Raw genomic sequence first — 219090 nt, 5'->3', positions numbered from 1 at the left:
ATAATGTTTTAATCCTGTTCCTAAAATTTATTAGAGAGGCAGCAGTGCAGTAATGGATAGAGAACAAGACACAGAGTAAAATTAAATTCAATTAACTAAGTTAAAAAAAACAAACCCAACAACCTGGCATTCAAGTCCCCCTACTGAAACATATAGACTCTATGCATGATTAAGTTAACCTCTGAGAACCCTAGGCAACTCTCTAAAAGGTTGCAGATCTACCTTGGTCGAAGAGATGTCTAAATCAGAATTTTTTTTCTGATAAAAATCACATAGTACTGGAGAAAAAGAAAAAAAAAAAGAGATTCCAGCTCACCTCTTCTTCCATGACTTCCCAAACTCCTACAGTTTGATGATGCCCCAAGATCCTGAATGCTAGAGGAACACGTAGATTAGAAAAAAGTGAGGACATATTGTTCCAGTTCTGCTTTGCTTCTTGTCTCTTGTGGAGAGGGAGTAAATCCCAAGTGAGTTTTGTACTCTCTTATCAGGCTACTATGATGCTGAACTGAGACACTTGGACTAGACTATCTGCAAGGTTACTTTTCCAGCTCTAGAATTCTATATACTGTGATTGGATACAAAAGTATGGCATCAGGTCAATATGGTTCACATGCAGCTTTTCATTCGTCCTTACCAAATGATCTGGCATCTTTTGTGTATCCTCTAAGGAATTTTTAGGAGGAAAGGAGGAGTGGTCTCCAATGGAAGTGGGACTATGCTTTTATTTGCATATATATGTTATTATACATATGCAGGTCAGACCCTGCAAGATTCATCTGCCTAGGAACCTAATGACCATGACTCTTTATTGATGACCCTAATTAAAATGCTTGTTAGTCTATGAATATGCTACCATAAACTCTGCATTTTGCTAGTGACCTCTTTGACCTTACTCAACCTATCAGGCAATTACCCAACAAGTATTTATTCAGCATTTACTATATCCTAGGCACTGTGCTAAACAATGAAGATAGAAAGGCAGAAACAGTCCCAGATCTCAAGAACCTATGTTTTAATGGTGGAGATAATATACAAATAATTATGTTAATACAAGACACACACAGTGGGGTGGGGAGATGAGGCATGGAGATCAGCTAGAAAGCTATTGTAATAGTACAGGTATGACATGATAAGGGGCCACGTGAGAAGAGAGAGGAGAACATATACAAGAAATGTTGTGAAGGCAAAATGACAAGATTTGACAACAGATTAGATATGTAGGGTAAGAATAAGTGAGGAGTTAAAAAAAACACAAGGGTTGTGAGCCTAGGTAGCTGGAAGGATAATGGGTCCTCAATCATAATAGCAAATTAAGGAAGAGGTGAAGGCTTGGAAGAAAGATAATAAGTTCTATTTTGGACATGTTGAGTGTGAGATGACTATGGGACATCCAAAAGGCAGTTGGTCAAGTGCAATTGAAGAGAGAGATTAGGAATGGAACTCATGGAAGCCAATGAGATCACCAAGTAAGATAATATAATCTAGTTTGCTGTTTTTTACCTGGGGATCTGTGAAGTTTTATTTTTAATTTTGGTAACTATATTTCAATATAATTTATTTTCTTTGCAATCTTATATATTTAATTTTATGCATTTAAAAACATTATTCTAAGAAGGGGTTCATAGACTCCATAAGATTGCTGAAGAAGTTCATGACAAAAAAACAAAGTTAACAAAGTGAAGGTTCCCCCTAGGTCTGGGAACCAAGACACCATGGAGAGATCTCTCAGGTATATCAAAACTTTGGAGCAAATAGCCCTTCTCCAGAATGGGAACTAACTTAGCAAGCAGAAGTTGCAATGCTATATCTGACCTCTGAGGCACATTCCCATGTCAGAATGAATGGCCCTTCCCTGGATTGGTAACCAACATATTCCAACAGAGGTTATGGTGTTACATCTGACCTCTGAGACACAGCAACACAGAGTAGCAAAGGACCATTTTCCTAGTTTGGTTCATCACCTGAGCAGAGCAAGCAAGGAGGAATGGTTCATCTTGACAGGCATAACAATACAGGGGAGGTGAATATGGGTAGGGCTGAAGGAAGAAAGAGGTTCTTTTTCTCCTCTAGATGGTTGAAGCTCAGGGAGGGGGCCAGACTGCTGAGTGCCAGAGGCAGGGAGCTACTTCTCCCATTCCCCAACCCCTTCTAACAGAGATTTGATGACCTGGACAATATCTTCCAAGAAATCATCAAGGAAAACTGCCCAGAAGTCCTAGATCCATTGGACAAAATAGTCATCAAAAGAATCCACTATAAACCTCCTGAAAGGGATCCCAAACTAAAAACACCAAGGGACATCATTGCCAAATCCCAGAACTATCAAGGGAAGGAAAATACTGCAGGCAGCCAGAAAGCAAGCATTCAAATACTGAGGAGCTACAGTCAGGATCATGCAGGATCTTGCAGCTTCTACATTAAAAGACTGAAGGAATTGGAATATGATATTCCTTAAGGCAAAGGAGCTGGGACTACTACCAAGGATCAATTACCCAGAAAAATTGAGCATCAGTTGCTCTTGGGTAGGCCAAGCCAATATAATAAAAATGACAATTCTACCTAAATTAATTTACTTATTCAGTACTGTACCAACCAAACTACCAGATAATTATTTTCTAGAGCTAGAAAAAATAATATCAAAATTCATCTGGAAGAACAAAAGGTCCAGAATATCAAGGGAACCAATGAAAAGAAATGCTAGGGAAGGTGGCCTAGCCCTACCAAATCTCAAATTGTATTATAAAGTAGCAATTATCAAAACCACTTGGTACTGGCTAAGAAACAGAGGGGTATGCCGATGGAATAGGTTAGGTACTCAAGATACAGTAGTCAATGAATATAGCAATCTACTGTTTGATAAACCCAAGGACCCCAGCTTCTGGGATAAGAACTCATTTTTTGACAAAAATTGCTGAGAAAACTGGATAACAGTGTGGTGGAAAGTGGGCATAGACCAATGCCTGATGCCATACACAAGAATAAAGTCCAAATGGGTACATGATCTGGGTATAAGGATTGATACTATAAACAAATTAGTGGAGCAAGGAATAGTGTATTTGTCAAATTTATGGAGAATGGAGAAATTTTTGACTAAACAAGAGATAAAAAAAAATTATGAAGTGCAAAATGGATAATTTTGATTACATTAAACTGAAAAGTTTTTGCACAAAGAAGTCCAATGCAACAAAGAATAGGAGGGAAGCAGAAAACCGAGAAAGAATTTTGGCAACTAGCGTCTGTTATAAAGGCCTCATTTCTAAAATATATAGAGAACTGAATCAAATGTACAAGAATACAACTCATTCTCCAGTTGATAAATGCTCAAAGGATATGAACAGGGAATTTTCAGAGGAAGAAATTAAAGCTATCTATAGTCACATAAAAAAAATGCCCTAAATCACTATTGATTAGAGAGATACAAATCAAAACAACTCTGAGGTACCACATCACACCAATCAGATTGGCAAACATGACAGAACAGGAAGATGATAAATGTTGGAGAAGATGTGGGAGAATTGGAACGCTAATTCATTGTTGGTGGAGCTGTGAGCTGATCCAACTATTCTGGAGAGCAATTTGGAACTTTGCCCAAAAGGCTACAAAAATGTGCATACCCTTTGACCCAGCAATATAACTTCTGAGACTCTATCCCAAAGAGATCACAGAAATGCGAAAGGGTGCTACATGAACAAAAATATTTATAGCATCTCTCTTTGTGGTGGCCAAAAACTGGAAATCAAGGGGATATCCATCAATTGGGGAATGGCTGAACATGTTGTGATATATGAGTGTAATGGAATACTATAATGCTATGAGAAATGACTTCAGAGGAAGACTTCAGAGAAGCCTGGAAAGACTTATATGAACTGATGCTGAGTGAAAGGAGCAGAGTCAGCAACAACCATAGTGTGTGAGGAATTTTTCTGGTAGACTTAGTACTTCATTGAAATGCATGGACTTAAATAATTTCCAATGGACTCGAATCAAAACGCCTTCCACATCTAGAGAAAGAACTATGGAATTGGATCACAGATAGAAACAGACCATTTTCTCTTTCATCTTGTTTTGTTTTGTTGTATTTTACAGTTTCTCCCATTCATTTTAATTCTTCTATGCAACATATATTTAATAGAAAAGTACATGTAGAACCTATATAAGATTGTACACAGTCTGGGGGTGGGGAAGAGAGAGGAATGAGCGGGAGGGAGGGGGAAAAATCTAAGATATATGGAAATGATTGTCAAACACTGAAAACAAATAAAATAATTTAAAAAAAAAGAATTGCCAACCATAAACAACCATATGAAAAAATGCTCCAAATTACTAATAGCAAGAGGAAAAAAATAACATGGGAATAGTCATTATTGGAGGGGTTGTGGGAACAAAGGCACATTAATGCATTGTTGGTAGAATTGAAGAGGTTGAGGGGTGATAGGGACCCTAAAATACCGGTCCAGGTAGTGCTCGAATGAATTCGACTCAAGCCTTCTTAAAGCCAAAGAAAACAAAGTTTATTAAGGATTAGCCTAATTGGGTTGCCTCTTAAGGAGCCTAAGTATTTGTAACGCTTGTATTCACAAGCGGGCCAGATAGAATCCCAGCTAGACAGAGTCTGAGCTGGACTGGATCTGAGCACCTTCATGGAGGCAAGGTGGGACTTAAATACAGAAAAGAGTATAGGAGAAATCTGGGGGTGTGGTCTGGTAGTCCAGGGTGATGGGAGGTGGGGTTTAGGAAGGGTCTTGAGGAGAAGCCCAAGGAGGGTCAAAGGCTGGAAACAGCTGGAGGCTATCAGGAGATATCAGACAATGGAGGGTTTGGGTGGAAAGCAGGTGGGGCAATCCAGAGATCTTGATAGGGGCAGTATGGGAATGGGGTTTTGATGGGATCAAGGGTGGGGAGTGCAACAGAGACCTGAAATGATAATGAAAAGCCCATGGGCCTCCTGAGACTGCCAGAACAAATGGGAAGATTAGATTTGAGTAAGAAAAGCCAGATTCTGTGAGGAGATTCCAGGGGAGCTCAAGGAAGTTCCCAGAGTCTGAACCTCATCAGAATCTGCGAATCTGTAAAATCATTGGAAAGCAATTTTTTTTAAAGCCAAAGAAAACAAAGTTTATTAAAGATTTTCCACCTTGTGTTGGCTCCTAAGGAGCCTAAGCATTTGTAATGCTTGTATTCACAAGTAGAACACATAGAATCCCAGCTAGACAGAGTCTGAACTGGATTGCATCTGAGCGCCTTCATGGAGGCAAGATGAAACAAATACAGAAAAGACTATAGGAGGGATCTGGGGGTGGTCTGCTAGTCTGGGGTGATGGGAGGAGAGGTTTAGGGAGGGTCTTGAGGAAAAGTCCAAGGAGGTAATGACTGGTCAAAGGTTGGAAACAGCTGGAGGCAATCAAGAGATATCAGACAATGGAGGGTTTGGGTGGGAAGCAGATGGGGCAATCCAGAGATCTAGATAGAGGCAGGATGGGAATGAATACAGATCTTGATAGGGGTGGTCAGCAGCCTGGGGAATGGGATTTTGATGGGATCAAGGGTGGGGAGTACAACAGAGATCTGAGCAGAATAATAATGAAAAGCCCATGGCCTTCCAGATACTGCCAGAACAAACGGGAAGATTAGATTTGAGTAAGAAAGGCCAGATTAAGTGGGAAGATTCAAGGGGAGTTCAAGGAGGCTCCCAGAGTCTGAACCCCACCATTCCTCAAACAGAGTAGACCCAAATTCTTTTGGGGTAAAGGGCAAAGGTCTCAGCTTCTGAAACTGCTTCCTGTGGGAAAGGGGTGTAGAGGTGCCCCTGCCTTGATGGGGATCCTGTTTAAGGGATCAGACTTCAGAACCTGGGTGGTGCCAGGTCCAGTGGACTGGAGACCTTGGATTCAGTCAGAGGTTGGTATATAGCCTGGGCTGTCATCTGGAAGTTGATGGCTTGCACTCTGGAAAAGACAAACCTGGAAAGGAGGTTAGGCAAACACACACCAAACAGGCACAAAAGGACTATAAAGAAAAGACAATTTCCCTGGCATAAAAGGCAATTTCTCTGGAGAGAATTAAAGAAGACTATAGCAAGGTCAAAACATAGAAGGGCATGTTTGATAGAGTAGGGTTTTTTTTGCTGTCAGATATCCCCTTTCTTTCCAGATTACTCCATGGGCATGTAGAACAAGAAAAGCATATTTTGAGTAAATAAAAACATCAATTGGCCTGGGGTCGGGTCCTAAGGAATCAGTACACTCCCAAAAGCCTGTCCTCTCCTTTCATCAACATACATAGTCAAAGGTTTTCCCAGATTGTCTAAGTCTAGTGATGGGGTGGTGGTCAAGTAGTTTTCAAAGTCTCAATAGCTTTAGTCTGATCTGAGTCAGTGCCCCGAGTAGGGTCATAAAGGGGTTTAGCAATAAAACCAAAATTAGGAATCCAGAGTCTACAAAATCCAGTCATGCCTAAAAACATTCGAACTTGTTTCTTAGTGGCTGGAACAGAGATAGACAGGATTGTCCTTTTTCTCTCAGAGGTTAAGGAGAAAGAGGTGGGCGTGAATTCATGACTCAGATACTTTATGGACTAGCATGCTATCTGGACTTTGTTCAAAGAGACCCTATAGACTCGAATGCCTAAGAAATTAAGGGCTTCTCTGGCAGCAGCCAAATAACTCGCTTCGGTGGGGCTACAAATAAGAATGTCATGCACATTCTGAATTAAGCTACTACCTGCTAGTTTCAGGTGCCTTAAATCCCTTCCCAAAGCCTGACCAAATAAATGAGGGTTATCTCGAAAGCTTTGGGGCAAGACTGTCCATATTAGCTAATATGGACTTGATTCCCCAGGAAAAGTACATTCAAAAGCAAAAATAAATTGTATTCTCATTACACTTTTTTGCAGGAAGGATTGCAGTGTTGCATGGAGATGAACAAGGGACAAAGATTTTATACTTAAGGAATTTTTCAATTAAAGACTGTAGTTCTTCCCAGGTCTCAGGCTTAATCAGATACTGGCTGCGATGGGGGAGCACTTGAGGGTCTGGGAGGCTAACAATGGCTAGGGTGGCAGAAGTAGCTCACCTCAGAATTCCTAGATCCCAAACAACTGGCTCAACTGGCTCCCACACTCTCAAGCAAACATAGGGAGATTTAGTGAACAGAGGGAAAAAGGAGATGGGAGGATTAACTAGAGAAAATTGCCTCCCCAGTTTCACCATCAGCTCCCTTTCCAGCAAGGGGGCAGGGCTAGAGGAGGGCATAAGGAAGGAGTGTTTAAACAACAGATCCTCAAGTAGGCTGGGGAGGGGGTATGTCTGGAGACATACCTTAGTTTCCCTTTCAATGCCTATGATCCGAGGGGTCAAGGGATAGCTAGGGCTAGAGTAACTGGTTAAAGCAGAGAACTTAGCCACGTTAAAGTGGGTAACCTTACCTTCAGCCTTCATTTTTGCCCAGGGCTTGGCGAGAGAGGTGGAGAAAGTGGGAGCACTGCCAGCACCCAAGCTTTCCTGTTGTTCCAAGTCTTGAGAAGACTGGAGGATAGGGTACTGAGGGGCGGCTCCACCACTTTTCCAACCTGAGGGACAATCTTTCCTCCAATGTTCCTCCTGGTCACATGGGCACAGTTCCATAGGCGTCAGTTCCTGGGGCTCCCTCTGGGGGGGGGGGGGGCGCCCTGTGAACCAGTGACCCCCCTAGTGGCAATGAAAGCAGGTTTCTCCACTGCCCAAGTAGCTGAGCTTCCTCCAAGGGGGTGCCCTGCAGGGGTGCTCCCTGGGTCTTTTCCTGGCCAAGGCAGCAGCCAAGAATTGAGCATGCTCCCTGGCCCTGGCCCTTCTCCTTCATTCTCTTTCCTCTGCTGCAGTGAGGCCTCTGTTGTTAAAGACTCCAAAAGCTGTCTCCAGTAATTGGGCCTGAGGTGTTTGGGGTCCCATTGCCAATTTCTGCATTTTCTTCCTAATATCTGGGGCAGACTGATTAATGAAATACATACTAAGGATTGTTGCTCCTTCCATAGAGTCAGGATCTAAATTCTTGTATTTTTTAACAGCCTCTATCAGCCTGTCTTGGAAAAAGGCTGGGTTCTCCTTTTCTCCCTGAGTAATCTCTTTAATCTTTTGAAAATTCACCTGCTTTTTAAATGCAGTTTTTAGGCCTTATAGCAAACAAAATACCAAATGATCTTTTCCCCCTGTCCTCACTTTTCTGATAATCCCATCCTGGATCAGTAAGGGGAAGAGTCACTGTTCCAGGGGGATATTTTGTGGGGTCATTACTCGCCAAACAATCTCCATACTTCTGAGCTTGCTCCCAGATTCTCCTCTTTTCTTCAACTGTACAGCAGGTAGAAAAAAGAATATGCAGATCATTCCAAGAAAGTTCAAATTGTAGGGATATGTCCCTAAAACCCTCAGTAAACTTAGTGGGGTCTTCCAAATATCTCCCCAGTTTCTCTTTAATCTGGATGAGATCTGAAAGAGACAATGGAACATGCACCCTGGTTGTCCCACTGGGTGAGGTAGGCACTTCTCTTAAGAGAAACAGCCCTGATGGCCCAATAGGGACAGGGGCTTGTGGAGGAAGATAGGAAGTCCCACTTCTAGTGAGGGAGGGGCTGGGGAATACCTGCTGAAGTAGATTAGGATGCAGGGCTAGGGGATCTGGCTGGCAAGGGGAAAGATCCGCTGGTATCTGAGAAAAAGTAGGGGTAAAAGGGGGACATGCCCCAGAGAGTGCCACGGGAGTGAGGCCTATGGCTGGAGTGGATGTTGCCTCAGGAAGAGGCCCATAGTTGGGGCCTAAGGTAGAGTCTCCAAGGTGGGGTGGGTTATGGGCAGTGATACTGTAGAGACTGCCCAGGGGCTGGGGCCTGAGGCCTGAGTGAATATTGCCCCAGCTAGACGGGCTTCAGAGGGAGGCACCTCAGCAAGACCCAGGGCTGGGAACTGAGCGGGGGTTGGGAATGGAGATAGGGGAAGAGGTGAGACTGAGACCCTAACATCCAATTCACCCTCATTGTCCTTTTGTGGGGCAGCTCTGGCTATGGGCATCTTACACTCTTTTCTGAGAATAGGGTCCTAAGAGAGTTTGACGAAGGCCCTTATGTAAGGTATTTCTATCCATTTTTCCTTTTGGAGACAATATAATTCTAACTGTAAAAGTTTTACAATATAAGGTTCCAAACATGGGCCACACTTTATTGTCCTTCAGGTGATATTGAGGCCAAACTGTGTTGCAAAAGAACACCAACTTTTTCTTTTTAAGTTCTTTAGAGAAGCTAAATTTTTTTCCAGTTTTGTAAGAGACATCCCAAAGGCGAATTTTTTGGAATTGAAGAGAATTGATCCATTACTTGGCACAGGGTTGGAAGTCCCTCTCTCCATAAAGCAGGACATGGGAGTGAGCCTTGAGAAAAACAGACTATTACTGGGATCCAAGAAAATCCAGATATGATGTTTACATAGCAGCATGGAACTGATGCAGACTGAGGAGATCAGAGGGAAGAGGACAAAAAACAACGTACACAATGACTGCCACAACATGAACAAAAAAAACCCAAAGTAAACAGAATGCACACCTTCCTGCCTCATCAAAAAAGAACGCTGAAAAATCAAACACGCACACAAGTATGATAATGTTGCTCAGAAGAAGACATGTAAGGAAACACTCTCCTCACCAACACCTCTTTACTGGAAATCAGAGGTCCACAAGTATTATACAGTGCACATTTTCAGACCTTTTCAATGTATTGATCATTTATGATGATTTTTCCCTGTCTTCAAAAAAAACATTATTAGGGGTGAAGCCAAGATGGTGGAGTAGAAAGACACACATAGTCAAGCTCTTCCTCCACAGTCCATAAAATACCTGTGAAGAATGACTGTCAACAAATTCTAGAGCAGCAGAAGCCACACAATGATGGAGCGAAGGAGATTTCCAGCCCAGAGTGACCTGGAAGGCCAATGAGAAATGTCTGTCACATCAGACGTGGAGCAGAGTGCAGCCCAACCTTGGCCATGTGGCACTGGGAGGAGCAGGCCTCAGGGGTGGAATCCCCAACAGCAGCAGAGGTTTGCAGATCCCTCAACCCACAAACACCAAAAGCAGTTTCAGAGGTCATTGAGAAAGCTTTCTTACCTTGGGGACAAGGGAGCAGGGTCCTCCCCAAGCCCTGGTCACAGGCAGCAGAAGCAGTGGTGGCAGCAGCGGGCAATGGTGGCCATGGCCATGGAAGGCAGCAGCCAGTGTCCATTGTTGGAGCCCTCAGCTTAAAGCCCCTGGGGGAATTGAGCAGCTGATCTGTATCTCAGCCCTGAGCACCATCCTGGGGTAAGGAGGAGTGCTGGCCTGGCAGAGCTGGAGGCTGTTGAGGAGTAAACTCCTCTCCCTTCATTGTGCCCCCTTGGAGGAAGTGAGAACTTACAGGTCCCCAAAGTATACCCTACTCTTGACAAAGGACCCAAAAGTCAAGTAACTGGTTAGGAAAATGCCCAAAAAAGGGGGAAAAAAAATAAGACTACAGAAGGTTACTTTCTTGGTGAACAGGTATTTTCTCCCATCCTTTCAGATGAGGAAGAACAATACTTACCATCAGGGAAAGATATAAAAGTCAAGGCTTCTGCATCCCAAACATCCAAACTAAATATGCAATGGTCTCAGGCCATGGAAGAGCTCAGAAAGGATTTTGAAAATCAAGTAAGAGAGGTGGAGGAAAAATTGGAAAGAGAAATGAGAGTGATGCAAGAAAATTATGAAAAGTGAGTCAACAGCTTGCTTAAGGAGACCCAAAAAAATGCTGAAGAAAATAACACCTTGAAAAATAGGAAAACTCAACTGGCAAAAGAGATCCAAAAAGCCAATGAGGAGAAGAACGCTTTAAAAAGCATAATTAGCCAAATGGAAAAGGAGGTTAAAAGCTCACTGAAGAAAATAATTCTTTAAAAATTAGAATGGAACAGATGGAAGCTAAAAACTTTATGAGAAACCAAGAAATTACAAAACAAAACCAAAAGAATGAAAAAATGGAGGATAATGTGAAATATCTCCTTGGAAAAACAACTGACCTGGAAAATAGATCCAGGAGAGACAATTTAAAAATTATGGGACTACCTGAAAGCCATGATCAAAAAAAGAGCCTAGACATCATCTTTCATGAAATTATCAAGGAAAACTGCCCTGATATTCTAGAACCAGAAGGCAATATAAATATTGAAAGAATCCACTGATCACCTCCTCAAAGAGATCCAAAAAGAGAAACTCCTAGGAATATTGTAACCAAATTCCAGAGTTCCCAGGTCAAGAGAAAATATTGCAAGCAGCTAGAAAGAAATAATTCAAGTATTATGGAAATACAATCAGAATAAAAGAAGATCTATCATCTTCTACATTAAGGGATCAAAGGGCATGGAATGTAGTATTTCAGAAGTCAAAAGAAGGAGGATTAAAACCAATAATCACCTACCCAGCAAAACTGAGTATGATATTTCAGGGGGGAAAATGGTCATTCAACAAAATAGAGTACTTTCAAGCATTCCTGATGAAAAGACCAGAGCTGGAAAGAAAATTTGACTTTCAAACACAAGAATCAAGAAAAGCGTGAAAAGGTAAACAGGAAAGAGAAATTACAAGGGACTTACAAAAGTTGAATTGTTTACATTCCTAAATGGAAAGATAATATTTGTAACTCTTGAAACTTTTCTCAGTATATGGGTAGCTGGAGGGATTATACACACACACAGACACACACACATAGAGAGAGAGAGAGATGGAGCAAGACAGAGAACACAGGGTGAGTTGAATAGGAAGGAATCATATCTAAAAAACATAAAATTAAGGTGTGAGAGAGGAATATATTGGGAGGAGAAAGGGAGAAATGGGATGGGGCAAATTATCTCTCATAACAGAGGTAAGAAAAAAACTTTTTAAATGGAAAGGAAAAGGGGGGAGGTGAGGGGGAAAAAGAGAAGCTTACTCTTATCACATTTGGCTCAAGGAAGGAATAACATGCACTCTCAATTTGGTATGAAAACCTATTTTACACTACAGGAAAGTAGGGGACAAGGGGGTAGGCGGTGGGGAAGATGGAAGGGAGGGCAAATGGGAGGAGGGAGCAATTAGAAGCAAACCCTCTTGGGGAGGGACAAGGCCAAAAGAGAGAATAGAAGAAATGTGGGGCAGGATAGGATGGAGGGAAATATAGTTAGTCTTATACAACGTGACTATTATGGAAGTCTTTAGCAAAACTATACACATATAGCCTATATTGAATTGCTTGCTTTGTCAGTGGGGATGGGTGAGGAGGGAGGAAGGAAGAGAAGTTGGAACTCAAAGTTTTAGGAACAAATGTTGAGAATTGTTTTTGCATACAACTGGGAAATAAGAAATACAGGTAATGGGTACAGAAATTTATCTTGCCCTACAGGACAAGAGAGAATATGGGGATAAGGGAAGGGAGTGGTGTTAGAAGGGAGGGCACATTGGTGGAAGGGGTAATCAGAATGCTTGGTGTTTTGGGGTGGGGGGAAGGGAGAGATGGGGAGAAAATTTGGAACTCAAAATTTTATGGAAATGAATGTTGAAAACTTAAAATAAATAAATAAAAAATTAAACACCAAAAAAAAAAATGTTATTTGTTAAATGGAATGGCTTTCTGGGAGAATGATACTGTGGAAAACTATTATGCACCCAAAACTGATTTTTAAAAAAAGGTTAAGAATCCCTGAATTAGAGGGAAAAGACAGACTTGGGGCTTATCCACAGTTATGATTTAGATGAAGGGGGCAGCTAGATGACTCAACGAATAGAGTGCTGGGCCTGGAATCAAGAAGACTTGTCTTCCTAAATTCAAATCTGGTCTCAGATTAATAATTAGTTGTGTGACCTTGGACAAGTGACTTAATCCCATTTGACTCAGTTTCCTCATCTATAAAATGAGCAAATCACTCCAGTATTTTTGCCAAGAAAACCCCAAATGTGGTTTCTGCTGAACAACAACAAAATGACCAGCAAAGGAGACTGAGGAAATAGGTAGGAAGAGAATCAGGAGAGACAAAAGAATATCCAGGAGGAGAGGGTAATCAAAAGTGTCCCAGCTACAGAGGGTTAAGAAGGATGAAGACTAAGAAATGTAGCGACAAAAACAAAGATTTTTGTATCTTCTTTAGATCTTCTCTTCTACAGTAATTCTCCCTTTTTATTTTTCCCTTTTATTTTTTTATTACATTAATACATATTTATGGAATAAGACTAGCATTTCCATAACATAGAACAATAAAAAGATGATTGTACATGAAACTGCAAATCTATTGTGCACAACTTACTATTCCTTTCAAATGTACAATAAAATTATCAATAAAAATTCTCTTTTTTTCCTCTCTATCTCTTACTCTCTTTGGGATTCTCAAATCAGCACCAATTAAAGTCTCTTATAAATCTTCCTGGACTACTTTCGTTCTTTTCTAATTTATTTATTTATTTTTAACTTTCAACGTTCATTTCCACAAGATTTTGAGTTCCAAATTTTCTCCCCATCTCTCCCCTCTGCCCATCCCAAGACAGCATGCATTATGATTACTCCTTGCCCCAAATCTGCCCTCCCTTCTCTTATCCCCATCCCTTCTGTTTTCTTGGAGGACACGATAGATTTCTATACCCTATTGCCTGTACATCTTATTTCCCAGTTGCATGTAAAAACAATTTTTAACATTCGTTTTTAAAACTTTGAGTTCCAACTTCTCTCCCTTCCTCCCTCTCCACCCATCTCCACTGGGAAGGCAAGCAATTTGATATATGTTATACATGTGCAGTTATGTAAAAGACTTCCATAAAAGTCATGTTGTAAAAACTAACTATATTTCCCTCCATCCTATCCTGCCCCCCCATTTATTCTATTCTCTCTTTTGACCCTATCCGTCCTCAAAAGTATTTACTTCTAATTATGCCCTCCTCCCATCTGCCCTCCCTTCTATCATCCTTGCACCCCCCCCCCACTTATCCCCTTCTCCCCTACTTTCCTGTAGTGTAAGACAGATTTTCATAGCAAACTGAGTATGCATGTTATTTCCTCCTTAAACCAAATATGATGAGAGTAAGCTTCACTTATTCCCTCTTATCTCCCCTTTCTTCCTTTCCATTGAAAAAGCTTTTTCTTGCCTCATTTATGTGAGAGATACTTTGCCCCATTCTATTTTTCCCTTTCTCCTCCCAATATATTTCTCTCTCACCCCTTAATTTTATTTTTTTAGATATCATCCCTTCCTATTCAACTCACTCTCTGCCCATATGTATATAATCCCTCCAACTACCCTAGTACTGAGAAAAGTCTCAAGATTTATAAATATTGTCTTTCCATATAGGAATATAAACAGTTCAACTTTAGTAAGTCCTTTATGATTTCGCTTTCCTGTTTACCTTTTCATGCTTCTCTTGATTCTTGTGTTTGAAAATCAAATTTTCTACTCAGCTCTGGTCTTTTCATCAAGAATGCTCAAAAGTCCTCTATATCACTGAATGACCATTTTTTCCCCAAAGCATTCTACTCAGTTCTGCTGGGTAGGTGATTCTTGGTTTTTATCCTAGTTCCTTTGACCTCTGGAATATCATATTCCATGCCCTTCAATCCCTTAATGTAGAAGCTGCCAGATTCTGTGTTATCCTGATTGTATTTCCACAGCACTCAAACTGTTTCTTTCTGACTGCTTGCAATATTTTCTCCTTGACCTGGGAACTCTGGAATTTGGCTACAATATTCCTAGGAGTTTTCCTTTTGGGATCTCTTTCAGGAGGTGATCTGTGGATTCTTTCAATATTTATTTTACCTTCTCGTTCTAGAATATCAGGGCAGTTTTCCTTGATAATTTCTTGAAAGATGATGTGTAGGCTCTTTTTTGATCATGGCTTTCAGGTAGTCCCATAATTTTTAAATTGTCTCTCTTGGATCTATTTTCCAGGACAGTTGTTTTTCCAATGAGATATTTCACATTGTCTTCTATTTTTTCATTCTCTTGTTTTTGTTTTATAATGTCTTGATTTTTTCATAAAGTCATTAGCTTCCATCTGCTCCATTCTAATCTTTAAGAAATTATTTTCTTCAGTGAGCTTTTGGACCTCCTTCTCCATCTGGCATTTCTGCTTTTTAGGGCATTCTTCTCTTCATTGGCTTGTTGAATCTCTCTTGTCATTTGGGTTAGTCTGTTTTTTACAGTGCTATTTTCTTCAGCATTTTTTTTGAGTCTCCTCTAGCAAGCAGTTGACTAGTTTTTCATAATTTTCTTGCATCACTCTCATTTCTCTTCCCAATTATTGCTCTACTTCTCTTACTTGATTTTCAAAATCATTTTTGAGCTCTTCCATTACCTGAGACCAATTCATATTTTTCTTGGAAGCTTTGGATGAGGAGTTTTGACTTTGTTGTCTTCTGTTTGCATGTTTTTGTTTTCCTTGTCACAACAGTAAGATTCTATAGTCTGATTCTTTTTTCGGTTTTTGCTCATTTCCCCAGCCATTTACTCGACTTTTGAGCTCTTTGTCAAGGTAGATCTCTGCTTCCAGTGGGGGTGGGGGGTGGTATACTGTCAGCCATATGATTCCCCCACAATCTGTGGGCCTAGAGCTCCAGAAACAGTCTCTGTCTCTGCCCCTGCTGCTGCTATGGCTGCTGAGGGTTCCTCTGCCCCCTTCCCTCTCTGCTGCTCTGGGGCTAGACCACTCCACTCTCCCACACTGGTCTCACAGGCTTTTTCTACTGACATTCAAATTTGTCCTTGGCATTTTGGGGACCTGAAGTCTAGAAACTGCCACAGGTGTGAGAGATTCAGTCTCCCCAAGTCCTGCTCAGGTCCTGTCTGCACCAGCATAACCCTCTGTGCCCCCACCGTGGCAGGGTACACACTTCCTGGTGACCTTCCAGGCTGTCGTGGGCTGAAGATTTGCTTCATTTCATCATTCTGTGAGTTCTGTAGCTCCAGAATTTGTTTAGAGCCATTTTTTTACCAAGTAACTGGCTGGGCTTGGGGCCAGTGCTCTAGAAAGTACGTGCTGTCACTCCACCATCTTGGCTCTGCTCCCCCCCCCCACTTTCTTATCACTTTTCCCTTCATCATTATTGGTCCTCCAGTCACCCATGAGAGTTCCTACCACTAATACTCCCTCTTCCCACACTAATCCACAGCATATGTCGAACACTAATAGGCTAATACCCCAATATTCAATGTGGGTGGGTCTTTGCTCCAGTGCTGCTTATCATAACCCACCTATGCTACCTCCCTCTCTCTGTACAGCTTTCATTCATATTCTCCCACAAATTTTCCAGAGGGTGAACAGGAATTTGGGGCTAATAGGACATTAAGAGTATCCTAGGGCTGTCTCTCACTCTTACTACATGACTGGTCCACCTTGCTTTCTGGTCATACATTCCCCTGTTTATTTTGACCTCTTCATCGGAGGCTGTCTTAACTGTGCATTTGGGTTTTACTTTTTATTGTCAAATCACCTTATATTTGCATGTGTTACTCTGTGTCCAACACTATGGACTTTAAGACATTCATGCCTGACATACTGTCTAGCCTTCAGGATCTTGTAGGGAGACAAGACAAGAACTCATGAGTCATCTGTCTCATCTGAATCTCATAATATGAGGTAGCCATTACCATCTCCATTTTACAGATGAGGAAATTGAGAAGCAAATGCCTACATTTCCACATTTGGGATTTTGCCTGATAAAACCATCTTAAAGCTTTGGATAGGACAAAAATATTGTGACAAATGGCAAAATTTTGAGATTTCAAGCACCAAATTAGAGAGAGCAGAAGTTAATCAAAAGGTTTCCTCAGAAGACATCACAATTTGGAACTATGCCCCCAAAGTCTCTAAACTGTGCAAATATCATTTGCTCCTTTGATACCACTACTAAATGCATATTCCCAAAAGATTACCCCACATGTACAAAAACATTTATAGCAGCTTTTGTTAAAGAGCTGGAAACTAAGGGGGTGTCCACATATTGGAGAATGTCTGAAAAAAAAATCACGTAATAGCACTTTACTGATATATCAATACTCATAGTTACCCAAAAATGATGTTCATAGAAACCCAAGGTTGAAAGACCTTTGAAATCTCTTAAACAACTCCCCTTTCTTCAACAGTACCTCTGATCTACTGCTCTCATCAAGAGAGAACTTCTCTATTTGTGAGGATTTCCACTAAGATCTTTTCCTCTAGAGAAGCACTGTTCCTAGCAGACAGGACTCTCAGCCCTTTTCCATCTCCCTTACAACAAATGCTTTGCTCAAGATATTCCTTCTATATATAATATCCATACTTTCTCCTTTCATTTATCTAAATCCCACTCAGCCTACAAGCCTTAATTCAGGACTCACCTCCCTAAGGACACCTGCAACTACTGCAGCCTACAGGTATCTTCCGTTGATGAACTCTTTTTGCCTTTAAAGTAAATATCACATAGTTTAGATTTGATGAGGCACAGGGTGGGATAGAGTAAATAAAATATAGTAGTCAATAGAGGCAGATGCTAATGCAATCTTGAAAAGTTATTTTCCTTTCCTCTCTTCCTTTTTATCTCCCTCTCAGCTCTCCCCTTTCCTCCTCCCTCCTCCCAATTCCTTTCCTTCCTCTCTCCTCTCCTTTCCTTCTGTCTCAGCCCTCCCCAACTCTCCTCTCAGCTGTCCCTACCTCCTTTCCTCCCTTACCACCTTCCCTCCTCTTTTCTCTACCCTCCCTTTTCCTTCATTCAGTCTGCTTCCATTCTCCTCTCCCTTCCTTCTTTCTTCTCCCCTTTCCCTTTTCTCATCTCCCTCTCAGTTCTCTCCCTCCTTCTTCCTTCCCTCTCCTTTCCTTCCTTTCTGTGATTTCCATCCTCTCCCATCTCCTTTCTTCTGTATCTGTCCTTCCCACTTTTCTACCTCCCTCCCCACTCTCCCTCTTTTTCATTCCCTCCATCCTCTCAGTCTTCTTCCTGTCTTCCTCCTCCTTCCCCTATCTCTCCTCCTTTTCTGACTTTCCTTCCTCCCTCTCTCAATCCTCCTCACTTTCCTTCTAACTCACCTTAGCCTTCTCCCCATTCTTCTTCCTCTCTCCCTTTTCTCTTTTCTCCACTGTGATCCTTTCCTTTCCCTCATCTATCCCACTTCTCCTCCCCTTTCCCTTCCTTCCCTTCCCTCTACCTTCTCTATTCTCTTCTTCCTTCCTTCTCCCTCCCCTCCTTCACCTCTCCCCTCCTCCCTTTCACTCCTCTCCCACCTCCTCCTCTTCCTCCTTCTTTCCTCTCCTCCCTTTCTTTCCTTTCTCTCTCCCTCCTCCCATCTGCTTTTCTTTTCTCCTCTCCCTCCTCTACTCCCTTCTCCCCATCCCTTCTCTTATCTCCCCTTTTCCTCCTCTCTCTCCCCCTCTGTCCTTTCTTCCTTACCCCTCTTTCTCTCTCCCTCTGCCAAGGAGTGGAGTGGTCAGGGCTTCCTAGAGCATCCTAGAGGAAGCACTGCGGGGGTTGGAGAGCAGCGTACACTTCCTGTCCAGGGCCACCAGGGTCTGGCAGGTCTCAACTGTGCTACACTCTCAAGAAGGCTTCTTTAGGAAGATGGCAGACCTGGGGGGAGAACAGGAGTCACGTTCTATCCCCCATCAGTTTTTCCTCACTTGGGATAACTCCTGGACTTCATCACCAAAAGCACACTTTACCTCAATGATCATCAACATGAATTTACAGTTTCTAAACCTGATGTAATTTCCTTGCTTTAGGAAGAGGAAGATCTGTCTGGCTCAGATTTGCCAGGAATTCAAGAAACAGAGATCTCAAGAGATACCTACACAGATTCTGAGTCTGAGACTGAATTGTTAACTCCTACACAAAAGGTTTCAGAAGAAGAACATGAAGGGATGTTGAAAAGTCTCTTCAGAAATGTTCCCTAAAGACCCAAATTTTCAGAACCCTGTGAATGGGAGGACAATTTAGAAAGGCTGATGGGAAACTTTGCCTGGGACGGAGAGAGGATATCCCTCTCCCAGAAGCGAGGGTCCTGGCATATGACAGTCTTTCACCATGAGGCTCCCGCAGTAGAGGGGATTCAAGGATGCCATGAATTTGGGGGAAGCTTTAGTGTGAACTCAAGCTTCATGACACATCAGGGAGGCTCCATAGGAGGGAAACCCCATAAATGTCACATCTGTGGTAAATGCTTCAAATACAATTCATTACTTATCAAACACCAGAGAATTCACACTGGAGAGAAACCCTATGAATGCAGTGATTGTGGGAAGTGCTTCAGAAGGTGGTCAGGCTTTATTCAACATCACAGAATTCATACTAGAGAGAAGCATTATGAATATAATGAATGTGGGAAAGTCTTCAGTCACAGTTCACATTTTACTCAACACCTGAGAATTCATAATGGAGAGAAGCGCTATAAATGTAACGAATGTGGTCAAGCTTTCAGCCAGAGCTCAAATCTTATTCAATACCAGAGACTTCACACTGGAGAGAAACCCTATGAGTGTATGAAAGTGGGAAAGCTTTCATTTGGAACTCAGTGCTGATTGAGCACCAAATAATTCACCCTGGGGAGAAACCTTATGAATGCAATGAGTGTGGAAAAGCCTTCAGAGGGGAGTCACACTTTATTCAACACCTGAGAACTCACACTGGAGAAAAGCCTTTTGAATACCATGAATGTGGGAAAGTCTTCAGTAAGAGCTCACAATTTTTTCAGCATCAGAGAATCCACTACAGATAATAACCCCAGTAATGTAATGTCAATGAGTGTAGGGGATGGAGGCCTTGATGGAGCAGAGAATCTACTTTGGGGCATGAGCCCATTAAAAAAAATTAAGGTCCTAATGGAAAAGGTTCTTGTCTATCTAATTCTCTTTGTGCCACAACCTAGCCCAGTACTGCATGCAGTGAGGTGATTAATAAATACTTGGTGATTGGTGTTAATAATAATAATAAAAAGTTATTTTAACTTTTCTGTGCTTCAGTTTCCTTATTTGTGAAATGAAGGGCTTGTTCTAGAGCTCTATAAGTTCCTTTCTGGTTTTTAAAATTGAATTAACTGGCTCATGAGTCATCTTATCTTCCCAGTTAGATTACAAGATCCCTAAGGGTAGGGAGTATGTCAGACTCCCTGTTGAACACAGATTAGGAACTCAATAAAAAATTATAGCTGATATCACTGTAACTAACCCTCTAAGTTTTATGAAGCATTTTATATACATTAGCTAACCTTGTCCTCCCAAGAACTCTGTAAGGTAGATGGTATTAATATTATGATCCTGATTTTCACACAATAACTGAAGTTCAATATGATTTAGCCAGTCACACTGTTAATAATTGGCAAAGCCAAGATAGGAACTTAGTTTCTCATTTCAAAGCCAAGTGTTCTTTCCACGAATCACAGCCGCCTGGTTAATTAATTAATCAGGTCATTCTTATGAGCCAAACAACTGTCCATTTTCAGAAAGCTACTCAGTCCATAATAGGCAAGAATGGTAGTATTTCTTCACACAGGCAGCAATCCCATTTGAGCTTGTTGGGCATGGCAAACAATAATCTTGCAATTGGATTTCCCCATTGGAGACACTGTGTTCAACCTTAGTCTAGGCTATGAGGAGTCTATGGGGACAACAGTGAGGGAGAGTGCCAGACTGCAGCAGAGAATATGTTGGGAAGTCAAGAAGTCAAGGAGTCTTACAGAGTTGCCTGAGCCTCTTATATGACTTGGTCATGGTCACATAGCAAATTACAAAGCAGGATTTGAAACCAGGTCCTCCTGATCCTACAAATGAAGTTTTCACCCCATTGGGCTGCACTGCTTCACTGTGCTGGGATGCAGTATTAATTAAGTACTAGCCAGGCAAGGGTAAGTTAAAAGCCAGGAAGATAAATATTTGATGCAACATGAGCAGGGAAGTAATATGACAAAAGTGATATTTTAGGATGACAAATCTGATTATAATATACATGTAGAGTGGACCAGAGAAAGGAGACACTGAAGGAAGTCTCCCTTGGAGACCTAGTAGAAGCTGTTTTAGTAACCTAAGCATAAAGTGATGAAAAAATGGCTTTTGGAGCATATGAATGGAGAGGAAAAGTGAATTGGAGAGCATTTCAAAAGAACAAATGATGGAATTTGAAATCACCCTGAATGAAGGAATGTGAATGAAAGGAAGAGTCAAGTATAATAAGTTTTTAAAGCCAAGAACCTTTAAGAAATATATAAAAAACCATTTAGATTTACAAGAGCTACATTTCTAGGCAACAGCTGAGCCTCACCTGCACGCTCTGTCAGGAAAAATATATCTGGATTCAAAATCAGAAGATCTGGGATCAACAAACTGGTGTGATGATTACAACCTGGGTGACCTTAAGTAAGTCATGTCAATTTTCTGGGCCTCAGTTTCTTCATCTGTAAAAATGAAAAGGATGAATTGGGCCAATTTTAGCTCTAAATTCCATGATTTGCTAATGTGTCAGGAAGTCTTCTAAGTAGTTCCTGGTTCCCGGGCATTTTCCCTTGGACAGCATCAGGTCAGGTGGTGCTGCTGGGACTTTGACAAGATGGGGACAGAAACCATCACCAGCCACTAAAAAAGTTTCCTAGGCTTAGAATATGCTAGTTGGCAAGGCAGGATCAGCCTAAATCACCATCATGTAGGACAGAGCTCCACAGAGAGATGTAATTAGATGATGCAAGTTTGGGCTTTGGGTCAGACCAAGTTAATTAAAGGGGTCAGGCCCTTTGCTTTGGAAATGCCCTTGATCATCTATCTCCATTATACATACTCCTTCCCAAGAAGAATGGAGATAGTGCATTCTCATCACCTCAAAATTGCATAAGTTGGATTTCCCCACAGAGGCTGGCAACATTACTATCAGTAAACTGGACTGCTGAAGTTGACTGTTCAGCCTTCTCTGTCATCATCAACATCATCTTCTTTTTATTTTTTTTGGCCTTATCAGAGCCTCCCAAAATAAACAGATCATTTTTCAACTTAGAGTGCCTTTGTCCTATACCACAACCTTGGCATTCCTTCCTGACAATCAAGAGCAGCAAGTGAGGTCTTGAAGCTGTTCCTTTGGAAAAGGGGTGAGTGAATAGGATTCTTCTGGAGGTGGGAAAGCAACAGGTTGAATCAATTCAATTCAGTCAATATTTATTATGAACCTCTTATCTCCAAGGAACTGGGATAACCTAGTACAACGAGGAAAAACAATGTAATCCTTTTCCATCAAGGAACTTTTCATTCAGCATGGGGAGTGAAAGGACTGCTTCTATAAGTATATAAGTTAAAAAGTCCCAGAAGAGTAGCCTGAGAGATGCGCAAAGGGAGAAATCACCTTTACCGGGAAGCTGTGGGAAAGAGATAGGATGGCTCAAGGGGTAGATGGGGTTTGGGCTGGAGGGAGCAGAAAGGGATTGGCAGGTGGAAAGGAGAAAGATCCTCCTCCCCAGGGTGGCATAGTAGATAGATTGCTGGACTTGGATAAAGGAAAGCCTGAGTATAAATCTTGTTGCAGGCACTTACTAGTTAAGTGATTTAAATTCTCAGCCTTAGTTTCCTATTGTAAAGTGAGAACGACTGTAGCATCTACCTCACAGGGTAGGTTGTTGTGAAGATAAAATATATGCAAAAAATTGTGTAATCCCTAAAATACCAAGTAAATGCAAGCTATCATTAGTATTATTGTTATAACAATTATTCCAAGCATGGAGGGAGAGGATAAGCATTTATAAAAGGTCTGTTATGTGCCAGGCATTGCACTAAGCTCTTTACAAATGAGAAATATTGTCATTTGATCCTCACAACCCTGTAAGGCAGGTGATGATATTAATCCTTATTTTACAGTTGAGGAAACAGAGGCAGATAGAAATCAAGTGACTTGTCCAGGGTCACACAGTGAGGCTATGTCTGGGGCCAAATTTGAACTCAGGTCCTCCTGACTCCAGGCACACCACTCTATCTACTGTACCACCTAGACACCTAGAAGATGATACATGTTAGATGCTGTACACAAAAGCTTGGGAATGAGAGATGACAAGAGATTGGAAAACTGTGAATAGTACACTAAAGAGAAGGCCAAAGGAACAACTGAGACTACCTAGAAATAAGACTGGTAAGTCAACTGGAGCCAGATTGTGGAAGAATGCTGATTCAACAGATACTCAGCAGATAGTGGTGAGCAGATAGGAAAATGATCATGGACTCCCAGAAGCTCAGCATTGAAAGGAATGTCAGGGGTCCTATAATCCTACTTACACCTAAACAAACATAAATTATACTTCAACAGATCACTTCAGTAAATCCATCAAAGTCTTTGACCAGTGCTTTCCAATCCCATAGTACTCTGAACTAAAGTTTGGGGGGAAAAGCTAACCCAAACATGTACTTCCATTTGTTAATTTGAAGAATGTCTATTGAGCATTTGCTACATGCAAGACACCGTGGAGGAGAGAACACTTTAAAACACAGTCTTTGTAGTACAGTGTCTGGCACAAAATAGGAGCTTAAGAAATGCTTCCTTCCCTTCTACCCTTTGTTCCTTCTTTCCTTCCTCACTCCTTCCCACTCTTCTTCCTTCCTTCCTTTCTTCCTTCTTTCTTTCCTTCTTTCCTTCCTTTCTTCTTCAACATCAAAGTGCTTAAAATTCACATGGAGGAAGAAGTCAAATTTGCAAAAGGAATATAATGCAAGATAAAGGCTAAAATGTTATAATTAGAAGATCCTAGAGAATCAACTAAAAAACTACTTGAAACTATTAACAACTTTAGCAAAGTTGAAGAATACAAAATAAACCCACATAAATCATCAGCATTTATATATATGACCAACAAAGTCCAGCAGTAATAAACAGAAAGAGAAATTCCATTTAAAACAACTGACGACAATATAAAATACTTAGGAATCTACCTGCCAAGACAAACCCAGAAATTATATGAACACAACTATAAAGTACTTTTCACACAAATAAAGTCAGATTTAAACAATCAGAAAACTATTCATTAATAGGGGGTTTGTTTTGCTCATGGGTAGAGCAAGCCAATATAATAAAAGTGACAATTCTACCTAAATTAATCTATTTATTCAGTGCCATACTGATCAAACTATCAAATATTATTTCATAGAACTAGAAAAAAATAATAACAAAATTCATCTGGAAGAACAAAAGTTCAAGGATATCAAGGGGGTCAATGAAAAAAATGCAAAAAAGGTGGTCTAGCCATACCAGATCTCAAACTGTATTATAAAGAGGTAATTATCAAAATAATCTGGTACTGACTAAGAAACACAGTGGTGGATCAGTGGAATAGATTAGTGGAATTACATTTTAGTAAGTGACTATAGTAATCTAGTATACGATGAACCCAAAGATTCAAGCTTTTGGAACAAAAACTCATTATTTGACAAAATCTGCTGAGAAAACTGGAAAACATGGCAAAACCTAGGTATAGACTGTCAGATTTATGGATAAGGGAAGTATTTAGGACCAAAGAAGATATAGAAAGTAATATAAAATTTAAAAAATTTTGATTATAAAAAATTAAAAAGTTTTTACACAAACTAAACAATGCAATCAAACTTATAAGGAAAGCAGAAAACTGGGGAAATTATTTTTTGCAACAAGTATCTCTGATAAAGGCCTCCTTTCTCAAATATATAGAGAACTAGGCAAATTTATAAAAATACAAGTCATTCCCAATCGATAAATGGTCAAAGGATATGAACAGGCAAATTCAGATGAAGAAATCAAAGCTATCTATAGTCATATGAAAAAATGCTCCAAATCACTATTGATCAGAGAAATGCAAATTAAAACAACTCTGAGGTACCATCTCACACTTATAAGAGTGGCTAATATGACAAAAAAAAGAAAATGTTAGATGTTGGAGGGGATGTGAGAAAACTTGGACACTAATGCATTGTTGGTGGAGTTGTGAACTGATCCAATTACTCTGTAGAGCAATCTGGAACTATGCCCAAAAGACTGCATACCCTTTGATCCAGCAATACTGCTGCTAGGTCTATATCCCAAAGATATCCAAAAAAAGGGGGGAAAGGTCCTATTTGTACAAAAATATTTATAGCAGCTCTTTTTGTGGTGGCTAAGAATTAGAAATCAAAGGGATGCCCATCAACCTGTGAATGGCTAAACAAACTATGGTATATGATTGTAATGGAATATTATTGTGCTATAAGAAATGACAATTAAGATGATTTCAGAAAAACCTAGAAAGACTCACATGAATTGATGCAGTTAAGTGAACAGAACCAGGAAACCATTGTACACAGTAACAGCAATATTGTTGGATGAAGAATTGTGAATGACTTAGCTATTCTTAGCAATACAAAGACACAAGACAATCCCAAAGGACTAATGATGATGCATACTATCTGCTTCCAGAGAAAGAACTGGTACTGACTGAATACAGACTGAAGCATGCTATTTTTCACTTTTTTTAAGTCTTCTTGTACAAAATGACTAATATGGAAATATTTTACATAATTGCACATGGATAAACTTTATCTGATTGCTTACCATCTCAGGGAGAGAGGGATGAGGGAGGGATGGAATTTGGAACTCATAATTTTACATAAAAATATTTTAAAATTGGGGAAAAATAGAGGTGAGAGATAGGAAGCAGATCTTTGAATTCACTGGTACAGAGGACTGCCCTATGAGGAAACTCCTTTCTAAAAATGCAAGACTGCTCTTTGTAATTTTAAAAAATTGTCTGGAGAACTGAGAGGATAAATGTTTGACTCAGTGTCATGCAGCCATTTTGTGTCAAAAGCAGGACTTGAATCTAGGACTTCATGACTCCAAAAGCCAGCAATCTCCTATGCTGGCTTCCTACTAATATAAGATAGCGTATAACAATGCCATGAGAGGACTTATTTCACAGGTTTCCGAACTGGAAGGGAGCTTAAAAGCAATCTAGTCCAAATACCTCACTTTACAAATGAGGAAAATGAGGCCCAAAGAGGTGAGATAATTTGCCCAAGGTCACTCAGGTAGTAACAAAATTTTAGCTCAGGCCCTTTAACTCCAAATTCAGCTGGATTTATCCTTCCTTCCTTTCTCTGACCTGTCTCTAAAGTTCCAGATTCTAATTTCTTCCCTGAGGCTCCCGCTATCAATTTGTGGCAATTTGGTAAAGTCTGGAGGTAGGGATGGGAGAGGACAACAGAGAATCTGGCTCTACAACTGTACAGTGATTTCTCTAGTTGGCACGAAGAGGCCCTACAGAAAGAAAGCAATAGAAAGTGGCAATCTCACCATATACAAGGAAATTAGAGGAGAATGAAGCCTATAGCATAGACAATTTTTTAAAAAAGAATTAGAGAATGTTTTAATATGTAATTGGGGGGAATGTAATATTTTTAAAAGGATTAGAGAAGAGGGAAAAAAGAAAAGGTGGGGGATAATTTTTAAAACTGTTTGAAGCTTAGGCTAGAAATATAATCTAAGAATGTCAAAGATGGAGGGAACAATCCCATATGTACAAAAATATGTACGACCACAGTTTACATCAGCAGATGATTAGTATCAAAATGGGCATCCGTTGATTAGAGAATGGCTAAATAAATTGTGGTACATGAATTGATAGAATATTTTTATACCATAAAAAAATGACAAATATGAAGATTTTACAGACATTTGAGAAAACTTAGATGAATGAATGTGTGTAGATAAAAAACAAGTAGACTCAGGAGAACAATTTACACAATGACCATAACAACGTAAAAGGAAAACAACACAGAAACACTTCAGAATTCTAGCCAATTTACTGTGTGAGAGGAACTTCAGAGGAACAGTGATAATGCATGACTTCCAACTCTTGGTAGAGATGGTGGACTATCCATTTTCACACCTGGCCAATGTTGTGATTCGTTTTGCTTGACTGTACTTCTTACAGAGAAGGGACCTACTGAGGAGAAGGCACTGTTTGGGAAGTAACAATGGTGTAAAAAAAAGAAGAAAAAGAAAAAAATCAATAAAGCATTTAAAAGGAAAAAAAAAAAGGAAAGGAAAGCAGCAACCGACTGGCTTGTTCAGCACGCATGGATCAGTAATGGTGTGCCAGCAGGAATCAATGACCTGACTACATGTGAAAGGACTATGTTCTTGCACTGGTCTTTTTGACCACACCTGAATATACAGATAATGATTGCTGCCGGCAGTATCATTTTTCAAGCCAAAGAACAGTAATCTGCACTTCTAGGTCCTATAAAAATTAGTCAAAAGCCAGATAAAGAGGCAGCTGTCTGCTGCCTCCTGAGCAAGCCACCACTGGACCTCTTCCTTGAATGGCCTGTCAACCTGAGAGACTTTAGCCTCTGATACTTCCGGAATGATAACATTCAAGCAAGAACAAAGCTTTCTAGACCTGTTCTGGCAAGAGGAAGCCAGGAGAGTGACTCTGATTGGCAGACAGGAGAGGGAAAGAAAGAAATGTCAGTCAATGCTGATGTACGTAGTAAGAGTGTAGTAAACACATACTACATTGAACTGGGTAGATGCTGCCCTCCACCTGTACTAATGATAAGTAACAGCATGTAAAATCCAGTCACTAGCTCACCTTGCTAATTGTTTTTCAAGGGATGATTTGGAGAAGTGGAAGCTAAAATTTAGTTATTAACATGTATTCATTCAATAGCAAACGTACTAAATGCTTACCATACAGGCTTACTTTGGAAATACTGCAGGGTCAGTTTCAGACCACTGTAATAAACCCAGTATCATAATAAAGTGAGTCACATGAATTTTTTGGTTTCCCAGTGCATACAAAAGTTATGTTTATACTATATTATAGTCTATTAAGGATGCAGTAGTATTATGTCTAAAAAATGTACATACCTAAATCTAAAAATACTTTATTGCTAAAAAATGCTAATCATCATCTGAGCCTTCAGTGAGTCACAATCTGGAAGATGGTCTTGCCTCAATGTTGATGGCTGCTGACTCATCAGGTTGCTGGAGGCTGGGGAGGCTGGGGCAATTTCTTAAAATAAGACAATAAAGTTTGCTGCATCAACTAACTCTTCCTTTCTCTTACACTCTTAGAGGCCATCGTAGGGTTATTAACTTGCCTAATTTCAATATTGTTGTATCTCACGGAATAGGGAAGACCAAGAATAAAGAGAGACATGGAGTAGAGCAGCCAAAACAGGTAACATTTATCTATTAAGTTCACTGTCTTACATGGGACTGTTTTGTGGCACTCCCAAAACCATTACAATAGTAAAATCAAAGATCACTGATCATAGATCACCATAACAGATATAATTAATAATGAAAAAGTTTAAAATATTGTCATAATTACCAAAATGTGACATAGAAGCATAATGTAAGCACATGCTTTTGGAAGAATGGCATTGATATACCTGCTTGACACTGGGTTGCCACAAACTTTCCATTTGTAAAAAAAAATATATCAGCAAAACACAATATAGTGAAAGATAAAAAGACAAGGTATGCCTATATATTCCCCAATTGATAAATGGTCAAAGGATATGAACAGGGAATTTTCAGAGGAAGAAATTAAAGCTATCTATAGTCACATAAAAAAAATGCCCTAAATCACTATTGATTAGAGAGATACAAATCAAAACAACTCTGAGGTACCACATCACACCTATCAGACTGGCAAACATGACAGAACAGGAAGATGATAAATGTTGGAGAGGATGTGGGAGAGTTGGAACACTAATACACTGTTGGTGGAGCTGTGAGCTGATCCAACCATTATGAAGAGCAATTTGGAACTATGCCCAAAGGGCTACAAAAATATGCATACCCTTTGACCCAGCAATAGCGCTTCTAGGACTGCATCCCCAAGAGATGAAAAAGATGGGAAAGAGTCCCACATGTACAAAAATATTTATAGCACCACTCTTAGTGGTGGCCAAAAACTGGAAATCAAGGGGATGCCCATCCATTGGGGAATGGCTGAACAAATTATAGTATATGAATGTAATGGAATACTATTGTGCTGTAAGAAATGATGAACAGGTAAACTTCAGAGAGGCCTGGAAAGACTTATATGAACTGATGCTGAGGGAAAGGAGCAGAACTTTGTGCACAGCAACGACCACAGTGTGCGAGAGTTTTTTCTGCCAGACTTGGAACGTCATAGCAATGCAAGGACTCAAAAAAAAATTCCCAATGGTCTTCTAAGGCAAAATGCCTTCCACATCCAGAGAAAGAACTATGGAATTCAATCGCAGAATGTAGCAGATCATTTATGTGTGTGTGTGTGTGTGTCTGTGTGTGTGTTGCGTTTTGGTTTGTTAGATGATTTCTCCCACTCATTTTAGTTCTTCAACACAGCATGACTCTAGTGAAAATGTATTTAACAGGAATGTATGTGTAGAACCTACACAAAATTGTATGCCGTCTTGGGGAGGGGGAATAATAATCTAAGTTATATGCTAGTTATTGTAGAACACTGAAAATGAGTAAAATTAATTAATAAAAAAAGGTATGCCTATATACACACATGTGTAAATGTATGCATATAGATACACCCACATGCACACAATGTACTATGTTAAGTGTTGGAAATACAACAACAAAAGACAAAACAATCCTCACCCTCAAGAATTTAACATTTTTCTGGATGAACAGAACATGAGTAGTGGCCCTTGGTTTTGTCAAAGATCAGGCCACTGGAAATGGATGCCTATTGGTGAGAGCAGAAGTCATGTAGCATTTCTAGCCTCAACCCAGCTAGGAACTACCCTGACCCAAAAGGATCCAACTCTGACAAGATAGCCTCCCCATTCCAATGAACTGTATGAGAATAGAAGTTGTGTAGGAATAATTGGAACTAATAATATAAATAATAAATAACAAAATACAATAAATAATAAAATAAAATAATTTAAAAATCTGAAAGTAAATAAAATAAAATATAATTTTAAAAAATAATAAAAACTAAATTAAATTATTATTTAGTGCCATACCAACCAAACTGCCAAAGAATCAGACCTTGAAAAAAATAATAAAATTCATCCAAAAGCATAAAAGGTCAAGAATATCAAGAGGATCGATGAAAAAATGGGAAGGAAGGGGGGCCTAGCAGTACTCCAAACTATAATAGAAAGTTGTCATCATCAAAACAATTTGGTACTGGGTAAGAAATGCAGAGGTTTATCAGTGGAACAGAGCAGGCACACAATACTCAGTAGTAAATGAGGACAGTAACTTAATAATTGATAAACCCAAAGATCCTACCTATTGGGCCAAGCCCTCACTATTCTACAAAAACTGTTGGGTAAATTTGAAAAATCTGGCAGAAATTATGCAGAGACCAACATCTCACATTATATTCCAAGATAAACTCCAAATGCATATATGATTTAGACATACAAGATACCACAAGCAATTAGTGAAACATGGAAGAACCCATCAGACTTATGGATAGGGGAAGAGTTTATAACCAAACAAGAAATAGGTTCAAAGAAGGGTAAATGGACAATTTTGATTATATAAAATTTTAAAATTTTTGCACAAACAAAATCTATGCAGCTGAAAATAGAAGAAAAGAGAGAAACTGGGACAAAATTCTTAGCAGTGTTTCTCTGATAAAGATCTCATTTCTAAAATATATATGAAACTGTGTCCAGTTTACAAGAAAGAAAGAGTCATTCTCCAATTGACCAAAGGTTAAAACATGAGAACAAGTTTTCAGAGAGAAAAAAAAAAAAGCAAAGCTATCAATAGCCATGAGAAAAAAAATGCTCTTAGTTACTAATCATTTGAGAAGTAAAAATAAAATGACTCTGAAGTACCACTTCACATGCATCAGATTAATTGCAACAAAAAGGATAATGACAAATCCTGGAAGGGTCATGGGAAAACAAGTACATTAATGCACTGTTGCTAAAGCTTCAAACTAGTCCACTATTCTGGAAAGCAATTTGGAACTACGCCCAAAAAACTATTAAACTTTGAATACCGTTTGACAAACTGAGCAACACTGCTACTAAGTGTATATACCTCAAAGAGATCAAGAAAGACCTATATGTAACAAAAAATATTCTCTTTGTGGTGACAAATTGGAAATTAAGGAGATAGCAATTGGGGAATATGTTGCAGTATATGCATTTGATGGAATATTATTGTGCTGTAAGAAATAAGAAAAAGGTTTCAGAAAAGTCTGGGAAGATTTGTATGAACTGATACAAAGTTAAGTGAATAGCACCCAATAGAACAATTTACACAATAATGGCAACAACGTGAACTTTGAAAGACTTAGTAACTCCTATCAACAGAATACAAACCACATTTCCAAAGGTCCCAGGATGAAACATGCTGTCGAGAGAGAGAGAGAGAGAGAGAGAGAGAGAGAGAGAGAGAGAGAGAGAGAGAGAGACAGAGAGAGAGACAGAGACAGAGACAGAGAGAGAGAGAGAGAGGAGGGAGGGAGGGAGGGAGAGAGATGAACTCTACAATTTAAAGCATTCTTCTTTTTATTTTTGGGATCATGGCTAATGTGGAAATTTGTTTCGCATGACTATGCAGATTTGTAACAGGTTTTGTTTTTTTTCCCTTCTCAATGGGTAAAGGAGAGTAGGGAAGATAGAATTTGGAACTGAAAATAAAATAAAACAATATATTAAAACAAAATGGGTGACTTGAGAGAACCTGAACCAAAAGCCAGAGATGTAGAGCTTGGGAATTTCCATGATTATAAACCACTGGAGATTGAAAGCACAGGAGCCGTGAAGGGTTTGAGTTCCTGTGCACTGGACTCTAGAACTGGAGCTATGGTTTGCAAAAAAATGGATGAGGAGGGTCAGGATGATATGTGCCTCTGAAAACTGCCCCCTCTCTGACCATGGACCATAAGTGGTGATTCCCCTTGAATTTATCTTCTTCCCTTTTCATCTCCTTTCTCTTCTAGCAAAGAGAAAGTATACTTTGTTTCCTGAAAATTATCTCTTTCATAAGAGCTTATTTGCCCTTCTGCTTGCCTTTTGTAGTCATTATGATGATGAATATGGTTTAACTATTGCACTGCTAGACTATGTGTGTCACTGTGCAACTGCAGCAGAGAGACAAAAGGAGAGTGACTAGAAGAGAAATAGATTTTACAACTCTGGTATATTTTACTATGCAGTTTCCTGGGGGCTCATAGCTATAGAAAGAGAACTATTGATTCATAGTTTTATGACTTCCCAGAAGTACAGAAAGAGGACTGTTCTAGGACCTTTCTCTCTAATAACTGAGTCAGTAGTTTTGGCTGTGACTGTTGCCATGTTTTTCTTTCTGTTTCCCACTTGGTTGTTCTCTGAGACTTCATGTTCTCCAGAAAATTAACATTCTGCAAAATGAAATCAACTTTGAAACTCATGCCTCCTCAGCAACCCCTCTGTCCTTCTGGTGGGAGAGGTTGGGAGGTGGACATTGATTGGAGAACTCCTCCCAAATTCTCTATTTAAGGTGGACAAAGAGGGCACTGACTTCACCATTTCCTAACAGCTGCTCTTCTAGACTTCATAATCTCCAGAAACTCATCCTGCAACATGAAATCAATTCTCTAACTCATACATCTTCAGATCTTTTCCCACCCCCGTTGAAAGATGTCATCATGTTCCTCACCACCACCACTACCAACCCCCCCACATACATACCCTTCCCCCTGCCTTCTTCAATGTTATCTTTCCCCATCCATTAGATTGTGAGCTCCTTCAAGGCAAGAGAAGCTGCCTTTCTTTGTATCCTCAACATTAAACACAATGCCTGGCACACAATAGTTAATAAACGTTTATTGGTTGACTAGGAAGAGAATTTCAATAGGAGGAGGGAATATGTTTTAGGTATGAGGAGATGGCTGGTTTACCTGCCTGAATATGAGGCAGGAGTGAAGGATAAGAACAGAGAAGAATGAATAACTAATTCCAGCTTGACTGGAAGACATCATACATGATTTTTTTTTTACCTTTTAATAGCTAAGCATTTATTAATCATAGATTTTTGAGACTGTCCATTCCCAAAATTCACTGGTAAAACTAATTATAGGCGACAGGATATGTATGATTTGGCATTCTCTGTCCCATTTTCAGTACTCAGCCACATTGTTACAAAACTAGAATGGAATGCCCTTAAGTGCAGGACCTAAGTAGTATCCTGCACAGACCCCACAGATGGATAGTAAACTTAGCTCAGAATTGAAAAGGAAGAGAGCAGGATGGATATAACAAGAAACAGAATGTTAAGAGATGAAAATTCAAAAGTCATCTCATCTGATGTTTAACCCAAAACAATAATCCCCTTTTTTCCCTTAAAAACAGGCAGTAAGTCTATACTGGAACAGTTCTGGCTACTTTCACAGAATTTAAAAGTTGGAAGGGAGATCAAAGACAGAAAGAAAAGTCCTATGTTAGTCAATACATATTTTTTTCCCTTTTTTAAAAAAAATTTATTTATTTAACTTTTAACATTCATTTTCACAAAATTTTGGGTTCCAAATTCTCTCCCCATTTGTCCCCTCCCCCACCCCAAAACACCAGCATTCTAATTGCCCCTATCACCTATCTGCCCTCTCTTCTATCATCCCTCCCTTTCCTTGCCCCCATCTTCTCTTTTGTCCTGTAGGGCCAGATAACTTTCTATACCCCATTACCTGTATTTCTTATTTCCTAGTAGCAAGAACAGTACTTGACAGTTGTTCCTAAAACTTTGAGTTCCAACTTCTCTTCATCCCTCCCTCCCCACCCATTCCCTTTGGGAAGGCAAGCAATTCAATATAGAACATATCTGTGTAGTTTTGCAAATGACTTCCATAATAGTCGTGTTGTGTAAGACTAACTATATTTCCCTCCATCCTATCCTGCCCCCCATTGCTTCTATTCTCTCTTTTGATCCTCTCTCATACATGATTTTTTAAAAAATCATTTATTAATCACTTATTGTGAAAAGCACTAGGTTAAGTGCTAGAGACACAAGGAGAAAGCAAGATGGTTACAGCTCTGAAGCTCATGTTCTGATGGGAGAGACAACAGAAGGTTTCTGCCACAAGCCAGATGGAAAGGTCACTCAGTCCTTAAAGTACTACAGCAGCAAGCTGAAGCAGCAACGCACCCTGAGCAAGAGATGGCAGATGGCAGGTGCCAGGTTTGTCAAGCCACCCTTGCCTACTCCGTCATCTCTCCTCAGCACCCAATGGAAACAGCACTGGAGGGGAAGTTACCGAGAAACACAAGAGGAAATGTCAATATGGAGTGTTTCAGAGAGTGCTGACCTTGGAGACAGGGAGAGGACTTGAGTTCAAATCCAGCCTCCAGAAGTGATTGTGTGTAAAGCCATTAACTTCCGCTTCCTCAGTTTCAAAACCAAATGAGAGTGGGGTACCAGTGAGAGATGTATATAAAGTACTGTGCAAACCTTAAAACTTCATAGAAAAATCATCTATAATTTTTTCCAAGGGCTTTTTTGAATAAAAAAGAGTGAGTCCGGTTTTGTAAGCAAAAGCTAGAAAAACTAAAGGCAGAGGTGTGGTTCTCTTACCGTAGCCACTCTACAAACAAATGAAAAGTAGGAGAGGGAAAAAAATGTTCATTTGAAAGCAGCCAGGTAGGTGTAACTTACTTACACTGATACCAATAATCATCTATTTGAAAAATGAATCCCATCAATAAACGAGTGCCATGAATCCTATAGGACACGTCCAATTAGCCTTCCTTCAGCTGGGCACATTGGCCACCATGGAGTGCGGGGGCAGAGGGAGGGCAATTGTAGGGCACTAGAATTCTTCAGTCATTCATTTATCCATCTCTGGGCATCTTCAAATGAAACTTTAGACTCTTTCATTTAGATTTCCTGCTTTCCAGGTAAGATGAAAAAATCAAGTCAACTTGGGAAGAATGTATGGGTATGCCTGTACCTACCAGTGGATGACTCTGCAACGCACCTGAAGTCAGCTGAACAGTAATTACACTGCTGTATTATTACAAGGTTATCTTTCTTATGCCTGCAAGCTTTTATGGAGTTCACACAGTTGCAGGCCTCAGGGGATAAACCTGGCAGGTAGTTCAAGTCCAAAAAGCAAAAGTCTAAAACAATGGTGCCAAACTCAAATTCAAACCATGGGCCACTAAACCATGGCCTGCAGGCAACATACTGATTTAGTTTTATGACTGAATATCTGTATTTGTTGTATTTTTAAGTATATATTAATTATATTTTAATCTAGTTTGCACTGCATCTGGTAAGACTCCCTTCTGGCTCTGGAACACTGCTTTTGAAAATGTCTTCTGGACAGAACTGTAGACTAGTATAAAGGTTTCATTTGAGAAGTCCCGTTGGGGAGCTTTGTGAAGGGAGCAGAACTCAGGTTAAATATCAAGGTTTGTGAAGTAAGGGGGGCAGATTATTGTTCATTCATTTTCAGTTATGTTCAACTCTATGATCCCATTTAGGGTTTTCTTGGCAAAGATACTGGAATGGTTTACCATTTCCTTCTCCAATAAGGATAGTAACCGTACCTAGAAACCTATAAGGTTTGATTCAACACACACTAGTGACTAACTTTTCCATCAGGCTGTCTTTAGTGCCTTTTCTTCTCTCCTCTTAGCAGGGGCAATTACTGCACTTTGTGGGAGGCTGGACTAACTGACCTCTAAATCTAAGTATTTGCTATATGCACGATGCAGGGGATTCAAAGACAGAAAGGAAATAGTTGTCTTTAAGGAACTTAATACTGGTTTACGTTCTCTGAGATTCCTTCCACTTCTGAGGTTACATGCATTATTCCACAGAATCACAGCTCACACACAAGTAGGTTAACAATGTTTCCGTTTTACAGATGGGCAAACTGAAGGAGTGAGAGACTTGGTTAAAAATCTTGAGATATGTTAGTGACAGGCAGAGTAAGGCCCCCTAGCTCTTCGAGAGGCAGTTAGGGCCTCACAGCTATCCCCCGAAGAGAGGCTTGGAGGCCAGTGATCATAAGAGGTAGATGAAAAGAGGGGGTGCATTCAAGGCATGGGGGAATGTCTATGAACAGTGAAAAAGATACAATGCCCGAATCAGGGAAGAGAAAGGAAGCCAGCCTGGCTGGAACGTCAACCATTTGAAGGGGTGGAATGTGCAGTGATGACGGAAAAGCTGCCTGTGGCCATACTGTGGAGGCTCTATACCACCAGGCTAAGGGGCTCACATTTTGTCCCGGAGCTAATAGGGAGCTACTGAGGATTATGGAGCAAGGGAATAGCCTGGTCAGATCCATGATTTAGGAGGTCATTTTGGCAGCTCTGTGGAGAACAAAAGCAAAGCAAAAACAAGGCTGATGAGATTGTGGCAATAGTTCAGATGAGAGATGATGAAGGCATGAACTAAGATCAATCAACAAGCCCTTATTTGGTACTGAGCTCAATGCCATAAGATAGTCACTATAGTAGACACTGACAACAGATACAAAAACAAAAGTGAAGTGGTTTCTGCTTACGTTCTATCAGAGAAGGCAACACATACATGGCTGTGGGAGTTGAGAGAATTGTGGAAACCGACTGAGCATTCGATTTATTCTGAGGGTCTGGACACTTACTACCTGGGAAGCATTGGGCAATTCCCACTTATCCTCTTAGCGCCTCAGTTTTCTCATCTATAACATGAAGACTGTGGACCAGATGACCTCAAAGGTTTCTTCTAGGTCAAAATCTATGCTCTATGACTCTTTGTGTTGCTGTCTATTGCCTCAGCAAGATTAAATTCAAATGAGTATTAACTATGCTCCACTGGATTATGGTATCAAATGTGGAACTCAGAGATTGATGATGCAACAGAATTCAATGACCTAGAAGAAATAAAGCCTAGTGGGAAAAGTGTTGGAATGAAATTTAAAAAGCTGGATTCTAGGTTTAATATTTACCTCTCTAGACTTCACTTTCTATAAAACTGAGTTATAATACTTCATCCCTGTGACCCCACTCTCTCTCAGCATGTTGTAACAATAAGTGAGATAATCATTACCTCATAGCTCAGTGCTTTGAGCTACTTTGATGAGGCTTAATTTCTTAGTACCTTGTGTTATATCCCCTATCATCAAATTAATTGGCTAATCATATATTTCTGGTCAAAATCACATTGTACAACCACATCCAGAACTTGGTAATTTATTATTTATAGTACCTTTCACCAACGTAAACTGCAAATGTTTGCTTGACCCATCACTTTTATTTTGAACCAAGAATGCATGCTTTCTGTCTTCCCTGAAAGTGGTGCTGGAACAAGCTCATTAAATGTTAAATGACCTTGACAAAGCTGGCAAAGGGGGTAGATATAAACATAACATCACTCCATACTGGTAACTGCAAAAATACTTGTCTTGTTCCCCCTTGGTAGATAATTTCGTTATGAAAAAAAAAAACCTTATCTATTCAAAATGCCTTAAATAGGACTAAGTTACCTGTGGGAATGGGGTTAAAAATAATAGTGTCCCCAGAGCTTCAATGATCAATACATATTCCACATAAGCAACTGGGATATAGATTCAAGATCTGAAATTAAACTAAAATCTAATTTCCACTCCAATTTGACCTATATATAAATATGACTCTGTCCATGTTTACATGTTTGCTTTACTGTTTTTATTTTGCTATGATGGCATTACTGTGCATGCATCACTATTCAAAGCAGGCTGTTTCATATTTTATACATACATATATATACATATATATGCACATATATATATATATCACAATTTCTTGGAGCCAGAAATACAGAACCTTCTTTGAATAATGCCCAATATGGTATTTTGTATGATTAAAGGTTTAATGCATTTTCTGTGTGATCACATAGAAATTCTTTCTTGCTTTTACAAAGTTTCAGTGACTGCTAAAAGTAGCACTTTCTCTGATCTGACAGATGTAATAATTCTGATCAATGCAAAAACCTACCATGATTCCAGAGTACCAAAAATAAAGAAAACATGTCACCTACCTCCTGACAGAGGTGATGAATTCAGCAAGCAACATGAGATATATTTTTAGACATGGCTAATATACAGATATGTTTTGACTGACTATGCATATTTATTACACAAGGCTTTTGTCTTTTCTTTTTCTTCAAGGAAATGATAGGAGGGGAGAAAACAGATGCTTGTTAATTTTTTTTAAGTGGTGCTTCTTCCTCTACTAAATTGTTCCAAGGGACCTTCTAATCTCATGTAACTCTAGGATGCTGAGAAGGAAACACTACCTGACAACAAAGAATGTTCTGAAGATTGCTAGAGGAGCTCTGGAGCCCGTCAGCTATATTACCATACCCGTGCTACAAGGTGGAGTCCTAGTTCTATCCCTAGAGATGGATAGTTGGTATGGATTCTCGCTTAACAGAGGGCTTTTGTACACCTTTCAGCTTGACAGTCAGCATTCTAACAAGATTCAAGTTAGGCTGTTTTATTCAAGGTACCGTTTGTGATTTGGCTACTTATTTTCTTCATAAATGAGGCCCTCTAACTTAAAGAGGACTAACTCTTTGCACCACAACCTAAAATTCCAATGCAAAGTACAGAGAAGTTCAATCCTTAATTACTCATTGCATGCAATTTGTCTGCTATCCCTCTACCTAGAAGGAAGCAATTCCTTAGCACACCAGAGCTGCTTCACTGATTGTTTTTATGTTTATTAGGCAGCTCAATGACACCTGCACTTTATTAATTTGCCATTGTTATTTAGCATGTATTTGAACTCCAGGCAGAGTGAGGGTTATACCATCAACTGCTATAGTAATGTCATTTGACTTCCTTGCAATCCTTCATTCACCTACATCACAATATATCACCTATTATTTTCTCCCATAATAGGGTAGACTTGTTAAAACTACATCAACTAAAATACAATGACAGCAAGAGATAAAACTTTCCTCTAATTTGTGGCCCTTTCATCTCAGGAGACAGTCAACTTCCTATCTAACTGGGCTTTGCATAAGTGTGGCAGCTTTCCAACACCTTGGAGCAGCAGTGCCTAAGGCAAAATATCTATTAAGTAGCATGGTGTATTAGCAAATATCTGCTACCATGTAAGCTTCCTGTGGGTAAGGATCATGCTTTAATTACCTATCTACCTCTTCTAGCAAAATTCATCACCCAAAGTAGGCAATAAATGGTTAATGAATAAATGGCAAATACAATCTCTCACCACCCTTTGTAAAATTAGCATCTTGAAATTTATCCAGGGTAATAATAACTGATCTTAGCTTATGTGTCAAAAGTATGAAGTAGTATTTTCTTTACATTTCAAAATATAAGACTGACAGGAAAGAAAGAGACTAATGATACCATCCTGTCCAACTTCCTTCATTTTACAGATGAAACAAGACCCAGAGAAATAAGTGACCCATTCAGTTACAGAGAAACCTAATTGTTCAAGTTCTTGTATGTTACGTGGGTAAACTAGGTTTTAAATGCCTAAGGTCTTTGTTCACTTTTTTCTAATACATTTAAGTTTTTAACTTTTAAGCTTTTTTGTATCATACACCCCTTTGGCAGTCTGGTGAAGACCATGGGTTCCTCAGAACTATGTTTTTAAATGTATAAGTCAAAGTGCATAGGATTACAAAGGAAATCAAGTATAATGAAAGTTATCAAAATTTGTTTTAAATGTTTTATTTGTTCTAAAACAAATAAAAACTTGTTTTAAATTAAAATTTGTTTTAACATGAGTTCTAGGTTTAAAAAAAAATCATTTCTGGCAAGATCCTTGAGAACAGACCTGAAACATGGTCTTGGAATCTTAAAAGAGTGTTTTATGTATTTATTTGTAGCACACTGCCCACAGATCCCATTGTTTTGCATCCCCCTTGGAATATATCACCTAGGACAGTGCCCTGCATAAAGTGGGTATGAAGTACATAGCTGCTGAGTCAACAAAAATCAATTTAAGGTATCAATATACCAAAAGAAGTTCAGAATCAGTAGTCTAGTAGTATATAGCTAAGAGGCCAACTCATCAAAATAGACTTCTGACACTTTTATCTTGAGAAAGTCTATGTGCTTCATTGTCCCTATCTGAACAATATAAATCATAAGAATACTTTAGGATACATTAGAACTCTATAAAAGTACTCTGACCTCTTTGAAAGTTTCCATACAAACAGCACACTTTCCTATCTTAACACTTTCCCACACTTCTCCCATTGGCGCAGTAAACAAAAGCTTCATTTGTAGTAATGGCATGGGACAGATTTATCACCCATACAGCGGTAACCATAATAGTACGCTTCATGTTTTAGAGTGTTGTAAGTTCAGTCTCACTGCACACACCAGAGTAAAAGCGTCACTTACTAGCCTTAATGGCTTATCTGCCTTGCCCATATACACCCAACTGTTCCATTCATCTACAACTCAGCCAGAACATAATTGTCACTGGGCTGAAACATGGCCTTGAGGGATTAATTTCCAAAAGCCAGAGTTCATAAAGGGAGTCAGGATACAATTAAGAACACCACTGTGTAAACAGATTTATAGGACTGAGAGTATTTTGCATGTGTAATTAAAAACACACCAGTCAGGGACATGTTCATGAAAAAATCAATTTTCAGTAAATCTAGGAGTATAGTTTCTGTACTTACACTTGAACACTGATCAACCTTTTTAGCTTTATTTGATTTCCAGCAACAGCTTTCACTTAGAAACCAGAAGGGTAACAAGTGAATGGTTATTCACACTGATTCGGTGAATAAAACATTAATTACCTTGTATTAAAATTCATACTCTGGAATTCTCTCTTTAACTCTTAAAGAAAAAGGGTATTAGAATTTCTGAATTATACATTGCTCCAAAAAATTAAACTACTACCCATTTTGCTAATATATATTGTACTCTTTTATTATAAAACGTAATGTCCTTGACTTAATGTGATCTCAAGTACTATCTCCCCGTGATCAATTCCAGTGAGAACTAAAACTGATAAGCTGGTTAAATGTGCTTTTACTAAATGAGTCTATAGATAGTTGTCATAAAGATAGCAAAGACTGGAAGGAATCTAGTTTGTTCTGCTGAAATCATGCAACCTGCAGCTCTAGGTACAAGATCCCAATAGAAATAAATCTTCAGCACATCTGTTGGCTGGGACTTCTATTAACAATGTGAAAATATTAATTGACCTTTCATCCTTACATAGCAGATACAGGTATATAAACATCCTGACTCTATAGCCTCATAAACACAATGTTCTATTGTAATTCTTTTTTCAATCAGTAGTTTTCTTCACCATTGTTAAATGTTAAATGTTCTGAAGAAAGAGGATAATTAAAGTTTTTTGGAGGATCTAAAATAAGCACTTTTAAAGAAAACAAAATGCTCAGATCCAGGATTTTAAGGACTGTTAGTCACCCCCTATCAAAGTCCAATTCTGATTGCTTTTTAAGAGACAGAGGGGACTTAAGGTATCCAAAGGTTATGACAATGTAGCTTAAGCTGCTACCTACTTATAAAGATGTTGGGTACAGGTATCATTAATGACTGGCACCGGAGAGCCAATCTAGTTAAATTCAGAGATTCATACAATTAGGTCAGTCATCAGGTAACAAACTACATAAATGTAGCCACAGCAACTTGTGGAATGATATACACAAACACACACATATAAGTGTATGTGTATATACTTACATGTGTGTGTATGTTATATGTATATATACATATGTGTGCATGTATATATTATATGTATATATACATATGTGTGCATGTATATATTATATGTATATATACATATGTGTGCGTGTATATATATTATACACATATATACATATGTGTGCATGTGTGTATATATATATATAATACGTATAATATATAAAACTGACACTGATCTAAAGTTCCAAAGCACTTTATATACATTATCTCATTTGAACTTTAACAATCTTATTAAGACAGATTAAGGAAATTAAATTAAGGAAAAATATGCTCACTGAGATTAACTAACTTGCCCAACTAGATGGTACAGTGGATAAGAGTGTTGGGTCTGGAGTCTGAGCCGGATTCAAATCTGGTCTCAGACACTTACTAGGTAAGTGACTCTGGGTAAGGCACTTAACCTCTGGTTGTTTCAGTTTCCTCAGCTGTAAAATGGAAATAATAATAGCACCTGCCTCTCAGTGTTATTGTGGGGATCAAGTGAGATAAATTTGTAAAGTGCTTAGCACAGTACCTGGCACGTAGTAGGCACTCTAGAAGCACTTACTCTTTTCCCCTTCTACAGTTACAGATCCAATAAGTGTTGGAACCATCATGTTTGGCAGTAAGGTGAGGCTGTGATCTGTGTCAAGACTACACAATGTGATTTCATAATCATAAATATTTCAAAATACTACCATTAAGATGTCATAGTCTGACAAGAAAACCATTCAAATAAAAGTAACGTAATTCTATCTCTTTAAATTTAACTTAAAAAACTGATATAAACGACTGCAGATTACACTATGAAATTTAGTTACATTACTGAACAAAGATAAATATTTTATAAAATGGGAATTACAGTTGGTAAAATGATATATACTACCTTTTAAAGACACTATATGCTTCCTTGAACTTGTAGCAAGAATGCTACAAGTTTTTAAATGCTATTTTTCCCATTACAAATAAACACAAAAGATGTTTTATGCACAGAAAAACAGTAAAACAAAGTCCTGACTTAATTAACATTTAGTAACAATAGAATTTGACTAAAATTCCTATCTCCTAGAGACCTCTGTATCCCAAAATCAAATTTAGCATAAACTAATGAATACATGCTTATAAACTTCTATAATAGCCAAAAGGCTTTGGAATACTAAAGTTTTTGTCAAAGGATAATTATAGAAGATGTATAAAAACACTAAAAAAAAAGGGAAACAATTTAGTATTCACGTTTTGCAAAACAAGATTTAGATCATAATCTATAGCCCCCTCTATTTTCAACATAATCTATAAATTCAAATTTTTCATGAGAACAACCTTATTTTAAACTAGATATGACTCATACTTTAACCATCTTCAAGGAGAAATTTGTATACAAAATGCTCTAGTTTTACGCAATGTACAATTGAGTGGTGGGACTGTCAGAGTCTGGCAGTATAAGAAAACAAAGGGAAAGAACAAATCTCCAAGTTGAAAATGATCACAGCCATATTTTAACCGCATTCGCTTGACCCATCTTCAGTATTTAAGTAATTACTGTCACATCATTTCATTCTTGTTTTACAGGTTCACCTTAAAGCAAGGAATTTAGGTGGCTTAATCTCAATCTTTTTTTTCAGCTCAGAACATTTTCAAATAGATTACATGAATCAAAACTGTACCCACCAGTTCAGTTACCAAATGAACAGAGAATTACAGATCCTTAAGATCTCAAAATTCAATCTAATTTGTTCTCAATAATTTTTTTCCCTTAATTTTGTGCCCTAATACAACTTAACTATCAAAAAATGCTCAACACATAAAATCTGGGATGTGCAGGTAAATGTTTAATAATCTGCTCTCTAAAAACAAACATGAACCCATGAGTCACTTTTAAGTTTAATTTGCATTATTAACATTTTCTCCACCACTTTCTTAAATCTAGATAATCAAAAAACAATAAATCAAGCCCTGATTTGTAGCACTGGCTCATTCCCAAGGTATACAAGCTCATATTGAAATTGGAACCATCAGCTCTCCCAAGCTGGAATGAGCTAGCTCTATCACATCCTTGTATACAGCCCACACTTCTTCCCAATATCTCATCCTATCTTATAACTAAAATACTCATTCACTATGAATTAATCAAAAAATATGCGAATGCCCTCCGTGTGAGGAAGGCATGCTATTCTGTGCAGATGGTCGGGCACAGTGCAGAACAACTGAGTTCGGCAGTTTCAGGTCCATCACAAGAACAATTAATTCCTTTCAGTTTCACTCACTCCTCCAAAAGTAGAGACCGACAGATACATTCTGACCAATTTATTGGTTGTGTATAAGGAAAGAAATAATATATCACACAACACCATAGTACACAACAAGATAACAGTCTTAACATGTGACCTTTATCTGGCTGCACTTTCCCGTCCAAGGAAATCCTAAGTCTTTATAAACTGATCAACATGCTGCAGAGAGGGCTCAGGTAAAAGGTGGAGGCTATTTGACAGTTGCACAGGAATTAACACCCATTAATTTGGGAGAGAACATTAAGAAATCAACAGTGCACAGGAGTTCATTAACACTAATGCTAAATGATATTTAGTTGAACCTATTACTCCTGATGTTCCCAAGGAGTAAAATTATGCAGATGTCCGCTACACGTCCTTAATACTCAACAGCTCTAGCTGTGAATGTTGTTGATTCAAAGAATCGAAAACTCAAGTACAATAACAGAATGAGGAAAGTTAATAACTTAGGGACAAGCAGCATTTTTGCTATTTAACTGATAAGGACACAATATCAATCTTTTCACAGTTTGCAAGCTTAGCACTGCAGGCATTCACAGTTTTAAACTGATAATGGAAATATAAAAATAACAAATACAAAGCATTCAGGGATCTTACAAAGAAGAAATGGAATAGAAAGAGTAGTACGTTTTGCTGATTAAAAATTTTTTTAATACTAAAGAAACTGAAAAGCCTCCTTCAATAACAAATGACAAATGCTTAAATGTAAACTCTGTGCTAACAGGATTAAGTCCTGACACTTACTTTTTGAGAAGCAGAAAAGACTGAATTCTCTTCCTCAAATTCAATTTATGTTTGCTTTAAAAACTACAGTTCTTCAGGCAGTTTTAAAAAGAAACATCAGCAAAAAGAAACGTCCTTCCAATGGCTATATTTCTGGAAGATGAAGCAGATTTAAAGAAAATATGCATTGCTCATGAGATAATTCACTGTTTATTTCTTTGGTACAAAGAAAAGTTGGTGTTCTAAAAAAATCTTAATCCACCTCTTTACTAACATGAGAACATACAAAATAACTGCAGCCCAGATTATGAATCTAGGTGAGATTCATGTTCTTCCACTGCATCCACCAGACCAGCAGATCCACTGACAACACTTTCTTGGTTATCTGCTAACTGAATCAATTCTTCCTGCTCACCAGGAGCAAGATGGGATGAAGATTCCTCCTCCTCCTCTTCATCTTCCTCTTCTGCCTCCCCATCATCTTCTACATCCATTTCAAATACTCTAACATGACGGAGATTTGAGCTTAACTAAAGAAATATGAAAGTATTTGGTTTTAAAGATTTTTAAAATATTAAGAAATTTTAAATTAATACCTTTGAGCATCCCAATAAATATACTTTTTCAGCAATTGTAAAATGGAAGCAGAAACTGAAAAGTGTTCTTTTTAAAAAGGAAAATAACTCATTATCTCAATTTATACCACAATCACGAACTTTAGCCCTCTAATAAAATGAGCATGTGGATTATAAAAATGTAGAGTATAGGGTTTTAACTTAGTACTCAATGAACACAAAACTAAATAGCAAAGAATTCATGTAACATGCCATAATCAATTTAAAAAATCCTATTCAAATTTAAATACTTACTACACAAGAGACCTTCCGAAAACCATTCACAGCAACATACTGTGCTTTCATGTTCTCCAGTATTCTCCACTGATTCTCCAGGAAGACAGTATGTGAAGGTATAACATCACTCTGTTCATCTAGCCTACATAGAGTAAAAGCATAATAAGCGGAATTACTGTTTTTTTCCTCATTTGCTGGAGAAAGAGGAGGACAGTTAAACCTGTCCCTTCAACTTCTGTCCAAATTCATCTGGCATGCTTCTCTTGAGAAACTAAGAAAAAACCCTGAAATTTTAGGACAAGATCACAGATTTAGAGATGGAAGAAACCTCAAAATTCATCAAATGAAGGGTTCAACCCCTTCATTTTACAGATGTGGAAACTGAGGCCCAGAAAGACTAAGGGCTTGCTCAAGGTCTAACAATGTGAGCATCAGAGTATTCGAATTCAGATCTCTGACCTGGCTAACCAAAAGTTAGCCTAGGAAATCATCTTTGATTAAACAATCACCAAGACCTTTGTAATCTCTCCTAATATTTTCTTGTTTTTCCACTATTCTCTATTTCCAATATCAATTTATCCTAGTTTTAGCCTTTGTAATGTGGCAGTTTCAAAGAGGTAAAATACCTGTAATATTAACTTAGTTAACAAAATTACATTTTAATTCCCTTTGAGAATAAGTTAATAAATTTTAAAAGAAGGAAAAATCCAATTCCTCAGGACTCCAAGTCCAAGTCGTCCAAGCTTTCTTTTGAAGGTAGCAACCTATGGTTTTTATGGCCCTCTAGGATTGGTCGGTATAGCTTGTGAGAATCACAGTAAGGAATAGAGTAGGAAGTGGGAGTTCCCTCTATTCCACTGTGTACTTGGCATCCTGTTTTGAAAGAAGACCTCTTTGTTCCAAAAGGTAAATTCTAGAGGAAGGAATATAGTCAAATGCAGAATAACTAACCTTCCATTAAATCTGTGGTAATGCTACTCCAAGGTTTTCTTGGGATAAGAATTTGAGGAAATCACTTCATCCTACCCAAGTACATCTCATCTTGTTCTAATAATTTCTCCTCTTTTTCAGAAGGTAGAAGAATAGATGGAGATTCCCTGCTTTTTAGTTATCAATATTACACTCCACTTATCAAGTATACTCTGAGTCTACATTCTACATTGTAAAAAACACATTTAGTTCTCAGCTGAGAGCTACAACATTATCCGTGTCCCTGTACCTTGTACAGATTGTCCCACTGAGCTCCTTCTCTGGATGGTCTCCCTTAGTATACACCAAAGATAATGGTAACTGAGCCAAGACTCTTTCTTTGCCTTCTTGGTCTTCATTTTCCTTAAGAACCACTGTTACCGTTTCATCATCATAAAAATGTGCATCAAGACAGCTGTAGGAGCTGGAGTAAAAGAGGAATGTATTCTATTTAGAGATCATCCATTAACTGAATGATCACCAGAAGCACAGGCATTAAATCTGACAGTGAGGGGGAAAAAAAAGGAAAAGATCAAGTCACATCTTATTTAAGGATATATTTCAAGATTCATTCTATTTGGATTCATTCTATTTTCTTCTAAATTCCCACTGACCTGCTGTTCTCTGATTAACGATGGATAGGTCTAACAAGATTTTTGATCACATGTTCATGAAACCAAGAGTACAGAGACAAATTTGTTCCTGGTCACAGAAGCCGCTTGAGATCTCTGTTCAGACTTAAGTCCCTACTCTATTCAGTCGCTTTCTCTGTGGAGAGCCCTAGAGCACTCAGTGTAAGTATGCCTTATGGGAAATTGAGCTGCCTGGCACCAAAGTGATGCCTATGTTTAAAGGCAATTCAGCTTCACTCAAACTGGTAGACAGGGAAGTAAAAGTGAGATTTCATGTAGAAAGACATACAATTCAAAAGTCTTTACCAAAAAGTAATGCTTCCCTTTTTAAGGATGGACAACAAGAGAATTTTTTTGAAGAGAGAATCCCATATTTAGCTTTTCTACATTAATCAGTTGACTCTCATAACAACTCTGGAAGAGTTGTTTTCCATCCAAATTAAGTACATAAGGAAAAGCAGGCACAGTAATGAAAGAGATCTACAGTATAACTTGAATTGCATACAAAATAAATCTGGTATAGCCAGAATCAGAACTTTCAATATCCATACTGTCTCTTTAATTCCCAAGGCAAAACTGCCTCCTTGGCCCACAAAGCTTAAAATGTCTCACTTACGACATATCTTATCCAGTATGCTGAAAGGTATGGACAAGAGATGGAGAGCTGGCCTCAGAATTAGGAAGCCCTCGTCTCCTGAGCCCTGGGCAACTCCCTAAGAATAAGTTGCAAAGAAGGTGCCAGCTAGCATTGGTAGAGTTTTATCAATGAAATCACAGGTCTAGTCCCTACCTCTATCCTTATGAAACATTCTGCCATAGCATAATTAGTTCACCTACAGATTAAACTATTCTTCCATGGACAAAACAAAATGTAAAGAATTTTTTTCACTATAGCATTTACTAGAAGCATTGTAATATGACTGATGTTCCTTAAATTCAATTTTACTTAATTGAAATATATGTGAAATATTAGTATTCAAGAGTAAAATATGCCCCAACTAAATTAATTGTGTGTCTCTAGACAAAGGTCAAGATATACCCATTTTCGAAGTTTTCATTTGTTGTATTCAAGAAACTTCCAAACTCAACAGCAAGTAGTCCATTATTGACAGACCTTGGAGAAAGGAAGAAAAAAGACAGAATATCACTTGGCCAATCTGAGTAATTCAATAATTCAAAAGCTTATTCAAGGACCTGATTGGAAGATTCAGTACATTACTTACATACTATATTCTACCCTAAAGAAATATAAATTTAACTCTCCCTGAAGAAAACATATTAGCTGGATTAAAGCATCAGGATAAATAGAACCCACCATCAATATTTTATTACTCCTAAAAACATTATGTCACAAATGAATTAAGAAGGATATTGAACAACCTTTTTTGTTCATTTTCTTATCAGGCTCATCTTAACCTCACTCAGGCATAAACCGTGCCTCCCCTCCCCCACTTTTTTAAAGGAGCTGACAGGAATCACTGTTTTTTTTGGCTCTATCACTGGCCCCAACACACAAAAGGAGCTGTTACCAGTGTGGGAGTGAAATAGGCTGCTCCTTTGTAAAAGGCAAGTTTCAAAGATGAAGTTAAACTCGGTATTGTAGTAAAAAGAGAACCAGACATACTCAGGAAACCTAGGCTCTCTTCCTAGATCTGCTACTAATTGGTTTGTGATGATGGTCAAGTCATTTATCCCTCAGCTCTCTCATTCATGAAATGAAGGCCTTAGATTCAATGCTATAGATCACAGAATCTAAGATCTCTACCAGAGGCAACAAGCAATCAAATTCTGTTGCTTCTCAGGGAGATCAGAAGAAACACGTAGCACGCCAGCTGATTGGGGTTGTTTTGTTTCCCCTTCTTGCAGGGCAGGCTACACTTAAAGGATGGATTCCAATGCATTTTCTAATATACTAAAGAATAACAGAATGGGAGATTATCTAGTCCAAATCTTTCATTTTACAGATGATGAAACTGAGACCCAAAGACATGAAGTAATTTGTTCAAGGTACAGTTAATTAGAAGTAAAAACCTATATTCAATTATGAATATAAAGGGGCAAGGAGGAAAAACTCCATTTGTTTGAGGAACACATTATTATTTTTTCATTTTAACTTAATACTAACCTGGATATGTCAGTATGTCTCCTCAAAATATAAATTTTAGAAGATGAACTATCTGACATAGTAAAGAGTACATAATGTAGATTTGAAGATTTGTCATTCCAGCTGAAAAAAACGAAGAAAAGTAAAATCCATTTTAAAATGGAATTTATTAACTTCTACTAAGAAAAACTGTCAAAGATGAAACTGACAAAGGCTTACAGGAAGGGCAATTTGAACAATCTAGGTGTAGAGTCCTCACTGAAACAAAAGAAAAAACAAGTCAGCAAACTCCACATTTGCTGAATTATATGGTGAAAATGTGGAGAAAAATACCTTTTAGCAGCTTTGTATAAGGGAATACAGACAGCTTGATTCACTGATTTTCCAATAACATCCTATAAAAATGAATGTATTTTAAAATTGAACAGAACATGTTTTTTTGAGATATACACAGATGTTCTAAGAAAAACATCAAAAAATAAAAAGTGACTAATTGTTACAGTCCAGTTGCTGTATAAAATTATCTAATAATAAGAGTCTATGTTTATACAACACTTTCAAAGTACTTTCCTCATAATACTCTCATGAAGTATAAAAATAAATTATCTTTACTGTCCTTCTTCAAAACTTCTTTCACTCTTTCCCCTCTCTCCCAGTTTTCAGCCCCGCCTTCTCCAAAGTGCACACTAAGTACTGCTCCTAAGGCACAAGTCTTACTCACTTGGCCTAGTTTCCCACTGGTGACTCAATAGAATATAGACGTGTTGGCCTGGATTTAAGAACTATCACAATGTGGCCAAACCTACCTTACTAAATGTACGTTAGATCATTTCAGTCAAAGGAGGCTACTCATTATTTCTTGTTCTGTAGCATCCAGCCCACATGTATTTGCATGTGATCCCCTTCATCTCCCGCCTGTAGAATTAAAGTACTACTCCTTCCATGAAGCTTTCTCAATTCTTCTCATCTAAAAGTTGACTCCAATTATATTCTAACTTGTTCAAGTGAGTCCACTGTATACATATCTCTTCCACTCTACTAGATGTCAAGCTTCCAGAGACTAGGCAGTCTTTCTTCTCCAGTCCCTAAGGGCCTAATGTGTTGTTTGCAGAAAGTACTTTAAAGATGTTTACTGAGTTGGGAGTAAGGCTCAAAGGTGAAGAGACTTCTCCGTTCATTGCCACAGAACTAAGGGCCAGGGACTCAAACCCAAATCTTTTGATTCCAAATTCGGTACTCTTTCCGATAAACATCATCAGACCACTTTTTAAGACCACACTTCTTTTCTCAAGCAACTTTAATGAGTACAGCAGAGGAACAAAAGACAAGAGAAGAAAACTGCCTTCTCTAAGCTCACATCATTCATTAGCCATCTCTTTAAACAAAAACAAAGACTTGAGTGGTACTAACCAAATTTCTTTTTGCTACCACTGTTCATAATGAGTTTGTTCAGTGACTAAAATACTCCAATGTTTTTAAAACTATTCCTAATTTTTCTATCCAATTTTTAAAATGATCACCACAATAATTAATCATTTATATAAGTAAGATATATAGATATTCATGGTCCTGAACTATCTTTCCTGAAAATGTCAAAAGAATATTCCTAATACATAAGTCCATTTCCTCACTTAAAAATCATCAGTGTCTCCCAATCATCTATCAAATAAAATTAAAACTCCTCCTGGAATTCAAAGACTTTCATAATCTAGCTCCAACCTACTTTGAATTTTATTTGAAACTTACTGCTGGTTTTTGTAAACAACGATCGATAATGCTCTCCATCTGTCTTTTCACGAAATGCAATGACTTTTCGGGATAATAGGGAAACAGCAAAGGACTTTCTATAAACAAAAAGTTATGGTTTAATATAGAAAAAGATTAGAAGAAAGTATTAACTACTAAGTAGGCACAACCAAGAGTCCTACTATCATTACAGAATTCAATTTGGGTATTTCAATACATCTCCCACAGACTAATTATATTCAATCAGTCAACAAATATTTAATTGCCTCCTCAGTATATTTTATTGAATACATTTTAAAAATAATTCCGTAAGTACTGGCTGAATTTGTTTTTAAGTTTAGTCAAGAGGGTAACCATAAGATAGAAAATTCCATTATGTAGAACATTTCACATTAACATACCAAAAACTCATAAGTGCTATGATACATAGGGATAGGGACTGGATCTCTGATTTCAATGGTATGGAGAACTCCCAGGTGAGGAAATACTCTCTACCAAAGTAGATAGGCACCTTCTCTGCCTAGAGTTGCCTAAAGCACTGAGAGGCTAAGTCACTGCCCAGGCTCACTCAACTCGTTCTGTCAGAGGCAGAACATGAACCCACGTCTTCCTGACTTTGAAACTAGCTCTCTGTGTAGTATGTCATACTATTTCTCACAACACTTACAGAAAAGAGTGAATTACTGCTCTCAAAAGTCTTACATAGGGAAAAAAAAATCATGATAATCTCCTAATTCAAAAAATTATACTAATCTGGATACATACTGTTGATTTCTCCCGCCCCACTAGACTATAAATTCCTTGAGAACAGAGATTTTGTCATTTTAAAAAAATTTTGTATCCCTAGTAGTATCTTACTTGTTTGTTGAATGAAAAAAAAACTGAATTTAGTTCTAGATTTATTCCATAGTCACGCAACATTCTCCTAGCATAACACTAAGAGCCTAGGGAATAAATAATCAACTATGTCCAAGTCACCTTCACTCTGAAAATATACCTTCAATAGACCACAGCATCCCCTCAAGCTATCATCCTATATCTCTCCTCACATTCTAAGCCAAACTCCTTGAAAAAGCTGTCTATTCTCCTTCCTCTACTTCCTTTACTCTCAATTACACCTCAAACCTTTGTAATCTGGCTTCAGATCTCATCAACAAACTAAGCCTGCTCTGTGCAGATTTACCAGTGATTTCCTAACTGCTAAACTGATGGTGTTTTCTCAATCTACCACACTTCCTACTCTCTCCCCCACAAAAATCTTTCCTCTCTAGATTTTTGTGACACTGCTTTCGAGGAATCTCCTGCTACCTGTCCCACAGTTTCTCCTTGTTTTTTATTAGCATTCATATCACATGCCAGCAGGAGATATACCTGAAAACTCTGTCCTGGCCTCTTCCCCCTCTATTCTCATTCCCTTGGGAACCTCATCAGCTACTTGGATTCAACTATTCAATGCAGATGACTCACAACTGTACATAACCAACCCAAGTCTCTCCCCTGAGCTTTAGTCTTAAGTCAACAACTGACCTTTGGCCATTTTTCAAATTACATGCCCTCTCAACATCTTAAATTTAAACTAAACTAAACATCTAAACTCTTCTCTCTTCCAAACATGCTTATTTTTATTTAATTCAACACCATTCTCCCAGTCTTCCAAACTAATACATTATCTGTTCAACATTATCCTTGTCTCAGAACTCTCCTCACTTCACATATTCAATCAGTTGCCAAATTTTGCCATTTCTACCTTCACCAAATCTCTATCCCTTCTTGCTTTCCAAGACCTAGTCCTCCACCCCATCTCAGCCAAACAAAACATGTGTTTGATCTTGCCAACACTCACAAATATACCACCTCCACATTCAAGAATTTGGAAATCTCCTTATCCATCCATAATCCATTGACTTTTCACCTCTCCCTCTACTTTTCTTTACCAAATTCTACTCCCCATCCTTACCATGATCCTCAATCTCTTGACCCCTCAATCCTCTTCCACACCATCTCCCCTGCATGAGCCACTCTTTCTTTTTCCTTCCATGTTGACTTCTTGGTGAACCAATTCAACTTTACACTGCTTCAAGCCCCCAAAGCTCACCTTTGGACTACTCTCATCATTTGCTGCTTTCGCTGCTGAATAAAAGTGAAGAAAATCATGAAACCATTCTGACTGGATCCACTACCAGTTTATGTCATGCAACCTTGGCTGAGCCCTCACCATTGCTAGACAAATTCACTATACCTCCCTTGTCAACTCACTATCCCATTCACCAGTGACTCTAAATTTTTTCATCCCTACTCAAACATCCCAACTCCCCTCCCCCAACTCTCTTGGCTGAAAACCTTGTCTCATATTTTACAGAAAAAAAACTGAAGCCATTTGTTATGAACTGCATCTTCCTCATCTCCTATCAGCTTGGTGCCTTCTGCCACTATCTCCTCCTTCATCCCTGCCTCACACGATGAAGTGGCCTTAGTCCTTACCAAGGCTAACCTCTCTACTTTTTCAAGCAATCCCATCCCTTCCAATCTCCTCCAACAGGCTGTCCCCTCTGTCATCTGCATTCTCACTTATTTTCAATTTCTCCCTCACGACTGGTTCATTCTCTGCTACTGGCAAACTGTCTTTTGAATCCTTAAAAAAACTCCCACTTGATCGTCCAAACCCTGCAATTGTCCTACTACCTCTTCTGCCTCTTGTAGTAAATTACCTGAAAGGCTGTCAGCAATAGTGGCCTCCACCTTCTCTCTTCTCACTCTCTTCTTAATCCCTTACTACCTGGTTTCAGATATTATCATTATAGATGACTGCAACAGAAATTGCTCTCTCCAAACTACCAATGATCTCTCTTAGTAGCCAAATTCAATGACCTTTCCTCAATCCTTATTCTCCTTGACCTCTCTGCAGTCTTTGACACTTTCTTTGACACTCTCTTCTTTCTAGGTTTCAGGGATACCACTCTCACCTGGTTCTGCTCCTACCTATCTGACTTTTCCTTTTCAATATCCTGTGCTGCATCCCCATCCACATCATGTCCTGTAAATGTAGGTGGACCTCAGGGTTCTATCATGGGTCCTCTTCTCTTCTCCCTCTATATTTCACTTGTTGATCTCATCTGCTCCCATGGATTTAATTACCATCTCTATGCTCCCAAATCTACCTATCCTGCTCCAACCTCTCACTAACCTCTAATTTTGCCTCTTCCACTCTCTTCCAGACATCTCAAACTGGATGTCCAATAGAGTTTTCAAACTTAACATGTCCAAAAGAGAACTTATTAACTTTCCCCCAAACCATTACCTTTCTCTTACTTTCCCTCTTACGGTAGAAGGCAACATAATTCTCCAGGTCTCTCAGGCTCACAACTTAGGAGTTATTCTCAACCCCTTACTATCACACACATAATCTCATATCCAATCTGCCGCCAAAGCCTGCTGATTTCACCTTCGCAACATCTCCCAAATATGTCCCCTTCTCTCAGCCTCTTCCACTGTCACTTATCTGTACTGTCTAGTACAGACCCTTATCATCTCATGCTTGGATTATTGCAACAGCGTCTGCCTGCCTCAAGCCTCTCCCCATTCCAATCCATTCTTCATTAAACCACCAAATTGATTTTCCTAATGAGCAGTTTCAACCATATCATATACCTCCTCCTCCAAAAAATTCCAGGATCAAATCACAAAATCCCCTGATGTTCAAAGCCCTTCATAAACCAGTTCCTTCCTACCTTTCCAGTCATTCTACACTTTACCAGTCTTCAGTGTAGTGACAATGGTCTCCTTGCTGTTCCATGAACTAGACATTCTAGCTTTGGACATTTTTCTGGCTGTCCCCCATGCCTATAATGTTCTCCCTCCTCACCACTACCTCCTGGATTCCCTAACTTCATTCAAGTGCCAACGCAAATCTCATCTTCTATAGGAAGCCTTTCCCAAACCCTCTTAACTAGCACCTTTTCTCTCCCCTATTTCCTAATTTTCCTGTACACAGTTTGTTTGTACATATTTGTTTGCCTGCCTCTCCCATTAGAGTATGAGCTCCTTGAGGACAAGGGCTCTCTTTCGTCTCTTTATGTATCCCCAATGCTCAGCATAGCACATGGCTCATTTTAGGTACTTAATAAACGTTTACTGACTGATCCCCTTTTCTTCTCACACAGTTACCACCTTAGTTAGGGAAATTATTATTCCTCAGCTAGATAACTGAAATAGCCTCTTAACTGAGCTCCCTGCCACAAGTCCCTTATCACTCCAGGCCATCCAATAACACTTCTGCCAAAGAAACTTTCCTTAAGCACAAATATGACAATGCAACTCCCCTACTCAATCAATGTCAATGGCTTTCCATTGTCTGTAGGATCAAATATACACTTCTCAGTTTAGCTTTTAAAGCTCTTCACAAATTGGCCCCAATGTTTCTCTCTCAAGTCTCATTGGATCTTATTCCCCCCCACCCCTGCCATGATCCAGCCACACTAGCCTCCTCTATGTTCCTCGCATGGGCCATCACAACTCCTGCCTCTGTGTGCCTTTGAACCAGCTAGCTCCTATGCCTCAACTCTACCTCAGAGAGTCTCTCTCTTTCTTTAAAATGTAGCTCAAGCAATATCTCCTTCATTAAGTCTCTCCTCATCTCCCTAATTGCTAGTGTCTTCTCTCTTAAAATACCTTGAATCAAACTATTTTGTATACATTTGTATTTATTCACCTTCACATATATGGATGTACATATATATGTGTGTGTGTGTGAGAGTGTGTATGTGTGGGTGGGGGGTGTATATAAAAAAAATTTGCTGTTTTCCCTACCAGAATATAATAAAGCACATACATTTTCTATTATAGAACATGAGTTACAAAATGCAGCTGAAATCTGCTTATTTAAAGGTCAGATGAGTGGTAAGCCAGCATTACTGTTCACTGATTTACTCACTAGTCAAATGGATCTGTGATCATGTCAGTTTTCAAGTAAGCTCCTTGCTTCATTTTTTGTACTCATAACCTTTGTGCCTAGCATGGTGTCTAGCATATAACAGGGCTTTAATAAATGGCTACTGACTGCCTGGATCTATAGACAATTTAATAATGTTATCTAGACATAGATCTCTTATTTGATTCCTACTTGCTCTGTTTCTTCATATAACTCAAATGAACACAAAAATTATTATTGACTTCAAAGGAGCTCGACAAGGCTACAACAGGTGCTCATTAAACATATGTTGATTATTTAACTAGGCTTATATGGATTTAAATGTGGCCAAAGACTACTTATTGTACTAACAGTATCATTAAATACCTTTAAGGTGAGTGCTATTCTGAAGAAAATCATACCATTGGTTTCCCTCGATATTGGGTGGTGACACAAGATCATCATCTTCATCTTTCAAATACTAGAAATTAATTATTTAGAACTTAAAAACAAGAAATCAAGACATTTTGTCAAAAAATAGGAAGTGCTTCTATTTAATGTTATTCATGTATAGAGGATCATCCATCTCACTTTCAGATCTCCTGAAGTGATTCATTACCACTAAGCATACAAAATCAGGTGACCAAAGCATACCATGTATAAAATTACTAAGTAAATAGAGATTATTACACATTATAGTCTGTAAAAAAGAGACTAAGAGTTTAAATTTGAAATACTCTATGTCTAAGAAATAAATTTTAATCATGTTATTAGTTATATAGTTGTTCCACAATTGTTTATAAATGATCATTATCTATTGTGGAATCTAGCACACTGCCACACCTCAACAAGTGTTAATTAAGACTAATAGTACTATAAATTTTTACAGGTTAGAAAAACAGCATGATAACTAAGTTGAATAAAAATTTTACCTGACCAACTCTTTCTACATTGAAGTACTTTCCTTTTCGATTATAAAGCTCTGGAGCCTAGAGAAAACAAATATATTATATGACTCAATACAAAGTCAATCTTATTCATTTAAAAGCAAATTATCAATCAAGTTTTATAATATAGCATGTGCATTTTCCATTATAGAACATGAGGTCAAATACAGCTCAAATCAGCTTATTTAAAGATCAGATTGTTATAAACAAGCATTACTGTTCACTGACTTACTTGATAATCAAACGGATCTGTGACGACGTCAATTTTGAGTTATTTTAAACTTGATTCAGGCTTTTTTATTAAATTACAATAAACACTATTACATATTTCTAATTAAACAGGTTTGGTTTGGTTCACCACTTTGGTTCTCAGAAGAAAGACAATACTGTAAAAAAATTCTAGTCCTACCTCATTGAAATGCTCCGTAAGAAAATCAGCAACAAATGTGATATCTTTTTGAGTCATCTGCCAAAAAAAAGAAAAAGAACAAAATGTTCTTAAGAATCAAACATCTATATAAAAGGAAACTTCTCAAATAAATGCTAAAACAACTAAAAAAGCATAATTTTGTCACTTAGTGAATGATACAGAAGCTCATGTAAAGTGTTTTTTCCAGAATAAGCTTCAACATTTAAAGTTCATGATCATAAGATCATGAATTCATAGGCTATAAGAGTGCTTGGAGAGGGATGTACTAAGAAATGAAAAGCCTACTTACTCCTTGACCCAACCAAGCAAACAGCTCTTCAATTCCTTACCTCCTTAAGAGGTCTTTGAAGGAAGCTCTCAAGATCAAGAGTGAGCCAGCCCCACTCCAAAGCCAGCTCAGAACTCTTCTCTACAGCATTACTGGTTACCCTGATATTCTCTCTCCCATCCAATTTTGGATTAAGTATGGCAGCTTCAAACAGCTTTGACTCTGGTTTCACCTTTCATCTTTTAGAAATCATGACACAACTGGGGATGAGTCACTTTCTTTAACCCAACTGGAATTCTCTAAAGCTATTCCATCTCAGTACAAGGAACAGAACTGAAAACTTGTAACCCATCTGGTGTATAGTATTTAATAAATACTCATTGACTGACTGATTACTCAGACTGAAAGCAATCCTGCACAAGACATACAGAGCACAGAGCATTAGTGAGATTGATTCTGTTCAATTAAGGCTGATTGAGTCCATCTGGCCCCAGGCTAGACAATACCTAACCCATCTTAATCACTATTTTTTAAAATACCAAGGGGAAGGAGATTCCACTGTCACATCTGCTAAGCCATTTAAATGGTTCACAGTCCTCAGAATTATAAGCAAAAACTTTCATCACCAAGAACCAAATCTGTATTGCATCAATTAAAATATTTAATCCTTCTATCATCAAAGGAAAACAGACTTCAAAAAAGATAAAATGAACACCATAAAGATACTTGTTTTGTGTAGAGTGAAATCATTGATTCATTAGAGCAAAGGTCAAAATCAAAACCAAATTAAAAGGATAAAGAGAAGACAAAAACATTCTAACTTAACCTGATAATAAAAAATTAGAAATCGACAAAGAAAAAGAAATTGACATGAATTATTTTTACTTTCTACTGAAGTCCAGGCAACTGTAATAACTTGGTCAAAGAGCCAAGAGAAAGCCTAAGACTTAAACTCTTTTCTAAGCCAAGAAGTATGGTAGACAAAAGAAATATGGTACACAAAAAGAAGTAAGGGAGACTGTTGGGGTGCAAGCTCAGTTCTCACGTGAACAGTCTCGGGCAGGTAAAGGTGAGGGCTTCTTGATTTTGAGCTCTCACGAGGCCCCTCAGGAAACAGCTGGGAATTGAGGAGTGAGACACAGAGCTATCTCATTTTTCCACCTCTTCTCAGTGGAAACTTGCTGGGGAGAGCATCCCACCCTTGAGATTGGTCTGTGGTCTGAGCATACCTTTTTGTTAATTAGCTAAGGGGCTGAGAGCATGCACGATGTCCACGAGAGAACTATGCGGTTGGAAAAGCTTAAATGGGGACAGGAAAGCCTGGGGGGTGTGGTTCCTTTCTCCTAGGGAAGAGCTCGTCCTGCATGCTGATATGTAGCTAAGATCAGGAATAAAGCCTACACTTCTGTTTGACTCTGGAGGTCTCTTCTCTCATTACATTTATCCAGCTGGCCCCTGAAGTCCTGAGTATAGGTAAGATGACCCGGGCAGCCCACGGCAATTAGGCCGTACAGGAGACAAAAGAAATACCAATCTGGAACACAAGCTTATTTGAAAAATGTTAAAGAGTACAAATTATGGGCAACATTCCCTCCAAAATAAAAGAAAGAGTTGTAGGAGGGCAAATTAGTCAACAGAAAGCTTGGCATAAGCTCCAACCAAGACAGACTATTAAGAACTTTTATAGGTAAAACTAGAAGAACAACAAAGAAATATAAAAGGGAAAAGATATGACAGCACTGCCATAATAGAAGCTATTTTTATCTTCAATGACAGTGGAATGACATTTGGACTTTTAACACCATAGCCCCCTTATATTAATTACATTAATAAACAGAAATGACACAAAAGAAAACAAAGCTGTATAGTTGGGCTAAACAAAGTAAATACAATAGAGGTCTGTCCTGGATCTTATACAGGATTAAGGGGTTGATTCTCAAACTCAAAGATCCATAAATTTAGAACTAGAGGGTCGTGGAGGTCGAACAGTCTGGTTAGTTTAAATTTCAGTTCTGCCACATTTTTGTTGCTTCATTTTCTTTAAATATAAAAGATGCTAATAATTAGTGGCTAGGTTCCAATGTACTTTTTAACCAATTAATTAGAGATCAATTAGTCTAAATCTATTATTCTGCAGATGAGAAGGCTGAGACAAAGGGATTGTGACTTGTCCAAGATCACACAAGTGGCTAAACTGGGATTCAAACTCTGATCCAATGGCTCCCAATCTACTACTCTTTTGCACTGCACCAACTTAAAAAGTAAATGCCAAATGATTAAAAAAAAATAAAAATGGTTTTATTACAAAAAAAAAAAAGGTGATCAAGAGGATATCAAGAACTATAAATTTCAGCTACAACTACTATTACAACTACTACCACTAAAATTACTATCATTATTCTATCGACCTAAATGACTACTTTTTCATTTCTAATCTTTATAAAAGTGACGTGTGTGTGTGTGTGTGTGTGTGTCGTTGCCGAAGAAGACCACACCATCAGAGAAATAATGACATGACTTGCACTTGACTTTGTTTTGAGTGAGGCAGGGCTGTGCAGGTCACCACCCTCACTTCTCCTCCAGAGCCATCTGAATCCAGTGACCAGATATTCATCAGGATGACTGGAGATGACCCAGGATGAGGCAATTGGGGTTAAGGGACTTGCCCAAGATCACACAGCTGGCAAGTGTCAAGTGTCTGCGGTGAAATGATCTGAGATAAGAATGATCTATATAAGAATGGAAAGTACATTTGAGAAAAATGAGTAGAAACAATCAAATTTTTACAAAACATTTTACAGCAGATTATATCTTCATTGATCTGATTAAAAATTACAGAGATTATAAGATCATCTTGTTTGATTATAAAAACAAATTCAGTAGAGCAAAATGAAGATTTAAATGTTTTCTTTCAACAAAGTGCATCCTATGCATATGTTAAGATCGCACAAAATTCACTGAGAAACAACAAAAGAGATAACTTTATCCAGAGCTTCTCTGATTATTAATATCAAATGAGGTACAAAAGTGAAATACATGCTCATCATACCATTGCCAAAGAGTATCCTAAAGTCCAAATGGTAGAGATATTCCGTAGAGATCAGGATATGCTCCAAATGACATTGTGCTTGCTACATCAGTCCACAAAATAATTATGTTAAGAAGATTCACAATGACTCTAAAGAGATAAGCCTGACAATCCACAAAGAGAAAACCAAATTACTAAAAATGCCTACTGGTGAGATTCTGGCAAGCAGCTGGATTGGCAGCACATTGAGTTACCACAACTGTATATATATCTTAGACAAGCACTGCAGAGAGCCAATGAACTGGACACAGAATTGAAGAAAAAAGTAAACTGGATTATATTTGGAAAACTGTGAAGTGCTTAGCACAGGATTTGGCATATAGTAGGTACTTCGTAGATGTTTACTGACTAACAAAGAGTCTTCAAAGAGTTCAGGATGCTCTTAACATGAAAAGCAATTTTTAAAAACACCAGTGCTCTGTCAGTGATGTTACATGGCTATGGCAGTAGAATCCTACAATTTCTGAAAAATCAAAATTGCTGGTGACGCAAAGGGAAAACAGAGATGTATGAAGGCTGTGGCATATTGCCAATGATGACTAACATGCAACAAATAGTGTTAAAGATAGCACTCAGGAAATGCATGATCAGAAAAAAGAAAGGATTAATCATACAGTTGGTTGGTTGTTGTCCTTCGTCTTTGAAGAGGACCAAAACGACATCACCATAATAAAGTGAATCCGACTGTGGCTGATCAGACCAATAGGAGCTCGGAATGCTCTACCACAAGTTAGGCATAGACAGTCCGTGTGAATATTTGGGGTGGATATCCCAAATTTGCGCATCCTGCGTTTACTTTGTGCTGTCTTGCACAGTAAAAGAAAGGGATAACAGATGAACATCTCAAGTGCTACAACTGCTGAAAGGCCTCCAGTGTAATGGGTAGATTGTCTACAGAGGACTCATGGAAGGACATGTATAAGAAATGAATGACATTAAAAAGGCATGAATGGGCTGTGATCAGCACCATGGAAAGGATCATTCACAATGACTTGATCATGAATCCTTTGAATTACTAAAGCATAAATGTCTAGAATTCAATGATTATTATAATACACTTTGCAAACAGGAGTTTAGTTTGACAAACCATATCAATCTTAAATCTCTTTTGGGACAGAATATATATCTTGCAGGGATTTTCTTTTAGACAAAGTTTTAATAATATATTTATACAATGTCTGCTATGAAATAAGTATTTGACATACTGCATTTCTACATTAGTTATGTAATACTGCTTGGATTGCCAGGTGGCTGGGCCTTCTAAATCATCACAATTATCTGCTTTAGGAAAATACACTACCTTGTTCAGTTCTGGAAGCACATGGTCTTCGGACATTCTCAACATTGCTGGAAACATAAAGTTAAAATTATCTTTCAATGAAAAATACAGAAACATTTAGTAATAAGAAGAAATTTAGTGTAAACATTTTCATGGAACACATTTTTTCTTTCAAAAGAGTATCTTCTAGAACACAACATCCCACATTTATGTCTCAGGAAGAAATACTTTCCTTCAGGGATTAGACACTATAAATTAGGATTAAATTCTTCATCCCCAATTCAAAGATGCCCTGACCTACCTCTTTCTTCATTCTGTTCAATCCTTTTATTCCATTCAGACAAATATCACTCACTTTTTACCTATTTTTCCATTCTGAATGCTATGTCTTCCTTTGTTCAAATGAAAAAGCTCTATATAAATGCTAGTTTCTGTGATGATGATGATGATGTCCATTTTTACAACAGCTTCTGTCTCTTAGCTAGAGAAGCCTCATCTATCAGACTTTCTCCACAAAGCTCTGTTCTCTGTAAGGCATTATTTTTTCAAATTTTTCAATCCATCACCAAAAACATTTCCACTATTATATATAAATGATTCACTTAAATGTAGTTAATATTTTAAGAGGTGCTTATATGTCACAGACTCTTTACATCCACCTTTAGATATTACCTTAGAAAATGTCCTTTGTGCAACGCCCAACACAACGGTTATTACAAATCATCATTTAAGGTTTCTCAGTGCTGGATGAGACTTAAGAAAGAATCTGCTTCAACTTCCTCATTTCACAGACTAGCCCACTTCAGCGACTAGCCCAATGTCAAACCACAAATTAGTGGCAGACACTCAACTAGGACCCAAGCCTCTTATCCTCTTGTTTACTCTCTTTCCCCATATGAAACTATGATGAAGATTCATCATAAACTTTCCTTCTTGTTAGCTAAGACTTTCAATGAAGAAAAAGTATAAAAAGCTGTCACTTCAATAATCTTTTATTTAATCAGAGTGTAATTCCTCAACCAACAGAGATTGTGAACTACACTTTAGTAAATGGTAACCAATCAATATTCATCATTTAGTGGCCAAACTTCAGGTTCTAAACCCCTTCATGACTAACTACACCGATCCTTACTCAAAAGGCCAAGTCCGTTGCTGGGCTTACCATCAAAGCCTTTTCAGTTTGACACGTTCTACTCATGCACTGCAGGCTCAGCACTCCAGAACCCAGGCTCACCTTCATGGTACAATAAGGCAGCAGAACAGGAATTTGGAGGAAGAAATAGCCTATTACTACTGTAAAATGCAGTCAGGCACTGGGGTATAGTGGCTAGATGCCAGCACTGGAGTCAGGAAAAGATGAATTTAAATTATCCCTCTGATACACACTGACTATGAGAGCATGGATGAGTCACTTAACTGAGAAAATGTTTCCTTCTAGGACTAGATGGAATCAACCAGGAAGCTTCACAGTAGGAGACAAATGAAGCTTAAATGGCTAATATCTGTTTTGGGAACAAAGCAAAGCCATCAGGTAAAAAGTTATAAATGCTATCTTTATGGGTTTGGGGCTTCACTAAAAATGAAAGTTTTGAACATTACTGCATATAAGGTTATCACTTTTTCTTTTTGTATTTCAGAATTTTAACAGTGAATAATTAATATACCCAGACTCTCAGAGTTGGAAGGGTCTCAGAGGCTATCTTTATCCAACCTATACCCAAAAAATCAGTCCTTCCACAGATAACTTGACAAGTAGTGATCCTGCCTTTGCTTTGCCTCACTCCAGCAGGTAGAACCCTCATATACTAGGGGAGCCCGCTGGAGGAAGTTACAAAGCTTTTTCTAATAGCAAGCCTAAGTTTACTTCTTTGCAACTTCTATCCACTGCCAGTCTAATCCTTCTTGAACATGACATTAAAGACAGTAAGACAACCCTCAGGTCTCCCCAAATCATCCCTTCTCTAGGCTAAGCATTTCCTCATTCCTTCAATCAACTTTCATACAGTATAAATTGAGGCTCTTCCCCTTTCTGCTTGCCAGTGTATACTGTTTAGAGGATCACAGCCTTTCCTAAAAAGTACCACCCAAACTGAACAGAACACTCTCAAAGTGGTTTGACTCTGTCCCCTAAACTGAATACATGAGATCTTACATCTATGCTCATTAAATTTTACCTTAATATATTTGGCCCAATATTCTAGTCTGTTGACATATTTTTGGATCTGAAACTATTATCCAATATGTTACTTATCCCTCCCAGTAAGCTGATAAAGATGTCATTTACACCTCTCCCTAAGTAGCTCACAAACATGCTCACTAGTCAAGGGGACCATGTACAGACTCATGAAGCATAAATGCAATCAGAATGCAGTTGACACTGGGTACTGTGGGTCTTGTCATCAAACTAGCTCTGAACCCAACAAACTACATCATTGTATCTCTCTCACATCTCTTGTCATTTGACAGTATGAGTCTCTGCCATGTGCCTTGCTAAATCCATGTGTAAACATTCCCCTGACCTGCCCATCTAGTGGCTCTGTCCAAAAAAAGCAAAAACAAAACCAAGCCTGTCATATTGATTCTTGAGGCTTTCTGAGATTACCACTTACTAGACTCTAAGTCATAGTGGTCTCAGTCTTACTGGTCTGTAGTTTTCAGGCTTCATTCTCTTCCTTCTTTAGAAAATTCAAACAAATTTGCCCTTCAATACTGTAGCATTTCTCCATTCTCAATGATCTTTCAAATGCCAATGACAGTAACTCAGCAATTAAATCTCCCAGTTTTCAGTATTCCAGGAAAGAGTTCATCTGGATCTGGTTACTAGCTCATGCAGGGTAGCTGCCTGTTTCCCCTACTAATCTCTATTAGCCATTTTTGTCCTGTTCATTCCTATCCAAACATCATTCTCTCTGGCAAAGAAAATGGAAACAAAATAGGACGACCATATATAAAAAAAATTAGAGGATTTAAAAAAAAAATATAAGAGATGACATAAGCATATGTATTATTTACACATGTGTATATGTGTGTGTATACATGTGCAAATAGATATGCAATATAAATATATATTATAAATACATGTAATTATGTTATGAATAAATATGTGTGTGTTCTCTTGGGTCTGAACTTGTGATAAGGGGAAGTGTCAAAATGAGTGAGGTATGTAATAAGTGTTGTGAAAGTATAGAGGAGACAGATTTTTAAAATATAAGTTAAAGTTAAATATGAGTGTTTATTATTATTTATTATTTACTCTCAGTTGAAAAAATACAAGTAAATTATTTTAGTAGAGTGACTCTAGAATTAAGTTATTACCCTTATCCGTCAAGAACTGAAAGAATTAAAACAAGTAGAAAGAAATATTCAGATAATCTTACCTACATACAGCCACCGGAAAAATGCTTTGAAGTTTTTCATACTACTATCTATAACTCTAAACAAACAAAATAGAAAGGGTTAGTAATAAAATTTATTTTGGGTAGCTGATTTCCCTTACTTTTTTACTTACAGTGAGATAGAATTTATGTCTAAAGTTAGTGTGAATAAGTCTCATTGCTATATATTTCATCTTAATTAACTACATGACAATTAGAATTTTAAGGACAAAATTCATAAACCTAACAAATCCAAAAATTATATTCCAAAAGAGCAAATTCATTTCCATTTTAACATCAAGGCAAACAATTCAGATTCCACCTGGTTCTAAGAAAACTTGCCACAAAATACAACATTCTTTTCAAGTATTAAGTAAAGTGTGAAATCCTTTTCTAACTTTGCAAATAAAGGAAATCAGAAAAACTGTTTTCAGCATTATCCTCACAACACAAAAATATGCTCACTGGTCAGTATAAAGAAAAACCATCAACACCAAGAAAAAATCATTATTGTGAAATTTCTACTGTGGCAATTCCTGTGGTCTCAAAGGACAATATTTTTAGAACATAATTTCTGATCTTCACAAGTACTACTAGGATTACAAAAAGTGAATTTCCCTGTTATCTACAGATTAAACTAAAAATAAGTTCTGTAAAGCAATTTTCATTTTGCTTAAATCCCTTTCTGGATACAAAAGTAGGAGTCATTTAAGCTTATAAATGTTAAGATCATTATTAAAAGTAAAAAATATAACACTTATATTACACTTATCCTCTCCAAATCCCAAAGTCCTTTGCAAACATTAAATCAAATAATACTCCTAGGGAGATTAGATTAGTATCATTGATCTATTGTATACAGTAAGAAATCTGAAGTAAGAAATTATTAGGTGACTTATTTTAGGTTCCTAAGCAACATTTATCAGCACCAACATGATCATACCACTACTATTTCAAAGGAAAAGAAATTCTTATCACTTCTATGAAGTTCAGGAATGTCACACTAAACCACCACAGCCTAAGAACTGGAAGAGATGATGAAGGTCATCTAACCCTAATTATCCATTCCACTCAGGAATCCCATGTATTTAACTCAACAAAGTTTCACAAAGCATCTCCTTTCCTCTGAACTAATTACAGCACAGTATCACTTCCTAAATGTGTTACTATGAGCAAGTCATTTACCTTTTCCCCCCTCAGGCAAGTTCCTAGGACTTGCACTTTACTACCTGTGCAATCTTGGGCAAATCATTTAACCTCTGAGTCTCACTGTTCTCATCTGTGAAATGAGTGAGGCTGGACGGGATGACTTCCATATCTCTTCCAGCTCTAGAGCTGTGATTCAGAATCTACAGAGTAACACACCAGCGGAGAAAGGTCATCCCATCCAGCCTCACTCGTTTTACGAGGTAAACGAATGACTTGCTCACAGTAACACATTTAGGAAGTGATAGAAGGATTTTAACCGAGGTCCTGCACACTCCAAGTCCAACAATTTATGTCCCACATCACACTACCGCTATCGCTGCATGTAACAGATAATAAACAAATGAGTTAGAGACCCAAGTTCACATTAGTTATTTTTTTCAGCAACATCACACTATAGACTAATAATGAGTTTGCATTCAACAGATATGCCAAGATTTTTTTCCCACTTTTAATATTAAATATTAGTCAATATTTAGTTTCACTGCCTCTCTCCCTCTTCAATTAGATGCTGTCTCTAAACTACTGAGTATAAGTGTAACCTGTAGCAGTTAGCACCTTTGGCTAAGCGACTTTGAACTATTTAACTTTTATTGCCTCAATTGTTCTATCTGTAAGAAGGAATAAAAGTACTAGGCTGTGATTACCTCAGAGGAAAGAGGACTTAAAATGTAAAAATTGACGAAATTATCTTCACTCAACTAATATTTACTGACTGACCGCAAGAAATTTGCACTTAGGCTGTTAAAACAAAATAACATTTCTCCACTTTTAGGAAAAAAGTGATCTTTTTCCTTTGGCTTTCTTATTTTTTTCTTCTTCAAAAAATAAATTAGATTGAGATCTTATTGTTTAAGTTGTATTATTAGGAGGAAAAACAAAAACTGTCATACATTTCTGATACTTACTGAAGAAGTTCATTTGCCTTTAATATGAAAGAACCCACAGAAGTAATAGCATCTATGGAAAAAAAGACAGGATTTTACTTATAAGCAAAAGCAACTTTAATGTAATCTACTGAGAAATAAACTGACTACCTTCAATTCCAGTGGCATCTAGTCCAAGAGGTTCATATTTTTGTTTCCAAGAAGCCATTCCTTTCAATTCACTCAAATGGTACAATAAGGCCTCAGAGCCACTGTCAAAGTAAAAGAAAATATAATTTCTCAATTATTACCATCACTACCTACCATCATCATGGGTACTAAATACGTAGCCTAAAAATTTACAATTTTTCAGACTAGAAATTTACAGAAAGTTTAATTTGAGTTTTATTTTCTAAGATACCCCTAAGAAGATAAATGCATCATTCTGTCCTCATTAAAATACAATCCAACTTACATCACAATAACCTATCCTGATATTATAAAACAATCATTGTATTTAAATCTAAAATTAAAAAGCCCTGAACTATTAAGATCTTGTGTTAGGTTTTCCATAGTTCAAATCTTAAATTCAACATTACTTCCTGATTTCAGTTCCTCAAGGCAGAGCAACAAGACCATTTCCAAATCTGTTAAAAACAGGTGGGAAAGAAAAAGAATCAATCTACATGTGGTGGAGAAAACAGTGTAGAGGTGATAGATGGACTCAGCCATTGGTTCTTTAAATTCTACTCCTATATCCAGTTCAATGTTTGATTAACCAAGATGATCAGCTCGAAAAGATGTAAAAGTTTGGAGCCATGAAGGGACAGTAGTCACTAGGTGATAAACCTCTAGTTAAGTCAATTTCAACAGCTATAATGCTAAAGTATTCAAAATTATCATACCTCTGCAGATGACTTATGACCAATTTTTGTATGCTGGAGTATGAAGACTCTATAGACTGGCCAAGCTTTTTTAAGCCCTAATTAAGAGAAGAGAAATAATTTAGCATGCACCTAAGAGAAGATATGTCTCTTTAAAGGAAGCAATAAAATGTATGCTTTACATTTACAAGAGGTAGTGTGGCATAATGGATAAAGTGTTGACCTTAAAGCCCAGATGACCTGGATTCAAGTTTCACCTTTGACGTATAAATTGCCTCTGTGACCTCTGGCAAACCAAAAAACCTTTCAGGGCTCCAGACAACACTGAGACTATGCTTGTAAGGTGCTGACTAACAGTGATAGAAGGGGATCTCCCCATCTGGGAGTTCCCTATACCAATGAAAGCAGAGATCCAATTCCTATTTTTTGAAATTCACAGCCATTTTAAAACACAAACTCACATATTGTATTATTAACTGTACCTTTACTGTTAACTGGTTCATTAAGAGGGATTGAAGTTCAAGGCTAAAATTAAAAACAAAAAACAGAATTTTAATAATTTTTCCCTATTTAAAACCTTTTTCTCCATCACATTTTTGAAACCCAAGGTACACAAACTCCATGAAAGGATAATATACATTTAATGTACAAATTAAAAATTATCCAATTACCTTGCTTTCCCCCATAATAGCAGCTGCATGAATTCATCCTGCACTGAAGTTGTTGTGTTCTTTTCCTAGCAGACAAATATTACTGTGATAATTATTTTTATTTTACCAAGAAATTAAATATTTAGAACTGTAAACATATTTATTCAGAGGAACACAATTCCTACACCATCACTAAGCCTTCACTAAAAATTCATATTTAAGTTAAGTCACTACAATATCAGTGACTAAGAGGGAACTAATTATTATAACATTCACACCTCCAAGTTGTTTTCTTATTTTATATGACTACCTGATCTATCGTCTTGATCCCTATCCAATAATCCTCTCTGCCAGATTTCCTCAGATGATCACATCATCCTCACAACAAATAAACCAATCATTTCATATAACTACGTCAAAGTGGAAAGCATGAATGACATTTTATAGGATAAATTCTTCTATTTTTAAAGTTACTTGAGAAATTAGATCAAACTGAAAAATTACTACTCTTAAGCTAATATTGCTGCATTTATGAGTTTTCTGAAATGCCTGAGACATGAGCTAAAAATAAGTAAGGAATTTAATTCATCCTTTAACTTTTCAATTGGGGGCTTCAGGAATAATACCTGTACGAATTTGGTAAGACGAGAATCCATCTGCATCAATATTTCTTCCCAGGCTTCACACATGCATGTCAACGATAACCTTATATACTATTGATGAAAAAGGCAAAATAAAACAATTAAAGCAATGCAAAATATTTTAACCTAAGATGTTAATTAGAAATTTTTTTATAGTTATCTGACTCATAATAATCTGAAATTTATCTTCTAGTGAATTTAGTTTTGAGCCTCATAGGAAAAAGATAAAAACAAAAATAATAGCCAGTTTCAAGATATTTTTCAAAGACTGTTCTATTGAAGATATGGATAAAATTTTACTGAAATATCATTATTTACAATTTTCTACAAGCATATTTCAGATTATACTAATAGCCAAAATGAGTGCTTGGTCAAATCATGTAGGCTAATATAAACTGGACTTTTAAAATGGAACTTTAGATTAGACAATGACCTCTAAAAGTGCACTGTCATTTAGAATTAGGCAAATGAGATGGTGTATAATTGACAACATTCTATAAGATGTTTTCCAAATTAAACTTTAAAAATTATAAAACTGGTATTTGAACTATCAAAAATGCTCATTTTTCTTTACAAAGCACCAATAAATTTTCCATTCCTTAGACTGATACAAAGTGACTCTAACATAAATTATGACAGTGTTAAGGAACCTTAAGAAGTGAAAGTTTATGCACTTGGTATGCTAGGAACTGAAGAAGTGAACAACTTAAGAGTTGTATAAAACAAGCTTTAAATACCTGCAAAAGAGTTGAAATATGAGTAAACTTTCTGGCCATCCGAGTAACTTCCGGTAAGTAAGTAGACAACAGGCTAGTATCAAGCTGCAAAGAACAACAGATGAAACGTAGTGAAAACCAGATGTTTACTTTTAAACTTTATTTAAAGCTAAATTACTATCAAAAGATGTGTCCAAGGAGAAACAGAATTCTGCAAGAAATATAGACCACTTAACAATTTAGTGACCAAAATCTCCTACTTCAAATCTCACAGCATTTTTAGAAGTGTCAACAGATGACTTGTTTTTGCCAACATTAAGCAATACACACTCATATACACATCATATGAAGTCCTTTTCTAATTACAAAATACAATGATTTTGTCACAATCTACAAAGGAATATTTTAGAAACAGTTTTAAACAATATATTGGCTTTAAAAACACAATTATTCCAGTGCTAAGCAAAGGAATGCAAATCTTAGGGTTTTCTAATCTACTGGGCAAGCAGTCACCTCCTCCAGATCATAATTCTTTTTTTTTTTTATTTAACTTTTAACATTTATTTTCACAAAATTTTGGGTTACAAATTTTCTCCCCTTTTATCCCCCCCCCCCCAAACCCAAGCATTCTAATTGCCCCTGTGACCAATCTGCTCTCTCTTCTATCCTCCCTCTCTGCCCTTGTCTCCGTCTTCTCTTTTGTCCTGTAGGGCCAGATAGCTTTCTTTACCCCTTAACCTGTATTTCTTATTTCCTAGAGGTAAGAACATTACAGTTGATCCTAACACTTTGAGTTCCAACTTCTTTAGCTCCCTCCCTCTCCACCCCTTCCCTTTGGAAGACAGGCAATTCAATATAGGCCAAATCTGTGTAGTTTTGCAAATGATTTCCATACTAGTTGTGTTGTATAGGACTAACTATATTTCCCTCCATCCTATCCTGTCCCCCATTACTTCTATTCCCTTATGATCCTTTCCCTCCCCATGAGTGTCGACCGTGGATTGCATTCTCCTCCCCATGCCCTCCCCTCTATCCTCCCCCCTACCCTGCTTGTGCCCTTGTCCCCCACTCTCCTGTATTGTGAGATAGGTTTTCCTATCAAAATGAGTGTGCATTTTATTCTTTCCTTTAGTGGAATGTGATGAGAGTAGACCTCATGTTTTTCTCTCGCCTCCCCTCTTTATCTCTCCACTAGTAAGTCCTTTGCTTGCCTCTTTTATGAGAGATAATTTGCCTCATTCAATTTCTCCCTTTCTCCTCTCAATATTTCTCTCTCACTGCTTGATTTCATTTTTTTCTTTTAAGATATGATCCCATCCTCTTCAATTCACTCTGTGCACTCTGTCTCTATGTATGTGTGCGTGTGTGCATGTGTGTGTGTGTACTCCCACCCAGTACCCAGATACTGAAATGTTTCAAGAGTTACAAATATTGTCTTTCCATGTAGGAATGTAAACAGTTCAACTTTAGTAAGTCCCTTATGACTTCTCTTTGCTGTTCACCTTTTCATGGTTCTCTTCATTCTTGTGTTTGAAAGTCAAATTTTCTTTTCAGCTCTGGTCTTTTCATCAAGAAAATTTGAAAATCCTCTATTTCATTGAAAGACCATTTTTTCTCCTGAAGTATTATACTCAGTTTTGCTGGGTAGGTGATTCTTGGTTTTAGTCCTAGTTCCTTTGACTTCTGGAATATCCTATTCCATGCCCTTCTATCCCTTAATGTAGAGGGTGCTAGATCTTGTGTTATCCTGATTGTATTTCTACAATATTTGAATTGTTTCTTTCTAGCTGCTTGCAATATTTTCTCTTTCACCTGGGAATTCTGGAATTTGGCCACAATGTTCCTAGGAGTTTCTCTTTTTGGATCTCTTTCATGCGGTGTTCTGTGGATTCCTTGAATATTTATTTTGCCCTCTGGTTCTAGAATCTCAGGGCAGTTTTCCTGGATAATTTCATGGAAGATGATGTCTAGGCTCTTCTTTTGATCATGGTTTTCAGGTAGTCCCAGAATTTTTACATTGTCTCTCCTGAATCTATTTTCCAGGTCAGTTGTTTTTCCAATAAGATATTTCACATTATCTTCCATTTTTCCAATCTTCTCGCTATGTTCTGTGATATCTGTCTTTCTCACAAAGTCCTTAGCGTCCATCTGTGCCATTCTAGTTTTGAAAGAACTATTTTCTTCAGTGAGCTTTTGAATCTCCTTTTCCATTTGGCTGATTCTGCTTTTGAAAGCATTCTTCTCTTCATTGGCTTTTTGAACCTCTTTTGCCAATTGAGTTAGGCTAGTTTTCAAGGTGTTAATTTCTTCAACATTTTTTTGGTTCTCCTTTAGCAGGGAGCTGATCTGCTTTTCATGCTTTTCTTTCATCCCTCTCATTTCTCTTCCCAGTTTTTCCTCCACCTCTCTAAGTTGATTTTCAAAATTCTTTTTGAGCTCTTCCATGGCCTGAGCCCATTGGGTGGGATGGGACACAGAATCCTTGATTTCTGTGTCTTTGCCTGATGGTAAGCATTGTTCTTCCTCATCAGAAAGGAAGGGAGGAAATGTCTGTTCTCCAAGAAAGTAGCCTTCAATAGTTTTATCTCTTTTCCCTTTTCTGGGCATTCTCCCCAGCCAGTGACTTGACCTCTGAATATTCTCCTCACACCCACCTCGCCTCCTGGTCCTCCCAGCCAGCGTTTGGGGACTGAGATTCAAATGCTGCTTCCCGCCTTAGGGCTTTTGGCGGGGGCAGGGCTGCTATTCAGTGTGAGAATTAAGTTCAGGTGGTGAGGTCAGGGCAGGGCCGCCTCTCAGGCTCAGTTCCCTCAGGGGGTTTATGTACAGACCTTCCACAATGGATCCAGGCTCCCGCCCTGCCTCTCAGCTTCTATCTCCCGGGGGGGCCCGAGCCATGGGGGCACCCCACTCCCCTCTCGACCTGCCAAAGAGACTCTCTCACCGACCCCCGTCACCTGTGGGTGGAGGGGCTTGTGCCGCCACTGGAGATCCCGTTCCTGAAGCCTGCTCGGATCTGTACCTCTCAGAGCCACGGCCGACGCAGGTCTGGGCTGGGCTCCGCATCTGCAAGTGCGACGGACCTTTTGCGAGAGGTTTGCAGGTCCCTCTGTGGGTGGAGGGACCCGCGTGGCCGCTGGGGATCCCGTCCCCGTAGCCCGCTCGGATCTTTTCCTCACGGTGTCGCGGCCGCTGCAGGGGTGCCCTCTGCTCCCAGTCCCGGCGCCCAGTCCGCAGCGCGAAGGACCCCCGCGAGAGGTTTGCAGGTCTCTCCGGAACAGAAATCTCCCTCGCTCCAATATTCCATGGCCTCTGGGTGCAGAATTCACCGTGAGTTGGTCCCCTCTAGCCGTTCTGTGGGTTGTGGGTTTGGAGCTATGTGTATGTGCGTCTTTCTACTCCGCCATCTAGGCTCCCTCCCAGATCATAATTCTTATATATAAAATTAAAATAATTGTAACAACCTATTTCAGAAGACTACTGGGAATAGTTACCTAAAACGATTACAAATTCACACAGATGATTCATTAAAAAAATACACAAAGAAGTCATCAAAATACATATCTCTGACTACACATAGCACCATGTACCTCTCTAACACTTTGTATTTTTTTATAGTAATATCTTTTTAATTGTAAGATCCATGAAAGCAAGGATTGTGTTTCATCTGATGTTTCCATCTTCTCCAGCTTATATATAGCACACTGTCCTACAAACTGTATCTGCTAAACTGAAGGAAGCTGTTGGGAAGATGTACCACTCACTGGATCTTTTCAAGTGTTTTCTTTCTGCGGATAGTTTGGGAATTTATGTGGACATCTGATCAGGTAGGTCCATATTTGAGGCAAGGAAATTTCTAGTTAATGGTAGGATTACTGAAATATAAACAATTCAGCTTTGTCATAGCTCAGTTCTCCTATCCTATCAAATGAGATATTTGTAAAGCACTTAGTACAGTGCCTGGCAAATACTAGGTATTTAACTAAGGCTTTATTACCTGCACACCCCCTTACCCACACCTAAAGCAAATAAAAAATAATCAAGCTTTATTTTTTTTTTTAGTCTCAGTTTTAAAATTACTGGGTATTTCTATTACATAGTCACCACAGTAAAGACTCAAAATATAAGATTATTTGGTATATACAGAATTCATCAAAATCAGACCAACAATGCTGCTATTTCTATGGGTCATGCTCCAGGACACAGAAGCAATTCTAATATATGGTTTCTCTGTTGAAATGACAGTTCCCATAATGGTATTTTACCTACAAAAGATGTGGGAATTCTAAAAGAGTGTTAATGTTTCTTTAATGAAAGAAATAGAAGCATGGAATAGTGGCTATGTACCAATTTTATCATCAAGGAAGAAGGTCTGGATTCAAATTCTGTCTCTGACAGACGTGTGTGGGCAAATTGTTTTCACTGTGTGACTATGGGCAAGTCATTTTTCTCTGAGACTCAAGTTCCTCATCTGTAAAGTGAAGATGATAACACCATCTTTTGTACCTATCTCAGAGTCATGTAAAGCTCAAACATGATAAAATATGCAAAAAACTTTGCAAGTCTTAAAGAGCTCTATAATTCTCAGCTATTAATATTATTATGCTATAGATCATCAAAATGGTTCTCAGCCATTGCAATCAACAAGTGTGAATAGCATTCTACAAGAAATAGACTGCATTTTACATTGCTCTGAAATTTAGCTTTACTTACCTGAAAATATGAAATTTCTGATGTAATACTGGTAGGATCTCCTGTCTCTGTAATAACTGACAATGATTTCAAGTCACTTGATAAGCATAAGCCAAGACAGGAACCTGAAACCTGAAAAAGTAAATGATTACAGTCACAAATTTTATTTGTTCATTTTACTCAAATAACATTTTTAATATTAATGCATTACTTTATCTTTGTGTATAATATGAGACAAAAAACTTACATAAAACCTAGAAAACAGAACAGCTCAGGTAACCTAAATCTCTACTGTTCAGGTTTTTGCCTTCCCCTCTGTTGTGGATACTGGAGTGTCAAACCTACCTGTCCATTTATAGACTCAATTCAGGGATGATCTATATTTCTCTGTATATTCTCCCCTCCCCTTTGGTTACTCAAGTCAAAGTCAGTTTCCACAACTGAAATCAGCAGAAAATCGGCACCTCAACTTTCACCAATTCTTCCCTCTCTCCCCAGAAGGTACAGGAGGAAATCTGAACTTAGGGAGCAAGTTCAGTGCTAAGCAATTAGCTCTGGTGGTAGGAAGCAAAAGAAAACTAATTTGATAAATTTAGCTTAGCTGTATTTTAACCACAAGTTCTAGCTTTTATTCTCCATAGATGGGCCAAAAAAAAAAGTGAGTTCATAAAGCTTAAAGCCACTTCAAGCATATCAATCTTTTTTTTAAAGGTTCCCTTTAATTCCATTAGCAACTAATAGCTCCTGCCCTTTATGGGTATCTTATCTCTTACTTATACACTTGGCATGAATTATAAGTGAAATCCCTAAATTCCAAATTTCAGGAATTCATAAGATTATGAGAAAGTATTTCTCATTCCTTTCAGAAAAAACATACATTTAGCATTTAAGGAATAGTAATTTCAATCACCAGAAATGAAAAAAGTTAGTGTTTGACTCTTCTCTCATAAACCAATTAGCTGCAACATTTAAAAAGAAACTGTAGGGAAAAGAAAAAAGAAAAACTTACCCCTGTAACAGTAGCAATTTTGTACATTCCATAAGCATAGATCTCAATGAACCCAGAGTTTCCTCCAAGGACAAGAGCATTAAGCCTAATTAAAAGTAAGGCAACAAGCTGAGGACCAATCAACAACAGAAATAATCAAGTTCTAAAACTCAGCTCTAAATGACTACTACTATATAATCTACATATTAAGGCTCTCCTGCAGTGGAAAGTGATAAACTAAAACAAGTCTACTGATTTGTTGGTCAAATTCGGCTAAACATGCCTAGAGTTTTCAAAAGCACTACAAAAACTCAACTGTGCAAATTAGCAAGGCCTGCTACCAGGAAGAAACTGGGCTGGAGGCAAATAATAACAGCAAAAGTGACAATTAAAGCCCCAATACTGTGCTTTTTCCCATTTGTAATGATTTCCCATCATCACAGCTCTACTATGATAACACTGACATTTTAAGATTTACAAAGCACTTTGCATACATTAGCTTTTTGAATTCTCAAAACAACCTGCAAAGTAGTTACCACAACTATTATTCTCCCACGTTTTACAGATAAGTAAACGAGGTTTAGGAAGGCTGACTGATTTGTCCATACCATTTCCCTAGCCCTTTCCTCTATATACCACATGCTGCCTCCATCTCAACAGTAAGAATATTTGAAGGGGCCTGAAGATTTTAAAAATGCAAAGCAACTGCCAACTCTAAAATTCAAAGATAAAATAGCATTTTTTACTTCTTTACTCCATTAAAATTTTTTTCTCTTGAAGAAAACACGAAAGGGATGTTACAAACTTATTTTTAAAATTGACAAAATGAAAGGCCATAGAAAAAAATTAAGTGATAGATATTAAAAGAATGATTAAGGTGAGCAAAACAACTGAGAAAACACATAAGATTTTCCATTTAAGACTTTCTCCTCAAATTGTTTTAATTTTCAAATTTAAGTTCAATTTTTAAATATAAGAAACTCATACTTGCATCATAGGTATTTCCAAGAAAATTTACCTGACATCACCCAAGAGCTTCATAATTTCATCTGACTTTTCTTCACTAAAATATGAAAATAATTGTTACAACTCAATTTTCATACTAAACAATAATTCTCTTACTTGAAAAAATACCAAAGACTCTTCCTTACCTAAAGATTTTTGCAGTGGTGCTATAGCTGAAGAAGAACACAAATTGGAAAATACTTTAAACAAAAAACTGAACAAGATGCTTTCACACCACGGTTAGTGACATTTCAAGTGAATAAGAAAATTACAGCTAGTGCAAAGCTGCCCAGCTTCAATACTTACTTTTTCGGCAATGCAGGTAGTTTAGGCAGGAGCAGGTTTGACTCATCCTCAGCATTATAAAAGGAGGTTAAAACACTAGAGGAAAAAAAAGAATGTTCTAAAACACTGAAAATATGACTGCTTTTTTAAATTTAAAAATATTTTAATCATTCAAAGAAAGAGAACTACACAAAGTTAACAGCAATCAGGTCTTGCACTTAAAATAAAAATCTTGCCATCATATTCAGTATAAATTAAGAATAAAATATTCATACCTTTTCTCCACTGAGAAACATGTAATGTTCTCAGTGCTCAGTTCAAAATAAATGCTACACAGTAAAAATGAAATATTACCCAAGCTCTAAACATCTATAGCTACTATTTATGTTATTAAAAAAAAAATCACTGTAAAATTGATTTGGGCAAAATTAACATGACACAAAGATTTAGGTAAAATAGGTAAGGTTAAGCAACGAGTTTTACAACAACTAAACAGCATTTCCATGAGAAGGGATAATTTAATATAACAAAAAAATATATTAAGAATTTTTCTTACTTATAAACAGATTTTGTCTTGCAAGGGACAAATGTATCCATTTTATAAATTAAAAAACAGAAGTAAATGACTTAGCTAGGGTCACAAAATTGTTATTAGGGATGTGAAATTATAGTTCAGGAATTGTAAATGCTCATCTAAGAGTCCATGTCATAGCTCTACACAGCAAGGTTTGTTTTAAAGCACACAGATATAATTATGCCAGCTCAGTGGTCAGTTCTGTGGTTTACACACAAACTTCCAAACTAATGCCTCAACAAGCAGTTCCACAAAGTAGTCCTGAAAGCCTTTGGATCCTCAGCATGATATTCATAAATTGATATATGAATCATCACTAGTGAAGTAATGGGTTTTATTAAAAAAAATTTAAAAATCAATGAAATACAATAAACTCCTAATTACTTGGAAATAATAATTTACAAGAATTACTTGTTAAGAATAGCTAATACTGCATTTTAAAAAGTAATTTTAATTTCTTTCATGATTTAGAGATGATCGGTTTTATATACATATGTATATGTGTGTATGTACATACACACACACACATATGTACACAATTCTTAAGAAAGGAATTTAGTAGAGTATTATACAAAAGCAACCTATTTTGGTAAAGTTGAGGAGAAAGATGACCCCAAGAGTACTACTAAGCTACATTTAAAGTTACCTTTGACATGTACTTTGAATTAATGCAGACTTTAAAATTTCTTGACCTACCTGCTTTCTTCAGTTACTTCCATCCAATGCATGTAAGTAATAGGTGTATCCACAGAAAAAGAGTGCAAGCTTTCAGGTTTTTCAACATCACATAAAATAATTTTCTTGGTGTCAGCAAGACCAAAGGCCAAAACTACAAGAAAAAAAAAATGATCAAATACTAGGTGATTCACATAAAAAATGTAACCATATCAAAAAACAACTCAGTAAAGTGAATTCAGGCTCAAAAATCCTGAAGAGTTAATGTTTTAATTTGCTACTGTTTTATTTTGTCTATTTAAAACAAATCTTCATTATAGCTATCATCAGAGTTAAGAATTCTACCTTATGATAATACTTACTAATGCAATGTTAAACTGTTGAGAAATTTTTAAAGGAAAAAAAAGTCCATAAAGGATTTATATAAATTAGTTTAAAAGTGGACCTCTACACTTTCATATACAGTATTAACATATGTATTTTATATACTTTTATATCTAGAACTTTCACTTGAGATCCAATACTTTCCCATACACAATATCAAACATCTGACATAATACAAGTTCCTAGATTAGAAACTACGCGTGTCATCTGGCACAAAGCATTTAACAGATAAACAACAATAATATATTGCTGTGTGACTGCTCTTTGTCACCAAGATATAGTGGAATCTATAAACAAACCTAGAAGAAATAATTTGATCTGTCTAGTTTTTAATACTTTTTCTACACTTTATGTTTCTTTACCAAATGAAAACATGGGAATCAGAAGTACATTCCTCTTTGACAACAATTAAATTTTACAGTGTGGAGTCTCTGAATGGCTCGCTAAAAAAAAAATATTTTTAATACATCAAATTATTTCACTGAATTTCAAATATGGACTCAGTTAATGTCATCCAGTATTTACTAATGTATAAATCTGTACAAGGTCCTGGTAAATTCCTGCCTCTCCTTCCTAAAAACAAACTACTTGAAATAACTCTCAAATAGCTTTTATTTGACAGAGACACTTATATTTAATTTTTTAGTGATAACCTATTGCTCATTATTTAATCAACCCTTAATGTGTGATCTTTCACAATAAGCCTTTGTTTCCCTAGCACTTGGTACACTGTCGTACACAGTAGATGTCTGATATTCATTTACTGATTAATGAAACTTTTTGATTTAACAGTACATGTTAACTTCACTATGGTTCTTTCCTAAGACAAGGACACTGTACAAATAAAATGCAGCTGAACAAAATCCCTGAAATTATGTGTGCAAAGGGACAAGGGAAAACCCTAACCACTAATATATTAAGTGATACTAATGATGTAATTTTTATTTTTCATCAATTACAAAAATTAGAGATATTCTTTGGTGTTTGAATGTATTTGCTCTCATCAGTGTAGCTACTCTGCCATTTATCCATGCCTTCTCATCCTGTGATTCTTATTAATATCTTATATGAATCCTCCAGAGGATCTGTCCAACATACTTCTATTTTCCCACTATACAACAAATGAACCTTCTCTGACCACAAATGTCCTTGATGACATTCTTTATGGAACTGCTCCCATTTAAATCACTGCTGGTAATAAACACACTGCAGTACACTTGCACCTGTATTATGTCTTTCCATCTTGCTTTTCTGATTACCCTTAACTTTATTCTTACAAGACTACTATATTCCAGAATCTGTAGTCATATAATATCACTAGAGAAAACTGGAAGATTTGCTTTGGTAACATGGAGCAGACTGTGATTATTATAAGCTCTATGCAATTTCCCAAATGCTATACAGTTCACTCTCATCCTATTCAATTATGTGCTGAATTCACAGTCTATCTGAATTTCCGTATCAAGATCTATATGCCAATGGACTAAAACAAGGAGCTGCTGCATGTCATAATTTTCCAGATTATTCATTTGCTTTTTTTCCAATATGGTTTTTTAACCTAATTTCATTTGAGTAGTTATAGATATCACTGTTGAAGTCCTGTAGTACTGTTCAGGGCTGAAAACAATCAGCATAATGTAACTGACAAACAAGCAACTGTCAAACCTCAATACCTATATGGAACAAAAAAGGAAATATCCCTTCCATTTGGACTTTTAATCTCTCTCTGTCTCTCTCTCGGTTTCTCTCTTTCACACACACACACACACACATATACATACACACACACACACACACACACACACACACACACATACACACATACACACGTTATGCCTTCCTAAACATAGTTAAAAACATTGTTGAACAAATTATCACTATAGTTTCATCTATCAAAGAAGTTTTTAGTAGCTTTATCATCAACACATACATAAGAGGGAGGTGAAGGGAAGAGGCTTTGACCTTATACATTCATTCATTCATTCATTCATACTACTCAATCAACAAGTATTTATTAGATGCCTACTATGGGTCAGGCACCATGTGTCAGGTACTGGGAAAACAAGTATAAAAAACCCCTAATCTCTACTCAATAAGGAGTTCATATTCTCACAGGGAAGAAAATAAGGAGTTATATGGATATACACAGCATAAAGTACATAAGTACAAAGTAATTAAATGCAAGGTTGTTTGGGACAAAGGCCACTAGTAGTTGAAGTATAAAGAAAAGTTCCATGCAGAAGATATCTTGGTAGCATCTTAAAGGAAAAAAGGGACTCTGAAGCAGAGGTAAGGAAGATGGCCTTACTTCAAAAATGGCCACCACAAAGGCATCAACAAAGGAGATGAGAGCACCATGTATGAGGAACAAAGAAAAGGCCAGTCTCGCTGGATCATGGAGTGTGGGAAGGGGTATAATGTCCATTGAGACTGGAAAGATAAGTTGAGGGCCAGGCTGTATAGGTCCTTAAAAGCAAAGAGTTTATACTTGATCCAAGAAGCAACAGGAAACTCTTGGAGTTGCTGCAGAGTGCAACAGAAAAAGTGCCAGAGTCAGGAAAGATATCAGTCTGAATCCTCCTGACATGTCCGACTTGTGTGACCCTGAACCTTCCTGAGTCTCAGTTCCATCATCTATGAAACAGGACAGTAATAACTGCAGAACTTGCCTCACTGACCTGTGTTCACCAAGTGACAATGTTTCTATAAAGGACTTTGCATACTTTAGAGACCTATAAAGATGCCAGTCACTACTATTCTACAGTTAATTCATGCCTGTACCATTCTCATATTTTATGGACATGAAAAAGTGTAGGCAGGTAAATAATTACTGACATCTTCTCACTTACATTTTTTGTTAAAATACTTATGAGATCTTTCTTCACTCTTTTTAGAAAATCTCTCTTTGTGATTTCAGCCGAGGTAACTGAAGTGCCTTTTGTGAGAAATGGGCCAATTCCACCAGACTCCTGCTGCACAGACTCACTTCAACAGGCACAATTTGCTCTTCCCAACTTTATTTTCTTGCTCCCTCTTACCACTACTCCATGTAGCCTATTGGGCATTGGAGGGGAGAGGGAGGGCATCCAAATGCAATGGTTCTACTGTCAGATCAATTATAAGAGCAGATTTCTATAGATACCCAGTCTCTTTCATGTATTTGAGGTCTCCCACTATGAATGCTCTCATATTTTGGCTTAACTGATTATTAGCTTTCACCAGGCTTTTTCTCTTCCACTGCCTTTAGTTTTGTGACCTAATATACTTGTAATCTTCTTTCACTCTTCCATACAATTTTCAGTAAATGAGATTATATTCCAAACTGCAGCTGCCCTTGTCTGCCATCTCTTGCTAAGCAATGAGATCAAGTGTTTTTGATTTTATGCTTTTTTGTCATCTCCCATATAGCAATTATTTTGTAACAGTCAAATTCATAATGGTGGCAAGAAGACAATATCATTACTTTTGTCCATCTCCTATTTTTCAAAGCCAATGGCTTATTTAAATAGATCAAGTTAAAGCTGCTGCAACTATATACATTATCTCTTTCACATCTTCATCTTTTCTCCTGACTTGGTTTTTGGACCTTTATGCTAAGCAATCCAAGACCCAACTCTACATAGGTAGCTAACTCAGAAATAAGCCCCACATCAGAAACTGATTGTTAAAATACAATTAATTTCTCTTTTGTTTTGCTTAGTGTTTGACCTTCCCAGTGTCTTCCAATTCTTCTTGAAGAAAGTAATTAGGATTTGTAGGCATGAGGTCTCCAAGAAGTCTACAAAGTCTTGGACTTTTCTCATTTCTTAATCACAAACATTATTTAATAGTTTTTAAGATCTTCCTTGTGCCCACTTCCAAACTGAAATCATCAAATGTCAAAGTAAACGTTGACTTGGTTTGAAGGATGGTGTCAAGTTCTTCACAGAATTAGCATGGACAAACAGATGGTTATTTCAACAGACAATGGCTATCTCCTCCAGCCAAGGATCTTCTGTGGGTTCTCTAACAGCAGACACATCATCTTTAGGGACACATGTGAAGTCTTTCCAATTTGGCAGAACCAGCCAGTGCAAGTGCTCCAGTGACACAGGCTGCAACAACCCAGGGCTACCCCCAAACCACAATGTGGATTTTTGGGGGAGGAAAGAAATGAAACAAGGTAAGCTGGATGTACTTACAAAGGTGTAGAGATTTATGTGCCACATAATTACTAAATACCATAAAGTCCAAAAGAACTGAGAAAGCAGGCTAGGGAACGTCAAGCAAACAAACTAAATACAAGAAACTGCAAGGCCAAGTACAAAAAGAAAAGATAAAGAAAACATCTGCATATGTTCAATTACATTTCATTTCAGCAACATCTTTGCAGAAAGAATTTATTAAAATTTCATGAAGTCTCAGCTTTTTAAAAAATAATCAAATAAGCAATATTTAAGAACTCTAGCACATAGTATGAGCATAAAATTCTTTCTCGGAATAAAGTTTCTGCCAAAACTCCCTTCTGTGATAATAAAGATTTCTACAATAGTACTATCATTACTTTTTCCATCTGGTCTCCAAGCCAAAGATGTCACTTCTTTTCCAGTATTTTCATTTGGTGGCAAACTCCAAACCCGCTGAAAGTTTGCTAGTCGATGAAGTAAAACCTGAAAAATAGACAAAATGTCAGATATTTTTTAAAAGTTTCCTACTTTACATGTATAAAACAGATTCTTAAGATGGGTAATTTTAAATAATAAAAAAATATAAACCCAGTCAGTCACTAAGCATTTTTTAAGTGCTTACTATTTGCCAGGTACTGTGATTAATGTTAGGCATGTAAAGAAAGGCAAAAACACTGCTTCTGACCTCAAGATGCTCACACTCTAATGGGAGAGTAACATGTTAGTAGCTATATACATGCAATTTACATACAGACTAGAGAATAAGTAATCTCAAAGAGAAAGTAGTTGTAGCAAGAGGGCTACACTAGGAAAAATCTCTGCATAAGATAGAACTTGAGCTTATTAAAGCAAGCCAGTTATAAAAATTAAAATTCCTATTTTCTAAGTCATCTACTAGCTATGGATAGAACCCATAGTTATTCACAGATAGTACTGTCTGAAAGAACTGTAAAAAATATATGTTAAAAAACTGAAGAGAAGAGAAAGTAGAATTTAATTATGCACCCAAAAAATTATCTAACCTTTTTATGTCACTAGAAGGCCAACAATTAATATCATAAACGTAAATGTGCTCCAATATTAGTGTTGGGTATGCAAAGGAATATAAATATTCCTCTTTTCAGTCCATGACAATTAACACTACATCTAGCAGAACTGAAATTTAAAGTTTTTTAGCAATTTTAGTGTGCAGAATAATTACATATGCTTCAATGTATAAGCAACATAAGGTGGTTTTGTTGGTGACTCATTAACAAAAACAAGACTCCCTGAAGAAATATTAGTGCATCAAGAATCATTTAAAAATTAAAAAATACCCTGGAAAATTTTTAAAAAGGCAATTTCAGTTTTACAAAAGAAGGTTGGCAGCAGATGGCCTTAGTTTGAGGTAGACAGAGTACATTGCTTTCCTCAAACACCTGTTCCAATAAATCTTAATTCTGGCAGCACTTCAGATAGGAGCTTTTGTAGAAATAAATATTAGTAACCCAAATTATTTTATGACAGGAAAATCAGTACATTTTGGGAAAACCTGACAACACTACATATCCTTGAGTATGGTAACTATATAAAAGCAATTCTTAATCAGGTTTGCTTGAAGGACCTATTCGGCCGTCTGATGAAACCTATAGAACCTTCTTAGAATAATGTTTTTAAATGAATAAAACACATAAGATTACAAAGGAAACCAATTATATTGAAATGTAGTTATCAAAATATTTTTTAAAGTTCACTGAACTGAGGTTAATAACCCCTGCTCTAGAAAATCAGATCCCTGCTCTTTTAGTAATTGCTTCTTTACTAACAATCTTGACAATTTAGGCTTGTACTAGTTAGGGTTCAATCTAAAGGAAGTTTTTATACTTTAATGTTAGCCTCTAAAAGTTGATCATTTAAGAACTAGGGCATAGGATACTAGGACCCTAACAAGTAACAATCAATCAACAAGCATTTGTTAAGCACCTACTATAGACCAGGCATGGTACTAGGGACACAAACACAATAAATGAAATAATCCCTACTCCTATAGCATTTATAATCTGACAACATGGATATATTTAAGTATAAAAAAGAATAAATATAAAGAGAATAAATAAAAAAAGTAATTAACTACAAGGTAGTTTGAGAGAAATGGCATTAGCTGTTGAGTGGATTAAAAAAAGCTTCATGCTGAAAGTGGTATTTAAACTGCATTTTGAAGAAAAGAATTCTGTGAGGTAGAAATGAGGAGTAAGTGCATCGCAGTCATTGCGGACAGCTAGTGCAAAGGTATGGAGATTGGATATGGAGTATCACGTGTAAAGAACAGAGAGGAAGGCCAGTCTGGCTAGATCCCAGAAGTAATGTACCATGTGGGTGGAAAAATAGGTGGGGGTAAGGTTATGAAAGGTCAAGGCTGTAAACCTGGAAGACTGAAAGAATGATGATGTCTTTGACAAAAACTAAGACATCAGGAAGAGGGATGGGTTTGGGGAAAAGGATAGTGAGTTTTGGATGTGATGAATTTGAAATGTCTCTAGAAATCCAGTTTGCTTAAAAAATCAGTAAGTATTTATTACTACGTACTAGGCACTATGCTAGGGGATAGGGGTACAAATACAAAGAATAAACATGTCTATGCTCAAGTTGCTTACATGTATATGATATAAATATTGAAGTGTTCTTCAATACCTCTAGCATTTGTCTCCTCCTTTCACTCTGTCCATCACCCTATTTAAAACTCTCCAAAGCTGCCCTACTGAGTCAAAAAGATTCAGGTGCAATTATCATCTCTGACACATAAGAGCTGCATAACCATGAAATTAATTAACCCCTCAGCAACTCAGAATTGCCCATCAGTACTGGTGGAAGAAATTTTCTCAAATTCCTTACACAGATGAAATCAAAGGTCAAAAAAAGCCCAAGATCCTCCATAATGTAGTTCTCACTACAAGTAGCATCCCCTTCCAGACTCATGTCGCACTACTCCCCTTCACACATTCATAGACTCCTAAGATTTAAAGCTAAGAGCATTTATTAAGCATTGTGCGCATGAGACACTGAGCTACGCACTGAAGATATAAAAACAAAAGTGGAACTTTAGTCCCAGCTGTCAAAGAGCTTACATTTAAATGAGGAAGACTAAATGTATACATATAAGTATAAACATAACACATAGGGAATGAGTACAAGGTGACACTAGCATCTAGGAGGATAATAAAAAGCTTCATGTAGAGGAAGCTCTTGAACTGAATTTTAAAACAAGCAGAAATTCCAAGAGGCAGAAGTGATAAGAAAGTGTATCCCAGGTCTGGCATGTGCAAAGGCATGAAGATGGGAGACTGAACAGATACCTAAAAGTGAAAAGACTTGCTGAAGACTACATAGGGAGTAGGTGTTCGTGGGAACTGGGAAACAAACCCAACCATTTTTTTTTTTTTACCACAAATTCAATGAGACATTTTACAGGCCAACAAAATGACTTACTCCATTTTTTCCATACATATCCCCTGCTTTCTCACTCACTCTCTTCATTCTGGAATGCTCTTCCCTTGCATCTTTCTTTACCAACTGAACTCCTAAAAAGTCACTAAGGCCCAGTTGGAAAAACCTTCTCTAACTCTCTTTCCTGTTCCAGCATCATCCTCCCCAAAAAAAAACCAGAACATTTTGCACCTGGGAACGAATTACAATGTTGCCAAGTACTTGCTACATTACACCGGGTAAATCACTTGACTTGTCTGAGGCAAAGCAGAGACTTCACTTTTTTTTACTTTTCTCTGGATCCCCAGTACTTAGCGCAGTGTTTGAAGCACTTCATAGATGCCTGCTGACTGAACCTATTTCCTCATCTCCAAGGCAGATAACACAACCTTTTAACCTCATGTCTTGCATTGTAAAAGGGTTTTAGGTTTTTTTGGCCCTACCTTAGTCTTTTCGTATAGATATTTTAAAGGGCAGACAACTGGTAAAAGTGTAATGCGCAACTTTTTATATATTATTGAATTTTTTGGAAAATATTTCAACTTCGATGGGAAACCAAAAATGACACGATCATCAGGCCCATGTTGGCACCCCTCGCACATGCTTCCATTTCGGTACCTATTGTTTCTCCGTCTTACTACGCGACTGTGTTAGCTTTCTATATGAAAAAATCCTTAAACAGAAAAATATTAAAGTAAACTTGCTTTCTAATGAAAGATAACTTTTGACCTCTATGTCAATGTTTATTTTTGCAATGTTTTTCAGAAGCTTCTTCAGTGGATTGTGAGGAGAAGTGTTTGAGTTCATTGTGCTTCTCCCAGAGACTGGAAAGGTCCCTTCCCCGGAGAGCGGCTCTGGGGTATCATCATAGACCTGGAGCTGGAGGGGAAACTGAGGCCCGGGGAGGCTGGGGCGCTGTTGCGGGGGAGAGCATCCCCCGTCTTTCACTTACCTCCCCCACTTTGTTGGCTAAGGCAATGAGGTCCCTCTTGGGAGACCAGGCCATGAAAATGATCTCCTGGGGCAGCTGCTTCTCTCCCACCTGTCTGAAGGCCGGCATCGCGGGAGTCGGTCCTGCAATGACAAACCTCCCTCTTCAAACTGGACCGCGGGGTCCGCCAGACTCCCGAGGCAGCCGCCTCCCGGCCCCGCCCCCTCGCCTCCCGCGCAGCCGCATTACCGGGCAGGTTCGCTCCGTGGTGGCGCCAACCACGGCCGCGGATCCCGTGTTCCGGAGCGGAGCCGGCCTCGAGAGGCACTTCCGGGGTTGGAACTTCCGGCCGGAGCGCCATGCGCGTGCGCGATGTGGGTGACGCAGCGGCTCCAAGTGGCCACTCTCCCGGCCTGTGTAGAGCCCTCTTTAAGTCAGTTTCACCCCTTACCCTCGAGGAGCTTCCAGTCCAACAGCCGAGGAAACGTCACCGCTCGTGTGCGGAGGACCCGTCCTTACAGTCATGGCAGCGATGACGAGCAGCGCCTAAGATAAAAGGAGTGAAATCTCGTCAGTTTCCAAAGGAAGCCAATTACGGTGAAATAATTAATAAAACATTTTTTCTTTGAAGTTCGTGAGCTCCGGGGGAAGAGCTTGTTGTAGAAATCATTGCTGCTGTTTGATTATTTGCACCCTCCGGCCACGCAGCGAGCCCCTTGGGATTCCTTCTCGCTGGGGTTCAAGCTGTAGGGAAGCTTTTATACTTTAATAGCTGCTTTTTCAAAAACTGGAACAGCCCGGACCATGTGCTGTGCAAAGGGCAGGCTGCAGACCACTATTCTAAATAAGGCAGGCAACCTCATATTTTATAAAATTTCGCCCCATCTCTCCTAAAAACGAAGGCTTGGTTTTCCTAAAGCCCCGTGCTTGGACCTGGAATGCTCTGTCTTCTCCACTCCTCCCGACTAAAATCCCCCAGGAAGGCTTCCCCAGCCCCTCTTGATTTCGGTACCTTCCAGGTGCTCCTGAACATAGTTTACTCTGTGTGTGTGTGGGCACATATACATATGTGTGTATATGCACGTATATATATAGGTGTGTGTGTTTGCATGTTGTCTCCCACCTGAGTTTGTAAGCTACTTAAGGGCTGAAACTTTCTTTTGTCTCTTTCTGTATCCCGGGTGCTTAGCACGATGCCTGGCATACGGAAGATATTTAATAAATGCTTATTGAATGAGTGAATTATGCCATCATTCACCATCTTCAACGTTGAATGTCATCGCATGTCAAACTCACAAAGTGTTGAGAACTGTTAGGTGCCTATAAATCTGCTGAAAGATGTGCCTTTTCCAAAATAACAGAGTATATGAGTTAATAGGATATTCCTTTTGGAAATTCCATGTAACTACGGTATGTAAGGAGGATTTTGTTATCTTTTTTAGTTTAGTTTCTCAGGGTCTATGGCCATGGGAATGTCCAGTTTCCAAGTGTTACATAGTAACTGCTAAAAGTCTCAAGAATTCTAGATTGTAGTTCTTAGAATCATACTGAGGCTGCACCGTGAGATAGGGGAGTGACAGAATTGATATTTACTACGATTGTGCTGAATGACAATGTTGCTAAAGTTAACTTGTGAACTTCATGTTGGCATGATGCCTTCTTTGTCTGATTGCCCTATAAAGCAGGTGGGCACTGGTGGGGGGGGGGGATTTCATGTCCATGGGGGAAAACCCCAGGGAACCCATAGGGGATTCTGTGTGTGCCTCAAGGGGCCCCTCACCGAGGACTGAGGGGAATTAGGGAAGTGCACAAGTGTGCCTGTCTGGATTGACCCCATTGAGAAGTAGTTGCCCCACCCCTGCTTCTTGCCAGCCCCTCCGAGAAGGAGGGAATGCTGTAGGAGCTGGTTGTCCCACAGCCCCTCTAAGAAGCCTAGAGGAAAATAAAGCTGATTATTAGTCCCTCCAAAGCTGCCTGCCTGTCTGACCAGATCAAGAGTGAACCTGTTAAGAAGCTGGAATCCAAAAACTCCAGTGCCTCCTGGGTGTTATCTGTGAAACAACTGCCAAAGTAGCTTGCTTTTAAGTACTACTGGTGAGTAGGGTGATTAGGCATATTCTAGTGGAGAGGTTCTTAACCTTTTTTGTGTCATGAAAGCATTTGGTAGTTTGGTAAAAATCTATGGATCCCTTATAGAATAAGGTTTTTAAATGCATTAAATACAAAAAGTATAAGGGAGAGTATAAAATTACATAAAGATGTAATTTTCCCCCATCCAATTTCAAGGACTCTCTCAAATCTATCCCTGGTGGATATCTTGGTGGGGGAAGTCTATCAAAGACCTCAGTTTAAGAACCCCCTAGTCAAGAAAATGTTCCTTCTACCAAAGTAATGTGGACTTTCAAAAGCCTTAATTGGACTAAGCACATCAACAATAAGTTTAATGTATGTATAATATGTATAAATTAATGTTTAATATGTCCCATGCATGAGAATGCCCTTTGTCTTGAAGTGAGACAGAATAAAAATCTCTAGCCTCTTCTCCTCCTACTCCCAAGGCAGACTTGAATTTCTTTCAAAAGGGAAAGCAGGAACTTGGGGCCAGAAGCTCAGTTTACTATTTTTGAGGTGATAAACAAAGCACATTGGGGAAGAATTGCCATGGTGAGTAAGGTTTCTTGCAGGAGAGAAGCAGAAAGTTTTGTTATCTGAAAATCAATCTGCTTCCCCCAAATTAAACAATCAAGAGGAGTTGTGAGGCTTCTAGGACTATTTACATGACAACGCTGGAGTTGTTAGACTGGAGAAAAATTTTTGAGAATTTTAAATAGTTCAGGTCATCAACAAGAATTGTGAATAAAAGTTACCTCTTTAATGTCAGTTTTATTCTTAGTATTCGTTTTGGTAGTCAAAGGGTTAAACTGCTGGAGCACTGAGATAGGAGAGAATTTTTAAATTTTTTATTTCCTTTTATTACTATTTGGGGTGGGGGGAGAATGGGGTCAGGACTGTTTCTCCTAGTTAGTTTATTGAGCAGGCTGAAGCCTATCTCATAATATGTGAAATTTTACTTAAAGCTTGAAACATTCCTCAGAGAAGCAGAAAAAGGGAGTCATGGCTTCTGGAAGTAATTTGACTTAACTCATTTGAGGGAGAATTCACTTGACTATAGGCATGTAAATCTCCCCTCTCAATCAGCCCATTTCGAACCCTTTAAATGTGGTTTAATTTGTAATCTGACTTAATTTACTTATAGAGTCCGTTTAACTAGGTTTGTCTCCTTAGGCGATGTAGGAGAATATAATTCTGCTTAACTGAATTTAAGTTTTATGACCTTGCATGAGGCATAGGATTATGAATATGTATATATTTTTTAAAATTTTTATGGCTTAAGAGGATGTATGAGATTGCTATATGTAAAAGAATTATTTCTCTGTCTCTCTTATGTAACTTTGTCTATAAAAAGCCTTGTTAGAGTCCTAATCTTTGTTCGGGGTTATTTTTTTTAAGTCCTGAACCCGTGCTTAAATGTAATAAAACAAGGTTTTTACCTTTATAATTCCTGCGTTATGGTAGATTTATTTCAGCAGCAGTAACTTACCCCATGAACTCAGAGGAGATATTTCTCCCATAACAATCAAATGGAGTCAGGCTCCCTGGATATAAAAGAGAAGCCCTCACAATGACATTTGTAAAAACCTAGGTAGCTTTATTTGATGTGTCTATCTATCTATCTAGACAGACAGGGGTAGCTAGATGGTGCAGTGGATAGAGGGCTGGGCCTGGGCTAAGACTCACCTTCCTGAGTTCAAATCTAGCCTCAGACACTAGCTGTGTGACCCTGGGCAAATCACTTAACCTTGTTTGCTTTAGTTTCCTCATCTGTAAAATGAGCTAAAGAAAGAAATGGCAAACCACTCCACTATCTTTGCCAAGAAAACCCCAAATGGGGTCAAAAAGAGTCGGACAGGACTGAAAACCATTGAACAATCTATCTGCCTTTGGTCTTGAATTGTGATTTCATTAGCGTAAGGAACTCCAGTGAGGAAATTCCATCTACCAATGAAGAGCTGCAACTAACTCTTTTAGGACATTTTCATCCTAGAGAATTGCCTGGGGCATTAAGAGACTGAGTGATTTGCCCAGGGTCACACAAACATGATGTGTGACTGATCACACCAGGAAGGGTTATTGTAAGGATCAAATAAAATGTTTGTAGAAGTGTTTGGCACTGTGCCTGACATATCATAGGTGTGATCTGTATAAATGTGTATTCACTTCCCTCTACTGACCCTTAATGCAGTCTGAAAGAGGTGCAGAATCCCAAAGGGCAACACAAGAAAACCTCCAGACAGAACAAAATTGGCAGAATGGAGTCTTTTCCCTGAAACCAGGACCCAGTTTTTCAACACCATAACTCTTCTGCTTAGGCTATATGACTGGAAATGATGCAGCCTCTGAAGAATTAAAGACAGAGGTCACCCAAAGAGCAATGGAGAAACATATGGTGGGTGTGAGTAGAATGCAACTAGGAATTACATGGGAGAAGGGGTGTAAAAGATGCTATGGGATGACCAGAAGAGCAGCAGGGTCAGTCGTAGCAAGATGGCCTGTGTGTTCCACCAGTATCCAAGCAGTGTCCTGCTTAGACTAAGCATGTTTGAAGGAAGTCATGTGACTTCCATTACGTAGTAGACTGGCTCTAGATTGAAAGTCAGAAGATCTAGGTTTGAACACTGGATCTGCCGCCGTACTCTCTGGGTGAACTTGGGCAACTTTGCTTCTCACTTTCCTTGTATGTAAGGTGAAGGGACTATATAAGATGCAGTTAAAGATGTTAAACTGGTTGAGTACTGAGATGGGAGGTATCTGTGCATAGTGTTATGAGAATTTTTACATTTTTTATTTCCTTTTATTAATATTTTGGGCATGGGAGGGAATGGGGTCAGAATTGTTTCTTCTAGTTAGGTTTTTGAGCTCTAGGTATATGATTTTATGACTAAGTATCCTCTGAGATTCCTTCCAGAACTAAATCTAAGCCTATGACTATGCTAATGAATATCCATAATATTAGCAGGGTTAAAGCAGGGGCAGGACATTTATCCAAAGTGGAAATTGGACTACTATGTACAACAGTGCATATGAGGGGAAGCTAGGCGGTACAGTTGATAGTGTTGGAACTGAGCTCTATGTGATCTTAGGCAAGTCATTTAACCTCTGTTTGGTCCTCAACTATAAAACTGGGATAATAAATAATACCCAGTTTCCAGGGTTGTTGGGTAGATAAAATGAGAAAATATTTGTAAAGTGCATTGCACACTGCTTGGCATACAGCAGGTGATATGTAAATACTAGGCTAGCTATTATTATTGGCAGGCTTGTTCCCTGTAGCTTTTTTTTTTTTTGCCGGATTTATGGAGGCTCAATATAAGTCCTTCCTGTGCAGTACTAAGAAATGGGGATGGATAAAAGAGAGCAACAACATTTGCATAAATTTCAGTAGTATCCTTTGTTTTCTTTTTGGCCACTCAATGATTTGGTTTCTTAACAAATACAGACTCTTTCCCCTTGTGGGAAGTGTATAGTGGAAAGAGCATCGGAATAGTCAGAAGACCTTGCTTTCAGTTCCAGATCAGCCAATTATTATATATTATCTTGAACGAGTCAAAATTTCTGATCCTTTAACAACTATGGATAATGGCAGAGTTCTTGACCAAATGAGAGACAGAAAGGATAACAGTAGAGAAAATAAACAATTTTGATTACATAAAATTGGAAATCCATAGTTAAAATTTATTTCTAAAGAGCTTGTCGATTCTGAACTTAAACACCAAATAAAATAGACATTTTCATATACATAGGTCCTCATCCAGGTCATCAGGCCCATTTACCCTGAGTATCCCAAAGGACCCTGTCCTTAGCCCTCTTCTCTCCTCCCTCTATACTACTTTACTTGGTGACCTTATCATCTGCCATAGATTTAATTATCATCTCTATGAAAATGATTCTCAAATCCACCTAAACTGCTAACTTCCTCTCTGCTGATATCCAATTGTCTTTCAGACATCTCAAACTGGATGTCCAGCAGACATCTTAAATTCAGCATGTCTAAAACTGAACTTGTTATTTTTACCTCTAAATCCTATATCCCTACCTCACCCACCCCACCTTTGCCATCTTCCTAACCTTTCTATTCTTTCAAGGGTAATCTCATCATCCCAGTTCCTCAGCTTACAATCTAGACTCCTCACTATCTCTCACTCCCCAAATCCAATTGCCAAGGTCATCAATTTCCCTTCTGCAACATCTCTTATATATGCCTCCTATATATGCCTCCTTCTCTCCTCTGACACTACTACCACTCTAGTGCAGGGCCTCATCACCTCATGCCTGGACTGCTGAAATATTGTTAGATCTACCTGCCTGAAGTATCTCCTCACTCCAATCCATCCTCCATTCAGTTGCCAAAATGTGATTTTCCTAAAGTGCAAGTACGATTCGTGTCACCCTCTACCAATAAATTCCAGGGGCTCCCTTTAGGATCAAATATGAAAACCTCTGTTTGGCATTTGAAGCCCTTCCCTCTTTCCCTCCCTCCCCTATTTCCAACTTCTTACACCTTACTCCCCATCATCTACTTTTTGATAGGGTGCCACTGGCTTTCTCTTGGTTCCACAAACATCTGGGCATTTTCTCTGGCTGTCTCCTCATGCCTGGAAGGCTTTCCTTCATCATCTCCACCTAATGGCTTCCCAGACTTCCTTGAAGTCCCAACTAAAATCCGAGCTGCCATAGGACACCTGTTCTAATGCCTCTGAATTCTAGCATCTTCCCTTTTAAAATTATTTTCTGCCTGTAGTTTGTTTGTTGTCTCCCCATTAGACTATGAGTCCTTAAGGCAGAGACTATTGTGCAACTTTTTGTATCCGCAATGCTTGGCGTGGTGCCTGGCACACAGTGGGTAGTATTTACGAACTGACTCACTAAATGAAACTGCAGATCTCTATTATGTACAACTTCCTTTCTAAAATACAGATATTATATATGCATATAATAAATTCAACATTCCCTTTCATACTTGTCCTATTTGTGATTCTTTCTGTTCTTCCTTTTGCTCTCTTTTGTACATTTTACTTAAAAAATGCTTCAATGACCCTCTTTTATTTTTTGCCATCCTACCCCAATTCTTTTTCTCCCTCCAACTCCCTTCTCAATGGAAAAGTAAAAGCATTTTGTAAATTGCTAAGCAATCTGCAAACGTAAAATGGTACTATGGGGTAATGGACTCAAATCAAGAAAGTAGGATGTTTTAAGAATCCCAGTTACTAAGCAGATGAATGGATTGAATTTACCTTTCAAAATATTGAGATCCGATCTGTTTGGTTTATATTGCTGCTATCTCCTACAATCCGTCTCAGATCACAAATCCTAAATTGCTTCAGACAGTAAGAATAACTTCTGGTCTCTGCAGTGACTCTTGTGGATGAACCTTACATGATTTAACCTAAATTGTCTTGATTTACTAATGAAAAACCTCTCATTTAAAAAATGAAGTTTTGTTTTGTTTTGTTTTTAATATAAGTGATTTTCAAAGAGCGTGCCATGCATGAGTTATGTTAAGTGTGCTGTGAAGTTGTGGATTTTGTCATTGAAAAAAAAGTATAAATTATTTTAAAATAAATCTTACTTATTCATCATACATTGCATGGGAAGAATAGTTTTCTCACAACAAACAAAACTTGTCTAACTACCCTAACCTCAAAACACATCAGACTTTGAACTCCCAAAGACCTCAACAAAAACAGCTGCTATTATTTGAAGAAAAACTGCAGATGCTCCAGTCTCCTTATTCTCCCATGTTACCAACTTAACTGCTCAATGTGCCATGATTCCTTCCTACAAAGAATGCAAAAAGTTTGAGAACCGTTGTTTTACATTCTCTCAAGTACTTGCTAGGAGAATTAAATCCCCTACTCAAATGGAAAGTTGTTAGGATTTCAAAATTTAAAATTGTGTAATTTTCACAGCATCATAGAATTTCAAGTTATAAAGAACCTCCTAGCTATCTAGCCAAAACCATATCTGGAAAAGAATCCCCTCTCCAACATGCCTGAAAAGGGATTATCCCAATTCTGCTTGAAGACCTCCAGTGAAGAGGAAGCAGACTTTCAGAGTAAGCATTTTCAGCAAATACTACAAACCAGGGCTTGATTTATTGGTTTGTTGGTTGATTAGATTTAAGAAAGTGGCGAAAATTTTAATAATACAGATTACCCTAAAAAATGTATTGTGAATACATTTTTTTTTGAGAGCCAGTTAGTTGTTAAGCATTTACCAGCACTCCCTTGGGAGGAAGGCAGTACCATCTAAGGCAGTCCATTTAACTTTTCGACAGCTATAATTGCTGGGATGCTTTTCTTTTCCTTTTTCTAAGCTGAAATCTGCCTCTCTGTAACTTCTACTGATTGCCTCTAACTCTTTCCTTAATGGCCAAGCAGAACAAGCTGAGTCCCTATTCCATGTGAAACCCCTTCACATACTTGTATCAACCTGCCCTGATACTTAATCCTAAAGTACTCTGGGTACCCCACTGGCTCCTGGCCACTGCCATCTGACATGCTCATGTACCCTAAGGGCGCCCCAGTGAAGTCGTCAGCATCAAATATGAAATCCTGTTTGGCATTTGATGCCCTTCAAAACCTTCCCCCAAGACCCTATTTTTCCAAACATTTTACACCTTACCCCTCCTCCCCAATCCATTCTTTGATACATGACACTGGCCTTCTTGCATTTCCACAAAAATCTCCTGAGTTCCAGGTCTTTCCATCCACCATGCAGCTGAAGTCTTATTATATGTGTTGTTTCCCCATATTAGGGTGAACTTCTTAAGAAGCTCTCAATGTTTTCTTTATCAATCTCCAGGACTTGTCCCAGGGCTTGGCACCTAGTAAGCACTTAACAAATGTTTTTTAATTCATTTATTCTCAACAAGCATTTATCACACATTTATATTATATGTCAGGCACTGTTAAAGGGATTGTTAAAGACAGAAATGAAAATAACTGCCTTCAAGGAGTTTACATTCTGTCTAGGGAGACTGATAGACTCTCACTCACCCCACATATCCAGTCAGTTGCCAAATCTTGCTGTTTTTACCTCAACAGAATTTCTGGCATCTAACTCCTATGTCTACTAACACAGACAACACCTTAGTTCAAGGACATTATCATCTCCTGCCTGGACTATTGCGGTCCCCTAATTGTCCCTTGCCTCAAGCCTCTCCCAACTCAAGTCCATCCTCCATGATTTTCCTTAAGCACAGATTTGACCATGTAAGAGATACCATACATGAATAATCCACAAAGGAAGCAGGCTAGTCATGAATGAAACTGAGAAATAACACGTTGATGGGTAGCTGGCACTCATAGCTAAATAATTTTAAGAGAACTACAGTAAGATGTCTAGTGCAATAGACAGATCCTCTATAGAGACTTTAGAGGGACAAGGATAAGAATTCCACTATATGTAAAGACATGGTAAGGAGCTGCTCTTGCAAAAAAAAAAGCATAGCCATCAAAGTAAGCTCACAGAATTTCCACGAGAATGTAAAATATAGAGGAAATAAAATGTAAGGAAAACTACTTTTGGATAGAGATAGATAGCTGGTAGGACCACGATGTATAAGTTTGAAAAGAAAATAGAAATGATCCAACACTAATATCAGCAAATATCTAAACATTTTTGCTTTAAAAAATGATCTATTAATAAGGTAACTACTTCAATCTTTACATTTTTAGCGCATTCTTTCAAAATGTTGATTCATATCAGATGCCATCTGAAAACAATGATATACGCTCATTGTACTTCTCAAGGGAGCTTTAAATGCATGACTGTTGCTGTTATTTAATGCTTTGGGTCAAAATTTGTGGAAAAAAAATCGACATTACTATTTCAAAATCTTATTATTACACTTTTAATGGTCATTATAGACAAAATATTATAGGTTTTCACATTTATCCTTCTCTAGATTCTGCTATATTAATCATGCCTAACTACAGAGTAAGGGGCTTTAAGTACTGAGATTTTTAGAAATAAAGTGACCAAGAGAACAACCCAACCAAACAAAGAATCTGGGTTCTTAACAAGTTCACCATAGCTCTTATCTACTTGATGAAGCATTCTTAACCATGGGTCCATGAACTTAAAAATTAAAAAAAAAAAAATTGATAAATATATTTAAATACAATCAGTTTCTTTAATAACTTACAAATTTTGTTTTATGCATTTTAAAGACATCATTCTGAAAAAGGGTTTATAGATCCCAAAGGGAACCCTGACACACAAAAAGGTTAAGAACACCTATATTAGAGAGAGCATACTGCCTGACAATATTAAGTTTCTCAAGGTACACATCTCTGAAAGTAGCAGAATTCAAGTCCAGGATAGCACTTTCAGAAAATGGCTCCAAAGGTTAAGCTGTAAATCTTATTCTCAGGTCACTGGACATTTAGGAGCAAGGATATTGATGTCCTCTTTTCTTCCTTTTTCTTTTTCCTTGTAACAGCTGCATGATTCATAGATTGTCCTTTAGTGGTCTCCATTTTCATCTTGTTACTTTTTTTTTTTGCTTCTGTCTCCTGACAGCCCTGCAAAACAAGGTGTTAAATTATGTTATAGAAAAAGCATAGTGAATTACAAATATGTTGCCATCCAATTAACCAGCTAACCAAATAAGCAAGTACAAGAGTTGAAAGAATTTACTGTACAATATATGCCCATAAAATTCTAACAGTAATAACAAGGAGTTAGAAGTCTGAGCAAGCAAAACGTTGTTTGGGAAAACAAATTTCTTTGAAAGATGGTTACTAGTGATTCAGATCTGTCTATCTAGGACAAACAGCACAGAGTTAAACAGACAGGCCAATGAAAAACTATTTTTTAACATCCACACTGCTCAGCTCAGCACTTCAATCTTCAAATCCTTGAATTACATTTTCCAGAAAAAGGACTAAGACTTGGGAAGTTAGCAGAGTGAAAAAAAATGCAAAAGCATAACAGATGGGGATGACAATTGAAGGGCCCATTTTATAAGTTCTCCAGTTAATTTTCCATTCCTTATTAAATCCAACAACTCTGATAAATGCTATACAGAATACATAAAATATATGTTCACTGTCTCCTGGAAGCTTGCAGTTATTTTAAAGCAATGAATAATAAATACCAATGACCCAAAGAAGGACAACTTGAAACTTGCCCTATAGGAGTATGAAACCAGAGTAAAGAACACTGAACTTTTCACTCTACTGTTCTCCAAACTGAGATTAGATTGTTAGCCCTTTGAGGGCAGGGGCTGTCTTTTGCTTCTTTTTATATAGCATCTGGCACATAGTAGGCACTTAATAAAAGTTTACTGATGGATTGACATGAGCCAATTACATTGACATGGCTAAGAAAGATTTCACACAAACATAAAAGAATTTTGTAGCTTATTATCATATTTCTGAAGAAATTTGTATGCTTAGGAATTTGTCTCTGGCACAGTCTGACAGCAGTGTCCACTTCCCATGGTTATTCTGTAATAAAAAGAATTGGATTCACTTTTCACAAAAGACAGCAAGTTCCAAGATACCAAAGGCAAGGCTTTTCCTTGATGTGTCAAAGGTGGTAACACCTACATCAAGGGCTCAAGTGTATTTAAAGACTTCACAAGCTTGTCAGCTACTCCAACTCAGCTTGTATCTGATTCCTTTATCTCCTCACTGTGGTTTTCCCATCCTCCCTTAGAAGCTATGTACTTTTGATTGAAAGGGTCTAGGTCACTGATAGAAGGTAAGTGAAGAAAAAAGAGAACAAAATGAAAAAAGTATAGAAAGGCAATACCATGCTTCACTTTAAAACTACTTAATAACAGTGTCTTTTTAAGCAAACGCAAGATTTTATAAATTTCATTCTAAATATAAAACTATCCCCCAAATCTAAATGTGACCCTCAGGAAAAATACTAATGAAGGCCACTACTATAAACTGCTCGGGGGAAAGAATGCCCAAATCTTCTGCAGGCCAATGTTTTCTGCTCAGGTGGCCTGTGTTCCATACAGGTCTCCAGGAAAACAAAGAGGCTTTTTACTGCTATGCTACCATGTTCTACTAGATTTTTAAAAACAAGTTACTGATTAAGCTTGGAAACTTTTATCCTAAATATTTCCTCTTCTTCTGTTGTTGTTGTTCAGTTGTTTCAGTCAAGTCTGACTCTTTTTGACCCTCACTTGAGTTTTCCTTGGCAAAGACACTGGAGTGATTTGCCATTTCCTTCTCCAACTCTTTTACACATAAGAAAATTGAGGCAAACAGAGTTAAGTGACTTGCCTAGGGTTACACTGAGGCCAGATCTGAACTTCCTCCAGGCCTGGCATTCTGTCCATAGCACTACCTAACTGCTCTAAATATTTTCCAGTCTAGCTAAATATGGTAAGTGTCTTGAAAATACCTAGCCAAATAGAACAAAAATATTTAGCAAGTACATTTAAACATCCCAGCCAGCCCTCTTAGCATTCACTTGTTAATTCTCAGCCTCTTGGAAGTAAACAGGAGCAGACAAAAAGCATGGCAGTGGAATAATGGTGAGAGTTTAGCATTCCAATATTAAAAACATGCCTTTGCCCATTAGGGTGGTCACTGCCATGTAAAATAAAATATGTAGAAAAGGAATGTGTTAATAGCCTGCATACATTGCATGGTACACAGAGTATTGGCCTTGGAGTCAAAAATTTGGTCCAAATTATGTCTTGTGAAACTCACTCGCTATGTAACCATAGGCAAGTCACTTAATCTCTGAGTCTCAGTTTCTTCATGTGTAAAATAAGAATAATAACTACGTAGTACCTACATAATAAGCTTCTTATGAAGCTCAAATAAGATCCTATTAAGCTTCTGCAAACTAGGTGGCACAATGGTTAGAATGCCAGGCTTGCAATCAGGAGGCCCATACTGAGTTCAGTACTAGCTGTGTGACCCTGAGCAAGTCACTTCATCCTGTCTGCCTCAGTTTCCTCATCTCTAAAATGAACTGGAGAAGAAAACGGCAAACGCTCCAGTATCTTTGCCAAGAAAACCCAAAATGGGAGCACAAAGAGTCAGATGTAACTCACCACCACCAACAAAAAGCCCTCTGAATTTTAACAATGTCAGGAGATATTATTTTATTATCGTTGCTGCTGTTCTCAGTCTTTATCTGAGGGCTTCCAACAAAGGCAGTCCTATGACAAGTTACTGTCTTACTTCATTCTTTTGTGTCTAATGTTCAAAAAAGTGACTAAATGATTATATTTTGCAATTGAATTGTATTAGGATATAAGCTTATCTTCTTCACAATCACTGAAAATATCTTCAGGATATTTCTACTTGCAGACAGAATGGCAGCAGAGTTTTATACTTCATTATGCTCCCAAGTGGTTTTAATTTTTTTCAACAGGTCTTTATATTTTGAGAGCTTTCACTTTATAGTTGAGAAATTAAGAATATCTGGTATGGGAATATTTATGAAAAATACTGCTTTTCTTAATAAATGTTCCTGAAGCTGGTGGGTAATGTGAGAGGGTTGAAGGGATGGGGGTTTGAGATGGGGAATATATTTATTCTAAAGGAGAATGGGTCAAGTTCACTGTCAGTTTGCACAACACAGCCAAACGATTTTCATGTTGCTGCTGTGTGTTCCTGTAAACAGATGATATTAGACAGAACTTGTGTATGGCTAATGGTGATACCATTGTATTAAAAAGCTACCATTTGATCTTTGAAAAAAAAAGATTTGTTAAAAACACTAGCTTTTTTTGAACTTACGTTCATAAGTTCATAACTCAACTGACTGTGACAGTCACCCAAGTGACTGTGGGTAACAATTTTGTCTGTGATTATGCTCCAGTTCCAAAATTTGCTCCTTCTGAAGGGTATTTGGAGGTTTACATTTCGCAGAATCACAGAATTTGGGAGAGGGAAGGGGCTTCAGTGGCCATATAATCCAAACTATACCTCACACAAGGAATCCTCCCCTGTAGCATTCATTTGAAGTGGCCATCTAGTCTCTGCTTGAAGACCTACAAGAAGGGAGACCCACCACGTCTCACAGCAGAAAGCCACTTAACTTCTGGACAACTCTGACTGTCTCCACATGAAGCCTAACTTTGCCTCTTTGCAATTTACACTCATTTCTTCTGGTTTTGTCCTCTGGGGCTAAAGAGAGTAAGTCTGATCTTTCCTTATGACAGTCTTTCAAATACTGGTACATAGCTTCATGGTCCCCAACGTCTTCTCTTCAGGCTAAAAAAAATTCCAGTCCTTTCAACCAATCCTCATACAACATAGATTCAATGTCCTTCATCATCCTGATTGCCTTCTTCTAGATGCTCCCCAGTTTAAGAAAATCCTTCTTAAACTGTAATGCCCAGAACTGACTACAATACTCCAGACAAATCAGACAAGGGCAGAGTTTAGAGAGCCTATCACTCCTTATCCCTAAAAGGTATACCTCCCTAAATGCAGCTTGAGATTCAATTAGCTCTTTTGGCTGCCACATCATACTGGTGACTCAAATTGAATTTACCATGCACTGAAACCCCTATTTTCTGATAAACTGCTGTCTAACCATTTCTAACCCATCTCATACTTGTTAATTTGATTTTTGTGTGTGTGCCCATGTATAAGACTTGCTATTTATCCTTCTTGAATTTCATCTTATTAGATTCACTCTCGTGCTTGTATATAAAATTTTTTTTAGAGCATGACTTATCTAGAGTGACAGCTAGAACTCTCATCTTGACGTCAAATGTAATTCTGATAAGCCAGAGTTTTAAGCAACTCTACTTTAATTACCCTATATTTACATTTCATAGTATAGCTCAGGAGAAAAAAATATTTAAGTTCTTAATGTGCCAGTTATGTAAGTACTACTTTGTGTAATTTTTAAAAAACAAAACAGATACAGGAAAATTTCATAATTAAAAAGTAAAGATTTAGCAAAAAACAAAAAGAGAGAGAGAAAAAGTAATGGTATAGAAAACTCAGTGATATCCTGAAAAAAAAAAAACAACTCAATTTTGTTTTAAAAACATATCTAGTAAATGGTCATGGAACTGTAAGTTTACTAGTGATAAAACAAGATTTTCCAGAAATAAACTCCATAAATATTATGGAAAAATAAGATAATATATAAGTTTATGTAATCTTTTTCACATGTCCTAAGAATCGATACATATGCAATATTTCTTTCAAATTTTATGATTTTTGGATAAATTTTAAGAATTGGATAGATAACCACAAGAGGGAGTCAGTCTCATTCTAGTTCATCACAAAAGAAATTAGTAGCTGTAAAAATGCATTTGCTTTTAAAATAGCATAACTCTATATTCATAGTAAAAGGGCATAAAAATTCTTGCTTTCAGGATTACAGAGAATCTTTTAAAAAATGTTTCAAAACAATCACTTCCTATTTTAGTCTAGAAATCAATAAAACTCAAGTCAAGAAACATATATTAAACTCCTACTATGAACAAGGCATTGTAATTTCACTATAATTAAAATACTCTGAAAGCAATACTTAGGGTTAATTGGGAACAATAACATAAGCAGGGATCTTCAGAGAGAAAAAATATAAAGTACTATTTTAGACTTATTCAAGCATATCACTTCCCACAGGATTAATTCTTTATATCACACTGAGATGATGAAATCTCCAACAATGAATAAAATTGAGGAATCTAAGTTACTAAATGATGTCCCTCAATTAAAGTGCTATGTACTATCATCAAACAGGCCACCTGGGAGGAAATCCAGAGAAACAGAATGATTTACAAGAAACAAAGAATGAAAATTTGTTGTTAACATATACATATAGATATATAGATATATAAATAGAGAGAGACAGAGACAGAGAGAGAGAGAGAGAGAGAGAGAGCATTTTCAGGCATCCTGTTGCTTAGTGAATCACAGAGTTGGAAAAAAATCAAAAGGCAAAGTCCAGACAGTCTGCCATAGTAGGACAATGTTTAAACTATCCAAATAACAGAATGTGTATCTTATTCTTAAAGAGGTCCAAAGAAAAATATTCTAATGTGATTTTGTTCAGCTATCCTGAAGTTATTGTGACCTGTGCAACAAGGGCAAGTAACTTAGTCTTCCTGGGTCTCAGTTTACTAATCTGTAAATTGAGGGAGTTTGACTGGATGACCTCTAGCTCTAGTTATGATTCTATAGTGACTTAACAGAAAGAAAGATTAAAATGTGTGAGGAGTGAAAACCAGTAATGGAAGATGTGAAGAAAACTGCAAGAAAATAACAATAGTTCTCATATACAGAATGCTTTTAGGGATCCAAAGCAGTTTCCTTATAACAACCCTGTGAACTAGTTGGCATAAAGATACTGCAGTACTTCAATGAATCTATGATGTCACTACCTAAGTATTCTTTGAATGATACAGATTGCAACTGATCTGCACATGTCTATCACATGCCTCTCCTCTCTTTTTCACGTCGTCCCGTAAATCTGCCCACAGGAGGCCCTCTCCCTCCCAGCAACATGCTGAGGACTTTTTTTTTCTTGAGTTCTTCTGATACCCTGATGCAGGCTGTCAATTAATTTTTCACTCTTGCTATAAAAGCTGCTCATCTTTTTTAATTGTACATTTCTGTGTGGGGCAGCTAGGCAGTGCAGTGGATAGAGCACCAGTGCAAGAGTCAGGAGGACCTGAGTTCAAATCTCAACTCAGACACACTCAGATATTCACTAGCTGTGTGACCTTGGACAAGTCACTTAACCCCAACTGCCTCATCCTGGGTCATCTCTAGTCATCCTGACGAATATCTAGTCACTGGATTCAGATGGCTCTGGAGGAGAAGTGAGGCTGGTGACCTGCACAGCCCTCCCTCACTCAAAACAAAGTCAAGTGCAAGTCATGTCATTATTTCTCTGATGGCATGGTGTTTGTTCTTCAGCAACGAAGGACGAACACACACATTTCTGTAATGAAATCCTTTACATTATTTCTTCTTCATAACCCTTGCTTATAATGTGTTGTACAACTTGCTCCTGCCAACTAAGTACCTCTCCACTACCCTCTGGATGATGCTCAATTTTAATGACTCACAGCCACAAAAAAAATCAGAAGAATATGGATGTTAAAAAGACAGGCCTTTATTTCAGGGAGAAGATGGGAATCATTAAAAGAATTTAGCAGTTTCCCAAAAGTAATCTAGTATACTTTTCTCCTCCTGTTTAACTCTGGGCCTGACTCATTATGTATATGTCTTTGAAAGAGACAGACAGATACATAAATAGATAGATGGATCTCTCTCTCTCTAGAGTAACAGATATCTATGTATATACATATAGGTACTTCTATAGAGGTAAATCTTGCTGAACACTTTTAGATGATTATGGATTTCATTTAGGAAGAGGATCTGCAATATAAATGGATTTGATATAATCAATATAATGTCAGCTAAAACCAAGAGTATCTAGAGGACTGCATTCTCTTTTGTGACAACAATGAATACCTTTAGTGAGCATATATCAATACATCAATAAGCACTGATTAAACATGTACCAGGTGGTAGTACCATACTAAGCACTGGAGATATAAAAGCAAAAAATGAAACAGTCCCTGCTCTCAAGAAGCTTATATTCTTTCAGGAAAGACTATAAAAACAAATTAAGTCCAATATAAATACAAGGCAGTTAGAGAGGCCAGGTACTGGCAGTTTAAAGATCAAGAAAGGCTTATTGTAGAAGGTGGTACTCGAGCAGAACACTGAAGGAAGTGAGGAATTTTATGGACTAGAGATGATGAGAGACTGCATCTCAGGTATGGGGAAGGGCCAGTGCAAAGTAACAAAAATGGGATAAGTGCAATGTGTGAGAAAACAGAAATAAGGCCACTGTGGCTGAATTGTAGACTATGAAAAGGGGAGAAATGAATAATGAGGAATCCAAAGGAAGTGGGAACAGAATTCAGGAAGGAGGACTAATTAGGAGGCCACTGAAAGTCCAGACAAGAAGTGATGAGGGCTTGAACTCAGGTGGCAGTTATATGAGTACAGGTAAGCAAGACAGATGTGACGTTATGGAGATAAACCTTAAAATTTGGCAAATAATGGAGAGAAGGACAATGAGGAGCTAGGGATAAAACTGAGGTCACACACCTGGGAGTCTGGAAGAATGATGGCGTCCTCAACAGAAACATAAGATGTTTATATAGAAACATCTTTCTGTTTGATATTAATGATCGGAGGGTGTGCAAACAAGGTAAACTCTGTTGCTATATCTTAAGAAACCTTGAATAGGGGAGAATAACATGACCTCGAAGGTCCTTTTGAGGTCTAAAAATATTTCATGTTTCAAGAAACTAATTTTAGCATCTACTTTTTTTTCTAAGTAGCTTATTGTCACTACTATAATATTCCACTATTAAAACTTATTTACAAATGAGGGTTAGGGAGAAGAGAGAGGGGAAGCATTTTGTGGGAAGTGGGACAAGTGTGGGGGAATAAAAGGAAAACTACAGAAAGAATGAAAATAAACTTACTTAAAAATCAGTGTATATACTGTAAGCTTTTCTCATAACCTTGCCAAAGGCATAACCACATTTTCCAACTTCCTACTATGTAAGTGATTATAATAAAATTATCTGAAAAATATTTAGCATCTTCTCATAAACAATTATATAAATTTAACATGTTGATTTAACAAGTTTAAGTTTCTTGACCATTGAATAAATTTTTGGCCATTCTTACAAAATTACTTGAGAGAAGTATGCAAGTCATTTTTTTTTCCTAGTAAACAAAATTATTGAAATAATTTAACTTACTTGTTAGCTCTTTTAGATGCAGAGAAATTAGGACACATACTACGTTTGTGATCTACTTCACCACATATAAAGCAACCATCTTTAGCATCTGCACATGAATGATTTGGAAGGGCACAGTAATTGCAAATGCTGCAGTGAATCCAAGCTGCAAAATAAACATTAGATTTTAGAATATAATTGTAACTTAATACACTGTTGAATTTTAACAGGCATTAAGATATCTTATTTTAAGCAACATGATGACCAGGTCATATATTCACTTAACTTAAAGTATTAGCGCTGAAGTTATAGATTAGAATCCCATGTGGATAAACTGGCTTTATCATGTTATGTGACCATATAATATATGTATCTCTAACCAAGTCAACAATATTCCATCCAAAGTACCATTAGTCACAAAGGAAATTAAAAGGCTGTTAACTAATACAAATCCTTCGCTACCACTGAAAATGAAAACAAATGTACTACTGAAAATAATCAGTTATGTTGACTTTGTAAAATGTAGGAGATGAAACACACACGTACATGTGTCTACACGTGTGTGTATATACATACACGTGCGTGTATGAAGACAATAGCCTGTGTGTATACCTGTACATGTGCACACATGCATGTACATGTATGAATATACAGGTGCATTATACACAGGTGTAAGTGTACATATGTGGGGTGTATACATGTAGACGCACACATAGACTGTGTGTATTGATATATACATATACATGTATATAGACATGTTATAGACACATGCATGTATATGTATATATACCACACATACTTATGTCTGTTAAAAGGGAAGGCTACTATTTGATGGGAAGAGGTTAGGGAGTAGTTATAGACATGCAAAATGTAGTGTCATGAAAGCATTTTTTAATGCACAGAAGAATAAAGGAAGTGAGGGGACATATATAGAACAATTTTTTACTACCTTGTTAAATTACATATAGAGGTAGATTATAATTTTGACATATATCAGATTATTATTATTATAACATACATGTTTATATGATTATATATGATATATATAATTATGATCCCTCTCCCACTATTAAAAAATCTGTACAGAATAGAAGTTCAATTTCTTATACAATACTCTCTCCAGTTCTTTGTATATTGAAATATTTGCAGTTATTAAATTCACAACAAAAAAAGAAAATAAATTTTAAAAAATTTTTTATATAAATTTTTTTAAAAAACTTAATAAAGGAAACCATATCTTTGGTTTTTACCACAATAATGGCAAATAACATAGAGGTCTTCAAACTCAAGTTGCTTATTTTTCTGTTAATAAATTATAATAAGAAGTGGCATAGTTGACATAGAGCTGGTCTTTCATTCAGGAAGACCTGGGATCAAGTCCTGCTTCTAATTCTTATACTACCTATCCAATTATGGGCAAGTAACTTAATCTTTCAGTTTGTCACGTAAAATTCCTAAGACCATAGGTTTCAAACAAGTTCCAATCAGCCACAGTGGAGAGTTTTCTTTCTAGAAGTTCTCCTCTCTGATGAAATCATAGGTTCCCTTCCCTTCAACAAAACCACCATATAGCAAAATCAATGTATTGTCAAAATGAAGCAACACACTGAAGTTTTTTAAACGCATCAAGACCATTAAGTTCTTATATACAACTAAATTGATATAAGGCTATTTTCTTTTAAATTTAAGAATTTCATCATGGATCAATATTACTAAAAAACACAACTTTGCTATCTAACCTCCTAATAATGAACCCACTGGTACTTAGTTGAGGTCCAATGACAGTTTTTCAGAAAGCAAAGTAACCGCCCTGGAAGACTGAAATGTGGCAACAAAGTAGGTTTTTTGTGGCTCTCAATTTCTAACTCCAACAAATAGAAAGGCTTCATTAAACTTTGCCTCCAGTATACCAAAATAGCCTTTCATATTTAGTATCAAATTCTTTATGAAGATTCTTACCCAAAACTATCAATATACATTGGAACCTAATTTGTCAAAATTTATTATGTATTTCAAAAAAGGGTTTTTCTTGGACTCAGTCTAAAATGCTCATTATACTCAGTCTCTACCACAGAAATAAAGCATTAGAAAATTTCATACGCAAGAGACAACCAAAAGAAGCTGATTTATTTAATTTTAATTTTTTCAAGTGAATATTTTTATTACTACTAAGTAAACAGCAAATTAAACATAATTATAATGTCTCAAAGAAAAAGTGTTCTCCAATACTTACAGGGCTTGACACATTTTTTGCAAAGAAGGCAATGCTTCCACCTCCTGCCATCCTACCAAAAATATTTTTTTCAAAAGGATATTAGTTGATGCAAGTATGTCAAATTCTACAAATGGAAATCAAAATAAAGCTTCCAAATGAGAAGACAATATGTATATAAATTAAGATATACCACAGTCTGTTTTTCCCCAAAAGAGTTTGCAGATGTATTCAGAACCAATTAAAAGAATATACATTCTTATGAAGCATATGTTATACTGGGTACATACAATGAGCAATTTAAAGGCTGAATATTAACTATAGAGTACAAGTTTCAAAGTTCTTAAAGGTGTGCTCTACCAATATTCTAAGTTACTATTCATTTTGGGAAGGGTCACAGGTGCTTCTTGTGCCTTTACTACACCATCTAGTTTTTCTTGTTATTTTTAATATCCAATTTAAGAATCATGTTAACTTCCTAAAGAAAACAATAGTTCACTGGTATACAGACAAGGTCATTATTATCATCAGCTATCAACCATTTTGAACATAATACTACACTGAGTTCTAAAACTGGTGTCTTTGCCATTAGGTGTGCTGTAAAATTCTATGGCCTTCCTCAGATAATATATTACAAAAAATAGTGTCTCAGCTAAATAAAAATCAAATCTTATGATGTTTCATACACATTTTATATACATATAATACATTCATGTGTGTCTATGCATATACATGCATACACACACATCAAATAAGCATTTAAACTACATGGAACATCTTACCTTAGACGTACATGAATTGCAGATCTCACAGTGCTGGTTCTCTAAAGAAACATAACGCTGACACACAGTACAAAACCTAGAAAGAGGCAATTAATTTGGATAGTCAGTTACAAATATTGATTGAGTATCTATAAGGTACATGAACAGCATTATATGAAACACTATTACATGAAACCAAATGAGTAATCCACAAATTAATTTAAAAACATGAAATTGCACAAGGAATTTAAGTTTAAAAGGATAAATACATTATAAATGAGTAGGCTGTCAAGAATATTTACTGATTTTCAATGTGTAAATCTCATTGTAATGGCTCAAGGAAACTTGAGTCCTTTTAGAACCCTTACCTGTATCCTTCTTCTGCTGGAAGAATTATTTTTCTGGGAGGAATATTGGTGAAAATACGCACAGGAGATTTTTTTTTACCTGTTTTTCCATATTTAAAAAGTGCATGATTATCATAATCTACCTAGAAAGTTGAAAATGTAAGCATAAGAATTTATTTAAATAAAAGAACATACACTGTTATTAAAATCAACAAATAAATGTAAAAACTTCAATAAAAAGTTATAAATTAAAGCAAATTAAGAAAAGCCATTTTATTAAATAAATATGAAAAAAGCAACAGTTAATTTTTAATCTGGTGACAAGGAGGCCTACAATGCAATAAATTGTCACTAGAAAGCCATGATCAAAAAAAAAGAGCCTAGACATTATCTTCCACGAAATTATCAAAGAAAACTTTCCCTGATATTCTAGAACCAGAGAGCAAAATAAATACTGAAAGAATGCACAATCATCTCCTGAAAGAGACCCAAAAAGAGAAACTCCTAGGAATATTGTGGCCAAATTTCAGAGTTCCCAGGTCAAGGAAAAAATATTGCAGGCAGCTAGAAAGAAACAATTTGAGTATTGTGGAAATACAATCAGGATAACACAAGATTTAGCAGCTTCTACATTAAGGGATCAAAGGGCTTGGAATAGGATATTCCAGAAATCAAAGGAACTAGGATTAAAACCAATAATCACCTACCCAGCATGGTCATTCAATGAAATAGAGGACTTTCAAGCATTCTTGATGAAAAGATCAGAGCTGAATTGAAAATTTGACTTTCAAAGACAAGAACCAAGAGAAGAATGGAAAGGTAAACAGGAAAGAGAAATCACAAGCAACTTACTAAAGTTGAACTGTTTACATTCCCACATGTAAAGATAATATTTGTAACTCTCGAGACTTTTCTCAGTATTTGGGTAGTTGGAGGGGTTATATAAATATAGACAAAGGGCACAGGGTAAGTTGAATAGGAAGGGATGATATCTAAAAAAATAAAATTAAGGGGTGAGAGGAATATATTGGGAGAGGAAAGGGAAAAATGGAATAGGGCAAGTTATCTCTCACATAAATGAGGCAAGAAAAAACTTTTTCAATAGAAGGGAAAATGGGGGGAGATGAGAAGGAAAAAGGGAAGCTTACTCTCATCACATTTGGCTTAAGGAGGGAATAACATGCACACTCAATTTAGTATAAAAATCTATTTTACACTACAGGAAAGTAGGGGAGAAGGGGATAAGTGGGGTATGGGAGGGATGACAGAAGGGAGGGTAAATGGGAGGAGGGAGTAATGAGAAGTAAACACTTTTGGGGAGGGACAAGGTCAAAAAAGAGAATAGAATAAATAGGTGGGTAGGATGGAGGGAAATATAGTTAGTCTTTCTCAATATGACTATTTTGGAAGTCTTTTGCAAAACTACACATATATAGCCTATATTGAATTGCTTGTCTTCTCAGTGGGGATGGGTGGGGAGGGAGGAAGGGAGAGAACTTGGAACTCAAAGTTTTAGGAACGAATGTTGAGAACTGTTTTTGCATGCAACTGGGAAATAAGAAATACAGGTAATGGGGTATAGAAATCTATCTTGCCTTACAAGAAAAGAGAGAAGATGGGGATAAGGGAAAGGAGGGGTGTGATAGAAGGGAGGGTAGATGGAGGGAAGGGGTAATCAGAATGCACAGTGTCTTGGGGTGGGGGGGAGGGGAGAGATGGGGAGAAAATCTGGAATTCAAAATCTTGTGGAAATGAATGTTGAAAACTAAAATTAAATAAATAAAAATTTTTTAAAAATGAATTAAAAACTGAGTGTTAATCCCAGAAAATCTCATCTTTTCATTTGAACTGAAGAAAAAAAAAACCCAAACCAAAAAACCCTGATCCAGAGAAAGTTAACAGGTAAATTTTATCAAACAATTAAAGAGAAATTAATATCTGATGCTACACAAATTAATCTCATATATCAAGAAAGAAAACATTCTACAAAATATCATGTATGAGACAAATATGATCCTAACACCTAAACCAGGAAGGAACTGAGCAAAGAAAGGGAACTACAGATCAATAACCTTAATGAATATAAAAATGATCAAATAAAATCCTGGCAAAAAGACTACAGCAAGGGTTCTCAATCTTTTGTGTGTGTCATGAACCCCAATAGCAGTCTGGTAAAGGATCTCTTTTCAGAAGAATATTTTTTAAATACTAAAAGGAAATAAAAATTCAATTTTTTTCTTAACCCAATTCATGGACCTCAAGACTACAGTAAGATGTGTGAGCGTAAATGTGAGTGTGTGTGTGTTCAGTATGAACAAAATCTGGACTTTTTGTCCCTTCAACTGATAGTATCTGAAAGTATCTTCCAAGTACATCATATAAATCTTGTATGTATAGAGTTAATTGTATGATGACTCCCCTTTCAGAATGTGAGCTCCTTGAGGGCAGACACAATGTTTTTGGTCTGGGTTTTTTCCCCCTTTATTTAGTATCCCCAAGGCTTTAGCCCAATGCCTGGCACTTATGTTTAATTAATGCTGTTGATTAATTATACCAGGGATTCACGGATGGTTCTGACTTTTTTTTTTAAAGCCAGTCTATGATTTTGTAGATGTAGGCAGTTACTGGTAAGGAACCTCTACTACCAATGCAGATCAGCACTATCTCTATAGCCTGGTATTACAAGTGACTTGTACAGGGTCACACAGTTAAACAGTATGCATCAGAGGCAGGACTTGAATCCAAATCATCCTAATTTTGAAGTCAGTTTTCTCTTATCTATATCACACTACCTCTTGGGTCAACATTAAGAAAACAACTACTAAAAGTAATCATATTAAAAACAAAATATCCAAAACCACATGATTATGTCAATAAATGCAAAAAAAAAAAAAAGGCCTTTAACATAAGTACAACACTCATTAATGGTAAAACTTTAAAAAGCTTTAAGTGCAGAGGAGCTATTTCAAATGAAAGCTAGTATTATTTGCAAAAGGAAAGTACTAGATTCTGAGAGAAATAATTATTTCTCTCTTATATAAATAATCAATTATTGAATTAGGACTAAGGTTTTTCCCCTTTTCTCCCTGATTCAGAAGTCAGCTCCTGTAAGTTACTCAGGCAGTCTGTGAAGTGCTGGGCTGATAATGAGAGGGAAAACTCAGATCTGTTCAAAAGGTAAAGAAATTTTGGTTTAGGTGAACTGATGGATTCTAAACCATTGCATTTTACTCAGACAGGTCCAGGAAAAAGGAGATTCTCCCTTTTGTCTAGACTACCTTAGATGGGCTAATATATAGATAAGTCTCTCTGACTAAGACTTTAGTGATCAGAGATGTCCAACAGCTCCTCATTTAGAATAGGCCCACCTCTCATTATAATATTCATTCTTCTCATTAGTTGTTAACCAATCACAGTTGATTACCACTCTCAGGAAGACTCACTCTTCCAAGAGCATTTAAGCACTGAGGGGGTTCCATGTGGGGTCTTTGGCATTCAAGAGTGTCTCTGACCCCTTTCATATGGGAGAATGATTAATAAAATGATCAATTACCCAGAAACTATGTCTCTTGAACTTTTCATGTCACAATTCTTTCTCAATAAATAAAAAGGAAAAATAGGGGTATCTTTTCTATCCCTACTATTATTTGATCTGATTCTAGAAATATTAGTGATATCACTAAAATAAGATAAATAAAACAAAAGCATACACTTTGACAAAAAGGAGATAATATTCTCCCTATCTGCAGACATGTTGGTTTATTTAGAAAACCCAGAAGCAACAGCAAAGAAATTAAGAAAGACCATAAATAACTTCAAAAAAGTAGTAAAATACAAAAGTCAATCCACAAAATCTGTATAATACCAACAAAATACTTGAAAGGGAAATTTCACTCAAAATAATTATAAAAATATATAAAATACCTGGGAGTCAATCAACCAATCCATACTCAAGAATCAGGTTGAAACAATTACAAAATACTCTTTAAAGAAATAAATCAAATAATTGAAGAACTACTACTACTCATGTTTAGGAGATGTACATAGACAGGTAGGTAGAACAGTGGATAGAATGCTAGACCTAAAGTAAATAAGAACTGGGTTCAAATCGAGCCTTAGGTGTTTACTAACTGTGAAGGAATAAGTCACTGAATCTGTTTGCCTCAGTTTCCTCATCTCTAATGAGGATAACTGCATCTTTTTAAAGCATTTTATAAACCTTAAAGCACTAAATAAATGCTAGCTATGATGATGAGGATGGCGGTGGTGGTGGTGGTGATGGCAGTGATGATGATATCACCTAAATTCAGTTACAGATTGAATGCTACAGTAAACTACCAAATGGGTACTTCATATAGCCAGGATGAAGTAATAGCAAAATCATTTCAGAAGAATAAAAGATCTAGAATCTCAAGAGAAATAATGAGTGGGAGATTAGGAATAAAGGGATAATAGCACTTTCAAAGATTGAATTATACTATAAAGCAGTAAAGATCAAAACTGGTGATGTCTAAAAAATTAAAAAGTAGATCAATAGAAGAGATTAGAAAAGCAAGAATCAGAAACAAATGCACTCAACAACTCAATGTTCAACAAACTCAAGAATATAAACTATTTGGGGGAATAACTTTCTACTTAACAAAAACTACCGTGAAAACTGAAAAGTGACTTCAAAGAAATAAGGTTCAGACCAGCAAGTTAAACCATATGTGACAAAACAAAAAGGGATATATGGTATGAATGTATAAGGCCTCACCAAAAGCAAAAAGGACAAGATCAGCTACTTTTTACTACTATGACTAAGGGGAGAATTTCTTAACTCAACAAAGGATCAAGGAAAACACAAACAATAAAAATAAACAACTTCACTTACATATAAATGAAAAGCTTTTGCAAAAATAAAATCAACACAGTTACATAAGAAACTATCAACTGGGTGAAACACCTCTGTGCCAAATATCTCCGATCTGATATCAAAGATATATAAGGATGTAACATAAAAATATAAAACCAAGAACCATGAAGCAGACAAAGGGAGCTACTTAACAATCCAGGAAGAAATAATAGTAAGGCACAGCTCATTCAAAGTGACTTCTCTTTTAACTCTGATCCAGTGCTAGTTAGTTAGAAAGAGGATCAGAGATGCTAAGACCAAAGGTGGGGGAAAAGAGGAAAGAACCACATTTCACCTCTGTTTTTCATTCCACCTCAAACACTGCCAGAAGGACTGTGGCAGGATCAATGTCTGGAAATGGGAAGGAGAGAAGAGAAAACTCTATCCAATACTGGCTATATTCTGCCTCTCTATGCCACACCTCTCAACTACTATTCCCTGCCCTACCATTAACTACAGTCTTTACCTTTCCTTACTTCTAACACACATCCCAATACATACCCCCAAATTTGACTCCTACCACACTGCTCCTATCCAAGCCCCAGTCAAAAGGCACAGAAACTCCTGCCAAAGGGCTAGAACTAGTTAGCCCATGTTCTTGAATGAGATGTCTTGCTGGTATCCCATGTTTCAATTGGAAATACAATTTCCCACAGAAACACTGGTTCTAAACAGAAGTTAGGTTCTATAATATTATTAACAACAAACTTCAGGTACATTCTGTTTTTGCTTTCAGGTCTTGGAATGTGTATATGTATATGAAGGTATGAATTTATATGAATATATACACATTTACATATGTATATATGCATACACACATCTACACAGTATGTATTTATACAAATGTACATACACACACATAAGTACATATGCATACACGTATGTATAAACATACTCATCCTCACACAGACATACAACACTGATCCTGAGGGTAAAAAAAAAGTACTTTTAAGTTAAGAACTGATTTACAAATGAAATTTTGGAAAACAACCCATTCGTAATTTGGGGTCTTACTACATGTATGTACTTCAGTAACATATCAGTGTTTTTACGACACAAGACTCCAAGCTTGTTCCTTCCACATTTTCCATGGCTGAATGAAAAGTGCTAAAACTGTAACGTCCACAGTACTGGTTAAAATCACTTGAAGCAGTGTGGAGTCACCGGTGTGTGACTGTAGAAAATGTCATTTATCTTCCCTAAACCTCAGTTTCCCCATCCCTGAAATGAAAGGGATTAAATCATCCCTATGATGTCTACTAGCACTAAACCCTATGATCCTACAAAATGCTTCATCTCTTTATCAAAATATTATCGGGGAAGTGGTGATTCTACCAAGGCTAGCTTAAGATGTAAAAGCATCACAACTGTTCGCTATCTGATTACAAAAGGAGAACAGATCTCTCTCTCCCCCCCTTCTCGTTTTTGGAGCAAGCATCAAAAGATTAACATATTTTAAATAAGGCCAACTAATTTTACCTCTCATAGACTAAAATAAAAACATAACTATCTCTCAAATTTTACTTAAAGAATTTTACTTCAAAATATATACACTAATAACCAAAATGTTCAAAATTCAAATAATTTTCCTTTTCAAAGTATTTAAGTCTATAGAAAGTCTACAGCTCTTGACTAACAAATCTCAACCCCCAAAATTGTTCTGAACACATGCATGTATTAAAAGGAAAAAAAGAAATGGTCTTCCTAAGAAACTTTTTGAAAGCTTATGAAGCATTAGAAAATGAAATTTTAGAATGGTAATAGTTCCTGGTATATGACAAGTTCCATGCAATATAAAAGAAAGCAGATGTCAGAAAGGGGGGAGAAAGGGGAAATTTCTTTATGGTTATCCAAGGATACAAAGAATGTATGTGTCTGAAAAGTGGTTGACTGCACAGTTTTGCATAACCTAATTGAGATTATTATTATTTTTAAGTGTTGTAGTGTTGTACTAATTAACCGTAAACATATGGGATGTAAAATGCATGCTGCTAGGGAAAATTAATGTACTTCTAACATACATTCCTATTTCATAGACTGAGCTACAAAAATGAGCCTCCTATGGAAGGGCAAGAAAGCAGATACCATTTTACAAATTGAATATCACTACTGGTGATACTGACAGGCCATTTTTCCTCCATTATCTTTGATATTTCACTCATGGTGATGATGAGAGACTTTTACAAAAAGAAAATTTCACCCAATGGAACCAATTAATGTGATGAAGTTCTATTCAAGAATGAAAACATTAAAGTCTCTCTGACTTCTAATTTTTAATTCTACCTTTATTAGATATTTTTACTGAAATATGCTCTGAATTGGATTTACTAAAATCAAAGTTTTACCCTATGCCTTTCTATAATACCTAAGACTTTTAGGGCCTTCAAAAGGTCTCAAAGTATTATGACAGAAGGTTATGGAGTATGGAATGATGGCAGCATGTTAAGACCTGGAGGATCCCAGATCCTCCACAAACATCCCAGTAAAGGTCTAAAAAATGCACTACAATAAACTATGAAAAAGAAAACCAAAGAGAATCAGTCATAAACTCTTCTGTCTAGTCCAGGGCTTCAAAAAGATGGCCAGAATCCTACAGAGGCCCTGAGCAGCCATGAGCCAAGGCAGGTGGAGGGCAAAGGTCAGAAGCGGCCTTGTGAGCAGGAGACAGGGCCAAAGCAGTGTCCAAAGAGCCCAGCCTGACCTAACAATCAGGCAGGCCTATCCTAAGCTAGCACCCAAGTAGCCCTATCCCAAACCAACATCCAGACAACCTGGGCCTGAACAACAGGAGAAAGTAACAAGACTAGACAGTTTCTGCAGAATTACAGCCTCATCTCACCCAGTAAATTCAGGATCAAATACGGCCTATCCATGCCATCCAGGTGTAGAGAAGCAACAAAGCCCCCAAAGTTCAACCAACAATTGAACTCTCTGAGTATGAGAATGAGCCAAACAAAAAAATGACTCAATGAGACTATAAGAAATATCAAAACAGAAGAAAATATAAAACATCTGACCAAGAAAAGATAACCTAAGAATCACTGAACTACCTGAAAAACCATAGCCAAAAAAAAAGACTTAGGCACTATATTTCTAAAACCATATATGAAAACTCCAGATCTCTTAAAACCATACGGCAACTCAGCTAAGAAATGGCTAAACAAATCAGGGCACGTGGATGAAAGAATATTATTGTGCACTAAGAAATGAAGAAAGAGATAGGCTCAGAGAATGCTGGAAAGACTTGTATAAACTGAGGAAGAGTAAAGGCAGTAGGATCAGGGGAACAATTTATACAATAACAACAACAGCGTAATGACAAACAGGTCTCTTATCAGTGCAATCACTAATCATTTTCCAGAGGGATGATGATGATTTATGTTGCTCATCACCTGACAACCATGATAGATTCAAGATTTAAAATGAGCCATGTATTTTTGGACAGAGACAACAGGAAGATTTGTTTTGCTTGACTACGTATTTGTTACAAGAGTCTGTTTATCTTTCTTTTTTCACATTTAAATTTGAAGAAAGGTGGTAGGGAGAGAAAATAAATGTGTGTTAATAGAAAAATAAATTTTTTTTTAAAAGGAAAGAATCAGAAGGCAATGTGAAAATACAAAATATCCACCAATCATCTTCTAATATAAACTTCAAAATGAAAACTCCCTGGAATGTCAGACAAAATTCAGAGCTTCCATGGCAAAGAAAAAAATGACTGTAAGCAGTACTTGTCTCCTCACCCCCCATTCCCCAGAAAAAAGAGTTTGAACAGCAAGGAGCTACAGTCAAGATCACACAACTGCTTCTATAACAGAGAGCTTAGGGAAAAAATATTTTAAAAAACAAACAAACAAACAAACAAAAACAACCAAGAACAACCTATCAGGCAAGACAGGATAAACCTTTAGGAGAAAAATGAACCTTTAATGGACTAGATTTCCAAGCTTCCCTAATGAAAGGTTCAGAACTAGGCAGGTACTTTGGAATGGAAATGCAGGAGCCAATAGAACACAGAAAGGTACCCATATTTGATTAACTGAAAGGGTTAATAGGGTAGATTGTTTACTTGCTAACACAGGAAAAAAAGAAGTATCATCTCAAAACTCTAATGTCTTCAAGTCACAGACAAAGACAAATAAGACAGGCAGAGGGAAGGGGGAGGTTTTGCTCTATTCCGGTTTTATGCATTTGTTTTTGTCTTAGAAGAAAGACCCTGACAGGCCGTGCTTCGGAGGAATAAAAGAAGAGGGATCTCACTACCTTCTGTAAGAGGAGGGCATCGTAGGCAGAAAATGCAAACTAGAGAAAGAGATGGAGGGAATAGATATCTCATGAGCTTTACTTTGACCTGAACTGGACAAAGAAAAAGTTAAGCTAATACCTTCCCTCTCGCTCTCCCTTTGTTTTTCTGTCACCATCCTTGTTTTTCTCTTCTCTGTCTCTCTCACACACACATAAGGTGTGCAAAAATGCATGAAATTCAAGAAGAAAATAAGTGAGAAGTGGACACAGGGAAAAAAGGTATTAAAAAGAAGTGCTAGGTGGGGAATGCAGTCACAGTCAAAAGAAACTCCAATGTTGGAGGGGCGGGGGGGGGGGGGGGGAACATAAAGGCAGATTAAAAGGAAGAAGAAAGAGTAAAAATCTATGATGGGGGTAGGGGGAAAGAAAACAGCATCTTTTTTCAATAAATAGCATCATTTAAAGATCACAAGTATCAGGCAAACTCCTCTTTCGTCACCTTCTTTTGTACAGAAATGATGGGTTACAAAAACAAAAAAGTTTAAGACCACAGGATTAGAAGGAAATACTTGATTAACTATGAATATGAATAGGCTGAAGTTACCCCCAAAATGTAAGATAACAAAAATTAAAAAGCAGAGTTCTACAACGTGCCATTTACAAGAAATAAACTTGAAACACAGAGATTAATAATATAGTTAAAAGGAGGAGCTGGAGCAGAACCTATCACACTTCAGGTAAATTTTTAAAAAGCACTAGTAATACTCATGATTTCAGACAAAAATATAGTAAAAAGTTTTAAAGTACCACTGAAAACAAATAGAAAACTGAAACACTTAAAGAAAGGTTAATCAAATTAGGAAGAAACAAATAGTAAATCCATACAAGTAAGAGGACTTCAGTATACCCGTCAGAACTAAACAATCTAACAAAAAGATAAACAAAAAAAATCCTAAAGGCCAGAATACCTGAATAGCACTTTAGAAAAATATTATTGGTGGTTTTTAAAATTAATTCATTAATTTTTTATTTCAACATTTATAATATTTTGAGTTCTAAATTTCTCCTCTCCTTCTACTCCTCCCTCTCCAAGACAGCATGCAATCTTTTATTGGCTATACATGTACAATCATATTTAACACATTTCCACATTAGTCATGTTGTGAAAAAAGAATCAGAACAAAACGGAAAAACCATGAGAAAGAAAAAAAAGAGAAAAGAGTCTGCTTCCATCTACATTTAGACTCCACAGTTTTTTCTCCGGATGTGGATAGCATGTTCCATCATGAGTCTTTTGGAATTACGTTAGATCATCGCATTGCTGAGGTTCCACTCACTTCACTCAGCATCAGTTCATACAAATCTCTCCAGGTTTTTCTGAAATCTGAAATCATCCTTTCGTATGAATAGTATTCCATTACATTCATTTACCACAACCTGCTTAGCCATTCCCAAATTAATGGGCATTCCCTCAAGTTCCAGTTTTTTGCCACCACAAAAAGAGCTGCTATAAATATCTGTGTATATGTGGGTCCTTTCCCTTTTTTTATGATTTCTCTGGGATATAGACCTAGTAAAGTTATTACCAGATCCAAAGGTATGCACAGTTTAATGGCCCTTCGGGCATAGTAGAATATTATTGTGTCAAGAGAAATTAAAGGGAAAACCTTTCAGCAAAACCTAGAAAGACTTCTATAAACTGAGACACTGTGAAGTAAGCATACAAGCAGAGTCAGTTACACAATAACAACACTGCAAAGGCAATCTGAACGTCTTGAGAACTTTGGCCAAGCAATGACAAACCATGATCCCAAGACTGATGATGAAGCATGCTACACACCTCTTAAGAGAAAGGTGGGTGATCATCTCAAGGTGCAGAATAAGACATTTTCAGACACAGCCAAAGAGAGAGGTTGTTTTTCTTGACTGTATTTTTTACAATAGTTTTGCCTGTCCTTTTCTCAATCAGGTTTGGGGATGGGGGTTGATGGAAGGAAAACAAAAGGGAACAGTGATTGGGTAAAAAAAAAATGAAAGAAAAATAACATCAAGAAAGGAAGGTCATTGAGGTATATATTTTATAAATGCACAGAGAGCAGAAAGAATGAGAGAAAAACAGGACAGCTTTAAAAGCTACAGGTTGTATGCTTTTTTTTTTTAAAGTAAGTTATGAATAACAGACCTGAAGTTTCACTAACAATACTCTTTTTTTTTCAGTTCTACTATGTAGATGGAGATGTCTACTCTTTTGGTTTGTTAAATTTAAAATTAAAAAAAAATTAAATTTAAAACTTCCCAAAGTTCACAGAAATAGATTGTTTTTTTAAAAGCCTTCTGTTTCTATCAACCATTGCCAATTTTGAGCAACATGGTTTATGATTCTATTAATTCTATCAAATTAAACTCACTATTTACATGATTGTAATTTACATACCCCTTAAATTTACAGCCTTTTTACCATAAGAAATGAAGAAGAGAGAGAAAGCTGGATTACATCTGGAAAACTGTTCGGTGCCCTTTGGTTCATATGTGAAATTTTTTAAACCAAATGCCTTATTAAAAACTTAATAATATATAGACATAATTATCCAAATTTCCTTCATAACTAATTTCAAAGTATTAACATAAATTTTTAGTGACTCTTTTTAATGTTCCCATCAAGATACCCTGTCCTTTCATTCTAAGAATCAGAATAATTTTAATAGCTGGCATTTAGCTCTAAGGTTTGAAAAGCTTTTTACAAATAGTACCTCATTTTATCTTCACAACAACCCAGGAAGGTCAGTGCTATTATACATAAGAGAAGATAAGTGACCTGCCTGTGTCACAAAGCTAATACATGTCCAAAGACAAATTTGTACTAAAATTCTCCTGACTCCAGATCTAGCACTCTATATGCTACAATATTTTATGTAGTTTTTAGTTAGTGTCTTACTTCTGGTCCTGCTTTTTCTGCTTTGCATTATTTCCTAAAGGTCTTTCTAAGTTTCTTCCATTTTTCATCCTTATAGATCTTAATGGCATTACAATATTCCATTACATTAATATGAATAATTAAATGCACAAAGCATTTATTAAGTAATTGCTATGTGCAAAGCACTGTTTTAATATACTCCAATTAAATTTTTTTCTTTTGTTGGACATTAAATTTGCTCCCAATTGGCTATTTGGGGGGGTGGTATATTCAAATATATATAATCATTACATATAATCAAATAATTAAATAATACTGCTATATTAAACAGAATACTCTTTTCCCCCTTTTGATAATACTTTCAGGATATATGCCCATCAGAGAAATTACGAGGTCAGACGGTTTGCTTCTTTTGGGGTCATCCGCAATTTTGATCCTTCTGAGAATGTGATATTTTATGATTTGCAGCCATATGGCATCAATGGGAAAATAATGATGTTTAAAACGATGGGCTTTTGCAGCAGTGAGCAGCTTGTGATCATGGAAAGGCTTGCACAATTTCTCAAATGCAATCTGTCTCACCACGCTCCTCATATTCAATTCTGGGTCCAATTCACTGCCCATCTGCAGATGATATGCAAGATATATGTGTGTATAATTGGTACACACACACATATGCACACAAACACGCATGTGTGCATGTGTGTATAATCGGTACACGCACACATATGCACACAAACACGCATGTGTGCATGCACAAACACTTTGTTGGACTAGCTTCCCTGGTTGTCTGTCTACCGAGCTAAAGGCCCAAAATGGGCAATATGAACTTTTTACACATATTTCATTTTTCTGATATGAATGGCTAAATCTTGCTGTTATTTGTATCTCCACCATTTGCATCTTAGCACAATTCCTGGAGCATTGTAAGTACTTAATAAATGATTATTCCTTGCTTCCTTGCTTTCTCTCTCTCTTCTTTCTTTTCCTTCTTTTCTTCTTTAGGATACTTATGGACTTCACTGAGAAGACTTGGAGGTGTACTGGGACTTGACATAACATGCTATCAGCAAAGAGGAACAGTCCTCAGACAACAGACATACTGGCAGCAGCTCGTATGCAAAGCCTTTTCAGCTTCGTAGAAACTCTCAGAGCTTATAGACTAATGGCATAGTCTCTGAGAACTCAAGGTAACAATGAGGTTTAAGAGTATGATTCTTTAAAATTAATGATGTATTAGAAAAAAAGAACAAAATCAATTTTATTGCACTAATATTCTAATGGGATAGGAGGACCAGCTCCTTTTAGTTTTGTTTGAATTATGTTTCACAGTTATGTTTAAAATATATATTTTAATAATGTAATTAAAAAGAAGGTAAGCAGAGAATAACTGAATGATGAGTCATCAAATACAATCTGGGCAAGTATGTGATCCAGGTAACCACAAATCTAACTTAAGCATTCAGTGAGGGTAGCATGGTCAGGTTTCTCTCTGCTCTAGGAAGGAGATGACAGGGAGAGGTACCCCTCAAAAAAGACACAGGTACTCAGAGAAAAGCCTGAAAGGGAAAATGAGCTTTGAAAGAGGAAGATCTAGAAAATAAGATTCTGCTGTATCTTAGAATTAATGTGGTGTTTAAAAGTTCTGAGTAAAACCAACATCTGCCACTGAGACCACATAGCTTCTAGAGATATTAGGCTAAGACGCCCTGAAGCTCAAGGTAGGAATCTTTGCAGGTGAGTCTAATTAACCAAAATGGGCCTTCCTCATTCAGGGATCTGGGAATGCAGGGAATAAGCCCAGCCTGGAGAGTTCACAGGAGCATGAGAGGTAATGCTACTGGCTCCCTTCCCCACCATGTTAGGGCAAGGCAAACTATGGTACTGACTCTCTTGTAGAACAGGAATGAACACGCCACCATTCATGTGACTGGGCCATCTCTCCAACACAAGCCATAGCTCTTGCACATACCTCCCCATATCCTTTAACACCTGCCAAGAATGATAAAATAAAAGTACAATACAATGATAATTGAATTCCATCATGAACATGATGTGGAACTATACAATCCTGAGGTAATTTCTGAATCATTACAGAAAGATTAGATTTTGTTCATGGTAAGTTTGGTATTGTGTATGTGTACGTAATATATTTACATAACAAATAAGATAATATAACAAATAATAGTATACTATAGCATAGTATAGTATAGTATTTTAATATACCTGCAGCTGTATATTACATATATAGTACACTGCTATTAATCAAATATTTATTTTATCAGAATACCTATTCCCTGACTGTACTGGGAAACATAGGTTTTACCGTACCTGGTAATCCAGCATGCTGAAGCTTGGGAAAAACTGAAGAATTCGAGATTCAAAAAAATAGGGGAAAATCCAAAATAATGGTAGCTCCTTGCTATTATTATCTAAGAGCAACAAGAAAAAAGACTGGACTTTAAAGAGCAAAATAGTCAATCAATTAAACAAAAACATTTATTAATCATCTACTATATGACAGGAAGAGTGCTTAGTTTTGTTTACTGTGCTGAGACCTAGACAGACAGACATGAAAACAGTCAGATGTTCTCTGGCTTTTTTCCACAGGATCTAACATGTCAACTTGTAGAAGACATTCGAGGGATGAAGTGGATCAGCCAACCAGTGGTCAAGTAGAATCTTAATTAGATCGAAACACTCCCACACAAACAGACTGTGTTGTCATTTTCTGACCTGGGAATTTTGGCTTATACTCAAATACAGTTGCAAAGAATGCATGAATAGGAGGTTGGTATGATGCTCTTTGTGAAAATGCAAAAAATATTTTAAAAGGAAAATCACTTGAAAGGCTAAGTCACATTATGAAAAGTATGGTATACGTAAAATATGATCAGTCACAGAAGAAAATTTAAATCACTGTTCAAAAAGATGATTTGATCAATTTTTACAAGTGTATATAGGTTTCATACAACCCTAAAGCATATATTTCACAATTCAAAAATTTACATTTAATTTTTAGGAAATAAACATTTGAAAGAAGTGATTTTAATTTTTTTTTATAGAATGGACTCCATTTTGAAAACAGATTTAAATTTATGTATTTGTTAGTTATTACTGTAGAAGATTCATGTGAAGGCACTGAAATGTAAACTTTCTTCCAATAAAAATGTTTTTCTTTCAAATATGTGCCATCTTTTGATAAGACTCTATCAGATAAACAACAAGCAACACCAAAGAGATACATAAATTAAGTACATTATTATGATTATTTTTCTTGAACAACATATACAATTATTTAACAACACAAGCCCATGTTTTAAAATCAACTACTTTACTTATGCAATTTTAAAACAAAAACCAGACTTTCAAACAAGATTCAAAAAACATTTCATGTAGGATTACAAAGTATTTCACAAATATACTCTGATTCTCACATATACACTTTTAAATGCATATCCCTTCATGAAAACCTTACTTCAATACCTCATCATGGTGTGGATTTCATCCTGAATTCCTGAAGAATATGACACCCTTCAAACAAATTCTGGAAGATTCTATCATGTCAGAACAGCTTTAAGTACAGCCAGCAAAAGATGATTGACATATCTATCGTCTGAGGTCAGCCTAACTGAGATGTTCATCATAAGTAAGTTGGCAGCTTAGTGACGCATTCTTTATCCATGGACCCATTAAACAGATAAAAAATAAAAAAAGAACCACAGTCCTATGCACTTACCTCTGCCTTTCACAGTGACAGTGTTAGAATGGTGGAAAAGGGGGCAGAGGGAACTAAGAATGATACGGTACTTAAACAATCTACAAACAACAATTCATGTGTAAAAGTGACATCTTTGTCCAGTGACTAGTTAATATATTACTGAAGTAAATGAACCACATAAATATTGATGTCCTCAATATAAATAAAACCAAAGAATATAAATGAAGCTTCAGCTGCATAGAGGAATGCCATCCTTTCATTCACACAGATTTAGAACCTCAAAGTTATCCTCTCCTATTCATTCTCTGATCAGTAGCCAAATCCTGTGGATTCTACTTCACAAATAAGGAGAGAGACAAAACATCAATATTTTCAACTTGGGAGCCCAGGTGAGCCGGTGGTACTATTGATAAAAATAATAAAGTTAAAAGAAGTAAGGATGTGGAGAATTATAACGAGCTAAACTGAAGTCATGTTGAAATTTTAATGTTTGAAATGTTAATTTGAAATGTTAATGGGAGATTCAGGACAGATAGATACAAAAAATAGAAGGATAGATAATATATCCTACAGTCAACTTGAACTGTGGGTCTGGAATATGTGAAAGAAGTCAGGACTAGACATATAGAATTGTGAATCATTTATACTGAGATAACAGATGAAGTCTGGGGGATAAACAAAGTTGCCAAAGGAGAACTGAGGACTAGATCCTGTGAAAGAGAAACAATTGAGAGAGGTGGAAGAAAATTCTCCACAGCAAAAGGTATCCAGTAGGAAGTGGTCAAAAGAGTTAAATGCTATAGAGAGGCCAAGAAGGATGAGGAACTGAAAAAAGGCTTTCACATTTGGTGACCAAGAGGTTCTCTGATGATTTCTAAAAGAATAGTTTAAGTTCAGGGTTGGAGACAAAAGTCAAATTACAAGGAACTAAAGACAGAATGTATGGAGTGAAAGGCATCTGAGAAAGAGAGAAGAAACATTTGTGAAAGTATATGCTTGTCACATCAAGGTCCTAGAGGAGACAGGAAGGGATATAATGAACAAAGACACAGTTAAAGCAGCCTCTGGGAATCCATTGAGAACAGATGTGCATGTACAATATGCAAGTTATCTCTTTCCCTGGCTATCTATAGGTCTCCAATCATTTGACAGCAATGTTAAGGCTCCTAAGGTAACTCCCATCCCCTCAAAAAAATTCCACAAGTTGTTTTTAAATAAAATTAGGATAACACTTTTTTTGAGTGATCTCATCCAGGCAGGGTGGCAGAGTGAACAGTGAACCTCAAAGCCAGGAAGACCTGGGTTCAAGTCCTGCTTTGACACATACTGGATTTGTCACCCTGGGCAAGTCATTTAAACACTCAGTACTCTAAGCAATTCTAAGAAAAGGAAGGAAAGAGTGGGTTAAGAGGAACTGGAGAAACTGTGTAGGACTATTAATGAAGTTAAACTTCCCCCTGAAACAAAGGCCCATTTTTTAAAACAAAAATAGTCTTCTGCATGATTTTAAGTCATGGAATATCACGATTTCCAAAGAGCTGAAGCCGATGATCCTCCCATAGGGCAATGGAGAGGGATGTGGTTGGTATGAATAAGCTATAAAACATTATAAATGAAGACTTGTGCAAGAAAAGTAGTGCAAAGGACAACACCAAGAAATGAATAACTGGAAAAAAATACATGTAGTGAAAATGAGTAACTGGTAGTCAGTCCACACACTCCACTGGTGCATTGACAATGTTCTGAGAGCTAGAAGGGTTTCAGCATGTTGGGTGAAGCTCCCATAGCAGATATACAGGAGACATGGACATGAGTCAAATAGAATCCAAAAGCATGGCTGAGTTGCCGCTGGAGAGAGTGGTGACACATATTGATGAGATTACAGGGCCACTGAAGTATCAAGGTACAGACAAATATAAAACATTCCCATGACAAATCATAGTTTGTCAAAGTCACTTCCCTGGGCTAAATTGATCTTTATGACAGTGGAGGTCGTTATGTATTTATTCCGCAGTTGTAAATTACATACCTGGGCTTTGTTCCTCTTTCCACATATCCATAAACTTCCTGAAGGTAATAGCCAATGATTTTACCAAGCCTCCAAAAGGAGGATCTGTCACCAGAATGAGTCCTGCACCTTTATCTTCTTGTAAGAATTTTCTACATATTTCAAGAGCAGCCTTCAAAAGATACAAGATCATTTTAAAAATCAATACTGCAAATGAGTACTTAATCTTACTTGGACAAGTATATGCCTAGAATAAGTTTCAATTGTCATCAAAGTAAATACCCACACTACTATCTCAGCACGCTTCACTACTATCCTTGAAGGCAAAAATATTTTCTTGTTCAGTCTCCATATGGTATTATCATTGACTTCACTTGGCAAATAGGTTTTGTTTCTTTTAAAGCAAAATTTTAAAACAAAATATTCGAGCATCATAACTGTCAGAGGGCAAAACATTTTAAGCAATAACATTCAAAAATTAAATGTATTACCCACACAGAATACTAAAAGCATTATCATTTCCTTACTAGCTCAGCTACCGTAACTTCAGTTCAACATCTATAACTAGCATTTCTATTTTGCCAAATACAAGATAATACCTGTTTCCTTTTTAAGTTCTTTCTTTTATTATACTTAGAACACTTCAATGTCACATACACTTTAATCATCTTAGCACATACACAAAATACATAACCCACAAAATTTCCCTATCCATTAAATTGTCCCAGAAACACAGTTACATTATTTTCTGAACATGTTGCCTAGAAGCCCTCGTAATGGCATAGTCTCTATGATGTGTGTATATGTGTGTGTATGTTAGGTGTTTTGGGAAAACAAAGCTATAAAATTTCTAGGCTACTGACTTTACAACACATTTCAAGAAGCTTTCTGTAAGGGTCAAGCTACATTTTAGGGACACAAAATGATAACAGGTTTTAGAATTTAATATATTTGTATATTTTCTCTATAATAAAATATGCATATTTGATTCAATTTAGAAGAAACACTTAAAATAAGACTTTTACAAACTTCAATACCTATATCCTTTTTCCTCCTAGAAGAATTTTTATAAGCTTCCAAATGGAACTCCTGTAGCATACAATGGCTGGTTTATTCATTCATTCATCAAGAAGGTTAATTACCATTCATTTCAGCTAAGTCATTTCTTCTGCTTGTCCTCTTATATGAAGGACTGGGGGAAATTATGATGCTGAAGTCCTTTCAAATTCCACATTCAATTCGACAAACATTTTTAAGCACCTACTTTGTGCAAAGCACTATAATAACCACAGATAATATAAAGACAAAAATGAAAGAGCCCATGTTCTCCCTGGGAGATATATGTACAAAAGTAAATATATATGAGAATTGGAGGATATAAAAGAGCACTGACCATTTGTTAATGAGAGGTCAGGAAAGAGTCCTCAAATAGAAAGTAGCACCTGAGGTGATTCTTCAAGGAATCTATGGATTCTAAGAGTCTGCAGTGAGGACAGAGTTCATTCAAGAACAGAAGACAGACTGTGCAAAGGCACAGAGAATGTTGAGCTTGGGCAACACCTAGTTGGTCAATCTGGTTCGAATAAATAGGCATGGAGGAAGATTATATTAAGTAAATCCAGAAATATAAAGGTTTGTAAAGATGAAACAGAGAAACAATGAAGATATTCTGAGCAGGTGAGTTACACAGTCAGCTCTGTGCTTTAGGAATAATCATCTGCTAGCTTAATGGAAGACAGACTGGAGAGAGGAAAGACTGAATTAGAAAGACAAATTAGGAGGCTATCACAATAGTTTAGGTGAGTTGATAAAGACCTAAATGTGTGTGGTGGCTCCATAAGTAGGATGCAAAAGATGACGTAGTGGCACAACTGATAAGAAATGGCAGATGACTTGATAAGACAGGGTAAAAGGAGCGAAGGGTCAAGGGCACTTCAACGGTTGCAAAACTGAGTTTATGGAAAAATGGTAGTTCCTTCAACAGAAATAGGGAAATTTGGAAGTGAAGTCAGTTCAGAAGGAAAATACTGAATTCTGTTTTGGATGTGTTGATGTGAAATTGGGTCACCCAGGAATCTAAAGATGGAGAACTGAAATTTAGAAAAGCAGCTCAGTCTATATCATCTTGTACCCAGAAGAGATATCACTCTAGAAGAAAGTATAAGAGAAGAGGTCTAGGACAAAGCCTTGAGTGACATTTACACTTTTGGAAGAGGAGGTAAATCATCATCCAACTATTAAAGGAGACAGAGGAGGAAAATCAAATGAGAAAGAGACAAAAGACAAGGAAAGAGAAAATACCCTGGAGAAAGGATGGTTGCCAGTGTTAAAGACTTTATAGAGGTCAAGCAGGAGGAAGACTAAGAAAGGTTCATGGGATTTAGCAGCTGATAACTTTGGAAAAAGCAGTTTCATTAAAGTGATAGGGTCAGGAAACATTGAGAAGTAAGTGAGAACTGAGGAAGTAGAGGCAACAAATATAAATTTGTTTATAAATTTTCTAGTAGTTGGGCTATGAGAGGGAAGTGAGATATAGAAGGATGAAATGACAGGATGGCAAATCAAGGTGTTTTAAGGGAAGATTTGGACACATGTGCAGTCAGCAAGGAAGAAAAAAACTAGTAGTTAAGATAAATTAAGGATTAAATGTTCAAACAGAAAAAGCCCAGAAGGGATGGAAAGGGATGGGTCAATGATACAAGTATAATCCTGTCAAGGTAAAGGATGACCTCTTGCTCAGAGACGGAAATTAAGAAGTAAAGAGTGAGGGATGGTGCAGAGGGGTTTTTAGCAGGGGTATAAGAGAAAAAAGAGCTAATGGCAGATGGCTTTAGTTTTCTCTCAGGAAATCAGGAAATGAGGTCCTCTGCTGAGAGGGAAAAGAATAGTAATGAAGTAGGTGGCTTGAGGAAAGAAGGGAAGATTTGGAATAGCTACTGAAAGAAGTGTGAGAGACAGAACAAAAGGATTCCTGAATAGCAGGGAGTGTTCAGCAAAAATGAGAAATCACAGCTTTGCAGTTAACCTAGGTGGTACATTTATGGGAGGGTGTTGAGTAGTTTTCAGCATGAAACATCAATGGTAACAGATAATTCAGTGTTGGAATTTAGAAGCATATGAACATAAAGTTAAAGATGATGTCAAAGACATGGTCTAGAAGGAGTAAGAAGCCTGGCCCCTCCTCTTCTTGGCCTAGTGTCACCTACATCCAGTCATCATCCCCCCCATCCCTCCAGAGCCTTGCCCATCCCGGACTCTGATAGGGGAGTCAGCCCCAATCACTCATACTGCTCCCCTTTATATGCTATCTTCCCCTATTAAACTCCTTGAGGGCAGGGGCTGTCTTACTTGTCTTTGTATCACTGGCACTCAGCACAGTGCCTAGCACAAAGTAAATGTTTAATAAATGTTTTATCTACATAATAGAGTGTGCTGGAAGTTATTACAGAAGGAAGATTCACTCCTGGAGTGTCAGTCAAGATGCAATGGCTTCGAAAGAAATGGTTAAAGGTAAACAATTAATCAAGAAAATAATTTTAAAAATTCTTTTTCGAAAAAATTAGCATTTCATTTTTTCCCAATTACATAAAAAAACAATTTTTTACCTTCATGTTTTACAATTTTGAATTCCAAATTCTCTCTCTCCCTCCCCCATCATTGAGAAAGTAAGCAATTTGATAAAAGCTATATATGTGCAGTCGTGCAAAACATTTCCATATTAGTCATGTTGTGAAAAAAAAAATTATTTTTTAACAGATAGGCTCAAGGTCAATTGGAACAGAGTTATTGAACATCTGTAGAAAACAAGTGCTCATAAACAAAAGTTGCTTTCTACCACTGCTGCCAGGCCCTCTGGATTCATCCTTGGCTATTGTTTTTTAGTATTCTTTTAACAGTCACAATCATCACCAGCTGGGTTTTCTATGCCTTATTCCTTGCAGTGGCAATAGCTATTCAACAACAAATTTATTATCTAAAGGCTGCTCCTAAAATAGGAAGGCCTAATGACATGTCTTTCTTTTAGTGAAGATAAAATGAAATTTGTCAGTCTTGGAAGTCCACTTAAACTTCCCAGCAAAAACTGATTAAATTATCATATACCCCTTTCCTTGCTAGCCTATCTTTGGACGTTTAAACTTAATTGTATTTGTATTTTGTCTCTAATGTTCAAAATTAAAAGGCAAACAATATAATGGACGTTGGAAATGTGTGTTTACTGAACTTCTTTACTATTTTTAACAATACCATTATTTAGCTTTTACTCTATGAAAGTGACTGAGACGAAGGTACATATAAAAAAAAGAATAAGTGCATAGTAGCGTCCAACTAGGACTAAAGGACATTATTATGATAAGTGGTGAGTAGACAAAAATAAAGTCAGGCAGTCCCAGCTCTCAAAGAGAGGGTAGAACAACGTGTTTAGAGATAAAAAAAGACAGAATATATAGAAACAAAAATAAAGTGGGGGGGGAGAATAATAAAGATGGTAATTAAGAAGATTCTTGAAGAAAGCTAAGGGTTCCAAGAGGCAGAAGTGAGGAGGAAGAGCATTCAAGCATGGGAGGACAGGCTCTGCAAAGGGATGAAGGTGAAAGGAGGTGAAATGTTACATACAAGGATCAAGAAGGAAGACAGCACAGAGGGTGAGGGGGAAAAGTGTGTAATCACTGTGGGAAGATAGGCTGGAGCCAGAAGGGCTAGAAATACCAAACAAAAGAGTTTGCACTTAATCCTAAATGGGAAACCATGAGAAGTGATATGGTCAGATCTGTGCTTTGTTGGCCAGGATATCTATTTCTCTTGTGTGTGTTCGTCCTTCATTGCCAAAGAAGACCATGTCATTAGAGAAATGATGATGTGGGTGGAGTGTGGTTTGGAGAGAGGAGAGGCTAGAGGCAGGGAGACGGATTAGAAAGCTACTGAAGAACAGGGGAGGGGCCGTAACCTAGGATGACCGTGGTAGGAGTGAAGAGAAGCAGATTAGAACAGAAAAGACATGTGGCTGAGTGAATGTCAAGAGCTGAGCAACCGGATAAATGATGGCACTGTCAATGTGAAGTTGGGAGGAAGGAGAGTTTAGAGACAGAGATCATGAATTCTGCTTTGTACAAGACGAATCTGAGATGCGTATGAGATAACCAGTTGGAAATAACATTGCAGAGGGGAACAGACAACAAAAAACACACAACACGGCCTTACTGTGGGGAAATAGGCAAGCCATAATCTGAGCTATTATACATATACCCACACATATTAGCATATCCAGGGTGTCCCAATTTTAGTACAGCATAAAACTGCACTAAGACTTCTGGGACAACTTATATATGTATGTATGCTGTCTGTGAGTGTGTGTACACTTCTCTCTCTCTCTCTCTCTGTATATATATATAAAAAATAGACATACAGACAGCAGACACACATCAACATAAAGACACACATATATGTACGTACAGACAAAAAAATCTGTGTCAGAAACACAGTATATATACATATATAGGTTCTGTGTTTGTATATACATACATATATACGTGTGTCTATATGTATAGAAACACACATATAAAATAGCCATTTTAGAAAGAATGAAAGAAGGTCATAATCCTTCAACCTTTGCACCCAGGTGAAGACTTAAGTGGAGAGGACCCAATAATGAAGAAAAATGCTGCTAAGTTACACAAACATGCATACTTAATATATTGAGAGAGAAAGATATGGTATAATTGGAAATAAAGGTTACTGTAAACAGCCCTCATCTAAGGATTTACTCTACTGATTTAAATTCACACGGATGGGGTAATGAGGCACTGAAGGAGCATGGGGTGGTGAAAACAACATTAGTTGTTGAATCACAGTGTATGAGTCTGAACCCTTGCTTTGACACTTCCTACTTGTTTGACCTTGAACAAAACTTTTCCTGGGTCTCAGTTCATGTTTCATAGGTCTTGGAAGTACATCCAATAAAGAGAGGAAGAATTGTAGTACAGTGCAAAGAACATAAGTTCTAGAATCAGAAGACCTGGCTTCAAATCCTGTCTCTGATACTTTCTATCTTTGTGACTTTGAATGAGTCCCTTAACTTCCCCAGGCCTCAGTTTCTTCATCTACAAAATGAGGTAGTTGGAGTAGATGGCTGCTGTGATCCCTTTTAGTTTTATGGGCAAGTCTAAATCAGTCTGAAGTGCATTCCTGTCTGTCTACCTCCCTCCCTCCCATACCATCATGTGCCTCAAGGACCTGGACCAAGCCCCCTCTTCTACTACTGATGCTGCTCTACCTCAGACTTATTAACAAGTAAGTAAAGCATATACATTTTTTTGGCATCATGAATGAAACAAAAGGTAGTCAAGTATTTTCTAAAAGGACATCTGAGGTAAAATAATGAATTTTGAAATATGACAACTTCCAGAATTAAAGGATTTTATAGTCCACTTGCCCTAGAAAGCCACTAAGTCATCAAAGATTTATTCACAATTTGTTCACCAAATACAGTAGCTACCTGACCTACTCCTCAAAGCTTAAAAAAGGTTATAGACAAAGTAGGCTCTACATTATATGGTAAGTAATAAAGGCAATGAATTGGTTTCTACCTCTTGAAGGAAGCATACAAAAAAATCAAGATTTTAGGGAAATTAATATAGGATAGTCTTAAAAGTCTGATTGTACAACAGGACAGCATCAAATCTGAGGTGGGCAGAACCTTGGGAAAAGATATCTCATAATTTAACATGCTCATTTTACACAGGAAACACCTGAGGCACAAAGAAGTTAAGGGACTTACACACAATAAGCCAACAGCTACAGTATTTTGGATCATCAAGATCGACTATTATTGCAATAGATGACTACCTTCTGAATGGTAATGGTTAAGTACTACAGTTACCTTTTCCAGTTATCCATAAGGAGATTAAATTTGTAGCTATCTATGAGTTATGCCTATACAATCCCAACGAACAAGCATTAGAGATCATATATAAAGAGAGACTGAGTCTTGAGGCTTTAGGAATGTGCATGCACATCATATTTTAATCTAAACATGTACATATTTTTCCAGAATAGAGTTTCAAAAGCAAACACACACACACACACGTGTGTGCATGTATCATGTATGTATATATATGTGTGTGTATATATATATATATATATATATATATATATATATATATATATATATATATATACACATAAAATTTGTTATAATTCACTACTTTATGTCATCTGGACCTTTTCCCCTCACATAGCTTCACCTAATTCTGTTATTAAGAGATTTCCAAAAAATACCAATAGAGGCATCAGTGCATTCAATTTACTTTTCAATACGATTCAGTTATTCAACTGATAATCATTTAAATTACAATTCAATACAATTTATTAATCAGGGTTTTTTTTGTAAAAATGCAACCTCTGTAAGGCAAAGATCTAGCTTATCTGTTGCTCACAGTACCACACTACTAGTTTTGGGAAGAAAATGCTCACAGAACTGCTGTTTTTTTTTAAAAAGGTAAATGTTGGTATAAATGGCTATATGGCTTTAAAGTTTCACCATGGAGTGGCAAACATAGACATTCAAAGTTTGTCTTTTTTCCTTTTCCCCCCCTTTTCAACTGAGAGAAAAAAAAAACTTTAATTTTGTTATTCTAAAAAGGGTGTGGATCTCATTTTGTAGTGTCAAAGGCATAGTTTTTTGGTGAAAAACTCCCTAGAATGAACATTTTTGTTTTATTTTGTTTTCCTACAAATCTAAGCAAAATTAGTTAGCCATTAATGTCAACCAAAACATCCCATTCCCTCAGGATTTGGGTTAAAAGGTTTTACTTTACATGAAATTATTAAGGAAAACTGTCCTGATATTCTAGAACCAGAAGGCAAAAAAAAATATTGAAAGAATCCACAGATCACCTCCTGAAAGAGATCTGAAAACAAAAACTCCCAGGAATATTGTAGCCAAATTCCAGAGTTCCCAAATCAAGGAGAAAATAGTGCAAACAGCCAGAAAGAAACAGTTGGAGTATCATGGAAATACAATCAGGATAACACAAGATCTGGCAGCTTCTACATTAAGAGATCGAAGGGCATGGAATATGATATTCCAGAAGTCAAAGGAACTAGGATTAAAACCAATCACCTACCCAGAAAAACTGAGTAAAATACTTCAGGGGAAAAAATGGTCTTCAATGCAATAGAGAACTTTCAAGCATTCTTGATGAAAAGACCAGAACTGAATAGAAAATTTGATTTTCAAACACAAGACTCAAGAGAAGAAGGAAAAGGTAAACAGGAAAGAGAAAACAAAGGACTTTCTAAAGCTGAACTGTTTGCATTCCTACATGGAAAGATAATATTTGTAACTCTTGAGACTTTTCTCAGTATTTGGGTAGTTGGAGGGATTATACACACACACACATGCAGAGAACACAGGGTGAGTTGAATAAGAAAGGATGATACCTAAAAAAATAACAGAAAACTGAGGGGTGAGAAAGGAATATATTGGGAGGAGAAAGGAAGAAATGGAATGGGGTAAATTATCACCCATTAAGAAGGCAAGAAAAAGCTTCTTCAGTGGAGGAGAAAGGGGAGGATGTGAGAGGGGAAAAAGGGAAGCTTATTCTCTTCACATTTGGCTTGAGGGAATGACATGCTCACTCAGTCTGGTACAAAAGTATATCCTGTAATACAGAAGGGTAGGGGAGAAGGGGACTAGTGGGGTGAGGGGGATGATAGAAGGCAGGGCAAATGGGAAGGGAGAAGGGAGTAATCAGACCCAAATACTTTTGAGGAGGGCCAAGATCAAAAGAGAGAATAGAATAAATGGGGAACAGGATAGGATGGAAGGAAATATAGTTAGTCTTACACAACATGACTATTATGGAAGTCTTTTGCAAAACTATACATATACAGCCTATTGAATTGCCTGCCTTCTCAGTGGAGATAGGTGGTGAGGGAGCAAGGGAGAGAAGTTGGAATTCAAAGTATTAGGAATGAATGTTGAGAATTGTTTTTGCATACAACTTGAAAATAAGAAATACAGGTAATGGGGTATAGAGACCTATCTTGCCTTACAAGAAAAGAGAGAAGGAGACAAGGGAAGAGAGTGATGTGATAGAAGGGAGGGCATATGGAGGGAAGGGGCAATCAGAATGCAAGGCGTTATGGGGTGGGGGGAGGGGAAGAGACAGGGAGAAAATCTGGAACTCAAAATTTTGTGGAAATGAATGTTGAAAACTAAAAATAAATAAACATTAGGAATTTAAAAAAAAAGTTTTACTTTATGAAATTACCAAACACCACTTTGGACTTACAAGTAAAAAATAGTCATGGCTCTTACCTGTCCATCAAAAAAATGATGATTAAACATGTTGTAATGGCAAAAGCTCTCTTCTGTATAAAACTGTGAATACCTATAAAATAATTTTTGTTAGGTTAAGTAATGACAAATATTTTAGAGCAAACATTTTCAAACAATTAATTTTAAGGATTTATGATAGGTATTTTTAGTATCAAAATACATTTGGTCTTTGGCTGGATCTGATTATTCTCCACCATTCTTTCATCTGAGGAAATCAAAGTGTTTTCCAAACATCAAACTAACTTTCACAATAACTAGAGATGAAAAATATTGTGTCAATATATCCTTCTGCTCATGTATTGTCATATACATATAGAAAAAAAATCTACCCGAGTTTAAGAAGGCAGTGGCAAAGTTAAAGAAGAGATGAGCATGAAATACAAATATTCCTTCTATGTAGTAAGTAGACAGCATATAAAAAATTATCTGGGCTCAATACATAAATTAAAGTCAAGATATGAAAGTAAATAAAAACAGAATCTTTTCTTACATCATACCTATTTAACAACTTAAGAAAATACTGCATAACTACATTTGATTAGCATCAGTTAGTCATATTCACTTATGATTAACAATGAAAAAAAATAAATGTTCAACACCAACATTTTTATTTTCCAATATTAATCAGCTCAGCCTTATATTTAATGGCTAGCAATACATTAAAAAATTGGTACATACTTTATCAAATGCAATCAGTACCTAGAAAGGGCAATGTATTTTCTAACTAGATTATTTTACTTTCAACAGTTAATCTTCTAATTTATTTAAAAGCATAATTAGCAGACCTTTTTAGAAAAGGACTACTGTTTAACATTCCTTTGACTATTGTTAAACAAAGAAGAAAACAGTGAGATACACTCTCATCAAAGGTATCAGGTAGTATATCTTGGACAAGGTCCCAATAGAAGAGGGAATTCCTATAGAATGGTGAGGTTACAACTTACAGAAGATATAGTGCTGAGTGTAGCACATTACTGGGCCTTCTTAAAAGAAATCAGACAAACAAGCCATATAGGAAAAATTAAAAGGATAAAACATGAATATCACCCAGATACAATATATAGTTAGATTGCTGGTTCACTAAATTAGTTCATCAGTAAAAAATACATCTGGGCACTGCACAAGGGTAGAATTAAAAAGGAGCTGGAGAATAGGCTAGACTGAATGTGGGAAGCTGAGCAAGGCAATGATCCAAAGATGCTTCTGAGCACAAAGACTCATTTTTTTTTAAACATAAACATTCTCCAAGTGATTGTAATGATGCCGTGGCTGTAGATAGTGGAATGCTGCAATCTTCAAAGAATCAACTTGCAAATGACTCAAAGAATAAAAGAGAAATGGATGATGAACATAAGCAGCATGTTTTAAGGTATGACCTAGACTCAAGAAGTGGCATTTGGAATATAATCTTGGAAATGGATTATTAAAAAAAAAAAAAGCGGTCTGGATGCAAGGCAAAAGCAAGTGATGACATCTGGTAAAAGCAGGGGATATTTATCTTCTGACGGACAGTTGGATATTCCAGTGGGACCCATGAAATGGAAAAAAACTTAGAGCATGTTGCATGGAAATGTAGTTAGCTATATATGGAGAAACATGAACAAGAACCCCAAAAGGTAAGAAGATATAAAAGAGCTGCAATGGGCACTAATGGAGGGACTAACCATACTGATGGTTTAATCAGTTTAATTAAATATATTGAAGTTTTAAGGATAACTCATTTACTTTATTCAGTAACCTGAAGCTGAATGTCTTGACTGTTTTCCATGGAAAACAATCAAGAAATTATTGAATAAATAATTAAGATACTTACTTCCACTGAACATTTTGAAAATTTTGAAAAAACCTATTATTTCAAGTCTTTCACCCTTCTACTCTATGGCTGACACAGCTGTTAAAAAGATTTTTTTTCTTTTTTTTCACATTATTTTAAATATTTTTTCTAATTACATGTAAAAACAATTTTTAACATTTGTTTTAAAAATTTGTGAGTTCCAAATTCTCTCCCTCCCTCCTTCTCTGAGATGACAAGCAATGTGATATAGATTATTTATGTGTAGTCAGGCAAAACATATTCCCATATTAGTCATGCTGTGAAAGAAAACACATACCAAAAAGAAAAAAGTAAAAACCAGTATGCTTCTATCTGCATCCAGACTCCATCAGTTCTTTCTCTGGAGACGGATAGCATTTTTTGTCATAAATCCCTCAGTATCGCTAAGAATAGTTAAGTCATTCACAAGTGGTCACTGTACAATATTGCTGTTGCTGTATAAACTGCTTTATATAAACTGCAACATGCATCCTGGGTCTTCTCATTTCACTCTGCATCAGTTCATGTAAGTCTTTCTAAGCTTTTTTTCTGAAAACATCCTGCTCATCATTTCTTATAGCACAACAGTATTACATCACAATCATATACCACAACCTGTTCAACCATTCCTTAATTGATGGGCATCTCCTTAATTTCCAATTCTTTGCCATCACAAAAAGCTGCTACAAATATTTTTGTACAGGTAGGTCCTTTTCTCTTTTTTTAAATCTGTTTGGGACACAGATCTAGTAGTGGTAATCCTGAGTCAAAGGACATACACAGTTTTATAGCCCTTCGAACAAATTGCTCTCCAGAAGATTGGATCAGTTCACAACTCCACCAATAAAGCATCAGTGTCCCAATTTTCCCACATTCCCTTCAACCTCTGTCATTTTTCTTTTCTGCCATATTAGCCAATCTGATAGGTGTGAGGTGGTATCTCAGAGTTGTTTTAATTTGCATGTCTCTAACCAAAAGTGATTTAAAGCTTTTTTTCACATGACAAGAGATAGCTTTGATTACTTCATCTGAAAACTTCTTGTTCATATCCTTTAATTTCTTATCAATTGGGAAATAACTTATATTCTTAAAAATTTGGCCCTGTTCTCTATGTTTGAGAAATGAAACTTTTATCAGACGAACTTACTGTATCCTTGCTGTATCCATTCTACTTTCCATAATGTTCTCTATCTTAAGGAGATTTTTTTCTTAAGAGCAAAGCTAAATATGTCACTCCTCTCACTCAACTGACCCAAGTATCAGAATCTTTATTTGATTCTAGACTCCTCTGACATTAAAGCTCTTCACAACTTGACCCCAATCTACCTCTCCAGATTCACAAACCAATCACTTTTCTTTTCTTTCTCATACAGCACATGTTCCTGGAACAGAATAGGCAAGAAGCAGAACAAATGCTTCTTGACCTAACTACAATCCAGTCAAACTGCCCTTTTATCTGTTCCTTGCACCCGGTACTCAATCTCCTATTTCCAAGACTTGTCACAGGTGATCGCAAATGCCTGGGATGTCCTTCCTCACTTTCACCTTGAGGAACCCCATAAGGAATTCCTTTTAGAATCCTCTGGCACCACCTTCTATACAATGTATTTCCTGATTCCTCAATTTGCTAGTGTCCTCATGAACTACTTTGAATTTATTTTGTATTTATTCTGTCTATAGTCATATATGTACCTGTTGTCTCCCAGATAGAATATCTGCTCTTTGGGAGCAAATACTGTCTCATTTTTAAACCTTGATTCCCAGCTATTCCCAACATATAGCACAAGGCTTGGCACATAGTAAAGACTCAAGAAATACTTGCTGGACTGATTTTTATCTGTCGTTTGGACTATACTTGAAGCATTTCCAGCTTGGTAGAACTTGCTAGAGTTTGTGCTTTTACTGGCATAAATTTTGAGTATAAGTACAAAAGACAGACTATGTCTGATTTCCAAAACTATCCAAATCAAGAATAGAGAAACTCATCACCAGTGGGTTAAGTACTATGTGATAAATGCCCCTCAAGTTTAGGAGAGTTCCACATCTCCCCTCCCAACTTCCACTTCCAGTAACAGTGGCAGAGAAGCAGCAAAGAGGGGGGTGGGGATTAGAGGGTTGGGTCCAAAGAATCACACAGTTTTTACACTGTTCTTAAATACTCATTGAACTCTTAGTACCTGAAATGTGATACCTTTGTTCAACAACTAAAGAGGTGACACACTGCTGGAGAAACTGAACCACTTCAAAATCAACATTCTGTCTATGAATAAAGCCAGAAGCTATCTAGATGAAAATAGAGCTCACAGATTCTCCCTGAAGGGGAAAACTAAATCATCATGCATCAAAAGGCATCATTTTATGAAACATTTGGCCATCTCAGTGTGTGTGTGTGTGTGTGTGTGTGTGTGTGTGTGTGTCCGTATGTATATACACATACTTACACATATGTATACACATATATGTACTGAGTATAAAGCAAAAAGACTTCTGTGAAGATAATTGCACCTTATGTGCCATCATCTATTGCAAAGAATGAAGAAATTCTATAAAGAACTTGACAAGAACTTCCAAACCAAGTAACCAAAGACTGTGATACTTGGTCACACTGATGTGAATGAAGGAGGACAGTGAAGACAGCAAAAATATTTGTTCAGAAATAAGAAATAAAGGCCAAAGGCTTGTTGACTACTTGGGAGCCTCACAGCTGCATATCATGAACACTTCCCTAAAGAAGGGGAAGAAGATGCCCTATGAAAAAAGCATCAAATACTATTTAAAAAAAATGGAAACTAACTAAATAATTCAACAGACAGGAAACAACTGGTTACAAAGAAAGGAGCCATTTCTGAATCAGCACCGTGCGTGCAGGCCAGATCACAGACTACTTAAAGCTAAGGACAAAATCAATAGCAAATTAGGATCAAGATGATATGAAAACAAAACATACAATTATAACAAATTCAATCAGAACTATTCAAATAAGCTATTGACTGAAAAACGGTAAACAGCTGAAGAAAACAACATTAATTGATTGTCATTTATTATAGACATTTAACCAATGTAAAACAGCCACTATCACAAGCAGCCCAGGCACTGATTCAGTCAACAAACATTTAATCGTTATGCCAAAGCAAGAAACATGGCAGCCAAGGGCAACACTAGCTTAGAATATAGACTTATTTGTAAACTGTTAGAAGGTGGACAATTACCAGCAATACTGCCTTACAGAACAGTCAAAAGCAATGAAGGGAAAAATAAGGTTACAGAAAGTTGACATAATAATCAATTAAATCAAAACCTAGAGTATTGGTAGATTAAACTGAAAGTACAACAAATGGGTGCAAGACAAAACAGATCTCCCAGGATTTCTGTAGCAATTTGATCTTCAGTGGCAGATGAACCACCTTGTTCGGTCTCTAATGCCTCAGTCATATATATTATGCGTGTATATACATAATATATATGTATACACACAACACTATATGAAGTAGAAATCACAATTAAAAAGATGAAGCAAGGAAGTAGGCAACTCTCCTAAACAAAGGTCAGAATAAATTCATGCAAGAGATAAGGCTTTTGAAAGCATCAAGGGAACAATTTTTTCAAGGTATCTCAAAAGGGAAGATACCAAATGACTAGGATGTTATTATTATCAAAAATTACCAAGAGGACATTAACAACGAATCATCTATGTATCTGTTTTCATGACTATATGATATTTTTGAGAATGATTTTACCTACAATTTTACATACAATTACATCAAAGATGAGTTCATCATGTAATGAGACTGATAGACAACTCAAGTCTAACACTGATACCCATGAAATGTTAACAGTCTTAAAAGGAAGACCTTCAGCGGCCTGGGGGAAACCTGTACAAAAGATTTATGGAAGGATATGGAAAGAAACACACAGGATGAGAAGATATGGATTGATTATAAAATGCACTCTTGGGAAGAGTACCCAAAAAGATGAAATCACAATGTTATTGAAGTACTGAAGAAATTTTTTAAAATTCTAAATAGTTTCTTAAGTTCAACGTTTTTCCCCTCAGATCTGTGAAAAAATGAATTTCATGGATATTATTCCAGAATGAGGAATTTCAGTATGGAAACTGATTCTACCTACTATAATCTTATAGTTGCCTGAGGCACTAATGGGTTACATGACCTTCCCATGTTCACAAAGTGAGTATATACCAAGGGCAAGATTTAAATCTAGGTTTCTCCTACTCCAATGTTAATGCTCTATCCATCCACTACATCATGCTGCCATTCTCAAGTAAAACATGTATCTTTGAAAACAGTCAGTATTAATAAACTACTTAAATCATCTTACTAGTGAATCATATTTTTAAAAGAACCCTCTGGAAGTCATTTGATCTATCTTGCTGCCTTCCTCAAGGGCTATAACTGAACAATCCATATCCTATCCTAATTCTACAGTAATCAGGTCACTATATTCAATGTCTAATCATCTTGCTAAATGGAAGACTCAAGTGGATAATCTAAAAAGATCAAAGGAAGTTCTTATTTACTTGATTTAAAACCAGAAATTGCTGATATCATATCATGAGAACTTTTGACTTTCCCTTTGCTTTTGGTGAGTGGGTCTCACACCAGACACCCTTAGTCTCTCCTAGTCATGCTAATAGAATGCCATTACTACCACAGAGTTTTCATTATGTTTAACCAATATTCTTTTAAAATCCACTTCCTCTCATTCTGTCGTCAATGGAGGTCCAAAAAATCTGGTCACCATTCTCTGTACAATATCCCTTAACATGCCTGAATACAATCTTAACACATCTACTGACTACAAAAAGTTTGTACACTGATGAAATGAACAAAGGACCTAAAGAGCAAGAAAATATTTAAAATATGGTTGACATAAGTAGACATAATGCCACCTTAATGACCATCTCATAAACAAAGATGTTAGTATAAAATTTAACTAAATTTTAACCTATTTATTTCCAATAGATAATATGCAAATAAAATAGGTAACAGAAAAGTCATAAATAAAGAAGGCTATCCTATAGTTGATAGTTTTCAGTTTTCAAATAAAAGTACAAAAAAGACAACTTTTTCTATTACCTCACCTCATCTTTTCTTTTACTATCTCATAAAAAGATTAATACCCTCTTTAAATAGCATCCTTTTGATCATTTGTAAATTAAGAGCTAAATAAAAACAGTATCATTGGACAAATTATTATAGGCAACAGAGGAGAGAAAAAGCCAAGATTTCAGTTCCAAGTTTTCATCAAGTTACAAACAAGTGGGCAAAATTATTCACATTTTAAATTATGAAAAATCACTCAACAATGCCCTCTTAAAATGAAATTGGCCACAAAGAATTATTCTGTACACTGAATAAGGCAAACAAAACCAATCAGGGATGAATGCAATAGAAAGCCACTCAAAAGGACATTCATTTAATTTGGCCATTCATTCTCTTTTAAATAAAAGTCAGTTACAAAATGTGAAACATGTACTATACATAGGAAATGTAATCAAGAACTGAATGAAATTAGTTCATGAGATCAACCTAAGAGATTCATTTTTCAAAAATAACTATATTCAGATGATAGGTTGCCAAATACAGTTTCATATCTTCTAAGCTAAATTTATAATTAAAGCTTGCAGGAATCTATCCTGTAGCAAATATTAACTCTACTTTTCCTAAAAAAAGAATCCTTGTGCCATCTCCATATGACCAAAATGAAACTGTAATAAATCTAAACAGCCCACAGGTTGGTTTTCTACAAAGCCACAAAAACCAGTGATGTGCAATAGCAAAAGAATTGCTTGATGCCATCCACACAAGGTATATTAATATTCCAGGGACCTGTGATTTTGTTCGTGTGGCCATTCCTCCATCAATACCAATCACAAACCCTTGGAAATGGTCTTTGAGAGCTGCTGTGGTCAAAAACTTCATGTCCTTGTTGCCAACCTGGTGATGAGCCTTTTTCTGCCTTTAGCCAAGTTGACCCCTGGACAACAGGCACACTCAAACAATTTCAAGCTTGACAGAAGCTACCAGAGCTTACAGCCTCAAAGGATCCAGCACTACCCCTGTGCCACAGTGATGAATTGAAGCTAAGTTCCACTCTGGTGGAAGAGCTAGGTAAAGGATGATCTTGTTCCTCATGCAGTCCTCAGGCACTGTGGGATTTGGTGCAAATTCATACAAGATTATATACCTAAATCACAGAGTGTTAAGATGATCCACAGTTTGATTTTATTTGGAGCTACAAATGTGTTCCTATTAATTGGGGCTGCCATAAGTTTTAACTGACATCTCTCCAGAAATAAGCATTCATTGACTGAAAAATTAGGGAAGATAGAAAAATTTATGAAACCTGAATCTGTCTGTTCCTAACAAATGAATATATATATATATGTATGTATGTATGTATAGATATCTATCTAGATATATATATATAGATATCTATCTATATAGATATCTATATATATGGTTATAACAATCTGATCCTCTCCCCCCACCTCCTTTTAAAAGAAACATTCATTAGAGAAATATCTTGAGAAATATTTCTTTACTAATAAGTAACACTTTCTCTCTGAGTTAAAACCAAGTTTAGACTATATTCTCAAAAAGGAAAAGTCACAAGGCAGACTTACGGGAAAACTTAAGGCCCTTAGAATTTGAACAAGTTGTTTGTGCATTTATGCTCATAAGCCATTAGGATTCCCTCTGGTTTCTTTCTGGAATTCTGCAACCTACACCACATCATATACCAAACTGAAAGCTTCTATAGTTGTTGAGAACATTAAAGAAAAATCATTACATAGCAAATTCAACTACAAAACCAACATAGTACATCATCAGTACTCAAACGCTCCAAGATCTCCCTGAAGTGGGTACTCCCTCTAATAGTTTAGCTTACAACCCAGTCACAAAACCACATCCTGGGTGGCTCTTCTTCACATTCTTCTAGGAAGGATCCACTCCCTCTGATGGAAATCTTTCTCTTAGTGTTTAGATACTATGTGGGCACCACCAAGGGAGCACTCAAAGTTAATCTGCTATCCCTCACTCTTTCCAAGATAAGCCCATTTTCTTTTCTGACCAGATATTTGCTGAATAATATTTCCTATGCTTCTGCTTAGCAATACCCATAACATTACAATACTACAGAAGCCCAGAAGCCAAATTATTGAAATGATGCACTTGAGTTCTGATCCTGTCTCTGTCATTAAAGTTAAAAGATGATAGATTTAGAACTGAAAGGGCCTAAGAAATCATTTTTACAGATAAGGAAACTAAAACCCAGAGAGGCTAAATGACTTTCCCAAGATCTCACAGCAAGAATCAGATTGAATGTCATGCTCTTTCCACAATAGGAAGGCAATGCAATAGAGGGCAAAGAATGTTGGATGTGAAGTCCACAGACCTAGGATCAAATCCCAGCTCTGTCACTGACCGCTTGTGCTACCTTGTGCAAGTCATTTCCGTCCTCTCAGCTTCCTTCTCCTCACCCACACAAGCATTTAGGAAGCACCCACTTTCTAACATCTTTTATGATTTCTCTTTCCTGTTTACTTTTCATACTTCTCTTGATTCCTGTGTTTGAAAGTCAAATTTTCTTTTCAGCTTTGGTCTTTTCATCAAGAATGCTTCAAAGTCCTCTATTTCATTGAATGACCATTTTCTCCCTTGAAGTATTATACTCAGTTTTGCTGGGTAGGTGATTCTTGGTTTAATTCTAGTTCCTTTGACTTCTGGAACATCATATTCCACACCCTTCGATCGCTTAACATAGAAGCTGCTAAATCTTGTGTTATCCTGATTGTATTTCCACAATACTCAAATTGTTTCTTTCTAGCTGCTTGCAATATTTTCTCCTTGACCTGGGAACTCTGGAATTTGGCTACAATGTTCCTAGGAGTTTCTCTTTTTGGATCTCTTTCAGGAGGTGACCAGTAGATTCTTTCAATATATACTTTGCTCCCTGGTTCTAGAATATCAGGGCAGTTTTCCTTGATAATTTCATGAAAGATGATGTCTAGACTTTTTTTGGTCATGGCTTTCACATAGTCCCATAATCTTAAAATTGTCTCTCCTGGATCTATTTTCCAGGTCAGTTGTTTTTCCAATGAGATATTTCACATTATCTTCCATTTTTTCATTCTTTTGGTTTTGTTTTGTGATTTCTTGGTTTCTCATAAAGTCATTAGCCTCCATCTGTTCCATTCTAATTTTGAAAGAACTATTTTCTTCAGTGAGCTTTTGGACCTCCTTTTCCATTTGACTAATTCTGCTCCAAGTCCAGTCCAACAGACCTTTCCCGTCAGCCTTTCAGGTCACCCTGGGCTGGAAATCTCCATTTCATTGTTCTGTGGCTTCTGCTGCTCCAGAATCTGTTGAGAGTCTTTCTTCACAGGTATTTTATGGGCTATGAGAGAAGAGCTAGTGTATGTGTATCTTTCTACTCTGCCATCTTGGCTCCATTCCCTCTAACACCTTTATTAAGGCACTGGGCTAGGGGCTGGACATAAAAAGATAAAATGATTCCTTGCCATGAAGGAACACACATTTTACTGAGGGGAAATATCATGCACACACATAAACAAATAGAAGATATATATATGAAGTAGATACATGAAAGATGAAAGAGATGAAAGGCAAGAGCAACTGGGAGGGTCAGCACAGGCTTACAGGAAATTATACTTCAATTGAATTTGAAGGAAACTAGGGATTCTCTGAGGCAGAAGGGGAAAAAGAGTGCATCCTGGGGACAGACATTGCAGAAAGGCAATCCTCCCTAACTGATTTCCCATTGGAACCTATTCCAAATCTAGTCTTCCCTCCTCAAGTCTCCCACATTCCACTTCCCTGTGGTCCTCTCTTCTGATTAGTGAGTCCTTGGCCCAGCCCATCATTCACATTCAAGAGGAGCCCTGGTCACACTCATTTGATTCCTGGCTCCACTCCTCTATCTCCAGGCTTCTCCATTTCCTTGTCCATATGTGGTTGTCCTTCCTCCCATCTCATGCTTTTCAATATCGCTTTATGTGTCTTCCTCTCTGAGGATGTAAGGTACTTGGAGGTAAGTTGTTTGTAACGTCAGAACTTCCTAGATCCTGTACATTCAAATATGATTCTATGCAAAAGATTTCAAGGTCTATGTACCCAATACTTGTCTCTCTCTTGAATTCCAGTCCCTGAGAAAGAGTCAGAGAGAGAAGAAGGGAGGGATGGAGAGAGAGGGAGAGAAAGACAGAAAGAGAAGGAAAAGGAGAGGCAAACAGGGAGAAACAACATCTATTAAATGCTTATGATGTGCCAGGCACTGTGCTAAGTGCTGAGCATACAATGAAAGGCCAAAATAGCCGCTGACCTTAAGGAGATAGCATTATAATAGGGGAGGGGGAAAAGCATGTCAATAACTATGTGCAAACAAGTCAGATACAAGCATAGATGGAAAGTGACAGAGCAAAGGCACTAGCAGCACAGGGAGACTGAGAAAGTCCACCTGCAAAAAGTGGGATTTGAGGTGAGTCTTGAAGGGAGCAGGGAATGTAAAAGTCAGGGAACAGGAAGGAGAATATTCCAAGTAAGAAGGGCAGTCAGTGAAAAGGCACTAAGTTGGAAGATGCAGTGTCATGTGTGAGACCAACATCAGTGGATTATAGAGCATGTACACATGGAGAGAAGTACAAGAAAACTGCAAAGTGAGGAAGGGGTCAGGTTGCTAATAGCTTTAAATGCCTTTTATTTTATCCTGGAGGTAACACAGAGGCAGTGAAATTTCCTGAAAAGAGAAGTAACACGGTCAGACCTACACTTGAGGAAAATCACTTTGTGGGCTCAGAGGAAAAGGAGCTGAGGTGGAAAGGAACTTGAAGCAGGAAGGTTGACCAGAAAGCTATTGAAAGGTACTGCTAGGTAAGAGGTGAGGAGGGCCTGCACCAGGGTGGTGACAGTGTGAGGGGAGAGCTATACAAGAGATAATGGGAAGGTAGAAACAAGATTTCACAACAGATTTGATATGTGGGATGAGTAAAAGTGATGAGTTGAGAATGACCCTGAGGTTTTGAACCTGGGTGACTAGGAACATGGTGGTGCCCTCAACAGTACAAAACAACTTGGAAAGGGGAAAGAGCTTCAGGAAAAGATAATGCTGTGGGTTTTGAACTTGCTGAGTTTGAAATGTCTATAAAATATACAATTCAAGATGTTCAACTGGAAGCTGGAGATGGGTGACTGTAGCTCAGAAAAGAGATTAGGATTGAATACGTTAATGAATACATTAAATTGCACAAAGATGATATCTGAACCCTTGGGAACTGGTGAGATCACTGAGTAAAATAGGATAGAGAAAGAAAAGAAGAGAGTCCAATGTAAAGCTCGGGGGATATATATAGTTACTGGATATGACCCAGATGAAGATTCAGCAGAGGAGACGGAAGAGGCATGGTCAGACAGGTAGAAGGAGTACCAGGAGAAGACAATGTCATGAAAACTTAGAATGGAGACAGTATCCAGAAAACCATCAGCAGTGTCAAATGCTACAGAGAAGTCAAGTGGGGTCAGAACTCAGAAAAGGCCAAATGATTTGTCAAATAAGGGATAAGTGCTAACTATGAAAAGAGCAGTTGTAGGTCAGAAGGCAGATTGCACAGGGTTTAGAAATGAGAGATCATTGCATGTAGAGAGTTTTCTCAAGAATCTAGCCATGGGGCAGCTAGGTGGTACAGTGGACAGAGCACTAGTCCTGGAGTCAGGAGGACCTGAGTTCAAATCTGGCTTCAGACACTTGACCCTTACTAGCTGTGTTATGTTGGGCAAGTCATGTAACCCCAATGGCCTTGCCAAAAAAAAAAAAGTCTAGCCAAGTACAGGAGAAAAGACAGAATAATAGCTAGTGGGGAGAGTCAGATTAAGCAAGGCTTTTTTAAAGACATAGGCCATGTGGGCATGTCTGTAAGTATCAGGGAAGGAGTCAGTAGAGAGAAAGAGAATGAAAAATAGAAAGAATGGGAATAATGGTGGGGGCAATCTGCTGCAGAAGACAGAAGGAGATGGGATCAAGTGTGCACATGGAAAAGTTGGCCTTGGGCAAGAAGGGGGGCACCTTTCTTGAAGGAGGAGATAGAGGAAGATGGTATGTACATGATGACATGAGAAGGGAAGAAAAGAGAGCATTTAGGGAACAGGTTCCCTATTTTCGGTGAAGTACATAGGAAAAGTCCTCATCTGGCAGGGGGAGGGAAGGAAGAACCATGGAAGACCTGAGGAGAAACAAAAAGGTTTGCAAATTATAGCAAACCAATTATTCTCTAGCTGGTCTTCACCTTCACTCCAATAAGCAGCCAACGGAGGGAAATAAACTCTTCTCCAGATGAAATGGACCAAAAAAATGTATGTTTTGATATAACTTGAAGATCTGGTGATGAAGTAAAATTCTACACATTCTTGAGTAAGAAGGAGCTCAGCATCCACCTCAGGATAAAATGCATAAGAAGTTTCACTCAACAGGAAGCCAAAATGTAACAAACTTTAAAAACAAGACAAGCTAATATTTGGTAGGAAGCAGATTAGGCAAAGCACAGGAATAGACTTTTATCTCCCAAGATACGAAATATAACAGAACAGGCATCCAATTCTTGCGTCCAACAGCCAAAAAGCTATCTTATAAACAACAATTGCCTTTGAGACCCAGCTAGAGGGGAAAACAGATAATGAAAAAACTAAATAAAGAAAACTGCAAAAACTAGGAGATGTTTTGAAAAAAAAAGAACAAATATTATGTCTTGTAAACCTACCTAAAATCAATATCCAGCAGAAGGCTTTTAACGTCAGACTCCTTGTCGCCTGATGCTTTCAATCTGATCAGCTCATGCAGCCTGAAGCAATTAATGAAAGCAATTTAGTAAGAAATTACCAACACCACAGACAGCAAAAATATGGAAATGATCAATTTTTTCCAGTGTTTGAAAGCTCAGTTTCACAAAACTTCCAATGAAATAAGCAATGGGATTTGGGCAGGTTTTTCAAAATCAACTTTATCAGTTTTGTTAATGTTTAAAAGATAGTAGCCTTTCCTTATCTGAAACACAGAACTCTGAAACTGCAAAAGCAAGCAGAGACAAAAAAAAAAAAAAATCTCATAAATAAGACAGAACACATAAGCCTTTCCAAGAAGTGGGAGGAAAAAACCCAACAAAAATGAACATTAAGTATTCCTTTCCTTTCTCTTGATATCCTGATCTGCATTTGGCCAGTACATCTATGTTAGAGAATATGTCAGTATAGATGAAGTCTCCAAAATGATTAACTGTTTGGCATCAACCACCCTGTTGGCCTAGAGGTGCTTCTCCAAAAGAAACAACAGATTGCTACTACTTCCTTGATGTCAAGAACTATGCTGTGTATCTCGTACACCCTGTGGCTAGTCATGAACTTGTCCATACCAGGTGCTCCCTAAAAGTTTCTTTCTAGTGATGATGGAATTTTTAAAAAATTAACATACCTTGGTGTTCCAACACATAGCACTTTTCTGAATCCAAGAGTGGAAATCAGGTCTAATAAGAATTGGCAACTTCTATCTGTGAACAAATACTGAGCATTTGTCTTCTTATTCTCCAGTGGATATAGGAGCTGACTGGGTCTCTTTAACTGAGCAGAGGAGATATCACAAAGTACTTGGTGATCACAATGCTTTCCCCAATCATCTGGTAACAGCAACTGTTGACATCTTTGGCAAAACTTCCTTTGAGATAAAGGCAGTTCAATAAACTTCAAGTACCTTCAATACACAATTCAACAAAACAGAACAAATTTTAAGTCAGTTTCTATGGAAGATGCTGGATTGTTAATATTTTAATATTCAAAAATTACTTTTTAAAACCCCAAAGAATTATCTGAAAAATAGGCAAGAAAAATACATTGGCTATAATTCTTATCTAGTTGAATAACTACAAAGTAGAAAAGAATCAGCAATTTCATAAGAATGAAGATGCTCCAATTTAGCCACTGAATGAAGATCAATATCTATTTCAAATGTGAACTTAATATATAACTCCAACTCAGGTCACTACTACAACTAGAATGTTTAAACCTATTGACAAATCTATGTATTTCTGGCTTTATATGTTAAAGCAGTCTTACTCAGTGTGTTAGTCATTACAAAATGAAAGTTAAGGTCATTCTTCAAGCTCTTATGGCATACTTAGCAAGAAAAATAACCTTCTAAAGAAAAGATGTTTGCTATAAAGGAATTCTACTCTCAGCAATACTGATGAAGCCCAATTAAAAAGTGATTTTGTCCCCCAACCCTTTGTCCCAAAAGATAGAATTGGCTCATAATCCAAATCAAGTCTACCCCTGGAAAGAGCTGACATGACATTTTTTTCTTTAAGGAAATTGTCTTATGGGCCAAATGAGATGTTTCCAATCATTTTTACATCCACTTTCAAAACTGGCAGAAGTTGGTTGAGGGAAAACCAACTAGTCATTGTCAGTGTTTAAAAAATTTAGATTGCCTTCATGCTTGTCAATGCACATCAGTTTTGAAGTGAAAGAAAGAAGACGCTATTATGAAGCACTCACCATGGGCCAAGCACTGAGCTTGAATTCAGGGTTCATTAACCAATGGGAATATAGGAGAGGGAGAGAGCAAATCCACTAGGGTCATGGCAGATGGTCAGAAATATCTAAATCCAGACACACCAAATGACCCTCCAAAGGATCCCTAGAGTTTGGGTAGATTCTTATGATTTCAATGGAACTAACTACTGAGACTTCACCAGGTACAAAATGAGCTAAACATAAAGTCAGTATAGTTAATTCAAATTTCATCTAAGCACCAAGTCTTATATCAAACCACCTTTGGCACTGACAGAGGTATTTTGGAGCACTGAAATAAAAAAAAAAAAAAACCACCTTAACATCATACATTCAGAGGTGAAGTTTAGAGATTGCCTAATTCGATATTCTAACTTCAAAGACGAGGCAACTGAAACCCAATGGGTAAAGCATCTTACAACATTTTACAAAGGGATAAAAAAAAAGAAATTGGATTGAAACCCAGATTTATTGACTGCAAATCTGATACCCTTTTCTACTCCAACACAGTTTGACAAATGTTTCTGCTCCTATAACTGCCCTTTGGATGACCTTATCCATATATCAGAAGAAACTTCAGTAATTCAGAATCAAAACAGCAGTAGGGCAAAGGGCCAGTAAGAAATTAAAGGCAAGGGAAAAATAAGAACTCAGCGAACCAACAGTACATTTCACCTACAATTTTACACTTTTGTTTAATAACGAAGCACCCTCAAGGGGTTTCTAATGAAATCTTAGAGCTGATCAGAGGTCTTGAGATGAACACAGTTTACTCAAGGGTCCCATTCTCTAGCCACAAAAAAATCCACCTTGCTCTCACATCACCTTCCTTAGGTTCAACAGATGAGACCAATCTATATGATATATTAGAATTCTAGGACCTCATGAGATCAGACAGAAAGAGCAGAGTGCTAGACTTGGAGTCAGGAAGACCTGGGTTTGAATCCTGCCTCGGAAGTTTTTGTAACTGTGCTACTCTGGGCAAAGGACATGGCCTCTCTGCACTTCAAATTCCCAATCTGTAGAATGTGGAGCTAGATTTGATTTAAGACCCTGTAATCTACTAGGCTGATACTTGTGAATGATATTTTAGTAATTCTAGTCCTTGTGTGGTCCTACCAATGTATGGATCTATACAAACATTCTAAATAACCAAAAATTAATCTAATTTTCAAGGATATGAGTATATTATCCAAATTCAATTCAGTTGTGTGATCTTCAGTAATAGTTTATAGAATGAGTGCTTGCCTTCACTTAAATAATAGTCGTCTATTTCCTCTAGAGAGGCAGTGTGACATATTACATTGAGAGTTAGCCAGTGTCAGGAAGACCGAGGTTCAAGCCCACCTCTGATACATCTGGCTGTGTGACCCTGCACAAATCACTCAGCCTTGCCGTGTTCCAAACAACTAAGACCATATGTTGCAGAACAGTTGCTGATCTGCACTGGCAGAAGGACTTTCCTCACTGGTGTTTTTTTTTATAACAATGAAAAGGCCAAAAGCTTTATCTCAGTCTCTAACAAAGCAAAAAATTGATCAAGACACAAATTCAGTTTTAATGTTTACACTAAAAGTCTGTAAGGGACATACAATGATCATTTCTTTAAAGGACACACTGCCAAACCATGAGACTTTTGAAAAAAAAATCTGGAACTGTATTCAAATCAGTAGCTACATTAAAATGTTTTTATTTTGATAAAATTTGTTATCAAAACATATGGACTAATATTATTTCAAGCTTATAGCACATGGATCTTATTTTGCTTTTTTAGAAAATATTATCCCTATTGGCAGGGCAGCTAGGTGGTGCAGTGGATAGAGCACCAGTGCAGAAGTCAGGAGGACCTGAGTTCAAATCTCAACTCAGACACTTGACACTCACTAGCTGTGTGACCTTGGGCAAGTCACTTAAACCCAATTGCCTCATCTTGGGTCATCTCCAGTCATCCTGATGAATATCCTGTCACTGGATTCAGATGGCTCTGGAGGAGAAGTGAGGCTGGTGACCTGCACAGCCCTCCCTCACTCAAAACAAAGTCAAGTGCAAGTCATGTCATCATTTCTCTGATGGCATGGTCTTCTTAGGCAATAAAGGACGAGCATGCACCATCCTTACTGGCAGAAACTTCATTTACTCCTATTGGTACTAGTTCTATTATTTTGCAGGGGTAAGGGTGTTCATTGAGATTTCTCACGTATGATTTCTTTCTGCTCAAGATAATGCAATCATTTGAATAAATCACTAAATTAGGATCATCAGATATATGTTTTTAAAAATTTGGTTAGAAGAATGTGAAGATTTGAAGAAGTGTTGATTATTCCATTTTCCTTCCTTATTCATATTTACTACACATACCTAGAAAGGAAAAAAAACATTCATTCTGCTGCTCAACTCAGCATGATTCACAAATTGCAGGCTAGCATTTTGAAATGTCATTTTTATTGATCTCCATTTGATGTTCCATTTGCCTTTCCCGGAGTAGACAAATTATGTTTATGGTATTTCCCTAATAGCAGACTTTGAAAATCCGAGTTTAAATGAGCACTGAAAAAATAACAACCAAATGAAATATCAACTAAACAAAGCTATCTGCATGCACATAAATTAATGCTGATATTAGCATTCAAATAAGTTCTTACTAGGACTCCATAGGTCACAGTCAGAGTGTGTCAATATCTTTGGTAACAGAGTAATGGCACACCTTCTAGAAGCCATCTGAAAACCAAATGGAAAAGCTGATGCTTAACCACAAAAATAAATACATCAGTTTAACTTACTGTACCTAAGAATTCATCCCAAGAGTTCAAGAGGGAAGAAGAATGAGGATCATTCTGTTTTGTGAAACCCAGAAAGATGGGCAATAACATCAGGTACATAACGCAAATTAGATAACACACTATTTAACTTATCTAACTACCATCATTCTTTTCTGACATAATTTTAAAACTAAATTATTTAATCAAAGCACAACAAACTCTTGTTAACTAAGAATAAGCAGAAAGACCAGTTTGATTAGAGAACATTCTCCTTCATAGAATTTTTTAAAAGAAATTTGGTTTCATTCTTTTCAAGCAAATAAGCACACAAATAGACACTGATAAGTTTAAAAAAAGAATTACAATTCAAAATCACAACCCCATTGTGATAACTGATGTCATCATAAGCATTTAAGCTGGATAACATACAAACAAAAATGAATTACTGGAAGGAAGGAAGACAAAGGCACACTAAAGGAATTGTTAATTTCTTAAGTCTCAAAAAAAGTTAGAATTTTTTACTGAAATTTTTTAGAAGAAACTATTTCAAACTCTTGAGTCAAAGTGAATCATGAATTCTACATCTGAACCCTTCAATACTTCTTTCACTGATAGGGGAACCTCCCTAACCTATGAAGATCACAACTCTTCTATACCTTAGCAAAGAATTTTATAAACTGTTTTGATTAAAACAATCACTTGACAGTCAAGTTGCTGGTGATATCTAAATTAGCAAATGTCAAATGAATCAAAACCAAATTAATGAAATTATATTGTCAAAAAACATTTAGATCCTTTAGACTCAGCTGAAACGGCACTTCATCCTTAAAATCTTCCCTGATTCCAACCCCCTCCTTTTTGCTGGTGCTTAGTACAATGTCTAGCACAGACCAAATACTTAATAAATGCTTGCTAACTCATTCATATAGAACTTGTCACATATTATCCTTAACTATACTATCAATGTATGCATAGTTTTTTCTCTACTGGTTTCTAAGTTTTTGCAGGAACCAACCTTCTAGCTGAAGACCATAATTCTCTCTAGCACATAACAGGCGAGAGACAAGTCAAGAAACGCCAAAAAGCCAGGATTCGGAATGAAAAGATGAAGGTTTGAATTCTGCCTCTTCTACTCACTATCTGTGTGACCTGCACCACATTACTCAATCATAAGGGAGGTGAAAGAAATGCTCTAAGATCATGGGATCCCAGGTGTCTAATAAAAATGCTGATAACAGAAGTATTTTAAGTAAAAAGGTTCACCAGTCTGAGAGAAGCTGAAAACTATTCTCAAGGAAGAATACCACTAACTTGTAAACAGCCAGAACACTCTCCTTCTAGGACTTGTCTACTCCCCCCCCCCCCTCTCCTATCCAATATTTCATATCTCACAAGAGTACTTTACATGAAAGAGAAAACATCAAGTAATGCAAACTTCAGCTAATCTCCTGTAATCCTTTTTTTTCCTCAAAGAAACACATTCTGAGAAGGGCTCTCCCTGTAGATCAAAATCCTTATCACTGAAGAAAGATAACCAAACTGTCTAGATTTTTATAACCAACCCAAATTTAACATTAACCTCTTTTCAATCTTATCACGCCTTGTGGTTGTTCAGTCACGTCCAGAATCTTCTGATTCCATTTGGGGTTTTCTTGGCAAAGACACTAGAGTGGTTCGCCATTTCCTTCTCCAGATCATTTTGCAGACAAAGAAAGGCAAACATTGCTCAGGATCATACAGCTAGGAAGTGTCTGAGGTCACATCTGAGATCAGGAAGAAGAGTCTTCCTAAGTCCAGGCTCAATACTCTATTCACTGCACCACCTAGCTGTTCAATCCTATCCTGTCTAGTCCCAAATAAAATCCACTAATTCATTCTTATTCACCAAGTAAAATATTTTATAGTCTCATGGTCTCTCCCTTCACTTCCTTAGCCTCCAGGGGAAAAAAATGACATTTTAGTACTGTTTAAAGGTTTGGTCACAGTGGTAGTTAATTTTAAGGGAAGAGGTTACAGTTAAGGTAATATTTAAAAGCAATCCAATATCAGCACCTTTCTACATACTGCTTGTGAGACAGGGGAGGTTGGCAACGTCTGTTGTAAATTTCTCGGGCAGCAAGTCTAGCTTCTGACAACTGAAAGAAGAGCACAGATCATGTAAGTGGAAATTCTCATACACTAAATATTCTAAAACATCTGGAGTCATATTTTTTTACATGAAGAAACATAAAGCTTAATTAGTTAAAATGCATTGACCATTCATTTCAAAAAGAAATGTAAGAAACCAGAAAAAACCTAGTAAGTTTTAGGATGACCTTTTTTTTTAAAACCTCTGAAAGGTTAAACTAAAATTAACTCGTAAGAATTTTTGTTTGATTGGAGAAAACCAGTAAACAGGATTCACTTACTCTAAAATAGTAATGCTGAAAACTCTTCCTTAAAAACATTCGAATTTTTATGCTGACTTCCATGCCGCTAACATACTCTCTATCACCTGAGTCTTCATATAACTAAAATTCATCATTCAAAATTCAGAAAAGTAACATAGGAAATTAATTACAAGGCCCTTTCAGCATAATGGAAGGCGGAGTTTTTTGTTGGCTATGGTCATGACCAGACCTCAATTTCTCCTTGGGGAAAAAGCAGCCAGCCTACTGAGTTAGTACGTCAGTACATATATCTATGACAGACAATGCAGAAAGACAATGAACCAGGTCTAAGAAAGCAGCTAGATGGCACTAGGGAAATTTAAAATGTGCTTTTAAGTTGCTCCCCAACAAAAAAACTTATCTTTTTAACATCTGTAATGTCCCAATAAAGATGTAGCTTGGAATACTATAATCTTGAAAAAAATTAAAGTTACAAATTACCTAAAGGGCAATGAGGAAATGCATGGGCATAAATAGGCTGCTTAATAGTTCTAACAATGATTTATGTAAAGAAGTAGTATACAAGACAATATCCAGGAAATGTACGTGTCTTAAAATAAGGGAGCAAATTCATGTGATGAAAATGAGGGAGTAAAATGTAGACAGTTAGTACTAATACTGGAACTCACAAAATAAAAAAAACCTATAGAAAGGCCTCCAGCGAGTTCTCCTGTATACAATAATATGATAGGTTGAAAAGGTATGGATTCTTCTTAACTCTCATATTGTTGCAACTTTAAATGTTCTTTTAAGAGAAAGAATTTTTTATTCATTAAGGCTGAATTCTATTAAGACCTTCATTTTATCCTAGTTTTGTATATCTTGACTGTTTTATTTTTCAAGGAATGATTGCTTGCCCGAATCTTGATTAAAGGAAATAAAATTTACATGTGGAAATATAGTAATTAAAATTATTATTTAATTATTATTATTATTATTTTATATTATACATAAATAATATATATTATTTATTATTAAATATATATAAATATATTAAAAGCTTTTATTTTATCTTGTATTACTCTTATATAATCTTATTAATGTATCATACCATCATATATCTATATGATATCATCTTTCTATGGATTTTAAATCTCACTCAAGCATTAAAAGCTGGAAAGAGGTCTAGATTTGCAAGACAATTTCACTGACTAGTATTTGCCAATAATAAAAATTCACTAACCCTATTCTTTAGCAATAAAAGATTATGGCATCATGTTCATGGTATAATGAAAAGAGATATATTTGATGTGGAATCATAAGACCTGGATTTGTGTGTGTCCCTCAGTAATAGTAACGATAGCTGGCATCTGTGCAGTGCTTTACAACTGGCAAAACACTTTATATAGGTTATCTTATTTGAAACTCATAATAAGCTTATAATATGTAGGTATTACAGGTATCATGGTAGACCTCTAAGCTTCAGATTCTACATCTATAAAATGAATAAATTAGATCACATCACTTCAAAGGTTCTTTCCAGCTCTAAACCCTATGATTTCTCTCAGACTTAATTTAAATTACAGGACAGTGAAAATGTCACTGGACTGGGAATAAGACACCTGAGTTCTAATCTTAGCTGTTACTAAGTATCTATGCTACTTTGAACAAATTGGTCTCTATGGGTCACAAGTTTCTCCATCTTTAAAAACATGATTCATAAGGTCCTTTGTAATGCTACTATTTTATAACATCCATATTCAATACATCAAGGACCTGTGATTTCATCAGTGTGGGAAATCCAAGTCTAGGAACTGGATTTGTGATTCCAGTTATAAACTAGGAGCCTTAGAGGATTGCAGTGAGTCTCTGAGAGGTTGTCTGTCACATCACACCTATTAAGTTTCAGAAATCAGCCTTGAATTCAGGTATTACTGACTCCAAGTCCACAATTCTATTTGCTATATACTTTCCCCTCTATAGATACAATTTTGCCATAACAGGAAACATGAAAAAAAAATCTCCAAAGACTGTCATACCTTTTCATCTTCCCACTGAAAGAAATTACAGTCTTTTCTATCTCTGCAAGCTGAACAAGCATAAAATCTTCGCGCCTCTTCTTTACCTTGGTTCACCTTTACAAACAGAAGAGTAGGACCTATAGAAAAAAAAATTAACAGCATCATCAGTTTATGAATAGGAAAAATTTCTAGAGCTCCACTTAAACTGCAAGTTTTCACTTTAGTGAAAATTTTAGGGTTTTTTGTTAAAAGGCAGTAAAGTGGAACATTTGGAATTTAATACTGTGGGCTGAAATCCTAGTTTTGCTATGTGACCTTGGGTAAGATATCTAACCTCCCCACATCACCGTTTCCTCAACCGTAAAGGGGAGGCAGACTGATTTCTACAATTCCTTTAACTCTAAATCCTATCATGCTAAATCTATCATTTTGACTAAGGTAACAATATTTCTATGGAACAACTTTCAGGCACGAATAATTTAAATATGTCATCTTTTGAAAACTAAACTCACTTAGAAATCAATGCCAGTCTGTGAAACTTAGTGTGGTGGAAAGAAGCTTCTTTATTGTAAAAGGGTGACAACAATCCACATTTGTAAGGCACTTTACAAAACACTTTGTTCAAAGCATCCTTTGAGACAGTGCAATCATCACCCTAATTTGCAGCACTGAAATCTGCCGGGTTCACGCGGGCTCTTACACGGCAGGTGTGAACTCAGTTCTCCCACCTTCGGTTTTTTCCTGATTTCCAAGCCTTGCACACCAGAGCTGTCTCTGAGCACACTGGTGCTGACGCCGTGAGACAACGCCATAAAAACGCTGGCTACTCGCACGGGGAGGGAAGGCTTCCCCCGGGCTGGCTCCCTGGCCCGCTCGGCACGAGCAGGGACCTGCGGGGTGGGGGTGGGGGTGGGGCGGCTGGCAGCGCAGACCTCGCCAGCCCCCTTCTCCCATCCAGCGGGCCCTGCCACGAGGGAGCAGAAAGCCTAAGCTTGTAATGCCACGCTAGGCCTTGAGAGGGGCTCGAAACCCCCAGCCTCGCCGCCCAGCACAGCCCTGGGCTAGAGGCACTGCCTGGGACCGGGTCCTCAGGCAGGGGTGAACGGTTCCACCTAAAAGGCGGGGTCACGGGCCACTCTTTATAGGCAGGGGAAAGGGACTTCAGAGATCACCCCCTCCTTTTACTGATGAGGAAACTGAGGTCCATAGATGTGACGTGACTTGGGACCCGACCGAGAAAAGGGGGGGCTGGCCACGACCCCTCCCCGCCCCCTGGGCTACACGTGCCCAACCGATCCGGCCCCGGGACCCACCATGGGGACAGTGAGGAGCGGGGCCCGAGGTGTCTTGGCAGACCAGAACCTCCACCCCAGACCTCCTCCTCCGCCCCGCACCCTCCGCCACGGCTTCTTCCTCCTCCGCCATGGTTGCGCTCTCCTCACTCCAGGAGGCGGCCATCTTCCCGCTAGTGTCCCGAAAGCCTCAGCTGCCACGAAGACGCGTCTCTTGGAGTGGGCTAGAGCGTCGCCGCCTGCGCAAGCATCGCCCCCGCGGGCTCTGGAGGAGTCATGACAGGCGCAAGGACTGCTCCCATTCTCGCGCTGCTACCTCTAGGGTGGTGGTGGAGGGGCAGATTATGAGGCTCCTGGACCTGCTTTTAAAAGGAGATAAATATATAGTCGTTTAATATTTCTGAGGATGTGCCCTAAATAGCTTTCATTTTTGTTGTGAGAGAGAGCACCTGGAGTCAGGAAGACCTAAGTTCAAATTCAGCCCGGTGGCCCGTCTAGTCTGCAGAGGGCTTGGCTTCAAATTCTCTTGTGCTGCTTACTACAGCTACTTCCTAGGCTTCAATTCCCCCCACTATCAAATGGGGCAATTGCACCAGAAGACCACTGAGGTCCCTTCCAGCTCTAATACTATGACCCTGTGATTTCCACTGAAGCAATACCCAATACCTCCCAAGACGGGGCTATCTCACCTTTGAATAGCTGCAATTGTTAGAAAGTCCTTCCTGATATTAAGAAATCTGCCTTTATAACTTCCACTCATTGCTCCAAAGACAACAAATCTGATCCCTCTTCTATCCCAAGGCCATTCAAATAGTTGAACAAGGAGTATGTGTCCATCACTCAGTCTCAAACACCAAGTTTTCACTTTTTCAGCCTACACTTGCCAGGTTTCTTTGACTAATCCCAGTAAAACTTAAGCTTTAGACCCATCACTACGATGATTACCTCTCCTCTGGATATTCTGCAGGTAATCAATATCCTTCCTGACATGCTGTACCCGCAACTAAGGGCCATCACCAGTGGTGCTGACCTATGTCTTGTCACTGGACTCCGATAATTCTGGAGGAGAGAGTAAAGCTGATGAATTTGCATAGCTCTGCCTCACTTAAATCCACTTCATTTGCAATTGCTGCTGATGTCATTGTGGTCTCTCTGGAGAACAAAGGATGGACAAAAGCCCAGAACTGAAACCAAGCCTTCAGATGGGATCTGACTAGGGCAGAGAACAAGACGGTCCCATCCATCACTGGACCTGGGTACTATTCTCCTCTTAATTCATGCTAAGATGGTACTACCTTTTGGAACTGTCACATCACACTTTTGAGGCCTACTGAGCTCAGTGGTTCCTAAATAGTGGACCCTAGAGAATAATTACAAGGTGTTTATGAATCCATGTGTGTATTGAGCATTGTTAATTTTGACCTTTATTTAGTGCCCACAAAAATATGTTTGATTCAGTATACAGTTATCCCTTCCACATAGCCACTGTACTCTGGAAAATCCATGTAAAATTTTTTGGCCCTCTGTTGTGCCAGAGAAGAAGTCTAAATTTTCTTCCTTTTCTTTAATGAGGTGTTTACAGTACCTTATTGTAAAATTTGTGTTGATATTATACAATACTATAGAGAGAGATATGTATCTTATGCATTCCTGAGTTTCTAAACATTTCTATTTTATCTACTGGCCTTCACGTGCTGTCTGCAGCTTCTACAAAATTCCCCCCAAATTCTCACTTAATTTTTTATGCTGACCCACGACATATCAAAACCAAGATGAGGTAAGTCACAATGTAGAAAGGATAAATGTAATAAATGTACAAACATACTTTTTATGGACTGAATGATGCCCCCACACCTACATTTATTTTTTGACCAGACCTTTGATTTCATTGGCTTAGAGCCCCTGGTGAGTAAACACCTTCTAACAATGCAGATTGCTAGTATATGTGGAAAACAGAATTCAACTCTGAGTCTTCTTCACTCCAAGGCCAGTTTAATATAACACCACTATACAAAAGCTGCCTCCCTTCTATCCCTCCTCTAAATTTTAGAAATGTATATGGATTCTGTAGTGAATTTTTTAAAAAAACAAATTAATTTTTAAAATTACTGAACTGACAGTAGCTTTTGTCATGTATTTTATCTAAGGATAATAACTTTCTTAATGAACTCAGTAGGTGCCAAGAGTTTTACAAATGTAATTTCCTTTGATCCTTGCAACAACCCTTGGAGGTAGGTGCTATTATTATCCCCATTTCACAGTTGAGAAAACTGAGGCAGAGGTTAAGTTCCTTGCCCAGGGTCACACAGCTAGTAAGTGTATGATGTTGCATTTAAACTCAGGTCTTTCTATTTCCAGGGCAGCTAGGTCGTGCAATGGATGGAGAGCTGGGCCTGGAGTCAGGAAGATCTGAGTTCAAATCCAGCCTTTGACACTTACTAGCTATGTGACCCCAGGCAAGTCACTTGTCTGTTTTCTTCAGTTTCCTTATCTGTAAAATGTGCTGGAGAAGGAAATGGCAAAACACTCCAGTATCTTTGCCAAGAAAACCCCAAATGGGGTCATGGAGAGTTGAGCAAGACTGAACAAGAATTTCCTGTCTCCAAGCCCATCACTATATCCATTGTACCACCTACTTTATTCTAAGAAATTTTGCACATTCAAAAAGTTTGCAAACCAATCATTTAAACTAACCCCCTAATTTTAACAATGGAGTAGCCAAGTACCATAGAGAAGAAGGAGACTCAACCAAGTGGAGATTCAACCATGATTATCATAATACGGGGCCTCTAAAGTCTCTGAGAATTCAGGTTCTGAAAACTCTTGCTTGTTTTTCTCAGATTCATTATGGGCTCTTCCAGGCAGTAAATTTCTCAAATCATGCTCCAAGTCCCAAGTCCTGCAATTTTTTTTTCTATTTGCAGACCATGCTGAGCTAATCCAACAGGAAGAGCATTTAATTAAACATTGCAAATAACAACAGGAAAGCAAGTAGAAGACTACAAAGAGACATTTGTAAAGTGCCTGGCACATAGTAGGCACTTAAATGCTTGCTAGCTTCCTTTTCCTTTCTCCAACTCCATACACATGGATACAGCCTCCTAGTCTCTCAAGGTAAAAGACAGGAAAGACATTTCTGAAGAAAACTTGAGAGGAGAAGCTAAAATTATGCCTTTGGGTGTGGTGGGTGGGGTGAAGAGACTGCTCCCTCTCAGCATACTTTTTCAGCTTTGGGGTCTTGACTCTAGGTCTTGACTGCCAGCTTCCTTGCATAGAAGTAATTTCATGGGCAGATGCTGGCCTAGAGTCAGGAAAACTTGAGTTCAAATGTAGTTTGAGGCATTCAATAGCTGTGTGACCCTGGACAAGTCACTTAACCTCTTTTTGCCTCAGTTTCTTCATCTCTAAAATGGGGGTGATGATAGCAATTACCTCTCAAGAGTTGTTATGAGAATCAAATGAAATAATAATTGTAAAGTGTTCCACATAGTGCCTGGCACATAGTAAGCACTATATAAACGTTAGCATTATCATCATCATCATCATCATCATCTTCATTATTATGGAGGTCACTTCCTCTTAGCACAGTAGCTGCATCATTGTTTCCTGCTCAATAGACCACATGTGGTCCAGGACTTCAGACTACTCCACCTTGGCTCCATATTCATGGTTTCTCCCCCTCCCTTTGTCTCCTAACTACTTACTTCTATCTCTTCCTCAAGCAACACAGCTCCTCTTGTTACCCTTTTCTTCAGTCTTGTCTACTGATGCAATCCCTCCTCTGTCTCCCAATAAGTAGCTCTTCTCTTAGCTTGGCCCTTGAAAGAATGATGGATAATTCCTACAAAGAGCAATCTGCCCTATTACACAAAGATACCTTAACATAGTCAGGACCCACGTACAAGTCACCTAATGCCAAATCCAGTATTCTTTCCTTCACACCTTACGGTCTTCTTGTAAGCATTCCAAAAGTACAGCTGTAACCCAGGAGTCAAGTCAAGGTATTTGTATAAGAACTCTTTTCATTAGTGGAGAGAATCATTCCTGGGTGTTCCCTCCCTACGTGATGGGTGGAATTGGTACAAGAGACCTCGAGCTCTCACCAACTCTGATTCAAAGCACTGAGTCATCAATCTCTCCACCTATAAGAACAAACAACTAGATTTGAACTATTGGATATACAGTCTTTCAGACCATCCAGGATATCAGGAGACAAAAATTGATAATGGTTGTAGGTGCAACAAAAGAGGACATACAATAGAAAGGATCATCAGCCTCCCTTTTTGCTCTTACTCTACCCCCCCCCCCCACACACACACATACACCTTTTTATTTTCAGAAACACTTTTTACTGAATCTCCAAAGACATTGGACAAGCCTGCGCAAACATTATAGTCATCACAAGCTTTGGGACTGGAAGGAACTTAAAAACTGCAACTCAATATAGTGAAGGGAGTTGGCCCAAGTCTTGCAGGTTGACTGGAAGGTCAGATTCCTTGACTCAGCAATCTTTCCACCCCACCACCTCTTATTTGTTTGTCTCACCTCAGCACTCTTAATCCCACACTGAATCCCAGTTTTCTCCTCTATAAAATAAGTGCAGTGGAATAGATCATCTCATGATTTTCTTCTAGCTCTTCAAAGTCTATCATTCTATAATTACGATGATGATCAGATAAAGAGAAAAATTGGGGTTCCAGAGAAGCCAGACCTTTGGGATTTCCCATTCTTGAACTTTTAACTCAGAGTTATTATGAGGTGTTTGCTAAAGCTGGTGCTGGGAAATCTGGAGGGTTTCTGCCAAAAGGAGTTATCAGTTACTGATTCTACATCTCTTTCTTTCTGTGGCATTTAATACAATGCTGCATGCAGGAAGGTAGAGAACAAAAGTATCTGGTGGTATATTTGTTCTGGCTGGGTGATGCCCACAATCTAGCACCACGCTCAATGACTTCAGTTTGACATGCTTGGATGAGGTTGACCTGGGAAACCTAGAATCAAAAAGACATTACGTAAGCAACTGCATTGCTTTCTACTTTTAAAGTAGCTCATCATAACAGCAACAATGAACAGTTTTATCTTCAGTTATAAATTGTCGATTTTGAAATTAGTGAAACTGTCATTTCCAGTACCAATGGGAGGGAAAGGATTACCCAGAGAAGATACTTCTCTGTTACAACTGACAACAGCTATTAATTGCTTCTTTTATTAAAGGGTTACTTTTCCTATAACCATGTGGGAAAACTGATTTAAATGATCACATGAAAAAGCTGCTATGCATATGATGTGCAGATCATCTTAAAAGTATTCTTCTTAATAGGAACTCTTCGTTTTTAAGGGAACAAGTATTTCTAAAGTGACTTCTATTTGCTAGGCACTGTTCTAAGTGCTTTACAGATATGTCCATTTGATCCTCACAAGAATCTTGGAAACTGCCTCTTTTCATATGGTTATATTTTATAATATTACACCAAGTTAAAATTTCTTTTGAGTTCTCATGACTATTACAGGTTGTTTTTTAAATGAATTTTGTGTTTCCATCACTTTCAAACTACCATAATTTCTAAAAGGAAATGATGTTGGAAATTTCTCCTGAAGAATTCCAGCTCTTAAAAAAAAAAGTAACTAAGGCTCAGAATTCAATCTAGCTCAGATTCTATCTGGCCCAGTTGTCCATATAAGCATCACAAATGGTGAGGCTTCTTAAGAGTCAACCTAATATGATGAATCTTTAAGAAACTTTGTTTTTCTTTGGTTGTAAGAAAAAAACGTAGCTAAGTGGATAGCATAATGATTAGAGCACTATACTTGAATTCAATTTAGAAAGACTTGAATTCTAATCCTATCCCAGACACTTACTAGCTGCGTGAACATGGGCAAATCATTTAACTTTTCTCATTTTCAGTTTCCTTATCTGTAAAATGGGAATAATAACAGCGCTCATCTCACTGGGTTGTTACAAGAATTAAATGAGATAATATATATATAAAATACTATGCAATACTTAAAGCACTATATACATTAACCATTATTGTTATTTTAAAGTTGTAAACTCTTGGCAAGTGAACAGATGAGATACAGGGAGAAAGGTAGAGTTAGACTCTAACGTCAGTGCATCCTTTTGACTGAGTCCAGGTTTTACAGAACAAATCCTTTTATTAAGGGGATTTGTTCTGTGAAGTTTGGATTCACTCAAAGGGCCGCACTTGAGGACCTAGATGGCCACATGTGACTGATGCCACAGTTTTCCTACCCCTGAGCTGGAGCTTCCAAGGAAACCAAATTCTCAGTGATTCTCATTAGATATGAGCTCCCTGAGGTCAGAGACTACATTTTGCCTTTCTTGGCATTAACAGCACTTTGCACAGAGCCTGGCAAATAGGAAGTGCTAAATAAAGTTTTGTTGATTTGACCTCTTTTAAAAAAGAGAAAAGAAAACCAGATTCTCAAAAACTCATAAAAATGATTAAGATCTATCAAAGTAGAAAATGGTCAAAGCAAAAAAGAATAACAATATACTTTATTTTTAAAACACTATGGAGTAACTGAGACAATGAAAATAATAGAAGCAATATAGATGAAAAAGGGGAAAAAATACAAGGCACCCTTTAATATTGACAAGAACAGTACAATAGTAAATACAAAAAGCTTCTGGACGTGGGAAAAAATTTAAAAACACCCATCCTCCAAACTGAGAAAAGTAATTTTTTAAAAAGACTAACATGTAAATATATTACAAAATATTTTAAAATAAGTTAGTAGAAGCAAAAGACTTGCTATCATGAAAAATAAAGCTGTGGAGAACACAGAAGAAAAATGAGTTTATCAAATACAACTTTATTGAAAGCAATTGAAAATATACATATATAAGGGACAGATGTAGAGGGTGGGTCAAGGCATAAGAACAACAAAAAATGCTGACATCCCAGAAAATTTTAGAAAAATGAACTGTTCTGGACACTAAAGTCCTGGAAATTTTTGAAGAAAAATTTCAGAATTAACAAAAACAAATGATCATAAACATTTTTTAGGAAATCTAGTTTCCCTGCATGAAAAAAATTTAAAATTTTAACTTTCCTAGGACTATGACTGAGGCTCATGTCTCAAGGAAGACAGAGCTTGACTAGAGAGATTGGAATATGATATACACAAAATTAAGAGGCACAGGTTAAAGTGTGATTTGTTTATTAAAAATCGATTTAATTAATTATCTCTATTAATAATAAGTATTTATAAGCACTTTAAGGTTTGCAAACCATTTTGCAAATATTATCTCATTTGATTCTCACAAAAACCCTGAGAGATATGCTGTTATAGTCTTCTTTTTTATAGGTGTGGAACCTGAGGCAGAAAGAGATTAACTGACTTGGCTGGCATCCTCAGCTGGTAAATGTCTGAGGCCAGATTTATACCTAGGTCTTCCTGATTCTTCCCAGGTACATAAGAATCCTGTATATTTGTACACACTGGGAGAGAAAATACAGCAAGCTTGTGAAGTTAGAGGTATCTTGGGGCCAATTTTCACAGGTGAAGCTATTTTTAAACGTTGCCTCAAAAGCAGTGTTCTGTGGTGCACAAAGTACTGGCCAATCAGTCAAAGGACTTGGGTTCTAGTAATGGCTTTGCCATTCACTAGTCGTATAACCAAAAATTTGGGTCTCAGTTTCTTCACCTCTATATTGAAAAGATCAGGCTACAAGTCCTTAAAGCCACTTTCTGATAATATAATTCTATGACACAATCTAATTTAATTTCCTAATTAGGCTAACAGTTACTGAAAATTCCTGTAGAGTACCACAGAAGGCACCAGAGGGAGGTAACCACAGAAACAATCACATTTCTTATTTATATAGCACTTAAAGGTTTACAAAACTCTTTCCTCACAACAATCTTGTGAAGCAGAGAGTAAAAGTATTATTACCCTCAATTTGCCCATGAGGGAACTGAGGCTCAGAGAGGAGGAATAAATAGCATGAAATCCCAAGAGCCAGAACCAAGGTAAGTTGTCAGAACTAGTGAAATCTGGTCAAATCCAATAAGCCTTTATTAAGTGCCTTCTGTGTGCACTGAAGGCATTGTGATAGGCACCAGGGATATAAGGAGAAAACAAAAAGTAGTTTCTCCTGGCAAAGAGCCTACATTCTACAAAATGCACAGTAGACAGGGTTCCTGCCAGGGTGAAGGCCATTATCTAATAGAGAAGAAATATGTGACAAATATATTTAAAATGCAATATGTAAGAACTATACTCCTACTTTTCTTCCTTATCAGGAGGTCTTCAATATTTCACTACTTCAAAGATTCAATATGAGGGATGAAAATTAATAGTGATTGAAAAGTACTTTGAACATGTAAAATCCTATAAATGGAATTTCTAAGAAAAAAAAAATGTTGTAATCTCCAGTGAGGTCTGCCAGTTTCTGGGTAGAAATCCAAAGGAGTGGATGCTAATCATCAGGAGGAAAGAGAAGGAAAGCTTACAACATAACTGGAAAGGAGCTGATGCCAGATAGAACTCATTTTCTTTTAAAAGAGCTATTGATTGCAATGGGGAAAAAGGAACTGGAATGTTAGGAGGGTGATTCAGGAAAACAGAAAGTCCTTGGCCTGGTTAAAAGCAAATCAGAATGAGGTAAGTGGTCCTGTTGTCAGCAACTCAGTTTGGTGACCACAATCATAAAGTGTGAGTCACAGAGGGTACATAGATTATGGAACAAGGACACACAAGAAGCATTTTTTTCATCCAGTAATTTTCAAATAGAGGAAGCTGAGTCTCTCTTTTAAAATTCTCATTCCAATTAGCTCCACTCAAATCTCAACCAATACTTTTTTTAGATTTTAGTGTCAATAGAATCTTAGAGCTAGAACAGATCTTGGATAATTGATCACAGGATCATAGATTTAAAACTAGGGAAGTGGTTAGAAAGATCATCTAGTCTAACATCTTCATTTTACAGATGAGGAAACTGAGGCTGAGAGTTTAAACAGGTAGTTAAATGGCAGAAGCAGGATCTGAACCCAGATTCTGACTCCAAAGTCAGGACTCTGAAGATTGTAACTAATGAGATAACTAAATAAAGGTCTCTACTTTATTCTTTCCTTACTTCTCCCTTTCATCTACTAATACTAAGCACCTTCCATGTTCAAAGCATAGACTTCAGCTCAATAGATGTTAGTAACTGGGTTTGAAAACTGTGAAAATATGCTCCTGCTGAGAATAAATCATAGAATGCAATTTGGAACTAGTCAACAAGTATTTAGGTACCAAAAATATAAGCCAAATTCCTGTACTCAAGGAGTTTAGGACCTAAATTCACGGATTATATATGTTGTGTGATGTCAAAGAGGAACATCTATGTCACATTTTCCTGCTAGAAGTATTTATGATTTTATACTAATTTTTACTTTAAATTACAAAACAGCAAGCTTTCCTTCACTTTGTCCATTTTCAATAAATGGGTCTTTCCTATCTCTCAAATACTCAAATAGATCTGTGATCTCATGGATTTAGGAGTTCCTTCCAATGATGCTAATCTCAACTCATCAATGTCTGCCTATTCTATGTGAATTTCATCTATGTCCTCCCAAAAGGAGGACATATAATAGCTCCACCTAACATGCTAAAGGCCTTATTGATTTTCTTTTGCTATTATAATAGTACCAATGAAACACTTTGGCTATCTACCCATCATTCTTCACTCTCTCTGGGTAATTGGTCCATCTTCTCCTTCTGTCACATGATGCTTTGATGACACATTTTCCTCCTTTTGTTCTTCCAAGTTCCTTGTTGGTTATATGTTGTAGTCTCATCACACTTATCATGCTGTTTTCCATTGCCTGGTGTCGTGTTTGTTTCCTTTCTTTCTTCTCATCAGAGGCAATGGTGTCCCAGCCATACAGTATGGCCATGCACCAATACGGATAAAATGTTTACACTGACACCATGATACTTAGATTTTCTGCTTGCTCTCTTACTACTTTTAAACTCTAGACTCATCTTATTAGCTATCTGATTTGTCTGTCTAGATAGATACAGTGTTGCACAAGTGTTATAGCAAAGATTCTTAACTTATTTGTATCATGGACTACTTTGGCAGTCTGGTGAAACCTGTGGACCCCTTCACAGAATAATTTTTTAAAAATTCATAACTTAGAGAAATGCTAAATTTCAATTAGAGGTTAGTGAAAATAGGGATTTTTTTTCCTTTCAAGTTCATGGATGCTTTGAAATCTATCCATGGTTCCATGAAAACAAGATTAAGAATACATGTTTCACTATGCCTAAAGAACCATAAAACTGTGCATACCTTTTGTTCCATAGCTATATACCACTATATCTGTATCCCAATGAGATCATAAAAAAAGGAAAAGGACCCACATGTACAAAAATATTTATAGCCACTTTTTTTGTGGTGGAAAAGAACTGGAAATTGAAGGGATGCCCATCCATTGGGGAATGGATGAACAAAGTGCTGTATATGAATGTAATGAAATATTATTGTTCTATAAGAAATGATGAGTAGGTAAATTTCAGAAAAACCTGCAAAGACTTACACGAACTGATGATGGAAAATACTGTCCATGTCTAGAGAGAGAACTATGGACCCTGAATGCAGATCAAAGCATACCATTTTCTCTCTTTTTTTTCTATCTCGTGATTTTCCCCTTTTGTTTTGATTCTTCTTTCACAATATGACTAATGTGGAAATATATTTAACATGATTGTACAGATATAAACTATATTAGTTTGCTTGCTGCCTTGGAATTGACGGGGAGGGAAAAAAGGGAGGGAGAAAAATTTGGAACTCAAAATCTTACAAAAATGAATGTTGAAAACTATTTTTACATGTAATTGGAAAAAAATACAATACTATTAAGTTAAAAAAAAGACTTGCACTAAATAATGAAGAATAAAATGGGCAGAACCAAGAGAACATAATATATAGTAACAGCAATACTGTTTTAAGAATGACTGAGTGAATGTCATTTTGTCTATTATGAATACTGAAATAAACTACAAAGTTTATTATGAAGAAAGATGCTATCTGTATCCAGAGAAAGAACTGATAAATAGAAGTATGTATGGAATAATTTTACATATATTATATATGTATATATATGTATGTATATACATGTGTGTATATATGTGTGTGTATACACACACACACACACACACATACCTGTTTATTTCTAATGGTAGCCATCTCTAGAGCAGGGGCAAGAAGGAGGAAAGAAAAAAAAGAAATTTACGTAATAACTTTATTATATATTTGAAAGGAATAGCAAGTCACACATAATAGATTTGCAGTTTCATATAAAATCATCTTTTTTATTATAGTATGTTATAAAAATGCTTATTTTATTCTTATTCTTATTTAATTTATTCCATGAATTAAAAAAAGAAAAAAATTAAAAAGAATACCTGTTCCACAGAGAAAGAAAACTATAGACCAATTTCCTTAATGAAAACTTTGGCTATTTTCATTTGTCTATCACACCATTAATTAATTTATTTTTTAGGGGGAATAGTATGCTATTATTACTATGATATTAACATTAGTCAATAACAGTAGTTCTCAAATGGAAAAATAATGTCTCTCAGGGGACTGTCTGATTGGTTCATTTAACAGTGATTTACTTAGCATCTACAAAGTGCGAAATATTGTTAGATACTGAGTGATAAACATGAAAATACATAAAACATAGTCCCTTGTTCTCATGAAACTTACATACATTCATGGAATGTTACAGTTGAACCAGCACGTAATTATGGCCCTAACAATTACTTGTATGACCTTGGACAAAAGAGTTACCTGGGCCTCAGTTTTCTTGTTTGTAAAAGGAGGTTGGGCTAGATAGCCTCAGAGGACCCTTTCAGTTCTAAATCTATGATCTCATGGGTTTTCAATTTTCTTTTCTTCTGTAAATCACTTTCAACAACAAAAAGGTATTGTGAACCCCCAGAGTAATTTAATTCACTACTTACACTTAATATTCTTTTGGAAAATGTGTTCATTAAGTGCTTACAATAACTGTAATGATAATCTTTGTCCCAAAAAGCTGCAAATTAAAACTTACATTATAATTATAACACATAATTATGAAAACTCTAAATATGAAATTATAAAACTCTAATTATACAATAATTGCAAATATTTTAGTGGAAATGTTCTATAAGAATTAAAGGAAGTAATTCTGCAAAATCTTAAGTACTTGCTTTTATCTGAACAACTTTGTAATTCTACAAATTTTGTTGAATATAAGTAGCATTTTAATGAAATAAGTTACAACTTGGAAAGTATTTAACATAATGTAATAATCACATGTAATCTTAATTTCAGCGTTGTTCTTTTATTTAAACAAAGGCTTGCAATATTTGGTTCAACACCAGACAAACACAGTCTTAAATCTGGTTCCACATTGAATTTATTTCTGTATTTTCATTTTAAAACAAGTTGAACATTATGGCTATAGGTCATCAGAGAGAGTATCTCCTGCATAAAGATGATAATTGAACTTATGGGATCAAAAAGAGAAGGGGGTAAAAGACAGAGTCTTGGGGAAACCCAAGGTTAGAGAGCATAACATGATGAAGAACCAATAAAAAAACACAGAGAAAGACAGATAGGAGGAGATCCAGGAAATGGTAGTGTCAGAAAAACCTAGAGAGAAGAGAATATCCAGAAGAAGAAGGTGATCAGTAGTGTCAAGTGTTATATCAAGGAGGCTTAGGACTGAGAAAAGGCCATTAGATTTGGTTATTAGGAATCATTAGTAACTTTGGAGAGGGCAGTTTCAATTGAATGATGAGGTGGGCAGCCAGATTGTTGAGGGTTTAGCAGAGTATGATATGAAAGAAGTAAAGTCACTGATTTTAAATGGCTTTCTCAAGGAGAGAGACAAAAGACCAGTAGATTCTAGATAAATTTTGTGCATCTACAATCATCAACACCTTCTTCAAAAAAAATTGGTAGGTGCTGAATATGGTTGTATCTCCAAGGCAATATTCACAGCACTGTTGGTGACTATGAATATGCTGGCATGGTTCTGAATTGCAAAGTATAACAGACTTTCCATATAAAAGGCAGAAGAAAAACATTCATTCAGATACCAGAAAGCCAAATCCCAACATCAGAAAGTCAAATCCATCATAGTAACCAAGAAGTCAATACACATTAGCACTGCAGGGGACAATGCCATTCCCAAGCCTTCCTGCCCTGCAGGGCCTTCCCACAAGCAAACTCACAAGACTAGCTGTGCCTGCCTGTGTCCTTTCTCTCCTCTGTCCTAACTACTCTTACCAACTTCTTCCCAGCTCTGCTCTACCCTTCCTGTTCTACCTATTCAGCAAGCTCCTCCTACCACATGTGATTTAGACTTCCATGTGATTTAAGCAGGTCACATGGGGCTATGAATGGGTGGAAAAGATCTTAAAATTAAGCAAAAATACATTAACAACACAATGGTGAGCACCAAACATTACAAAGAATGAAATTGGTTATATTTTAACATGCAGTTAGGCAAAACTAACTAAAATAGCTTAGCCATGTATCCAGCTAAGCAAAGTCATCTGAAGAGCAGACAAAAGTGAAAATGGAAGCACAAGAAATGGAAGAAAAAGGAAAACTTGCAAAAATTATTAAAACAAACTGTTTTCTTTATAAAAAAGAGTAGAATCACCATACTTGTACCATAATATCACAGTCCCTTAGGTGCTCCCAGAGGAAGTAGGAATCACACTAAAAAAATAAACAGGAAAAGTGGCCAGATTGAAATATGTGCGTATGTATCTATGTGGAATATGTGTGTAAGTATCTATGTATGCACATACATGTATACATGCATGTATATATGTGTTCACACACATGATATACATTGTATAGATATATATATTGTACATGTAGAAATATATTTGTGAGTATATGTGATCCATGCCAGGGCATTGATGGACTGATTTGCAAGATATACAAAGCAGGTGAAACTACCAAAGGTACATGGAAAAAATATCAGATTATACTGATTCCAAAAAAAAAGGAATTGATTCCCAACTACTAGCCTATATGCCTACTCTTTCATCCATATAAAATATTTATGAGGATCACAAGAATTGAAGGTATCTTTGATGAGAATTTTAGTAGGGAACAGATAGGCTTTTGAAACAATATTCAACAATGAACCACATTTTCACCATCTTACAATTGAATGAAATATGTAAAGAATATAAAATACCATCGTGTTTATTGTTTGTTGATCACAAAAACAAAAACATTCATCTCAAAATATATATAACTAAAAATAAGCAGGAATCAACAAGTAGACTTTTGAACGAAGTGTTTGAAATAGTGAGAAATGGAGAAGGGGATTCTACCCTAAGTGAAAGGCATAAAGAAGACAAACTAGGACCATAGATTTATTAAATATAGTATCTGGTAAGGAGTAAAATATGTCAAATTGGCCATTGTGAAGTATGAATATTGGTAAGAAAAATTTTGAGTATATAATAGTTGGCATTTAAATAGAATTTAAGGTTTACAAAGAACTTACATAGATGAACTCATTTCATCTTTACAAGAACTCTCTCTGAGCTAAGTATTATAGAAACTGCACTGAAATATTCAAATGGACCCTGACCTCATAGTTTTGAATGTTTCCTTTAATGACACAATTAACAATCCATCTCTGCCTAACTATCCTGGGTAGCTCTTGTCTAGCACTTTGAAGTCTTTCCTGTCATGGATATGCCTAATTGTTCTGTATTGGGTCCTTTTTTCCTCTTTCTCTACATTCTCTCATTTAGTGACCTAATCAACTCTCATGGATTTAACTATCATCTCTATGTATGTGATTACCATATTTACATATCCAGCTCTACTCTTTCTCCTTTGTTCCATACCTACATTACCAACCGCCCCCACAGGCATCTTGAACTCAACATGTTGGAAACCATACTTGTGTTTTCCACAAAATCTATCCCTTTTTGAATTTTCACTTTTTAGTTCAGGAAACATCTTTCTACTCATTTAAGATTCTAACCTTGGCATTATTCTTGACTCTTCATTCTCCCTCACATCACATAACCAACTAGTTGCCAAATCTTGCCATTTTTACATCCACAACATCTCTTGCATCGATTCACATTCACTTGTCACCATAGTTCAGGCCTTCATCATCTCTCACCGTGACTATTGTAGTATCCAAGAAATGATGTATATTGTTGCCTCTGGATTCATGTTAAAATCAACTCTGCCAACTTCTTTATTTATCTCTCAGTGGAGAATCTATGAGGCAGTCCTTCTATTTAGATATAAGTTCCTTTTTTCTTCTCATTTCATTTATAGCCAGAATGTCAAGATGAATATAATCCACTTTCTCCAGTAAATAGCAAATCCATTCACTGGACATTGGACAAGGACTTCATATCTAGAGTTAATAGCCAAATTAAAGTTTATAGATGTTTCAAATGAATGATTCTTAACATTTTCTACTTCCTTTTCTGTCACTGCTACCATCACTGCAGATTTGAAAAGGGTCCACATAGAAGTCAGGGTCATTTTGTGGTTTTCTTTGTTTCCCCGAAGATTATCACCACATGACCAGCTGGTCTACTAGTGAAAAGCTTCTCCATATTTAGCTAGGTTGGTCCTTAGAGAATAGACATGGTCTTTTGTTGAAACCATACATGATGCTTTTCTGGCATGGTAGAACCTACAAGATCATATACTCTGTTGGTAGAACTGACAATATTATATTCTATGTTATATGTAATATTTAATGGAATATTATTTATAACCATTTTATAGATGAGGAAACTAAGACTCAGGGAGCTTAAGTAACTTGCCTGTGGTGACATAGCTAAATTGCTTTGATTCAAATCTAGGCCTCCCTTGAGTATGAGTCCAGTGGCTTTTTTTCTCCCATGATTCTATGTTTTTATGCATTACTTAAACTGTTGACAAAGGTAGATACTGTTTTGTCCAGAATGGATATGGTTTGGGGAAGTAGGACCCCGAATCATTACCACCCCCAGCAACCCTTCTCTGGATTATTCACTAGGCCTATTCCCATTGTAGCACATGGATCCTGAATAGAAACCATACCTCTCTGTGCATACTACTCTCTGACTCTCCACAGCAAACTATCTCTTTTTCATACCGAGCTAAATTTTTTTTTTAGCAAGATATTTAATCTTATTTCATCCTTGCCAAAAACTGCCTGAAGCATATATTTGGGACGTAACTTAATAATGAAATTGGCGAAATATGATTTTTCTTGGTTGGGTAAGAACGAGGGATAGAAAATGAAAGAATACATCTTTTTCTTTATTGTTTACCCTAGGCAAGGATTACTAACAGTTTGATCAATGAGGTTCTTTCATATAATATTAGATGTCTATGTAGCAGGCCCAGTGAAGTTTATAGTATGATATATGAGCAATCTATTTCATAGAGACCTATTGAATTTTCCTGTGTAATTACTATTCTTATATAGATTTAAAAATGCATCACAAAAATACAAATTATTCAAAATTAAGTGCTCTGTAAACTATAATCATCATAGAAATAGCAATTATTATTATTATTACCAATATCCCTAGAAAAAGATTATTAACATGAATAAAAGAGTGTAATGAGGACCACTATTATGCTAAACCACAAACTCAGAGTAATCTTTCTAATGCATGACTCTAATCATGATACTCTTTTGCTCCAAAATCTTCAATATCTCACTATTACCTAAAAAAGTTCAGTTTTCATAGCCTAGCACTCAAATCTAATTTCAATTTACCATTTAAGCTTTATCGCTCCATATTCCCCTTCATTCATATCATTGGATTTGAATACTGCAATTTCAGAGTTAGAAGGGATGAGAGGGATCATTTACTCTAGCCCATTTCTGAATAGAAATTCCCTCTCAAAAATGATCAAAGCTTCACTTGACAGCCTCCAGAAATGAGGAAATCATCACCTGAGGCAGCCTGTGCAGTTTGTGGACTGCTCAGATTATAAGGACGTTTTTCTTTATATTGAATCAAAATTTGCCTCCAGGTCACGAAAGGAAGACCTGAGTTAAAAATTGATCTCAGACTCTTGCTAACTGTGTGACCACAGACAAGTCACTTAAACCTCTACTTGCCTCAGTTTCCCCATCTACATAGTGGTTAGAATAATAGTACCTACCTCCCAGGATTGTTATGAAGATAAAATGAGATACTTGTAAAGAGCTTTGTAAACGTCAAAGTGCTGTATAAATGCTTACTATTATTAGTACTGGAGATTTTTCCCTAGGTCTTGGAGGGAATTCTCTAGTAGTAAGAATAATGAGACTTATAGCCTTAGAGTCCAAGGGGATGTCATTCCTTCACTTGCCATTCTTGAGTTCCATTATTCAAAGACTTCCAAATATATGTGACCATAATAAAATTGTAAGCTGGTCTACATCTTTCCATATCCCAAACAACTTTGTTAGACACCTTGGTGACATGCAGGTAGGTTGTGATCATGGCTTATACTGGATATGCCTGTCTAATAACTTTGTCAGAAAAGAACATGAGGCTACTTGGTAACAACTATGAGCCCACACAGGCTAATAGTGATTACTGCTTTTCTTTATAAATGCTTACAAACCAATCTTTTATTAATGCATTCTACTAATATCATTCCATAGGACTTAAAGTCAAGCTCAATGGCCTAGATTATAAATAATCTACATTCTTTCCCTCTTTAAAAATTGGAACGTTCTTCACTCCTGTAGCACCTGTCATTCTCCATGATTTTTAAAAGATTGTCACTAACTTTAAAAGATTGTCACTCAACCTCAGCAATCATTCCTGGAAATTTCTTCAGTATGCAATTCAGGAGTTTATAACCCAGAGTTTCCATATTCCCAAAGGAGGATATCAGAGGATAGAGAAATCAGAGCTAGTCTGTGAATTTGAATAGGAAAATATTTCTTGATAACGGTATTTCAACATAGTTGCTTTCTTTTGTACTCCTATGTATTTTATGCATTGAAAAATATGATTTTGAGAAGGGGTCCACAGGCATCATTCTCTAAGTGATCTAAAGATCATTTAAAGATCTTTAAAGATCTTTTAAATGGCCTGAAGAGCCCATGACACAAAAAAGGTTAAGAACTCCTGGTATAATTTGCCCAGGATTGGTGATGTGAATTCATTAGAAGCAACAAGATGCCCAGTTTCTATTTCCTTGGTTGTTTAGGTTTTCCTTTCCTTGTTAACCATTTTTGTTTGCAGTTTTCCCTTCTGAAAACCATTCTTCTGCATACAAATTGACTAGCTTTACTTTTCCTCCTTTCTTCATTACATTATTCCATTCATCATAAGCATCAGTTCTATCCTTTATTTTATCTTCTTCTTACTGAAATATAACTTTAAACAATCTTTTTTTTCTTGGCATTTAATATCAGCCTCAGCTCATTCCAAGTTTCTACCTGTCCTGACACTATGCTTGCCCAAATGGTTACTCTTATGCATTTATTCATCCTCAGACACTTGCCCTTACTTTCATATTACACTGACCCTAAGCAAATCCTTTAGCTGCTGTCCACCTCAGTTTCCTTAAATTGTAAAATGGGGGAAATAATATCATCTATCTCCCAGGGTTTCTGTGAGGATCAATTGAGATCATATTTGTAAAGTGCATAGCAGAGTTCCTGGCACATAGTCAGTATTTAATAAATGTTTCCTTCTTTCCTCAGAATCGTTTCTGTTGACCTTAGAATTTGATTTTCTATTTATTTTATTATTTAAAAATACATATTCACCTTAGTCATGTTGCAGGGAAGAATTAAATTGAAGAGGAGAAGCCATGAAAACAAAACAAAACAAAACATAACACAAGAGAAAATGGTCTGCTTCATTCTGTGATCCAATTCCATAGTTCTTTTTCTGGATGTGAAAGAGATTTTACCTCAAGAGTCCATTGGGAATTTTTTAGGTCCCTGCACTGCTGTGAAGGGCTTAGTCTACCAGAAAAATTCCTCGCACACTGTGGTTGTTGCTGTGTATAAAGTTCTCCTGGTTCTGCTCCCTTCACTCAGCATCAGTTTGTGTAGGTCCTTCCAGGCCTCTCTGAAGTCTTCCTGTTCATCATTTCTTATAGCACAATACTATTCCATTACATTCATATACCAGTTATTCCCCAATTGATGGGCATCCCATTGATTTCCAGTTCTTGGCCACTACAAAGACAGCTGCTATAAATATTTTTGTATATGTGTGACCCTTTCCCATTTTTATGATCCCTTTGGGATATAGTCCTAGAAGTGATATTCCTGAGTCAAAGGGTATGTACATTTTTGTAGCCCTTTGGACATAGTTCCAAATTGCTCTCCAGGATGGTTGGATCAGCTCACAGCTCCATTAACAATGAATTAATGCTCCAACTCTCTCACATCTTCTCCAACATTTATCATCTTCCTGTTTTGTCATGTTAGCCAGTCTGATAGCTGATGTGGCACCTCAGAGTTGTTTGGATTTGTATCTCTCTAATCAATAGTGATTTAGAGCATTTTTTCATGTGACTATAGGTAGCTTTAATTTCTTCCTCTGAAAACTCCCTGTTCATAACATTGACCATTTATAAATTGAGGAATGACTTGTATTCTTGCACATTTGACTCAGTTCTCTATATATTTTAGAAATGAGGTCTTTATCACAGACACCAGTTGTAAAAATTCTTTCCCAGTTTTCTACTTCCCTCCTAATCTTGGCTGCATTGGTTTTGTTTGTGCAAAAACTTTTCAATTTAATGTAATCAAAATTATCCATTTTGCACTTCATAATGTTCTCTTTGTCTTGTTGAGTCAAAAGTTTCTTTCTCCATAAATCTGACAAATACACTATTCCTTGCTCTCCTAATTTGTTTATACCTGAATCACGTATCCATTTGGACTTTATTCTTGTGTAAGGTGTCAGGCATTGGTCTATGGCCAGTTTTTGCCTCACTATCATCCAGTTTTCCTAGCAATTTTCGTCAAACAGTGAATTCTTATCCCAGAAGCTGGGGTCCTTGGGTTTATCAAATAGTAGATTGCTATATTCATTAACTACTGTGTCTTGAGTACCTGTTCCACTGGTCTACCCTTCTATTTCTTAGCCAGTACCAAGTGGTTTTGATGATTACTGCTTTATAATACAACTTGAGATCTGGTAGGGCTAGGCCACCTTCCCTACCCTTTCTTTTCATCAGTTTCCTTGATATGCTGGACATTTTGTTCTTCCAGATGAATTTAGATATTATTTTTTCTAGCTCTAGAAAATAATTATGTGGTAGTTTGATTGGTATGGCACTGAATAGGTAAATTAATTTAGGTAGGATTGTCATTTTTATTATATTAGCTCAGCCTGCCCAAGAGCACCTGATATCTTCCCACTTACTTAGGTCTGATTTTATTTGTGTGAAAAGTGTTTTACAATTGTATTTATAAAGTCCCTGGGTTTGTTTTAGTAGGTAGACTCCCAGATATTTTATAGTGTCTACTGTAGCTTTAAATGGAATTTCTCTTTCTATCTCTTGCTGTTGGGCTTTGCTAGTAATATGTAGAAATGCAGATAATTTATGTGGGTTTATTTTGTAACCTGCAACTTTACCAAAGTTGTTTATTATTTCAAGTAGTTTTTTACTTGATTTTCTGGGATTCTCTAAGTATATCATCATACCATCTGCAAAGAATAATAACTTAGTTTTTTCTTTGCATATTCTTATTCCTTCAATTTTCTTTTCTTCTCTTATTGCTATAGGTAGCATTTCAAATACCATAATGAATAATGGTGGTGATAATGGACATCCTTGTTTCACCCCTGATGTTATTGGAAATGCATCCAGCTTATCCCCATTGCATATAATGCTTGCTGAGGGTTTTAGGTAGATACTGCCTATTATTTTTATGGCAACTTCCATTTATTCCTACACTCTCTAGTGTTTTCAGTAGGAATGAGTGTTGTGTTTTGTCAAAGGCTTTTTTCTGCATCTGTTGAGATAATCATATGGTTTCTGTTAATTTTGTTGTTGTTATGATCAATAATGCTGATAGTTTTCCTAATTTTGAAACAGCCCTGCATTCCCAGGATAAATCCTACCTGATCATAATGTATTATTCTCGTGATAAGTTGCTGTATTCTTTTTGTTAATATCTTATTTAAAATTTTTGCATCTATATTCATTAGAGAAATTGGTCTATAATTTTCTTTCTCTGTTTTGGCTCTTCCTGGTTTAGGTATCAGAACCATATTTGTATCATAAAAAGAATTTGGTAGGACTCCTTCACCAATTTCCCCAAATAGTCTATTTAGCATCGGAATTAACTGTTCTTTAAATGTTTGATAGAATTCACTTGTGAATCCATCTGGCCATGGAGATTTTTTCCTAGGGAGTTCATTGATGGCTTGTTCAATTTCTTTTTCTGAGATGGGATTATCTAAGTGTTCAACTTCCTCTTCTGTTAATCTGGGCAATTTATTTTTTAAAAATATTCATCCATCTCATATAAATTGGCAAATTTATGGGCATGCAGTTGGGCAAAGTAATTTCTAATTATTCTTTTAATTTCCTCCTCATTGGAGGTGAGTTCATTCTTTCCATTTTTAATATTAGTAATTTGGTTTTTGTTTTTTTAATCAAATTGGCTCAAGGTTTATCAGTTTTATTGGTTTAACTCTTAGTTTTATTTATTAGTTCAATAGTTTTCTTAATTTAAATTTTATCAATCTCTCCTTTGGTTTTCAGTATTTCTAATTTGGTATTTACTTGAGAATTTTGAATTTGTTCTTTTTCTAGTTTTTCAGCTGCATGACCATTTCATTGATCTCTTCTTTCTCTGTTTTATTCATGTAGGCATTCAATGATAAAACAAAAACAAAAACAAAAACAAACAACTTCCCTTAAGCACTGCTTTTGCAGTATCCCCTAAGTTTTGGTAGGTTGTCTCATTATTGCCATTCTCTTGAATGAAGTTCTTGATTATTTCTGTGATTTGTTGCTTAACCCACTCATTCTTTAGGATTAGATTATTTAGTTTCCAATTAATTTTTGGTTTATCTTTCCACGGCCTTTTGTTGCATTATGATCTGAGAAGGATGTATTGACATCTCTGCCTTTCTTCACTGGATTGTGAGGTTTTTATGCTCTAGTACATGGTTAATTTTTGTATATGTGCCATGTACCACTGAGAAAAATTTCTCCAGGGATCTATCATATCTACCTTATCCAGAGTATTTTTTTTTCACCTCCTTAACTTCTTTCTTGTTTATTTTGAGGTTAGATTTATCAAATTCAAAGAGTAGGAGGTTGAGATCCCCCACTAGTATAGTTTTGCTATTTCTTCCTGTAAGTCCCTTAACTTCTCCTCTAAGAATTTGAATGATATACCACTTGGAGCTTATATTGCTTCATTGTCTATGGTGCCTTTTAGCAGGTTATAGTTTCCTTCCTTATCTTTTTTGATTAGATCTATTTCTGTTTTTGCTTTGTCTGAGAGTAGGAATGCTACTCCTGCTTTATTTTTACATCAACTGAAGCACAATATATTCTGCTCTAACCTTTGACCCTTACCCTACATGTATCCCCCCATTTCAAATGTGCTTCTTATAAAAAACATATTGTTGGACTATGGTTTTTAATTGATTCTGCCATCTGCCTCTATTTTATAGGGGAGTACATTCTATTCATATTCACAGTTATGATTACTATCTATATCTTTCCCTCCATCCTCTTTCCCCCCATTTATGCTTTTAGTTCTCTCTTTTCCCTTCCCCTCCACAGTAGAATTTTAATTTTTGACCACAGCCTCCTTCAATCTTCCCTCCCTTCTTTTAGCCTTCCCTCCCTTTTCTTTCTCTTTTCCCCTCCTACTGCTTATGGAGTTAGTTAGATTTCTGTATTTAACTGAGTTTGTGATTCCCGCCAAATGAAATGATAGCAAATCTCAAACAAAGCTCATCTCCCGTCCCTCTTTCCCTCTACTGTAATATTTTTGTGCCTCTTCCTATGATGTAATTTACCTTTTTCTGCCCCCTCCTTTTCACATCTCCCATTACAATCCCTTTTCACCCTTAATCACATTTTTTATCATCACATCATTTAATTTATACCCACTCTCTCTATGTATATCCTTTTTATATATAATAATAAATATACAATCCTCAAGATTAACAAGTATCATCTTCCCTTATACAAATGTTAACAGTTTGCCCATATTGAATAACAAGTTATTTTATGCTTCTCTTGAGACTTGTATTTGAAGATCTAATTTTCTATTGAGCTCTGACCTTTTCTTCAGGAAGGTCTGGAAATCCCTTATTTCACTGAATGTCCATCTCTTTGACTCAAATATTATGCTCAATTTTGCTGGGTGATTGATCCTTGGTTGTAGTCCCAGTTCCTTTGCCTTACAGACAATCCTTCCAATCTTTTAATGTAGAAACTGTAAGGTCCTGTGTGATCCTGACTGTAGCTCCTCGATATTTTAATTGTTTCTTTCTGGCTACCTGCAGTATTTTCTCCTTTACTTGATAGTTCTGGAATCTGGCAATGATATTCCTTGGTGTTTTCAGCTTGGTATTCCTTTCAGGAGGTGAACAGTGGATTCTTTTGAAGACTATTTTGCCCTCTGGATCTCGGACCTCTGGACAATTTTTCTGGATGATTTCTTGGAAGATATTGTCCAGGCTCTTTTTTTTCATCATGGCTTTCTGGTAGACCAAAAATTCTTAAATTTTCTTTCCTTGATCTATTTTCCAGGTCAGTTGTTTTTCCAATGAGATATTTTACATTTTCTTCTTTTCAGTCTTTAGATTATGTTTGACTGATTCTTGATGTCTCATAGAGTCATTAGCTTCTACTTGCCCAATTCTAAATTTTATCAAATTGTTTTCTTCAGTTGAATTTTGCATGTCCTTTTCCATCTGTCCAATTGTTCCTTTTAAGGAACTATTTTCTCAAAACTAGGTTTTGTACTTCATTTTCCATTTGTCTAATTTTCCCAGTTAGGTTTTGTGCTTCCTTTTCCATTAGTCCAATTTTTCTTTTAAATTCTTCCATGATTTCTTTTTTCATATTTGTAAAATCATTGACCAGTTTTTATTCTACTTCTCTAATTTGGCTTTTAAAATCCTTCTTGAGATCTTTCAAGAATGTTCTTTGGGCTTGAAAAGTAGTGCAATCAGCTGAAGGGGTAAAGAATCTCTTAGCCCATATTTCCTTTCTGAAGGGAATATTCCCTTCTGAAGTTTCAGATGGGAGTACAGTCTCAATGCTGACCTCTTTGGTATTTGTGTTTTAGTCCTTTTCCCCATAGAAAGATTCTATGGTCTTATCTTTTCTGGTTTGCTTCTTGCTCATGATGATCACCCTTTTCCTGACTTTTAAAGTGGATCTCTGTGTTTGGGGCACAGGGGGCTCTGTCCCATGGTTCTTGTGCTTAGAACTTGAAGCTTTGTGTATTGTGGCCTCTGGTTCTTTCAGCTAGAAGCTAGAATGCTGTAACTTACCTAGTGCTGAGCAGGCTGGTGTGCCAAAGCAGAGGTCAGGTGACGTCTTTCTGTGTTTCCCAGTTACCTTGGAGCTAGCTGAGTTAAGTGTGGGGAGGGGTGGTCTGACCACAGGATGTCTCCTCTCCTGAGCACAGGCAAACTCTATTTGTGCTAATGTCTTCCTGATTCCCCTGGTTCTGTTGAGGCATGCCTGGGGTCCTGGTGTTGGTGATTACGCGCTGCACCCTCCTGGGACTCAGGATCTCCTCCTGGTTCACTGAGGTGGGGCTGTCTGGGACAGCTCTGGTCCTGCAGTTGTTCAGCCATAGCAACAGGGACCCTCCTCAGTGATTTTCCTAGACTCACAGGCTAAGAGACTGTCCACTCCTTCAGCTGATCCTACTGTTCCAGAATTTTTCCTGGGGAAATATTCTCTGGATTTTTCAAGATCAACAAGGGGAGGGGTAGAGCATTTACTAATCACTCCACCATCTTGGCTCCTGGAAGCTCAAGTAGGTGGCTTACAGACATTTAATCTGTGTGCTGATAGTCTCAGGATCAGCTGCTGCAGTTACCTGGGATCTGTGGTTTTCTCTTGCTCACTTTCACTGGACTCCCATCCTCTGCTGATATGTTTGAGATTCTGCAGTGCTTCTGCTGCTTCAGACTGCCCTGGGCTTCCTGCTCAGCGTTGCTATGGTGGGGTCTGTGGTGATACAGCCTGTGTGCTATAGGCTCCTCCAGACCCATGCAACAGATCCTTCCTGTCAACCTTCCAGTCTGTCCTGGGTTGGAAATCTGCCACACTCTGTCTCCTAGTGGATTCTACCACTCTAAAATTTGTTAAGATTCTCTTTTTAGAAGTATCTGAAGGAGTCTGTATTTGAGCTTAGGTAAGTATTTGCTTTCATTCTGCCATGTGGTTCCACCCTCTCAGAATTTCATTTTTGAGGTATACTATTCTTCTTGAGCTGACTGCTGTAATTCCAAATCTGTTCCTCTTCCACCTTACTACCTTTCCTCACCAACCTCCATATGAACTCTGTCTGTCTCCCCCAACCCCATGTCTTTTGGAATCCTTTTTAACCCTCCCTGTCTACCACAGGTGCCATTACCTGTGTGATACCTTCTCCAGAGACCCCCACCCAAAAATGATCTCTTCCTCCTTATATCTTCATAATTCATGCTCTTTAGTTCTCTTAAGAATTTACATGTTAATTTCTTTTATAGGTATTTCTGTCCCTTCTAATCTCTCCCTCTAGAAAGTAAACTACTTGTGGGAAGGGACTATGCCTTAATCACCTTTGAAGACCTAGGACCTTGCAAAGTGCCTTGCAAATAGTAAGAGCATAATAAAGTATTAGTTGAATTGAATTTAATCCTATGCCTCAGAAGTCACAGTGAGTTTTCTTTTTATACAGCAGAATGAAATTATTCATTACCAAGGAGCACTCAGATAAAACCCATCATACCTCAAGACTGTATTTGCCTAAATTGCAATTGTTTCCTTGACATTTGTGGCAAATGTTATAATAGCACCTCTAAACCAATCCTGATTTGAACTGGAGAGTGGGGCTAATTCCCTTCCAAGTTAATGACATTCACCTAAAAGACTGGCCCTAGGCAATCAGTAACAAAACCAGGATTAACATTTAGATAACCCAATTCCAAACCCAAACCTTAAACAGTGTCTTTTTAAATCTCTAGAAATACCTTTGCTGGTTTGTCTCAATCCCAGTGGATTAAAGGGAAGGTTTCCCCACATTTTCTCAACTGCTGCATTGGGTTAGCTAACTTCCATTAAAGCAATTTAATTTTTTCTCATGGAATAAATGTTTCCTTATGGATTCATGAAACTTTGCAAGAAAGTGTGAATCTTTAATCTCAAAGCATTTGAAAACACTTTTTTTCCTGAGCTTTAGTATGTTGTTTTCATCTAGCAGAAGGAAAAATCCAAGGTGATAAAAAATGATGGAAGCTGAGATGATAAAAGATTTAACCATGACCTTGAAGGAAGCCACTGTTGCTGTTGTAAACAAGGACCCCCCTGAGTAGTTACTCTAAATTCCAAAACCAACCTTATCAAACATGATGTGTTCATTAATTCCATTCATCCTGTTCTAATTCAGCGATCTCCAGCTATGGTGTACTATGAAATCACCATATGTCCTGCCATGAGCTATAGTGGCAGGGGCTGGACTTTCTTTTCTTCTTTCACTACAGGGAATACAGTTGGAGCTGAAACCAATAACCCATGAAAGGAAAATTCCTGTCTCAGGAAGTATCCTTTCTAAAGAGGAAGATGATTGTAGAGTGTTCTCTCCAATAGGATGTAAAAATGGAGCCCTAAAACAGTGGGGAAGACCCTCTATGTGACCCTCAGCTGGATTTCGTCTGGCTTCAGGTTAATATTCCTCTGATCATTGCTGGTGCAGCACAGAGAAGATTTCATCTCTAGTCAGATGCTCTGATTTTCTCATTCAGAATAAAGCCTCAGAACTAAGGTGTGAAGTTCGGTGCAATGGATGACTGAGGGGAATGGTTAAGCAACTTATCAATGTTTCAAAGGGCAATGGTAACAGATAATAAACCTGAATACTATAAGCCAAGAAGCCAAGTGTGGAGGAGCAAGTCACGTAAACAAAAAAAAAGTATGGGGAGGAGCAGCTAGGGATCATAAGGTAGAATGATAAACCATTATAAACAAATAAGGGAATTATGGTGTATGTAAAACTAGAAATGGGGCACTCAGTGAAGACAAGGTAAGAGGTGTGCCCATCACACTCTGAGATGGGGGGAGAGTCAGTGCTGAAATTGACTAGATGAAGTGAGAAATTAGGGTATTTGAGGGAGCATCAATATGCTTTCTCCTTCTATTCTGATTTCCCCATTTTTCCTCTTCTCCCTTTTCTAACTGATAATAATAATAATTATTTCTGTAGCATTTTATTTTATAAAACAAATTATTTATGTAGTGTTTTCCACATGATGCCTGTAAGCTTGCAATACTATCTCATCTGACATTTATAACTTTATGACACCAGGGCTACATATAATATTGTCACTATTTTACAAGATTGTCTCAGGAGAGCAAAGTGACTTTCACTCTTTCTGCTTTATATTTTTTCATGATTATCATACTAAAAAATTTAAAATCTGTTGCCCTTTAAAAATAAATTTCTATTGTTATATTTTTTTCTTTCCTAAATTTCTCCTTGTATGCTTCTGTCAGTCCTCCCCAGAGAGTCATCCCTTTTTGGGTAGTTGGGGGCACAGTGGATAGAGCCCTGGCTTTGGAGTCAGGCAGAACTAAATTCAAATTTGACCTCAGATACTTTCTGGCTGTGACCCTGGGCAAGTCACTTAACTCAGAACTGTGAAGATAAAATGAGGTAGTAATTGTAAAATGCTTTGAGAACCTTAAAGTGCAATATAAATGGTAGTTATTATTATTAACTATATGACTATATTTCCTGTTATTAATTTTAAAAAATCAGGTGAATTTAATATAGGTCTGTAAGGAAGAAAAATAAATGTAAACTAGTTCCTTTCTGTAGTTCCAGATATTAAGATATATAAACTCATGTCATTCAGTGGAACATGTCCCAGCTGTTGCCCCAACTTGACCCTCCATCTGCTGTAAATACAACTGTAATCTCTCAGTTGATGGGGGTGCAACGTCCCAAAGTTCTTGGAGCAGTTTTAAGGGCACCCTGAATATAGGCAGGAAACTTTAGTTCCCCAAAGACTCTCCACCCTCACCCTAAAGATTCGTATATTTACATCTGTAAAATTAGGGGTTTGGACTAGATAATCTTTAAGGTCTTATTTAGCTGCAAATCTTTGATTTATGACCAGCTGACTAGCTGAGTAGATGCAGAAGTTATCTAAGGTAAACACTAAGGCAACAGGTTTATAGTTTTAACCTGACAGGATTTTAGTGTTGAAAGAAATCTCACAGGTCATCAAAGTCCAGCCCCCAACCTAGGCAGGAATCCCCCGACAACACTCCTTGCAAACCATGAGTAATTCAGACTCACTTGAACATCCATTAGAGTCAGGCTCAACTCCTGTGATATCTTCTACAAGAAACCTTTGCCATTTTCCCTAGCTGTTAGTGTTCTCTCCCTCCTCCAGTTAACCTGCATACACTCATCTGTTTATATGTTGTATCCCTCAGTAAATTATGTTAGCTCCTTGGGGGAAGGATTGTTTTTCATTTTTTGTCCTATCCCCAGCATTCATTGAACATACTAAACTCTTACTAAATGTTTATTGCATGGGTTTGGGTTGAATGGGAGCCCATTACTTCAGGAGATAGCCCATTTCATGCCCACTGAGCCTCACTCAGCTCCCCTGAAACTTCTACTGGCTGGTTCTAGCACCCTCCAGGGCTACTCAGCTTGTCTAATTCTTCTGATATGAGACTACTCTTCAAAGATTTCAGTAAAGCACACCCCAACAAGCCTTTTCTTCTCCAGAGGAAACGTTCTCAGTTCCTCAAATGATATGGTTTTGAGTCCCTTTGTCAGTGAGAGATTTGCATTGAAAGATCAGGTAGTTGATCAGACCTGGCAAACTGCCTGGGCCAGCTGCAAGTCCAGAAGCCAGCAGAGGGCAACAGGGGTCTTGACAGAAAATAAGTGACCTCAGGCTAGCAGGCCATCATACATAGCTAATAACTAAGGCAACAAAGGAAACAATTTCCTAGGGAAGGAATGGAAAAGTAGGTGTCTGATTGAGTTCAGGGGTCAGAAGGGACCAAGGCATTTGATTTAAGGTCAGGGAAGAACCAAACCAGCTACCAGAAAGCAAGTTAATGAAACCAGGAAAAACCAGCCAAGGAAGGGTGAAGATCTGGAAATGGAGGAACTCTAGAACAGAATCACGGTCAAGCTTGGCTGAGGGATGTCATCAAGAATAAGACAAATTGTTCAGGGACAGGGTGTGTGGTGCTTGGAATCCTTTTGACCAACTAAGGTAAAAAGTTACTCTAGTTGCATAGCAATCCATTAACACTCTTTTGCTATGGTCATCTCTCCTCAAGGATGCAATGGAAAGCTGTCAGATGTCTATTAGTGCTCTAGATCAGTGGTATTCTCCTCCTGAAAAAAAAATGATGGACTCAGGGTGTAGAATTAGGACACGTAAGATGTCCCCAAAATCCTATTAAAGCCTAAAACACAGCCTGTATTTCTCTGGACAGAGACAATGTGGGAATTTGTTTTGCTTTGATGATGCATCTTTGTTACAAGGATTTTGCTTTTTTTTTTTCAATGAAGGCACAGGGAGGGAAAGAAAATCAATTTTTGTTCACCGAAGAAAAATTAATTACAAATTTAAAATTAAAACTGTAGGCATAATTTGAAACAGTATTGTGGGGGGAAACGGGTTTGGATTCAGAACTCATTGCATAAAGTAGCAGAATTGACAAGTTAAATATTTTTAAAATAGTAAAAAATGTAAGAAAAAACTGGTGATAAAATTGGTCTTGGATCATAAAATATTAAATCTGGAGAGCTCAGAATCATTTTAAAGGTTAAGAAACTGAGGCATTAAGATATTAAGGGAATTACTCAAAATCACACTGCTGGTAAGAGCAGAGCTGAGAATAGAAGCTAGCTATCCAGATTCTTTCTCAACCAGGTTCTGTATGTTTTCTACAGTACCACGTTATGGGTTCTGTCCTGAATTTCTAGGTAATCCAGCCTTAATGATATTCCTGTGATCAGTTGTTTTTGCCATAATATAGGGGCAATAAGACTTGCCCCTGAATGCATTAGAAAGATGCTATCATGAAAAATGAGCACTTCCAGCTATAAATTCAAAATATTAAGATGTGCAAAATCATGTCATACTTTTTTACCACAGGTGGAATATGTTCCAGCTGTTCCCCCAACTTGATACTCCATCTGCTGTCTCCCTGTAGTCCCATCAACCATTTCCCATGCTTAGAATGCATTCTCTTCTCATCTCTACATTTTAGAATCTTTTTAAAGACTCAGCTCAGGCCCTACCTCCTGTGAAAACCCTTTTCTGACTGCTCCCCTCTCCAAAGGTTAGTATTCTCTCCTTCCTCAACTTACCTTGTATTATACTTGCAAGTGACTGATCAGAGGATCTTCTGATTCATTTTTGGAGTCCTGGCCAAACAACCTGATGAGATTAAAGGGTCTGGATGTTTGTATGATGGGTAGCTCCTACAGAGGTAGATGTGTAGCCCTTTCACCTTGCAGAGAGGATATAGGGACATTTCTGCTCCTCCTCAGTGAATAGGTCTACTGCCAAGGTGCTTAGTAACTGAGACGCAGGGAGGATAGACTATTCTTGGAAGAATAGGGGTCTATGAAAATGAATTGGAAACATTTTGGTCTACTGTGATGTTCAAATAATAACAGCAACTGTCTTGAAGGGCTTTTGTGAGGATCAAATGAGATAATGTTTTTAAAGCGCAATATAAAAACCTATATATATGTGGGACTATATGTTGTTGTCTGTCCTTTGTTTTGGAAGAGGACAAGTGACAACATGGGGTGTCTTAATTTGAGAGTAAATTGGATTTAAGTGAGGCAAAGTGGCACAAAGTCATCAACCTCACTGTCTCTTACAGTCATCAAAGTCCAGTGGCAAGACAAAAGTCAGGATGGCTGGCAATGAACTGAGATGCCATGGATGATCTTGGGGTCTTCAATGTCTGATCAAGCTCTAAGAGCATGCTTCAGCCACTTTCATGACTGTGAAGACTTCTCCCAGAGGAACAGGTAGATGAATAAGTGTGTCTGAGGCAGGATGTGAACTCATGACTTTCTGACTCTAGGTCAGGAACTTTATCAGATGTGTCATCCAGCTGCTGCCTTCTTATATGATATTCACAACAACTGTTCAGGTGGTTGGAACAAATTGTTGTCATCTGTCCATTCTGCCTGGGAAGGGCGGTCTTCACATGCTTTAGATAGCCATCCCTCTAACTCACTGACAGATTTGAGGCCTTTTGTTCATACTCAACCTGGTTTAGCCCATCTGCCAAGACAATTTGTTGGGGTGTGGCTACTCTGCACACTACAGCTTCTTGGAGTCACAGGTGAGAGATGAGTACCAGATAGACACCAAAGATGAGCAGCCTTGAAAAGGACTTTCAAGCCCTCACATGAAAGGTGTAAGTCCTTCTTGAATACTCTATATACCCTATATGTAGGCCTATATAAATGCTTATTGTAAAGCCAATACATATGTAGGCACTTTATACTTATTCCCTTCTTCTTTCCTTTCCTACATGAATGTTGTGTATGTTCTAAGGATTGAGTCCTTACTGACCATTCCCCCTGTTTTATGGTCAGATCCCAGGTTCATACCCAGGTCCATGTGAGCCCAGAGTCCTTGGAAGGTGGGACTGTGGCCATGGGCCACTCATTTATAGACCTATTATGAAGTACCCTCTTCTGCTACCTCCTCAGTGGAATGTAAGTTCTTGGAAGGCAGGGATTGTTGATTTGTTATTTGTTATTGTATTGTTGGGTTTTTTTGTCTTGGTATCCCTAACTTTGATCACAAGGTCTCAAAGTGCTTAAAAATGCTTATCGAGTCATTTGTTGAATTTTATGCTATGGAATTCAGAATGTTCTATTACATTCTATTAGGTTGATGCACTGATTTATTTGGCTTAACTGATTCTCTTTGCTACGAGAGGGCTTGAGGAAGTGACGACATTAAAAATAACCAAAGGCATCAAAAGAACATTAAAGCCAAATTTATATTCTATATAAACTCTCACCAAGTGCAGTGGCAACTAAGATGTTAGCTAAATGCAATTAGTGATTCACTGTTAAGTGAATCTAAAGAAAATCTAAAGCAATCTAAAGAAAACAACTGCAGTGCCTAACAGCTTCTAATACTGTACTATTCCAGAATCTGCCACTCAATAAATGTACCTGCAATGAATAAGAGGCTTTTCCTTCCTGGTTGAAATTAAATTATAAACATCAATGAATCTTGTTAAACCAGTTGAAGCAGCTATATAATCTACCATAGATATTTACTTTTTTTTTTTCTGAGTATTATTACCTTCTCTTTGGGAAAGGCAAAAACAGCCTTCTCAGCTAATTTCTTAAGACCACTAAAAGTTTCATAAGCTTTAGAGTCATGTATGAACTGTGTAAGAATTGCTGATAGGTAGTACAAAGACCTCAGGAAAGGAAAAACACACAACCCTTATTTGCAAGCTACTTCACCTGCTGTTTTCAGGTTTAAGTAATTTTTTATGATAGATCAAACCACTTCAACAAAAAATGAGCAAATAACAGGAAACACAATCAACCATAAAACCATAAACTCCAAACTTTTACACCGTCTCTCTTTTTTCTTTTTTCTTAGCAGGAGACTGTGGTATAGTAGAAAGTACTGGACTTTAAATCACATAAGACCTGGGTTCAAATTCCACTTCTGATACGCACTGGCCATGTGACTTTGGGACACATCATTTAACCTTTTTGACCTATAGTCTTCCCATGTGCAAAATGGAGATATCTGTAGAACTTATTTCATGCATTTTTGCTGTGATGCTCAAATAAAAATGCATGCACATCTGTTAGTCATATTATTGCTATGTCAGTTATGACGGTTTTAATAGTTTTTAATCAACAACAAAGTTTGTTTTCTTCACTCTACAGCACTTCACATTTCCCCGTGTCTCTTTGCATTTCTCATATTTTCTATTTCCATGGCATAATAATATTCTATTACGTTGTCATAATTTATTCAGCCATTATTGCCTCATTTGATGCATAGGTTTGAAGGAGAGGTTCATTAGCATTAGAAATTATTAGCTGAAGTACAGACCAATATCTTACACTTTATACCAAGATAAAGTCAAAATGGGTACACGATTTAGATATAAAGCAAATTAGGAGAGCAAGGAATAGTTTACCTGTCAGATCTATGGAGAAGAAAGGTTTGTGACCAAACAAGAGATAGAGAACATTATGAAATGCAAAATGGATAATTTTGATTACACTAAATTAAAAAGGCTTTGCATGAACAAAGCCAATGCAACCAGTATTCGAAGGGAAGCAGAATGCTGGGAAACAATTTTTATAGCCAGTGTCTCTGATAAAGGCCTCCTTTTTATATATAGAAAACTGTGTCAAATTTATAAGAATATAAGTCATTCCCCAAATGATAAATGGTCAAATGATATGAACAGGCCATTTTCAGAAGATGAAATTAAAGCTCTCTATAGTCATAAAAATGTTTTAAATCACTATTTATTAGAGAAATGCAAATCAAAAGAACTCTGAGGTACCACCTCACACCTATCAGGTTGGCTAACATGACAAAACAGGAAAATGATAAATGTTGGAGAAGATGTAGGAAAATTGAAACACTAATGCATTATTGGTGAAGTTGTAAAATGATCCAATTATTCTGGAGAGCAATTTGGAACTATACCCAAAGGGCTATAAAACTCTGCATACCCTTTGACCCAGCAATACCACTTATACATCTATATCCCACGGATCATAAAAATGGGAAAAGGACCCACATATACAAAAATATTTATAGCAGTTCTTTTTCTCATGGTCAAGAATAAATTGAGGGGATGCGTATCATTTGGGGAATGGCTGAACAAATTGTGGTACATGAATGTTGTGTGTGTTTGTCCTTCATTGCCAAAGAAGACCATGCCATCAGAGAAATAATGACATGACTTGCACTTGACTTTATTTTGAGTGAGGGAGGGCTGTGCAGGTCACCAGTCTCACTTCTCCTCCAGAGCCATCTGAATCCAGTGACCAGATATTCATCAGGATGACTGGAGATGACCTAGGATGAGGCAATTGGGGTTAAGTGACTTGCCCAAGGTCACATAGCTAGTGAGTGTCAAGTGTCTGAGGTGAGATTTAAACTCAGATCCTCCTGACTCCTGCATTGGTGCTCTATCCACTGCACCACCTAGCTGCCCAATGTAATAGTAAGGTTCCATAGAAATGATAAGCAGGCAGACTTTAGAGAGGAAAGACTTACATGAATTGATGCTGAGTGAAGTGAGAAGAACCAGGAGAACACCGTACACAATAACAGCAACATGATATGATGACCAACTTTGATAGACTTATTTCTCCCCAGCAGTACAAAGATCTAAGCCAATTCCAAAAGACTCACTATGGAAAATGTTATACACATAGAGAGAAAAAAATGTGGAGTCTGCATGCAGAATGAAGCATACTATTTTCTCTTTTTTTGTTTCTTCTTTCTTGGAGTCTTTTCCTTTGGTTCTTATTCTTCTTTAAAACATGAATAATGTAGAAATGTGTTTCATGTGATTGTACATGTATAGCCTATATTAGATTGCAAATTATCTTGGGGAAGGGGGAGAAGAGATGGAAAAGAAAATTTAGAACTCAAAATCTTGTAAAAAGTGAATGTTGAAAACTAAAAATAAATAAATAATTTTTTAGAAAGAAGTCATTAGCTGAGTGATGAATTTTTTTGTTATTGTCAGTCTAACAAGCATTTATTAAGTGCCACTGCGCCAAGTGCCAGGGATACAAAGAAAAGCAAAAAAAAACCCAAAAAACAAACCACCTTTCTCTCAAGGAACTCACGATCTAATAGCAACTGTCTCAAAGACCATCTACCAAATCACGGAGGAGATGAGATTTGTTTTGATGTCGGAAATACCACATGGAGGAGAAAACAGATTATTACAGTATTTAAGTGAAGTGGCTCCTTAATTGTTTTTTAAAAAATTCTTAAGCTACAGTGCTAATAACGTGATCAAAGACCTTTATCAATATTGTTAATCTTACTACGTATTGCCAGATTATTCTCTAGAAAGTATTTCAACAGATCACAACACCAACAGTGTAAGAGAATGCCTTTCTTTCTCCACATCCATGCCAACCTTAAATTTTATCATGTTACTTCGTCAATTTAATGGATGCAAAGTAGAATCTCAAAATTATTTAATTTACATTTTCCTGCTTACTAGAAACTAATTTGCTGCCATATTACATTACCATTGACTCAATCTACTCAGTTCCCATGACTTAATCCTGCACTCTACTCAGTTGCACAGGGAGATGGTCACATCCTTGACCTTGCCATTACTTTCAACTGTTCCACTTCCATGTTCATGAACTCTACAATTCCTTTACAGATCATAATCTTTTATCACTCTACCTTTCCCTATACTTTATAACTCTTTGTTCCAATCTCCATGTTCATCATGACTTCCATTTTTTCTACTCTCATTACCCTTGAAATGGCAATATTCTTATTCCTTCTCTACCTTGGTTTTTGTGTACCAACTCAATTTCACAATAACCTTTGAGACTCTTGTCCCTTTATCCCAATCCCTATCATTCTTGCCAAACTTCAACCCTGGATTACTCCCACCATTTGCCTCCTTCACTGCTATTCTCTAAAGCTGAATGAAGCTAGAGGAAATCACAAAACAATGCTGACTGGATCCACTTTAGATTCATCTTACCTAATCTAAAAAATTAGTGGCACCTTCAACAGAAACAGGGAAGTTTGAATGGTGGCTATATTTGGAGGGAACGATACTGAGCTCTATTTTGGAAATATTGAGTCTGGAATACAGAAAATTCAGCGTGAAATGTCCAATAGGTAACTGTGGTACTTTAGCTCAGGACAGAAATTAGGATAGACATAAATTTGGTAATTATGGGCAAAGGATCATAATTAGACCAGACAAAGTCATCAAAATAGATTTTTCCCTCTTCTGTCTTTTCCAAGACAAACCTTGGGAAACATTTAACATTAGGGGGCATGTTCTGGATGATGAGTCAACAAAAGAGACTAAGAAAGAGTAGTTAGGTAAGAGGAGATACTGGAAAGAACAATCATGAAAACCCAGAGAGGAGAGAGTGTCTAAGAGAAGAGACTGGTCCTCAATGTCAGTTTCAGCAGATAACTCAAGAAGAATGAGGACTGAGAAAAGGTCATCAAATCTTGTAATTAAGAGATTGTTTAAAGCTTTGGAGAGAGCAATTTTAATGAGGTTGGAAGACATTCTGCAAAGGATTAAGTAATGAATTAGAGAAGAGGAAATGAAGATAGCAAGTATAGACAATTTTTTCCTAGAATTTTGGCTGATAAAAAGATGAGAGATGTAGTACAATGAGGGAATGGCAAGGTCTAATGAAGTCTTTATTATGAATGGGGAGACTAGAATATGGTTGAAGGAAGTAGGGAAGGAACTAATAGATAAGTTGAAGTTGAATATTAGAAAGATGGGAGTAATTAAAGGGGGCAATCTTGTGGAGAATATTACAACGTACAGAATAAAGGGCATATGGAAAGGCAGATTGGGAGGGGCTGCTTTGGCTGGAACAAATAGAGGGGGAAGAAAAGTAATAAACAGGGAAAGGCAGGTTGAAGCAAGATTTTGAAGGGCTTTAAATATCAAACAAAGGAGTTTATATTTGATCCTAGGGGAAATGAGGAGTCATTAGAGTTTATTGAGTAGAAAAGAGTAACATGATCTGGCCTATGCTTTAGGAAAATCATTTTGGAAGCTGTGGGGAAGATGGACTGGACAGAGGAAAGATGAGGCATGGAGATTCATTAGGGGGTTATTGCAGCAGTCCAAGTAAGAGGTAATGAAAATATGAACTATAGTAATACCTATAAATGTAACAGAGGAGGTAAGAGATACTTTGGAAATAGGCCTTAAAAGATTCAGCAACTGATAAGACTGAAATTAAAGAATGAAAGAGAGTTGATGCAATCGACATCATTAGTGGGAGGACCCATATTGATATGCTTCAAATGCATGCACATTCATTGGATTATTGGAGGAATACCTATTTATGTGGTTCTTGTGAGTGCCAAATGAAACACTGAGCCACTCTGCAAACTTTAAAACATTTGATGTGTCAGTTAGCGTTATTATTAAGTCAAATGGAAAGATAAAATTCAAAAGAAGATGAATTGTGCAAAATGCTGGAAAAATGAGCATCAATAAATATATGTGAATTTATTAGAATGCATTTATGAGACAATTTATTTTTTATTCATATTTGCACTGACCATTTACAAATATTTATCTACCCTATAGCATAAAGAACTTATAAATAAAAGCAGAAAAGCTGAAATTTTAAATACTATTTTTGGATCATTAATCAATTAGAAGAGTAATCAATAAGGGAAATGTGATTAAGAGATGTAAATTGAGACTAAAAAAATATTGACTTAGGAGTGATCAGGGCAAGGACCAATTTACAGAAACATTAAAATTATATAAAAATAATGGCAATAATGATACAATATACAGAAATCTATTGGATCCTGCTAAAGTATTTATTAATGGCAATAATTAATTGTCCTGAATATTGCATTTTGAAAGAAAAAAGATGAAAGTATCACCTAGAAATTTAAAAATCAGAAATTAATAAACCTAAAACAAGCATATGAGATTACCAAGATCAGAGAAATGACCAAAATTTAACATGAAAAATAGTTAATAAAACTTAATTTTTTAAATTAATAAGTCTTCATTTTCTCTCCTTCCCACCCTTACCCTGCTCCTGCCAAATAAGCAAAAGGAATAAAAAAAAAACCTTTTTTACAAATATGCATAGTTAAGGAAAGCAAATATCCACACTGAATTAAAAAACTCATTCAGCTCATGGCAGCTCTTTGGTGACATTGAGGCTTTCACAGAAAGGACAGGTAGGTTGGTAAAGTGAGAAGGAATGAGTCTTTATTATAGGTGAGTTTCAATTCACACAAAGAAACCCTGAAACCTAATTGAAAAACCTGGGAGTGAATACAGACAATCAAGGATAACCAAAGGCATAAACAATCAAAGATAAACCTGGTGGGGAGGTTAAGGCAATTTGTAAAGATTTGTAAAAAGGTAAGGGGCAATTAATAAACCCAAGAACATTGCTATATCATTGGATCCAGTGATCACCAGCCCACACCAGGAAAAGGAAAAGAATAAACACTACTAACTTTGATTCCCAGGGCCACTGGCCACTATTGGCACATCTGAGATAGACCATGATCTCATCACTCCTTTAAATAATGGTTGGGAGCCCTGCGTTCTTCATCCTTTGAACATGAGGGAAACAAATCCTAGGAGATTCCCCACACAAGGATAGCTGCAGGCACCCTATCAGCAATGACAGGAACAAGACCATGGGTTTTATAGGGAGGAGTGGGGTTTCTAATAGGCACATATGATTAGTTTACTGCTTCTGATATCACAGGCAAAGAGATAACAGGGATTGGCTAGGAGGGCTGTGCCAGACAAGATTCCAGAATAAAAGACTAGCATAGAAACTTTTAGATATGGAGGGTTCCAGAAAAGGGGTAGAATACGTGTTTGTACCAAGTTGAAAGATAATGTCTAGAGCAGACAGCCTTTCACAAAAAACGAACAAAGAGAAACAAACAAAAAAGACCAAAGTTTTCTTAAGTTACAATGGCATAATTATTTATTAGTGATACTGGGATATAATTTTCTTGGATATTTGGAACCAGGCATCCTGATGGTGTCTCATAGGTATCTCAAACTCAACACTTCTGAAAAAGAATTCATTATTTCCTCCCAAACCCTATCCCTCTTAGAAACTTTGTATCTATTTTGAGGGCGCCACAATCTTTCCAGTCAAGCCTTACCACCTAGAAGCCATCCTTAGTCTCCACACTTTCTTCACCCCACACATTCATTTGACTGCTAAGTATTGTTGATTCCATGACCACGGTATCTCTCTAGAATATTCCTTCCATTCTCATAAAGTGGAGAGAACATTGGACTTGGATACAACAAGAACTGAGTTCAAATCCAGACACTTTCTAGTTGTGTGACCCCTGGCAAGTCACCTAACAGCTATCTACCTCAGTTTCCATTTCTGTAAACTAGGGATAATAATAACACCTACCTGCTATGGTTGTTGGGATTATAAAGTGAGTTAATATATATAAAGTGCTTTGCAAACCTTAAAGCACTTTATAAATTCCAGTTTTTATCATCATTATTATTAATTCAGACTCTCATTACCTCTTTCCTAGACTATTGCAATGGCTTAACTGTTCTTCATGTCTCAAGCTTCAAATCTGTCCACTCATTCAATCAATCAACAAACATTAATTAAGTGTGTCTATGTGCCAGGCATTATGCTAAGCTGGGGATACCAGAGATACAAAGGAAGGAAAAGACAGTCCCTTCTCTCAAGTAGTTTACGATCTAATGCTAGAGACAGCAAGCAGATATTTACAAATAAACTATACGTAGGATAAACAAGAAATAACTGAGAGGGAAGGCACCAGATTTAAGAGGGATTGGGAAAGGCTTCCTGTAGAAGGTGGGAACAACTGCCTAAGTGAATTTTTCAAAAATCAAGCTTAATCATGTCACTGTTCTACTCAACAATATCCTTGTTACTCTTGAAGTTAAATACACACACTCTTCTGTTAGCCACTTAAAGTCCCTCAACCTGGCTTCCATCTATCTTTCCAAAACTGTTCTCTTCTCACACTCTGATATAGCCAAATGAGGCATTTTGCCACCCCTTATACACAGTAGTTCATTTTTTTTTTCATTTCTATGCCTCTGAACGGGGTCTCTCCCATGCCTGGAATGCATTCACCTTCATTTCTTAGAATCCCTAGTTATTTTCAAAGTTCAACTCAAATTTCACTTTCTGCACAAAGTTTTTCATGATCATATTAGCTGCTAGTACTTCTCCCTTTGCCCTATTACCTTGCATTTGTGTTGTATGCATTTTACATATATAGGTATATATTATTTCCTCTGATAGAAAGTAAAATTCTTGAAGACAGGTACTGCTTTATTCATCTTTGTATGTCTAGCACTAGACAAATGATAAAAGCTGACTTGATTAATTTCTCTGCTTTATCTACCCATGGTTTGACTAACAGAACCATATAGTTTCCCAAGAATTTGTTAAAATTTCCTTTTTCTAATTTTGCAAACTGCTTATGAAGCATAGGATTTATTGCTTCTTTGAATGTTTGATATAATTAATTTATCTATGTTTCTAGCTTGATTTCTTTTTTTTACTTTGTTTAGATTCTCTATTTTCTATTTTGTCAGTATGATTATCTCATATTCATTCATTTTTATTTCTCTCTCCCAGTTTTGTTGGCATGTACCTGAGTATAGTAGTCTCTGCTAATGTTCCTTATTTTCTTTCCCTTTGGGAGGAATTCTGCCTTCTCTTTTATCTTATAGTAATGTAGATTTGCTTAAAAATTAAAATTAATTAATGGTTTCTCATTTTCATTGATCTTTTTAAAAGCCATGCCTTTTAAGTTTGACAGTCTTTGTTTTTAGTTTTATCTCTGATTTTTCAGAATTTTTTACTTTTATGTCGTGTGATAATTATTTTGATGCTTTTAGTTGCATGTATGATTCCTTCGATTTCCCTCTTTTATTAATTTGACAATTTCTGAACCACAAATTTCCCTTTAAGGACTGTTTTAGTTACATAACTTAAATTCAGGTATAATTTGTCACTATTATTTTCTCTAATATAACCATTTATCATTTATGACTTATTCTTTGATTTATTATTTAGACAACATTACTTAAGTTTCCATTTAAATATTTTTCTTTTGTTCATTTTTTCCCTTACTGATAACTTTCATTGAATTATGATCTGTAAAGCATCTAGTTAGTAATATTTCTACTTGTCTGCACTTGCTGGAATTTGCCTTATGCCCCAGCATATGATCAATTTTTATAAAGGAGCTGTGAAGCTAAAAAATAAAATATATTCCTTAAATACTATTAAATTATCACCAAAGATTTAGCAAGTCTACTTTTTTCCAGAATGGAGTTAATGTTTATAGTTCCTTGTTTAACTTTCTTAGCTTTATCTGAAATATGGTATGCTGAAATAATCTGAATATATGAATATTCATAAATATTTGAATTAAAGGTATGTTCAAGTAATCAGCAATTAGTTTTGCTATCCAGATTTTTTTATCCTTTATGTACTTAGATGATATGTCATTTGGTGTAATATATTTAATATTGACAAATTTCATTATTATGGTGCCTTTATGCATAGCATAGTTTCAATATTTGTCTTTCTTGATAGTATCTATTTTGATAGTTCTGTTATCTAAATTCCTGATTGCCACTCCAGCAGGATTCATTTAAAGCAAAAATTATTCTACACTAAGTTGTCATTTAACTCTATATAAATCTCTTTTCAAGTGTTTCTTGAAGAAAGCATGCAGCAAATTGGGTTATTTTCCTTCCTAATCATCTCCCATTTTGTGGATGAGATCATTACATTAACATTCAAGGTTACAATTACTAAGTTTGTATCCCAGTTCAAATTCACATCACTTGATCTTGTCACTCTCCTCTCATTTCCCCACAATCATTTTTGTAGTCTATCTCCTGTCCCAAGCTTGCAATACATACCCTTTTTATCTCTGCCTTCTAAAATCCCTAGTTTCCTTTCAGATTCAGTTCAAGAATCATCTGCTATACAAAGCCTTCTTTGATCTTTCCAGCTGCTAATACTTTTTTTCCTCTGGTATCGATAACCTGGTAATGGTTTTGCATATATTTGCACACACATATATATGTTGTTTCTTCTTTAGATGTAAGCTCCTTGAAGTCAGACTGTTTCATTCTCACTTTGAATGCTCAGTGCTTAGTACAGTGCCTGTTGTAGTAAGCAGATTTTTTAAACTGATAATCTCAGTAGCTTCACTTTCTTTTGTCTAAAGTTCTCTCTTTCTGTCATCAGACTCATAAATATTTCCTGCATTTGCTTAGTCTGGTCCACTCCTGTGGATCACACTATTTTAGTTTTACTATTGTTTTTTGTACTTTGCTTGCCCATCCCAGATAAGAATGTGGTTTATGAGCAACCATCTCTCTGCTACCCCATCTCTTTGAATGATTTTCATTCAAGGGATCAAAAAATATGTATAGTTTTTATAGCCCTTTGGGAATAGTTTCAAATTGTTCTCCACAATGGTTGGACTAAACTATTTTTCCACATTCCCTCCAGCACTCATCATTGCAAGTTAGCCAATCTGATAGGTCTGAGGTGATACATTAGAGTTATTTTAATTTGCATTTTTCTAATCAATAGTGATTTAAAACATTTTCTTATGTGACTGTTGATAGCTTTGATTTCTTCTGAAAACTGCCTGTTCATATCTTTGGACCATTTGTCAGCTGGGAAACGGATCTATATTTTGGCTTAATTCCCTACACATTTGAGAAATGAGAACTTTATCAGAGAAACTTGCTATAAATCTCACTCCCCCTTCCCAGTTTATTTTTTTCCTTCTTCCAATTTTGGCTGCATTGGCTTTGTTTGTGCAAAACATTTTTTATTTCTTTTTTTTTTTAATTTAACTTTTAACATTTATTTTCACAAAATTTTGGGTTACAAATTTTCTCCCCTTTTATCCCCTCACCCCCCAAACCCAAGCATTCTAATTGCCCCTGTGACCAATCTGCTCTCTCTTCTATCCTCCCTCTCTGCCCTTGTCTCCGTCTTCTCTTTTGTCCTGTAGGGCCAGATAGCTTGCTTTACCCCTTAACCTGTATTTCTTATTTCCTAGTGGTAAGAACATTACAGTTGATCCTAACACTTTGAGTTCCAACTTCTTTAGCTCCCTCCCTCTCCACCCCTTCCCTTTGGAAGACAGGCAATTCAATATAGGCCAAATCTGTGTAGTTTTGCAAATGATTTCCATACTAGTTGTGTTGTATAGGACTAACTATATTTCCCTCCACCTATCCTGTCCCCCATTGCTTCTATTCTCTTATGATCCTTTCCCTCCCCATGAGTGTTGGCCTCAGATTGCATTCTCCTCCCCGTGCCCTCCCCTCTATCCTCCCCCCTACCCTGCTTGTGCCCTTGTCCCCCACTCTCCTGTATTGTGAGATAGGTTTTCCTATCAAAATGAGTGTGAATTTTATTCTTTCCTTTAGTGGAATGTGATGAGAGTAGACTTCATGTTTTTCTCTCACCTCCCTTCTTTATCCCTCCACTAATAAGTCTTTTGCTTGCCTCTTTTATGAGAGATAATTTGCCCCATTCAATTTCTCCCTTTCTCCTCCCAATATTTCTCTCTCACTGCTTGATTTCACTTTTTTTTAAAGATATGATCCCATCCTCTTCAGTTCACTCTGTGCACTCTGTCTCTATGTATGTGTGCGTGTGTGCATGTGTGTGTGTGTACTCCCACCCAGTACCCAGATACTGAAATGTTTCAAGAGTTACAAATATTGTCTTTCCATGTAGGAATGTAAGCAGTTCAACTTTAGTAAGTCTCTTATGACTTCTCTTTGCTGTTCACCTTTTCATGGTTCTCTTCATTCTTGTGTTTGAAAGTCAAATTTTCTTTTCAGCTCTGGTCTTTTCATCAAGAAAATTTGAAAATCCTCTATTTCATTGAAAGACCATTTTTTCTCCTGAAGTATTATACTCAGTTTTGCTGGGTAGGTGATTCTTGGTTTTAGTCCTAGTTCCTTTGACTTCTGGAATATCCTATTCCATTCCCTTCGATCCCTTAATGTAGAGGGTGCTAGATCTTGTGTTATCCTGATTGTATTTCCACAATACTTGAATTGTTTCTTTCTAGCTGCTTGCAATATTTTCTCTTTCACCTGGGAATTCTGGAATTTGGCCACAATGTTCCTAGGAGTTTCTCTTTTTGGATCTCTTTCATGCGGTGTTCTGTGGATTCCTTGAATATTTATTTTGCCCTCTGGTTCTAGAATCTCAGGGCAGTTTTCCTTGATAATTTCATGGAAGATGATGTCTAGGCTCTTTTTTTGATCATGGTTTTCAGGTAGTCCCAGAATTTTTACATTGTCTCTCCTGAATCTATTTTCCAGGTCAGTTGTTTTTCCAATAAGATATTTCACATTATCTTCCATTTTTCCAATCTTCTCACTATGTTCTGTGATATCTGTCTTTCTCACAAAGTCCTTAGTGTCCATCTGTGCCATTCTAGTTTTGAAAGAACTATTTTCTTCAGTGAGCTTTTGAATCTCCTTTTCCATTTGGCTGATTCTGCTTTTGAAAGCATTCTTCTCCTCATTGGCTTTTTGAGCCTCTTTTGCCAATTGAGTTAGGCTAGTTTTCAAGGTGTTAATTTCTTCAACATTTTTTTGGTTCTCCTTTAGCAGGGAGCTGATCTGCTTTTCATGCTTCTCTTTCATCCCTCTCATTTCTCTTCCCAGTTTTTCCTCCACCTCTCTAAGTTGATTTTCAAAATTCTTTTTGAGCTCTTCCATGGCCTGAGCCCATTGGGTGGGCTGGGACACAGAATCCTTGATTTCTGTGTCTTTGCCTGATGGTAAGCATTGTTCTTCCTCATCAGAAAGGAAGGGAGGAAATGTCTGTTCTCCAAGAAAGTAGCCTTCAATAGTTTTATTTCTTTTCCCTTTTCTGGGCATTCTCCCCAGTCAGTGACTTGACCTCTGAATATTCTCCTCACACCCACCTCGCCTCCTGGTCCTCCCAGCCAGCGTTTGGGGACTGAGATTCAAATGCTGCTTCCTGCCTTAGAGCTTTTGGTGGGGGCAGGGCTGCTATTCAGTGTGAGAATTAAGTTCAGGTGGTGAGGTGAGGGCAGGGCCACCTCTCAGGCTCAGTTCCCTCAGGGGGTTTATGTACAGACCTTCCACAATGGATCCAGGCTCCCGCCCGCTTGGGGAGCCCCTGTCTGCAGCCGCCTCTCAGCTTCTATCTCCCGGGGGGGCCTGAGCCATGGGGGCACCCCACTCCCCTCTCGACCCGCCAAAGAGACTCTCTCACCAACCCCCGTCACCTGTGGGTGGAGGGGCTTGTGCCGCCGCTGGAGATCCTGTCCCCGTAGCCCACTCGGATCTTTTCCTCATGGTGTCGCGGCCGCTGCAGGGCTGCCCTCTGCTCCCAGTCCCGGCGCCCAGTCCGCAGCACGAAGGACCCCCGCAAGAGGTTTGCAGGTCTCTCCGGAACAGAAATCTCCCTCGCTCCAATATTCCGTGGCTTCTGGGTGCAGAATTCACCATGAGTTGGTCCCCTCTAGCCGTTCTGTGGGTTGTGGGTTCGGAGCTATGTGTATGTGCGTCTTTCTACTCTGCCATCTTGGCTCCGCCCCCCACATTTTTTATTTCTTGTAATAAAAATATCCATTTTACTTTCCATGATTCTCTTTATCTTTTATTTGGTCATAAACTTTTCCATTATCCATAACTTTGAAAAACAGATTTTTCTTGCTCCCCTAATTTGCTTATGATATTACCCTTTATGTCTAAATCATTTATTTTGGTATACAGTATGAGAAGTTGGTTTAGGCTTAGTTTCTGCCAAACTGTTTTCCAGTTTTCCCAGCAATTGTTCTCAGATGATCCAAAGTGCTTTTATGATTTCCTGAAAGCTATTTATGGACCAAAAACCTATGGTGCATCATAACTACTCAGTACTGATGGAGCCACATTGATTAGTGATAAGGACATGATCCTAGAGAGATGGGCTGAACACTTCCATAGTGTTCTCAACAGACCATCATCAACCAATGCTGAGGCCACTGACTGTTTACCTCAGGTTGAAGTCAATTCCTCCTTAGCTGAACTTTCAACTTAAGAAGAGGTTTTGAGGGCCATTAGGCTCCTTTCATGCGGCAAAGCACCTGGGGACCATTGCTCATACAAAGGCTGACTGAAATTTTCCAGGCTATATGGCAAGAGGAGGTTATCCTCCAGGAGTTCAAGGATGCCTCCATTATCCATCTCTATAAGGGAATAGATTGTCCTGTGACAATCATGGGAGGGGGCCTCTCTTTTAGTCATTGCTGGCAAAATTCTTTCTAGATTCCTCCTTAATATGCTGATCCTTCACTTGGAATTTGGTCAAATACCTGAGAGCCAGAGTGGCTTCAGAAAGGGCTGAGGAACAGTCGATATGGTATTTGCTGCCCAACAACTCCAGGAGAAATGCCAGGAGTAGAACAGAGGTCTGTACATAACATTTGTATATCTGACCAAGGCGTTTGACACTGTTAGTCGTGAGGATTTATAGAAAATTATGTCAAAATTGGGTTGCCTGGAGAAGTTCACCAATATTGTATGTCAATTTCATGATGGCTAGTTTGCCGGGATTCTGGAGAGTGCACAATGCTCTTGTGCCTTCCCACTCCCAATGGAGTGAAACAGGTCTGTGTGCTTGCTCCCATGTTTTTTAGCATGATGTTTTGAACCATATTGTCAAATGCTTTCAATGAGGATGAACATGGCATCAAGGTCAACTACCATACTGATGGTAAGTTCTTCAATTTGAAAAGGCTACAAGCCAAGACCAAAGTGGAGGAAGTGTTGGTGCATGATTTTCTGTTTGCAGATGATTGTGCACTCAATGCAGCCTCTGAAGCAGAGATGCAACAAAATATGGATCAATTCTCTGCTGCTTGTGCTAATTTTGGCCTAATAACTAACATAAAAAAAACACAGGTGCTCCATCAGCCACCACCACACCATCCATACATGGAACCATCCGTTACAACAAATGGAGAAGTTTTGAATGATATGGATAAGTTCACTTACCTTGGTAGTATATTTTCCAGGGATATACACATTGACAATGAGGTTGACATATGCATTGCCAGAGCTAGCTCAGTGTTTGAGAGGCTCTGAAGAAAAGTTTGGGAGAGAAGAGGTATTAGAATGATTACCAAACTGAAGGTCTACAGAGCCATTGTGCTGACCTCACTGTTGTATGCTTGTGAAACATGGACCTACTAGTGCTGTGCCAAGAAACTGAGTTGTTTCCATTTGAACTGTCTTAGGAAGATTCTGAGGATCACCTGGCAGGATAAGGTGCCAGACACTGAGGTCCTTACTTGAGCTGAACTGCCAAGTATTCAAACTATGCTTCAGAGAGCGCAACTCTGATGGGTGGGCCACGATGTTCAAATGCAAAATGTATGCTTGCCAAACAGATTATTTTATGGAAAACTTGCATGGAGCAGACAATCACACGGTGTTCAGAAGAAGCAATACAAGGACACTCTCAAGGTCTCTCTCAAGAACTTTGGATTTGACTGTGCAACGTGGGAGACGCTAGCACAGGACAACTCAGCACGACATGTCCACATCAGAAACGGTGCTGTACTCTTTGAGCAAAGCAGAATTGAGACAGCACAAAGTAAACATAGGATGCACAAATTTGGGATATCCACCTCAAATATTCACATGGCCTATCTGTGCCCAACTTGTGATACAGCATTCTGAGCTCATATTGGTTTGATCAGCCACAGTTGGACACACTGAAATTTCACTTTATCATGGTATTGTCATTTTGGTCCTCTTGGAAGACAAAGGACAACAACCAATCAACCATCAGATGATGAGTTACTGCCCTAAAGCTTGGATCTTTGGATTTATCAAACAGTACATTACTATTGTCACTTAATACTATGTATTGTGTCCCTAATCTTTTCTTCTGATCCATCACTTTGTTCTTAGCCAGTCATAGATGATTATCATTTTGTAATATAGTCAGAAATCTGTTAAGCTACCTGCCTTCACTTTTTTTTATTATCAATTCCCTTTATATTCTTGACCTTTTATTCTTCCAGATCAATTATGATTTTTTTCTAGCTCTATAAAATAACTTTTTGGTAGTTGGGTATGACACTAAATAAATAAATTCTCATTTTTGTTATATTATCTTGGTTCACACGAGCAATTAATATTTCTCTAATTGTTTAGATTTGTCTTTATGTGAAGATTATTTTGTATTTGTGTTCACATAATCCCTGAGTTTTTCTTGGCAGTTTTTCTAGATCCTAAGTATTTTAGACTGTCTACAATTATTTTACATGGAATTTCTCTTTCTAGCTCTGCCTGCTGGGTTTTGTTGGCAGTATAAATGCTGATGATTATGTAGATTTATCTTCTGCAACTCTGCTAAAGTTGTTAATTGTTTCAAGTAGTTTATAACTGATTCTCTAAGTATATCATCATATCATATGCAAAGAGAGCTAGTTGTGTCTCTACCTATTTTTATTCCTCCAATTTCTTTTTTCTTGTCTTATTGCTACAACTACCATCTCTAATATACTGAAAAATAGCTGTGATAATGGACATCCTTCCTTCACCCTGATCTTACTGAGAAGTCTTCTAGTTTATCCCCATTTACAGATAATGTTTGCTCTTAGTTTTACATATTATTTATCATTTTAAGAAAGACTCCATTTATTCATATGCTTTCTAATGTTTTAAATTGTGATAGGTGTATTTTGTCAAAAACTTTTCCTGTATTTATTGATATAATTATAGAATATTTGCTGATTTTGTTATTGATATGGTAAATGATACTTAATAGTTTTCTTAATACTGAACCAGCCCTGAATTTGTGGTATAAATCCCACCTGGCCATCATGTATGATTTTGGGATATGACGTATTGGTGTAGTCTCCTTGATATTATTTTCTTTAAATTTTTGCTCTGATATTCATTAGAGAAATTGGCTTATAGTTTTTTTCTTTGTTTTTGCTCTTTCTGGCTTATGTATGAAAACTATACTTGTGTCATAAAAGGAATTTAGTAGGATTCCTTCATCTATTTTTTCAAATATTTTATATAGTATTTTGGTAGAATTCACTTGCAAATCCATCTGGTCCTGAGAATTTTTTCTTAAGGAGCTCATTTGTGGCTTATTCAATCTTTTTTTCTAAGACAGGGTTATTTAAGTTCTCTATTTTCTCTTCTGTTGATCTGGGCAATTTATATTGTTGTAAATATTCATCCATTTCACTTAGATTGCCAGTTTTACTGATATATATTTGGGCAAAATCTAATAACTGATATACTTTCATCTTCACTGGTGGTGCATTTACCCTTTTCATTTTTTTATACTGTTAATTTATATTGATTTTTTCTTAATAAAAACAACCAAGGGTTTTAATCTGGTTTTTTTTTTTTATAAAACCAGCTCCAAGTTTTATTAGTTCAATAGCTTTTTATTCAATTTTATTAATCTCTCTTTTGATTTTCAAGATTTCTATTTTGGTCTTTAACTGGGGATTTTTAATGTGTTTTCTGGATTTAGTTGCATGCCAATTTATTGATCTTCTCTTTTTCTCTTTTACTGATGCATGCACTTATTCTTAAGTAACACTTTTTCTTCATCCCAGAAATTATGTCTTACTGTCATCACTACTCTTAATAGTTTCTATGATTTGTTCTTTGACTCATCATTGTTTAGGATTACTTGGTTCCCAATTAACCACAGCGTGGGAGGAATTTTTTGGGTAGACTTAGTCCTTCATAGCAAAGCAAGGACCTAAAAAATTCCCAATGGACTTTTGAGGCAAAATGCCTTCCACATCCAGAGAAAGAACTATGGAGATATCAGCGTAGCAGCCCTTGAAACCTTCAGCCTGAAGACTAAACTTTGGTAAGTCACCTACTTGAACTTCCGGGAGTCAGGATGGCAGAGTGATCAGTAAATGCTCTCTCCTCCCCCCTGATGACCGTGAAAGAACCATAAAATATTTCCCCAGAAAAATCCTGGATCAGCAGGAACAGCAGAAGGGGGCAAATAGTCTCATAACACCAGAGGCTAGGAAAATAGCAAAGAGGGATTCTTCCTACTGTGGCAGAGGCGATCTGGAAGGACAGAGGACCCAGGGAAGAGAAAATTCGCACTGAGACCCAGGCAAGCCTCAGCGCAGGGAGAGGAGTCCCAGGAGGGGTGAGAACATGCATTAGCATCTAGGTGTGCCTCAGCCCTCCAGGGGAAAAGGAAAGACAATAGGGAAGCTGGGATCACCATCCCCTGAGCTTGCCTTTGCCTCAGGTTAGCTGAGGAGATCTTCTGTGACCAGACCACTCCTCCCACACACTTAACAAGCTAACCCCAGGGTTGATCTGGGAAACAAAAAACAAAAACCTGCTTTTAGCTTTTTCACACATCAGCTCAACACAAAGTTCTGTACCTTCTGACTGAAAGAACCAGAAGCCACCACACTCAGCCAACATCATGAATAGGGAAAAGCAGACGAAAAGTGAAAAAACCATAGAATCTTTCTATGGGGATAAGGACCAAAACACAAACACCAAAGAGGTCAGAGCTGAGACTGTACTTCCATCTGAAACTTCAGAAGGGACTATGAACTTCTCGCAAGCATAACTAGCTTTCCTGGAACAGCTGAAGAAGGAAATAGAAGAAAACCTGGCCAATGATTTTAAAATTATAAAAAAAGAATTCACTGATGAGAACATCACTTTGAAAAGGAAAATTGAACAAATGGAAAAGGAAGTTCAAAAATTAACTGGAGAAAATAATTCCCTAAAAGGAAGAGTTAATCAAATGGAAAAGGAAACCCAAAACCTAATTGGGAAAATTGATCAAATGGAAAAGGAAACACAAAACCTAACTGGGAAAATTGGTCGAATGGAAAAGGAAGTACAAAAATTAAATGGAGAAAATAGCTCCTTAAAGGGAAAAATTGGTCAGATGGAAAAGGAGATGCAAAAGTTAACTGAAGAAAACAATACAATGAAGATTAGAATTGGGCAAGTAGAAACTAATGACTCAATGAGGCAACAAGAATCAGTCAAACAAAATCTAAAGAATGAAAAGATAGAAGAAAATGTAAAATATTTAATTGGAAAAACAACTGACCTGGAAAATAGATCCAGGAGAGAAAATTTAAGAATTATTGGCCTGCCAGAAACCCATGATGAAGAAAAGAGTCTGGACAACATCTTCCAGGAAATCATCAAGGAAAACTGCCCAGAAGTACTAGACTCAGAGGGCAAAATAGTCATCGAAAGAATCCACCGTTCCCCTCCCAAAAGGGATCCCAAAGTCAAAACCCCAAGAAATATAGTTGCCAAATTCCAGAGCCATCAAGTGAAGGAGAAAATACTACAAGCAGCCAGAAAGAAACAATTCAGATATCAAGGACATACAGTCAGGATCACACAGGACCTTGCAGCTTTTACATTAAAAGATCAAAAGAATTGGAACCCAATATTCCATAAGGCAAAGGAGTTGGGACTGCAACCAAGGATCAACTACCCAGCAAAGTTCAGCATAACATTTCAGGCAAGGAGAAAGTCATTCAACGAAATAAGGGATTTCCAAAGCTTCCTGACCAAAACACCAGAACTCAATAGACAATTTGATCTTCAAATGCAGGTCTCAAGAGAATCATAAAAAGGTAAACAGGGGGGAAAAAACAAAAACAAAAACTTGTTACTCAATTAGGGCAAACTGTTTACCTCCCTATAAGTGAAGATGATACCTGTTAATCTTGAGAACTATGCAGCTATTATGATAAAAGGGATATATGTAGAGGGAAGAGGCATAAAGTAAATGATGTCATGTCAAAAATATGATTTAAGTACGAGAAGGGATTGTAATAGTAGGTGTGAAAAGGAGGAAGCAGAAAATGGCAAATTACATCACAGGAAGAAGTACAAAACTATAGTAGAGGGAAGGAGGGGAGGGAGATGAGCATTGTTTGAGAAGTACTCTCATCTGATTTGTTTAAAGGAGGGAACAATAATCTTAAGTAGATAATCCTAACTAGCTCTATAGGTAGTAGGAGGGGAAGGGGGAAGAAAGGGGAGAGAGGCTAAAAGGGAGGGAAGAAGCAATAAGAGTAAAGGGGAGTAAAAGGGAGGGGGGCTAAAAGAAGGAGGGGAAGGCTGCAGGAGGAGGGGGAGAAAAGTGAATACTATTGAGGAGGGGAAGGGAGATGGGAGAGCTAAAAGCACAAATGGTGGGAAAGAGGATGGAGGGAAATACACAGATTGTAATCATAACTGTGAATGTGAATGGAATGAACTCTCCCATAAAACGGAGATGGATAGCAGAATGGATTAAAAGCCATAATCCAACAATATGCTGCTTACAAGAAACACATTTGAAACGGGGGGATACACATAGGATAAAGGTCAAAGGATGGAGCAGAATATATTGTGCTTCAGCTCATGTAAGAAAGGCAGGAGTAGCAATCCTAATCTCAGACAAAGCAAAAGCAGAAATAGATCTAATCAAAGGGGATAAGGATGGAAACTATATCCTGCTAAAAGGCACCATAGACAATGAAGCAATATCATTACTAAACATGTATGCTCCAAGTGGTATAGCATCCAGATTCTTAGAGGAGAGGTTGGGGGAGTTGAAGGAAGAAATTGACAGCAAAACTATACTAGTGGGGGACCTCAACCTCCCCCTCTCTGAACTCAATAAATCTAACCTCAAAATAAACAAGAAAGAGGTTAAGGAGGTAAATAAAACTCTGGATAAGGTAGATATGATAGATCTTTGGAGAAAACTGAATGGGAATAGAAAGGAATATACCTTTTTCTAAGCGGTACATGGAACATTTACAAAAACTGACCATGTACTAGGACATAAAAATCTCACAATCCAGGGCAGAAAGGTAGAGATAATCAATGCATCCTTCTCAGATCATAATGCATTAAAAATTACTTGCAATAAAAGGCCATGGAAAGATAAACCAAAAATCAATTGGAAACTAAATAATTTAATCCTAAAGAAGGGTTGGGTTAAAGAAGAAATCATAGAAACAATCAACAATTTCATTCAAGAGAATGACAATAGTGAGACAACATACCAAATCTTATGGGATACTGCAAAAGCAGTTATTAGGGGAAGTTTTATATCTTTGAATGCTTACATAAATAAAATAGAGAAAGAGGAGATCAATGACTTGGGCTTGCAGTTGAAAAAGCTAGAAAAAGAACAAATTGAAAATCCCCAAGTAAATACCAAATTTGAAATACTGAAAACCAAAGGAGAGATTAATAAAATTGAAATTAAGAAAACTATTGAATTAATAAATAAAACCAATAGTTGGTTTTATGAAAAAACTAATAAAATTGATAAACCTTTGGTCAATCTGATTTAAAAAAAGAAAGAAGAAAATCAAATTACTAATATTAAAAATGAAAGGGGTGAACTCACCTCCAATGAGGAGGAAATTAAAACAATTAGAAACTACTTTGCCCAACTTTATGCCCACAAATTCGATAATCTAAACGAGATGGATGAATATTTTAAAAAATACAAATTGCCCAGATTATCAGAAGAGGAAGTTGAATACTTAAACAACCCCATCTCAGAAAAAGAAATTGAACAAGCCATCAATGAACTCCCTAGGAAAAAATCTCCAGGGCCAGATGGATTCACAAGTGAATTCTATCAAACATTTAAAGAACAGTTAATTCCAATACTACATACACTATTTTTGAAAATTGGGGAAGAAGGAGTCCTCCCAAATTCTTTCTATGATACAAATCTGGTTTTGATACCCAAACCAGGAAGAGACAAAACTGAGAAAGAAAATTATAGACCAATTTCCCTAATGAATATAGATGCAAAAATTTTAAATAAGATTTTAGCAAAACGAATACAGCATCTTATCACGAGATTAATACATTATGATGAGGTAGGATTCATACCAGGATTACAGGGCTGGTTCAATATTAGGAAAACTATTAGCATTATCAATCACATCAACAACAAAGCTAACAAAAACCACATGATTATCTCAATAGATGCAGAAAAAGCTTTTGACAAAATACAACACCCATTCCTACTAAAAACACTGGAGAACATAGGAATAAAGGGAACTTTCCATAAAATAATAAGCAGTATCTATCTAAAACCTTCAGCAAGCATTATATGCAATGGGGATAAGCTAGATGCATTCCCAGTAAGATCAGGGGTGAAACAAGGATGTCCATTATCACCACTATTATTCAATATGGTACTAGAAATGTTAGCTGTAGCAATTAGACAGGATAAAGATATTGAAGGAATAAGAATAGCCAAAGAAAAAACTAAGTTATCACTCTTTGCAGATGATATGATGATTTACCTAGAGAATCCCAGAGATTCAAGTAAAAAATTACTTGAAATAATAAACAACTTTGGCAAAGTTGCAGGTTACAAAATAAACCCACACAAATCTTCTGCATTCCTATATATTAGCAACAAAGTCCAACAGCAAGAGATAGAAAGAGAAATCCCATTTAAAGCTAGGGTAGACAGTATAAAATACTTAGGAGTCTACCTGCCAAAACAAACCCAGGGATTATATGAACACAATTACAAGACACTTTTTGCACAAATAAAGTCAGATTTAAGTAAGTGGAAAAACATTAGTTGCTCATGGGTAGGCCGTGCTAATATAATAAAAATGACAATTCTACCTAAATTAATTTACTTATTTAGTGCCATACCAATTAAACTATCAGACAATTATTTTCTAGAGCTGGATAAAATAATATCAAAATTCATTTGGAGAAACAAAAGGTCCAGAATATCAAAGAGACTAATGAAAAGAAATGCTTGGCAAGGTGGCCTAGCACTACCAGACCTCAAATTGTACTATAAAGCAGCAATAATCAAAACCACTTGGTATTGGCTAAGAAACAGAGAGGTAGACAAGTGGAATAGACTTGGCACTCAAGACGCAGTAGGCAAGGAATATGGCAACCTTCTGTTTGATAAACCCAAGGACCCCAGCTTCTGGGACAAGAACTCACTGTTTGACAAAAATTGCTGGGAAAACTGGATAACAGTGTGGTGGAAATTAGGCATAGACCCGTACCTGACACCGTACACAAGAATAAAGTCCAAATGGGTACATGATTTAGGTATAAAGATTGATACCATGAATAAACTGGAGAAGCAAGGAATAGTGTATTTATCAGATTTATGGAGAAGGGAAGAATTTTTTACTAAAGAAGAGATAGAAAGCATTATGAAATGCAAAATGAATAATTTTGATTACATTAAACTGAGAAGCTTTTGCACAACCAAACCCAATGCAACCAAAATCCGGAGGGATGTAGTAAATTGGGAAAGAATTTTTACAGCTAAGCTCGGGGATAAAGGCCTCATTTCTAGAATATATAGAGAACTGACTCAAATGTATAATCATACAAGTCATTCCCCAATTGATAAATGGTCAAAGGATATGAACAAACAATTTTCAGAAGAAGAAATTAAAGATATCTATAATCATATGAAAACATGCTCTAAATCACTATTGATTAGAGAGATGCAAATCAAAACAACTCTGAGGTACCACATCACACCTATAAGATTGGCAAACATGGCAGAACAAGAAAATGATAAATGCTGGAGAGGATGTGGGAGAGTTGGAACACTAATTCATTGTTGGTGGAGCTGCGAGCGCATCCAACCATTCTGGAGAGCAATTTGGAACTATGCCCAAAGGGCTACAAAAATGTGCATACCCTTTGACCCAGCAATATCACTACTAGGACTGTATCCCCAAGAGATCATAAAAATGGGAAAGGGTCCCACATGTACAAAAATATTTATAGCAGCACTCTTTGTAGTTGCCAAAAACTGGAAGTCAAGGGGATGTCCATCAATTGGGGAATGGCTGAATAAATTATGGTATATGAATGTAATGGAGTACTATTGTGCCATAAGAAATGATGAACAAGAAGAGTACAGAGAGGCCTGGAAGGACTTATATGACCTGATGCTGAGAGAAAGGAGCAGAACCAGGAGAACTTTGTGCACAGCAACGAACACAGTGTGCGAGAGTTTTTTCTGGTAGACTTGGAATTTCGTAATAATGCAAGAACTTCTTAAAAATTAAAAAAAAAAAAATCCCAGTGGTGGTTCTCTAAGGCAAAATGCCTTCCACACTCAGAGAAAGAAATATGGAAGTCATTCGCAGAATGTAGCAGATCATATTTGTGTATGTGTATGTTTTTGTGAATCATGTTTTGATTTGTTATATGATTTCTTCCATTCATTTTAGTCCGACTACATAGCATGACTATAGTGAAAATGTACTCAATAGGAAAGCATATGTAGAACCTATACAGAATTGTCGTGGGGAGGGAGGGGGGTAGTGGGGGGTAGGTGTGGGGGGGATAAAATCTCAATTGTATGGCAGTGACTGTTAAACATCAAAAAAAAAAAAAAGAAAGAACTATGGAATTGGATTGCAGAATGAAGCAGACCATTTATTTTTGTATTGTGTTTTGTTTTATAGTTTCTTCCATTCACTTTAATTCTTCTATTCAACATGACTAAGGTGAAAATATATTTAACAGAGACATATGTGTAGAAAATGGCACACCATTTTGGGGAGGGAGTGGAGAGGGAGGGGGGAAGCAGGGGGAGAGAAGGGAAAAAATCTGAGCTATATGGAAGTGATTGTAGAACACTGAAAACAAATAAAATAATTTTAAAAATATATGTCTAGGCTCTTTCTTTGACTATGACTTTCAGACAGTCCAATAATTCTTAAATTACTTCTCAATCTGTTTTCAGTCATTTTCTCAAAAAAAGATATTTCATATTTTCTTCTGTTTTTTCATTCTTTTGACTTTTGTTTTTAGATGTCTCACAGAGACCTCTGCTTGCCTAATTCTATTTCTTATGGAATTATTTTTTTAACTGAGTTTATTCTCATCAATTAAGTTTTGTACCTCTTTTTCCATTTGTCCAGTTCTAAGTGTTATTTTTTCAGCATTTTTTGTCTTTTACCATTCTGTTAATTGCCTTTTCATAATTTTTTTGCTTGACTCTTATTTACCCCCACCCTTAATTTTTCCTCTCCTGCTCTTAATTTTTAAAATTTTTTTTTAGTTCTTCCAAAAATCTTGTTGGACTTGTACCCAATTCACTTTTTTTTCCTTTGAAGCTTTGCAGCTGTTTGGATATTGTTGTCTTCTCAGTTGGTGACTTGATTTTCCCAGTTACCACAGTGGCTTTTTATAGTGAGATTCCTTTCTGTTGTTGTTTGCTCATTTTTCTGGTCTGTTTCTTGGCTCTGTTCACAGGATGGGGAGGGTGGGAGGCACTTTCAAATTTCAGGTTTTCTAGCATTGCTATTTTCAGATGTACTTATTGGGGTTTGGATGTATTTGGTGCTTTCGTGCTGGTGTGATGAGGAGAGGTGTAGTCACTGCTCTCCTGGTCTGCACTCTGGTACCAACTCAGGAAGGGCCCCTACTACCTTAGGACCAAAATCATTACTGCTCCTAAGCGACCCTGAGCTCTTGAGACTGCAAAGGATACTGTTCCTCAAGGCCCTTGCTCCTTCATTACTGCAAGAACTTCTCTCAGCTTGAATTCTGACCATAAAGTTAGTACAGGTAATAAAGTTGCCCTGTCCTACCACAGCGGTCTCTTGTGATCTTTTTCTGACCAGTTGTTAGATTCCTTTACTATATCTGTCTTGAGAGCTCTCAAAACGGCAGCTACTGCTGTTGCTGCCTCCAACAGCCACAGATGTTTTTGCTACCGCACGGTTTCTAGGCAGGCTCCCACCTGTGTCATAGGCCTCTCCAATCTCCTAAAATTGTCTTGGGCTAGAAAAATTTTCTCATCCTGCCCTTTTCTTAGTTCTGCTGTTAAGCATTCAATTTGAGGCTTTATTATAATGTTGTTTGGAGGAGAATGTTGGGAAAACTTAGCTGCTTTCTCTTCTCTGTCAAATCTTGGCTGCTCTTTTCTTGATGAGGTAGCATGGCATAGTGTAAAGCAAATTGGTGTTGGAGTCAGGGAACTTGGTTTCCATTCCTGCTTCCAACACTAGCTGGCTCTACGATAGTGGATCTAGAATTCTCACTTGATTTACTTCAGTATCTTTTTTTTATTATTAATCCAGACATTCAATGACATAAATTTGTCTCTTAGGACCATTTTGATTACATCTTGTAGTTATTAATAAGCAGCATCAGAAAGGCAACATTTTGTAGTGGAAAGTGATGCCCTTTTAGGGGACTGGTGAAGTCCAAATAATTTTTATAACAATACCGAGACATTTTCATTTCTAATACAATGATTAACAATATAGTGCTCATATACAACAGTTCTTTGAGGAGTCCTCAGTAATTTTTAAAAGGGGGCTGGAGACCAAAAAGTTTGATAATTAATGGTGTAGGAAGCCCTGGTGAGGAAATTTCCTCTACCAATGAATAGTGGTAACTATTTTTCAACTCTAAAGTCTTAAAAACTTTTATAAAATTTTTTAAAAATGGAATTATTTTGTTTTCAGTGTTCAACAATCACTTCCATATATCATATTTTTTTTCCACTCTCTCCCATCATTCCTCCCTCCCTCCTCAC

At 37.1% G+C, this 219090-nt stretch overlaps 3 protein-coding genes and 1 long non-coding RNA gene across 7 annotated transcripts; 2 read left to right on the top strand and 2 right to left on the bottom strand.

Annotated features, from left to right (window-relative positions):
- The first annotated feature begins 18546 nt into the window (after positions 1 to 18546).
- Positions 18547 to 19735, top strand: GLI4 (GLI family zinc finger 4). Its single transcript, XM_072619087.1, is given in 4 exon segments — positions 18547 to 18611; positions 18613 to 18666; positions 18668 to 19497; positions 19500 to 19735. Coding segments are annotated over 4 exon segments (1149 nt in total). The 5' UTR covers positions 18547 to 18582.
- Positions 19736 to 43906: 24171 nt separating this feature from the next.
- ANAPC4 (anaphase promoting complex subunit 4) lies at positions 43907 to 87967 on the bottom strand. Of its 2 annotated transcripts, XM_072620394.1 has the most exons (30): positions 87597 to 87967; positions 87369 to 87490; positions 83332 to 83437; positions 78426 to 78558; positions 77177 to 77251; positions 77017 to 77043; positions 76884 to 76928; positions 75887 to 75971; positions 74899 to 75009; positions 70207 to 70290; positions 69455 to 69541; positions 68850 to 68914; positions 68661 to 68703; positions 68200 to 68276; positions 67466 to 67566; positions 67337 to 67388; positions 65226 to 65281; positions 61870 to 61916; positions 57193 to 57249; positions 56769 to 56825; positions 56224 to 56317; positions 50931 to 51028; positions 49518 to 49579; positions 49404 to 49442; positions 49206 to 49307; positions 48120 to 48194; positions 46699 to 46872; positions 45498 to 45621; positions 45044 to 45158; positions 43907 to 44781 (listed from the first exon to the last, which is right to left on the bottom strand). In XM_072620394.1, the coding sequence occupies exons 1-30, from the start codon at positions 87706 to 87708 to the stop codon at positions 44774 to 44776; spliced, it is 2433 nt and encodes an 810-aa protein (XP_072476495.1). In that variant the 5' UTR covers positions 87709 to 87967; the 3' UTR covers positions 43907 to 44773. The 2 variants fall into 2 exon arrangements, with proteins under 2 accessions (XP_072476495.1, XP_072476494.1); XM_072620393.1 differs by lacking the exon at positions 43907 to 44781 and having other exon boundaries at positions 44820 to 45158.
- A 9329-nt stretch (positions 87968 to 97296) lies between these two features.
- Positions 97297 to 160733, bottom strand: ZCCHC4 (zinc finger CCHC-type containing 4). Of its 3 annotated transcripts, none has more exons than XM_072620396.1 (13): positions 160495 to 160733; positions 159200 to 159318; positions 156844 to 156926; positions 150939 to 151214; positions 150232 to 150312; positions 136604 to 136676; positions 127306 to 127456; positions 123887 to 123987; positions 109524 to 109645; positions 109177 to 109252; positions 108416 to 108467; positions 106204 to 106348; positions 97297 to 97993 (listed from the first exon to the last, which is right to left on the bottom strand). In XM_072620396.1, exons 1-13 carry the CDS (start codon positions 160637 to 160639, stop codon positions 97951 to 97953), a joined length of 1467 nt encoding a protein of 488 aa, XP_072476497.1. In that variant the 5' UTR covers positions 160640 to 160733; the 3' UTR covers positions 97297 to 97950. The 3 variants fall into 3 exon arrangements, with proteins under 3 accessions (XP_072476497.1, XP_072476496.1, XP_072476498.1); XM_072620395.1 differs by lacking the exon at positions 160495 to 160733 and adding an exon at positions 159910 to 160201; XM_072620397.1 differs by lacking the exons at positions 97297 to 97993; positions 106204 to 106348; positions 108416 to 108467; ... (1 more) ...; positions 109524 to 109645; positions 160495 to 160733 and adding exons at positions 123224 to 123547; positions 159910 to 160221.
- LOC140511340 (uncharacterized) lies at positions 122561 to 124740 on the top strand. The gene is made up of 2 exons (XR_011969506.1): positions 122561 to 122745; positions 124166 to 124740. It is a non-coding gene; the product is annotated as an uncharacterized lncRNA (long non-coding RNA).
- Positions 160734 to 219090: the final 58357 nt, after the last annotated feature.

Source organism: Notamacropus eugenii, chromosome 6 (assembly GCF_028372415.1).
Source record: "Notamacropus eugenii isolate mMacEug1 chromosome 6, mMacEug1.pri_v2, whole genome shotgun sequence".
Classification (NCBI taxonomy): domain Eukaryota; kingdom Metazoa; phylum Chordata; class Mammalia; order Diprotodontia; family Macropodidae; genus Notamacropus; species Notamacropus eugenii.
The sequence above is the reverse complement of the archived record's forward strand: the minus strand, read 5'-3'. Positions and strand labels throughout refer to the sequence as shown.

Excerpts from the sequence above, each read along its gene's own strand:
- ANAPC4 (XM_072620393.1), bottom strand. The coding sequence starts at position 87,708 with ATGGCGCTCCGGCCGGAAGTTCCAACCCCGGAAGTGCCTCTCGAGGCC. Across the intron at positions 65,282-67,336 it reads AAGGCAAATGAACTTCTTCA|AGTTATAGATAGTAGTATGA; the intron begins GTAAGTATCAGA and ends TTGTTTGTTTAG. Across the intron at positions 56,318-56,768 it reads ATGTAGAAAGAGTTGGTCAG|TATTTGAAAGATGAAGATGA; the intron begins GTAAAATTTTTA and ends ATTAATTTCTAG.
- ZCCHC4 (XM_072620395.1), bottom strand. The coding sequence starts at position 160,135 with ATGGGAGAAGGGGGCTGGCGAGGTCTGCGCTGCCAGCCGCCCCACCCC. Across the intron at positions 156,927-159,199 it reads TTCAGTGGGAAGATGAAAAG|TTGTCAGAAGCTAGACTTGC; the intron begins GTATGACAGTCT and ends CTCTTCTTTCAG. Across the intron at positions 136,677-150,231 it reads CTGCTGGATATTGATTTTAG|GTATTCACAGTTTTATACAG; the intron begins GTAGGTTTACAA and ends ATTATTTTATAG.